Consider the following 284,293-nt stretch of genomic DNA (forward strand, 5'->3'; position numbering starts at 1 on the left):
GCAAGGATGCAGATTTCTGGCTTTCTCAGAAAAGATATTTAATTAACTAATCCCTTTCTGCCATAAGCAGGACAATAATTTTAGGATCAGTAGTTCAGGTACTTACTCTATTCCACCAATTTGGGATCAGCATTCCTGGCGGCCATACTACTTCACCATGTCATTATCATTCACATGGTAACCTGTAATTTTGCTTAGAAATTAGATCATTACTTATAAAGTGGACACGACGTATTCATGAAAGAAAGGGAAGAAAAGAAAAGAGGAGGTGTAGCAGTGCTGGAGAGAGAGGATGTCCTAGAGAGGTCAATAACAGAATCTATTTGGTTAGAGCTAAGAAACAATAGAGGGACCATTACACTACTGGGTGTATTCTATAGACCACCAACTAGTGGGAAAGATATTGAGGAACAAGTTTGCAAGGAAATTACAGAGAGGTGTAAAAACTATAGAATAGTTATAATAGGGACTTTACTTATCCTAATATAGACTGGGATAGTAATGGTTTAAAAGATAGAGAAGGGAAGAATTTCTGAAGTATGTTCAAGAGAGTTTTCTTGATCAGTATGTTTCTGGTCCAACAAAGAAGGAGGCATTGCTGGATCTGATTCTGGGAAATAAGGTGGGTTAAGTGGATCAAATGGCAGGAATGGAACAATTAGGGGACAGTGATCATAGTATCATAAGGCCTAAGTTAACAATGGAAAAAGGACAAAGTGAAATCCAGTGTTAATTGGGGGAGGCCAGTTTCAGTGGGGTGGGAACTGATGTGGCAAGTAAATTGGAATTAAAGATTGACAGGGAAAACTGTAAATAAACAATGGGCTGCCTTTAAAGAGATCATTTGGGTACGGTCAAGGTATATTCCCAAGAGGGAGAAAGGTAGGACTAACTAAGCCAAAGCACCCTTTATGATGAAAGAGATAGAGAGTAAAATGAAGCAGAAAAAGGATGCATGTTGCAGATGTCAGGTTGATAATACAAGTGAGAACCAGGCTGAATATTGAAAGTTCAGAGTGAAGTGAAAAAACAAATAAGAGAAGCAAAAAAGAAAGTATGAGAAGAGACTGGCAGCTCACATAAAATGGAATCTAAAGGTTTTCTGTAGGCATATAAATAATAACAGGGCAGTAAGAGGAGGGGTGAGCCTGATGAGGGACCAAAAAGGGGATTTACGCATGGAGGCAGAGGACATGGCTGAGGTACCAAATGAATACTTTGCATCTGTCTTTACTAAGGAAGAAGATGCTGCCAAAGTCATAGTGAAATAGGAGGAAGTTGAAATACTAAATGGGCTAAAAATTGATGAAGAGGAGATATTAGAAAAGTTGGCTGTACTTAAAGTTAATAAGTCACCAGGACACAATGGTATACATTCAAGGATACTGAAGGAAGTAGGGGTGGAAATTTTCGAGGCACTAGCCATAAATTTCCAATCTTCCTTAGATAGAGGGGTTGTGCCAGAGGACTGGAGAATTCCAAATGTTTCACCCTTGTTCAAGAAAGGGTATAAAGATAAGCCCAGCAACTGCAGGCCAGTCAGCTTAACCTCGGTGGTGGGAAAGCTTGTAGAAACAATAATTCGGGGCAAGATTAACAGTCACTTGGACAAATGTGGTTGAATTAAGGAAAGCCTGTTCAGATTGTTAAGGGAAATCATGTTTAACCAAATTGATTCCATTTTTTGATGAGGTAACAGAGAGAGTTGATGAGGGTAATGCAGTTGATGTGGTGTGGACATGGACTTTCAAAAGGCAGTTGAAAAGTGCCACATAACAGACTTGTCACCAAAGTTGAAGTCCATGAAATAAAAGGGACAGTAGCAGCATGGATACAAAGTTGGCTGAGTGACAGGAAACAGAGAGGTGCACGGTTGTTTTTTGAACAGGAGTAGGGTATTATAGTGGGATTCCCCAGGGGTTGGTATTAGGACCACTGCCCTTCTTGATCTAACTTAATGACCTAGATTTGGGTGTATAAGGCACATTTCAAAATTTGCATATGACACAAAACTGGGAAGTATGGTGAACTGTGAGGAGGACAGTGATAGACTTCAAGAGGACATAAACAGGTTGGTGCAATGGGCGGGCACGTGGCAGATAAAAATTAATGCACAGAAGTGTGAAGTGACAGATTTTGGTAGGAAGATCGAGGAGAGGCAATATAAACAAAAGGACGCAATCCTAAAGCGGGTGCAGGAGCAGAAGGACCTGGGAAATATGTGTGCACAAATCATTGAAGGTGGCAGAGCACGTTGATAAATTCATTAATAAGGCATACGGGATTCTAGGCTTTACAGATAACAGCCTGCAGTAAAATGCAGGGAAGTTATGGTGACCTTTTATAAAACACTGGTTCAGCCTCAACTGGAATATTGTGTCCAATTCTGGGCACCACACTTTCGGAAGGATGTGAAGATATTGGAGAAGGTGAAGAATAAATTTCCGAGAATGGTTCCAGGGATGAGAGACTTCAGTTACATGGATAGATTGATGAAGCTGGAGCTATTCTCCTTAGAGAAGAGAAGATTGAGAGGAGATTTGATCGAGGTGTTCAAAATCATGCAGGCTCTAGCCAGGGTAGATTGGGAGAACTTGTTCCTGTTGTTAGAAGGGTCGAAAACTAGAGGATTTAAGGCGAATGGCAAAAGAATCAACATGAGAATAAACTTTTCGACATAGTGAGTGGTTTAGGTTCTGGAATGCAGTACCCAAGAGTGTGGTGGAGGCAGATTCAATCATGGCTTTCAAAAGGGTATTGGACAATTATCTGAAGAGAAAAGATTTGCAGGGCTACAGGGAAGAGATGAAAAGATGGGACTAGCTGAGTGCTCATGCAGAGAGCCAGCATGGGTACGATGAGTCTGTGATGTAACCATTCTATGATTCTATGAACAATGGCACCTGGTTGGGGGAATCTTCCTCCAATAAGGTACAGAGGAAAGGCCAAGTTACAGTGGGAGTGCATCAGGTGGCCCTTGGATTCTCTTAGAGTCATACAGTCAGAGAGTCATTTATGACATAGAGGGAGGTCCTTCAGCCCATCGAGTCCATGCCTGCTCTCCACGGAGCAATCCATTCAGTTCCACTCCATGCTCGATCCCTGTAGCCCTGCAATTTTATTTCCTTCACGGGCCCATCTAATTACTTTTTGAAATCATTGATTGTCTCCGCTTCCACCACCCTCATGAGCAGCGAGTTCCAAGTCATTAATAATCGCCGTGTAAAGAGGTGCTTCCTCACACTTGCCTTGCATCCCTTGCCCAAAACTTTCAACCTGTGCCCTCTAGTCCTTGTACCATCAGTTAATGGGGACGATTTTCCCTTGTCTAACTTTGAAGAGAAAATGGTGTTAGGAAAATTGCTGTGATTGAAGGCCGATAGTTCCCAGGGCCTGATAATCTACATCCCAGAGTACTTAAGGAAGTGGCCCTTGAAATAGTAGATGCATTGCTGGTCATTTTTCAAAATTCTATAGACTCTGGAACAGTTCCAACAGATTGGAGGGTAGCTGATGTAACCCCACTATTTAAAAAAGGAGGCAGAGAGAAAACAGGGAATTATAGAATGGTTAGCCTGACATCAGTAGTGGGGAAAATGCTAGAGTCCATTATAAAAGATGTAATAGCAGAGCACTTGGAAAACAATGACATGATTGGACAAAGTCAACATGGATTTACAAAAGGGAAATCATGCTTGACAAATCTACTGGAATTTTTTGAGGATGTAACTAGTAGAATAGCTAAGGGAGAACCAGTGGATGTGGGTTATTTGGACTTTCAGAAGGCTTTCGATAAGGTCCCACATAAGAGATTAGCGTGCAAAGTTAAAGCACATGGGATTGGGGGCAAGGTACTGACGTGGATAAAGAACTGGTTGGCAGACAGGAAACAAATAGTAGGAATAAACGGGTCTTTTTCCGAGTGGCAGGCAGTGACTAGTGGGGTACCGCAGGGATCAGTGCTAGGACCCCAGCTATTCACAATATATATTCATGAAAGAGATGAGGGAATTAAATGTAATATATCCAAGTTTGCAGATGACACAAAGCTGGGTGGGAGTGTGAGCTGTGAGGAAGATGCAGAGAAGCTCCAGTGTGATTTGGACAGGTTGCGTGAGTGGGCAAATACATGGCAGATGCAGTATAATGTAGATAAATGTGAAATTATCAACTTTGGTGGCAAAAACAGAAAGGCAGATTATTATCTGAACGACAATAGATTGGGAAAGGGGGAGATGCAGCGAGACCTGGGTGTCCTTGTGCACCAGTCGCTGTAAGTAAGCATGCAGGTGCAGCAGGCAGTTAAGAAGGCAAATGGTATGTTGGCCTTCATAGCGAGAGGATTTGAGTGCAGGAGCAAAGATGTCTTGCTGCAATTATACAGGGTCTTGGTGAGACCACATCTGGAGTATTGTGTGCAGTTTTGGTCTTCTTATCTGAGGAAGGATGTTCTTGCTGTGGAGGGAGTGAAGCAAAGTTTCACCAGACTGATTCCTGGGATGGCAGGACTGACATATGAAAAGAGATTGGGTTGATTAGGCTTATATTCACTAGAGTTTAGAAGAATGAGAGGGGATCTCACAGAAATCTACAAAATTCTAACAGGACTGAACAGACTAGATACAAGGAGGATGTTCCCAATGGTGGGGGAGTCCAGGACCAGGGGTCACAATCTAAGGATAAGGGGTAAACCATTTAGGACTGAGATGAGGAGTGATTTCTTCACCTAGAGAGTGGTGAACCTGTCGAATTCTCTACCACAGAAAGCAGTTGAGGCCAAATCATTAAATATATTCAAGAAAGAGTTATAGTTCTTAGGGCTAAAGGAATCAAGGGATACGGGGAGAAAGTGGGAACAGGGTACTGAGTTTGGACGATCAGCCATGATCGTATTGAATGGCGGTGCAGGCTCGAAGGGCCAAATGGCCTACTCCTGCTCCTATTTTCTATGTTTCTATCTAAGTCTGTCATAATCCTGTACACCTCTGTCAAATCTCCTTTTAATCTTCTTTGCTCCAGGGAGAACAACCCCAGCTTTTCAAACCTAACCTTGTAACTCAAGTCCCTCATCCCTGGAACCATTCTGGTAAATCTCCTCTGCACCCTCTCAAGGACCTTCACATCCTTCCTAAAGTGTGGTGAACAAAACTGGATGCAATACTCTAGTTGGGGCCTAACCGAAGGTTTATAAAAGTTCAGCATATCTGCCCTGCTTTTGTACTCAATACCTCTATTTATAAAGCCCAAGATCCCATATGCTTTGCTAACATCTGTCTCAATATGTCCTGCCACCTTTAAAGATTGACGCACATGCACCCCCAAGTCTTTCTGTTCCTGCACACTCTTTAATCTATATTGCCTCACCCTATCCCGTCTGCCAAAATGCATCACCTCACATAAATAAAAGCAAAATACTGCAGATGCTGGAAATCTGAAATAAAAACAAGAAATGCTGGAAATACTCAGCAGGTCTGGCAGCATCAGTGGAGAGAGAAGCAGAGTTCACGTTTCAGGTCAGAGCATCAAAGTTCTCCTCTCATTCTTCTAAACTCTAGGGAGTAAAGGCCTAAACTGCTCAATCTCTCTTCATAAGACAAACTCCTCATTTCTGGAATTAATCTAGTGAACCTAGTTCATATCATCCTCGCTGTTTGCAGCTCCTCCAAGTTTGATATTATCGGCAAATTTTGAAATTCTACTCTGACCCTGACCCGACTATTCCATGAGCCTCAATCTTGTTAGCCAGCCTTTCATGTGGTACCTTATCAAACACTTTCTTAAAATCCATATAAACAACATCCACTGCATTCCCTTCATCAACCTTCTCTGTCACTTCATCAAAAAATTCAATTAGATTAGTCAAGCATGATCTGCCTTTTACAAATTTGTGATGGCTATTCCTCAATTAACTCAAACCTCTCAAAGTGTCTGTTGATTTTTTCCCTGATTATTGTTTCTAAAACCTTCCTACCACTGATGTGAAACTAATGTTATGACCAGGTGAGTAGGGGGTCTCAGGTTCCCCTTTCGCCCCTTTCTTTGGTTTAACTGTAACAGGTTTTTTTTTTAAACACTGTGATTTAACTTACCACCTCAGTAAGTGCTTGCTCCTGTCCTCTAATATAATTTCAAATGAACCAATCAGACTGGTTTTCGTGAGTTTAAACAAGAAAGATGTAAGTTTATTATCCTTATCAATCTAGACTGGTTAAAATTACTAAAATACGCTATGTGTCCACGCCCACATTCACACAAGAGCCACTTGCACACAAATAGATTACAGAAGGAAATAGAGTTGGGTGGTTGGGAGTAGAGTCTGTAATAAATGGAATTTAATACTGTTCTTAGTTGAAATTGCAGTCCTCGCTGGGCCACATCCACGGTTGCAGACTTGCTTGTAACCTGGTTGTTGGTTGTAGGGGTCTGTAGACTTGGCTGTACCAGCTGCAGCTGAGACGTTTCTGGATCTTTACTGGAGAGAAGGAGAGAGAGAGATGGTGTTGTTCCCTTGATGGCTTTCAGTTACCATCCTTCTGCTTTCTGAGTCACCATTCACAATCTCCCAGAGTTGCACAAGTAGTCATATGACATTGCCACATTTTAGTGTTTTATTGAGGTTCTTCCAGAATTTTCTCTGAAATTCAAGGCTCTCCCCTCAGGTTGTCCAGACTTACTCGGTGGGAGGATTGGCTCTTTCAAAGTCAATGGGTGTCGATGGCTCTTGATGACCACATTGATAAGGTTATCTCAGGTAATTGAATCAGCAAGCACCCCATTGTTCTGGTTAGGCTGAGTCAATCATGTTTGTCTCCAGTCTAATCCTTTGGTGTTTCAAATGCAAATGCTCAAGACTATCTTGGCTGCTAGCTGTTCTTTTTTAAAAAGTTATTTCTAACAATTTCCTGTAAAAGTCACAGGCAAAGTTCCAATCGGTGAAATTAATATTTCCCATTTGGTATGTGGGGTTTTCATTACGCTAACTGCCTGTAGTTGCTAGGACTGTCCTTCCACCCTTTCTTGAATAAGGTTGTCACATTTGCCACTCTCCAATTCTCTGGCATCTCCCCTGTATCTTGGGAAGATTGGAAGATTATGGCAAGCCTGCTATCTCAACCCCGACTTCCTTTAGCAATCTGGGGTGCAAACCATCTGGACCAGGTGACTTATCTACCCTAAACATAGCCAGTCTTTCCAGCACCTGCTCCCTCTCAATTTTTACCCTGTCCATTGTCTCTACTCTCTCTGCTTCAACTGTTATTTTGTCAGATTCCTCTTACTAAGTAAACAACAATACAAAGACTCATTAAGTATATAAGCCTTGCCATGTGCCTCTAAGCATATATGTTTGTTCCTAATAGGCCCCACTCCACCTCTTGCAACCTGCTTACTATTTACATGATGTCGAAGATTTTTGGGTTCCCTTTTATGTTGACTGCCATTCTATTCTCATATTCTCTCTTTGCCAGTCTTATTTTCCTCTTCACCTACCCCTCAACTTACTGTATTTGGCCTAGTTCTCACTTGAAGAATTCACCTGACTTGCACCCTCTTCATCATAATCTCTATCTCCCTCGTCATCCAAAAAGCCCTGTTTTTGATTCCCCTAACTTTCGCCCTTGTTGGAATGTACCTGGCCTGTGCTTGAAGCATCTCTCCTTAAAGATAACCCATTGTTCTGTTTCAGTTTTTCTGTCAGTCTTTGGTTCCATTTTATCCCAACTGGATCCAATAACCTGTGAGTAACAATAATAGTAAAGAAATGGAAAACTGTGTGGAGCATGCCATGACATGGCACTTTATTTGGAACTCAGATCCTGTATTGTTTCTCACATACAAGGAGAAGCCCCAGAGTTCAGTCTCAGTATTAATGCTACCATAATAACAGAGTTCTGGGTGGCAGGTTAAACATTGAACTTACTGTCTGTGTCTCATCTCAGCTGCACAGACTTGATAATAATATGTCAGCTCATCGACAGCTGCAGTATTAATTTGATCGTATTTATGTTATAAACAAAAGTAAAATACTGTAGATGCTGGAAATCTGAAATAAATAAATTGCTGGGAAACACTCAGCAGGTCAGGCAGCATTTGTGGAGAAAGGAGGAGTTTCAGGTCAATCACCTTTCATTCGGACTAGAAGACATTGGAGGTGAACAGTTTTTAAACAAGTGCAGAGTCAGGAGAAAGGTGCAGAGCGATGCAGGGAATGAACAAAAAGGAGAGGTCCGGGAGGGACAGGAAGGGCTGAAGGTGGAAGTGCAGGTAATGAGAGGGACACGGTTGAGGGTGCTGTGAGACACAATGAACAGGAATCCCCGGCGAAGGTAATAGGAAGACATATTGGAAGCAGTGTTGTGGAAGGCGGCATTGTTGGAACCCCATCACCATCAAGTTAGGTGACCAAGCCTGGTTCAATGAGAGCATGCTGGGAGCAGCATCCAGTGTATTACACATTGCACAAAGTCAAGGTTCAAGCCCTCATGTGTCAATTGGCACATAAATATACAACAAATGGCAGAACTGTTGATGTGGTAATGTAAAGCTTAGCTGTCCCAATTACAGTTCATATTTTTAATGAAAGCAAAGAAAAATACATTTCTTCACACTGGTGTTTAGGGACAAGCTTGTGTTTATGTAGATCAATACTTGAACTGAATAGGTTAGGGAAGGCCAGGGTTCAGGCTTAAAATCTATGTAAATTATGTAAGATGTCAGACGATGGTCTTTCCCCAGAGAGTATTCTGCCTCTGGAATATGTTGCTGGCTTGTGCAGTGAATGCTGATTTACGGAACTCCTGTCATCAAGAGCTGGACTTGTTTCTACATGGTGCATGTTGTATAAAAGGTAGGGACTGACTAACATTAATCAGGGCCAGTGCGGTCTCCTGGACTAGGTCCAAGTGCCTAAGGGCTTGAGAGAAATTTTCCAGTTTTCTCCCCCGCTAATTGGCCTGGGCTATTTTTCACTTCTTCACTGCTTCCAGGAGGTCACATGATTCTGGGTGATTGGTGAATCTATGTGTTATAATGAATAAGTCATCACAGCTGTGTGGGACAGGCTGGATGCATTATTCTGTCTATTATTTTTGCATGCATGTGCATACTTGGCTGCAATAGCGTTCTGGTTCAAGAGCCATTACCAGATTTAAGAACACATTCTAGGCTCAGTTGCCAGTGCAGTATTGAGGGATTGCTGACACTGCCTTTATTTGACGAGACGTTAAGCATCTGCCTGATCTGCTGAATATTAAAGATCCCATGACTGTATTTGTATAAAGAACTGGGGTGTCTTCCTGGGTCCTCGCTCAGCAATCCTCGCTCAGCTAACTCCACCAAAAGCAGATCAGCTGGTCATTTATCTCATTTGTTCTTACTGGGATTTTGCTATGCACAAAATGGCTATCCTCTTTGCCTACAATGTAACAGCAATTCCATTTGAAAATACATTCATTTGCTGTGAAACACTTTGGGAGGTGCAATGGATGTGATAAATGCAAGTTCCTTTCATTCTCTTCCACTGAGGCAGCCAAATTACCAACATAATGTGTAGAGACTTTTCAGGGTGGGTTATTTTTGACCGTTGTCTGAAAAAGCCTCTTGCAAGTTTCCCTTTCAGAGCAGTCTTTATGGAAAGCAAGTAAAACAAATGCAAAAGCCATATCTCAGAGTGTCTTTGCCTTTAGACTACAGAAAGAACTTATATTGATCACTGCAGTATGCAGAGTTCTAGATAGGTAATCAGAATCTCAATGGAGATTTAGTATCAAGTGTAGAGACAGTGCATGTACAGTGGGAGAGACTTATCCATTGCCTCCACCATGTGGAGTAAAGAGAAACTACAGCAGTAACTGATGGATGAACACAAGCTTGAGCAGTATGACTTGTGAGGAGAGTTATTAGTTAGTTGGAGGCATTCTGCCCAGTGACACATGAGGTAATCCATTATTTCCACTGCTCTCTGTCCAGAATAGAGTTGTACAACATGCAGCCAGTGGACCAGAATCTAGCCCTCTGAAGGTTTCTGTCCGGCCTGTCACTCCTCTGTGACTGACAGCGGGCTGCCCGTGGCTCTCCTGTATGTGTACGTCAGGTGGAGGGGTGGGGGAGCTTGACGTCTGAGAGATGGTGGACGCCTGCCTGTGATTGGTCACTGTCTGTGACTGACATCGGGCTGTCTGGGCAGGGTGAGCGTCGATTGGCCATTTGCGGCACAGAGGCGTTGGGATTGGCCGCCCCTGCTGCTTTTGCCCTTTTTGGGGAATGGGAGTGAGGAACAGAGCAAAACATGAGTGGAGTGGGTGGGGGGGGAGGGGGGTGAGTGGTGGCAGGGAGCAGCAAACCATGAGCGGGTAGCGTTGAACCAGGAGTGGCAAGGCAGAAAGACATACAGAGAGGGAATGGAGAGAGACAGAGTGAGGGAGGGGGAGAGACTGGAAGTGGGGAGAGAGAGACGGGGGGAGAGACACAGAGAGAGGGAGGGGAGAGAGACAGAGGGAGGGGGAGGGGAGGGGAGAGAGATACAGAGAGGGAGGGGGAGAGACACAGAGAGAGGGAGGGGAGAGAGACAGAGAGAGAGGGAGGGGAGAGAGACAGAGGGAGGGGGAGGGGGAGGGGAGGGGAGAGAGATACAGAGAGGGAGGGGGAGAGACACAGAGAGAGGGAGGGGAGAGAGACAGAGAGAGAGGGAGGGGAGAGAGATACAGAGAGGGAGGGGGAGAGACAGAGAGAGAGAGAAGGGAGAGAGACAGAGAGAGAGGGAGGGGAGAGAGCCAGTAAGTGGGGCGAGAGAGACGGGGGGAGAGACACAGAGAGAGGGAGGGGAGAGAGACAGAGAGAGAGGGAGGGGAGAGAGCCAGAAAGTGGGGGGAGAGAGATGGGGGGAGAGACACAGAGAGAGGGAGGGGGAGAGACAGAACGTGGGGAGAGAGAGACGGGGGGAGAGATACAGAGAGAGGGAGGGGAGGGAGACACAGGGAGGGAGGGGAGAGACACAGAGAGAGGGAGGGGGAGAGACAGAAAGTGGGGAGAGAGAGATGGGGGGAGAGACACAGAGAGAGGGAGGGGAGAGAGACAGAGAGAGAGGGAGGGAAGAGAGTTACAGAGAGAGGGAGGGGAGAGAGATACAGAGAGAGGGAGGGGCAGAGACAGAAAGTGGAGAGAGAGACGGGGGAGAGACAGAGAGAGGGAGGGGAGAGAGAGACAGAGAAATAGGGAGGGGGAGGGGAGAGAGATACAGACAGGGAGGGGGAGAGACAGAAAGTGGGGAGAGAGAAACGGTGTTGGGGGTAGAGACACAGAGAGAGGAAGGGAGAGAGACAGAAAGTGGGGAGAGAGAGATGGGGGGAGAGGCACAGAGAGAGGGAGGGGAGAGAGATACAGAGAGAGGGAGGGGGAGAGAGACAGAGAGAGAGGGAGGGGAGAGAGATACCTAGAGGGAGGGTGAGAACCAGAAAGTGGGGAGAGAGAGATGGGGGGAGAGACAGAGAGAGAGGGACAGGGAGAGAGATACATAGAGAGGGAGGGGGAGAGAGACAGAGAGAGAGGGACAGGGAGAGACACAGAGAGAGGGAGGGGAGAGAGATACCTAGAGGGAGGGTGAGAGCCAGAAAGTGGGGAGAGAGAGATGGGGGGAGAGACAGAGAGAGAGGGACAGGGAGAGACACAGAGAGAGGGAGGGGGAGAGAGATACATTGAGGGAGGGGGAGAGACAGAAAGTGGGGAGAGAGAGGGGGGGAAGAGACAAAGAGAGAGGGGTGAGAAAGAGAGGGGGAGCGAAATAGACAGAGAGAGGGAGGAGAGAGAAAGAGATCAAGATCAATCCTGATAGATGGACATCTATCAGTAATGAGAAATTATGTCAATAAATTAAACTTCTCAATTAAAGCTTCTTCATAAAAATGCACATTAGTTGTTTCAATTAACAGTAAGATGCATTTTTAATGCCTTTATCTTTCTGAAATTTTCTCACTGGTCCCCTACATAGGGCAAAAATTGTAATGTGCCACCCCCCCAACACGAAAAGGTTGGACATCACTGGTCTCGAACAGGGTAGGTGGTGGCGTAGTGGTAATGTCACTGGCCTAGTAGTATAGAGACCCAGGCTAATGTTCTGGGGACATGGGCTGAAATCCCACCAAGGCAGATGGTGAAATTTGAATTGAATTAATAAATCTGGAATTAAAAAGTGAGTCTAATAGTGACCATGCAACCATTGCCAATTGTTGTAAAAAGGGATGGAAATCTGCTGTCCTTCCCTGGCCTACAGGTGACTCCAGACCCACAGCAATGTGGTTGACTCTGAAATGCCCTAGCAAGCCAGTCAGTTGTATCAAACTGCTACAAAGTCTAAAAAAGGGAATGAAACCGGACGGACCATGCAGCATTGACTTAGGAAACAACAACAGCAAAACCAGCCCTGTCGAACCTGCAAAGTCCTCCTTACTAACATCTGGGGGTTTGTACCAAAATTGCGAGAGCTGTCCCACAGACTAGTCAAGCAACAGCCTGACATAGTCATATTCACAGAATCACACCTTACAGACAATGTCCCAGGTATCGCCATCACTATCCCTCAGAGAGGTGGCAGCACAGTGGTATACAGTCATAAATGGTGGTGGACAATTAAACAACTAACTGGAGGAGGAGACTCCACAAATATCCCCATCCTCAATGATGGGGGAGCCCAGCACATCAGTGCGAAAAACAAGGCTGAAGCATTTGCATCCATCTTCAGCCAGAAGTGTTAAGTGGATGATTCATCTTGGCCTCCTCCTAAGGAACCGAGCATTAAAAATGCCAGTCTTCAGCCACTCCGATTCACTCCATGTGATATCAAGAAATGGCTGAAGGCACTGGATGCTGCAAAGGCTATGAGCCATAGAGTTATACATTACAGAAATAGGCCCTTCGGCCCATCGTGTCTGCGCTGGCCATCCAGCACCCAACTATTCTAATCCCATATTCCAGCACTTCTCCTGTAGCCTTGTATGCTATGGTGTTTCAAGTGCTCATCTAAATACTTCTTAAATGTTGTGAGGGTTCCTGTCTCTACCACCTCTTCAGGCAGTGTGTTCCAGATTCCAACCACCCGCTGGGTGAAAATTTTTTTCCTCAAATCCCCCCTAAACATCCTGCCCCTTACCCTAAATCTATGCCCCCTTGTTCTTGACCGCTCCCTTTCCGCTAAGGGAAAAAGTTTTTTCCTATCTAACCTATCAATGCCCCTCATAATCTTGTACACCTCAATCATGTCCCCCCTCAGCCTTTTCTGCTCTAAGGAAAACAACCCTAGCTTATCCAGTCTCTCTTCATAGCTGAAATGCTCCAGCCCAGGCAACATCCTGGTGAATCTCCTCTGCACCCTCTCCAATGCAATCACATCCTTCCTATGTGTGGTGACCAGAATTGGACACAGTACTCCAGCTGTGACCTAACTAGCGTTTTATACAGCTCCATCATAACCTCCCTGCTCTTATATTCTATGCCTCGGCTAATAAAAGCAAGTATCCCATATGCCTTCTTAACCACCTCATCTACTTGTGATGCTGCCTTTAGTGATCTATGGACAAGTACACCAAGGTCCCTCTGACCTTCTGTACTTCCTAGGGTCCTACCACACATTGTATATTCCCTTGCCTTGTTAGTCATCCCAAAATGCATTACCTCACACTTTTCAGGATTAAATTCCATTTGCCACTGCTCCACCCATCTTACCAGCCCATCTATATCTCCCTGAAATCTAAGGATTTCCTCCTCACTATTTACAACACCACCAATTTTCGTGTCATCTGCAAACATACTGATCATACCTCCTATATTCACATCAAAATCATTAATGTACACTACAAACAGCAAGGGTCCCAGCACCGATCCCTGCGGTACACCACTGGTCACAGGCTTCCAATCGCAAAACAGCCCTTAACCATCACCCTCTGCCTCCTGCCACTAAGCCAATTTTGGATCCCGTTTGCCTAATTGCCCTGGAGTCCATGGGCTCTTACCTTCTTAACCAATCTCCCATGCGGGACCTTCTCAAAAGCCTTACTGAAATCCATGTATACTACATCTACTGCTTTAGCCTCATCGACACATCTACTCACCTCCTCGAAAAATTCAATCAAGTTAGTTAGACACAATCTCCCCCTGGCTAAGCCGTGCTGACTATCTCTGATTAATCCCTGCCTCCCCAAGTGGAGATTATTCCTGTCCCTCAGAATTTTTTCCAATAGTTTCCCAACCACTGATGTTAGACTCACCGGCCTGTAATTACCTGGTTTATCCCTGCTCCCCTTCTTGAATAATGGTACCACATTCACTGTCCTCCAATCCTCTGGTACCTCTCCTGTGGCCAGAGAGGATTTGAAAATTTGTGTCAGAGCCCCTGCTATCACCTCCCTTGTCTCACATAACAGCCTGGGATACATCTCATCTGGGCCTGGGGATTTATCCACTTTTAAGCCCGCTAAAACAGCTAATACCTCCTCCCTTTTAATGCTAATATGTTCAAGTATAACACAATCCCCCTCCCTGATCTCTACACCTACATCGTCCTTCTCCATAGTGAACACCGATGAAAAATAATCATTTAAAACCTCACCTATGTCCTCTGGCTCCACACACAGATTGCCACATTGGTCCCTAAGGGCCCTACTCTTTCCCTGGTTATCCTCTTACCCTTAATAAACTTATAAAACGCCTTGGGATTTTCCTTTATCTTGCCCGCCAGTGTTTTTTCATGACCCCTCTTCGCTCTCCTAATTACTTTTTTAAGTGCCAACCTACACTTTCTATACTCCTCTAATGCTTCCGCTGTTTTCAGTGCTTGGGATCTGCCGTTAGCCTCCTTTTTTTTCCTGATCCAATCCTCTATATCTTGACATCCAGGGTTCCCTGGGCCTGTTAATCCTACCCTTCACCTTAACGGGTACATGTTGGCTCTGGACTCTCACAACTTCCTCTTTGAATGACTCCCAATGATGTGATGTACACTTCCCTACAAGTAGCTGCTCTCAGTCCACTTTGGCCAGATTCTGTTTTATCATATTGAAATCAGCCTTCCCCCAATTCAGTATCTTTATTTCCGGTCCCTCTTTGTCCTTTTCAATAATTACCTTAAATCTTACAGAGTTATGGTCACTATCCCCGAAATGCTCCCCCACTGACACTTCTACCACTTGACCAGCTTCATTCCCCAGGATTGTGCTAATCAATGCCCTCAATTCATCTGCCTTACTAGTAAGACTCCTTGCATTAAAATAGATGCAATTCAACCTTGCAATTTTTATTTGTGCCTTAACAGGTCTATATTTGCTCTACCTTCCAGACAGACTCACTTTCCGTTCTATATTACCCCCTACTATACCTCCACTCTGTATCCCATCCCCCTGCCAAATTAGTTTAAACCCCCCCCAACAGCACTAGCAAACCTCCGAGTAAAGATGTTTGTCCCATTCCGGTTCAGGTGCAACCCGTTCAACTTGTACTGGTCCCACCTTTGCCAGAAACAGACCCAGTGATCCAGGAAACTAAAGCCCTCCCTCCCACTCCATCTCCTCAGCCACGCATTCATCTGCTCTATCCTCCTATTTTTAAACTCACTAGCACGTGGCACCGGGAGTAATCCAGAGATTACAAACTTAGAGGTCCTGTTTTTTAATCCGCTACCTAGCTCCCTAAATTCTTGCTGCAGGACCTCATCCCTTTTTCAACCTATGTCGTTGGTACCAATGTGTACCACAACCTCTGGCTGCTCACCCTCCCCCTTCAGAATGTCCTGCAGCCACTCCGCGACATCTTCGACCCTAGCACCAGGGAGGCAACATACCATCCTGGAGTCACGTTTGTGGCCACAGAAACGCCTATCTGTACCCCTTACGATGGAGCCCTGACAACATTCCAGCAATAGTACTGAAGACCTGTGCTCCAGAACTAGCCGCACCCCAAACCAAGCTGTTCCAGTACAGCTATAACACTGGCATCTGCCTGGCAATGTGGAAAATTTCCCAGGTATGTCCTGTACATAAAAAGCAGGACAAATCCAACCAAGCTAATTACCGCCCTATCAGTCTACTCTCGATCATCAGCAAAGTGATGGAAGGGATCGTTGACAGTGCTATCAAATGGCACTTGCTTAGCAATAACCTACTCACTGACGTTCAGTTTGGTTTCCGCCATGGCCACTCAGCTCCTGACCTTGTTACAGTGCTATGGTCAAGTGAGGAGGGGTTGAAGGGCTTCCCTCTTTTCCTTCTCCTTCTTTGACCACAACAGGTTTAATTCTTTCTTAAAGTGGATGTACTGGTCAATTCAGTGTTTGATTACTTACTTGATATGATCATAACAAAAACCAATCCGACAGGTTTTCTTGAGTTAACAAAGAAAGAAGTTAACTTTAATGTACCTAAACCGAACACATGAGATAATGAACAATGCACCAACTTTCACTCACACACACACTCCGGAGGTTTACACACACACAAATAGGTTACAGAGTGGGAAAAGGTAGATTGGTCAAATTAGAGTCCATGTGGTGTTTGGTGATTTGGTTGGTTTCTCACTGAATTCAGTGGCCCTGAGGCTTTTAGTTTGAAGAGGTAGATGACTGGTTCGGTGAGTCTCTTGGAGATAGCGAAACAGATGATTTACTCCAATGGGTATTCGGTTTGTAGCCAGAGCGTGAAAAGGTGGTCAGTCAACAAGTAGGATTTGAAAGCTTTCAAGCTGGAATGGAGAAAGAGAGAGGGGGCCCCCACTTAGGGTCTGCTCAATTCAGAGTCCAGTTACTTCTCCGCTGCTGCAGAGGAAAAAACAGCTTAAAACCACAGATGGGAGGGGCTTGTCACATGACAATCACCCAGTCATTTAAACATAACAGTTAGCAGTATTTCACTGCTTGCTGAAAGAACAGGTTGTTCCTTTAAACTTCCCGGGTCTTGGTTCTTGCTGAGAAATGAACAGACATTTTGTCTCCCTCCTTGCAGTCCTTTGCAATGTAGGATACAGTGTTGCAAACTAGGTGATTATCTTAACTTGCAAGGATGACTTTGCTGGCAGCTTGTCTTTTAAAAATGTCTTTAAGAAAAATATAAGCAAGATCAGTGGACCAAAGAAAATTATCATTCAACAAAACACATTGGCATAACAACAGCCTTGGTCCAAACATGGACAAAAGAGATGAACTCCAGAGGTGAGGTGAGGTGAGACTGACTGCCCTGAACATCAAGGCAGCATTTGACTGAGTATTGTATCAAGTAGCCCTAGCAAAACTGGAATCAATAGGAATCAGGGGGAAAACTCTCCACTAGTTGGAGTCATACCTAGCACAAAGGAGGATGGTTGTGGTTGTCGGAGATCAATCATCTCAGCCCCAGGACATCACTGCAGGAGTTCCTCAGGGTAGTGTCCTAGGCCCAACTATCTTCAGCTGCTTCATCATAAGGTCAGAAGTGGGGATGTTCGCTGATGATTGCACAAAGTTCAGCACCATTCGCGACACCTCAGATACTGAAGCACCAAGTATCCAGTTGCACCAAGACCTGAGAAACATCCAGGCTTGGGCTGATACGTGGCAAGTAACATTCGCGCCACACAAGTGCCAGACCATGACCATCTCAAACAAGAGAGAATCTAAGCATCTCCCCTTGGTGTTCAATGGCATTGCCATCGCTGAGTTCCCAACTATCAACATTCTGGGGTTTACCATTGACCAGAAACTGAACTGGACCAGCCACATAAATACTGTGGCTACAAGAGCAGGTCAGAGGCTGGGATTTCTGTGGCGAGTAACTCACCTCCTGTCTCCCCAAAGCCTGTCCACCATCTACAAGGCACAAGTCAGGAGTGTGATGGAATACTCTCCGCTTGCCTGGATGAGTGTGGCTTCAACAACACTCAAGAAACCCGACATCATCCAGGACAAAGCAACCCGCTTAATTGGCATCCCATCCACCACCTTCAACATTCACTCCCTCCACCACAGATGCACAGTGGCAGCAGTGTGTACCATCTACAAGATGCACTGCAGCAACTCACCAAGGCTCCTTAGACAGCACCTTCCAAACCCATGACCTCTACCACCTAGAAGGACAAGAGCAGTAGATGCATGAGAACAGCAATACTTGCAAGTTCCCCTCCAAGCCACACACCATCCTGACTTGGAACTATATCACCGTTCCTTCATTGTCGCTGGGTCAAAATCCTGGAACTCCCTTCCTAACAGCACTGTGGGTGTACCTCACCCCAAGGACTGAAGCGGTTCAAGAAGGCAGCTCACCACCACCTTCTCAAGGGCAATTAGGGATGGGCAATAAATGCTGGCCTAGCCAGCGACGCCCACATCCTATGAACGAATGAAAAAAATCGGCATCAACTGAAGTTTTGTGTCCAATTCTTGGCATCACACTTTAGGAAGGATGTGAAGGTTTGACAGAGGTTGCAGAATGATGCAAGAGAATGGTTCCAGGGATGAGGGAGTTCACTTGACCAGGTAGATTGGAGAAGGTGGGGGTGTTCTCCTAAGAGAAGTAAAAGGTTGAGAGGGGATTTGATGGAGATGTTCACAGTCGTGAAGGGTCTGGATGGAGTAGATAGAGAGAAACTATTCCCATTAGCAGGAAGGTCGAGAACCAGAGGTCACTGATTTAAACTAATTGGCAAAAGAAAACAACAATGATATGAGGAAAACCATTTCATACAGCGAGTGGTTAGGATCTGGAAGGCACTGCCTGAGAGTGTGGTGGAGGCAGATTCAATAGCAGCTTTCAAAGGGGAATTGGATAAGCATCTGAAGGGCTACGGGGAAAGAATGGAAGAGTGAAACTAGCTCTATTGCTCTTGCAGAGAGCCAGCATGGACATGATGGGCCAAATGGCCTCTTTCTGTGCTGTATCCATTCTGTAATTTTATCTGCTTCCATTAGTTTCGTCTTCTTGCAGGTAATTCTGGTTTCTTTATGGCTGAGTAGATCAGATATTGAAGGATGGAGTGTGTTGGGCTGGAAGGTGGGTGTTGCGGAGAGATTGAGTGGGCTGATGCTGCAAAGTCATTAATACACTAGGATGTCTACTTTGAAATCAGTGGAGGCAGTTGTAGTAACATTGTGAACGAATCATAAAAAATTGATTCCAATCAGAGTGTCATCTTGCCTCATCTCCAGCAGATGGCAGTTCTCCACAAGTGATGTTTATAGTTAACAGTTTGCAACAGATCCATAATAAACATCATGGGCTGAATTTTACAGACCCCTCCCGCGCCCGCCGGCCCCCGATGACGGGGTTCGTGGCGAGGGGGCGGGAAAATGCCTCCAGGCGAGGGCTGCCATGCACCCCGAAGCTGGGAGGGCCTGGCCTGATATTGCCAGTGGCAGTGAGGCCTCGTGGTGGCTCTCCACCCTCCTGCCCCTCGGTGACGGGAACCCCATTTGCATAGTTAAATAAATGTAAATGAGTGCCTTAATTAGATGCACCTTCCCGCTGTCAGTCTTGGTGCGATCTTCCTGCCACTAGCCGGCACTCCTGCGCTTTCGGATCCCCGTCTGGGGAAATGGTGGGGAGGGGGGACAAGGTACATTTCTCAGTGCGGGGTGGGGCGGAGGGAAGAGGTCAAAGAAACATCATTGGTGTAGGAGATGGTGGGAAGGGTTTTAGGTTAATGTTTATACACTTTGGGGTGGGGGTAGGTCAGGTGGACAAGGTAAGTGTTTTGATGGGGGAGAGGGCAAGTAAGTAATTTTTTGGTTATTGTGGGGGGGGCTGGGAGATGGGCAAGCTAAATGTATTTATTTGTTACTCACTGTTTCTTTAAATATTTAACTATAAGGTAGGGCTCAAAGCCCTTTATAAATGGTGTCAGCACCTGTGCACAGGCAGCTGATGCCATTGACGGAGACGGATAGCCCGCCCCCTCCCCGTGATCGGGGTGGGGGGGGGGGAAATTCTCCCCGGCGATTTAAATGAGCCGCTGCACTTAGAAATATAGAAACATTGAAAATAGGAGCAGAAGTAGGCCATTCGGCCCTTTGAGCCTGCTCTGCCGTTCATTATGATCATGGCTGATCATCCAACTCAGTAACCTGTTACCGCTGTCGCCCGATATCCTTTGATCCCTTTAGACCCAAGAGCTATATCTAATTCCTTCTTGAAAGCATACAATGTTTGTTTGTTGTGGTAGCGAATTCCACAGATTCACCACTCTCTGGGTGAAGAAATTTCTCCTCATCTCAATCCTGAAAGATTTACCCCGTATCCTTAGACTATGACCCCTGGTTCTGGACTCCCCCACCATCGGGAACATCCTTCCTGTATCAACCCTGTCAAGTCCTGTTAGAATTTTATAGGTTTCTCTGAGATCCCCCCTCACTCTTCTGAACTCCAGCGAATATAATCCTAACCGACTCAATCTCTCCTCATACGTCAGTCCCACCATCCCAGGAATCAGTCTGGTAAACCTTCGCTGCACTCCCTCTATAGCAACAACATCCTTCCTCAGATAAGGAGACCAAAACTGCACACAATATTCCAGGTGTGGCCTCACCAAGGCCCTGTATAATTGCAGCAAGACATCCCTGCTCCTGTACTCGAATCCTCTCGCTATGAAGACCAACATACCATTTGTCTTTTTTACCGCCTGCTGCACCTGAATATTTACCTTCAGCGACTGGTGTACGAGAACACCTAAGTCTTGCTGCATATTCCCCTCTCAGTTTATAGCCGTTCAGATAATAATCTGCCTTCCTGTTTTTGCTACCAAAGTGGATAACCTCACATTTATCCACATTATACTGCATCTGCCATGCATTTGCCCACTCACTCAACTTGTCCAAATCACCCTGAAGCCTCTCTGCATCCTCCTCACAACTCACCCTCCCACCCAGTTTTGTGTCATCTGCAAATTTGGAGGTATTACATTTAGTTCCCTCATCTAAATCATTAATATATATTGTGAATAGCTGGGGTCCTAGCACCGATCCCTGCGGTACCCGACTAGTCACTGCCTGGCATTCGGAAAAAGACCCATTTATCCCTACTCTTTGTTTCGTGTCCGTCAACCTATTTTCTATCCATCGCAATACACTGCAACCAATCCCATGCCCTTTAATTTTACATGTTAATTTCTTATGTGGGATTTTGTCGAAAGCCTTCTGAAATTCCAGATAAACCACATCTGCAGCAGCTCCATGACGCGCAGCTGCATGGGCAGGCCGCCATTATTTTTGTCCGCCGCGGATTTTGGCGGTGGGAATGTAAAATTCAGTCCTTTTTTATGTGGGCAGGTCATTATTCTGACTCACTCACCCCTACCAGGAGAACCACGCACTGCCTTAAGTAAGGCTCCTCCATTTTGACCCGTCTGACTTATGTATGCCTATGAGGAATTATACTCCTGCCAGCACAGCTTTCAGGGGTGATAGGAGCATGCAGCTTCTCACCGTGTCAAGGTGCAGTCCCTCTGGAAAACTGTGGAGTGGGGAAAGATGGCTGAGTAAAGTTCCTGTCTTGGATTTATTTGCATTTTAGATGATTTTGTTCTGGCACTTCATTAATTCTAGCTTTCATTTTATTTTTTTCTGAATAATTTTTGGACGAGGTGTAAGCATTAAATTATATCACCAGATGCACAATTGTCTCTTCCTCTGCATGGAACAGTGCTGTCCCGCAGGCAACTTAAGAATAATATCAGTATTGCAGTTTGCTAAAATGTGTCACTGAGATGATATCGTTAACCTACTTTGTATTTTGAAAATCCTTCCTCCCCTTATACTCGACTCCCCCATTGTTTGCTTTATCCAACAGATCGAGTTGATGGGTCTTTCCAGATGTTGATCTATAACCAACACCAGCAGGAAGGAATAATATCAGCCCTCAGATGATCTCTGCCCTCTGCCAGTTCCTTCTGTTGGGCCAAGATTGGGAACTCACTGTCTGGAGACTGATGAACTTTGACTCTTCACATCAAGACATAGTACCAGTTGAAACCTAAACCCTGATAGTACAATGCTCAGGGTTTTAAGGGCTGTGTCGCCCTGTAACATGAGCTGACTCTGGGCAGGGGTTGCCTCAGTAAGTTTAGTCCCTTCCACTAATTGCAACAGACTCCCAGCACCTGGAGGACAAACACATTAAATCCATAGGAAAAGCTGGTAAAGAACTGAAGGAAATGTGTAAAGAATGACGACGAAATGAAAATAACCTAATGCAGGGGACAACATCAACTTCTGGAGTCCCACCTGATTAATATGCCCAAACAGTAATTTTAATTTGGCATGCTGCATCATGAGCATAACCCCTTCATCCCAAGGAAGCTGTTGCTGATTGACAATACAAGCATCCTTTGGCCTGTTTGTTTTCCACCATGAATTTTAGATCACAGTAACTGAGGTCCACACCCATACCTCCATCCTGCTTGCTGGAAGTGAAGAATTAGACTCCAGTAGGGTGTCACAACTTTGAGGCTATTTTGATTGGAATATGAAAACTAGCAGTTGGTTACCAAGCTAACAATAGATAGAAAGAGCTCGAGCCTAGTTACAGATGAAAGAGGTCCAGTTGACAGGTTTTCTGAATTCAACAATTAAGAGCAATTTGTGTAAAAAGAGGCAAACATAAAATCTATTACTTTAGTTCTGCTGCTGTAGATGAGCTGACATGTTGTTATCAAGTGTGTGTGGTTGAGATGAGACGCAGGCATCAAATTTAATGCCTAGTCTGCCATCTAGAACTCTGCTATTGTGGCAGCTATAATACAGAGAATAATCTCTGGGGCATTTCCTTGAATGCGAGAAACAATACAGGAGCTGAGTTTCAAACAACTTGTCACTTCATGGCATGCTCCACACAGTTTTCCAATATTTGACTATTATTATTATCCACAGGCTATCTTTCTTCTAAGCTCATTCCCCTCACTCCAGAGTGCCAGCTGTAACTAAGTGGTAGTACTCTCACCTCCGATTTAGAAGCTGATACTGAACTTGCAAGCTCCAGTCCAGAGACTTGAACATAAAATCTAGACTGACAATTTTGTGTAGCACTGAGAGAGTGCTGCACTGTTGCGGGTGCTGTCGGATGAGACGTTAAACTGAGGTACTGTCTGCTCTCTCAGGTGGACATAGAAGATCCCATGTTTCTTTCGAAAAACTGTAGGCAGGTTCTCCCTAATGTCTTGGTTAATATTTATCCTTCAACCAACATCACAAAAACAGATTACCTGATCATTATCACATTACTTTTGCAAGACTTTGGGAATTTGCTGTGTAAAAATTGGCTGCTCCTTTCCGACATACAGCAATGAGTGCACTTCAAAGAGTAATTTATTGGCCATAAAGTGCTTTGTCATGTCCTGAGGTCATGAAAGATGACACAGAAATGCAAGTTCTTTCTTGTTTTCTTTCTAACCATCTGTCTTCAGGCCTCTGGACTCTCGACTCCTGGCACCAACCCTGGGCGATGTGTAGCAGGGGGCAGGGTGATGACTCCTCTTCTGGTTAATTGATACCTGAGTCTGAAGAAAAATCTTCCTTCAATTTGGTGCCTCCCCCAGAAGACCTGACTGTGAACAGGATCTCAAAGTTACATTAGAACATAAGGAATAAGAGCAGGAGGAGGCCATTCGACCCTTTGATGCTGCTCCACCATTCAATTCCACCTTCCCACACTATCCTTGATTCCTTTAGTATCCAAACATCTATCACTCTATTGATCTTGAATATACTCAATAACTGAGCATCCACAGCTCTCTAGGGTCAAGAATTCCAAAGATTCACAATCCTTTGAGTGAAGAAATTTCTCCTTATCTCACTCCTAAATGGCTGACCCCTTATTCTGAGACTGTGATCCCATGTTCTGGACTCCCCAGCCAGGGGAAACATTTTCTCAGCATCTACCCTGCCAAATCCCTTAAAAGTTTTGCAAGTTTCAATGAGATCATCTCTCATTCTTCCTAACGCCATGGAATATAGGCCTGGTCTGGTCAATCTCTCTTCATAGGAAAATCCCCTCATCCTAGGTACCAATCTAGTGAACCTTTGTTGTACTCCCTGGAGGGCAAGTATATCCTTTCTGTAATGTAGTGCATTGGTGACTTCACCTTTAAGAAATTGTACCTTTAAGAGACCAGACCACTGATGCAACTGATGACACCATCAGACATATAAAAGGATGAGACACCATTTTGACAGACACACTCACACACTCAGCACAAGGCTTTACAGACCTAGACCTGAAATCATGCAATGTTGAATAAATAGTTGTTTGCTATTACAGAACTTGAGTATTGCTGAAAATAGAGACACTTTGTCAAAGCTTTCCGTCTTGCACTCATCAGGACAATCCGCAAGAATAACCAATGTAAGGGAAAACAACTGATACTGCATGAGAAGAGAGTGCTGACTGGTTGGCAAGTGAACTCTGATTGGTAGAGGTGTTGCCATGGAGAATGAACCAGTTTACGGTGACTGACAGTTAACTGCCATGTTTTGTTTGAAATTTAAACCAGGCAACTTAACTCTGATTGGTCAAGGCATTGCCCTGGGGTATGAACCAGCAAATAGCTGTCACTTATTTTGTTTAGCTGAAACAGGCGCAATGTGTGTACATGTTCTTTCTGTCTGCAAAGAACTGGGCCCTGTGTATTAATACGTGTAGCTTCCAGTATGCGCGAATGCGCCACACTGCAAGCTCTACTGACAATCTTAAATTGGTTGTCAGCATAATTCTTAGCACACTGCAGATTATTTAGCAAATGTTATCCAATTGTGGAATCACATCCAATGTTGGGCACAGTGTTTTGAGTTTTGTAAGCACAGGCTGGTTGGGTATGGCCTCTACCTTGCCCGTTGCAAACAGCAGAAGAGACATGTTGTTTGATATGATCCACTGCCTTTGGGATGTATGGCCTATATACCTAGCATCACACTGTCATTGAAATTCATATATCACTTTACTCATTTGTGTGGTAGGCAGGACGTCTTTTTGGCTTGACAGCAGCATCCTGTTGGTGGCGGTCACCACGCGTGTTACTGCTGCATAGTAACAGCGTGAAACAGCCAGCTTTACCTGTGGCTCAAACTTTTAGGATACAACCTTTCCAGGTAATTTGAGGTAGACTGGGCACTTTTCAGGGCCTTAGTCACGTTCATAAGTTTGCACGATATACAGCGAGAAATGATCTGATCAGGGTAGTCATTGTCACGCAGGATGTCATTGATTTGCCCTGTTGCAGCATCAAGCTTGCATGGTGAGCAAATGGCTTGGGCCCTATTTACGAGGTTGCTGATAAGGCCAATCTTATAGCGCAAGGAACTGTAAGAATCCCAACGTGTGTATTTAACAGTGAAGGTAGGTTTGCGTTAGACCGTGGTAGTGAACCCCTTAGCAGATTTCTCAACTAATACTTCAGGAAAGGGAGTCCATTTGACTGCTTCATATCAGAGGTGAATTTGAATGTAGGATGGAGCCCATTAAGACGTGCAAGGAAATTATTGCATGCAGCTGCGGATTCAAATATAGCAAACGTATCATCTACATATCGGAAATATGCAAGAGGTAGCAGGTTAGTTGTCATTCCATCAAAGACAAGTTTCTAATGGAACCCAACAAAGATGTTTGCGAGTGCTGGGCCTAGAGGGGATCCCATAGCAACACCATTTATTTGGACATACATGGTGTCATTAAACTGAACTCAACTGCGCGAGTCAGCAATACTCAATGTAGATAAGTAAGACAATAATTAGTGTTTGTGCTGAAACCGAACGTAATACCTGCGGTTATTGTTTCATCAAGACTTAAGAAAACATGCACAACACTTTAGTGGGTGGGATCAAAGAGGAAGAATCTAGGATTTTGAGGCCACCCCCTGGCAGAAAGAAGATGGAAGTAGTCTGCGAATGTTAGGGAATGAGCACCAGTCTGTCCCCACCATTGCTGTGGACGCTGTGATCTTGCCCCGGCCCCCTACTTGATGGCCAGAGTGCCTGCCTGAGTCAGAGGGTGGGCCCTCTTAATATACAAATCGGGGTCCTATGACAGGACTCGGCTGACCATTTTAAACAGGACTAGACGGAGCACTTGCTTGGAGTGCACACTCTCCTCAGAGTCAGCTGGTGATCCATCTAACATGGAGTTATGCGTTACTGCACCTTTGAACTCCAGCCTGGGCTGCTGCCATTCCAGATCATGCCCTCTGAGAGCAGGACCCTCTCCCGCCCCCTCAGACCTACCACATTCCAGCCAAGAGGTCAGCTGGGCGGCCGACTGCTCATGAGCGTCAGCTTTCAAATCCGACCGGGAATCCTCCTCTGGCTATCGTGTGACAGACCGGGAAACCTGCCAGAAATATCAAGTGATGGACCGGGAATCCCATAGGACTATCAAGTTATGGACTCTGAAATCTGTTGGGAATATTGAGTGACAAACCGGGAATCCTTCTGGGAATATTGAGTGACGGACTGGGAATTCTTCTAGAGCTCGGAATTCTCCTGGAATCCAGGGCAACATTCCTCTCTCAAGCAACATTTTCAGACACAAAGGAAGATGCCGTTGGTTGCCAGAGGCCAATCATTGTTGCCTCTGAATGTTTCTGCAGGAATTCCTCTGCGAAGCATCCTCAGGCCCAATCACCTTCAACTGTTTCCTTAATGATCTCTCCATCCCAATCTCAGTCACCATTTATGGTGATCTCAATTCATTGCTCCTCAAATAATGAAGCAACCTGTTCCAGCCTATGGCAGGATTGGGATAACATCCAAACTTGGACTGTCAAAAGACAGGTAATATTCTTTTCACATAATTACCAAGCAACTGCCACTTCCAACAGGAGAAGGCTACACCACCTCACCCTAACCTTCAATAGCATCTTCATCACTCAGCCCCACTGAGTCAATACCCTGAGAATCGACATTGGTCAGATGTTTAACTGGTTCACCCACGCCAACACAGTGGCTACAAGAATAAAACAGAGAATGGGGAGTCCTCAATGAATGGTTCACCTCCTGGTCACTCAAAGCCTCTTCACTATCTACAAGGCTCAAGTCAGGAGTGTGATGGAACATTCACTACTCACCTGGATGGTGCATCCTCAACAACATTTAAGAATCTTTACTCCATCCAGGATAGAGCAGTTCACTTCATTGTCACTCCTATCACTCGACTCGATATCCACCCCCTCTACCACTGACGCATTATGACTGCAGCATGTCTTATCTACAGGATGCAGTACGGCAACTCACCCAGGTTATTTTGAGAGCTCTGCTCTCTCTGCAGCCACTGAGTAGGCAAGAGCAGCAATGTTGTGGGAACACTATCACCTCCAAGATCCCCTTCAAGTCACACACTATCTTGACCTGGACATATATCGCGGTTCCTTAATTATCATGTGTTGGTATCCTATAATTCTCTATTTAGCATCACTGTGAGGGACCCATTATCACAAGGAATGCAACAGTTTAAGGAGCAGGCCCACTGAACTTTCTCAGGGAAACTAAGGACAACTTGGGGAGAGGGTAGGCCGGGAGGCCATGGCCTAGTGGTAATGTCACTAGACTTATAATCCAGAGCCCAGGCAAATGCCTACGAGATATGGGTTCACATCCCACCACAGCAAAGGGTGAAATTTAAATTCAATTAGTTACAAAATCTGGAATTAAAACCCTGAAACCATTGTCAATTGTTGTAAAAACCCATCTGGTTCATTAATCCCATTTACAAAAGGAAATCTGCCATCCTTACCTGGTCTGGCCTACATGCAACTCCAGACCCACAGCAATTTGGTTGACTCTGAAATGGCTTAGCAAGCCACTCAAGTCAAGGACAATTAGGGATAGGCAACAAATGCTGGCCTAGTCAGCAACATCCACATCCCACAAAAAAAGCAATAAATATAGCCTTGCATCCTGAGGGCAAGTAAACTTTAAAAATGCCTCATATAATGTTTTAACTCTACAGTGTGCATCTTTTGCCCTTGACAAATTCTCATCCCAGAAGTTAGCCTGATTGACAGGCTTGGCTTCCAGTTGGGTGGGATGAACTCTGGAGCAGGACCCCGGAGCAGGGGGAGGGGGATGCGCGGGGGCAGTCGGAGCTCCAGCCCTATAAGCCTTTGTGCAGAGGAGGTCTGATGGGAGGGAGCTAGGGGGCAGGAAGGGAGCACTTCTCTTCCTCCTGGCCCACAAGCAGTGCTGTAAAGGCACTTAGTAGGGGAGCATTTTGGGAACAGTAACCATAATTCCGTAAGTTTTAAGGTACTTGTGGATAAGGATAAGAGTAGTCCTCGGGGGAAGGTGCTAAATTGGGGGAAGGCTAATTATAACAATATTAGGCAGGAACTGAAGAATTTAGATTGGGGGCGGCTGTTTGAAGGTAAATCAACATCTGACATGTGGGAGTCTTTCAAACGTCAGTTGATTAGAATCCAGGACCGGCATGTTCCTGTGAGGATGAAGAATAAGTTTGGCAAGTTTTGGGAACCTTGGATAATGAGGGATATTGTGAGCCTAGTCAAAACGAAAAAGGAAGCATTCGTAAGGGCTAGAAAGCTGGGAACAGACGAAGACCTTGAGGAATGTAAAGAAAGTAGGAAGGAACTTAAGCAAGGAGTCAGGAGGGCTAAAAGGGGTCATGAAAAGTCATTGGCAAACAGGATTAAGGAGAATCCCAAGGTTTTTTATACGTATATAAAGAGCAAGAAGGTAGCCAGGGAAAGGGTTGGCCCACTCAAGGACAGAGGAGGGAATCTATGCATGGAGCCGGAGGAAATGGGCGAGGTACTAAATGAGTACTTTGCATCAGTATTCACCAAAGAGAAGGACATGCTGGATGATGAGTCGAGGGAAGGGTGTGTAGATAGTCTGGGTCATGTCGATATCAAAAAGGAGGAGGTGTTGGGCGCCTTGAAAAACATTAAGGTAGATAAGTCCCCAGGACCTGATGGGATCTACCCCAGAATACTGAGGGAGGCAAGGGAGGAAAATGCCTTGACAGAAATCTTTGTATCCACATTGGCTATAGGTGAGGGCCCAGCGGACTGGAGAATAGCCAATGTTGTTCCTTTGTTTAAGAAGGGTAGCAAGGATAATCCAGGAAATTACAGGCCGGTTATCCTTACACTTATTAGCGAGAGGCAGCATGGTTTTGTGAAGGGGAGGTCGTGTCTCACTAACTTGATCGAGTTTTTTGAGGAAGTGATGAAGATGATTGATGAAGGAAGGGCAGTAGATGTTGTCTACATGAACTTCAGTAAAGCCTTTGACAAGGTCCCTCATGGCAGACTGGTACAAAAAGTGAAGTCACACGGGATCAGAGGTGAGCTGGCAAGATGGATACAGAACTGGCTTGGTCATAGAAGAGAGAGGATTGCAGTGGTTGGAGAGGTGCTTTTCTGAATGGAGGGCTAGTAGTACTGTGACTAGTAGTGTTCCACAGGGATTAGTGCTGGGACCTTTGCTGTTTGTAGTATACATAAATGATTTGGAGGAAAATGTAGCTGGTCTGATTAGTAAGTTTGCAGACTACACGAAGGTTGGTGGAGTTGCAGATAATGATGAGGATTGTCAGAGGATACAGCGGGATATAGCTTGGTTGGAGACTTGGGTGGAGAAATGGCAGATGGAGTTTAATCTGGACAAATGTGAGGTAATGTATTTTGAAAGGTCTAATACAGGTGGGAAATATACAGTAAATGGCAGAACCCTTAGGAGTATTGACAGGCAGAGAGATCTGGGCATACAGGTCCACAGAGCACTGAAAGTGGCAATGCAGGTGGATAAGGTAGTCAAGAAGGAATACGGCATGCTTGTCTTCATCGGTCGGGGCATAGAGTATAAAAATTGGCAAGTCATGCTGCAGCTGTACAGAATCTTAGTTCGGCCACACTTGGAATATTGCATGTAATTCTGGTCGCCACACTACCAGAAGGACGTGGAGGCTTTGGAGAGGGTACAGAGGAGGTTTACCAGGATGTTGCCTGGTCTGGAGGGCATTAGCTATGAGGAGAGGCTGGATAAACTTGAATTGTTTTCACTGGAACGACGGAGGTAGAGGGGTGACATGATAGAGGTTTACAAAGTTATGAGCGGCATGGACTGAGTGGATAGTCAGAAGCTTTTTCCCAGGGTGGAAGAGTCAGTTACTAGGGGACATAGGTTTAAGGTGCAAGGGGCAAAGTTCAGAGGGGATGTGCGAGGCAAGTTTTTTACACAGGGTGGTGAGTGCCTGGAACTTGCTGCCGGGGGAGGTGGTGGAAGCAAATATGATCGCGACGTTTAAGAGGCATCTTGACAAATACATGAATAAGATGGCAATAGAGGGATACGGACCCCGGAAGTGCAGAAGGTTTTAGTTTAGGCAGGTATCAAGATCGGCGCAGGCTTGGAGGGCCAAATGGCCTGTTCCTGTGCTGTACTGTTCTTTGTTGTTTGTTTACCTTCACCCCCAGCTGTACTCATCTGCCTTCAGCTTCTGGGTTTCCTGAGGCCTGGAAAAACCGGCCATCCACTGTAAAACCTGAAAAGCCGGTTAAATCAGAGGCTGCCAGCCTTATTAAAATATTTAAATTGCCAGCCCACCTCCTGGGAGCTGGAAGTTGGCTGCCGACCTCTAGTCCCATCTCTGTAAAACCCAGAAGTGGGCAGGTTGAAGGCGGGTTGGGTCAGGTTTCAGATTTTTTAAATTTTAACAACTCACCCGATCCTAAGCATAAACATATTTTCGATGTTAAGATTCACCCCATACTGTAATGTTTATGAGAGGTGTCATAAGATGCTATATAAGAAAAAAGTTAGGTTGTGAACGCCCATGGAAAGCTATCTTGTTGCCTATGTATATAAGGAACTGCACAGAGTGTGACAGAATTATTTTTAATTAAAAACAGGTCACATAACTTCTCATGGCTGTGAACACTAAGATAAGCATTTGGAGACTTTTAATGCAGTGATAAAGAGCAATGGTCAGGAAGGAAAAATACACAGCGAGTACTCTTGTACTGGCATTCAAAGTGCCACCCCGGTTTATGGTAAAAAATTGTCGCCATTGTGGAGATGCTCACATCGGGTCTCGATGCCTGGTGGGCCATGATGGTGTGGCCCATTGTAAAGTCCTGTAAAAGAGAGAGGGGTGTTCTTTGAAGAAGCTGTACTCTGCTACACTCTCCTTCCTCTTTCAGTCATTCTATGGCCTTGATTTCAAGGATGTCCCTGCTATTTGCGGCGTTTGGTGAAGGGCAATGTATGGCGTGGAGGAGTTCCAATTCTCATGCTCACTCTTTGCAGATGCCTCTTCGAGATGGAGAGGAATGTCATCTCCCAGCTTCCCTTGTTACTTTTTGGTCTATGTTGGAAAGAAAATCCAATAGCATTGTTTAATTAGCAGAGGAGGGAATATTGTACTCCCACTAATAACCATATCAAGTCAAATAGCCAGGCGTAAATGTAATTTTTTTAAACATCTCAACCAAGAACATTTGGCAACTAAAACTGATAGCCCTCAAAAACAGGCACAGGTTTGATACGTTTGATGCAGTAGCAGGAGGCTGATATTGTGAATGCTTGCACTGTTTAAGGCTAGCGGCACCTCTTTAAGGGGAGGTGTACTGTGGCTAGAGTGCTGGGAGTAGTGGTTGAAGAGAATCTGACCTGGGAAAGTATGAGGAATGGCACAAACAGGGGAGACAGTGGGCTCCAAGGTTTTCAGATGCTGCACTGGAGTTCTTGGTGGAGAAAGTGGAAAGGAGGAGAGATGGCCTGGAGGACCGACAGATACACACTCAGACGGCAGTGGGAGTTGATAGTCATGGAGATCAACTGCAGGAATGCAGCCCCGAGGACCTGGATCAAGTGGTGCATGAAGTTCAATGACCTCACATGAGTGGGTCAAGGTCAGTGAATGCATCTTCAAATGCCATATCTACTAACTGCACCACTAAACTCACACACTGCTCAACTCACCACACCATCAACACTTACCTACCAACAATCTCTATCAATCAGGGCTCATAGCTAACATTCACAGCTTCAATTCACCCCCGCACACTTAACACTGCTGCAAGCCTCCCACACACACACACACATAGTAATTCAAGCATTATAGCCACATCAGTCAAACAGATTGCACCACACTCATTGACACACTTTCCTCTCTCTTGCAGGATATGGTGACATACAACCGGAGGCAGCAGGAGCTAACCAGAAGAGAACAAGCTCATCTGCACACCATTATCAGTGACCTGAAGCAGGGCTGAAACCATTGAAGATGACAGTATCATCCTTCTCACATTCCACCTCCCCCTCATCTCACAGTCTCTTCTGATTTACCAGCTGCAGATGGTGTAAACATGCACCTCTTACTTTCGCACCCTCTCTGCTCCACAACCTTACCCTTGTGCCTTTCTCCTTTCAGATGTCCAAGATGTGCAACCTAGCTGCTAATGGTGAAACAGCAAAAAGACAATGATGATGAAGAGGCACCATCGCTGAGTTTCACACTCACAGCCACAAGCTCAGATGCTGACATTGCATGTAATTGGGATGATAGATTAGAGGCAGGATCTGAACATGGTGAAAAACCAGGCATGAGGGAATGGTAGACAGAGCTGGGGGCCGGGCAGAGGGAGGTGGTAAGGGTAGCAAAGGTACCAGCTCACTGGAGGGAAAGGTTGCTTATGAGTTCTGCTGCAGAGGACTCAGATGAGCATTTTGACAGGGCAACCTACAGAAAAACACTGATGGGTATGCCCAACAAAACGCTAGGTGCAATGAGAAGCCTGTAAGAACACCCATAGTCAATGTCAAGGAACATGGAGGAGTCCAGCATCAACCTGGCACAGAGCTTGGAGCCCAATCTTTCCCGCATGGAAATGGTGGTTAACACTGTTCACACACTTGTGGACCCAACCATGATACAGTCCGATGGCCGATGTCACAGCTTCTATTGCAGCAAAAGCAGCAGCCACCCAACATCTCCACACTCTGGTGAAAGCTCAAACTGGTACCATCATGGCTGTCGATTGCAAAGGGGCTTGCAGGGTATTAAAACAGTCCAGCAATCTGTCCTCCAGTAAATTACTGTGGGGAGTGGCAATGCTTCCATGGAGCACAAACCTACTATTCTCTTTCAGGATGAAAGCATTCATCCTCCCACACCTGCCACTCTATCAGTGCCCTGCTGTTGCCTGTCAACTAGCCAGTCCAAACTGCTGCTGCCCAGGCCGAGATGGTCAGTCCGCAGCCAGGTCTTCTAGGCTTAGAGGTGCTCACGGTCGTTCTCCAAGGCCATCTACAGTTTCCCCTTCCACCAGCAATGCTGTAGCCACTTGGGTAGCACTGCATGGGAGCACTGGGACAGGCAAAGGTACATGGAAGAGAGGCACAACGGGAATGCACACAGGTGATTAGTTGATTTTTACATGGAATATGACACAGTTTGATTGATAAATTTGATGTGGGAATGTTTATTTTGTGGTGGCTTATATTTTTGCATTGTGGCCAAGTGGACACTGTAATTGTCATTGACAAAGGGCAGTTAAGGTGCGGCATTGTGAATAGGAAGTTGGGATCACGGTTACTGGTATTGCACTCAGATGGTTCTTCAGAAAGGGGCTGCCTAGGTTGCCAACCCCCTTCCTTCTCTTCCACCTCCTCCTCCTGAGCTTCACACCATATGGCTGGTAGCAAGGGCTGTTCCCTCATGATCGTGAGGTTGTGCAGCATTCAGTAGAATACCATAAATTCTGAGACCGAATACTGCAGGGCTTTCTCAGAGTGTTCCAGGCAGCAGAAGCACTGTTTCAGCACACCAATGGTCTGCTGTATCACATTTCGTGAGACAGCATGGCTTTCATTGTATGTGTGCTACGCAGATGTTCATGGGTTGTGCACCAGAATCATCAGCTGTGTCATCAGCCCTTGCTGCCCAGTAGCCATCCTTGTGTTTGTCATGGTGGCTCACACATGTAGCTGGCACAGTAGACTACCATAGAATTAAGACATCATGACTGCTGCCAGGATATCAGGCGTTGACCTGCATGATTCATTACCTATGGTCACACACCAGCTGGACATCGAAGGAGTGGAATCCCTTATAGGGCAGAGTTGGCATGTGTTGCCTGTAACGTGATGTGTACACAGCCAATGGCACCCTGCACCTTGGGGAAGCCTGTAATCCACAGGAAGCCACATGCTCGTTCTGCCTGCTGCTCTCTGGCAAGAGATAAGTAAATGACGTTATCTCTCATTGAGTAGAGAGCCTCACACAACCTCCCTTACACAACAGTGGATGACAAGCTGTGAGATATTGCTAATACCTCCAACTCCTGCTTGGAAGGAACCAGAAACATAGAAGTTCATTGCCCTGGTTACCTTCACAGTCACTGGCAAAGCAGTCCTTGCCCCAATCTCAGTTGTAGTTGTGGCTGCAGCAAGTGGCAGATTCCAGTGAAGACATCCTTGGTGAATTCATCTCACACATTGTTCCGTGCTGAGATTCAGGCAGCAGAATTCTCCTTGAACACCCTGGGCAAATATGACCTACTTGAAGAGAGCCCTTTCCCCCCTCCTTCTCCAGCTTCCAGCCACTTGTCCTGCTATTCCTGGCTTCTATTCATTCTCTCAATCATGCTGTATTCCAAGGAGAACGGCTACTAGTGCACCCAGACTGGTATGTGCAAAAACCTTAAAGTCAGCAGAATCTCCTTCATCACCTGCCACAGCACTCCTTGTAGATTTTTGCATCTTTAAACAACATTATGAACACTAAACACTCGGAGAATTGAAGCAACATTCAGAAGAAATTAACCAGCAACTAACCTGCAAGGAGTTGATGATTCCTTTTAATAGCGCAGGTGGGGTGTCCTTCCTGCTGCTGAACATGTGTTCAACTGTGCGAGGTTAAGGGAGGACACCGCTGGTGCACACTGATTGATGTTTGGATCTGCCTGCTCTATATACTTTCAATGGGCGTTCACTGTGCATGGGCTAAGACCTGACCAATATGGCGTCCGGCGCAATTCGCCCCTTGAGTTTGTGCGCATGCCGCAGATGCCACTTTGGAGCTCTGAGGTGCGCTCATAGCACCCAAAAAATGGGTGTAGATGATCACAATTTCTTGCCCTTGGTTTTCCAAATATAAATCAAGTTAAATGAAATGGGTCTTTGACTGTGTTTGATAATCTTGGGGAGGCTGTGCTTAGACTACTCTTCATCTAATTTCCACTCACTTCTGCTGGTATTGATTGAGGTGATGCTCCTTCTACGTTCTTGAACTTCTTTTGTTTGTAGTAGTTTCGTTTGGGAAGAACGTGAAGCAATACCAAGTCACACACAAGAGTTGCCTGTAAAGAAGAAAATAGTGCATTTAAAATGGATTCACCCTCTCAGTGTTAAAATACCTTATCATGTTTCAAAAGATGCATTTATCAATGTCCGTCTGTTGTATATAGCAGGTCTTAGTCTCACACCAGATTCTTCACTTACTAGAGGAGAGTAGAGGTGGTTTCCCATTGCCTTCCCCATAGTATTTTTAATTCAGAGGCTAAAGAGTCTCTCTTACACTTTACAATGTAGGGGGACACCAACACCCATCAGATGCTGCATTGGATTTGACCCAATGTTTAGAGCTATTCACTAGGACTGTCTGGAGTCTGCCCTGGACACAACCCTTTTGATTTAGAGGTGGAACTATTACCCTGGAGACAGTGATCACTCTGTCTTAGCACGAGTCCCCTACTGGATGTTAACCTAGTATTTAGTGACCATATTCTAGTCAGCTGGTGCTGGAAATGTTGGGAGTGGGGTTCAAACCCTTCACCTTCAGACCCAGAGGTAGGAATGTTACTGTTAAGGCAAAGGCTCTTCCCTTGTGCATATGAGACTCCTCATAATATTTATAATTATTGCCTATTTTGGTGGTTGGCTAATTAAGCGAAGAGTGGAGGCAATCCTGTGATTCTATGCTCCCAGCAAGGGGCCTCCTGTTCCTGCATTGGGTGCGCAGGATTGCAACATTACACTGAGTATATATTGGTTCCAATTACAGCAGAGGAGGTCCTCAGGAAGAGGAATTCTGATGGTAGAGGAGTTGCATGGATAAGTTGAAGATCAGAGAAAGATGAAGAAGGATAGAGGATTGCTCTGCTTTGAGAACTTGGAATTGTTAGAAAAAATGGACTTCAGAATTTGGAAAATACAATAGGGATAATTTTAATTTTCCACAGTATCTATCCCATCCAATTTTCCCTTCTACGAACTTCAATGGAAGAATGAGTTGGACAGGGTTAACAGCCAGCGATTTCGAGATTATTCATTTTACACTATGGCCCAGAGTTAAAATTACCCGCATTATCACTGCACATTAATGGAATCAAAATCATCTTCTTTTTTTAGATCTTTCAACTGCAGTTGAACTATTTTTATCTTCCTTCCTGAACAGGAGGAAGTTATTCAGCTCCTTGAGCCTATTTCACCATTCAATTAAATCATGGTTGATCTGCACCTCAACTCCATTTAAATCCCTTTGCTCCATATGCACTGATACCGTTACCCACCTAAAACCTATTGATCTCAGTCTTGAAAGTTCCAGCTGATGTTCAGCATCCAGAGCCGTTTGAGTGGAGTGAGATCCAGATTTCTACCACCTTTTGTGTGAAAAATTGCTTCCTAATTTTCCTCCGAAATCGCCTGGCTCTAATTTTGAGATTAACAAGTACTTTTACTCACCACCCCAAACACACCAACTCCAGATCCAATAGTAGTGATGGTTGGAATGATGTTAAATTTACCAGCCTGTCAAAATAAATAAGACAATTAAACAAGGTGAGTAAGTAACAACATGGTCTAGTGTACAAATATATTATACTGGAGGCTGTTTGATTATATGACCAAAGGAAATTAAGTTATTCAGAAATGTAAAATACATCCAAAAAGATTTAATCTTTGCAAAATTAAGAGTGTGATTTTAATCCGACCTGACTGGTTAATATTCATACAAGAGGGCAAGGGAAAGGCAAGTATAGTTCAAGAATGCCTTTGTATTGATGTATTGTTGACATTATACATGGATAGGGATTCATTTAGCACAGGGTTGTCCAACCTTTTCACGTGGGGGGGGCACATTACGATTTTTGTCTTACCTGGGGGGGCCAGTAAGAAAATTTCAGAAAGATAAAGCCATTAAATATTTAACTTAATATCAATCAAAACAGCAACAAATGTGCATTTTTTGTGAAGAAGCTTTAAATGAGAAGATTAATTTATTGACTTACTTTCTCAATCACTATGTTGGACACTGATTTAGTGAGATACCTGGCATTTTTTTGCTTGCATAAGTAGTCAATTTTTGCCCGCACACTTGATCTAGCAATACGGAGTATTCTGGATAGCTAGCCATCTGTCAGGAGCGATCTTGATCTCTCTCTATCAGTCTCTCTCAGTCTCTCGCTCTCTCTCTCTCCTTGTGTTTCCCCTTTTTGTGTTGCTCCCCGCCCCATGTCGTCCTCGCTCTCTGTGTCCCCCGTTCCCCCTTTCGCTCTCTGTTCCCCCTCTCCCTTTGTCCCCCACTGTCTCTCTTTGTTACCCTGTCTCTCTCTGTTCCCTTCTCTCGTTGTTTCCCCCTCTCTGTTTCTCTGTTCCTCTCTCTCTCTTTGTCCCCCCTTCTCCCTCTCTTTCTCTTTGTTTCACCCTCTCTCTCTGTTCCCCTCTATTTCTCTTTGTTCCCCCACTCTCTCTCTCTTTGTCCGCCCTCTCCGTTTCCCTCTCTCTCTTTTTGTTTCCCCCCCTCTCTCCCTGTTCCCCTCTTTGGCTCTTTGTTCCCCCCCACCACCTCCTCTTCTTTGCTCTCTCTCCCTGCCTCTGACAGTTGCAGGGAGTGGGAGCGCTCAGCACAGCAGTTTTGTGGTTGGTCAGTTTGTTTATAAACATTGTGCTGTCAGTTTCACAGCTGATAGCTGCTGAAGCAGGAACACATTTCCCAACTTTGGACAGATTTGGGGTTTTCTGGTGGGCTTTTAAAAGAAGCTGGAAAGCCCCAAATCTGTCAAAGTTGGGAAGCGCGTTCCTGCTTCAGCAGCTGTGAAACTGACAGCACAATGTTTTTTTAAAAGGCTGGTCTGCAAGAAAAAGACAATGGGAAATTTCCCATCTTCAGTCATGGACCTCTGGCAAGGATGAGGAACGGCCCAGGTACAGTTTATACCCGCGGGCTGGATGGAAACCTTTGGCGGGCTGGATCCTGGCCCGCGGGCCGTATGTTGGGCAATGCTAAATTTTAGCAGGTACATTATTGCACTTGGCATGGATCAATGAATGAAGCCATACCATTCAAAGTAATTGATGCTGTTTGTTTGACAGTTATGGCTGGGGTGAAGATGTGGGTCTGGTCCATGAGAGCAGCATGGCTAATGGTTTTTTGTGGCCTCTTTGACTGAAAGCTCAGCTGTCACTTTGAAGCCAGAAGAGAGATGAAGCTTTGCGACTGATTCATTGGTAACATTTTTTCACATAAGAAGTGATCAGCCCTATTTCAAAAATCAATTTATGTTGAGAGGTAATGTGGGATAAGTACTCTTGTCGGTTTGGCATTCGATGGAGGAGCGTAGAGTTTGTGAATTACAATAAATGCCCCATTTGTACTGAATACTGTTGATTAACCTGTTTAACGTAACTACATTTGACTTACATTCTGAGCATCAATCATATATAGTGTGTATGCATCACCAATTGAAGATGGGGAGAACACATTATGAAAGATGATAAGCTGAGTACAGTAGCCAACAGTCATTGTTTGATCCCAATTACACTCACTGAAATATTGGGCATAAAAAGGCTTGCCTGTTTGTTCGAGACATGAGATTCACTTATAGGAATGGTTGGTGATACTGACTCCAAGAAAATATTGAACACAAACGCCCCCTAAAACATACTTGTTCATTTAGGGTTTTTTTTTTTTAAACTTGCCAAGAATAATAAATGAATGTGAAACAAATGATTCTCTCAAGTGAAAATTGTAGATTGAAAGTGCTTAATACAATAGTACCATGCTGGTCTTCCTGGGACTTAGGTTTGACTCCAGTTCTGGAGAATGCGATGAATGCTGTCTCTTGATTCTGAGAGTCTGAGTAACCAACAGACCCAGCAGAAAACTGCCCACAATTTGGCACAAATTGACAAATTTGCTCATAAGAACGGCTGATGTGATCAATGGAAAATTCACAGAGGTTTTGTAAAGGGAAAACAAAGATATATCATTTGGATAATGTAGAAAGTGATTTACACTACCACTGGCTATGCTGCACTTGTTCAGGTAGTGTCGGATGTAAATTCTATTCCCAACACTAATACCCTTCACCTGATAGCCATAAACCATCACCCAAAAATAAAAGAGCCTTACCTTACCATGGACCAGAATATCTAACCGAATTCCAAAGACCTTGTAAAGATCCCTCATTTCTCTGCCATTTTCCCTATAGTATTTAGCATACCTTTGAAAGAAAACATGGGAGTCATAGTTATTCATCACAGAAACAGGCTTTTTGACCCACCGTGTCCGTGCCAGCCATCAAGCACCTATCTATTCTCATCCCATTTTCCAGCACTTGGCCCATTGCCTTGTATGCTATGGCGTTTCAAGTGCTCATCTAAATACTTCTTAAATGTTGTGATGGTTCCTGCCTCTACCACCCCTTCAGGCAGTGTGTTCCAGATTCCAACCAACCTCTGGGTGAAAAATATTTTCCTCAAATCCCCTCTAAACTTCCTGCCCCTTACCTTAAATGTATGCCCCCTGGTTATCGACACCTCCACTAAGGGAAAAAGTTTATTCGTATCTAACCTATCAATGCCCCTCATAATTTTGTATACATCAATCATGTCCCCCCTCAGCCATCTCTGCTCTAAGGAAAACAACCCTAGCATATCCAGTCTCTCTTCATAGCTGAAATGCTCCAGTCCAGGCAACGTCCTGGTGAATCTCCTCTGCACCCTCTCCAGTGCAATCACATCCTTCCTATAGTGTGGTGACCAGAACTGTACACAGTACTCCAGCTGTGGCCTAACTAGCATTTTATACAGCTCCATCAAAACATCCCTGCTCTTATATTCTATGCCTCGGCTAATAAAGGCAAGTATTCCATATGCCTTCCCAACCACCTTATCTACCTGTGCTGCTGCCTTCAGTGATCTATGGACAAGTACACCAGGTCCCTCTGACACTCTGTACTTCCTAGGGACCTACCATTCATTGTATATTCCCTTGCCTTGCTAGTCCTCCCAAAATACATCACCTCTCACTTCTCAGGATTAAATTCCATTTGCCACTGCTCTGCCCATCTTACCAGCCCATCTATATCGTCCTGTAAGCTAAGGCTTTCCTCCTCACTATTTACAACACCACCAATTTTCGTGTCGTCTGCGAACGTACTGATCATACCTCCTTGAGCTTGATATGTCATTGAACTCAGGCCGAGCTTGAAAGAAAGAAAGACTTGCATTTATATAACGCCTATCACAAGCTGAGGACTCCCAAAGAGATTAACAGCCAATAAAATACTTCTGAAGTGAAGTCACTGTAGTAATGTAGAAAATGCAGCAGCCAATTTATGCACAGCAAGGTCCCACAAACAGCAATGTGATATCAGCTTTAATGATGTTGGTTGAGGAATAAATATTGACCAGAACACGAGGGAGAAATCCCTTGCTCAGCCTTGAAATAGTGCATGATAGGTCCATCTGAGAGACTCAACCTGGTGGAAGTTTGTTGTCCTCACATCTCAAAACTTGGAACCAATACCAATAACCAGTCTCAAAAACCAAAGATGACCGAGGACACCTCATGGGGATCATCCACATTTAAATCATAGAGACAGTGGTAGGCCACTCACTCCATTGAACATATTGTTAACCTTAGGAGCTCCATCTGATATCCCATATCCCTTTATTACTTCCCAGATAAGTATTTGCATAGAAACATAGGACCAGGAGTAGGCCATTTGTCCCCTTGAGCCTGCTCTGCTATTCAATTAAATCATGGCTGTTTTGCCCCTTAGCTCCATCTACCACTTTGATTGTGTGACCCTTAACACCCTTATCCAACAAAAATCGATCAATCTCAATTTTGAAATTTTCAATTAACCCTCAGCCCCAACAGCTTATTGGGGAAGAGAGAGTTATAGATTTCCATTAGCCTTTGTGTGAAGAAATGCTTCCTGACATCACCTGTGAATAGCCTAGCCTCTTAAAACACCTCAACTGACTCACCATCTATGTTCTGCTGAGCCAGTGGGCAGAACACCTTTTATAACCTTTTATGTGAAGAGACGTTTTCTAGATCTGACTTAGTTCAACTTTTAAGGTTATGTGCCTTTGTTCTGATTCCCCTACTTGAAGGGAATGTTGTTCTTTATCCACCATTGTAAATTCCCTCCATTATTTTAAACTCCCTGGAGCTGATTTTCATTTCTCCTCCTGCCAGGTGAGACAGGACAATAACACGGTGAAAATGGCAGTGCCGCACTGACAGCCCTATTCCCACCCACGTCCAGTCATCTGCCAGTTTGGTCAGGGCCTTGAAATGGACAACACAGGAACCTGCTGGAAACATTGACCCATTTAATTTGCAGATTGCTTGATGTCCATGGGACTCCGCTGCTAGATTTGAAATACTGGCCTCACAAATGTGCAAGATGAAAAAAAGTTTTGCTGTTTTCTGAGGACTCCTGAACAGCCTCCATAAAGATCCCTGATTAGGCTGTTCAACCCTGCACAAATCTAACTCAACAATTGCTATCTGAATCCTATGTAACTGATTTGTGTATTACAATTGGCCACCTATCTTGTGACCCAAGATGGCGATGGTCAGAACACCATGGACTGAGCAAGTGACCCAAACCCCTTTACAGGCTGAAAATTTATACCAGCTGGAGACACTCAAAATCAGCCCCTGGTACCAGTCACTCACTTTCTTCTTTGGATTTTGTATTCAGGTAATAAAAATAATTTGTATCAGTACATCAATGGAAAAGGTACAATGGCAAAAGTACAGATTTATGAAGGGAATAAACTTACAAGTAATAAGTAGAAACAGAAAATTTGTCATGGATAAAATAATGGGATTAAAACCAAATAGATCTCTTGATCCAAATGGTTTCCATCTGAAGCTGTAAGAAAATAGGTGAGGAAATTCAGGTTCTGTTAGTATTATCCAAATCTCACTGGATTTTAGGATATTGCCAGAGAATTGGAAGGTAAAGCATGAGAGCATTATTAAAAAAGGAGGAAGGAGCTAATCAAGTAACTATTGACCAGTAAACATGGTGGAAATATTGTTAGAATCCATTGCCAGGGACAGAATAAGTGATTATTTTGAAACATAGTTTGATTAAGGAGAGTCTGTATGACTTTGCGAAAGAAGGTCATATCTAACTAACCTAGTGGAGTTCTTTAACTAAATCCCAAAGGCCCTGAATAGTGGAGAATCAATGAGTGTCAAATACATGGATTTTCAGAAGGCTTTTAAAAGGGTTCCACATGTTAGACTTCTAGCAAATGTTGGGTCATGTAAAATTGGATGCAGGTTTTATGCAATCAATGGAAAACTGTTGGAAAGATAGGAGTCAGAGAGTTGGAATTAAAAAGGAATTGTTGGATTGAATGATGTGTGAATCGAGGGATCAGTGTTGGAGACCTAATTTTTTCATTTTACGCAGCAAGTGGTTCGGTTTTGGAATGCACTTCCTGATAGAGTGGTGGAAACAGATTCAGTTGAATTAATACGTGAAGAAGAAAAAATACCAGGGTTATGGGGAAATATCTGGGGAGTGGGATTAACTAGATTGCTCTTCAAAACAGACAGCACAAACATAATGGGCCAAATGGCCTCCTTCTGTGCTGTACTAATCTATGTTTGTATGAATCTATGATTCTATGGATAAATTACCTAAGTTTGGGGAGAAAAGAGTATATCAAAGTTTGCAGATGATGCTAAGTTAGAACATACAGTAAATTGTAAAAACTGCAAAGGATATAGATTAACAAAGTGGGCAAAATAAAGGCAGGTACAGTTTAAAACAACAAAGCATGAGGCAGGGCACTTTGTACAAAAGATTGAAATACAGTCTAAATAGAAAAGTACCGGAGAGTGGGGATGGGATAAGTGGATTTAGCGGTCTAGTTGCTTTATCATTAAAAACTAAATCACAGGTAGACAACAAAACAATCAATAAGACTAATGGCATGTTAGGCTTCATAACAAGAAGCATTGGATATCAAAACAAGGAAGCACTACTGTAATAATGTAAAGTACTGGGGTAGATTTTCATGTGACTGCTTTCATTTGGTGGGTGGAAGGAAGAGCCAATTACTTCATTACCTCCCACCTCAGGCACCTACTGTTGGCTGGCTCTGGCCAATCCCAAATCAGTTAAGTGCCAAATTTTACACCAACTAGAAAAGTGGGAGCTGCCTGCAAGGTAGTTGGGCTTATAAGAAGCAGACAGAGGCTCCGCCCTTTAATGATGCCAAGCAGAATCTCCCAAATGAGGCTGGGACCTGGTGAATCAACCTGGTCTCTTTCTGAGCCATTCCAGCTGGCTTTTTGCCAGAGATAGAGTAAGACTCACCCACCCCCTGAGCTCTCCCTGCTCTTGCCCAACTGAGATTGGCCCAGCAGCTATGTGGAATCACAGACTTGAATCATGTAATGCAAACATACTGTGCTACCCAGCAATCTGCTGCATTATTTCACCAAGCACCAGTGTCATCAACTAGCGGAGGTTAATTTGTGAGGTTCTGACCTGAAGTTGTATCCTGATGACACCGTTTCCGTGCCTAAGCTCCCGTAAAGTTGATGGAAGCTGTAGGTGGGTTTGCAGTATCTCTCTGGCCAATCCAGGTCACAATCCCAGTCTATCACAATACCAATTATACCACCCTTCAACAAGAGAAGATACATAAAATACAATGTGAGCAGAATCAAGTCATCAGATTTATAGCATGTATCTCGTTTGCGGGTGCCCTAAATGGTGCAGTATAGATCGTGCTAAATATGCCAGTTACTGTTGTCACATGCCCATTTCCAGTGCCTCTGATTAATTGGAGGTCAGTGCCCCTGGTGAGAGCACAGACTTACTTTGTATGCCAAGGCAGAGAAGTCCTCTTTAATTTCTTCAACAATGTATCCCAAACGAAACACGGGGCACAGAGGGTCATGGACTTTATGGTAGGTGCAATTTTTCAGATCTGCTTTGCTTAGAGATTCCACTAAATTCCGCCTGGAAAACAGTGCTTTTGTTAAAGATAAAAATGCATTGCTTTTTCTAATAACTGTCTTCAAAACTGTGAGTAAAAATATAATGTTCCAAAGCGTACCTTGTAACACCAAAGGCTGCGAAAGTAATCGAGTTCTTGATAAAAATAGTGAAGTTTTCTGCTGCCAGCAACAATGGTGGACTAAGGGGAGAAGGAGAGAAGGTGTCTGCATTCAGTATCGGGGACAATGTCACTTTCTTGCTGTGTCAACTGGTATAATCAGTGGGGATAATTTTGACTTTGAGATATAGCGTAAAACAGGTGATGTCACAATGCTGGATCTCAGTTCCATTGACTTCAATAGAAATGGAATGCGGGAGAGATGTCTAATCGGCAGCTGAATCAATATCATTTATTTAACACTATTATCCAAAGTTAAAATTCCCCCAAAAGTCCCCAATTCACTGCTGATGCAGTCTACCAATAAAATCTACTAACACATAGAGATCTTCCTTATGAACATATGCAAGTGCCGGGCAGGAAAAGACCATCAGATCCATCAAGCCTGCCCCATAAGGTCGTGATGCCTGAAGCAAGAGGTAGACAGGCAGAAAGGTTTAAGAAAGGGAATACCAGAGCATAGCGCCTAGGCAGCTGAAGGCAATGCCTCCAGTGGTGAAGTGATGACCATTGGGGATGCTTAAGAGACTGGGAATAAGGGGAAACTGTGTCTGCCGGAGGGTGGATTGGTAAGCAGGGAACAAAGATGTAAGATTATTGGCGTATTGCCTGGAGGGGCAGGGGATGAGGTGAAGGATTGTTTATATGCAGAGAGTTGTTGTGCTCTAGAATGCACTGCCTGAAAGTGCGTTGGAAGCAGATGCAATGATAATTTTTAAAAGGGAGCTGGATAAATACTTGAAAAGGAAAAATTTGCAGGTCTATGGGGAAAGAGCAGTGGAGTAATTTTGCAGCTCTTTCAAAGAGCCAGCACAGGCACGATGGGCCAAATGGTCTTCTTCTGCATTGTTTCATTATATAATGGCACGCCAAAAAGTCAAGGCCCACTAGGCTGAGTGTTTCCACCTTCCTGGCCTGTCAACTATTTGCTTTAGGCTGAGACAATAAGTCATCTAGGCCTCCAGAAGAGAGTGGGCAGTCTAGGCCAGGAAAGCCACCTGAATCCGTGAAGATGGACAAATTATTTTTTGCAATGAGGCTGAATGGAGTATAGAATGTGTTGTTCAGGAAGGGAAAATCTGGGCAAGCCTGTCCCCAACTCATTGATAAAGCTGGTGAGCACCAGAGGATCCAACAACATGGGGCAGGCAGATATCCAAAATCTATCTGTAATACCATAGCCCTGTGCAAGCCCCATGCAAAAGATGTGCGCATTTGTTGATCTTACCAGGTCTGCAGCACAATCCCCTTGTAAGTTGTGTGCTAAGGGATAAACTGTCAAGATCAGAGGTGTGTCTTCCTCCTCCACCATAACCACAGTGCATTTGTAAATGTTATTAATCGCTCGGGGAAATCTCTCCCGCTTAAGATACTACAGATGCTGCCCATCCCGAACTGCCCTTGAGAAGGTGCTGTGGAGCTGTCTTCTTGAATTGCTGCAGTCCACGCGATGCAGGTACTCCCACAGTGCTGTTAGGTAAGGAGTTCCAGGATTTTGATCCAGTGACAATATATGTTCAAATCAGAATTGTGTCTGACTTGGAGGGGAGCTTAGAACAGGCACCTGCTGCTCTTGTCCTTTTGGCTGACGGGTTTGGCTGCCAAAGAAGCCTTGGTGAGTGGCTGCAGTGCATCCTGTAGATAGTACACATTGCGGCCATGGTGCAGCAGCGGTGGAGGGACTGGATGTTTAAACTGGTCTGAACACAGGATCAAGACTTCTCATAATCTCAGTGTGGTCTAGCTACAAAATATTTCTTTATGTTAAGTTTCTCAAGCATACAGTAAACAGGAAGAAATTGGATGTGCTTTAGATGCTAACAAAATATTTCTCTCTGGGGAACTACACAAAGGTTGCGAGGCCAGCAATCAAGATAAGGATCCTTACTTTGAAATGTAATGGTCATTTTCAACCGGGCACCAGCCGAAGATTTCACACGTCTTCTTTCCGTTATTGTTGATTGTACAGTTCCCAGTCATCATACCTGAGAAGGTCAAAAGTTCCAATGATTTCACTCAAAGAGCATACATTGTGTTTTCAGCAACATGTTACATTTATCTATTTCCCCTTTCTCTCAATAATTTTTAATATCTCTCTCCATTTTTAGCACAATGTGTAATTTAACACACTCAGCTCTGAAATTACTTGGGTTTTTTTTAGTCTCGCTCAGTATTTCTGCTGGGAGACCAGTGGATCTCCAAAGGAAATGGCAGGGAGAGGATTATAGTGGTCTCCTGTGTTTCTGGGAGTTTCCCCTTATAAAGGCAAATGCGATGAGGACTCCCCGAGGTATTAATTCCCACTCCTGGCCCTGGAAAGTAAGGGCCTGCTCGGATCTGCAAATGAGACCCAACCCGAGCCCGACAGAACCCCATCCAACCCCGAGTCCAACCCGGCCCAAGTCCTTCCATTTTTTCCTGCGCCCGACCCAACTCGACCATCAGTTAACCTACCTTCCGTTTTTCACTTTGTTCCTTAGCTGCACAAGCTTAAAATAACTGTCGCAAAACCACCTTTAAAGTCCAAAAAGTAAATTAACATTAAAGTCACTTACCTGAGGTGGTGATAGAGTGTGTCTGATCCAGCCCAACCTGACCCGAGCCCGAATGTCGGACCCGGAAGTGCGACCCAACCCGACCCGAACCCGACACATGTTGTCGGGTCCCGGTCGGGTAGCAGGCCTTTACCTGGAAGGGGCCCCGATGTAGTAGTGGTGGCCTGGACACCATGGGGACCCACCTCCACAAGAGGGTATGCCAGTGGGGTCCAAGGAAGGCAGGAGGTCTGGATTTTCCCCTTTCACTTGTACGAGGAGTTGATCAGAGTAGTGCCAGATTAAGGAGTGAAAGAGGCTGGGTAAACCTTTCCAAACCCCGGATAGAGCAAAACTCCATTTGTATGGGATGAATTGATGCCAGAGATGCTCCTAAAATGGCTCTCTTGCCCAATAGGATCACAGCCCATTGAATTTTTGGGGCCTATATATGGGAGCAATTGCTAGCTGCTGAAGGTCTACATTGTAAATGGAGTCTGCCATATTCTGTGCCAATCCTACTCCCAGGGCATGATTTTACCAGCCACCTGACTTTGGGGGTCATGGTGGGGTGGGCCAGAAAAAACCTCCAGGGGAGGCCTGCCACCCATATTACCAGTGGTGGTGAGGCCTCATGGCAGCCCCACACCCCTCCCCTGCTCGGCAATGGGAACCTAATTAAAATGTGTCGATTCATTTAAATGACATGAATAAATACCTACCTTGTCGCCACGGGCATCCCGCTACGATATTCCGGCTGGTTGCCAGCACTCCCACTCCTTCAGACCTCTGTGCAGAGATCTGAGGCAGAACACTGATGGGGAGGGGAGAGCAGTGAAGTTTACAGGGTGGTGGGGGAAACGGAAAAAACTAAAGCGATTGGTGGAGGGGATGGTGGAAAGGGGTTGAAGGTTAAAATGAAGAAAGTTCGGGGGGTTCCTCTCTTATGATAAATGCATAAGCAGCATGCAATAGACAGCTGAGCGATCCCCTAACCAACAGATCAGATCTAAGCTCTGCAGTCCTGCCACATCCAGCCGTGAATGGTGGTGGACAATTAAACAACTAACTGGAGGAGGTGGCTCCACAAATATCCCCATCCTCAATGATGGGGGAGCCCAGCACATCAGTGCAAAAGATAAGGCTGAAACATTTGCAACAATCTTCAGCCAGAAGTGCCGAGTGGATGATCCATCTCAGCCTTCTCTTGAAGTCCCCAGCATCACAGATGCCAGTCTTCAGCCAACTAGAGTCACTCCGCTTGACATCATGAAATGACTGAAAGCACTGGATGCAGCAAAGTCTATGGGCCTTTGCAATGTTTCGGCAATAGTACTGAAGGCCTGTGCTCCAGAACCTGCCGGGCCCCTAGTCAAGCTGTTCCAGTACAGCTACAACACTAGCATCTATCCGGCAATGTGGAAAATTGCCCAGATATGTCCTAGACACAAAAAGCAGGACAAATCCAACCTGGCCAATTACCGCTCCATCAGTCAACTCTCAACCATCAGTAAAGTGATGGAAGGTGTCATAGACAGGGCTATCAAGCGGCACTTGCTTAACAATAACCCGCTCAGTGACGCTCAGTTTGGGTTCGGCCAGGGCCACTCAGCTCCTGACCTCATTACAGCCTTGGTTCAAACTTGGACAAAAGAGCTGAATTCAAGAGGTGAGGTGAGAGTGACTGCCCTTGACATCAAGGCAGCATTTGACTGAGTATGGCATCAAGGAGTCCGAGCAAAACTGGAGTCAATGGGAATCAGGGGGAAAACTCTCCGCTGGTTGGAGTCATAACTAGAACAAAGGAAGATGGTTGTGGTTGTTGGAGGTCAATCATCTCAGCTCCAGGACATCACTGCAGGAGTTCCTCAGGGTAGTGTCCTAGGCCCAACAATCTTCAGCTGCTTCATCAATGACCTTCCTTCAATCATAAGGTCAGAAGTGGGGATGTTCGCTGATGATTGCACAATGTTCAGCACCTTTTGCGACTCCTTAGATACTGAAGCAGTCCATGTAGTAATGCAGCAAGACCTAGACGATATCCAGGCTTTGGCTGATAAGTGACAAGTAACATTTGTGCCACACAAGTGCCAGGCAATGACCATCTCAAACAAGAGATAATCTAACCATCTCCCCTTGATATTCAATGGCATTATGATCGCTGAATCTACCACTATCAACATCCTAGGGGTTACTATTGACCAGAAACTGAACTGAAGTAGCTATATAAATACCGTCGCTACAACAACAGGTCGGAGGCTAGGAATCCTGGGGCGAGTAACTCACCTCCTGACTCCCCAATGTCTGTTCACCATCTGCAAGGCACAAGTCAAGAGTGTGATGGAATACTCTCCACTTGCCTGAATGAGTGCAGCTCCAACAACACTCAAGAAGCTTGACACCATCCAGGACAAAGCAGCCCATTTTATTGGCACCCCATCCACAAACATTCACTCCCTCCACCACCGACGCACAGTGGCAGCAGTGTGTACATCTACAAGATGCACTGCAGCAACTCACCAAGGCTACTCAGACAACACCTTCCAAACCCACGACCTCTACCAACTAGAAGGACAATGGCAGCAGATGCATGGGAACACCACCACCAGCAACTTTCCCCCCAAGCCACACACTATCCTGACTTGGAACTATATCGCTGTTCCTTCACTGTCACTGAGTCAAAATGCTGGAACTCCCTTCCTAACAGCACTGTGGGTACACCTACCCTACATGGACTGCAGCGGTTCAAGAAGGCGCCTTGTCACCACCTTCTCAAGGGCAATAAGGGATGGGCAATTATTGCTGGCCTAGCCAGCGATGCCCACATCCCATGACTGAATTTTTAAAAATGCCAACACCCATTAGCCTTTTTGATTACATATCATGCCTGTGCACTAGCTTTTATTGATTTGTGTACATTGTTATGACCGAGGTTGGAGGAGTGCACTGACTCCCTCCAGTCTCATGACTCAACTGGTCACAACATATATTTAAAATTACTTTTAACCAGTTATGGATACGACCAATTATATACTTTTATCTATCCATTTCAGAATACAAATCCACCAACCACATTTCTTTAACAAACAACCAAAATTATTAATTTATCATAAAACAAGACTTATTCAATAAAGGTGCAAAGCTAATTAACACACAGGATGAAATATGAAAGTATAAATAAATTCTAAACAACCAACACACACACGCACGCACAGTTAAAGAAAAAATAAAGAAACTTTCCCTGCAGAAATCAACTTTACAGGAAGAAAAATTCTTTGGCCAAATACTTGTTCATTCTTGAAGAAAAAAAGGACAAGATATGAAATATTCCAGGGGACTTTTGGTCTGGCGTCCCGGTACACGTAGACGGCTGTCACTGGGATCTTTCTGGAGCAGTTCTGTTCAGGAGATGTTGAGGAGTTGTCTTGTAGGCTTTTTGGGAGAATTAGTGCATCAGTGGGTTCAGCTAGCACGCTGGATTCTCAGGGTTTCTCAAAGAGGTGGAACAGGATGAGTTGGGTGACTTCTCTCTTAGCAGGATACACACCAACTGTTCATTCAAACAGTCCAAAACAAAACCAAAAACTCCTGAGCCATAAACCCAGACATGTGACTTCTCTGTAAACAACTCCAAATAGTTCCATAGTCCATAGGCTTTGGCTGTTTACTTAGCTTAAGACATGCCACTTCCAGTAAGTATTTTTCAACAAAGTCCTAAGTGTCCTTCCAGTGACCCTTTAAAAAAACAAGTCCAGCATCTCCTCAGGTATTTTCGCCAGCCTTTTTAACACGTCTTCAAAAAATATTAACAATAGAAACACGTTCATGACAACACGAAAACTTAAATTCCTTTGCTCCTCCACAACTCCCCGTCTCTCACCATTAAGAAAGTATTCTGATTTATCTTGCTTGGATCCAAAGTGGATGACCTCACACTTCCCACATTGAAAGCCATTTGCCATTGTTTTGCCAACTCACTGTGTCCCTTTTGATTTCTTCCTGCCATCAACACAATAATTGCCAGCTTACTTACTGTCATCTACAAACTTGGGTTTACAACTCTCCATTCCTTCATCCAAGCCATTGGATATATATGATGAGAAGTTTAGGCTCCAGTACAAATAATTGGAGATCACCACTTAGGGAACATAGAAACATAGGAACAGGCGTAGGCCATTCGGCCCTTCGAGCCTGCTCTGACATTCGATAAGATCATGGCTGATTTGGTTACGGCCTCAACTCCACTTTCCATTTTGCCCCTCATAACTCTTGACTCCCCTGTCTATCAAAAATCTATCTAATTCAGCCTTGAATAAATTTCATGACCCAGTCTCCCCTGCTTTCTGGAGAAGAAAATTTCACAGATTAACGACCCTCTGACAGAAAAAAAATTTTCCTCATCTCCATCTTAAAAGGGAGAACCCTTATTTTTAAACAGTGTCACCTAGAACTAGTCTCCCCCACAAGAGGAAACATCCCTTCTATCAAGTTCCCTCAGGATCTTATATGTTTCAATAAGATCAACTCTCATCTTTCTGAATGCCAAAGAGCATAGGTCCAACCTGTTCAACCTTTTTTCATTAGTCCTTTATCCCAGCACTGAGTAGAATGAACCTTCTCTGAACTGCCATTAATGCAATTATATTCCTTTTCAAATAAGGGGCTGGATTTTAAGAGCCCGGTTGCGAGCTCAAAAAATGGCGGCCTTCCCATGAGGGCCACATGCCAAAGAGCCGCTGCTATCTCACGTGCGGTGGCTCATTTAAATAGTTGGGACGACGAGCCCCCTCCATCCACATGGAGGGGGAGGGCTGTTTATCCCCTGCAATGGCATCAGTTGCCCATATGCAGGCACTGGCACCATTTTTAAAGGGAGCCAGCCCTGCCAGCACAGAGAAGTATCTGCCCAAAATTTATCCAACAAATTTTAAACACCCTTTCCCACCCCCCCAATAACAATTACATTAATTATTTGCTCATCGCCCCATAAAAACTTACCTTTTAGATGTGACCTTTCCCCACAGACTGCACAAAGTTTAGAGTTCACCCCTTCCCACAATCCCCTACTCCTAGTACCTTTATTTGACCCCGTCATGCCCCCCACAGAAAATATTAACTCCTCCCCCGTCCACACCAGCGTCACGCCGTCTTTCCCTGGACGGGGAGTGCGCCGGCCGCCGCACCAAAGATCGCGGCAGGCCCTCAAGATTGCAGGTGAGTGTATTTTAATTTATTCATTCCCTTCATTTACATATGTTAAATAAGGTCCCACCGCCAGAGGATCAGGCTGGGCCCTCCCAGCGTCGAGGTCCGTGGCAGGCCATCTTCAGGCCCCATACGGCTACGGAGCCCAATGTCGAGGGCTTGGTAAAAGAAGACTACGCAAATTACTCCTGTTGTTGTCTCACGAAGGTCCTGTACAGCTGCAGAGTACTTTCCTACATTTATATTCCATTCCCCTTGCAATAAACACCAACATTCTATTTCCCTTCCTAATCACTTGCTGTACCTGTATACTAACCTTTTGTGATTCATGTACCAGGACACCCAGATCCCTCTGTACCGCAGAGTTCTGCAGTCTCTCTCTGTATAAATAATATTCTGCTTTTCTATTCTTCCTGCCAAAGTGAACAAGTTCACATTTTCCCACATTATTCTCCATCTGCCAAATTTTTGCCCACTCACTTATCCGATCTATATCCTTTGTAAACTCTTTACCTCCTCTTGACAACTTACTCTCCTACCTATCTTGGGGTCATTGGCAAATTTAGCTGCCTATGTTTGTCCCTTCATCTAAGTCATTGATATAAATTGTAAATAGTTGAGGTCCCAGCACTGATCTCTATGGCACTCCACTAGTTACAGCTTGCCAACCTGAAAAAGACCCGTTTATCCCTACTCTCCATGCCCTGTTAGCTAACCAGTCCCTTCTCCATGCTAATATGTTATCCCCTACACCATACCTTCTTATTTTGTGCAGTAACTTTTGACACGGAACACAAAAGTCCGAGTGTATCAAACCTGTGTCCTCAGTACCTTGCTCTACAGCAGCGAGGCCTGGCCAATGTACGTCAGCCAAGAGCGACGTCTCAACTCATTCCATCTTCGCTGCCTCCGGAGAATCCTTGGCATCAGGTGGCCGGACCTTATCTCCAACGCAGAAGTCCTCAAGATGGCCAACTTCCCCAACATTTACACCCTACTGAGTCAGCAGCACTTGAGATGGCTTGGCCATGTGAGCCGTATGGAAGATGGCAGGATCCCCAAGGACGCATTGTATAGCGAGCTCGTCACTGGTATCAGACCCACCAGCCGTCCATGTCTCCGCTTTAAAGACATCTGCAAACGCGAAATGAAGTCCTGTGACATTGATCACAAGTCGTGGGAATCAGTTACCAGTGATCGCCAGAGCTGGCGGACAGCCATAAAGACGGGGCTAAAATGTGGCGAGTCGAAGAGACTTAGCAGTTGGTAGGAAAAAAGACAGAAGTGCAAGAAAAGAGCCAACTGTGTAACAGCCCCGACAACTAATTTTACCTGCAGCGCCTGTGGAAGAGTCTGTCACTCTAGAATTGGCCTTTATAGCCACTCCAGGCGCTGCTTCACAAACCACTGACCACCTCCAGGCGCTTACCCATGGTCTCTCGAGACAAGAAGGCCAAAGAAGAAGAACAGCCTTTGATATGACAACTTTTCAAATGCCTTTTAAAAATCTAAGAACACACGTCTCTAGGCTCCCCTTTGTCCACCTTGCTTATTACTTCCTCAAAGAACTCTTACAAATTAGATAAACACTAGTTCCCTTTTGCAAAACCATGTTGACTCTGCCTGATCCCATTATGATTTTCTAAGTATCCTGCTATAATCTCTTTAATAATGGATTCTAGCAACTTCCCTATTACAGACGTTAGGCTAACTGATCTATCGTTTCCTGTTTTCTGTCTCCTTCATTGTTTGAATAAAGGCATTACATTTACTATTTTTCAATTCGCTGTGATCCTTCCAGAATCTAAGGAATTTTGGAAGATTATAACCAATGTCTCTACTATTTCTGCAGCCACTTCTTTTAAGATCCTAGGATGCAGGCCATCTGGTCCTGGGGACTTGCAGGTCAAACAGTTTTCCCAGTACCATTTCCCTGGTGATGCTGATTGTTTCTCCTGTCTTTCTGCCTCTTGATTTTCAAATATCTTTAGGAAGTTGTCTAAGTCTGCTACAGTGAAGACAGACACACAATACCTGTTCAACACGTCCGCCATTTCCTTGTTTTCCACTATTAATTCCCCAGACTAACTCTCTTGAGGACCAACACTCACTTCAGTTACTCTTTTCCTTTTTAAATACCTGTAGAAACTCTTGCTATCTGTTTTTTATATTTCTCGCTCCTTTCTCTCAAACTCTAATTTCTCCATTTTTTTTTAAAGTTATCCTTTGCTGGTTCTTAAAATTTGTCCAATCTTCTGACTTGCCACTAATCTTTGCAGATTTGTACAGTATTTCTTTTAATTTGATACTATCCTTAATTTCCTTGTTCAGCCACAGATGATGCATCCTTCTCAAAGATACTTTTTCACTGGGATAAATCATTGCTGAAAGTTATTAAATATCTCCTTAAAAGTCTGCCACTGCATCTCTACTATCTTACATTTTAACCTAGCTTCCCAGTTCACCTTAGCCAACTCTGCCTTCACACCCTTATAATTACCTTTATTTACCTTGTGTTTAAAGCAGTAGTCTTAGACCCACACTTCTCACCTTATGATCACAGTTGCCTAGAGGCTCCTTTACCATGAGGCTATTGATTAATCCTGTCTCACTGCACATTACCAGGTCTAGAATAGCCTGCTCCCTGGCTGGTGCTAGAATGTACTGCTCAAAGAAATTGTCCAGAATCCACTCTCTGAATTCATATTCCAGGCTATCTTTGTCAATCTGATTTTTCCAATCTTCATGTGAATTAAAGACATCCATGATTATTGCAGTATCTTTCTTACATGCCCCATTTATTTCTTCTTGTATACTCTGTCCCACAGTGTAACTAATATTAGGGCACCTAGAAACTACTCCCACAAATGACCTCTTACCTTTCCTATTTCATATCTCTCCCCAAACTGATTCTACATTTTGCTCTTTCAAGCTAAGGTCATCTCTCACGACTGTACCAATGTCATTCTTAATTAACAGAGCTACCCCACCGCTTTTTCCTAGCTTTCTGTCTTTCCAAAATGTTAAATACCCTTCAGTATTCTGGTCCCAGCTTTGGTCACCTTGCAACCATGTCTCCATAATGGCTATCGGGTCATACATATTTATTTCTATCTATGAATCACTTGGCACAGCCCACCAATCAGAGAACATTCCCTCTGTGCAAGAGAAAAATACTGCAGATGCTGGAAATCTGAAATGAAAACAGAAAATGCTGGAAATGCTCAGCAGGTTAGGCAGCAACTGTGGAGAGAGAAGTAGAGTTAACAGGCTGGATTTTATGGGCCCCCCCGAGGCACAGCTGGAGGCTGTGGGAGGGGTGCACAGAGAATCACAATGGGTGGCAGGGGGGCAGAGGGTCTGTTGCCTCCCTGTCACCAAGCGATCTTACTCGGGGTGGGATAGGACAACGATGACTAGGTACCCTCCCTGTGGGTTTGGGAAAGGGGGCCCATCCTTTGTGGGCAATCTGCGGCCTATGGAAGAACCCTGCTGGGAGGTACTTCACCCCTACCCAGGAGCCCCCCCACCCCACCCCCTGGGCTACGTAACAACCCTAACGCCTCCACTTTGTCGGGGCTCCCGGACTGGCCCCAGTGACCCCGCTTCACTTGCCTCTGGTCCTGGGCTCCGGCGTTGGGTCTGGGACCAAGGCCTCTGCAGTACCGGCAGCGGCCACCGCTCTTGGTGGCACTGCCGATACTGCTGAGCTGGCAGCCCTCTGATTGGCCAGCCGCTCTTGGAGGCGGGATCGCCATCTTTAAAGGGACGGGGACACCGGCTCATGAAACTTTGGCATAAAAAATTCCAAGGTGGGGGACCCTGATCTTGACAGCCCAGTGCTTGGAGCCCCACCTCCTGAACGAAATCCAGCCTAATGTTCCAGGTATGTGACCTTTCATCGTGTTCTGATGGAAGGTCACAGACCTGAAACGTTAACTCTGTCCTCTCTTCACAGATTCTGTCTGACGTGCTGAGTATTTCCAGCACTTTTCTATTATTTCAACATTCCCTCTATTCCTACCTCCCATCAAATTACTAACCCACGTCACAAGGTTACCTCCAAATGGTCTGTAATTTTTCCGAATAATCTGTTGTGTAGATGCCTCCTGAAAACATCTAGACAGCATCCATTGTCAATCCCCTACTTACTATTCTAATCACGCCCTCAAAACATTTCATTTGTTTAGTCAGACTTAAAATATAAGTCAGACAAATAGAAGGAAAACTTGCATTTATGGTGGTATTTGAACTCAGGGCCTCTAGATTATTAGTCCAGTAAAATAATTGCTACTCTACTGTATCCAATCAGCAAGGAGGCCTTTTCATTTTTAACGCCCCCCCCCCCCCCCCCAACCCGTTTCACCCTGTGTATTAATAATACTGGATGCCAGGATGAAGCAGTTTATGAATGTTTAACTTGAAGAATGAGAAAAATTTGGTTACAGTTCATTCCTTTTTGGACCAAATGCTTTACTGGATGTTGATGAAGAAGATCCTTCTCCCTTGAGGGATGAATTGTTTAAGTTTCCGTTTCTCTGTCTGCGTGTGATCTAACATATCTGATCACTCTGCTGGCCTTTGTTGTAGCTACAGATTGCAAACCACACTGTATCCTGTAGCCCAGTGCTGCTCTTTGTAGATAGCATGAGTCCAATTACACATCTTAGGCTGCAAGCCTTCTGACAAGAGTAAGGCTTAGAAATTCTAGACACCATATCTTTTCAGTGTCGGTTATCTGATCATCCAAACCAACCCTCTCTGAATTGTTGCTTCATGCCTTCAAGTAAGTTTCACCACGCAGTTTCCCAGAGATTTACACTGATAACGTTAGAAGAATTTGTAGCGAGGAGTTTGTATTTCTTTTTCTTCTCCTTATTGTTGTTCCACTCTCCAAGCCACACACTGAGAGTTGGCTTCACTGCAGTCACCTACAGTGCATTCACACTACACAGTTAGGATCAGTACAAAGTGGTTTTGGCTCAATTATTCATTTGATCCACATTTGCAAAAATGTGGAACTGGAGTTTTCACTTAAGACAAGCCTGCTCCTGGATGTAATTCAAAATCTTTCAGGAATTGCTTTGCTGGCTCTACGCTACCCACTCCACTTTGGCATTTTCTGCAGGCAGCATGTCTGAGGTACTAAATGAGTACTTTGCATCTGTCTTTCCCAAGGAAGAAGATGTTGTCAAAGTCATAGTGAAAGAGGAGATAGTTGAGACATTGGATGGGCTAAAAATTAATATAGAGGAGGCATTAGATAGGCTGGCTGTACTTGAAGTTGATAAGTCACCAGGACTGGATGAGATGCATCCGAGGATACTGAGGGAAGTAAGGGTGGAAATTGCGGAGGCACTGACCATAACCTTCCAATCCTCTTTAGATACAGGGAAGGTACCAGAGGACTGGAGACATGCAAATGTTAAATTCTTGTTCAAAAAAGCGGGTAAGGATAAGCCCAGCAACTTTAGGCCAGTCAGCTTAACCTCAGTGATGGGAAAGCTTTAAGAAACAATAATTCGGGTCAAACTTAGTCATTTGGTCAAATGTGGACTAATTAAGGAAAGCCAACACAGATTTGTTAAAGGGAAATCATGTTTAACTAACTTGCTTGAGTTTATTGATGAGGTAACAGAGAGGGTTGATGAGGATAATGCAGCTGATGTCGTGTGCATAGAGTTCTAAAAGTTGCTTGATAAAGTGCCACATAACAGGCTTGTCAGCAAAGTTAAAGTCCATGGAATAATAGAGACAGTAGCAGCATGGATATGAAGTTGGCTGAGTGACAGGAAACAGCGAGTCGTGTGAACGGTTGTTTCTCGGACTGGAAGAAGGTATATAATAGGGGTTCGGCAGGGATTAGTGTTCAGATTCCTATTTTTCTTGATATGTATTAATGATGGGAGAATTTTATGCTCTCCCCCACGGGACTTCCAGCGATGGAGTCCTTGATCCTGTGGGAGGCCCGGAGTTGTCCACTTAAGTACCTGATTGGCACTAGAAATGGGCGGGCCTTCCAGAGAAGAGGCGACATGGGGATCCTGGCATTGCTTTCTCCAGACATTGAGACCCCTGCCTCCAGAATAAAACTCCCCTTCAGACTTGGGTGTGCAGGGCACAATTTCAAAATTTGCGGATGACACAATATTTGGAAATATGGTGAACTGTGAGGAGGATAGTGATAGAGGACATAGGCAGGCTGGTGGAATGGGCGGACATGTGGAAAACAAAATTTAAAGCAGAGAAGTATGAAGTGATTCATTTTTGCAGGAAGAATGAGGAGAGGCAATATATATATTTAAGGGTACAAATCCAAAGGGGCTGCAGGAGCAGAGGGACCTGGGGATGTATATGCACATATCATTGAAGGTGGCTGGGCAGGCTGAGAAAGCGGTGAATAAAGTATAAGGGATCTTGGGCTTTATAAATAGGGGCATGGAGTACAAAAACAAGGAAGTTATGATGAACCATTATAAAAGACTGGTCTGGCCTCAACTGTAGTATTGTTTAGGAAGGATGTTGAGGCATTAGTGAGGGTGCAGAAAAGATTCACAAGAATGGTTCCAGCGATGAGGAACTTCAGTTACATGGATAGATTGGAGAAGTTGGTGTGTTCTCCTTGGAGAAGAGAAAATTAAGAGGATATGCAATAGAGATGTTCAAAATCATAAAGGATCTAGACAGAGTAGATAGGAAGAAATTATTCCCATTGCGGAAGGATCCAGAACCAGAGGACACTGATTTAAGAAGCAAAAAAGACGTGAGGAAAAACGTTTTCACACAGTGAGTGGTTAGGATCTGGAATGCGCTGCTTGAGAGTGTGGTAGAGGCAGGTTCCATCAAGGCCTTCAAAAGAGTATTGGATAATTATCTGAGGAGAAAAGCTTTTCTGGGCTACGGGGAAAAGGTGAGGGAGTCGGCCTAGTGAGTTGCTTTTGCAGAGAGACGGCACAGACATGATGGGCTGAATGACCTCCTTCTGTGCAGTTACCATTCTATGATTCTATAACCAATTTCCCACCCCATAGAATTTATACAGAGGTTGCTGGTCTAGTTCAACAGATGACCAGCACGAAGCACCCATCTCTTCAACTGCTAAAGTGAAGCAATACATTTGTTGCTTATAGAAAGCCTCATCTAATCCTATAAACACAGGCCCTGGCCATCGAGCCATCGAAGAAGCCTACAGACAATCAATGACACTATCCCCTTCTCAAAGAGCTCAGACATGGCTGACAGTGCAATCACTACCCCAAGCTGAGCCTTGATTCCTTCATCTGTGTCAAGATAACAAGGGACCATCAAACATGTTCCCCATAATATGACCCAAACATGCTTGATGTTATACTGAAATATTTTGATATGTTTGATAGTTTAGTTATTGAGAAGATGTTTCTGCTTGTAATGGAGTTCAAAAATTATGCGTTGTAAACATAAGATAGCCAAGAATAAACCCAATAAGGAATTCGAGAGTAACTTCTTCACCCAGACAATGGTGTGAATGTGGAACTCATTAACACAGGGAGTAGTTGAGGTAACTAACATAGATGCATTTAATGGGAAATTAGATACAATCATGAGGGATAAAGGAACAAAAGGATATGCTGAAGGGTTCACAGAATCACAGAATAATACAGTGCAGAAGAGACCCTTCGGCCCATCGAGTCTGTACCAATGCATTAAAGACACCTGACCTGTCTACCATTTGCCAGCACTTGGCCCATAGCCTTGAATGTTATGACGTGCCAAGTGCTCATCCAGGTACTTTTTAAAGGATGTGAGGCAACCCGCCTCTACCACCCTCCCAGGCAGGGCATTCCAGACCATCACCACCCTCTGGGTAAAAAGGTTCTTCCTCAAATCCCCCTTAAACCTCCCGCCCCTCACCTTAAACTTGTGTCCCTTAGTAACTGACCTTTCAACTAAGGGGAACAGCTGCTCCCTATACACCCTGTCCATGCCCCTCATAATCTTGTACACCTCGATCAGGTTACCCCTCAGTCTTCTCTGCTCCAGCGAAAACAACACAAGCCGAACCAACCTCTCTTCCTAGCTTAAATGTTCCAATCCAGGCAACATCCTGGTGAATCTTCTCTGCACCCCCTCCAGTGCAATCACATCCTTCCTATAATGTGGCGACCAGAATTGCACACAGTACTCCAGCTGTGGCCTTACCAAAGTTCTGTACAATTCCAACGTGACCTCCCTGCTTTTGTAATCTATGCCTCGATTGATAAAGGCAAGTGTCCCATAAGCCTTTTTCACCACCCTATTAAACTGCCCTTCTGCCTTCAGGGATCTATGGACAAACACGCCAAGGTCCCTTTGTTCCTCAGAACTTCCCAGTGTCAGGCCATTCATTGAATACTTCCGTGTCACATTACTCCTTCCAAAGTGTATCACCTCACACTTTTCAGGGTGATATTCCATCTGCCACTTTTCTGCTCATTTGACCATCCCATCTATATCTTCCTGTAACCCAAGACACTCAACCTCACTGTTAACCACTCGGCCTATCTTTGTGTCATCGGCAAACTTACGGATCCTATCCCCCACATAGTCATCTATGCCGTTTCTTTAAATGATAAACAATAGGGGACCCAGCACAGATCCCTGTGGTACGCCACTGGACACTGGCTTCCAGTCACTAAAACAGCCGTCTGTCATCACTCTCAGTCTCCTACAGCTAAGCCAATTTTGAATCCACCTTATCAAGTTACCCTGTATCCCATGTGCATTTGCTTTCTTGATAAGTCTCCCATGTGGGACCTTGTCAAAGGCTTTGCTGAAATCCATTAAACTACATCAACTGCACTACCCTCATCTACACACCTGGTCACATGCTCAAAAAATTCAATCAAATTTGTCAGGCATGACCTCCCTCTGACAAAGCCATGCTGACTATTCCTAATCAAATTTTGCCTCTCCAAGTGGAGATAGATTCTCTCCTTCAGAATTTTCTCCAATAGTTTCCCTACCACTGACATGAGACTCACTGGTCTGTAGTTCCCTGGCTTATCTCTACAACCTTTCTTAAATAGTGGGACCACATTAGCTGTTCTTCAGTCCTCTGGCAGCTCACCCGTGGCCAGAGAGGAATTAAAAATTTGTGTCAGAGCCCCTGCAATCTCCACCCTCGCCTCCCACAGCATCCTGGGACACAAATCGTCCGGAGCTGGAGATTTGTCCACTTAAAGCCTGCCAAAACCTCCAATACCTTGTCACTCCCTGTGACAATTTGCTCAAGAACCTCACAGTCTCTCGCTCTAAGTTCCATATCTACATCCTCATTCCCTTGGGTGAAGACAGATGTGAAGTATTCGTTCAACACCCTACCAATGTCCTCTGGCTCCATCCACAGATTTCCCCCTTGGTCCCTAATGAGTCCTACTCTTTCCCTGGTTATCCTCTTCCCATTGATATACTTATAGAATATCTTGGGATTTTCCCTACTTTTACCAGCCAGAGCTTTCTCATATCCCCTCTTTGCTCTCCTAATTGCTTTCTTAAGCTTCATCCTACACTTACTGATTTGCTCTCTTTGTATTTGCTAAAAGCCTCACTTTTCCTACTCATTATACCCTGAATGTTTCTGGTCATCCATGGTTCTCTGGGCTTGTTGCTCCTACCTATTACCCTAGAGGGAACATGTTGGGCCTGTACCCTCCCTGAAGTGTAGGCCTGAGACCTGCAGCCACTACTTTTTGTACTTTTCTGTTTTTGCATTTTGCTTTTGATTTGCTCTTGATTTTAAATAGACCTGTATTAAACCTGCTTTGAATTTTTTAAAGGTTACTTTGCAGACATTTATTTAAAACTAGGTGTGATTGTGCTCTGATTAAGTCAAGTAATTAATCAATGATTTAATCAATGGTAATCAGTAGTAATATTATTAACTGTGAACTTGTTGGTCAGAGCAGGTCATGTTCACAGCTGTTGTTTTGTCTAAACTACTGTTTCTCTCTTCTTAAAAATAACGGTTGTTTCCCATTGTTTAAAGAGAAATCAGTTCTTAGAGTATTCGATGACCCTTGAACAAGCCAGGACAATGGATCACCTTGCAAATGGGATGGTTGACTATGGTGTGGAGTCAGAGATGGAATTTAATTGTTGGACAGTATAACCTAATTGATGTCAGGTGAGAGACACCATCAAAGGATGAGTAAACAGCCTGGGCAGCTTCGTAGTGCCTGTGAGAAGAATTCAACAGGACACAAGGTTGTCAGACTCTTGTTTTGAGAAAGTCTGATGGAGGCCTCGGACAGCTGGAATGGAGCCAGAAACTGGACTTAAAGGGAGCACAGCGTCCAACGTTCAGGGCTGCAGCCAGAGTGGACCAGTCAACCAATGAAGGCTATGGAGGAAGGGACATGGACGAAATGACTGACTGGAGAATCCATCCCCATGCAAGGTTCTCCAAAGTTGGTGATGTATGCTCCAAGTGAGAACGGTACCATTTTAGGGAGCTGGCTTGAACAGACTCATTTGGGGTTACAGCAGTTGTGCTATAAGATTGCTGTTTTCTATACTGTTTTCCTTCCTTTCTTTTTAATAAAGTTATCTTTCTTTCCTATTTTTAACATTAATAATTGTTTCATAATTATTTCATAAAAACTGTTGCTTTAACACATTATTTGGTGTTGAGTTACTCATTCCTGTTAGTTCAGAGTACGGCTCTGAACTTAAGTGAGACTCTGCGAGGGACTCTCACACCCTACAGAAGAGGGTGAGAGGAGACTCCTGTGGAACAACACAGACCAGTTGTGCTGAATGGCCTGCTTCAGTGTTGTAATTTCTATATAAGTAGTTCTATGAAAGGTAAGTTAGTAAACAACTACATCTCTCACACTTACTTAGAACAACAGTTGGTCATGAGTATAGACTGGTTAACTAATCTTTAGTAACAGGCAGGGTGCTTCTGATTGACATCTCTTAAATGGAAGAAACAGATTTGAAATCCTTCTAACTGGCAATGTCTAAAATTTCTGAGATTTAATACCACTTCAGTGAATTATCAGCTCTGCCAGCTGTCTCACTGACATCTCAATATCTTTAGTTGGATGAGCCTGACCTGTGTTGATAGGATTGAGTCAAACAGTTCAATAGCCAGTGTCCCTGTGCCTAATCAATAGGCTTCCACCACAGTGTCAACAGCACTCCCTGTTGAGGAATTATAGCATCCTCGTAGCCCTGGCCTCTGACACCGGAAACATTATAGTAATGTATGATGGCATTAAGAGAGCTTTTGGGCCAACCATCAAGAAGCTCGCCCCCCTCAAATCTAAATCAGGGGACATAATCACTGACCAACGCAAGCAAATGGACCGCTGGGTGGAGCACTACCTAGAACTGTACTCCAGTGAAAATGTTGTCACTGACACCGCCCTCAATGCAGCCCAGTCTCTGCCAGTCGTGGACAAGCTGGACGTACAGCCAACAAAATCGGAACTCAGTGATACCATTGATTCTCTAGCCAGCGGAAAAGCCCCTGGGAAGGACAGCATTACCCCTGAAATAATCAAGAGTGCCAAGCCTGCTATACTTTCAGCACTCTACAAACTGCTTTGCCTGTGCTGGGACGAGGGATCAGTACCACAGGACATACGCGATGCCAATATCATCACCCTCTATAAGAACAAGGGTGACCGCGGTGACTGCAACAACTACCGTGGAATCTCCCTGCTCAGCATAGTTGGGAAACTCTTCGCTCGAGTCACTTTAAACAGACTCCAGAAGCTGGCTGAGCGTGTCTACCCTGAGGCACAGTGTGGCTTTCGAGCAGAGAGATCCACTATTGACATGCTGTTTTCCCTTCGACAGCTACAGGAGAAATACCGTGAACAAAAGATGCCCCTCTACGTTGCCTTCATAGATCTCACCAAAGCCTTTGACCTCGTCAGCAGACGTGGTCTCTTCAGACTACTAGAAAAGATCAGATGTCCACCAAAGCTACTAAGTATCATCACCTCATTCCGTGACAATATGAAAGGCACAATTCAGCATAGCGGCGCCTCATCAGACCCCTTTCCTATCCTGAGTGGTGTGAAACAGGGCTGTGTTCTCGCATCTACACTGTTTGGGATCTTCTTGTCCCTGCTGCTCTCACATGCGTTTAAGTCTTAGAAGAAGGAATTTTCCTCCACACAAGATCAGGTGGCAGGTTGTTCAACCTTGCCCACCTAAGGGCGAAGACCAAAGTACGGAAAGTCCTCATCAGGGAACTCCTCTTTGCTGACGATGCTGATTAACATCTCACACTGAAGAGTGTCTGCAGAGACTCATCGACAGGTTTGCGGCTGCCTGCAACGAATTTGGCCTAACCATCAGCCTCAAGAAAATGAACATCATGGGACAGGACGTCAGAAATGCTCCATCCATCAATATCGGCGACCACGCTTTGGAAGTGGTTCAAGAGTTCACCTACCTAGGCTCAACTATCACCAGTAACCTGTCTCTCGATGCAGAAACCAACAAGTGCATGGGAAAGGCTTCCACTGCTATGTCCAGACTGGCCAAGAGAGTGTGGGAAAATGGCACACTGACACGGAACACAAAAGTCCAAGTGTATCAAGCCTGTGTCCTCAGTACCTTGCAATACCTTACAGCAGCGAGGCCTGGACAACATATGGCAGCCAATGAGCTACATCTCAACTCATTCCATCTTCGCTGCCTCCAGAGAATCCTTGGCATCAGCATGTACATACTACTGAGTCAGCGGCGCCTGAGTTGGCCTGGCCATGTGAGCCGCATGGAAATGGCAGGATCCCCAAGGACACATTGTAGTGAGCTCGTCACTGGTATCAGACCCACCGGCCGTCCATGTCTCTGCTTTAAAGACGTCTGCAAACGTGACATGATGTCCTGTGACATTGATCACAAGTCGTGGGAGTCAGTTGCCAATGATCGCCAGAGCTGGCGGACAGCCATAAAGGCGGGGCTAAAGTGTGGCGAGTCGAAGAGACTTAGCAGCTGGCAGGAAAAAAGACAGAAGCGCAAGGGAAGAGCCAACTGTGTAACAGCCCTGACGACCAATTTTATCTGCAATGCCTGTGGAAGAGTCTGTCACTCTAGTAGGCCTTAAGAGCCACTCTAGGCGCTGCATCACAAACCACTGACCACCTCCAGGCACTTACCCATTGTCTCTCGAGACAAGGAGGCCAAAGAAAGAATAAAGTAACCAGGTTACTGAGTAATCATCTCAGAAACAGACTTAATATCAATGTTTGAAAAATAAAAGTAGAAATGAATAATAGGCACTGCATTCACCTCTTGACAGGATGTTCTGTGCCACTGAAGAGGTTGGATGATATTTAGTTGATAGAAATTTGTCAGCGCCGGTTTGGGGCGTGAAGGCAACATTGTGGCTCTTAATTACGCCCAAAACAAAAAGGCATCAGTCCAGCCCAAAAATGGACATTGACTCTCACCGAAACCATCTGGGCAAGCTGCTGGTTCCTGTCACATCAACACTGGTGGCTTGCCATTCAGCCAAATCAAAGTCTCGCCAGTACAGTGAGTGGGCAGTGGGGGGAGGGTGCGATGGCAGCTGCCACATCTAAATTAAAAATTGTATTTTTTTTAACCCACTTTTTTGTGGCATCAGCTCACTCGGAATTATCACAGAATCACAGAATTATTACAGCACAAAGGAGACCATTTGGCCCATTGTGTCTGCACCGACTCTCCAAATGAGCATTTTACCTAGTGCCATTCCCCCAACTTCTTCCCATAACCCTGCAAATTCTTCCTTCTCAACAAGAGTCTAATTCCCTTTTGAATGCCTCGATTGAACATGCCAGCTGCACACTCTCAGGCAGTGCATTCCACATCCTAACCACTCGCTGCATAAAGAAGCTTTTCCCCATGTTGTTTTTGCTTCTTTTGCCAATTATCCTCTCGTCCTTTCATGGGGGGGAACAGTTTCCCCCTATCTAGACCCCTCATGATTTTGAATACCTCTATCTAATCTCCTTTCAGCCTTCTCTTTTCTAAGAAAAACAGCCCCAACTTCCCCAATCTATCTTCATACCTAAAGTTCCGCATCCCTCGAACCATTCTCGTGAATCTTTTCTGTGCTCTCTCCAATGCTTTCACATCTTTCCTAAAGTGCGGCGCCCAGAACTGGATGCAATACTCCAGCTGAGGCCGAACTAGTGTCTTATACAAGTTCAACATAACCTCCTTGCTCTTGTATTTTATGCCCCCATTAATAAAGCCTAGGATGCTGTATGCTTTATTAACCTCTCTCAACCTGTCCTGCCATCTTCAATCACTTATGCACATGTACACCCAGATCCCTCTGCTCCAGCACCTCCTTTAGAATTGTACCCTTTATTTTATATTGTCTGTCCATGTTCTTCCTACCAAAATGAATCACTTCACATTTCTCCGCATTGAACTTCATCTGCCACTTGTCTGCCCATTCCACCAACTTGTCTATGTCCTTTTGAAGTTCTACACTATCCTCCTCACAGTTCATAATGCTTCCAAGTTTTGTATCATCTGCAAACTTTGAAACTGTGCCCTGTACACCAAGGTCTATGTCATTAATATACATCAGAAAAAGCAAGGGTCCCAACACTGATTCCTGGGGAACTCCACTACAAACCTTCCTCCAGCCCGAAAAACATCTATTAATCATTACTCTCTGTTTCCTGTCACTCAGACAATTTCATTTTCATGTTGCTACTTTCCCTTTTATTGCATGAATTATAACTTTGCTCACAAGTCTGTTGTGGCACTTAATCAAATGCCTTTTGAAAGTCCATGTACACCACATCAACAGCATTACCCTCATCAACCCTCTCTCTTACCTCTTCAGAAAACTTCAGCAAGTTAGTTAAACATGATTTTCCCCTGACAAATCCATGCTGGCTTTCCTTAATTAACCCACATTTGTCCATGTGACTATTAATTTTGTCCCAATTTACTGTTTCTAGAGGTTTCCCAAGACCGAAGTTAAACTGACTAGCCTGTAGTTGCTGGGCTTAACTTTTACACCTTTTTTTGAACAAGGGTGTAACATTTGCAATTCTCCAGTCCTCTGGCACCACCCCTGAGTCTAAGGAAGACTGAAAAATTATGGCCAGTGCTCCTGTATTTTCTACTCTCACTTTCCCCAGTATCCTTGGATGCATCTCATCCAGTCCTTTAATAACTTTAAATATAGACAGCCTATCTAATACATTTTCCTTATCAATTTTAAATCCTTCTAGTGTATTAGTCACCTCTTCTTTCACAGTGGCCTGGGTAGCATCTTTTTCCTTCATAAATGCAGATGTAAAGTATTAATTTAGCACCTCAGCTATTCCCCCTGCCTGTGTGTGAGAATGAGGAAACTGGGCCTGTATTCTCTAGAATTTTGAAGAATGAGAGGTGATCGCATTGAAACTTACAAAATTCTTACAGGGCATGACAGGGTAGATGTAGATGATGTAGATGTAGATGTAGGGTTGATGAGTCTAGAACCAGGGGACATAGTCTCAGATTAAGGGGTAGGCCATTTATGACTGAGATAAGGAGAAAGTTCTTCACTCGGAGGGTGGTGAATCTTTGGAATTCTCTACCCAAGAGGGCTGTGGAAGCTCAATCATTGATCATGTTCAAGACAGAAATCGATGGCTATCTGGATACAAATGATATCAAGTGATATGGGGATAGTGCGGGAACATGGCATTGAGATAGATGAGCAGCCACGATCTAAATGAATAGTGGAGCAGACTCGATGGGTTGAATGGCCTACTCCCCCTCCTGCTCCTGTTCCCCTTTTTGGTCCCTACTTGGCCCTACTCCTCCTTGTACCACCTTTTCACTACTTATATGCCTATAGAAGACTTTGGGATTCCCCTCTATATTAGCTGTCAGTCTCTTTGCTTCTCTTATTTGCTTTTTCACTTCCCCTCTGACCCTTCTATAGTCAGCCTGGTTCTCCATTGTATTATCTGCCTGACATCTGTCATAAACACACTTTTTGTTCTTCATCTTAATCTCTATCTCCTTTGTCATCCAGGGAGCTCTGGATTTGTTTACCCTACCTTTCCCCTTCGAGGGAACATACCTTAACTGTGCCTGAACTATCTCTTCTTTGAAGGTAGCCCATTGTTCAGCTACCATTGTTCCTGCCAACCTTTCATTTCAATTTATTTGACCTAGATCTATTCTTAACCCATTGAAGTAGGCTTTTCACCAGTTAATTATTTTCTTCTCTTTGTCCTGTGCTGCCTCTTCTCCGGGCAGCCCAATTTCCCAGAGGGGTCCTAAAACAGGAAATAGGTCTCTCATTGACATATTCAAGGGGTTGAACATCTATTTTAGACTGCCTGAAAAATGGCCAAATCCAATATCGGGTTGATGTCTTTCGAGCATCCCTGGGAGCCAGACATTGGCCCAGAAACTTGCCAAGCATTGCACCCATTTTAAGCCAGTAAAGTGGGTGCAACGAGGCCCAATGGTTGTGAGTTCTCAGTCACAATTAGGACTTTATTAGGGATTTCGTCTTCACACAGTGAGTGATCAATAATGGAACAGATCCCCCAATTAAGGAGTGGAAGCACACACCCTGGGATCATCAGAGTCAGGGGCTGTGGGGTTTGAGATGGACCCAATGGTCTTCCTCAGCTGTGGTTATCTTGTGACCACTCGGCCAAATGATAGGTCAAAGGCCAACATACAGTGGGTTCTGTCCAGTGTGATTTACTGCATGGGTACCACCATTTTTCATAAAAACTTCAGAAAATTACTGTTTCTCGGTAGGTTTGAAGGACAACATCTTGTTCACCTATTGACCTCCCATTCTCATGGAGAACCTTGGACATGAATTTCTGCAAGTTTCTCTCGACCATCTGCTGTAACATCACCAGAAGGTTGGCCCAATACTTATAGAAACAGCATAAATGGCCGATCTTGGTGGTTCATGCCATAAACTTGAGGCCATCCAAAACTCTGCTGCCTTGTTCTAACTTGCACCACATCCCATTTACTTATCACCTCTATGCTCGTTGACCATACATTGGCTCTCAGGTTGGGCAATACGTTGATTTTAAAATTCTAATCCTTGTTTACAAATCCCTCCATGGCCTCACCCCTCCCTATCTCTGCAATCTCCTCCAGCCCCACAAACCTCCGAGATATCTGCGCTCCTCTAACTCTGGCCTATTGAGCATTCCCAATTTTAATCGCTCTGCCATCAGCAGCTGTCCCTTCAGCTACTAAGGCTGTAAGCTCTGGAATTCCCTGTCTGAACCTCTCTGTCTCTCTACTTCACTTTCCTTCTCTAGGACAGTCTTTAAAACCTACCCCTTTGTCCAAGCTTTTGGTCATCTGCTGTACACTCCTTGAGATGCTTTATTACGTTAAAGGTGCTATATAACTACAAGTTGTTGTTGTTTATTTTTCTGGGGGTTCCACAAACTGCTTCCAGTTTTGAAACTTCCAGCTGTTTGCCTATAGCACCTGTGTTGCACTTTACATTTTAAAAATATAAAATTGCAATGATTTAGATGTATGATTAAGCTGGGAAAGAATTGCAGGCCATTTGGTGAAACCACTGATGCACTGTGTTGTTCTTTGTGTGGAAAAGTGATTCCGTTTTTTTAGTTATCAGCCTAGGACCACGCAGGTTTTGGGTAGATCATGGTGGAATAGTCAGGGTAGTGACCGACTCGGGAAGACCTCATGCTTCATGAGTATTGGTGTTTTACCTTGTCCGTATCGGCTAAACTCTCCTGCCATGCATTCACTGCCAGATTCACACTCTTCGGTACTTTCGTCCTACATTAGAAGCAAGAGAACAAATGATAGTTTACCACCATTGAACGAATCGACATCATTCCCAATTTGTGTAACTTATGCACCCTCCATCAGCATTCAACCAGAGTATGCACTTGAGCTATTCGGCTTAACTCAGTGGGTGATACTCTCATCTTTAAGTGTAAAGATTATGGGTTCAAAAGCCACTCCAGGAGCTTAAGCACCAAATCCAAGCTGCCACTTCAATGCAATACCGAGAGGTGTGGGATTTCCTCAGGTACATGTACTGGGGGTACCGCAGCTCCACCCTGTGCCAGATCCATTTTAACGGAGCTCCCATAGACAGTTTGAGCCCTATGAACCCAGTTGCCTGGATTTTGTGGGCCACATTGAATCAACTGTTTGGATATTCCTCATCTAAAAGATTTGGGGTTATATGTTTGTGGTGTGCCTTTTGATGTTATTATGGGGACAATTTCCACATGCCGGTTTTAAAGTAATAATTCAAAATATATGAGCCTGGTTCTGTTCCTGCCCAACCTTATGAGGGATAACATAATGAAGCATCTGAAGTGGGCATGACTTTAACCTAAGACATAGTTTGTGGAGTGTAGGTGATGCTGCCTAACTTATTGGATTTCTTTGAGGAGATGACACACCCCTGTAGATAGGAGAGTGACAATGGATGTTATCTACCTGGGTTTCAAGAAGGCATTTGACACTCTCCTAAATCATCAGGCTCGTAGGATAGATGGAGATGTATTAAAATGGATTGGCAAATTGTTGGTTGGTAGACAACAATGAGTTGGCATCTGTTGGCAGCCAGTTAGCAATGGAGTGGCACAAGTTTCAGTGCGAGAGCTGCTGTTGTTTAGAATTTTTATAAGTGATTTAGAATAAGGAATTGTGTTCTAAGTGTCCAATTTACAGATGAACCCAGATTGAGAGCAGAGGCAAATGATGACTATCAAAGCGTATAAATTCAAAAGGATTTTGACAAATTCAATCAGTGGGCGGAGAAATGGAAGATGGAACTTAATACAGTGAAATGTAAGGTTATGAGCTTTGACAGAGGGGACACTGGTGTGGATTATGTGCTATATGGAAAAGTACTTGAGATATCATAGCAGGGGAGAAAAATAACTTAAGGGAATGATGTACAAGGAAAGATTGATGATCCTGGGTCTATTCAGTCCTGAAAAGAGAAGAATGAGAGGGAATGCGATAGAGGTGTTTAAAATTATTAAAGGTTTGGACAAATGAGATTAATGTCTAGAATTTAAACGCAAACGATCATATATACAAATTACAGGCACATGGCATGAAACAAGAAAACTTATTGCATTTCAAGAAGGAACCATACTGGTTTTCGTCAACAAATGAAATTCAACGCCATTAAAATGCACTAAAGGAATACTGTGGATAGGTGTGCTAGATAGGCTGAAGGTCTTCTCCTGCTTGAAACTGTTACTATGCGGGGTAATTTTAACCTGAGTTGCCCACCAGGGACAGGGTGGGTTTGAATCAGATGTCCATTTTACAAGCCATTGAAATCAACTCGGCGTAAAATGAGTTGGGATTTAAAACGGGCGCCCGACACAAACCCACCTCAGATCTGCCATGCAGATTAGGTTCAAGTTATGCCCTATGTTACGATGTAACCTGATGGAGTTGTTCAGAAGGAGGATATCCATTGCAAATGGCAGCTTACCTGTGCACAGACCATCATGGACTGTCTTGGAGTAATAATGTAATTGGTCATTATTACGAAGGAATCCGATCCCTAAAGAAAGGAAATACAGTTATATGACCAGTACTGATGAAAAGTCACAGAGGAATGTTTGACTATTTCCTGTCAATGATACTGACTGATGTTTTGATCATTTCCAGTCCCTGATTCAGATTTCCAGCATTCGAGCCTTGCCTTCGTACGTTCGGTCATTGAAAGTTATTTTATTCATTCTCAGGTTGTGTGCGTTGCTGACATCACCGGCATTTATTGTCTATCTCGAGTTGCCCTGAGAAGGTGGTGAAACAGCTGAGAGGATTGCTAAACCACTTCAGAGGACAGTTAAGAGTCAACCACTTTGGTGTGGGACTGGAGTCACAGATACAACAGAGTGGGTAAGGACAGCAGGTCCCCTTCCTTGAAGGACATTAAGGAACCAGTTGGGTTTTTACGGCAATCTGACAGCTTTTACTGACCCTAGATTTTTATTTCCAGATGTTTTAAACTGCATTCAAATTCTCAAGCAGCCATGGTGGAATTTGAAACCATGTTCTCTGAATTATTGGTCCTGTACTCTATTATATCTATTGAAATATTTATTTAAACATGAAAATATGTGAAAAGCAGCTTCAAAAAATTACATAATAAAAGCATTTCAGCATCTTCTGACCTCTCCTCACCCAGTGTGACAGTAGGCTGTTTACACCAAACGAAAACAACTTTTTTTTTTATTTATTCATTCGTGGGATGTGGGCATCGCTGGCCAGGCCAGCTTTTATTGCCCATTCCTAATTGCCCTCGATAAGGTGGTGGTGAGCTGCCTTCTTGAACCACTGAAGTCCTTGGGGTGTACGTACACCCACACTGCTATTAGGAAGGGAGTTCCAGGATTTTGACCCAGTGACAGTGAAGGAACGGCGATATCATTCCACGTCAGGATGGTGTGTGACTTGGAGGGGAACTTGCAGGTGGTGGTGTTCCCATGCATCTGCTGCCCTTGTCCTTCTAGTTGGTAGAGGTTGTGGGTTTGGAAGGTGCTGTCGAAGGAGCTTCGGCGAGCCCTATGACCCTGAAAACCCCCAGGACCCAGGCCCACCCAGGAGCCTGATCCCCCAGGAATCTGACCCCCCAGGATCCCGACCCCCAGGACCCTGACCCCCAAGAGTCAGGATAATTTTGTATAAACCATTGATTTGGCCTCAATTAGAGCCTGTGTGGAGTTTTGGGTCCCCATTATTGAAAGAGTATTAAAGCCATTAGGTTCATGTTCACAGGTTGTCTTCCTCTCCAGATATATTTTACCTGTGGTGGGAAGGCATAGTCAACTGCATCCAAAATCTTGGGCCCATTATTGGAGAGGTTGGTGAAGCCGATGCCTTTCACTTTAACTGAGACGGAGCTTATGGTGGAACCCATGGACTGATAACCTTTCTCATGGATAAAAACCCACCTGCAACAGAAGAATGAAAACTGAATGTCTACTCTACCTAACACTCAGTACTTTATAGGAAAGTTTATATGAACAAAAACAGACAGGAAAAGAATCACTGCTGCATCCAATAGGCCTACACAACTTGTACATCACCATGTATAGACACTGACGCCAACTGAAGGCCAGATCTTTCAGGAGAGGTGAAAACCCAGATAAAACCAATTAGAGCTGAAACATATCCTCTCCAACCCTTTTGGATGATTATAAATAGTCCAAGAGACCATTCTAACACTGATTGATGTTACTAGATATGTACACATAGAATTTATTGTGTATATTTCATGGACTGAGTTACTGAGCCCAATAGTGGACACCTAATCCACATTACTGGGGCCACTGGTGTTTGGCTGGGGTAAGCCTGACCCCAGCGATCCTCACACAATGGTCAGCTTATTGAAGTATTTCTGTGGTGGTCTTTGCACACAAGGTGGGCTAACTGATTGGAATTTCAAATTGTCGGATACCAGCAGCTGCTGACTGCTCTTAAAGAGCCAACATGTTTTTGGTAAAAGAAAGCATTTTGGGGCAATTCATCCCCATTGTCCCATTGGATTTTGGATTCAAGGCACAGCAGGCCCATTAACAAAGGTCCACCCTGATGTATGGACAGGGATGCCAGGAAGGAGACGTCACTGTTTTTTAGGGTAGGCTTTCTGTGAAGCCATTCTAGCCATGGCTTAGTGGATAGCACTCTCACCCGAGTCAGAAGGTTGTGGGTACAAGTCTCATGACAGAAATTTGAGCAGAAAATGACGGCTGACACTGCAGTGCAGTATTGAGGGAGTGCCGCACTGTCTTGTGGATTAGATGTTAAACTGAGTCCCCATCTGCCCTCTCAGGTGGAAGTAAAAGATCCAATGGCACTATTTCAAAGAAGAGCACGGGAGGTTCTCCCCGGTGACCTGGGCAATATTTGCTCCTCAGCCAACATCACAAAACAGATTACCTGATCATTATCACATTGCTGTTTTTGGGTGCTTGCTGTGTGCAAATTGTCTGCCGTGTTTCCTATATTACAACAGTGACTACACTGTTGTAAAAAAAGTACTTCATTGGTTGTAAAGCACTTTGAGATGCCCTGAGGTTGTGACAGGCGCTATATAAATGCAAATCAGTCAGTCTTTCTTTCTCCATCAAGTACTTCAGCTGCATTATGGAGCTTTAGCCTCAGGCAGTGGCCAATTGACCTGGCCGAAGTTCTAAGTCCGCATTACATAGTCATCACGCCTTTTGGTGCTTCAAGCACATTGGCTGTTGTCTAGATCCCAGGCTTCAATATTCGATAGTGCAGACCCCTGGTAACCGAATACCTTGGAGGTTTGACTTTGGAATTGTTGACCCTATTAAAGGATTCTTCAAGATTATTCCCACTGCATAGATACTGGATAATGGCACCTGTCGTGTGCACGATCGGATAATGAAGAAGTGCTGATCAGTGCCGATGGAATCAAAAGTGGGCAGCAGTAGCCATCTTTGAAGATGGAAAATGACCAAAATAAGGGAAATAATCCTGATAGATTGTGCTAAGGTTGTTGTCAGCTCTTCTGGTATTATGAAGTTCTTTGGTTCCCCGAACCAAAACCTGTCTTAACAGATCACCCAGTGGGTGGCAGATTAGTGCATCAGGTAACTGAAAGCAGCACCATGTAACCGTCAAAGAAACATTCTTAATCACCCAGTGCCAATCCACAGAGTAATTGAGGCAGTCAGCTAGAGTGCCAGATATTGATTACACTTACTGCTGTGTTCTTTGATGAAGTGCATTTGCCTCTCAGTACTATAGAGTATAAGGGCTCTTTACAGCATGACTACAGTTCTCATTAGCATCCACGATGTGATGCAAATGACAGGAGCCCTCCTGTTCGAACACATTGGGACAAAGCTGCCATCAATCCAACCGGCTGTTCAAGTATGGAACTCCATGCCAATTAACATTAAATTACCAAGTTGCAGACATTTATGGAGAGACTGTGCACTCTCAGAGAAATTTGTGTTAATCTGTAAAAATATTTTACACACCACAATGTGGAGCCATTGTGACTCCCCTCTGCTCCTGTTTGCATGCCTGCCCCCCACAAAGCCCTCCACACCCCCAGTCCTCTCCTTCACACCACCTCTTGCCATGCTGGGATTCACTCGTGCCTCTGGTGCTGTTTTTTTAAATTTGTTGCTGGGATGTGGGCATCGCTGGCCAGGCCAGCATTTATTGCCCATTCCTAATTACCCTTGAGAAGGTGGTGGTGAGCTGCCTTCTTGAACCGCTGCAGTCCATGTGGGGTAGGTACACCCACAGAGCTGCGAGGAAGAGAGTTCCAGGATTTTGACCCAGTGACAGTGAAGGAATGGCGATATAGTTCCAAGTCAGGATGGTGTGTGACTTGGAGGGGAACTTGCAGGTGGTGGTGCTCCCATGCATTTGCTGCCCTTGTCCTTCTAGTTGGTAGAGGTTGCGGGTTTGGAAGGTGCTGTCTAAGGAGCCTTGGTGACATAGACTTAAGAGGTGAGGTGAGAATGATTGTCCTTAATACCAAGGCAGCATTTGACCGAGTATGGCATCAAGGAGCCCCAGCAAAACTGGAGTCAATGGGAATCAGGGGAAAACTCTCCACTGCTTGGACTCATACCTAACACAAAGGAAGATGGTTGTGGATGTTGGAGGTCAATCATCTCAGTCCCAGGACATCACTGCAGGAGTTCCTCAGGGTAGTGTCCTAGGCCCAACCACCTTCAGCTGCTTCATCAATGACCTTCCTTCAATCATAAGGTCAGAAGTGGGGATGTTCGCTGATGATTGCACAATGTTCAGCACCATTCGCGACTCCTCAAATACTGAAGCAGTCTGTGTCCAGATGCAGCAAGACCTGGACAATATCCAGGTTTGGGCTGATAATTGGCAAGTAACATTCATGCCACACAAATGCCAGGAAATGTCAATCGCCAGAGATACTAACCATCTCCCCTCGCTGAATCCCCCACTATCAACATCCTGGGGGTTACCATTGACCGGAAACTGAATTGGAGCAGCCACATAAATACTGTGGCTACTGCAGCAGGTCAGAGGCTGGGAATTCTGCAGTGAATAACCCACCTCCTGACTGCCAAAGCCTGTCCCCTATCTACAAAGCACAAGTCAGGAGTGTGATGGAATATTCTCCACTTGCCTGGAACAGTGCGACTTCACCATCCTGACTTGGAAATACAGCGCCGTTCCCTCACTGTCACTGGATCGAAATCCTGAAACCCACTCCCTAAAAGCACTGTGGGTGTACCTGCAGCAGATAGACTGCAGCAGTTCAACCTGGCGGCTCACTACCACCTTCTCAAGGGCAATTAAGGATGCACAATAAATACTGGCCTTGTCAGAGATGCTCACATGCCATGAAACAAATAATAAAGAAATTCACTAAAGGTACAAAGAAAGATCAAAAAGCACATGTAATGTTGGTCTTTATCTCAAGGGGGTCAAGGGGGTTGATGCTTCACTTGTATAGAGCCTTGCTCAGATCTCGTCTGGGGTATTACGTTCAGTTCTGGGCACCAAACCTTAGAAAGGACATATTGGCCTTGGAGAAAGCACAGTGCAGATTCATCAGTATGATAGCAGGGCTTAAACGTTTGACTTATACACACCGGAAGTGCGATGATACAAACTATGGCCTAACTCTGAAGAGTTATGAAAAACTGACTTTGTTTTTTAAAAAAATGAACCTTTATTTTAAAAAGTGAACAATGGTCCAAAATGGCTGCCGAAGGAAAAGGAACTGGCTTTTGTGTATCCAAACTGTTTGACAAAGATAAAGGACAAATCTTCAAAGCTAAGAGGTGTTAATTGCACCCCATCCTAAAACAGTCCAGAATTCAATGTCTTCTTCTGAAACAAAGAAAATGTGAAGTAGCCATGTCCTGGGCCATTGCGTGATCACCAGGGGGGAGAGATGAGAACATCTCCTACCAGAAGGTGAGAAGTAGCATAACGTTACCTTAAAATCAAATAGTCTAAGGCCTGAAAGAGAGGAAGAGAGAGAGAAGCAACATCCAGCAGCTTGTGTTCCCGCAAGCCAGACGGCATGTGCCCTGCTGTAGAATCCTACATCTACATTGAACAGCAGTGAACTAGAAGTGTCCCACCATCTTCAACTGAATCTTCAATCAAGAGAGAAAACTACAATCATCTGAGGCCTGCACCCATCGAGAACTTGATTTCGAAAAAAATTCAACAGGTTTATCGTGACCTCCCCCCAACTAAAAGTCACCTTCCTTTTTTTTCTCTCTCTATCTATCTCTTCTTGTATGTGTGTGTGTGTATGAGTTAATGCTTAAGTGGATGTGATAGTGATAAAGTTGAGATAAGACGTATTGATCAATAAACAATTGATTTACTGTTTTTTAAAACCAACAAGAAAACCTGTCGCTGTCTGTTTATTTGAAAATAAAACACTAAGGAGTTAAACCCTAATAACAAAACATTTGCTGCAGTGAGGTGGGGAGTTGAACAGTGGGAACTACCCACATCACACCACGTGGCCGTGACAAATTGGGGGCTCAAAGCCAGGATCTGAAACACCAGCTAAATGAGAGATTTGGAAACTGAGAGGAAGATTGACCTTTAAAATGGTGGAAAAATAAACAAACAGCTTTTCTTGTGTTCTTCTATTTTTTCTCAAAGGTGCTAGAAAACAAAGAGATGGCCACATTTAATGCTAAGGAGTTTGTACAGCAGGGAGACATATCGCATGATAAGTTAAACAAATTAAATGTTTAAGACTTTAAAAGCTCAGCTACAGAGGTGGGAATCACTTTCCAAGTAGAATAAGAACCCACATAGAAGAACAAAGAATTCACAGTGTCATGATCCTGGTGTTTTGGGGGCGGGAGGGGGGAGGTGGGGGGCGGGTGGGTGGGGTGGAGGGGAATCTGCGGTGTGTCTTTAAGACAGCAAAGGATCAGTACTGCTTTAAGGCAACCTCAGAAGTTACAATGTGAAAGTTCATCTTGGTTGCCCTGGATACAGCCATACAGAGAGGGAGAACAAGCCAGCCTCAGAAGTTACCAAGGAAAATGCATCTTGGTGACCCAGATACAGCCATTTGGAGACCAAGGACAGGATATACAATGTTGCCATTTAATTTTGAAACTAGTTGAAAAACTGGCTTTTGCAGAGACCGTTGAGACACAGACACAGACAGCATTTACTGAAGGAATTAGGAGAGCTCTCTCTCTGTCTGTTTAAACCCTAATAATTTTACTCTCAGAATTTTGAATATAGTCAAGCCAGATTAATTTCTGAAAAGAAAATAACCAATTACTTTAACTACTGAACTGTAATTGCTGAATTCATCACTGGAGAAGAAAAGCATCATTTCAACTGCTGAACTAGATGACTGACTGTCATGTTGAAGAACCTTTTTTTCCCCGTCAGATGGCTGCAAGGACTTCAAGTAACCTGGAACTGTTCCACATCGGAAGATTCCACTTCGGCAGGAACATAAATCTGAAATGGACTTAGTTACTTTTTTTCAAATGTTGTTTATATCTTAGTAGTGTTTAAGAGTTTAGCTTTTCGAATAAATAGTTTATTTGTTGATCTAAAGACACCTGGTTTGGTTCGCCTCATTCGGGGGGTTAATAGATGGTTCAATTTGGCTGTGGTTTTCTTTACCTTGGAAAGTTTAAAGTGATATGTTGAGCGATCTGTGGAGGGACAGGGCTCAATCAGAAATATACATTTTATGTATGGCCGGGAGTGAAGGCCGGGAGTGGAGCAGTGTAAAATGAGAGAGCGGGAGTGGAGCAGAGTAAAAGGAGAGACCGGGAGTAGAGCTGTGTAAAAGGAGACAGCGGGAGTGGAGCAGAGGAAAAGGAGAGACTGGGAAGGAGCAGAGTAAAAGGAGAGACCCGGAGTGGAGCAGTGTAAAAGGAGAGAGCGGGAGTGGAGCAGTGTAAACGGAGAGACCGGGAGTGGAGCAGTGTAAAAGGAGAGACCGGGAGTGGAGCAGAGTAAAAGGAGAGGCCAGGAGTGGAGCAGTGTAAAAGGAGCGACCGGGAGTGGAGCAGTGTAAAAGGAGAGACCGGGAGTGGAGCAGAGTAAAAGGAGAGACCGGGAGTGGAGCAGTGTAAAAGGAGAGACCGGGAGTGGAGCAGTGTAAAAGGAGAGACCGGGAGTGGAGCAGTGTAAAAGGAGCGACCGGGAGTGGAGCAGTGTAAAAGGAGAGACCGGGAGTGGAGCAGTGTAAAAGGAGAGACCGGGAGTGGAGCAGAGTAAAAGGAGAGACCGGGAGTGGAGCAGTGTAAAAGGAGAGACCGGGAGTGGAGCAGAGTAAAAGGAGAGACCGGGAGTGGAGCAGTGTAAAAGGAGAGACCGGGAGTGGAGCAGAGTAAAAGGAGAGACCGGGAGTGGAGCAGTGTAAAAGGAGAGACCGGGAGTGGAGCAGAGTAAAAGGAGAGACCGGGAGTGGAGCAGTGTAAAAGGAGAGACCGGGAGTGGAGCAGCGTAAAAGGAGAGACCGGGAGTGCAGCAGTGTAAAAGGAGCGACCGGGAGTGGAGCAGTGTAAAAGGAGAGGTCGGGAGTGGAGCAGAGTAAAAGGAGAGACAGGGAGTGGAGCAGAGTAAAAGGAGAGACAGGTAGTGGAGCAGTGGAAAAGGAGAGACCAGGAGTGGAGCAGTGTAAAAGGAGAGACAGGGAGTGGAGCAGAGTAAAAGGAGAGACAGGGAGTGGAGCAGTGTAGAAGGAGAGGCCGGGAGTGGAGCAGTGTAAAAGGAGAGACCGGGAGTGGAGCAGTGTAGAAGGAGAGACAGGGAGTGGAGCAGTGTAAAAGGAGAGACCGGGAGTGGAGCAGTGTAGAAGGAGAGGCCGGGAGTGGAGCAGAGGAAAAGGAGAGACCGGGGGTGGAGCAGTGTAAAAGGAGAGACCGGGAGTGGAGCAGAGTAAAAGGAGAGACGGGGAGAGGAGCAGTGTCAAAGGAGAGGCCGGGAGTGGAGCAGAGGATAAGGAGAGACCGGGGGTGGAGCAGTGTAAAAGGAGAGGCCGGGAGTGGAGCAGAGTAAAAGGAGAGACCGGGAGTGGAGCAGTGTAAAAGGAGAGGCCGGGAGTGGAGCAGTGTAAAAGGAGAGGCCGGGAGTGGAGCAGAGTAACAGGAGAGACCGGGAGTGGAGCAGAGTAAAAGGAGAGACCGGGAGTGGAGCAGTGTAAAAGGAGAGAAAGGGAGTGGAGCAGAGTAAAAGGAGAGACAGGGAATGGAGCAGTGTAAAAGGAGAGGCCGGGAGTGGAGCAGAGTAACAGGAGAGACCGGGAGTGGAGCAGTGTAAAAGGAGAGGTCGGGAGTGGAGCAGAGGAAAAGGAGAGACCGGGGGTGGAGCAGTGTAAAAAGAGAGACCGGGAGTGGAGCAGTGTAAAAGGAGAGGCCGGGAGTGGAGCTGTGTAAAAGGAGAGACCGGGAGTGGAGCAGTGTAAAAGGAGAGACAGGGAGTGGAGCAGTGTAAAAGGAGAGACAGGGAGTGGAGCAGTGTAAAAGGATAGACCGGGAGTGGAGCAGTGTAAAAGGAGAGGTCGGGAGTGGAGCAGAGGAAAAGGAGAGACCGGGGGTGGAGCAGTGTAAAAGGAGAGACCGGGAGTGGAGCAGAGTAAAAGGAGAGACCGGGAGTGGAGCAGTGTAAAAGGAGAGACCGGGAGTGGAGCAGTGTAAAAGGAGAGACCTTGAGTGGAGCAGAGTAAAAGGAGAGACCGGGAGTGGAGCAGAGTAAAAGGAGAGACCGGGAGTGGAGCAGTGTAAAAGGAGAGACCTTGAGTGGAGCAGTGTAAAAGGAGAGACCGGGAGTGGAGCAGTGTAAAAGGAGCGACCGGGAGTGGAGCAGAGTAAAAGGAGAGACCGGGAGTGGAGCAGTGTAAAAGGAGCGACCGGGAGTGGAGCAGTGTAAAAGGAGAGACCGGGAGTGGAGCAGTGTAAAAGGAGAGACCGGGAGTGGAGCAGTGTAAAAGGAGAGGCCGGGAGTGGAGCAGAGTAAAAGGAGAGACCGGGAGTGGAGCTGTGTAAAAGGAGAGGCCGGGAGTGGAGCAGTGTAAAAGGAGAGGCCGGGAGTGGAGCAGTGTAAAAGGAGAGACCGGGAGTGGAGCAGAGTAAAAGGAGAGGCCGGGAGTGGAGCAGTGTAAAAGGAGAGGCCGGGAGTGGAGCAGTGTAAAAGGAGAGACCGGGAGTGGAGCAGTGTAAAAGGAGAGGCCGGGAGTGGAGCTGTGTAAAAGGAGAGACCGGGAGTGGAGCAGTGTAAAAGGAGCGACCGGGAGTGGAGCAGTGTAAAAGGAGAGGCCGGGAGTGGAGCAGAGTAAAAGGAGAGGCCGGGAGTGGAGCAGTGTAAAAGGAGAGGCCGGGAGTGGAGCAGAGTAAAAGGAGAGGCCGGGAGTGGAGCAGTGTAAAAGGAGCGACCGGGAGTGGAGCAGATTTAAAGGAGAGACCGGGAGTGGAGCAGTGTAAAAGAAGAGACCGGGAGTGGAGCAGTGTAAAAGGAGTGACTGGGAGTGGAGCAGAGTAAAAGGAGAGGCCGGGAGTGGAGCAGTGTAAAAGGAGAGGCCGGGAGTGGAGCAGAGTAAAAGGAGAGGCCGGGAGTGGAGCAGTGTAAAAGGAGAGGCCGGGAGTGGAGCAGTGTAAAAGGAGAGGCCGGGAGTGGAGCTGTGTAAAAGGAGAGACCGGGAGTGGAGCAGTGTAAAAGGAGAGGCCGGGAGTGGAGCAGTGTAAAAGGAGAGACCGGGAGTGGAGCAGAGTAAAAGGAGAGACCGGGAGTGGAGCAGTGTAAAAGGAGAGACCGGGAGTGGAGCAGAGTAAAAGGAGAGACCGGGAGTGGAGCAGTGTAAAAGGAGAGGCCGGGAGTGGAGCAGAGTAAAAGGAGAGGCCGGGAGTGGAGCAGAGTAAAAGGAGAGACCGGGAGTGGAGCAGAGTAAAAGGAGAGACCGGGAGTGGAGCAGTGTAAAAGGAGAGGCCGGGAGTGGAGCAGAGTAAAAGGAGAGGCCGGGAGTGGAGCAGTGTAAAAGGAGAGGCCGGGAGTGGAGCAGTGTAAAAGGAGAGGCCGGGAGTGGAGCAGTGTAAAAGGAGAGACCGGGAGTGGAGCAGTGTAAAAGGAGAGGCCGGGAGTGGAGCAGTGTAAAAGGAGAGACCGGGAGTGGAGCAGTGTAAAAGGAGAGGCCGGGAGTGGAGCTGTGTAAAAGGAGAGACCGGGAGTGGAGCAGTGTAAAAGGAGAGGCCGGGAGTGGAGCTGTGTAAAAGGAGAGACCGGGAGTGGAGCAGTGTAAAAGGAGCGACCGGGAGTGGAGCAGAGTAAAAGGAGAGACCGGGAGTGGAGCAGTGTAAAAGGAGCGACCGGGAGTGGAGCAGTGTAAAAGGAGAGACCGGGAGTGGAGCACAGTAAAAGGAGAGACCAGGAGTGGAGTAGAGTAAAAGGAGCGACCGGGAGTGGAGCAGAGTAAAAGGAGAGACCGGGAGTGGAGCAGTGTAAAAGGAGAGACCGGGAGTGGAGCACAGTAAAAGGAGAGACCAGGAGTGGAGTAGAGTAAAAGGAGCGACCGGGAGTGGAGCAGTGTAAAAGGAGAGGCCGGGAGTGGAGCTGTGTAAAAGGAGAGACCGGGAGTGGAGCAGTGTAAAAGGAGAGACCGGGAGTGGAGCAGTGTAAAAGGAGAGACCGGGAGTGGAGCAGTGTAAAAGGAGCGACCGGGAGTGGAGCAGTGTAAAAGGAGAGACCGGGAGTGGAGCAGTGTAAAAGGAGAGACTGGGAGTGGAGCAGTGTAAAAGGAGAGACCGGGAGTGGAGCAGTGTAAAAGGAGAGGTCGGGAGTGAAGCAGAGGAAAAGGAGAGACCGGGGGTGGAGCAGTGTAAAAGGAGCGACCGGGAGTGGAGCAGTGTAAAAGGAGAGACATGGAGTGGAGCAGTGTAAAAGGAGCGACCGGGAGTGGAGCAGTGTAAAAGGAGAGACATGGAGTGGAGCAGTGTAAAAGGAGCGACCGGGAGTGGAGCAGTGTAAAAGGAGAGGTCAGGAGTGGAGCAGAGGAAAAGGAGAGACCGGGGGTGGAGCAGTGTAAAAGGAGAGGCCGGGAGTGGAGCAGATTAAAAGGAGAGAACGGGAGTGGAGCACTGAAAAAGGAGCGACCGGGAGTGGAGCAGTGTAAAAGGAGAGGTCGGGAGTGGAGCAGAGGAAAAGGAGAGACCGGGGGTGGAGCAGTGTAAAAGGAGAGGTCGGGAGTGGAGCAGAGGAAAAGGAGAGACCGGGAGTGGAGCAGAGTAAAAGGAGAGACCGGGAGTGGAGCAGTGTAAAAGGAGCGACCGGGAGTGGAGCAGATTTAAAGGAGAGACCGGGAGTGGAGCAGTGTAAAAGAAGAGACCGGGAGTGGAGCAGTGTAAAAGGAGTGACTGGGAGTGGAGCAGCGTAAAAGAAGAGACCGGGAGTGGAGCAGTGTAAAAGGAGTGACTGGGAGTGGAGCAGTGTAAAAGAAGAGACCGGGAGTGGAGCAGAGTAAAAGGAGAGGTCGGGAGTGGAGCAGAGGAAAAGGAGAGACCGGGGGTGGAGCAGTGTAAAAGGAGCGACCGGGAGTGGAGCACTGTAAAAGGAGAGACTGGGAGTGGAGCAGAGTAAAAGGAGAGACCGGGAGTGGAGCAGTGTAAAAGGAGCGACCGGGAGTGTAGCAGTGTAAAAGGAGCGACTGGGAGTGGAGCAGAGTAAAAGGAGAGACCGGGAGTGGAGCAGTGTAAAAGGAGCGACCGGGAGTGGAGCAGTGTAAAAGGAGAGGCCGGGAGTGGAGCAGAGTAAAAGGAGAGACCGGGAGTGGAGCAGTGTAAAAGGAGCGACCGGGAGTGTAGCAGTGTAAAAGGAGAGGCCGGGAGTGGAGCAGATTAAAAGGAGAGAACGGGAGTGGAGCAGTGTAAAAGAAGAGACCGGGAGTGGAGCAGAGTAAAAGGAGTGACTGGGAGTGGAGCACTGAAAAAGGAGAGACTGGGAGTGGAGCAGAGTAAAAGGAGAGACCGGGAGTGGAGCACTGAAAAAGGAGAGACTGGGAGTGGAGCAGAGTAAAAGGAGAGACCGGGAGTGGAGCACTGAAAAAGGAGAGACTGGGAGTGGAGCAGAGTAAAAGGAGAGACCGGGAGTGGAGCAGTGTAAAAGGAGCGACCGGGAGTGGAGCAGTGTAAAAGGAGAGACCGGGAGTGGAGCAGTGTAAAAGGAGAGACCGGGAGTGGAGCACTGAAAAAGGAGAGACTGGGAGTGGAGCAGAGTAAAAGGAGAGACCGGGAGTGGAGCAGTGTAAAAGGAGCGACCGGGAGTGGAGCAGATTTAAAGGAGAGACCGGGAGTGGAGCAGTGTAAAAGAAGAGACCGGGAGTGGAGCAGTGTAAAAGGAGTGACTGGGAGTGGAGCAGTGTAAAAGAAGAGACCGGGAGTGGAGCAGTGTAAAAGGAGTGACTGGGAGTGGAGCAGTGTAAAAGAAGAGACCGGGAGTGGAGCAGTGTAAAAGGAGTGACTGGGAGTGGAGCAGTGTAAAAGGAGAGACCGGGAGTGGAGCAGTGTAAAAGGAGTGACTGGGAGTGGAGCAGTGTAAAAGGAGAGACCGGGAGTGGAGCAGAGTAAAAGGAGCGACCGGGAGTGGAGCAGTGTAAAAGGAGAGGTCGGGGGTGGAGCAGAGGAAAAGGAGAGACCGGGGGTGGAGCAGTGTAAAAGGAGCGACCGGGAGTGGAGCAGAGTAAAAGGAGAGAACGGGAGTGAAGCACTGAAAAAGGAGAGACCGGGAGTGGAGCAGTGTAAAAGGAGCGACCGGGAGTGGAGCAGAGTAAAAGGAGAGACCGGGAGTGGAGCAGAGTAAAAGGAGAGACCGGGAGTGGAGCAGAGTAAAAGGAGAGACCGGGAGTGGAGCAGTGTAAAAGGAGCGACCGGGAGTGGAGCAGAGTAAAAGGAGAGACCGCGCATGGAGCAGTGTAAAAGGAGAGACCGGGAGTGGAGCAGAGTAAAAGGAGAGACCGGGAGTGGAGCAGAATAAAAGAAGAGACCGGGAGTGGAGCAGTGTAAAAGGAGCGACCGGGAGTCGAGCAGAGTAAAAGGAGAGACCGGGAGTGGAGCAGAATAAAAGGAGAGACCGGGAGTGGAGCACTGTAAAAGGAGAGACCGGGAGTGGAGCAGAGTAAAAGGAGAGACCGGGAGTGGAGCACTGTAAAAGGAGAGACCGGGAGTGGAGCAGAGTAAAGGAGAGACCGGGAGTGGAGCAGAGTAAAAGGAGAGACCGGGAGTGGAGCACTGTAAAAGGAGAGACCGGGAGTGGAGCAGAGTAAAGGAGAGACCGGGAGTGGAGCAGAGTAAAAGGAGAGACCGGGAGTGGAGCACTGTAAAAGGAGAGACCGGGAGTGGAGCACTGCAAAAGGAGAGACCGGGAGTGGAGCAGAGTAAAGGAGAGACCGTGAGTGGAGCAGAGTAAAAGGAGAGACCGGGAGTGGAGCACTGTAAAAGGAGAGACCGGGAGTGGAGCAGAGTAAAAGGAGAGACCGGGAGTGGAGCACTGTAAAAGGAGAGACCGGGAGTGGAGCAGAGTAAAGGAGAGACCGGGAGTGGAGCAGAGTAAAAGGAGAGACCGGGAGTGGAGCACTGTAAAAGGAGAGACCGGGAGTGGAGCAGAGTAAAGGAGAGACCGGGAGTGGAGCAGAGTAAAAGGAGAGACCAGGAGTGGAGCACTGTAAAAGGAGAGACCGGGAGTGGAGCACTGCAAAAGGAGAGACCGGGAGTGGAGCAGAGTAAAGGAGAGACCGGGAGTGGAGCACTGTAAAAGGAGAGACCGGGAGTGGAGCAGTGTAAAAGGAGAGATCGGGAGTGGAGCACTGCAAAAGGAGAGACCGGGAGTGGAGCAGAGTAAAAGGAGAGACCGGGAGTGGAGCACTGTAAAAGGAGAGACCGGGAGTGGAGCAGTGTAAAAGGAGAGATCGGGAGTGGAGCACTGCAAAAGGAGAGACCGGGAGTGGAGCAGAGTAAAAGGAGAGACCGGGAGTGGAGCAGTGTAAAAGGAGAGATCGGGAGTGGAGCACTGCAAAAGGAGAGACCGGGAGTGGAGCAGTGTAAAAGGAGAGACCGGGAGTGGAGCACTGTAAAAGGAGAGACCGGGAGTGGAGCAGAGTAAAAGGAGAGACCGGGAGTGGAGCACTGTAAAAGGAGAGACCGGGAGTGGAGCAGAGTAAAAGGAGAGACCGGGAGTGGAGCACTGTAAAAGGAGAGACCGGGAGTGGAACAGAGTAAAAGGAGAGACCGGGGTTGGAGCAGTGTAAAAGGAGAGACAGGGAGTGGAGCAGAGTAAAAGGAGAGACCGGGAGGGGAGCAGAGTAAAAGGAGAGACAGGGAGTGGAGCAGAGTAAAAGGAGAGACCGGGAGTGGAGCAGAGTAAAAGGAGAGACAGGGAGTGGAGCAGAGTAAAAGGAGAGACTGGGAGTGGAGCAGTGTAAAAGGAGAGACAGGGAGTGGAGCAGAGTAAAAGGAGAGACGGGGAGTGGAGCAGAGTAAAAGGAGAGACAGGGAGTGGAGCAGTGTAAAAGGAGAGACGGGGAGTGGAGCAGTGTAAAAGGAGAGACGGGGAGTGGAGCAGAGTAAAAGGAGAGACGGGGAGTGGAGCAGTGTAAAAGGAGAGACCGGGAGTGGAGCAGAGTTAAAGGAGATACGGGGATTGGAGCAGTGTAAAAGGAGAGACAGGGAGTGGAGCAGAGTAAAAGGAGAGACGGGGAGTGGAGCAGTGTAAAAGGAGAGACCGGGAGTGGAGCAGAGTTAAAGGAGATACGGGGATTGGAGCAGTGTAAAAGGAGAGACCAGGAGTGGAGCAGAGTAATAGGAGAGACAGGGAGTGGAGCATAGTAAAAGGAGAGACGGGGAGTGGAGCAGTGTAAAAGGAGAGACCGGGAGTGGAGCAGTGTAAAAGGAGAGACCGGGAGTGGAGCAAATTTAAAGGAGAGACCAGAAGTGGAGCAGAGTAAAAGGAGAGACCGGGAGTGGAGCAGAGTAAAAGGAGAGACCGGGAGTGGAGCACTGTAAAAGGAGAGGCCAGGAGTGGAGCAGAGTAAAGGAGAGACCGGGAGTGAAGCACAGTAAAAGGAGAAACCGGGAGAGGAGCACAGTAAAAGGAGTGACCGGGAGTGGAGCAGAGTAAAAGGAGCGACCGGGAGTGGAGCAGTGTAAAAGGAGAGACCGGGAGTGGAGCAGTGTAAAAGGAGAGACGGGGAGTGGAGCAGTGTAAAAGGAGAGGCCGGGAGTGGAGCAGAGGAAAAGGAGAGACCGGGGGTGGAGCAGTGTAAAAGGAGAGACCGGGAGTGGAGCAGTGTAGAAGGAGAGGCCGGGAGTGGAGCAGAGGAAAAGGAGAGACCGGGGGTGGAGCAGTGTAAAAGGAGAGGCCGGGAGTGGAGCAGAGTAAAAGCAGAGACCGGGAGTGGAGCAGAGTAAAAGGAGCGACCGGGAGTGGAGCAGTGTAAAAGGAGAGGCCGGGAGTGGAGCAGTGTAAAAGGAGAGAAAGGGAGTCGAGCAGTGTAAAAGGAGAGGCCGGGAGTGGAGCATGTAAAAGGAGAGGCCGGGAGTGGAGCAGAGTAAAAGGAGAGACCGGGAGTGGAGCAGTGTAAAAGGATAGACCGGGAGTGGAGCAGTGTAAAAGGAGAGGTCGGGAGTGGAGCAGAGGAAAAGGAGAGGCCGGGGGTGGTGCAGTGTAAAAAGAGAGACCGGGAGTGGAGCAGTGTAAAAGGAGAGACCGGGAGTGGAGCAGTGTAAAAGGAGCGACCGGGAGTGGAACAGTGTAAAAGGAGCGACCGGGAGTGGAGCAGTGTAAAAGGAGCGACCGGGAGTGGAGCAGTGTAAAAGGAGAGACCGGGAGTGGAGCAGTGTAAAAGGAGCGACCGGGAGTGGAGCAGTGCAAAAGGAGAGACCGGGAGTGGAACAGAGTAAAAGGAGAGACCGGGGTTGGAGCAGTGTAAAAGGATAGACAGGGAGTGGAGCAGAGTTAAAGGAGAGACCGGGAGGGGAGCAGAGTAAAAGGAGAGACTGGGAGTGGAGCAGAGTAAAAGGAGAGACCGGGAGTGGAGCAGTGTAAAAGGAGCGACCGGGAGTGGAGCAGAGTAAAAGGAGAGACCGGGAGTGGAGCAGAGTAAAAGGAGAGACGGGGAGTGGAGCAGAGTAAAAGGAGAGACCGGGAATGGAGCAGAGTAAAAGGAGAGACCGGGAGTGGAGCAGAGTAAAAGGAGAGACAGGGAGTGGAGCAGAGTAATAGGAGAGACAGGGAGTGGAGCAGAGTAAAAGGAGAGACGGGGAGTGGAGCAGTGTAAAAGGAGAGACCGGGAGTGGAGCAGAGTTAAAGGAGATACGGGGATTGGAGCAGTGTAAAAGGAGAGACCGGGAGTGGAGCAGAGTAAAAGGAGAGACCGGGAGTGGAGCAGAGTAAAAGGAGAGACGGGGAGTGGAGCACTGTAAAAGGAGAGAGCGGGAGTGGAGCAAATTTAAAGGAGAGACCAGAAGTGGAGCAGAGTAAAAGGAGAGACCGGGAGTGGAGCAGAGTAAAAGGAGAGACCGGGAGTGGAGCACTGTAAAAGGAGAGGCCAGGAGTGGAGCAGAGTAAAGGAGAGACCGGGAGTGAAGCACAGTAAAAGGAGAAACCGGGAGAGGAGCACAGTAAAAGGAGTGACCGGGAGTGGAGCAGAGTAAAAGGAGCGACCGGGAGTGGAGCAGTGTAAAAGGAGAGACCGGGAGTGGAGCAGTGTAAAAGGAGAGACGGGGAGTGGAGCAGTGTAAAAGGAGAGGTCGGGTGTGGAGCAGAGGAAAAGGAGAGACCGGGGGTGGAGCAGTGTAAAAGGAGCGACTGGGTGTGGAGCAGTGTAAAAGGAGAGACATGGAGTGGAGCAGTGTAAAAGTAGCGACCGGGAGTGGAGCAGTGTAAAAGGAGAGGTCGGGAGTGGAGCAGAGGAAAAGGAGAGACCGGGGGTGGAGCAGTGTAAAAGGAGAGGCCGGGAGTGGAGCAGATTAAAAGGAGAGAACGGGAGTGGAGCACTGAAAAAGGAGAGACCGGGAGTGGAGCAGAGTAAAAGGAGAGACCGGGAGTGGAGCAGAGTAAAAGGAGAGACCGGGAGTGGAGCAGTGTAAAAGGAGCGACCGGGAGTGGAGCAGTGTAAAAGGAGTGACCGGGAGTGGAGCGGTGTAAAAGGAGAGACCGGGAGTGGAGCAGTGTAAAAGGAGAGACCGGGAGTGGAGCAGAGTAAAAGGAGCGACCGGGAGTGCAGCAGTGTAAAAGGAGAGACCGGGAGTGGAGCAGTGTAAAAGGAGAGACAAGGAGTGGAGCAGTGTAAAAGGAGAGACAGGGAGTGGAGCAGAGTAAAAGGAGAGACCGTGAGTGGAGCAGTGTAAAAGGAGAGACCGGGAGTGGAGCAGTGTAAAAGGAGAGACCGGGAGTGGAGCAAACGAAAAGGAGAGACCGGGAGTGGAGCAGTGTAAAAGGAGAGACCGGGAGTGGAGCAAACGAAAAGGAGAGACCGGGGGTGGAGCAGTGTAAAAGGAGCGACCGGGAGTGGAGCAGTGTAAAAGGAGCGACCGGGAGAGGAGCAGTGGAAAAGGAGAGACCGGGAGTGGAGCAGTGTAAAAGGAGAGACCGGGAGTGGAGCAGAGTAAAAGGAGAGACCGGGAGTGGAGCAGTGTAAAAGGAGCGACCGGGAGTGGAGCAGTGTAAAAGGAGAGGTCGGGGGTGGAGCAGAGGAAAAGGAGAGACCGGGGGTGGAGCAGTGTAAAAGGAGCGACCGGGAGTGGAGCAGTGTAAAAGGAGAGGTCGGGAGTGGAGCAGAGGAAAAGGAGAGACCGGGGGTGGAGCAGTGTAAAAGGAGAGGCCGGGAGAGGAGCAGAGTAAAAGGAGAGAATGGGAGTGAAGCACTGAAAAAGGAGAGACCGGGAGTGGAGCAGAGTAAAAGGAGAGACCGGGAGTGGAGCAGAGTAAAAGGAGAGACCGGGAGTGGAGCAGTGTAAAAGGAGCGACCGGGAGTGGAGCAGAGTAAAAGGAGAGACCGGGAGTGGAGCAGAGTAAAAGGAGAGACCGGGAGTGGAGCAGAGTAAAGGAGAGTCCGGGAGTGGAGCAGAGTAAAAGGAGAGACCGGGAGTGGAGCACTGTAAAAGGAGAGACCGGGAGTGGAGCAGAGTAAAGGAGAGACCGGGAGTGGAGCAGAGTAAAAGGAGAGACCGGGAGTGGAGCACTGTAAAAGGAGAGACCGGGAGTGGAGCACTGTAAAAGGAGAGACCGGGAGTGGAGCAGAGTAAAGGAGAGACCGGGAGTGGAGCAGAGTAAAAGGAGAGACCGGGAGTGGAGCACTGTAAAAGGAGAGACCGGGAGTGGAGCAGTGTAAAAGGAGAGACCGGGAGTGGAGCACTGCAAAAGGAGAGACCGGGAGTGGAACAGAGTAAAAGGAGAGACCGGGAGTGGAGCACTGTAAAAGGAGAGACCGGGAGTGGAGCAGTGTAAAAGGAGAGACCGGGAGTGGAGCACTGCAAAAGGAGAGAACGGGAGTGGAGCAGAGTAAAAGGAGAGACCGGGAGTGGAGCACTGTAAAAGGAGAGACCGGGGTTGGAGCAGTGTAAAAGGAGAGACCGGGAGTGGAGCAGAGTAAAAGGAGAGACCGGGAGTGGAGCAGAGTAAAAGGAGAGACCGGGAGTGGAGCAGAGTAAAAGGAGAGACCGGGAGTGGAGCAGAGTAAAAGGAGAGACGGGGAGTGGAGCAGAGTAAAAGGAGAGACCGGGAGTGGAGCAGAGTAAAAGGAGAGACCGGGAGTGGAGCAGAGTAAAAGGAGAGACGGGGAGTGGAGCAGAGTAAAAGGAGAGACCGGGAGTGGAGCAGAGTAAAAGGAGAGACCGGGGTTGGAGCAGTGTAAAAGGAGAGACCGGGAGTGGAGCAGAGTAAAAGGAGAGACCGGGAGTGGAGCAGTGTAAAAGGAGCGACCGGGAGTGGAGCAGAGTAAAAGGAGAGACCGGGAGTGGAGCAGAGTAAAAGGAGAGACGGGGAGTGGAGCAGAGTAAAAGGAGAGACCGGGAGTGGAGCAGAGTAAAAGGAGAGACCGGGAGTGGAGCAGAGTAAAAGGAGAGACCGGGAGTGGAGCAGAGTAAAAGGAGAGACGGGGAGTGGAGCAGTGTAAAAGGAGAGACCGGGAGTGGAGCAGTGTAAAAGGAGAGACCGGGAGTGGAGCAGAGTAAAAGGAGATATGGGGATTGGAGCAGTGTAAAAGGAGAGACCGGGAGTGGAGCAGAGTAAAAGGAGAGACCGGGAGTGGAGCAGAGTAAAAGGAGATATGGGGATTGGAGCAGTGTAAAAGGAGAGACCGGGAGTGGAGCAGAGTAAAAGGAGAGACCGGGGTTGGAGCAGTGTAAAAGGAGAGACCGGGAGTGGAGCAGAGTAAAAGGAGATATGGGGATTGGAGCAGTGTAAAAGGAGAGACCGGGAGTGGAGCAGAGTAAAAGGAGAGACCGGGGTTGGAGCAGTGTAAAAGGAGAGACCGGGAGTGGAGCAGAGTAAAAGGAGAGACCGGGAGTGGAGCAGTGTAAAAGGAGCGACCGGGAGTGGAGCAGAGTAAAAGGAGAGACCGGGAGTGGAGCAGAGTAAAAGGAGAGACGGGGAGTGGAGCAGAGTAAAAGGAGAGACCGGGAGTGGAGCAGAGTAAAAGGAGAGACCGGGAGTGGAGCAGAGTAAAAGGAGAGACCGGGAGTGGAGCAGAGTAATAGGAGAGACAGGGAGTGGAGCAGAGTAAAAGGAGAGACGGGGAGTGGAGCAGTGTAAAAGGAGAGACCGGGAGTGGAGCAGTGTAAAAGGAGAGACCGGGAGTGGAGCAGAGTAAAAGGAGATATGGGGATTGGAGCAGTGTAAAAGGAGAGACCGGGAGTGGAGCAGAGTAAAAGGAGAGACCGGGAGTGGAGCAGAGTAAAAGGAGAGACCGGGAGTGGAGCACTGTAAAAGGAGAGAGCGGGAGTGGAGCAGAGTTAAAGGAGAGACCGGGAGTGGAGCAGAGTAAAAGGAGAGACCGGGAGTGGAGCAGAGTAAAAGGAGAGACCGGGAGTGGAGCACTGTAAAAGGAGAGGCCAGGAGTGGAGCAGAGTAAAGGAGAGACCGGGAGTGAAGCACAGTAAAAAGAGAAACCGGGAGAGGAGCACAGTAAAAGGAGTGACCGGGAGTGGAGCAGAGTAAAAGGAGCGACCGGGAGTGGAGCAGTGTAAAAGGAGAGACCGGGAGTGGAGCAGTGTAAAAGGAGAGACGGGGAGTGGAGCAGTGTAAAAGGAGAGACCGGGAGTGGAGCAGAGTAAAAGGAGAGGCCGGAGTGGAGCAGATTAAAAGGAGAGAACGGGAGTGGAGCACTGAAAAAGGAGAGACCGGGAGTGGAGCAGAGGAAAAGGAGAGACCGGGGGTGGAGCAGTGTAAAAGGAGAGGCCGGAGTGGAGCAGATTAAAAGGAGAGAACGGGAGTGGAGCACTGAAAAAGGAGAGACCGGGAGTGGAGCAGAGTAAAAGGAGAGACCGGGAGTGGAGCAGTGTAAAAGGAGAGGCCGGAGTGGAGCAGATTAAAAGGAGAGAACGGGAGTGGAGCACTGAAAAAGGAGAGACCGGGAGTGGAGCAGAGTAAAAGGAGAGACCGGGAGTGGAGCAGAGTAAAAGGAGCGACCGGGAGTGGAGCAGTGTAAAAGGAGAGACCGGGAGTGGAGCAGAGGAAAAGGAGAGACCGGGGGTGGAGCAGTGTAAAAGGAGAGGCCGGAGTGGAGCAGATTAAAAGGAGAGAACGGGAGTGGAGCACTGAAAAAGGAGAGACCGGGAGTGGAGCAGAGTAAAAGGAGAGACCGGGAGTGGAGCAGAGTAAAAGGAGAGACCGGGAGTGGAGCAGTGTAAAAGGAGCGACTGGGAGTGGAGCAGATTTAAAGGAGAGACCGCGCGTGGAGCAGTGTAAAAGGAGCGACCGGGAGTGGAGCAGTGTAAAAGGAGAGACCGGGAGTGGAGCAGTGTAAAAGGAGTGACCGGGAGTGGAGCAGTGTAAAAGGAGAGACCGGGAGTGGAGCAGAGTAAAAGGAGCGACCGGGAGTGGAGCAGTGTAAAAGGAGAGACCGGGAGTGGAGCAGTGTAAAAGGAGCGACCGGGAGTGGAGCAGTGTAAAAGGAGAGGTTGGGAGTGGAGCAGAGGAAAAGGAGAGACCGGGGGTGGAGCAGTGTAAAAGGAGAGGCCGGGAGTGGAGCAGAGTAAAAGGAGAGAACGGGAGTGGAGCACTGAAAAAGGAGAGACCGGGAGTGGAGCAGAGTAAAAGGAGAGACCGGGAGTGGAGCAGAGTAAAAGGAGAGACCGGGAGTGGAGCAGTGTAAAAGGAGGGACCGGGAGTGGAGCAGAGTAAAAGGAGAGACCGCGCGTGGAGCAGTGTAAAAGGAGAGACCGGGAGTGGAGCAGAGTAAAAGGAGAGACCGGGAGTGGAGCAGAATAAAAGGAGAGACCGGGAGTGAAGCAGAGTAAAAGGAGAGACCGGGAGTGGAGCACTGTAAAAGGAGAGACCGGGAGTGGAGCAGAGTAAAAGGAGAGACCGGGAGTGGAGCAGTGTAAAAGGAGCGACCGGGAGTGGAGCAGTGTAAAAGGAGAGGTCGGGAGAGGAGCAGAGGAAAAGGAGAGACCGGGGGTGGAGCAGTGTAAAAGGAGAGACCGGGAGTGGAGCAGAGTAAAAGGAGAGAACGGGAGTGGAGCACTGAAAAAGGAGAGACCGGGAGTGGAGCAGAGTAAAAGGAGAGACCGGGAGTGGAGCAGTGTAAAAGGAGAGACCGGGAGTGGAGCAGTGTAAAAGGAGAGACTGGGAGTGGAGCAGTGTAAAAGGAGAGACCGGGAGTGGAGCAGTGTAAAAGGAGAGGTCGGGAGTGGAGCAAAGGAAAAGGAGAGACCGGGGGTGGAGCAGTGTAAAAGGAGCGACCGGGAGTGGAGCAGTGTAAAAGGAGCGACCGGGAGTGGAGCAGTGGAAAAGGAGAGACCGGGAGTGGAGCAGTGTAAAAGGAGAGACCGGGAGTGGAGCAGTGTAAAAGGAGAGACCGGGAGTGGAGCAGTGTAAAAGGAGCGACCGGGAGTGGAGCAGTGTAAAAGGAGAGGTCGGGGGTGGAGCAGAGGAAAAGGAGAGACCGGGGGTGGAGCAGTGTAAAAGGAGCGACCGGGAGTGGAGCAGTGTAAAAGGAGAGGTCGGGAGTGGAGCAGAGGAAAAGGAGAGACCGGGGGTGGAGCAGTGTAAAAGGAGAGGCCGGGAGAGGAGCAGAGTAAAAGGAGAGAACGGGAGTGAAGCACTGAAAAAGGAGAGACCGGGAGTGGAGCAGAGTAAAGGGAGAGACCGGGAGTGGAGCAGAGTAAAAGGAGAGACTGGGAGTGGAGCAGTGTAAAAGGAGCGACCGGGAGTGGAGCAGAGTAAAAGGAGAGACCGCGCGTGGAGCAGTGTAAAAGGAGAGACCGGGAGTGGAGCAGAGTAAAAGGAGAGACCGGGAGTGGAGCAGAATAAAAGGAGAGACCGGGAGTGAAGTAGAGTAAAAGGAGAGACCGGGAGTGGAGCACTGTAAAAGGAGAGACCGGGAGTGGAGCAGAGTAAAAGGAGAGACCGGGAGTGCAGCACTGTAAAAGGAGAGACCGGGAGTGGAGCAGAGTAAAGGAGAGACCCGGAGTGGAGCAGAGTAAAAGGAGAGACCGGGAGTGGAGCACTGTAAAAGGAGAGACCGGGAGTGGAGCAGAGTAAAGGAGAGACCGGGAGTGGAGCAGAGTAAAAGGAGAGACCGGGAGTGGAGCACTGTAAAAGGAGAGACCGGGAGTGGAGCACTGTAAAAGGAGAGACCGGGAGTGGAGCAGAGTAAAGGAGAGACCGGGAGTGGAGCAGAGTAAAAGGAGAGACCGGGAGTGGAGCACTGTAAAAGGAGAGACCGGGAGTGGAGCAGTGTAAAAGGAGAGACCGGGAGTGGAGCACTGCAAAAGGAGAGAGCGGGAGTGGAACAGACTAAAAGGAGAGACCGGGGTTGGAGCAGTGTAAAAGGAGAGACCGGGAGTGGAGCAGAGTAAAAGGAGAGACCGGGAGTGGAGCAGAGTAAAAGGAGAGACCGGGAGTGGAGCAGAGTAAAAGGAGAGACCGGGAGTGGAGCAGTGTAAAAGGAGCGACCGGGAGTGGAGCAGAGTAAAAGGAGAGACCGGGAGTGGAGCAGAGTAAAAGGAGAGACGGGGAGTGGAGCAGAGTAAAAGGAGAGACCGGGAGTGGAGCAGAGTAATAGGAGAGACAGGGAGTGGAGCAGAGTAAAAGGAGAGACGGGGACTGGAGCAGTGTAAAAGGAGAGACCGGGAGTGGAGCAGTGTAAAAGGAGAGACCGGGAGTGGAGCAGAGTAAAAGGAGATACGGGGATTGGAGCAGTGTAAAAGGAGAGACCGGGAGTGGAGCAGAGTAAAAGGAGAGACCGGGAGTGGAGCAGAGTAAAAGGAGAGACCGGGAGTGCAGCACTGTAAAAGGAGAGAGCGGGAGTGGAGCAGAGTTAAAGGAGAGATCGGGAGTGGAGCAGAGTAAAAGGAGAGACCGGGAGTGGAGCAGAGTAAAAGGAGAGACCGGGAGTGGAGCACTGTAAAAGGAGAGGCCAGGAGTGGAGCAGAGTAAAGGAGAGACCGGGAGTGAAGCACAGTAAAAGGAGAAACCGGGAGAGGAGCACAGTAAAGGGAGTGACCGGGAGTGGAGCAGAGTAAAAGGAGAGACCGGGAGTGGAGCAGTGTAAAAGGAGGGACGGGGAGTGGAGCAGTGTAAAAGGAGAGACGGGAAGTGGAGCAGTGTAAAAGGAGAGGTCGGGTGTGGAGCAGAGTAAAGGAGCGACCGGGAGTGGAGCAGTGTAAAAGGAGAGACCGGGAGTGGAGCAGTGTAAAAGGAGAGACGGGGAGTGGAGCAGTGTAAAAGGAGAGGTCGGGTGTGGAGCAGAGGAAAAGGAGAGACCGGGGGTGGAGCAGTGTAAAAGGAGCGACTGAGTGTGGAGCAGTGTAAAAGGAGAGACATGGAGTGGAGCAGTGTAAAAGGAGCGACCGGGAGTGGAGCAGTGTAAAAGGAGAGGTCGGGAGTGGAGCAGAGGAAAAGGAGAGACCGGGGGTGGAGCAGTGTAAAAGGAGAGGTCGGGAGTGGAGCACTGAAAAAGGAGAGACCGGGAGTGGAGCAGAGTAAAAGGAGAGACCGGGAGTGGAGCAGAGTAAAAGGAGAGACCGGGAGTGGAGCAGTGTAAAAGGAGAGACCGCGCGTGGAGCAGTGTAAAAGGAGCGACCGGGAGTGGAGCAGTGTAAAAGGAGAGACCGGGAGAGGAGCAGTGTAAAAGGAGTGACCGGGAGTGGAGCAGTGTAAAAGGAGAGACCGGGAGTGGAGCAGAGTAAAAGGAGCGACCGGGAGTGGAGCAGTGTAAAAGGAGAGACCGGGAGTGGAGCAGTGTAAAAGGAGAGACCGGGAGTGGAGCAGTGTAAAAGGAGCGACCGGGAGTGGAGCAGTGTAAAAGGAGAGGTCGGGAGTGGAGCAGAGGAAAAGGAGAGACCGGGGGTGGAGCAGTGTAAAAGGAGCGACCGGGAGTGGAGCAGTGTAAAAGGAGAGGTCGGGAGTGGAGCAGAGGAAAAGGAGAGACCGGGGGTGGAGCAGTGTAAAAGGAGAGGCCGGGAGTGGAGCAGAGTAAAAGGAGAGAACGGGAGTGGAGCAGAGTAAAAGGAGAGACCGGGAGTGGAGCAGAGTAAAAGGAGAGACCGGGAGTGGAGCAGTGTAAAAGGAGGGACCGGGAGTGGAGCAGAGTAAAAGGAGAGACCGGGAGTGGAGCAGTGTAAAAGGAGGGACCGGGAGTGGAGCAGAGTAAAAGGAGAGACCGCGCGTGGAGCAGTGTAAAAGGGGAGACCGGGAGTGGAGCAGAGTAAAAGGAGAGACCGGGAGTGGAGCAGAAAAAAAGGGGAGACCGGGAGTGAAGCAGAGTAAAAGGAGAGACCGGGAGTGGAGCACTGTAAAAGGAGAGACCGGGAGTGGAGCAGAGTAAAAGGAGAGACCGGGAGTGGAGCACTTTCAAAGGAGAGACCGGGAGTGGAGCAGAGTAGAGGAGAGACCGGGAGTGGAGCAGAGTAAAAGGAGAGACCGGGAGTGGAGCACTGTAAAAGGAGAGACCGGGAGTGGATCAGAGTAAAGGAGAGACCGGGAGTGGAGCAGAGTAAAAGGAGAGACCGGGAGTGGAGCACTGTAAAAGGAGAGACCGGGAGTGGAGCACTGTAAAAGGAGAGACCGGGAGTGGAGCAGAGTAAAGGAGAGACCGGGAGTGGTGCAGAGTAAAAGGAGGGACCGGGAGTGGAGCACTGTAAAAGGAGAGACCGGGAGTGGAGCAGTGTAAAAGGAGAGACCGGGAGTGGAGCACTGCAAAAGGAGAGACCGGGAGTGGAGCAGAGTAAAAGGAGAGACCGGGAGTGGAGCAGAGTAAAAGGAGAGACCGGGAGTGGAGCAGATTAAAAGGAGAGACAGGGAGTGGAGCAGAGTAAAAGGAGAGACGGGGAGTGGAGCAGTTTAAAAGGAGAGACCGGGAGTGGAGCAGTGTAAAAGGAGAGACCGGGAGTGGAGCAGAGTAAAAGGAGAGACCGGGAGTGGAGCAGAGTAAAAGGAGAGACCGGGAGTGGCGCAGAGTTAAAGTGAGAGACCGGGAGTGGAGCAGAGTAAAAGGAGAGACCGGGAGTGGAGCAGAGTAAAAGGAGAGACAGGGAGAGGAGCACAGTAAAAGGAGTGACCGGGAGTGGAGCAGAGTAAAAGGAGAAACCGGGAGTGAAGCAGAGTAAAAGGAGAAACCGGGAGAGGAGCACAGTAAAAGGAGTGACCGGGAGTGGAGCAGAGTAAAAGGAGAGACCGGGGGTGGAGCAGAGTAAAAGGAGAGACGGGGAGTGGAGCAGTGTAAAAGGAGAGACCGGGGGTGGAGCAGAGTAAAAGGAGAGACCGGGAGTGGAGCAGAGTAAAAGGAGAGACCGGGAGTGCAGCACTGTAAAAGGAGAGAGCGGGAGTGGAGCAGAGTTAAAGGAGAGATCGGGAGTGGAGCAGAGTAAAAGGAGAGACCGGGAGTGGAGCAGAGTAAAAGGAGAGACCGGGAGTGGAGCACTGTAAAAGGAGAGGCCAGGAGTGGAGCAGAGTAAAGGAGAGACCGGGAGTGAAGCACAGTAAAAGGAGAAACCGGGAGAGGAGCACAGTAAAGGGAGTGACCGGGAGTGGAGCAGAGTAAAAGGAGAGACCGGGAGTGGAGCAGTGTAAAAGGAGGGACGGGGAGTGGAGCAGTGTAAAAGGAGAGACGGGAAGTGGAGCAGTGTAAAAGGAGAGGTCGGGTGTGGAGCAGAGTAAAAGGAGCGACCGGGAGTGGAGCAGTGTAAAAGGAGAGACCGGGAGTGGAGCAGTGTAAAAGGAGAGACGGGGAGTGGAGCAGTGTAAAAGGAGAGGTCGGGTGTGGAGCAGAGGAAAAGGAGAGACCGGGGGTGGAGCAGTGTAAAAGGAGCGACTGAGTGTGGAGCAGTGTAAAAGGAGAGACATGGAGTGGAGCAGTGTAAAAGGAGCGACCGGGAGTGGAGCAGTGTAAAAGGAGAGGTCGGGAGTGGAGCAGAGGAAAAGGAGAGACCGGGGGTGGAGCAGTGTAAAAGGAGAGGTCGGGAGTGGAGCAGATTAAAAGGAGAGAACGGGAGTGGAGCACTGAAAAAGGAGAGACCGGGAGTGGAGCAGAGTAAAAGGAGAGACCGGGAGTGGAGCAGAGTAAAAGGAGAGACCGGGAGTGGAGCAGTGTAAAAGGAGAGACCGCGCGTGGAGCAGTGTAAAAGGAGCGACCGGGAGTGGAGCAGTGTAAAAGGAGAGACCGGGAGAGGAGCAGTGTAAAAGGAGTGACCGGGAGTGGAGCAGTGTAAAAGGAGAGACCGGGAGTGGAGCAGAGTAAAAGGAGCGACCGGGAGTGGAGCAGTGTAAAAGGAGAGACCGGGAGTGGAGCAGTGTAAAAGGAGAGACCGGGAGTGGAGCAGTGTAAAAGGAGCGACCGGGAGTGGAGCAGTGTAAAAGGAGAGGTCGGGAGTGGAGCAGAGGAAAAGGAGAGACCGGGGGTGGAGCAGTGTAAAAGGAGCGACCGGGAGTGGAGCAGTGTAAAAGGAGTGTTCGGGAGTGGAGCAGAGGAAAAGGAGAGACCGGGGGTGGAGCAGTGTAAAAGGAGAGGCCGGGAGTGGAGCAGAGTAAAAGGAGAGAACGGGAGTGGAGCAGAGTAAAAGGAGAGACCGGGAGTGGAGCAGAGTAAAAGGAGAGACCGGGAGTGGAGCAGTGTAAAAGGAGGGACCGGGAGTGGAGCAGAGTAAAAGGAGAGACCGGGAGTGGAGCAGTGTAAAAGGAGGGACCGGGAGTGGAGCAGAGTAAAAGGAGAGACCGCGCGTGGAGCAGTGTAAAAGGGGAGACCGGGAGTGGAGCAGAGTAAAAGGAGAGACCGGGAGTGGAGCAGAAAAAAAGGGGAGACCGGGAGTGAAGCAGAGTAAAAGGAGAGACCGGGAGTGGAGCACTGTAAAAGGAGAGACCGGGAGTGGAGCAGAGTAAAAGGAGAGACCGGGAGTGGAGCACTTTCAAAGGAGAGACCGGGAGTGGAGCAGAGTAGAGGAGAGACCGGGAGTGGAGCAGAGTAAAAGGAGAGACCGGGAGTGGAGCACTGTAAAAGGAGAGACCGGGAGTGGATCAGAGTAAAGGAGAGACCGGGAGTGGAGCAGAGTAAAAGGAGAGACCGGGAGTGGAGCACTGTAAAAGGAGAGACCGGGAGTGGAGCACTGTAAAAGGAGAGACCGGGAGTGGAGCAGAGTAAAGGAGAGACCGGGAGTGGTGCAGAGTAAAAGGAGGGACCGGGAGTGGAGCACTGTAAAAGGAGAGACCGGGAGTGGAGCAGTGTAAAAGGAGAGACCGGGAGTGGAGCACTGCAAAAGGAGAGACCGGGAGTGGAGCAGAGTAAAAGGAGAGACCGGGAGTGGAGCAGAGTAAAAGGAGAGACCGGGAGTGGAGCAGATTAAAAGGAGAGACAGGGAGTGGAGCAGAGTAAAAGGAGAGACGGGGAGTCGAGCAGTTTAAAAGGAGAGACCGGGAGTGGAGCAGTGTAAAAGGAGAGACCGGGAGTGGAGCAGAGTAAAAGGAGAGACCGGGAGTGGAGCAGAGTAAAAGGAGAGACCGGGAGTGGCGCAGAGTAAAAGGAGAGACCGGGAGTGGAGCAGAGTAAAAGGAGAGACCGGGAGTGGAGCAGAGTAAAAGGAGAGACAGGGAGAGGAGCACAGTAAAAGGAGTGACCGGGAGTGGAGCAGAGTAAAAGGAGAGACCGGGAGTGAAGCAGAGTAAAAGGAGAAACCGGGAGAGGAGCACAGTAAAAGGAGTGACCGGGAGTGGAGCAGAGTAAAAGGAGAGACCGGGGGTGGAGCAGAGTAAAAGGAGAGACGGGGAGTGGAGCAGTGTAAAAGGAGAGACCGGGAGTGGAGCAGTGTAAAAGGGGAGGCCGGGAGTGGAGCAGTGTAAAAGGAGAGACCGGGAGTGGAGCAGTGTAAAAGGAGAGACCGGGAGTGGAGCAGAGTAAAAGGAGAGACCAGGAGTGGAGCAGTGTAAAAGGAGAGACCGGGAGTGGAGCAGAGTAAAAGGAGAGGCCGGGAGTGGAGTTGTGTAAAAGGAGAGACCGGGAGTAGAGCAGAGTAAAAGGAGCGACCGGGAGTGGAGCAGAGTAAAAGGAGAGACCTGGAGTGGAGCAGTGTAAAAGGAGAGACCGGGAGTGGAGCAGTGTAAAAGGAGCGACCGGGAGTGGAGCAGTGTAAAAGGAGAGACCGGGAGAGGAGCAGTGTAAAAGGAGAGACCGGGAGTGGAGCAGTGTAAAAGGAGAGACCGGGAGTGGAGCAGTGTAAAAGGAGAGACCGGGAGTGGAGCAGTGTAAAAGGAGAGACCGGGAGTGGAGCAGTGTAAAAGGAGAGACCGGGAGTGGAGCAGAGTAAAAGGAGAGACGGGGAGTGGAGCAGTGTAAAAGGAGAGACCGGGAGTGGAGCAGTGTAAAAGGAGAGACCGGGAGTGGAGCAGTGTAAAAGGAGAGACCGGGAGTGGAGCAGAGTAAAAGGAGAGACCGGGAGTGGAGCAGTGTAAAAGGAGAGACCGGGAGTGGAGCAGTGTAAAAGGAGAGACCGGGAGTGGAGCAGTGTAAAAGGAGAGACCGGGAGTGGAGCAGTGTAAAAGGAGAGACCGGGAGTGGAGCAGTGTAAAAGGAGAGACCAGGAGTGGAGCAGAGTAAAAGGAGAGGCCGGGAGTGGAGTTGTGTAAAAGGAGAGACCGGGAGTAGAGCAGAGTAAAAGGAGAGACCGGGAGTGGAGCAGAGTAAAAGGAGAGACCGGGAGTGGAGCAGAGGAAAAGGAGAGACCGGGAGTGGAGCAGAGTAAAAGGAGAGACCGGGAGTGGAGCAGAGGAAAAGGAGAGACCGGGAGTGGAGCAGAGTAAAAGGAGAGACCGGGAGTGGAGCAGTGTAAAAGGAGAGACCGGGAGTAGAGCAGTGTAAAAGGAGCGACCGGGAGTGGAGCAGTGTAAAAGGAGAGACCGGGAGTGGAGCAGTGTAAAAGGGGAGGCCGGGAGTGGAGCAGTGTAAAAGGAGAGACCGGGAGTGGAGCAGTGTAAAAGGAGAGACCGGGAGTGGAGCAGTGTAAAAGGAGAGACCAGGAGTGGAGCAGTGTAAAAGGAGAGACCGGGAGTGGAGCAGAGTAAAAGGAGAGGCCGGGAGTGGAGTTGTGTAAAAGGAGAGACCGGGAGTAGAGCAGAGTAAAAGGAGCGACCGGGAGTGGAGCAGAGTAAAAGGAGAGACCGGGAGTGGAGCAGTGTAAAAGGAGAGACCGGGAGTGGAGCAGTGTAAAAGGAGCGACCGGGAGTGGAGCAGTGTAAAAGGAGAGACCGGGAGTGGAGCAGTGTAAAAGGAGAGACCGGGAGTGGAGCAGTGTAAAAGGAGAGACCAGGAGTGGAGCAGTGTAAAAGGAGAGACCGGGAATGGAGCAGTGTAAAAGGAGAGACCGGGAGTGGAGCAGTGTAAAAGGAGAGACCGGGAGTGGAGCAGTGTAAAAGGAGAGACCGGGAGTGGAGCAGAGTAAAAGGAGAGGCCGGGAGTGGAGCAGAGTAAAAGGAGAGACCGGGAGTGGAGCAGAATAAAAGGAGAGACCGGGAGTGAAGCAGAGTAAAAGGAGAGACCGGGAGTGGAGCAGTGTAAAAGGAGAGACCGGGAGTGGAGCAGTGTAAAAGGAGAGACCGGGAGTGGAGCAGAGTAAAAGGAGAGACCGGGAGTGGAGCAGAGTAAAAGGAGAGACCGGGAGTGAAGCAGAGTAAAAGGAGAGACCGGGAGTGGAGCAGTGTAAAAGGAGAGACCGGGAGTGGAGCAGTGTAAAAGGAGAGACCGGGAGTGAAGCAGAGTAAAAGGAGAGACCGGGAGTGGAGCAGTGTAAAAGGAGAGACCGGGAGTGGAGCAGTGTAAAAGGAGAGACCGGGAGTGGAGCAGAGTAAAAGGAGCGACCGGGAGTGGAGCACTGGAAAAGGAGAGACCGGGAGTGGAGCAGAGTAAGAGGAGAGACCGGGAGTGGAGCAGTGTAAAAGGAGAGACCGGGAGTGGAGCAGAGTAAAAGGAGAGACCGGGAGTGGAGCAGAATAAAAGGAGAGACCGGGAGTGAAGCAGAGTAACAGGAGAGACCGGGAGTGGAGCAGTGTAAAAGGAGAGACCGGGAGTGGAGCAGTGTAAAAGGAGAGACCGGGAGTGAAGCAGAGTAAAAGGAGAGACCGGGAGTGGAGCAGTGTAAAAGGAGAGACCGGGAGTGGAGCAGAGTAAAAGGAGCGACCGGGAGTGGAGCAGAGAAAAAGGAGAGACCGGGAGTGGAGCAGTGTAAAAGGAGAGACCGGGAGTGGAGCAGTGTAAAAGGAGAGACCGGGAGTGGAGCAGTGTAAAAGGAGCGACCGGGAGTGGAGCAGTGTAAAAGGAGAGACCGGGAGTGAAGCAGAGTAAAAGGAGAGACCGGGAGTGGAGCAGTGTAAAAGGAGAGACCGGGAGTGGAGCAGAGTAAAAGGAGCGACCGGGAGTGGAGCACTGGAAAAGGAGAGACCGGGAGTGGAGCAGAGTAAAAGGAGAGACCGGGAGTGGAGCAGTGTAAAAGGAGAGACCGGGAGTGGAGCAGTGTAAAAGGAGAGACCGGGAGTGGAGCAGTGTAAAAGGAGAGACCGGGAGTGGAGCAGTGTAAAAGGAGAGACCGGGAGTGGAGCAGTGTAAAAGGAGCGACCGGGAGTGGAGCAGTGTAAAAGGAGAGACCGGGAGTGGAGCAGTGTAAAAGGAGAGACCGGGAGTGGAGCAGAGTAAAAGGAGCGACCGGGAGTGGAGCACTGGAAAAGGAGAGACCGGGAGTGGAGCAGAGTAAAAGGAGAGACCGGGAGTGGAGCAGAGTAAAAGGAGCGACCGGGAGTGGAGCAGTGTAAAAGGAGAGACCGGGAGTGAAGCAGAGTAAAAGGAGAGACCGGGAGTGGAGCAGAGTAAAAGGAGAGACCGGGAGTGGAGCAGTGTAAAAGGAGAGACCGGGAGTGGAGCAGTGTAAAAGGAGAGACCGGGAGTGGAGCAGAGTAAAAGGAGAGACCGGGAGTGGAGCAGAGTAAAAGGAGAGACCGGGAGTGGAGCAGAGTAAAAGGAGAGACCGGGAGTGGAGCAGTGTAAAAGGAGAGACCGGGAGTGGAGCAGTGTAAAAGGAGAGACCGGGAGTGGAGCAGTGTAAAAGGAGAGACCGGGAGTGGAGCAGTGTAAAAGGAGAGACCGGGAGTGGAGCAGAGTAAAAGGAGAGACCGGGAGTGGAGCAGAGTAAAAGGAGAGACCGGGAGTGGAGCAGAATAAAAGGAGAGACCGGGAGTGAAGCAGTGTAAAAGGAGAGACCGGGAGTGAAGCAGAGTAAAAGGAGAGACCGGGAGTGGAGCAGAGTAAAAGGAGCGACCGGGAGTGGAGCACTGGAAAAGGAGAGACCGGGAGTGGAGCAGAGTAAAAGGAGAGACCGGGAGTGAAGCAGAGTAAAAGGAGAGACCGGGAGTGAAGCAGAGTAAAAGGAGAGACCGGGAGTGGAGCAGAGTAAAAGGAGAGACCGGGAGTGGAGCAGAGTAAAAGGAGAGACCGGGAGTGGAGCAGTGTAAAAGGAGAGACCGGGAGTGAAGCAGAGTAAAAGGAGAGACCGGGAGTGGAGCAGAGTAAAAGGAGAGACCGGGAGTGAAGCAGAGTAAAAGGAGAGACCGGGAGTGGAGCAGTGTAAAAGGAGAGACCGGGAGTGGAGCAGAATAAAAGGAGAGACCGGGAATGGAGCAGAGTAAAAGGAGAGACCGGGAGTGGAGCAGAATAAAAGGAGAGACCGGGAATGGAGCAGAGTAAAAGGAGAGACCGGGAGTGGAGCAGAATAAAAGGAGAGACCGGGAGTGAAGCAGAGTAAAAGGAGAGACCGGGAGTGGAGCAGTGTAAAAGGAGAGACCGGGAGTGGAGCAGAGTAAAAGGAGAGACCGGGAGTGGAGCAGTGTAAAAGGAGAGACCGGGAGTGGAGCAGTGTAAAAGGAGAGACCGGGAGTGGAGCAGTGTAAAAGGAGAGACCAGGAGTGGAGCAGAGTAAAAGGAGAGACCGGGAGTGGAGCAGTGTAAAAGGAGAGACCGGGAGTGGAGCAGAGTAAAAGGAGAGACCGGGAGTGGAGCAGAGTAAAAGGAGAGACCGGGAGTGGAGCAGAGTAAAAGGAGAGACCGGGAGTGGAGCAGAGTAAAAGGAGAGACCGGGAGTGGAGCAGTGTAAAAGGAGAGACCGGGAGTGGAGCAGAGTAAAAGGAGAGACCGGGAGTGGAGCAGAGTAAAAGGAGAGACCGGGAGTGGAGCAGAGTAAAAGGAGAGACCGAGAGTGGAGCAGTGTAAAAGGAGAGACCGGGAGTGGAGCAGAGTAAAAGGAGAGACCGGGAGTGGAGCAGAGTAAAAGGAGAGACCGAGAGTGGAGCAGTGTAAAAGGAGAGACCGGGAGTGGAGCAGAGTAAAAGGAGAGTCCGGGAGTGGAGCAGTGTAAAAGGAGAGACCGGGAGTGCAGCAGTGTAAAAGGAGAGACCGGGAGTGGAGCAGAGTAAAAGGAGAGACCGGGAGTGGAGCAGAGTAAAAGGAGAGACCGGGAGTGGAGCAGAGTAAAAGGAGAGACCGGGAGTGGAGCAGAGTAAAAGGAGAGACCGGGAGTGGAGCAGAGTAAAAGGAGAGACCGGGAGTGGAGCAGAGTAAAAGGAGAGACCGGGAGTGGAGCAGAGTAAAAGGAGAGACCGGGAGTGGAGCAGAGTAAAAGGAGAGACCGGGAGTGGAGCAGAGTAAAAGGAGAGACCGGGAGTGGAGCAGAGTAAAAGGAGAGACCGGGAGTGGAGCAGAGTAAAAGGAGAGACCGGGAGTGGAGCAGAGTAAAAGGAGAGACCGGGAGTGGAGCAGAGTAAAAGGAGAGACCGGGAGTGGAGCAGAATAAAAGGAGAGACCGGGAGTGAAGCAGAGTAAAAGGAGAGACCGGGAGTGGAGCACTGGAAAAGGAGAGACCGGGAGTGGAGCAGAGTAAAAGGAGAGACCGGGAGTGGAGCAGTGTAAAAGGAGAGACCGGGAGTGGAGCAGTGTAAAAGGAGAGACCGGGAGTGGAGCAGAGTAAAAGGAGAGACCGGGAGTGGAACAGAGTAAAAGGAGAGACCGGGAGTGGAACAGAGTAAAAGGAGAGACCGGGAGTGGAGCAGAGTAAAAGGAGAGACCGGGAGTGGAACAGAGTAAAAGGAGAGACCGGGAGTGGAGCAGTGTAAAAGGAGAGACCGGGAGTGGAGCAGAGTAAAAGGAGAGACCGGGAGTGGAGCACTGTAAAAGGAGAGACCGGGAGTGGAGCACTGTAAAAGGAGAGACCGGGAGTGGAGCAGAGTAAAAGGAGAGACCGGGAGTGGAGCAGAGTAAAAGGAGAGACCGGGAGTGGAGCAGAGTAAAAGGAGAGACCGGGAGTGGAGCACTGTAAAAGGAGAGACCGGGAGTGGAGCAGAGTAAAAGGAGAGACCGGGAGTGGAGCACTGTAAAAGGAGAGACCGGGAGTGGAGCACTGTAAAAGGAGAGACCGGGAGTGGAACAGAGTAAAAGGAGAGACCGGGAGTGGAGCAGAGTAAAAGGAGAGACCGGGAGTGGAGCAGAGTAAAAGGAGAGACCGGGAGTGGAGCAGAGTAAAAGGAGAGACCGAGAGTGGAGCAGAGTAAAAGGAGAGACCGGGAGTGGAGCAGAGTAAAAGGAGAGACCGGGAGTGGAGCAGAGTAAAAGGAGAGACCGAGAGTGGAGCAGAGTAAAAGGAGAGACCGGGAGTGGAGCAGAGTAAAAGGAGAGACCGAGAGTGGAGCAGAGTAAAAGGAGAGACCGGGAGTGGAGCAGAGTAAAAGGAGAGACCGAGAGTGGAGCAGAGTAAAAGGAGAGACCGGGAGTGGAGCAGAGTAAAAGGAGAGAGCGGGAGTGGAGCAGAGTAAAAGGAGAGACCGAGAGTGGAGCAGAGTAAAAGGAGAGACCGGGAGTGGAACAGAGTAAAAGGAGAGACCGGGAGTGGAACTGAGTAAAAGGAGAGACCGGGAGTGGAGCAGAGTAAAAGGAGAGACCGGGAGTGGAGCAGAGTAAAAGGAGAGACCGGGAGTGGAACAGAGTAAAAGGAGAGACCGGGGGTGGAGCAGAGTAAAAGGAGAGACCGGGAGTGGAACAGAGTAAAAGGAGAGACCGGGAGTGGAACTGAGTAAAAGGAGAGACCGGGAGTGGAGCAGAGTAAAAGGAGAGACCGGGAGTGGAGCAGAGTAAAAGGAGAGACCGGGAGTGGAACAGAGTAAAAGGAGAGACCGGGAGTGGAGCAGAGTAAAAGGAGAGACCGGGAGTGGAGCAGAGTAAAAGGAGAGACCAGGAGTGGAGCAGAGTAAAAGGAGAGACCGGGAGTGGAGCACTGTAAAAGGAGAGACCGGGAGTGGAGCAGAGAAAAAGGAGAGACCGGGAGTGGAGCAGAGTAAAAGGAGAGACCGAGAGTGGAGCAGAGTAAAAGGAGAGACCGGGAGTGGAGCAGAGTAAAAGGAGAGACCGAGAGTGGAGCAGAGTAAAAGGAGAGACCGGGAGAGGAGCAGAGTAAAAGGAGAGACCGGGAGTGGAACAGAGTAAAAGGAGAGACCGGGAGTGGAGCAGAGTAAAAGGAGAGACCGGGAGTGGAGCAGAGTAAAAGGAGAGACCAGGAGTGGAGCAGTGTAAAAGGAGAGACCGGGCGTGGAGCACTGTAAAAGGAGAGACCGGGAGTGGAGCAGAGTAAAAGGAGAGACCGGGAGTGGAGCAGAGTAAAAGGAGAGACCGAGAGTGGAGCAGAGTAAAAGGAGAGACCAGGAGTGGAGCAGTGTAAAAGGAGAGACCGGGCGTGGAGCACTGTAAAAGGAGAGACCGGGAGTGGAGCAGAGTAAAAGGAGAGACCGGGAGTGGAGCAGAGTAAAAGGAGAGACCGAGAGTGGAGCAGAGTAAAAGGAGAGACCGAGAGTGGAGCAGTGTAAAAGGAGAGATCGGGAGTGGAGCAGTGTAAAAGGAGAGACCGGGAGTGGAGCAGAGTAAAAGGAGAGACCGGGAGTGGAGCACTGTAAAAGGAGAGACCGGGAGTGGAGCAGAGTAAAAGGAGAGACCGGGAGTGGAGCAGAGTAAAAGGAGAGACCGAGAGTGGAGCAGAGTAAAAGGAGAGACCGGGAGTGGAGCAGAGTAAAAGGAGAGACCGAGAGTGGAGCAGAGTAAAAGGAGAGACCGGGAGTGGAGCAGAGTAAAAGGAGAGACCGAGAGTGGAGCAGAGTAAAAGGAGAGACCGGGAGTGGAGCAGAGTAAAAGGAGAGACCGGGAGTGGAGCAGAGTAAAAGGAGAGACCGAGAGTGGAGCAGAGTAAAAGGAGAGACCGGGAGTAGAGCAGAGTAAAAGGAGAGACCGGGAGTGGAACTGAGTAAAAGGAGAGACCGGGAGTGGAGCAGAATAAAAGGAGAGACCGGGAGTGGAGCAGAGTAAAAGGAGAGACCGGGAGTGGAACAGAGTAAAAGGAGAGACCGGGAGTGGAGCAGAGTAAAAGGAGAGACCGGGAGTGGAGCAGAGTAAAAGGAGAGACCAGGAGTGGAGCAGAGTAAAAGGAGAGACCGGGAGTGGAGCACTGTAAAAGGAGAGACCGGGAGTGGAGCAGAGTAAAAGGAGAGACCGGGAGTGGAGCAGAGTAAAAGGAGAGACCGAGAGTGGAGCAGAGTAAAAGGAGAGACCGGGAGTGGAGCAGAGTAAAAGGAGAGACCGAGAGTGGAGCAGAGTAAAAGGAGAGACCGGGAGAGGAGCAGAGTAAAAGGAGAGACCGGGAGTGGAACAGAGTAAAAGGAGAGACCGGGAGTGGAGCAGAGTAAAAGGAGAGACCGGGAGTGGAGCAGAGTAAAAGGAGAGACCAGGAGTGGAGCAGTGTAAAAGGAGAGACCGGGAGTGGAGCACTGTAAAAGGAGAGACCGGGAGTGAAGCAGAGTAAAAGGAGAGACCGGGAGTGGAGCAGAGTAAAAGGAGAGACCGAGAGTGGAGCAGAGTAAAAGGAGAGACCGAGAGTGGAGCAGTGTAAAAGGAGAGATCGGGAGTGGAGCAGTGTAAAAGGAGAGACCGGGAGTGGAGCAGAGTAAAAGGAGAGACCGGGAGTGGAGCAGAGTAAAAGGAGAGACCGGGAGTGTAGCAGAGTAAAAGGAGAGACCGGGAGTGGAGCAGAGTAAAAGGAGAGCCCGGGAGAGGAGCAGAGTAAAAGGAGAGACCGGGAGTGGAACAGAGTAAAAGGAGAGACCGGGAGTGGAGCAGAGTAAAAGGAGAGACCGGGAGTGGAGCAGAGTAAAAGGAGAGACCGGGAGTGGAGCAGTGTAAAAGGAGAGACCGGGAGTGGAGCAGAGTAAAAGGAGAGACCGGGAGTGGAGCAGAGTAAAAGGAGAGACCGGGAGTGGAGCAGAGTAAAAGGAGAGACCGGGAGTGAAGCAGAGTAAAAGGAGAGACCGGGAGTGGAGCAGAGTAAAAGGAGAGACCGGGAGTGGAGCAGAGTAAAAGGAGAGACCGGGAGTGGAACAGAGTAAAAGGAGATACGGGGAGTGGAGCAGAGTAAAAGGAGAGACCGGGAGTGGAGCAGAGTAAAAGGAGAGACCGGGAGTGGAACAGAGTAATAGGAGAGACCGGGAGTGGAACAGAGTAAAAGGAGAGACCGGGAGTGGAACAGAGTAAAAGAAGAGACCGGGAGTGGAGCAGAGTAAAAGGAGATACGGGGAGTGGAGCAGAGTAAAAGGAGAGACCGGGAGTGGAACAGAGTAAAAGGAGAGACCGGGAGTGGAACAGAGTAAAAGGAGAGACCGGGAGTGGAGCAGAGTAAAAGGAGATACGGGGAGTGGAGCAGAGTAAAAGGAGAGACCGGGAGTGGAACAGAGTAAAAGGAGAGACCGGGAGTGGAGCAGAGTAAAAGGAGAGACCGGGAGTGGAGCAGAATAAAAGGAGATACGGGGAGTGGAGCAGTGTAAAAGGAGAGACCGGGAGTGGGGCAGTGTAAAAGGAGAGACCGGGAGTGGAGCAGAGTAAAAGGAGAGACCGGGAGTGGAGCAGAGTAAAAGGAGAGACCGGGAGTGGAGCAGAGTAAAAGGAGAGACCGGGAGTGGAGCAGAGTAAAAGGAGAGACCGGGAGTGGAACAGAGTAAAAGGAGATACGGGGAGTGGAGCAGTGTAAAAGGAGAGACCGGCAGTGGAACAGAGTAAAAGGAGAGACCGGGAGTGGAGCAGAGTAAAAGGAGAGACCGGGAGTGGAACAGAGTAAAAGGAGACACCGGGAGTGGAACAGAGTAAAAGGAGAGACCGGGAGTGGAGCAGAGTAAAAGGAGAGACCGGGAGTGGAACAGAGTAAAAGGAGACACCGGGAGTGGAGCAGAGTAAAAGGAGAGACCGGGAGTGGAGCAGAGTAAAAGGAGAGACCGGGAGTGGAGCAGAGTAAAAGGAGATACGGGGAGTGGAGCAGAGTAAAAGGAGAGACCGGGAGTGGAACAGAGTAAAAGGAGAGACCGGGAGTGGAGCAGAGTAAAAGGAGAGACCGGGAGTGGAGCAGAATAAAAGGAGATACGGGGAGTGGAGCAGTGTAAAAGGAGAGACCGGGAGTGGGGCAGTGTAAATGGAGAGACCGGGAGTGGAGCAGAGTAAAAGGAGAGACCGGGAGTGGAGCAGAGTAAAAGGAGAGACCGGGAGTGGAGCAGAGTAAAAGGAGAGACCGGGAGTGGAACAGAGTAAAAGGAGAGACCGGGAGTGGAGCAGAGTAAAAGGAGATACGGGGAGTGGAGCAGTGTAAAAGGAGAGACCGGGAGTGGAGCAGAGTAAAAGGAGAGACCGGGAGTGGAGCAGAGTAAAAGGAGAGACCGGGAGTGGAGCAGAGTAAAAGGAGAGACCGGGAGTGGAACAGAGTAAAAGGAGAGACCGGGAGTGGAGCAGAGTAAAAGGAGATACGGGGAGTGGAGCAGTGTAAAAGGAGAGACCGGGAGTGGAGCAGTGTAAAAGGAGAGACCGGGAATGGAGCAGAGTAAAAGGAGAGACCGGGAGTGGAGCAGAGTAAAAGGAGAGACCGGGAGTGGAGCAGAGTAAAAGGAGAGACCGGGAGTGGAACAGAGTAAAAGGAGAGACCGGGAGTGGAGCAGAGTAAAAGGAGATTTGGGGAGTGGAGCAGTGTAAAAGGAGAGACCGGGAGTGGAGCAGTGTAAAAGGAGAGACCGGGAGTGGAGCAGAGTAAAAGGAGAGACCGGGAGTGGAGCAGAGTAAAAGGAGAGACCGGGAGTGGAGCACTGTAAAGGGAGAGAGCGGGAGAGGAGCAGAGTTAAAGGAGAGACCGGGAGTGGAGCAGAGTAAAAGGAGAGACCGGGAGTGGAGCAGAGAAAAAGGAGAGACCGGGAGTGGAGCAGAGTAAAGGCGAGACCGGGAGTGAAGCAGAGTAAAAGGAGAAACCGGGAGAGGAGCACAGTAAAAGGAGAGACCGGGAGTGGAGCAGAGTAAAAGGAGAGACCGGGAGTGGAGCAGAGTAAAAGGAGAGACCGGGAGTGGAGCACTGTAAAGGGAGAGAGCGGGAGAGGAGCAGAGTTAAAGGAGAGACCGGGAGTGGAGCAGAGTAAAAGGAGAGACCGGGAGTGGAGCAGAGAAAAAGGAGAGACCGGGAGTGGAGCAAAGTAAAGGAGAAACCGGGAGAGGAGCACAGTAAAAGGAGAGACCGGGAGTGGAGCAGAGTAAAAGGAGAGACCGGGAGTGGAGCAGAGAAAAAGGAGAGACCGGGAGTGGAGCAGAGTAAAGGAGAGACCGGGAGTGGAGCAGAGTAAAAGGAGAGACCGGGAGTGGAGCAGAGTAAAAGGAGATACGGGGAGTGGAGCAGAGTAAAAGGAGAGACCGGGAGTGGAACAGAGTAAAAGGAGAGACCGGGAGTGGAGCAGAGTAAAAGGAGAGACCGGGAGTGGAGCAGAATAAAAGGAGATACGGGGAGTGGAGCAGTGTAAAAGGAGAGACCGGGAGTGGGGCAGTGTAAATGGAGAGACCGGGAGTGGAGCAGAGTAAAAGGAGAGACCGGGAGTGGAGCAGAGTAAAAGGAGAGACCGGGAGTGGAGCAGAGTAAAAGGAGAGACCGGGAGTGGAGCAGAGTAAAAGGAGAGACCGGGAGTGGAACAGAGTAAAAGGAGAGACCGGGAGTGGAGCAGAGTAAAAGGAGATACGGGGAGTGGAGCAGTGTAAAAGGAGAGACCGGGAGTGGAGCAGAGTAAAAGGAGAGACCGGGAGTGGAGCAGAGTAAAAGGAGAGACCGGGAGTGGAGCAGAGTAAAAGGAGAGACCGGGAGTGGAACAGAGTAAAAGGAGAGACCGGGAGTGGAGCAGAGTAAAAGGAGATACGGGGAGTGGAGCAGTGTAAAAGGAGAGACCGGGAGTGGAGCAGTGTAAAAGGAGAGACCGGGAATGGAGCAGAGTAAAAGGAGAGACCGGGAGTGGAGCAGAGTAAAAGGAGAGACCGGGAGTGGAGCAGAGTAAAAGGAGAGACCGGGAGTGGAACAGAGTAAAAGGAGAGACCGGGAGTGGAGCAGAGTAAAAGGAGATACGGGGAGTGGAGCAGTGTAAAAGGAGAGACCGGGAGGGGAGCAGTGTAAAAGGAGAGACCGGGAGTGGAGCAGAGTAAAAGGAGAGACCGGGAGTGGAGCAGAGTAAAAGGAGAGACCGGGAGTGGAGCACTGTAAAGGGAGAGAGCGGGAGAGGAGCAGAGTTAAAGGAGAGACCGGGAGTGGAGCAGAGTAAAAGGAGAGACCGGGAGTGGAGCAGAGAAAAAGGAGAGACCAGGAGTGGAGCAGAGTAAAGGCGAGACCGGGAGTGAAGCAGAGTAAAAGGAGAAACCGGGAGAGGAGCACAGTAAAAGGAGAGACCGGGAGTGGAGCAGAGTAAAAGGAGAGACCAGGAGTGGAGCAGAGTAAAAGGAGAGACCGGGAGTGGAGCACTGTAAAGGGAGAGAGCGGGAGAGGAGCAGAGTTAAAGGAGAGACCGGGAGTGGAGCAGAGTAAAAGGAGAGACCGGGAGTGGAGCAGAGAAAAAGGAGAGACCGGGAGTGGAGCAAAGTAAAGGAGAAACCGGGAGAGGAGCACAGTAAAAGGAGAGACCGGGAGTGGAGCAGAGTAAAAGGAGAGACCGGGAGTGGAGCAGAGAAAAAGGAGAGACCGGGAGTGGAGCAGAGTAAAGGAGAGACCGGGAGTGAAGCAGAGTAAAAGGAGAAACCGGGAGAGGAGCACAGTAAAAGGAGAGACCGGGAGTGGAGCAGAGTAAAAGGAGAGACCGGGGGTGGAGCAGAGTAAAAGGAGAGACGGGGAGTGGAGCAGTGTAAAAGGAGAGACCGGGAGTGGAGCAGTGTAAAAGGAGAGACCGGGAGTGGAGCAGAGTAAAAGGAGAGACCGGGAGTGGAGCAGAGTAAAAGGAGAGACCGGGAGTGGAGCAGAGAAAAAGGAGAGACCGGGAGTGGAGCAGAGTAAAAGGAGAGGCCGGGAGTGGTGCAGAGTAAAAGGAGAGACCGGGAGTGGAGCAGAGAAAAAGGAGAGACCGGGAGTGGAGCAGAGTAAAGGCGAGACCGGGAGTGAAGCAGAGTAAAAGGAGAAACCGGGAGAGGAGCACAGTAAAAGGAGAGACCGGGAGTGGAGCAGAGTAAAAGGAGAGACCGGGAGTGGAGCAGAGTAAAAGGAGAGACCGGGAGTGGAGCACTGTAAAGGGAGAGAGCGGGAGAGGAGCAGAGTTAAAGGAGAGACCGGGAGTGGAGCAGAGTAAAAGGAGAGACCGGGAGTGGAGCAGAGAAAAAGGAGAGACCGGGAGTGGAGCAGAGTAAAGGAGAAACCGGGAGAGGAGCAGAGTAAAAAGAGAGACCGGGAGTGGAGCAGAGTAAAAGGAGAGACCGGGAGTGGAGCACTGTAAAGGGAGAGACCGGGAGAGGAGCAGAGTTAAAGGAGAGACCGGGAGTGGAGCAGAGTAAAAGGAGAGACCGGGAGTGGAGCAGAGAAAAAGGAGAGACCGGGAGTGGAGCAGAGTAAAGGAGAGACCGGGAGTGAAGCAGAGTAAAAGGAGAAACCGGGAGAGGAGCACAGTAAAAGGAGAGACCGGGAGTGGAGCAGTGTAAAAGGAGAGACGGGGAGTGGAGCAGTGTAAAAGGAGAGACCGGGAGTGGAGCAGTGTAAAAGGAGAGGCCGGGAGTGGAGCAGTGTAAAAGGAGAGGCCGGGAGTGGAGCAGTGTAAAAGGAGAGACCGGGAGTGGAGCAGTGTAAAAGGAGACACTGGTAGTGGAGCAGTGCAAAAGGAGAGACCGGGAGTGGAGCAGTGCAAAAGGAGAGACCGGGAGTGGATCAGTGTAAAAGGAGAGACCGGGAGTGGAGCAGTGTAAAAGGAGAGACCGGGAGTGGAGCAGTGTAAAAGGAGAGGCCGGGAGTGGAGCAGTGTAAAAGGAGAGACCGGGAGTGGAGCAGTGTAAAAGGAGAGACCGGGAGTGGAGCAGTGTAAAAGGAGAGACCGGGAGTGGAGCAGTGTAAAAGGAGAGACCGGGAGTGGAGCAGTGTGAAAGGAGAGACCGGGAGTGGAGCAGTGTAAAAGGAGAGGCCGGGAGTGGAGCTGTGGAAAAGGAGAGACCGGGAGTGGAGCAGTGTAAAAGGAGCGACCGGGAGTGGAGCAGTGTAAAAGGAGAGGCCGGGAGTGGAGCTGTGGAAAAGGAGAGACCGGGAGTGGAGCAGTGTAAAAGGAGAGACCGGGAGTGGAGCAGTGTAAAAGGAGAGACCGGGAGTGGAGCAGTGTAAAAGGAGAAGTCGGGAGAGGAGCAGAGGAAAAGGAGAGACCGGGAGTGGAGCAGTGTAAAAGGAGAGACCGGGAGTGGAGCAGTGTAAAAGGAGCGACCGGGAGTGGAGCAGTGTAAAAGGAGAGACCGGGAGTGGAGCAGTGTGAAAGGAGAGACCGGGAGTGGAGCAGTGTAAAAGGTGCGACCGGGAGTGGAGCAGTGTAAAAGGAGAGACCGGGAGTGGAGCAGAGTAAAAGGAGAGACAGGGAGTGGAGCAGTGTAAAAGGAGCGACCGGGAGTGGAGCAGTGTAAAAGGAGAGACAGGGAGTGGAGCAGTGTAAAAGGAGAGACCGGGAGTGGAGCAGTGTAAAAGGTGCGACCGGGAGTGGAGCAGTGTAAAAGGAGAGACAGGGAGTGGAGCAGTGTAAAAGGGGAGACCGGGAGTGGAGCAGTGTAAAAGGTGCGACCGGGAGTGGAGCAGTGTAAAAGGAGAGACAGGGAGTGGAGCAGTGTAAAAGGAGAGACCGGGAGTGGAGCAGTGTAAAAGGAGAGACAGGGAGTGGAGCAGTGTAAAAGGAGAGACCGGGAGTGGAGCAGTGTAAAAGGAGAGACCGGGAGTGGAGCAGTGTAAAAGGAGAGACCGGGAGTGGAGCAGAGTAAAAGGTGCGACCGGGAGTGGAGCAGTGGAAAAGGAGAGACAGGGAGTGGAGCAGTGTAAAAGGAGAGACCGGGAGTGGAGCAGTGTAAAAGGAGAGACCGGGAGTGGAGCAGTGTAAAAGGTGCGACCGGGAGTGGAGCAGTCTAAAAGGAGAGACAGGGAGTGGAGCAGTGTAAAAGGTGCGACCGGGAGTGGAGCAGTGTAAAAGGAGAGACAGGGAGTGGAGCAGTGTAAAAGGAGAGACCGGGAGTGGAGCAGTGTAAAAGGAGAGACCGGGAGTGGAGCAGTGTAAAAGGAGAGACCGGGAGTGGAGCAGAGTAAAAGGAGAGGCCGGGAGTGGAGCTGTGTAAAAGGAGAGACCGGGAGTGGAGCAGTGTAAAAGGTGCGACCGGGAGTGGAGCAGTGTAAAAGGAGAGACAGGGAGTGGAGCAGTGTAAAAGGAGAGACCGGGAGTGGAGCAGTGTAAAAGGAGAGACCGGGAGTGGAGCAGTGTAAAAGGAGAGACCGGGAGTGGAGCAGTGTAAAAGGAGAGACCGGGAGTGGAGCAGAGTAAAAGGAGAGGCCGGGAGTGGAGCAGTGTAAAAGGAGAGACCGGGAGTGGAGCAGAGTAAAAGGAGAGGCCGGGAGTGGAGCTGTGTAAAAGGAGAGACCGGGAGTGGAGCAGTGTAAAAGGAGCGACCGGGAGTGGAGCAGTGTAAAAGGAGAGACCGGGAGTGGAGCAGTGTAAAAGGAGAGACCGGGAGTGGAGCTGTGTAAAAGGAGAGACCGGGAGTGGAGCAGTGTAAAAGGAGAGACCGGGAGTGGAGCAGAGTAAAAGGAGCGACCGGGAGTGGAGCAGAGTAAAAGGAGAGACCGGGAGTGGAGCAGAGTAAAAGGAAAGACCGGGAGTGGAGCAGTGTAAAAGGAGAGACCGGGAGTGGAGCTGTGTAAAAGGAGAGACCGGGAGTGGAGCAGTGTAAAAGGAGCGAACGGGAGTGGAGCAGTGTAAAAGGAGAGACCAGGAGTGGAGCAGAGTAAAAGGAGAGGCCAGGAGTGGAGCAGTGTAAAAGGAGAGGCCGGGAGTGGAGCTGTGTAAAAGGAGAGACCGGGAGTGGAGCAGTGTAAAAGGAGAGACCGGGAGTGGAGCAGTGGAAAAGGAGAGACCGGGAGTGGAGCAGTGTAAAAGGAGCGACCGGGAGTGGAGCAGTGTAAAAGGAGAGACCGGGAGTGGAGCAGTGTAAAAGGAGCGACCGGGAGTGGTGCAGTGTAAAAGGAGAGACCGGGAGTGGAGCAGTGTAAAAGGAGAGACCGGGAGTGGAGCAGTGTAAAAGGAGCGACCGGGAGTGGAGCAGTGTAAAAGGAGAGACCGGGAGTGGAGCAGTGTAAAAGGAGCGACCGGGAGTGGTGCAGTGTAAAAGGAGAGACCGGGAGAGGAGCAGTGTAAAAGGAGACACCGGAAGTGGAGCAGAGTAAAAGGAGAGACCGGGAGTGGAGCAGAGTAAAAGGAGAGACCGGGAGTGGAGCAGTGTAAAAGGAGAGACCAGGAGTGGAGCAGTGTGAAAGGAGAGACCTGGAGTGGAGCAGTGTAAAAGGAGAGACCGGGAGTGGAGCAGTGTAAAAGGAGAGTCCGGGATTGGAACAGTGTAAAAGGAGAGACCTGGACAGGAGCAGTGTAAAAGGAGAGACCAGGAGTGGAGCAGTGTTAAAGGAGAGACCGGGAGTGGAGCAGTGTAAAAGGAGAGACCAGGAGTGGAGCAGTGTTAAAGGAGAGACCGGGAGTGGAGCAGTGTAAAAGGAGAGACCGGGAGTGGAGCAGAGTAAAAGGAGCGACCGGGAGTGGAGCAGTGTAAAAGGAGAGACCGGGAGTGGAGCAGTGTAAAAGGAGAGGTCGGGAGAGGAGCAGAGGAAAAGGAGAGACCGGGGGTGGAGCAGAGTAAAAGGAGAGACCGGGAGTGGAGCAGTGTAAAAGGAGCGACCGGGAGTGGAGCAGAGTAAAATGAGAGACCGGGAGTGGAGCAGAGTAAAAGGAGAGACGGGGAGTGGAGCAGAGTAAAAGGAGAGACCGGGAGTGGAGCAGAGTAAAAGGAGAGACCGGGAGTGGAGCAGTGTAAAAGGAGAGACCGGGAGTGGAGCAGTGTAAAAGGAGAGACCGGGAGTGGAGCAGAGTAAAAGGAGAGACCGGGAGTGGAGCAGAGTAAAAGGAGAGACCGGGAGTGGAGCAGTGTAAAAAAAGAGACCGGGAGTGGAGCAGAGTAAAAGGAGAGACCGGGAGTGGAGCAGTGTAAAAGGAGAGACCGGGAGTGGAGCAGAGTAAAAGGAGAGACCGGGAGTGGAGCAGAGTAAAAGGAGAGACCGGGAGTGGAGCAGTGTAAAAGGAGAGACCGGGAGTGGAGCAGAGTAAAAGGAGAGACGGGGAGTGGAGCAGTGTAAAAGGAGAGACCTGGAGTGGAGCAGTGTAAAAGGAGAGACCGGGAGTGGAGCAGAGTAAAAGGAGAGACCGGGAGTGGAGCAGTGTAAAAGGAGAGACCGGGAGTGGAGCAGTGTAAAAGGAGAGACCGGGAGTGGAGCAGAGTAAAAGGAGAGACCGGGAGTGGAGCAGAGTAAAAGGAGAGAGCGGGAGTGGAGCAGAGTAAAAGGAGAGACCGGGAGTGGAGCAGACTAAAAGGAGAGACTGGGAGTGGAGCAGAATAAAAGGAGAGACCGGGAGTGGAGCAGTGTAAAAGGAGAGACCGGGAGTGGAGCAGTGTAAAAGGAGCGACCGGGAGTGGAGCAGTGTAAAAGGAGAGACGGGGATTGGAGCAGTGTAAAAGGAGAGACCGGGAGTGGAGCAGAGTAAAAGGAGAGACCGGGAGTGGAGCAGAATAAAAGGAGAGACCGGGAGTGGAGCAGAGTAAAAGGAGAGACCGGGAGTGGAGCAGTGTAAAAGGAGCGACCGGGAGTGGAGCAGAGTAAAAGGAGAGACGGGGAGTGGAGCAGTGTAAAAGGAGAGACCGGGAGTGGAGCAGAGTAAAAGGAGAGACCGGGAGTGGAGCAGTGTAAAAGGAGAGACCGGGAGTGGAGCAAAGTAAAAGGAGAGACGGGGAGTGGAGCAGTGTAAAAGGAGAGACCGGGAGTGGAGCAGAGTAAAAGGAGAGACCGGGAGTGGAGCAGAGTAAAAGGAGAGACCGGGGGTGGAGCACTGTAAAAGGAGAGAGCGGGAGTGGAGCAGAGTAAAAGGAGAGACCGGGAGTGGAGCAGAGTAAAAGGAGAGACCGGGAGTGGAGCAGAGTAAAAGGAGAGACCGGGAGTGGAGCAGACTAAAAGGAGAGACTGGGAGTGGAGCAGAATAAAAGGAGAGACCGGGAGTGGAGCAGTGTAAAAGGAGCGACCGGGAGTGGAGCAGTGTAAAAGGAGAGACGGGGATTGGAGCAGTGTAAAAGGAGAGACCGGGAGTGGAGCAGAGTAAAAGGAGAGACCGGGAGTGGAGCAGAATAAAAGGAGAGACCGGGAGTGGAGCAGAGTAAAAGGAGAGACCGGGAGTGGAGCAGTGTAAAAGGAGCGACCGGGAGTGGAGCAGAGTAAAAGGAGAGACCGGGAGTGGAGCAGAGTAAAAGGAGAGACGGGGAGTGGAGCAGTGTAAAAGGAGAGACCGGGAGTGGAGCAGAGGAAAAGGAGAGACCGGGAGTGGAGCAGAGTAAAAGGAGAGACCGGGAGTGGAGCAGAGTAAAAGGAGAGACCGGGATTGGAGCAGAGTAAAAGGAGAGACAGGGAGTGGAGCAGAGTAAAAGGAGAGACCGGGAGTGGAGCAGAGGAAAAGGAGAGACCGGGAGTGGAGCAGAGTAAAAGGAGAGACCGGGAGTGGAGCAGAGTAAAAGGAGAGACCGGGATTGGAGCAGAGTAAAAGGAGAGACAGGGAGTGGAGCAGAGTAAAAGGAGAGACCGGGAGTGGAGCAGAGTAAAAGGAGAGACCGGGAGTGGAGCAGAGTAAAAGGAGAGACCGGGAGTGGAGCAGAGTAAAAGGAGAGACAGGGAGTGGAGCAGAGTAAAAGGAGAGACCGGGAGTGGAGCAGAGTAAAAGGAGAGACCGGGAGTGGAGCAGACTAAAAGGAGAGACCGGGAGTGGAGCAGAATAAAAGGAGAGACCGGGAGTGGAGCAGAGTAAAAGGAGAGACCGGGAGTGGAGCAGAATAAAAGGAGAGACCGGGAGTGGAGCAGAGTAAAAGGAGAGACCGGGAGTGGAGCAGAATAAAAGGAGAGACCGGGAGTGGAGCAGAGTAAAAGGAGAGACCGGGAGTGGAGCAGAGTAAAAGGAGAGACCGGGAGTGGAACAGAGTAAAAGGAGAGACGGGGATTGGAGCAGTGTAAAAGGAGAGACCGGGAGTGGAGCAGAGTAAAAGGAGAGACCGGGAGTGGAGCAGAATAAAAGGAGAGACCGGGAGTGGAGCAGAGTAAAAGGAGAGACCGGGAGTGGAGCAGAGTAAAAGGAGAGACAGGGAGTGGAGCAGAGTAAAAGGAGAGACGGGGAGTGGAGCAGTGTAAAAGGAGAGACCGGGAGTGGAGCAGTGTAAAAGGAGAGACCGGGAGTGGAGCAGAGTAAAAGGAGATACGGGGAGTGGAGCAGTGTAAACGGAGAGACCGGGAGTGGAGCAGAGTAAAAGGAGCGACCGGGAGTGGAGCACTGTAAAGGGAGAGAGCGGGAGTGGAGCAGAGTTAAAGGAGAGACCGGGAGTGGAGCACTGTAAAGGGAGAGAGCGGGAGTGGAGCAGAGTTAAAGGAGAGACCGGGAGTGGAGTAGAGTAAAAGAAGGGATCGGAAGTGGAGCAGAGTAAAAGGAGAGATCGGGAGTGGAGCACTGTAAAAGGAGAGGCCGGGAGTGGAGCAGAGTAAAGGAGAGACCGGGAGTGAAGCAGAGTAAAAGGAGAAACCGGTAGAGGAGCACAGTAAAAGGAGTGACCGGGAGTGGAGCAGAGTAAAAGGAGAGACCGGGGGTGGAGCAGAGTAAAAGGAGAGACCGGGAGTGGAGCAGTGTAAAAGGAGAGACCGGGAGTGGAGCAGTGTAAAAGGAGAGGCCGGGAGTGGAGCTGTGTAAAAGGAGAGACCGGGAGTGGAGCAGTGTAAAAGGAGAGACCGGGAGTGGAGCAGTGTAAAAGGAGAGACCGGGAGTGGAGCAGAGTAAAAGGAGAGACCGGGAGTGGAGCAGTGTAAAAGGAGAGGCCGGGAGTGGAGCAGTGTAAAAGGAGCGACCGGGAGTGGAGCAGTGCAAAAGGAGAGACCGGGAGTGGAGCAGTGCAAAAGGAGAGACCGGGAGTGGAGCAGTGTAAAAGGAGAGACCGGGAGTGGAGCAGTGTAAAAGGAGAGACCGGGAGTGGAGCAGTGTAAAAGGAGAGACCGGGAGTGGAGCAGTGTAAAAGGAGAGACCGGGAGTGGAGCAGTGTGAAAGGAGAGACCGGGAGTGGAGCAGTGTAAAAGGAGAGGACGGGAGTGGAGCTGTGGAAAAGGAGAGACCGGGAGTGGAGCAGTGTAAAAGGAGCGACCGGGAGTGGAGCAGTGTAAAAGGAGAGACAGGGAGTGGAGCAGTGTAAAAGGAGAGACCGGGAGTGGAGCAGTGTAAAAGGAGAGACCGGGAGTGGAGCAGTGTAAAAGGAGAGACCGGGAGTGGAGCAGTGTAAAAGGAGAAGACAGGGAGTGGAGCAGAGTAAAAGGAGAGACCGGGAGTGGAGCAGTGTAAAAGGAGAGACCAGGAGTGGAGCAGAGTAAAAGGAGAGTCCGGGAGAGGAGCTGTGTAAAAGGAGAGACCGGGAATGGAGCAGAGTAAAAGGAGAGACCGGGAGTGGAGCAGAGTAAAAGGAGCGACCGGGAGTGGAGCAGTGTAAAAGGAGAGACCGGGAGTGGAGCAGTGTAAAAGGAGAGACCGGGAGTGGAGCAGTGTAAAAGGAGAGACCGGGAGTGGAGCAGAGTAAAAGGAGCGACCGGGAGTGGAGCAGTGTAAAAGGAGAGACCGGGAGTGGAGCAGTGTAAAAGGAGAGACCGGGAGTGGAGCAGTGTAAAAGCAGCGACCGGGAGTGGAGCAGTGTAAAAGGAGAGACCGGGAGTGGAGCAGTGTAAAAGGAGAGACCGGGAGTGGAGCAGTGTAAAAGGAGAGACCGGGAGTGGAGCAGTGTAAAAGGAGAGACCGGGAGTGGAGCAGTGTAAAAGCAGCGACCGGGAGTGGAGCAGTGTAAAAGGAGAGACCGGGAGTGGAGCAGAGTAAAAGGAGCGACCGGGAGTGGAGCAGTGTAAAAGGAGAGACCGGGAGTGGAGCAGTGTAAAAGGAGAGACCGGGAGTGGAGCAGAGTAAAAGGAGCGACCGGGAGTGGAGCAGTGTAAAAGGAGAGACCGGGAGTGGAGCAGTGTAAAAGGAGAGACCGGGAGTGGAGCAGTGTAAAAGCAGCGACCGGGAGTGGAGCAGAGTAAAAGGAGAGACCGGGAGTGGAGCAGTGTAAAAGGAGAGACCGGGAGTGGAGCAGAGTAAAAGGAGAGACCGGGAGTGGAGCACTGTAAAAGGGGAGACCGGGAGTGGAGCAGAGTTAAAGGAGAGACCGGGAGTGGAGCAGAGTAAAAGGAGAGACCGGGAGTGGAGCAGAGTAAAAGGAGAGACGGGGAGTGGAGCAGTGTAAAAGGAGAGACCGGGAGTGGAGCAGAGTAAAAGGAGAGACCGGGAGTGGAGCAGAGTAAAAGGAGAGACGGGGAGTGGAGCAGTGTAAAAGGAGAGACCGGGAGTGGAGCAGAGTAAAAGGAGAGACCGGGAGTGGAGCAGAGTAAAAGGAGAGACCGGGAGTGGAGCAGAGTAAAAGGAGCGACCGGGATTGCAGCAGAGTAAAAGGAGAGACAGGGAGTGGAGCAGAGTAAAAGGAGAGACGGGGAGTGGAGCAGTGTAAAACGAGAGACCGGGAGTGGAGCAGTGTAAAAGGAGAGACCGGGAGTGGAGCAGTGTAAAAGGAGAGACCGGGAGTGGAGCAGAGTAAAAGGAGAGACCGGGAGTGGAGCAGTGTAAAAGGAGAGACCGGGAGTGGAGCAGAGTAAAAGGAGAGACCGGGAGTGGAGCAGAGTAAAAGGAGAGACCGGGAGTGGAGCACTGTAAAAGGAAAGAGCGGGAGTGGAGCAGAGTAAAAGGAGAGACCGGGAGTGGAGCAGAGTAAAAGGAGAGACCGGGAGTGGAGCAGAGTAAAAGGAGAGACCGGGAGTGGAGCAGACTAAAAGGAGAGACCGGGAGTGGAGCAGAATAAAAGGAGAGACCGGGAGTGGAGCAGTGTAAAAGGAGCGACCGGGAGTGGAGCAGAGTAAAAGGAGAGACGGGGATTGGAGCAGTGTAAAAGGAGAGACCGGGAGTGGAGCAGAGTAAAAGGAGAGACCGGGAGTGGAGCAGAATAAAAGGAGAGACCGGGAGTGGAACAGAGTAAAAGGAGAGACGGGGATTGGAGCAGTGTAAAAGGAGAGACCGGGAGTGGAGCAGAGTAAAAGGAGAGACCGGGAGTGGAGCAGAATAAAAGGAGAGACCGGGAGTGGAGCAGAGTAAAAGGAGAGACCGGGTGTGGAGCAGAGTAAAAGGAGAGACAGGGAGTGGAGCAGAGTAAAAGGAGAGACGGGGAGTGGAGCAGTGTAAAAGGAGAGACCGGGAGTGGAGCAGTGTAAAAGGAGAGACCGGGAGTGGAGCAGAGTAAATGGAGATACGGGGAGTGGAGCAGTGTAAACGGAGAGACCGGGAATGGAGCAGAGTAAAAGGAGAGACTGGGAGTGGAGCAGAGTAAAAGGAGAGACCGGGAGTGGAGCACTGTAAAGGGAGAGAGAGGGAGTGGAGCAGAGTTAAAGGAGAGACCGGGAGTGGAGTAGAGTAAAAGGAGGGACCGGAAGTGGAGCAGAGTAAAAGGAGAGACCGGGAGTGGAGCACTGTAAAAGGAGAGGCCGGGAGTGGAGCAGAGTAAAGGAGAGACCGGGAGTGAAGCAGAGTAAAAGGAGAAACCGGTAGAGGAGCACAGTAAAAGGAGAGACCGGGGGTGGAGCAGAGTAAAAGGAGAGACCGGGAGTGGAGCAGTGTAAAAGGAGAGACCGGGAGTGGAGCAGTGTAAAAGGAGAGGCCGGGAGTGGAGCAGTGCAAAAGGAGAGACCGGGAGTGGAGCAGTGCAAAAGGAGAGACCGGGAGTGGAGCAGTGTAAAAGGAGAGACCGGGAGTGGAGCAGTGTAAAAGGAGAGACCGGGAGTGGAGCAGTGTAAAAGGAGTGACCGGGAGTGGAGCAGTGTAAAAGGAGAGACCGGGAGTGGAGCAGTGTAAAAGGAGAGACCGGGAGTGGAGCAGTGTGAAAGGAGAGACCGGGAGTGGAGCAGTGTAAAAGGAGAGGCCGGGAGTGGAGCTGTGGAAAAGGAGAGACCGGGAGTGGAGCAGTGTAAAAGGAGCGACCGGGAGTGGAGCAGTGTAAAAGGAGAGACAGGGAGTGGAGCAGTGTAAAAGGAGAGACCGGGAGTGGAGCAGTGTAAAAGGAGAGACCGGGAGTGGAGCAGTGTAAAAGGAGAGACCGGGAGTGGAGCAGTGTAAAAGGAGAGACCAGGAGTGGAGCAGAGTAAAAGGAGAGTCCGGGAGAGGAGCTGTGTAAAAGGAGAGACCGGGAGTGGAGCAGTGTAAAAGGAGCGACCGGGAGTGGAGCAGTGTAAAAGGAGAGACCGGGAGTGGAGCAGAGTAAAAGGAGCGACCGGGAGTGGAGCAGTGTAAAAGGAGAGACCGGGAGTGGAGCAGTGTAAAAGGAGAGACCGGGAGTGGAGCAGTGTGAAAGGAGAGACCGGGAGTGGAGCAGTGTAAAAGGAGAGGCCGGGAGTGGAGCTGTGGAAAAGGAGAGACCGGGAGTGGAGCAGTGTAAAAGGAGCGACCGGGAGTGGAGCAGTGTAAAAGGAGAGACAGGGAGTGGAGCAGTGTAAAAGGAGAGACCGGGAGTGGAGCAGTGTAAAAGGAGAGACCGGGAGTGGAGCAGTGTAAAAGGAGAGACCGGGAGTGGAGCAGTGTAAAAGGAGAGACCGGGAGTGGAGCAGTGTCAAAGGAGAGACCGGGAGTGGAGCAGTGTCAAAGGAGAGACCGGGAGTGGAGCAGTGTAAAAGGAGAGACCGGGAGTGGAGCAGTGTAAAAGGAGAGACCAGGAGTGGAGCAGAGTAAAAGGAGAGGCCGGGAGTGGAGCTGTGTAAAAGGAGAGACCGGGAGTAGAGCAGTGTAAAAGGAGCGACCGGGAGTGGAGCAGTGTAAAAGGAGAGACCGGGAGTGGAGCAGAGTAAAAGGAGCGACCGGGAGTGGAGCAGAATAAAAGGAGAGACCGGGAGTGAAGCAGAGTAAAAGGAGAGACCGGGAGTGGAGCACTGGAAAAGGAGAGACCGGGAGTGGAGCAGAGTAAAAGGAGAGACCGGGAGTGGAGCAGAATAAAAGGAGAGACCGGGAGTGAAGCAGAGTAAAAGGAGAGACCGGGAGTGGAGCACTGGAAAAGGAGAGACCGGGAGTGGAGCAGAGTAAAAGGAGAAACCGGGAGTGGAGCACTTTCAAAGGAGAGACCGGGAGTGGAGCAGAGTAAAGGAGAGACCGGGCGTGGAGCAGAGTAAAAGGAGAGACCGGGAGCGGAGCACTGTAAAAGGAGAGACCGGGAGTGGAGCACTGTAAAAGGAGAGACCGGGAGTGGAGCAGAGTAAAGGAGAGACCGGGAGTGGAGCAGAGTAAAAGGAGAGACCGGGAGTGGAGCACTGTAAAAGGAGAGACAGGGAGTGGAACGGAGTAAAAGGAGAGACCGGGGTTGGAGGAGTGTAAAAGGAGAGACCGGGAGTGGAGCAGAGTAAAAGGAGAGACAGGGAGTGGAGCAGAGTAAAAGGAGAGACCGGGAGTGGAGCAGAGTAAAAGGAGAGACCGGGAGTGGAGCAGTGTAAAAGGAGAGACCGGGTGTGGAGCAGAGTAAAAGGAGAGACCGGGACTGGAGCAGAGTAAAAGGAGAGACCGGGAGTGGAGCAGAGTAAAAGGAGAGACGGGGAGTGGAGCAGTGTAAAAGGAGAGACCGGGAGTGGAGCAGAGTAAAAGGAGAGACAGGGAGTGGAGCAGAGTAAAAGGAGAGACGGGGAGTGGAGCAGTGTAAAAGGAGAGACCGGGAGTGGAGCAGAGTAAAAGGAGAGACCGGGTGTGGAGCAGTGTAAAAGGAGAGACCGGGAGTGGAGCAGAGTAAAAGGAGAGACAGGGAGTGGAGCAGAGTAAAAGGAGAGACCGGGAGTGGAGCAGAGTAAAAGGAGAGACCGGGAGTGGAGCAGAGTAAAAGGAGAGACCGGGAGTGGAGCAGAGTAAAGGAGAGACCGGGAGTGAAGCAGAGTAAAAGGAGAAACCGTTAGAGGAGCACAGTAAAAGGAGAGACCGGGAGTGGAGCAGAGTAAAAGGAGAGACCGGGGGTGGAGCAGAGTAAAAGGAGAGACCGGGAGTGGAGCAGTGTAAAAGGAGAGACCGGGAGTGGAGCAGTGTAAAAGGAGAGACCGGGAGTGGAGCAGTGTAAAAGGAGAGGCCGGGAGTGGAGCAGTGCAAAAGGAGAGACCGGGAGTGGAGCAGTGTAAAAGGAGAGACCGGGAGTGGAGCAGTGTAAAAGGAGAGGCCGGGAGTGGAGCAGTGCAAAAGGAGAGACCGGGAGTGGAGCAGTGTAAAAGGAGAGGCCGGGAGTGGAGCAGTGTAAAAGGAGAGACCGGGAGTGGAGCAGTGTAAAAGGAGAGGCCGGGAGTGGAGCAGTGCAAAAGGAGAGACCGGGAGTGGATCAGTGTAAAAGGAGAGACCGGGAGTGGAGCAGTGTAAAAGGAGAGACCGGGAGTGGAGCAGTGTAAAAGGAGCGACCGGGAGTGGAGCAGTGTAAAAGGAGAGACCGGGAGTGGAGCAGAGTGAAAGGAGAGACCGGGAGTGGAGCAGTGTAAAAGGAGAGGCCGGGAGTGGAGCAGTGTAAAAGGAGAGACCGGGAGTGGAGCAGAGTAAAAGGAGAGACCGGGAGTGGAGCAGTGTAAAAGGAGAGACAGGGAGTGGAGCAGTGTAAAAGGAGAGACCGGGAGTGGAGCAGAGTAAAAGGAGAGACCGGGAGTGGAGCAGTGTAAAAGGAGAGACCAGGAGTGGAGCAGAGTAAAAGGAGAGGCCGGGAGTGGAGCTGTGTAAAAGGAGAGACCGGGAGTGGAGCCGTGTAAAAGGAGCGACCGGGAGTGGAGCAGTGTAAAAGGAGCGACCGGGAGTGGAGCAGTGTAAAAGGAGAGACAGGGAGTGGAGCAGTGTAAAAGGAGAGACCGGGAGTGGAGCAGTGTAAAAGGAGAGACCGGGAGTGGAGCAGTGTAAAAGGAGAGACCGGGTGTGGAGCAGTGTAAAAGGAGAGACCAGGAGTGGAGCAGAGTAAAAGGAGAGGCCGGGAGTGGAGCTGTGTAAAAGGAGAGACCGGGAGTGGAGCCGTGTAAAAGGAGCGACCGGGAGTGGAGCAGTGTAAAAGGAGCGACCGGGAGTGGAGCAGTGTAAAAGGAGAGACCGGGAGTGGAGCAGTGTAAAAGGAGAGACCGGGAGTGGAGCAGTGTAAAAGGAGAAGTCGGGAGAGGAGCAGAGGAAAAGGAGAGACCGGGAGTGGAGCAGTGTAAAAGGAGAGACCGGGAGTGGAGCAGTGTAAAAGGAGCGACCGGGAGTGGAGCAGTGTAAAAGGAGAGACCGGGAGTGGAGCAGTGTAAAAGGAGAGACCGGGAGTGGAGCAGTGTAAAAGGAGAGGCCGGTAGTGGAGCTGTGGAAAAGGAGAGACAGGGAGTGGAGCAGTGTAAAAGGTGCGACCGGGAGTGGAGCAGTGTAAAAGGAGAGACCGGGAGTGGAGCAGTGTAAAAGGAGAGACAGGGAGTGGAGCAGTGTAAAAGGTGCGACCGGGAGTGGAGCAGTGTAAAAGGAGAGACCGGGAGTGGAGCAGTGTAAAAGGAGAGACCGGGAGTGGAGCAGTGTAAAAGGAGAGACCGGGAGTGGAGCAGTGTAAAAGGAGAGACCGGGAGTGGAGCAGAGTAAAAGGTGCGACCGGGAGTGGAGCAGTGTAAAAGGAGAGACCGGGAGTGGAGCAGTGTAAAATGAGAGACCGGGAGTGGAGCAGTGTAAAAGGAGAGACCGGGAGTGGAGCAGTGTAAAAGGAGAGACCGGGAGTGGAGCACTGTAAAAGGAGAGGTCGGGAGAGGAGCAGTGTAAAAGGAGAGACCGGGAGTGGAGCACTGTAAAAGGAGAGGTCGGGAGAGGAGCAGAGTGAAAGGAGAGACCGGGAGTGGAGCAGTGTAAAAGGAGAGGCCGGGAGTGGAGCAGTGTAAAAGGAGAGACCGGGAGTGGAGCAGAGTAAAAGGAGAGACCGGGAGTGGAGCAGTGTAAAAGGAGAGACAGGGAGTGGAGCAGTGTAAAAGGAGAGACCGGGAGTGGAGCAGAGTAAAAGGAGAGACCGGGAGTGGAGCAGTGTAAAAGGAGAGACCAGGAGTGGAGCAGAGTAAAAGGAGAGGCCGGGAGTGGAGCTGTGTAAAAGGAGAGACCGGGAGTGGAGCCGTGTAAAAGGAGCGACCGGGAGTGGAGCAGTGTAAAAGGAGCGACCGGGAGTGGAGCAGTGTAAAAGGAGAGACAGGGAGTGGAGCAGTGTAAAAGGAGAGACCGGGAGTGGAGCAGTGTAAAAGGAGAGACCGGGAGTGGAGCAGTGTAAAAGGAGAGACCGGGTGTGGAGCAGTGTAAAAGGAGAGACCAGGAGTGGAGCAGAGTAAAAGGAGAGGCCGGGAGTGGAGCTGTGTAAAAGGAGAGACCGGGAGTGGAGCCGTGTAAAAGGAGCGACCGGGAGTGGAGCAGTGTAAAAGGAGCGACCGGGAGTGGAGCAGTGTAAAAGGAGAGACCGGGAGTGGAGCAGTGTAAAAGGAGAGACCGGGAGTGGAGCAGTGTAAAAGGAGAAGTCGGGAGAGGAGCAGAGGAAAAGGAGAGACCGGGAGTGGAGCAGTGTAAAAGGAGAGACCGGGAGTGGAGCAGTGTAAAAGGAGCGACCGGGAGTGGAGCAGTGTAAAAGGAGAGACCGGGAGTGGAGCAGTGTAAAAGGAGAGACCGGGAGTGGAGCAGTGTAAAAGGAGAGGCCGGTAGTGGAGCTGTGGAAAAGGAGAGACAGGGAGTGGAGCAGTGTAAAAGGTGCGACCGGGAGTGGAGCAGTGTAAAAGGAGAGACCGGGAGTGGAGCAGTGTAAAAGGAGAGACAGGGAGTGGAGCAGTGTAAAAGGTGCGACCGGGAGTGGAGCAGTGTAAAAGGAGAGACCGGGAGTGGAGCAGTGTAAAAGGAGAGACCGGGAGTGGAGCAGTGTAAAAGGAGAGACCGGGAGTGGAGCAGTGTAAAAGGAGAGACCGGGAGTGGAGCAGAGTAAAAGGTGCGACCGGGAGTGGAGCAGTGTAAAAGGAGAGACCGGGAGTGGAGCAGTGTAAAATGAGAGACCGGGAGTGGAGCAGTGTAAAAGGAGAGACCGGGAGTGGAGCAGTGTAAAAGGAGAGACCGGGAGTGGAGCACTGTAAAAGGAGAGGTCGGGAGAGGAGCAGTGTAAAAGGAGAGACCGGGAGTGGAGCACTGTAAAAGGAGAGGTCGGGAGAGGAGCAGAGGAAAAGGAGAGACTGGGAGTGGAGCAGTGTAAAAGGAGCGACCGGGAGTGGAGCAGTGTAAAAGGAGCGACCGGGAGTGGGGCAGAGTAAAAGGAGAGACCGGGAGTGGAGCAGTGCAAAAGGAGAGACCGGGAGTGGAGCAGATTAAAAGGAGAGACCGGGAGTGGAGCAGTGTAAAAGGAGCGACCGGGAGTGGAGCAGAGTAAAAGGAGAGACCGGGAGTGGAGCAGAGTAAAAGGAGAGACAGGGAGTGGAGCAGAGTAAAAGGAGAGACAGGGAGTGGAGCAGTGTAAAAGGAGAGACCGGGAGTGGAGCAGTGTAAAAGGAGAGGCCGGGAGTGGAGCTGTGGAAAAGGAGAGACCGGGAGTGGAGCAGAGTAAAAGGAGAGACCGGGAGTGGAGCAGAGTAAAAGGAGAGACAGGGAGTGGAGCAGAGTAAAAGGAGAGACAGGGAGTGGAGCAGAGTAAAACGAGAGACCGGGAGTGGAGCAGTGTGAAAGGAGAGACCGGGAGTGGAGCAGTGTAAAAGGAGAGGCCGGGAGTGGAGCTGTGGAAAAGGAGAGACCGGGAGTGGAGCAGAGTAAAAGGAGAGGCCGGGAGTGGAGCTGTGGAAAAGGAGAGACCGGGAGTGGAGCAGTGTAAAAGGAGAGACCGGGAGTGGAGCTGTGTAAAAGGAGCGACCGGGAGTGGAGCAGTGTAAAAGGAGAGACAGGGAGTGGAGCAGTGTAAAAGGAGTGACCGGGAGTGGAGCAGTGTAAAAGGAGAGACCGGGAGTGGAGCAGTGTAAAAGGAGAGACCGGGAGTGGAGCAGTGTAAAAGGAGAGACCGGGAGTGGAGCACTGTAAAAGGAGAGGTCGGGAGAGGAGCAGAGGAAAAGGAGAGACCGGGAGTGGAGCAGTGTAAAAGGAGCGACCGGGAGTGGAGCAGTGTAAAAGGAGCGACCGGGAGTGGGGCAGAGTAAAAGGAGAGACCGGGAGTGGAGCAGTGCAAAAGGAGAGACCGGGAGTGGAGCAGTGTAAAAGGAGAGGCCGGGAGTGGAGCAGTGTAAAAGGAGAGACGGGGAGTGGAGCAGTGTAAAAGGAGAGACGGGGAGTGGAGCAGTGTAAAACGAGAGACCTGGAGTGGAGCAGTGTGAAAGGAGAGACCGGGAGTGGAGCAGTGTAAAAGGAGAGAGCGGGAGTGGAGCAGAGTAAAAGGAGAGACGGGGAGTGGAGCAGTGTAAAACGAGAGACCGGGAGTGGAGCACTGTAAAAGGAGAGGCCGGGAGTGGAGCAGAGTAAAAGGAGAGACGGGGAGTGGAGCAGTGTAAAACGAGAGACCGGGAGTGGAGCACTGTAAAAGGAGAGACGGGGAGTGGAGCAGTGTAAAACGAGAGACCGGGAGTGGAGCACTGTAAAAGGAGAGGCCGGGAGTGGAGCAGAGTAAAAGGAGAGACCGGGAGTGGAGCTGTGGAAAAGGAGAGACCGGGAGTGGAGCTGTGGAAAAGGAGAGACCGGGAGTGGAGCTGAGTAACAGGAGAGACGGGGAGTGGAGCAGTGTAAAACGAGAGACCGGGAGTGGAGCAGTGTGAAAGGAGAGACCGGGAGTGGAGCAGTGTAAAAGGAGAGACGGGGAGTGGAGCAGTGTAAAACGAGAGACCTGGAGTGGAGCAGTGTAAAAGGAGAGAGCGGGAGTGGAGCACTGTAAAAGGAGAGGCCGGGAGTGGAGCAGTGTAAAAGGAGAGACGGGGAGTGGAGCAGTGTAAAACGAGAGACCGGGAGTGGAGCACTGTAAAAGGAGAGGCCGGGAGTGGAGCAGAGTAAAAGGAGAGACCGGGAGTGGAGCTGTGGAAAAGGAGAGACCGGGAGTGGAGCTGTGGAAAAGGAGAGACGGGGAGTGGAGCAGTGTAAAACGAGAGACCGGGAGTGGAGCAGTGTGAAAGGAGAGACCGGGAGTGGAGCAGTGTAAAAGGAGAGGCCGGGAGTGGAGCTGTGGAAAAGGAGAGACCGGGAGTGGAGCAGTGTAAAAGGAGCGACCGGGAGTGGAGCAGTGTAAAAGGAGAGACAGGGAGTGGAGCAGTGTAAAAGGAGAGACCGGGAGTGGAGCAGTGTAAAAGGAGAGACCGGGAGTGGAGCAGTGTAAAAGGAGAGACCAGGAGTGGAGCAGAGTAAAAGGAGAGACCGGGAGTGGAGCAGTGTAAAAGGAGAGACCGGGAGTGGAGCAGTGTAAAAGGAGAGACCAGGAGTGGAGCAGTGTAAAAGGAGAGACCGGGAGTGGAGCAGTGTAAAAGGAGAGACCAGGAGTGGAGCAGAGGAAAAGGAGAGGCCGGGAGTGGAGCTGTGTAAAAGGAGAGACCGGGAGTGGAGCAGAGTAAAAGGAGCGACCGGGAGTGGAGCAGTGTAAAAGGAGAGACCGGGAGTGGAGCAGTGTAAAAGGAGAGACCGGGAGTGGAGCAGTGTAAAAGGAGAGACCGGGAGTGGAGCAGAGTAAAAGGAGCGACCGGGAGTGGAGCAGTGTAAAAGGAGAGACCGGGAGTGGAGCAGTGTAAAAGGAGAGACAGGGAGTGGAGCAGAGGAAAAGGTAGAGACCGGGGGTGAAGCAGTGTAAAAGGAGAGACCGGGAGTGGAGCAGAGTAAAAGGTAGAGACCGGGGGTGGAGCAGTGTAAAAGGAGAGACGGGGAGTGGAGCAGTGTAAAACGAGAGACCGGGAGTGGAGCACTGTAAAAGGAGAGACGGGGAGTGGAGCAGTGTAAAACGAGAGACCGGGAGTGGAGCACTGTAAAAGGAGAGGCCGGGAGTGGAGCAGAGTAAAAGGAGAGACCGGGAGTGGAGCTGTGGAAAAGGAGAGACCGGGAGTGGAGCTGTGGAAAAGGAGAGACCGGGAGTGGAGCTGAGTAAAAGGAGAGACGGGGAGTGGAGCAGTGTAAAACGAGAGACCGGGAGTGGAGCAGTGTGAAAGGAGAGACCGGGAGTGGAGCAGTGTAAAAGGAGAGACGGGGAGTGGAGCAGTGTAAAACGAGAGACCGGGAGTGGAGCACTGTAAAAGGAGAGGCCGGGAGTGGAGCAGAGTAAAAGGAGAGACCGGGAGTGGAGCTGTGGAAAAGGAGAGACCGGGAGTGGAGCTGTGGAAAAGGAGAGACGGGGAGTGGAGCAGTGTAAAACGAGAGACCGGGAGTGGAGCAGTGTGAAAGGAGAGACCGGGAGTGGAGCAGTGTAAAAGGAGAGGCCGGGAGTGGAGCTGTGGAAAAGGAGAGACCGGGAGTGGAGCAGTGTAAAAGGAGCGACCGGGAGTGGAGCAGTGTAAAAGGAGAGACAGGGAGTGGAGCAGTGTAAAAGGAGAGACCGGGAGTGGAGCAGTGTAAAAGGAGAGACCGGGAGTGGAGCAGTGTAAAAGGAGAGACCAGGAGTGGAGCAGAGTAAAAGGAGAGACCGGGAGTGGAGCAGTGTAAAAGGAGAGACCGGGAGTGGAGCAGTGTAAAAGGAGAGACCAGGAGTGGAGCAGTGTAAAAGGAGAGACCGGGAGTGGAGCAGTGTAAAAGGAGAGACCAGGAGTGGAGCAGAGGAAAAGGAGAGGCCGGGAGTGGAGCTGTGTAAAAGGAGAGACCGGGAGTGGAGCAGAGTAAAAGGAGCGACCGGGAGTGGAGCAGTGTAAAAGGAGAGACCGGGAGTGGAGCAGTGTAAAAGGAGAGACCGGGAGTGGAGCAGTGTAAAAGGAGAGACCGGGAGTGGAGCAGAGTAAAAGGAGCGACCGGGAGTGGAGCAGTGTAAAAGGAGAGACCGGGAGTGGAGCAGTGTAAAAGGAGAGACAGGGAGTGGAGCAGAGGAAAAGGTAGAGACCGGGGGTGAAGCAGTGTAAAAGGAGAGACCGGGAGTGGAGCAGAGTAAAAGGTAGAGACCGGGGGTGGAGCAGTGTAAAAGGAGAGACCGGAAGTGGAGCAGAGTAGAAGGAGAGGCCGGGAGTGGAGCTGTGTAAAAGGAGAGACCGGGAGTGGAGCAGTGTAAAAGGAGAGACCGGGAGTGGAGCAGAGTAAAAGGAGCGACCGGGAGTGGAGCAGTGTAAAAGGAGAGACCGGGAGTGGAGCAGTGTAAAAGGAGCGACCGGGAGTGGAGCAGTGTAAAAGGAGAGACCGGGAGTGGAGCAGAGTAAAAGGAGCGACCGGGAGTGGAGCAGTGTAAAAGGAGAGACCGGGAGTGGAGCAGTGTAAAAGGAGAGACAGGGAGTGGAGCAGTGTAAAAGGAGAGACAGGGAGTGGAGCAGAGGAAAAGGTAGAGACCGGGGGTGGAGCAGTGTAAAAGGAGAGACCAGGAGTGGCGCAGAGTAAAAGGAGCGGCCAGGAGTGGAGCTGTGTAAAAGGAGAGACCGGGAGTGGAGCAGTGTAAAAGGAGAGACCGGGAGTGGAGCAGTGTAAAAGGAGAGACCGGGAGTGGAGCAGTGTAAAAGGAGAGGCCGGGAGTGGAGCTGTGTAAAAGGAGAGACCGGGAGTGCAGCAGTGTAAAAGGAGCGACCGGGAGTGGAGCAGTGTAAAAGGAGAGACAGGGAGTGGAGCAGTGTAAAAGGAGAGACCGGGAGTGGAGCAGTGTAAAAGGAGAGACCGGGAGTGGAGCAGTGTAAAAGGAGAGACCGGGAGTAGAGCAGTGTAAAAGGAGAGACCGGGAGTGGAGCAGTGTAAAAGGAGAGACCAGGAGTGGAGCAGAGTAAAAGGAGAGGCCGCGAGTGGAGCTGTGTAAAAGGAGAGACCGGGAGTGGAGCAGTGTAAAAGGAGCGACCGGGAGTGGAGCAGTGTAAAATGAGAGACCGGGAGTGGAGCAGAGTAAAAGGAGCGACCGGGAGTGGTGCAGTGTAAAAGGAGAGACCGGGAGTGGAGCAGTGTAAAAGGAGAGACCGGGAGTGGAGCAGTGTAAAAGGAGAGGTCGGGAGTGGAGCAGTGTAAAAGGAGAGACCGGGAGTGGAGCAGTGTAAAAGGAGAGACCAGGAGTGGAGCAGTGTAAAAGGAGAGACCGGGAGTGGAGCAGTGTAAAAGGAGAGGTCGGGAGTGGAGCAGAGGAAAAGGAGAGACCGGGGGTGGAGCAGTATAAAAGGAGAGACCAGGAGTGGAGCAGAGTAAAAGGAGAGGCCAGGAGTGGAGCTGTGTAAAAGGAGAGACCGGGAGTGGAGCAGTGTAATAGGAGCGACCGGGAGTGGAGCAGTGTAAAAGGAGAGACCGGGAGTGCAGCAGTGTAAAAGGAGAGACCGGGAGTGGAGCAGTGTAAAAGGAGAGGCCGGGAGTGGAGCTGTGTAAAAGGAGAGACCGGGAGTGCAGCAGTGTAAAAGGAGAGACCGGGAGTGGAGCAGTGTAAAAGGAGAGACCGGGAGTGGAGCAGTGTAAAAGGAGAGACCGGGAGTGGAGCAGTGTAAAAGGAGAGACCGGGAGTGGAGCAGTGTAAAAGGAGAGACCGGGAGTGGAGCAGTGTAAAAGGAGAGGCCGGGAGTGGAGCTGTGTAAAAGGAGAGACCGGGAGTGCAGCAGTGTAAAAGGAGAGACCGGGAGTGGAGCAGTGTAAAAGGAGAGACCGGGAGTGGAGCAGTGTAAAAGGAGCGACCGGGAGTGGAGCAGTGTAAAAGGAGAGACCGGGAGTGGAGCAGTGTAAAAGGAGAGACCGGGAGTGGAGCAGAGTAAACGGAGAGACCGGGAGTGCAGCAGTGTAAAAGGAGAGACCGGGAGTGGAGCAGTGTAAAAGGAGAGACCGGGAGTGGAGCAGAGTAAACGGAGAGACCGGGAGTGCAGCAGTGTAAAAGGAGAGAGCGGGAGTGCAGCAGTGTAAAAGGAGCGAACGGGAGTGGAGCAGAGTAAAAGGAGAGACCGGGCGTGGAGCAGTGTAAAAGGAGAGAACGGGAGTGGAGCAGAGTAAAAGGAGAGACCGGGAGTGGAGCAGAATAAAAGGAGAGACCGGGAGTGGAGCAGAGTAAAAGGAGAGACCGGGAGTGGAGCAGAGAAAAAGGAGAGACCGGGAGTGGAGCACTTTCAAAGGAGAGACCCGGAGTGCAGCAGAGTAAAAGGAGAGACCGGGAGTGGAGCAGTGTAAAAGGAGAGACAGGGAGTGGAGCAGAGTAAAAGGAGAGACCGGGAGTGGAGCACTTTCAAAGGAGAGACCCGGAGTGCAGCAGAGTAAAAGGAGAGACCGGGAGTGGAGCACTGTAAAAGGAGAGACCGGGAGTGGAGCAGAGTAAAGGAGAGACCGGGAGTGGAGCAGAGTAAAAGGAGAGACCGGGAGTGGAGCACTGTAAAAGGAGAGACCGGGAGTGGAGCAGTGTAAAAGGAGAGACCGGGAGTGGAGCACTGAAAAAGGAGAGACCAGGAGTGCATAAGTGTAAAAGGAGAGACCGGGAGTGGAGCAGAGAAAAAGGAGAGACCGGGAGTGGAGCACTGCAAAAGGAGAGACCGGGAGTGGAATAGAGTAAAAGGAGAGACCGGGGTTGGAGCAGTGTAAAAGGAGAGACCGGGAGTGGAGCAGAGTAAAAGGAGAGACCGGGAGTGGAGCAGAGTAAAAGGAGAGACCGGGAGTGGAGCAGAGTAAAAGGAAAGACCGGGAGTGGAGCAGAGTAAAAGGAGAGACCGGGAGTGGAGCAGAGTAAAAGGAGAGACCGGGAGTGGAGCAGAGTAAAAGGAGAGACCGGGAGTGGAGCAGAGTAAAAGGAGAGACCGGGAGTGGAGCAGAGTAAAAGGAGAGACCGGGAGTGGGGCAGAGTAAAAGGAGAGACCGGGAGTGGAGCAGAGTAAACGGAGAGACCAGAAGTACAGCACTGAAAAAGGAGAGACCGGGAGTGGAACAGTGCAAAAGGAGAGACCGGGAGTGGAGCAGATTAAAAGGAGAGACCGGGAGTGGAGCAGTGTAAAAGGAGCGACCGGGAGTGGAGCAGAGCAAAAGGAGAGACCGGGAGTGGAGCAGAGTAAATGGAGAGACGGGGAGTGGAGCAGTGTAAAAGGAGAGACCGGGAGTGGAGCAGAGTAAAAGGAGAGACCGGGAGTGGAGCAGAGTAAAAGGAGAGACCGTGAGTGGAGCAGAGTAAAAGGAGAGACCGGGAGTGGAGCAGAGTAAAAGGAGAGACAGGGAGTGGAGCAGAGTAAAAGGAGAGACGGGGAGTGCAGCAGTGTAAAAGGAGAGACCGGGAGTGGAGCAGTGTAAAAGGAGAGACCGGGAGTGGAGCAGAGTAAAAGGAGAGACGGGGAGTGGAGCAGAGTAAAAGGAGAGACCGTGAGTGGAGCACTGTAAAAGGAGAGAGCGGGAGTGGAGCAGAGCAAAAGGAGAGACCGGGAGTGGAGCAGTGTAAAAGGAGAGAGCGGGAGTGGAGCAGAGTAAAAGGAGAGACCGGGAGTGGAGCAGAGTAAAAGGAGAGACCGGGATTGGAGCACTGTCAAAGGAGAGACCGGGAGTGGTGCAGAGTCAAGGGAGAGACCGGGAGTGGAGCACTGTAAAAGGAGTGACCGGGAGTGGAGCAGAGTAAAAGGAGAGACCGGGGGTGGAGCAGTGTAAAAGGAGAGAACGGGAGTGGAGCAGTGGAAAAGGAGAGGCCGGGAGTGGAGCTGTGTAAAAGGAGAGACCGGGAGTGGAGCAGTGCAAAAGGAGCGACCGGGAGTGGAGCAGAGCAAAAGGAGAGACCGGGAGTGGAGCAGAGTCAAAGGAGAGACCGGGAGTGGAGCAGTGTAAAAGGAGAGACCAGGAGTGGAGCAGAGTAAAAGGAGAGGCCGGGAGTGGAGCTGTGTAAAAGGAGAGACCGGGAGTGGAGCAGTGTAAAAGGAGCGACCGGGAGTGGAGCAGTGTAAAATGAGAGACCGGGAGTGGAGCAGAGTAAAAGGAGCGACCGGGAGTGGTGCAGTGTAAAAGGAGAGACCGGGAGTGGAGCAGTGTAAAAGGAGAGACCGGGAGTGGAGCAGTGTAAAAGGAGAGGTCGGGAGTGGAGCAGAGGAAAAGGAGAGGCCGGGAGTGGAGCAGTGTAAAAGGAGCGACCGGGAGTGGAGCAGTGTAAAAGGAGAGGCCGGGAGTGGAGCAGTGTAAAAGGAGAGACCGGGAGTGGAGCAGTGCAAAAGGAGCGACCGGGAGTGGAGCAGAGCAAAAGGAGAGACCGGGAGTGGAGCAGAGTCAAAGGAGAGACCGGGAGTGGAGCAGTGTAAAAGGAGAGACCAGGAGTGGAGCAGAGTAAAAGGAGAGGCCGGGAGTGGAGCTGTGTAAAAGGAGAGACCGGGAGTGGAGCAGTGTAAAAGGAGCGACCGGGAGTGGAGCAGTGTAAAATGAGAGACCGGGAGTGGAGCAGAGTAAAAGGAGCGACCGGGAGTGGTGCAGTGTAAAAGGAGAGACCGGGAGTGGAGCAGTGTAAAAGGAGAGGTCGGGAGTGGAGCAGAGGAAAAGGAGAGACCGGGGGTGGAGCAGTGTAAAAGGAGAGACCAGGAGTGGAGCAGAGTAAAAGGAGAGGCCAGGAGTGGAGCTGTGTAAAAGGAGAGACCGGGAGTGGAGCAGTGTAATAGGAGCGACCGGGAGTGGAGCAGTGTAAAAGGAGAGACCGGGAGTGGAGCAGTGTAAAAGGAGAGACCGGGAGTGGAGCAGAGTAAACGGAGAGAACGGGAGTGGAGCACTGAAAAAGGAGAGACCGGGAGTGGAGCAGAGTAAAAGGAGAGACCGGGAGTGGAGCAGAGTAAAAGGAGAGACCGGGCGTGGAGCAGTGTAAAAGGAGAGAACGGGAGTGGAGCAGAGTATAAGGAGAGACCGGGAGTGGAGCAGAATAAAAGGAGAGACCGGGAGTGGAGCAGAGTAAAAGGAGAGACCGGGAGTGGAGCAGTGTAAAAGGAGAGAACGGGAGTGGAGCAGAGTATAAGGAGAGACCGGGAGTGGAGCAGAATAAAAGGAGAGACCGGGAGTGGAGCAGAGTAAAAGGAGAGACCGGGAGTGGAGCAGAGTAAAAGGAGAGACCGGGCGTGGAGCAGTGTAAAAGGAGAGAACGGGAGTGGAGCAGAGTAAAAGGAGAGACCGGGAGTGGAGCACTGTAAAAGGAGAGACAGGGAGTGGAGCAGAGTAAAAGGAGAGACCGGGAGTGGAGCACTTTCAAAGGAGAGACCGGGAGTGCAGCAGAGTAAAAGGAGAGACCGGGAGTGGAGCACTGTAAAAGGAGAGACCGGGAGTGGAGCAGAGTAAAGGAGAGACCGGGAGTGGAGCAGAGTAAAAGGAGAGACCGGGAGTGGAGCACTGTAAAAGGAGAGACCGGGAGTGGAGCAGTGTAAAAGGAGAGACCGGGAGTGGAGCACTGAAAAAGGAGAGACCAGGAGTGCAGAAGTGTAAAAGGAGAGACCGGGAGTGGAGCAGAGAAAAAGGAGAGACCGGGAGTGGAGCACTGCAAAAGGAGAGACCGGGAGTGGAATAGAGTAAAAGGAGAGACAGGGGTTGGAGCAGTGTAAAAGGAGAGACCGGGAGTGGAGCAGAGTAAACGGAGAGACCAGAAGTACAGCACTGAAAAAGGAGAGACCGGGAGTGGAACAGTGCAAAAGGAGAGACCGGGAGTGGAGCAGATTAAAAGGAGAGACCGGGAGTGGAGCAGTGTAAAAGGAGCGACCGGGAGTGGAGCAGAGCAAAAGGAGAGACCGGGAGTGGAGCAGAGTAAATGGAGAGACGGGGAGTGGAGCAGTGTAAAAGGAGAGACCGGGAGTGGAGCAGAGTAAAAGGAGAGACCGGGAGTGGAGCAGAGTAAAAGGAGAGACCGTGAGTGGAGCAGAGTAAAAGGAGAGACCGGGAGTGGAGCAGAGTAAAAGGAGAGACAGGGAGTGGAGCAGAGTAAAAGGAGAGACGGGGAGTGCAGCAGTGTAAAAGGAGAGACCGGGAGTGGAGCAGTGTAAAAGGAGAGACCGGGAGTGGAGCAGAGTAAAAGGAGAGACGGGGAGTGGAGCAGAGTAAAAGGAGAGACCGTGAGTGGAGCACTGTAAAAGGAGAGAGCGGGAGTGGAGCAGAGCAAAAGGAGAGACCGGGAGTGGAGCAGTGTAAAAGGAGAGAGCGGGAGTGGAGCAGAGTAAAAGGAGAGACCGGGAGTGGAGCAGAGTAAAAGGAGAGACCGGGATTGGAGCACTGTCAAAGGAGAGACCGGGAGTGGTGCAGAGTCAAGGGAGAGACCGGGAGTGGAGCACTGTAAAAGGAGTGACCGGGAGTGGAGCAGAGTAAAAGGAGAGACCGGGGGTGGAGCAGTGTAAAAGGAGAGAACGGGAGTGGAGCAGTGGAAAAGGAGAGGCCGGGAGTGGAGCTGTGTAAAAGGAGAGACCGGGAGTGGAGCAGTGCAAAAGGAGCGACCGGGAGTGGAGCAGAGCAAAAGGAGAGACCGGGAGTGGAGCAGAGTCAAAGGAGAGACCGGGAGTGGAGCAGTGTAAAAGGAGAGACCAGGAGTGGAGCAGAGTAAAAGGAGAGGCCGGGAGTGGAGCTGTGTAAAAGGAGAGACCGGGAGTGGAGCAGTGTAAAAGGAGCGACCGGGAGTGGAGCAGTGTAAAATGAGAGACCGGGAGTGGAGCAGAGTAAAAGGAGCGACCGGGAGTGGTGCAGTGTAAAAGGAGAGACCGGGAGTGGAGCAGTGTAAAAGGAGAGACCGGGAGTGGAGCAGTGTAAAAGGAGAGGTCGGGAGTGGAGCAGAGGAAAAGGAGAGGCCGGGAGTGGAGCAGTGTAAAAGGAGCGACCGGGAGTGGAGCAGTGTAAAAGGAGAGGCCGGGAGTGGAGCAGTGTAAAAGGAGAGACCGGGAGTGGAGCAGTGCAAAAGGAGCGACCGGGAGTGGAGCAGAGCAAAAGGAGAGACCGGGAGTGGAGCAGAGTCAAAGGAGAGACCGGGAGTGGAGCAGTGTAAAAGGAGAGACCAGGAGTGGAGCAGAGTAAAAGGAGAGGCCGGGAGTGGAGCTGTGTAAAAGGAGAGACCGGGAGTGGAGCAGTGTAAAAGGAGCGACCGGGAGTGGAGCAGTGTAAAATGAGAGACCGGGAGTGGAGCAGAGTAAAAGGAGCGACCGGGAGTGGTGCAGTGTAAAAGGAGAGACCGGGAGTGGAGCAGTGTAAAAGGAGAGGTCGGGAGTGGAGCAGAGGAAAAGGAGAGACCGGGGGTGGAGCAGTGTAAAAGGAGAGACCAGGAGTGGAGCAGAGTAAAAGGAGAGGCCAGGAGTGGAGCTGTGTAAAAGGAGAGACCGGGAGTGGAGCAGTGTAATAGGAGCGACCGGGAGTGGAGCAGTGTAAAAGGAGAGACCGGGAGTGGAGCAGTGTAAAAGGAGAGACCGGGAGTGGAGCAGAGTAAACGGAGAGAACGGGAGTGGAGCACTGAAAAAGGAGAGACCGGGAGTGGAGCAGAGTAAAAGGAGAGACCGGGAGTGGAGCAGAGTAAAAGGAGAGACCGGGCGTGGAGCAGTGTAAAAGGAGAGAACGGGAGTGGAGCAGAGTATAAGGAGAGACCGGGAGTGGAGCAGAATAAAAGGAGAGACCGGGAGTGGAGCAGAGTAAAAGGAGAGACCGGGAGTGGAGCAGTGTAAAAGGAGAGAACGGGAGTGGAGCAGAGTATAAGGAGAGACCGGGAGTGGAGCAGAATAAAAGGAGAGACCGGGAGTGGAGCAGAGTAAAAGGAGAGACCGGGAGTGGAGCAGAGTAAAAGGAGAGACCGGGCGTGGAGCAGTGTAAAAGGAGAGAACGGGAGTGGAGCAGAGTAAAAGGAGAGACCGGGAGTGGAGCACTGTAAAAGGAGAGACAGGGAGTGGAGCAGAGTAAAAGGAGAGACCGGGAGTGGAGCACTTTCAAAGGAGAGACCGGGAGTGCAGCAGAGTAAAAGGAGAGACCGGGAGTGGAGCACTGTAAAAGGAGAGACCGGGAGTGGAGCAGAGTAAAGGAGAGACCGGGAGTGGAGCAGAGTAAAAGGAGAGACCGGGAGTGGAGCACTGTAAAAGGAGAGACCGGGAGTGGAGCAGTGTAAAAGGAGAGACCGGGAGTGGAGCACTGAAAAAGGAGAGACCAGGAGTGCAGAAGTGTAAAAGGAGAGACCGGGAGTGGAGCAGAGAAAAAGGAGAGACCGGGAGTGGAGCACTGCAAAAGGAGAGACCGGGAGTGGAATAGAGTAAAAGGAGAGACAGGGGTTGGAGCAGTGTAAAAGGAGAGACCGGGAGTGGAGCAGAGTAAAAGGAGAGACCGGGAGTGGAGCAGAGTAAAAGGAGAGACCGGGAGTGGAGCAGAGTAAAAGGAGAGACCGGGAGTGGGGCAGAGTAAAAGGAGAGACCGGGAGTGGAGCAGAGTAAAAGGAAAGACCGGGAGTGGAGCAGAGTAAAAGGAGAGACCGGGAGTGGAGCAGAGTAAAAGGAGAGACCGGGAGTGGAGCAGAGTAAAAGGAGAGACCGGGAGTGGAGCAGAGTAAAAGGAGAGACCGGGAGTGGAGCAGAGTAAAAGGAGAGACCGGGAGTGGGGCAGAGTAAAAGGAGAGACCGGGAGTGGAGCAGAGTAAACGGAGAGACCAGAAGTACAGCACTGAAAAAGGAGAGACCGGGAGTGGAACAGTGCAAAAGGAGAGACCGGGAGTGGAGCAGATTAAAAGGAGAGACCGGGAGTGGAGCAGTGTAAAAGGAGCGACCGGGAGTGGAGCAGAGCAAAAGGAGAGACCGGGAGTGGAGCAGAGTAAATGGAGAGACGGAGAGTGGAGCAGTGTAAAAGGAGAGACCGGGAGTGGAGCAGAGTAAAAGGAGAGACCGGGAGTGGAGCAGAGTAAAAGGAGAGACCGTGAGTGGAGCAGAGTAAAAGGAGAGACCGGGAGTGGAGCAGAGTAAAAGGAGAGACAGGGAGTGGAGCAGAGTAAAAGGAGAGACGGGGAGTGGAGCAGTGTAAAAGGAGAGACCGGGAGTGGAGCAGTGTAAAAGGAGAGACCGGGAGTGGAGCAGAGTAAAAGGAGAGACGGGGAGTGGAGCAGAGTAAAAGGAGAGACCGTGAGTGGAGCACTGTAAAAGGAGAGAGCGGGAGTGGAGCAGAGCAAAAGGAGAGACCGGGAGTGGAGCAGTGTAAAAGGAGAGAGCGGGAGTGGAGCAGAGTAAAAGGAGAGACCGGGAGTGGAGCAGAGTAAAAGGAGAGACCGGGATTGGAGCACTGTCAAAGGAGAGACCGGGAGTGGTGCAGAGTCAAGGGAGAGACCGGGAGTGGAGCACTGTAAAAGGAGTGACCGGGAGTGGAGCAGAGTAAAAGGAGAGACCGGGGGTGGAGCAGTGTAAAAGGAGAGAACGGGAGTGGAGCAGTGGAAAAGGAGAGGCCGGGAGTGGAGCTGTGTAAAAGGAGAGACCGGGAGTGGAGCAGTGCAAAAGGAGCGACCGGGAGTGGAGCAGAGCAAAAGGAGAGACCGGGAGTGGAGCACAGTCAAAGGAGAGACCGGGAGTGGAGCAGTGTAAAAGGAGAGACCAGGAGTGGAGCAGAGTAAAAGGAGAGGCCGGGAGTGGAGCTGTGTAAAAGGAGAGACCGGGAGTGGAGCAGTGTAAAAGGAGCGACCGGGAGTGGAGCAGTGTAAAATGAGAGACCGGGAGTGGAGCAGAGTAAAAGGAGCGACCGGGAGTGGTGCAGTGTAAAAGGAGAGACCGGGAGTGGAGCAGTGTAAAAGGAGAGACCGGGAGTGGAGCAGTGTAAAAGGAGAGGTCGGGAGTGGAGCAGAGGAAAAGGAGAGGCCGGGAGTGGAGCAGTGTAAAAGGAGCGACCGGGAGTGGAGCAGTGTAAAAGGAGAGGCCGGGAGTGGAGCAGTGTAAAAGGAGAGACCGGGAGTGGAGCAGTGCAAAAGGAGCGACCGGGAGTGGAGCAGAGCAAAAGGAGAGACCGGGAGTGGAGCAGAGTCAAAGGAGAGACCGGGAGTGGAGCAGTGTAAAAGGAGAGACCAGGAGTGGAGCAGAGTAAAAGGAGAGGCCGGGAGTGGAGCTGTGTAAAAGGAGAGACCGGGAGTGGAGCAGTGTAAAAGGAGCGACCGGGAGTGGAGCAGTGTAAAATGAGAGACCGGGAGTGGAGCAGAGTAAAAGGAGCGACCGGGAGTGGTGCAGTGTAAAAGGAGAGACCGGGAGTGGAGCAGTGTAAAAGGAGAGGTCGGGAGTGGAGCAGAGGAAAAGGAGAGACCGGGGGTGGAGCAGTGTAAAAGGAGAGACCAGGAGTGGAGCAGAGTAAAAGGAGAGGCCAGGAGTGGAGCTGTGTAAAAGGAGAGACCGGGAGTGGAGCAGTGTAATAGGAGCGACCGGGAGTGGAGCAGTGTAAAAGGAGAGACCGGGAGTGGAGCAGTGTAAAAGGAGAGACCGGGAGTGGAGCAGAGTAAACGGAGAGAACGGGAGTGGAGCACTGAAAAAGGAGAGACCGGGAGTGGAGCAGAGTAAAAGGAGAGACCGGGAGTGGAGCAGAGTAAAAGGAGAGACCGGGCGTGGAGCAGTGTAAAAGGAGAGAACGGGAGTGGAGCAGATTATAAGGAGAGACCGGGAGTGGAGCAGAATAAAAGGAGAGACCGGGAGTGGAGCAGAGTAAAAGGAGAGACCGGGAGTGGAGCAGTGTAAAAGGAGAGAACGGGAGTGGAGCAGAGTATAAGGAGAGACCGGGAGTGGAGCAGAATAAAAGGAGAGACCGGGAGTGGAGCAGAGTAAAAGGAGAGACCGGGAGTGGAGCAGAGTAAAAGGAGAGACCGGGCGTGGAGCAGTGTAAAAGGAGAGAACGGGAGTGGAGCAGAGTAAAAGGAGAGACCGGGAGTGGAGCACTGTAAAAGGAGAGACAGGGAGTGGAGCAGAGTAAAAGGAGAGACCGGGAGTGGAGCACTTTCAAAGGAGAGACCGGGAGTGCAGCAGAGTAAAAGGAGAGACCGGGAGTGGAGCACTGTAAAAGGAGAGACCGGGAGTGGAGCAGAGTAAAGGAGAGACCGGGAGTGGAGCAGAGTAAAAGGAGAGACCGGGAGTGGAGCACTGTAAAAGGAGAGACCGGGAGTGGAGCAGTGTAAAAGGAGAGACCGGGAGTGGAGCACTGAAAAAGGAGAGACCAGGAGTGCAGAAGTGTAAAAGGAGAGACCGGGAGTGGAGCAGAGAAAAAGGAGAGACCGGGAGTGGAGCACTGCAAAAGGAGAGACCGGGAGTGGAATAGAGTAAAAGGAGAGACCGGGGTTGGAGCAGTGTAAAAGGAGAGACCGGGAGTGGAGCAGAGTAAAAGGAGAGACCGGGAGTGGAGCAGAGTAAAAGGAGAGACCGGGAGTGGAGCAGAGTAAAAGGAGAGACCGGGAGTGGGGCAGAGTAAAAGGAGAGACCGGGAGTGGAGCAGAGTAAACGGAGAGACCAGAAGTACAGCACTGAAAAAGGAGAGACCGGGAGTGGAACAGTGCAAAAGGAGAGACCGGGAGTGGAGCAGATTAAAAGGAGAGACCGGGAGTGGAGCAGTGTAAAAGGAGAGACCGGGAGTGGAGCAGAGCAAAAGGAGAGACCGGGAGTGGAGCAGAGTAAAAGGAGAGACGGGGAGTGGAGCAGTGTAAAAGGAGAGACCGGGAGTGGAGCAGAGTAAAAGGAGAGACCGGGAGTGGAGCAGAGTAAAAGGAGAGACCGGGAGTGGAGCAGAGTAAAAGGAGAGACCGGGAGTGGAGCAGAGTAAAAGGAGAGACAGGGAGTGGAGCAGAGTAAAAGGAGAGACGGGGAGTGGAGCAGTGTAAAAGGAGAGACCGGGAGTGGAGCAGTGTAAAAGGAGAGACCGGGAGTGGAGCAGAGTAAAAGGAGAGACGGGGAGTGGAGCAGAGTAAATGGAGAGACCGTGAGTGGAGCACTGTAAAAGGAGAGAGCGGGAGTGGAGCAGAGTAAAAGGAGAGACCGGGAGTGGAGCAGAGTAAAAGGAGAGACCGGGATTGGAGCACTGTCAAAGGAGAGACCGGGAGTGGTGCAGAGTCAAGGGAGAGACCGGGAGTGGAGCACTGTAAAAGGAGTGACCGGGAGTGGAGCAGAGTAAAAGGAGAGACCGGGGGTGGAGCAAAGTAAAAGGAGAGACTGGGAGTGGAGCAGTGTAAAAGGAGAGAACGGGAGTGGAGCAGTGGAAAAGGAGAGGCCGGGAGTGGAGCTGTGTAAAAGGAGAGACCGGGAGTGGAGCAGTGCAAAAGGAGCGACCGGGAGTGGAGCAGAGCAAAAGGAGAGACCGGGAGTGGAGCAGAGTCAAAGGAGCGACCGGGACTGGAGCAGTGTAAGAGGAGAGACCGGGAGTGGAGCAGTGTAAAAGGTGCGACCGGGAGTGCAGCAGTGTAAAAGGAGAGACCGGGAGTGGAGCAGAGTAAAAGGAGCGACCGGGAGTGGAGCTGTGTAAAAGGAGAGACCGGGAGTGGAGCAGTGTAGAAGGAGAGACCGGGAGTGGAGCAGTGTACAAGGAGAGGCCGGGAGTGGAGCAGTGTAAAAGGAGAGACTGGGAGAGGAGCAGTGTAAAAGGAGAGACCGGGAGTGGAGCAGTGTAAAAGGAGAGGCCGGGAGTGGAGCAGTGTAAAAGGAGCGACCGGGAGTGGAGCAGTGTAAAAGGAGAGACAGGGAGTGGAGCAGTGTAAAAGGAGCGACCGGGAGTGGAGCAATGTAAAAGGAGAGGTCGGGAGTGGAGCAGAGGAAAAGGAGAGACCGGGGGTGGAGCAGTGTAAAAGGAGCGACCGGGACTGGAGCAGTGTAAAAGGAGAGACCCGGAGTGGAGCAGAGTAAAAGGAGCGACCGGGAGTGGAGCAGTGTAAAAGGAGAGACCGGGAGTGGAGCAGTGTAGAAGGAGAGACCGGGAGTGGAGCAGTGTAGAAGGATTGACCGGGAGTGGAGCAGTGTAAAAGGAGAGACGGGGAGTGCAGCAGTGTAAAAGGAGCGACCGGGAGTGCAGCAGTGTAAAAGGAGCGACCGGGAGTGGAGCAGTGTAAAAGGAGAGACCGGGAGTGGAGCACTGAAAAAGGAGAGACCAGGAGTGCATAAGTGTAAAAGGAGAGACCGGGAGTGGAGCAGAGAAAAAGGAGAGACCGGGAGTGGAGCACTGCAAAAGGAGAGACCGGGAGTGGAATAGAGTAAAAGGAGAGACCGGGGTTGGAGCAGTGTAAAAGGAGAGACCGGGAGTGGAGCAGAGTAAAAGGAGAGACCGGGAGTGGAGCAGAGTAAAAGGAGAGACCGGGAGTGGAGCAGAGTAAAAGGAGAGACCGGGAGTGGGGCAGAGTAAAAGGAGAGACCGGGAGTGGAGCAGAGTAAACGGAGAGACCAGAAGTACAGCACTGAAAAAGGAGAGACCGGGAGTGGAACAGTGCAAAAGGAGAGACCGGGAGTGGAGCAGATTAAAAGGAGAGACCGGGAGTGGAGCAGTGTAAAAGGAGCGACCGGGAGTGGAGCAGAGCAAAAGGAGAGACCGGGAGTGGAGCAGAGTAAAAGGAGAGACGGGGAGTGGAGCAGTGTAAAAGGAGAGACCGGGAGTGGAGCAGTGTAAAAGGAGAGACCGGGAGTGGAGCAGAGTAAAAGGAGAGACCGGGAGTGGAGCAGAGTAAAAGGAGAGACAGGGAGTGGAGCAGAGTAAAAGGAGAGACAGGGAGTGGAGCAGAGTAAAAGGAGAGATGGGGAGTGGAGCAGTGTAAAAGGAGAGACCGGGAGTGGAGCAGTGTAAAAGGAGAGACCGGTAGTGGAGCAGAGTAAAAGGAGAGACGTGGAGTGGAGCAGAGTAAAAGGAGAGACCGTGAGTGGAGCAGTGTAAAAGGAGAGACCGGGAGTGGAGCAGAGTAAAAGGAGAGACCGGGATTGGAGCACTGTCAAAGGAGAGACCGGGAGTGGTGCAGAGTCAAGGGAGAGACCGGGAGTGGAGCACTGTAAAAGGAGTGACCGGGAGTGGAGCAGAGTAAAAGGAGAGACCGGGGGTGGAGCAAAGTAAAAGGAGAGACCGGGAGTGGAGCACTGTAAAAGGAGTGACCGGGAGTGGAGCAGAGTAAAAGGAGAGACCGGGGGTGGAGCAAAGTAAAAGGAGAGACCGGGAGTGGAGCACTGTAAAAGGAGTGACCGGGAGTGGAGCAAAGTAAAAGGAGAGACCGGGAGTGGAGCAGAGTAAAAGGAGAGACCGGGATTGGAGCACTGTCAAAGGAGAGACCGGGAGTGGTGCAGAGTCAAGGGAGAGACCGGGAGTGGAGCACTGTAAAAGGAGTGACCGGGAGTGGAGCAGAGTAAAAGGAGAGACCGGGGGTGGAGCAAAGTAAAAGGAGAGACCGGGAGTGGAGCAGAGTAAAAGGAGAGACCGGGAGTGGAGCAGTGGAAAAGGAGAGGCCGGGAGTGGAGCTGTGTAAAAGGAGAGACCGGGAGTGGAGCAGTGCAAAAGGAGCGACCGGGAGTGGAGCAGAGCAAAAGGAGAGACCGGGAGTGGAGCAGAGTCAAAGGAGAGACCGGGAGTGGAGCAGTGTAAAAGGAGAGACCAGGAGTGGAGCAGAGTAAAAGGAGAGGCCGGGAGTGGAGCTGTGTAAAAGGAGAGACCGGGAGTGGAGCAGTGTAAAAGTAGCGACCGGGAGTGGAGCAGAGTAAAAGGAGAGACCGGGAGTGGAGCAGAGTAAAAGGAGAGGCCGGGAGTGGAGCTGTGTAAAAGGAGAGACCGGGAGTGGAGGAGTGTAAAAGCAGCGACCGGGAGTGGAGCAGTGTAAAAGGAGAGACCGGGAGTGGAGCAGAGTAAAAGGAGCGACCGGGAGTGGTGCAGTGTAAAAGGAGAGACCGGGAGTGGAGCAGTGTAAAAGGAGAGACCGGGAGTGGAGCTGTGTAAAAGGAGAGACCTGGAGTGGAGTAGAGTAAAAGGAGAGACCGGGAGTGGAGCAGAGTAAAAGGAGAGGCCAGGAGTGGAGCTGTGTAAAAGGAGAGACCGGGAGTGGAGCAGTGTAATAGGAGCGACCGGGAGTGGAGCAGTGTAAAAGGAGAGACCGGGAGTGGAGCAGTGTAAAAGGAGAGACCGGGAGTGGAGCAGTGTAAAAGGAGCGACCGGGAGTGGAGCAGTGTAAAAGGAGAGACCGGGAGTGGAGCACTGTAAAAGGAGAGACCGGGAGTGGAGCAGAGTAAACGGAGAGAACGGGAGTGGAGCACTGAAAAAGGAGAGACCGGGAGTGGAGCAGAGTAAAAGGAGAGACCGGGAGTGGAGCAGAGTAAAAGGAGAGAGCGGGAGTGCAGCAGTGTAAAAGGAGCAACCGGGAGTGGAGCAGAGTAAAAGGAGAGACCGGGCGTGGAGCAGTGTAAAAGGAGAGAACGGGAGTGGAGCAGAGTAAAAGGAGAGACCGGGAGTGGAGCAGAATAAAAGGAGAGACCGGGAGTGGAGCAGAGTAAAAGGAGAGACCGGGAGTGGAGCACTGTAAAAGGAGAGACAGGGAGTGGAGCAGAGTAAAAGGAGAGACCGGGAGTGGAGCACTTTCAAAGGAGAGACCGGGAGTGCAGCAGAGTAAAAGGAGAGACCGGGAGTGGAGCAGAGTAAAGGAGAGACCGGGAGTGGAGCAGAGGAAAAGGAGAGACCGGGAGTGGAGCACTGTAAAAGGAGAGACCGGGAGTGGAGCAGTGTAAAAGGAGAGACCGGGAGTGGAGCACTGAAAAAGGAGAGACCAGGAGTGCAGAAGTGTAAAAGGAGAGACCGGGAGTGGAGCAGAGAAAAAGGAGAGACCGGGAGTGGAGCACTGCAAAAGGAGAGACCGGGAGTGGAATAGAGTAAAAGGAGAGACCGGGAGTGGAGCACTTTCAAAGGAGAGACCGGGAGTGCAGCAGAGTAAAAGGAGAGACCGGGAGTGGAGCAGAGTAAAGGAGAGACCGGGAGTGGAGCAGAGGAAAAGGAGAGACCGGGAGTGGAGCACTGTAAAAGGAGAGACCGGGAGTGGAGCAGTGTAAAAGGAGAGACCGGGAGTGGAGCACTGAAAAAGGAGAGACCAGGAGTGCAGAAGTGTAAAAGGAGAGACCGGGAGTGGAGCAGAGAAAAAGGAGAGACCGGGAGTGGAGCACTGCAAAAGGAGAGACCGGGAGTGGAATAGAGTAAAAGGAGAGACCGGGGTTGGAGCAGTGTAAAAGGAGAGACCGGGAGTGGAGCAGAGTGAAAGGAGAGACCGGGAGTGGAGCAGAGTAAAAGGAGAGACCGGGAGTGGAGCAGAGTAAAAGGAGAGACCGGGAGTGGGGCAGAGTAAAAGGAGAGACCGGGAGTGGAGCAGAGTAAACGGAGAGACCAGAAGTACAGCACTGAAAAAGGAGAGACCGGGAGTGGAACAGTGCAAAAGGAGAGACCGGGAGTGGAGCAGATTAAAAGGAGAGACCGGGAGTGGAGCAGTGTAAAAGGAGCGACCGGGAGTGGAGCAGAGCAAAAGGAGAGACCGGGAGTGGAGCAGAGTAAAAGGAGGGACGGGGAGTGGAGCAGTGTAAAAGGAGAGACCGGGAGTGGAGCAGAGTAAAAGGAGAGACCGGGAGTGGAGCAGAGTAAAAGGAGAGACCGGGAGTGGAGCAGAGTAAAAGGAGAGACCGGGAGTGGAGCAGAGTAAAAGGAGAGACAGGGAGTGGAGCAGAGTAAAAGGAGAGACGGGGAGTGGAGCAGTGTAAAAGGAGAGACCGGGAGTGGAGCAGTGTAAAAGGAGAGACCGGGAGTGGAGCAAAGTAAAAGGAGAGACGGGGAGTGGAGCAGAGTAAAAGGAGAGACCGTGAGTGGAGCACTGTAAAAGGAGAGAGCGGGAGTGGAGCAGAGTAAAAGGAGAGACCGGGAGTGGAGCAGAGTAAAAGGAGAGACCGGGATTGGAGCACTGTCAAAGGAGAGACCGGGAGTGGTGCAGAGTCAAGGGAGAGACCGGGAGTGGAGCACTGTAAAAGGAGTGACCGGGAGTGGAGCAGAGTAAAAGGAGAGACCGGGGGTGGAGCAAAGTAAAAGGAGAGACCGGGAGTGGAGCAGTGTAAAAGGAGAGAACGGGAGTGGAGCAGTGGAAAAGGAGAGGCCGGGAGTGGAGCTGTGTAAAAGGAGAGACCGGGAGTGGAGCAGTGCAAAAGGAGCGACCGGGAGTGGAGCAGAGCAAAAGGAGAGACCGGGAGTGGAGCAGAGTCAAAGGAGCGACCGGGACTGGAGCAGTGTAAGAGGAGAGACCAGGAGTGGAGCAGAGTAAAAGGAGAGGCCGGGAGTGGAGCTGTGTAAAAGGAGAGACCGGGAGTGGAGCAGTGTAAAAGGAGCGACCGGGAGTGGAGCAGAGTAAAAGGAGAGACCGGGAGTGGAGCAGAGTAAAAGGAGAGGCCGGGAGTGGAGCTGTGTAAAAGGAGAGACCGGGAGTGGAGGAGTGTAAAAGCAGCGACCGGGAGTGGAGCAGTGTAAAAGGAGAGACCGGGAGTGGAGCAGAGTAAAAGGAGCGACCGGGAGTGGTGCAGTGTAAAAGGAGAGACCGGGAGTGGAGCAGTGTAAAAGGAGAGACCGGGAGTGGAGCTGTGTAAAAGGAGAGGCCGGGAGTGGAGCTGTGTAAAAGGAGAGACCGGGAGTGGAGCAGTGTAAAAGGAGCGACCGGGAGTGGAGCAGAGTAAAAGGAGAGACCGGGAGTGGAGCAGAGTAAAAGGAGAGGCCGGGAGTGGAGCTGTGTAAAAGGAGAGACCGGGAGTGGAGGAGTGTAAAAGCAGCGACCGGGAGTGGAGCAGTGTAAAAGGAGAGACCGGGAGTGGAGCAGAGTAAAAGGAGCGACCGTGAGTGGTGCAGTGTAAAAGGAGAGACCGGGAGTGGAGCAGTGTAAAAGGAGAGACCGGGAGTGGAGCTGTGTAAAAGGAGAGACCTGGAGTGGAGTAGAGTAAAAGGAGAGACCGGGAGTGGAGCAGAGTAAAAGGAGAGGCCAGGAGTGGAGCTGTGTAAAAGGAGAGACCGGGAGTGGAGCAGTGTAATAGGAGCGACCGGGAGTGGAGCAGTGTAAAAGGAGAGACCGGGAGTGGAGCAGTGTAAAAGGAGAGACCGGGAGTGGAGCAGTGTAAAAGGAGCGACCGGGAGTGGAGTAGTGTAAAAGGAGAGACCGGGAGTGGAGCAGTGTAAAAGGAGCGACCGGGAGTGGAGCAGTGTAAAAGGAGAGACCGGGAGTGGAGCAGTGTAAAAGGAGCGACCGGGAGTGGAGCAGTGTAAAAGGAGAGACCGGGAGTGGAGCACTGTAAAAGGAGAGACCGGGAGTGGAGCAGAGTAAACGGAGAGAACGGGAGTGGAGCACTGAAAAAGGAGAGACCGGGAGTGGAGCAGAGTAAAAGGAGAGACCGGGAGTGGAGCAGAGTAAAAGGAGAGAGCGGGAGTGCAGCAGTGTAAAAGGAGCGACCGGGAGTGGAGCAGAGTAAAAGGAGAGACCGGGCGTGGAGCAGTGTAAAAGGAGAGAACGGGAGTGGAGCAGAGTAAAAGGAGAGACCGGGAGTGGAGCAGAATAAAAGGAGAGACCGGGAGTGGAGCAGAGTAAAAGGAGAGACCGGGAGTGGAGCACTGTAAAAGGAGAGACAGGGAGTGGAGCAGAGTAAAAGGAGAGACCGGGAGTGGAGCACTTTCAAAGGAGAGACCGGGAGTGCAGCAGAGTAAAAGGAGAGACCGGGAGTGGAGCAGAGTAAAGGAGAGACCGGGAGTGGAGCAGAGGAAAAGGAGAGACCGGGAGTGGAGCACTGTAAAAGGAGAGACCGGGAGTGGAGCAGTGTAAAAGGAGAGACCGGGAGTGGAGCACTGAAAAAGGAGAGACCAGGAGTGCAGAAGTGTAAAAGGAGAGACCGGGAGTGGAGCAGAGAAAAAGGAGAGACCGGGAGTGGAGCACTGCAAAAGGAGAGACCGGGAGTGGAATAGAGTAAAAGGAGAGACCGGGAGTGGAGCTCTTTCAAAGGAGAGACCGGGAGTGCAGCAGAGTAAAAGGAGAGACCGGGAGTGGAGCAGAGTAAAGGAGAGACCGGGAGTGGAGCAGAGGAAAAGGAGAGACCGGGAGTGGAGCACTGTAAAAGGAGAGACCGGGAGTGGAGCAGTGTAAAAGGAGAGACCGGGAGTGGAGCACTGAAAAAGGAGAGACCAGGAGTGCAGAAGTGTAAAAGGAGAGACCGGGAGTGGAGCAGAGAAAAAGGAGAGACCGGGAGTGGAGCACTGCAAAAGGAGAGACCGGGAGTGGAATAGAGTAAAAGGAGAGACCGGGGTTGGAGCAGTGTAAAAGGAGAGACCGGGAGTGGAGCAGAGTGAAAGGAGAGACCGGGAGTGGAGCAGAGTAAAAGGAGAGACCGGGAGTGGAGCAGAGTAAAAGGAGAGACCGGGAGTGGGGCAGAGTAAAAGGAGAGACCGGGAGTGGAGCAGAGTAAACGGAGAGACCAGAAGTACAGCACTGAAAAAGGAAAGACCGGGAGTGGAACAGTGCAAAAGGAGAGACCGGGAGTGGAGCAGATTAAAAGGAGAGACCGGGAGTGGAGCAGTGTAAAAGGAGCGACCGGGAGTGGAGCAGAGCAAAAGGAGAGACCGGGAGTGGAGCAGAGTAAAAGGAGGGACGGGGAGTGGAGCAGTGTAAAAGGAGAGACCGGGAGTGGAGCAGAGTAAAAGGAGAGACCGGGAGTGGAGCAGAGTAAAAGGAGAGACCGGGAGTGGAGCAGAGTAAAAGGAGAGACCGGGAGTGGAGCAGAGTAAAAGGAGAGACAGGGAGTGGAGCAGAGTAAAAGGAGAGACGGGGAGTGGAGCAGTGTAAAAGGAGAGACCGGGAGTGGAGCAGTGTAAAAGGAGAGACCGGGAGTGGAGCAAAGTAAAAGGAGAGACGGGGAGTGGAGCAGAGTAAAAGGAGAGACCGTGAGTGGAGCACTGTAAAAGGAGAGAGCGGGAGTGGAGCAGAGTAAAAGGAGAGACCGGGAGTGGAGCAGAGTAAAAGGAGAGACCGGGATTGGAGCACTGTCAAAGGAGAGACCGGGAGTGGTGCAGAGTCAAGGGAGAGACCGGGAGTGGAGCACTGTAAAAGGAGTGACCGGGAGTGGAGCAGAGTAAAAGGAGAGACCGGGGGTGGAGCAAAGTAAAAGGAGAGACCGGGAGTGGAGCAGTGTAAAAGGAGAGAACGGGAGTGGAGCAGTGGAAAAGGAGAGGCCGGGAGTGGAGCTGTGTAAAAGGAGAGACCGGGAGTGGAGCAGTGCAAAAGGAGCGACCGGGAGTGGAGCAGAGCAAAAGGAGAGACCGGGAGTGGAGCAGAGTCAAAGGAGCGACCGGGACTGGAGCAGTGTAAGAGGAGAGACCGGGAGTGGAGCAGTGTAAAAGGAGCGACCGGGAGTGGAGCAGTGTAAAAGGAGAGACCGGGAGTGGAGCAGAGTAAAAGGAGCGACCGGGAGTGGAGCTGTGTAAAAGGAGAGACCGGGAGTGGAGCAGTGTAGAAGGAGAGACCGGGAGTGGAGCAGTGTACAAGGAGAGGCCGGGAGTGGAGCAGTGTAAAAGGAGAGACTGGGAGAGGAGCAGTGTAAAAGGAGAGACCGGGAGTGGAGCAGTGTAAAAGGAGAGGCCGGGAGTGGAGCTGTGGAAAAGGAGAGACCGGGAGTGGAGCAGTGTAAAAGAAGCGACCAGGAGTGGAGCAGTGTAAAAGGAGAGACCGGGAGTGGAGCAGTGTAAAAGGAGAGACAGGGAGTGGAGCAGTGTAAAAGGAGCGACCGGGAGTGGAGCAATGTAAAAGGAGAGGTCGGGAGTGGAGCAGAGGAAAAGGAGAGACCGGGGGTGGAGCAGTGTAAAAGGAGCGACCGGGAGTGGAGCAGAGTAAAAGGAGAGACCGGGAGTGGAGCAGTGTAAAAGGAGAGACCGGGAGTGGAGCAGTGTAGAAGGAGAGACCGGGAGTGGAGCAGTGTAGAAGGATTGACCGGGAGTGGAGCAGTGTAAAAGGAGAGACGGGGAGTGCAGCAGTGTAAAAGGAGCGACCGGGAGTGCAGCAGTGTAAAAGGAGCGACCGGGAGTGGAGCAGTGTAAAAGGAGCGACCGGGAGTGGAGCAGTGTAAAAGGAGAGGCCGGTAGTGGAGCAGTGTAAAAGGAGAGACCGGGAGTGCAGCAGTGTAAAAGGAGCGACCGGGGGTGGAGCAGTGTAAAAGGAGAGACCGGGAGTGGAGCAGTGTAAAAGGAGCGACCGGGAGTGGAGCAGTGTAAAAGGAGAGACCGGGAGTGGAGCACTGTAAAAGGAGAGACCGGGAGTGGAGCAGAGTAAAAGGAGCGACCGGGAGTGGAGCAGTGTAAAAGGAGAGACCGGGAGTGGAGCAGTGTAAAAGGAGCGACCGGGGGTGGAGCAGTGTAAAAGGAGAGACCGGGAGTGGAGCAGTGTAAAAGGAGCGACCGGGAGTGGAGCAGTGTAAAAGGAGAGACCGGGAGTGGAGCACTGTAAAAGGAGAGACCGGGAGTGGAGCAGAGTAAAAGGAGCGACCGGGAGTGGAGCAGTGTAAAAGGAGAGACCGGGAGTGGAGCAGTGTAAAAGGAGAGACCGGGAGTGGAGCAGTGTAAAAGGAGAGGTCGGGAGTGGAGCAGAGGAAAAGGAGAGACCGGGGGTGGAGCAGTGTAAAAGGAGCGACCGGGAGAGGAGCAGTGTAAAAGGAGAGGTCGGGAGTGCAGCACAGGAAAAGGAGAGACCGGGGGTGGAGCAGTGTAAAAGGAGAGGCCGGGAGTGGAGCAGAGTAAACAGAGAGAACGGGAGTGGAGCACTGAAAAAGGAGAGACCGGGAGTGGAGCAGAGTAAAAGGAGAGACAGGGAGTGGAGCAGAGTTAAAGGAGAGACCGGGAGTGGAGCAGTGTAAAAGGAGCGACCGGGAGTGGAGCAGAGTAAAAGGAGAGACCGCGCGTGGAGCAGTGTAAAAGGAGAGACCGGGAGTGGACCAGAGTAAAAGGAGAGACCGGGAGTGGAGCAGAATAAAAGGAGAGACCGGGAGTGGAGCAGAGTAAGAGGAGAGACCGGGAGTGGAGCACTGTAAAAGGAGAGACCGGGAGTGGAGCAGAGTAAAAGGAGAGACCGGGAGTGAAACACTTTCAAAGGAGAGACCGGGAGTGCAGAAGTGTAAAAGGAGAGACCGGGAGTGGAGCACTGGAAAAGGAGAGACCGGGAGTGGAGCAGAGTAAAAGGAGAGACCGGGAGTGGAGCACAGTAAAAGGAGAGACCGGGAGAGGAGCACTGTCAAAGGAGAGACCGGGAGTGCAGCAGAGTAAAAGGAGAGACCGGGAGTGGAGCAGAGTAAAAGGAGAGACCGGGAGTGGAGCACTGTAAAAGGAGAGACCGGGAGTGGAGCAGAGTAAAGGAAAGACCGGGAGTGGAGCAGAGTAAAAGGAGAGACCGGGAGTGGAGCACTGTAAAAGGAGAGACCGGGAGTGGAGCACTGAAAAAGGAGAGACCGGGAGTGCAGCAGTGTAAAAGGAGAGACCGGGAGTGGAGCAGAGGAAAAGGAGAGACCGGGAGTGGAGCAGTGTAAAAGGAGAGACTGGGAGTGGAGCAGTGTAAAAGGAGAGACCGGGAGTGGAGCAGAGTAAAAGGAGAGACCGGGAGTGGAGCAAAGTAAAAGGAGAGACCGGGAGTGGAGCAGTGTAAAAGGAGAGACCGGGAGTGGAGCACAGTAAAAGGAGAGACCGGGAGTGGAGCAGTGTAAAAGGAGAGACCTTGAGTGGAGCAGTGTAAAAGGAGAGACCGGGAGAGGAGCAGTGTAAAAGGAGAGACCGCGAGTGGAGCAGAGTAAAAGGAGAGACCCGGAGTGGAGCAGTGTAAAAGGAGTGACCGGGAGTGGAGCAGTGTAAAAGGAGAGACCGCGAGTGGAGCAGAGTGAAAGGAGAGACCGGGTGTGGAGCAAAGTAAAAGGAGAGACCGGGAGTGGAGCAGAATAAAAGAAGAGACCGGGAGTGGAGCAGTGTAAAAGAAGAGGCGAGGAGTGGAAAAGTGTAAAAGGAGAGACCGGGAGTGGAGCAGTGTAAAAGGAGATACTGGGAGTGGAGCACTGTAAAAGGAGAGACCGGGAGTGGAGCACTTTTCAAAGGAGAGACCGGGAGTGGAGCAGAGTAAAAGGAGAGACCGGGAGTGGAGCACAGTAAACGGAGAGACCGGGAGTGGAGCACTGTCAAAGGAGAGACCGGGAGTGCAGCAGAGTAAAAGGAGAGACCGGGAGTGAAGCAGAGTAAAAGGAGAGACCGGGAGTGGAGCACTGTAAAAGGAGAGACCGGGAGTGGAGCAGAGTAAAGGAAAGACCGGGAGTGGAGCAGAGTAAAAGGAGAGACCGGGAGTGGAGCACTGTAAAAGGAGAGACCGGGAGTGGAGCAGAATAAAAGGAGAGACCGGGAGTGGAGCACTGAAAAAGGAGAGACCGGGAGTGGAGCAGTGTAAAAGGTGAGACCGGGAGTGGAGCAGAGGAAAAGGAGAGACCGGGAGTGGAGCAGTGTAAAAGGAGAGACTGGGAGTGGAGCACTGTAAAAGGAGAGACCGGGAGTGGAGCACTGAAAAAGGAGAGACCGGGAGTGCAGCAGTGTAAAAGGAGAGACCGGGAGTGGAGCACTGAAAAAGGAGAGACCGGGAGTGCAGCAGTGTAAAAGGTGAGACCGGGAGTGGAGCAGAGGAAAAGGAGAGACCGGGAGTGGAGCAGTGTAAAAGGAGAGACTGGGAGTGGAGCAACGTAAAAGGAGAGACCGGGAGTGGAGCAGAGTAAAAGGAGAGACCGGGAGTGGAGCAGAGTAAAAGGAGAGACCGGGAGTGGAGCAACGTAAAAGGAGAGACCGGGAGTGGAGCAGTGTAAAAGGAGAGACCGGGAGTGGAGCAGAGTAAAAGGAGAGACCGGGAGTGGAGCAGAGTAAAAGGAGAGACCGGGAGTGGAGCAACGTAAAAGGAGAGACCGGGAGTGGAGCAGAGTAAAAGGAGAGACCGGGAGTGGAGCAGTGTAAAAGGAGAGACCGGGAGTGGAGCAGAGTAAAAGGAGAGACCGGGAGTGGAGCAACGTAAAAGGAGAGACCGGGAGTGGAGCAGAGTAAAAGGAGAGACCGGGAGTGGAGCAGAGTAAAAGGAGAGACCGGGAGTGGAGCAGAGTAAAAGGAGAGACCGGGAGTGGAGCAACGTAAAAGGAGAGACCGGGAGTGGAGCAGAGTAAAAGGAGAGACCGGGAGTGGAGCAGTGTAAAAGGAGAGACCTTGAGTGGAGCAGAGAAAAAGGAGATACCGCGAGTGGAGCAGTGTAAAAGGAGAGACCTTGAGTGGAGCAGAGAAAAAGGAGAGACCCGGAGTGGAGCAGTGTAAAAGGAGTGACCGGGAGTGGAGCAGAGTAAAAGGAGAGACCGGGAGTGGAGCAGAGTAAAAGGAGAGACCGGGAGTGGAGCAACGTAAAAGGAGAGAACGGGAGTGGAGCAGAGTAAAAGGAGAGACCGGGAGTGGAGCAGTGTAAAAGGAGAGACCTTGAGTGGAGCAGAGAAAAAGGAGATACCGCGAGTGGAGCAGTGTAAAAGGAGAGACCTTGAGTGGAGCAGAGAAAAAGGAGAGACCCGGAGTGGAGCAGTGTAAAAGGAGAGACCGCGAGTGGAGCAGAGTAAAAGGAGAGACCGGGTGTGGAGCAAAGTAAAAGGAGAGACCGGGAGTGGAGCAGAATAAAAGAAGAGACCGGGAGTGGAGCAGTGTAAAAGGAGAGACCGGGAGTGGAGCAGTGTAGAAGGAGAGACCAGGAGTGGAGCAGAATAAAAGGAGAGACCGGGAGTGGAGCAGAATAAAAGGAGAGACCGGGAGTGGAGCAGTGTAAAAGGAGAGACCGGGAGTGGAGCAGTGTAGAAGGAGAGACCAGGAGTGGAGCAGAATAAAAGGAGAGACCGGGAGTGGAGCAGTGTAAAAGGAGAGACCGGGAGTGGAGCAGAGTAAAAGCAGAGACCGGGAGTGGAGCAGAGTAAAAGGAGAGACCGGGAGTGGAGCAGTGTAGAAGGAGAGACCAGGAGTGGAGCAGAATAAAAGGAGAGACCGGGAGTGGAGCAGTGTAAAAGGAGAGACCGGGAGTGGAGCAGTGTAGAAGGAGAGACCAGGAGTGGAGCAGAATAAAAGGAGAGACCGGGAGTGGAGCAGTGTAAAAGGAGAGACCGGGAGTGGAGCAGTGTAGAAGGAGAGACCAGGAGTGGAGCAGAATAAAAGGAGAGACCGGGAGTGGAGCAGTGTAAAAGGAGAGACCGGGAGTGGAGCAGTGTAAAAGGAGAGACCGGGAGTGGAGCAGAGTAAAAGCAGAGACCGGGAGTGGAGCAGAGTAAAAGGAGAGACCGGGAGTGGAGCAGAGTAAAAGAAGAAACCGGGAGTGACGCAGAGTAAAAGACGAGACCGGGAGTGGAGCAGTGTAAAAGAAGAGACCAGGAGTGGAGCAGTGTAAAAGGAGAGACCGGGAGTGGAGCAGTGTAAAAGGAGAGACCGGGAGTGGAGCAGAGTAAAAGGAGAGACCGGGAGTGGAGCACTGTAAAAGGAGAGAACGGGAGTGGAGCAGTGTAAAAGGAGAGGCCGGGAGTGGAGCAGTGTAAAAGGAGAGACCGGGAGTGGAGCAGAGTAAAAGGAGAGACCGGGAGTGGAGCAGTGTAAAAGGAGAGACCGGGAGTGGAGCAGTGTAAAAGGAGAGGCCGGGAGTGGAGCAGTGTAAAAGGAGAGACCGGGAGTGGAGCAGAGTAAAAGGAGAGACCGGGAGTGGAGCACTGTAAAAGGAGAGACCGGGAGTGGAGCAGAATAAAAGAAGAGACCGGGAGTGGAGCAGTGGAAAAGAAGAGGCGAGGAGTTGAAAAGTGTAAAAGGAGAGACCGGGAGTGGAGCAGTGTAAAAGGAGAGACTGGGAGTGGAGCAGAGTAAAAGAAGAGGCGAGGAGTGGAAAAGTGTAAAAGGAGAGACCGGGAGTGTAGCAGTGTAAAAGGAGTGGCAGGGAGTGGAGCATTGTAAAAGGAGAGACCGGGAGCGGAGCAGTGTAAAAGAAGAGGCGAGGAGTTGAAAAGTGTAAAAGGTGAGACCGGGAGTGGAGCAGTGTAAAAGGAGAGACCGGGAGTGGAGCAGAGTAAAAAGAGAGTCCGGGAGTGGAGCAGTGTAAAAGGAGAGACCAGGAGTGGAGCAGATTTAAAGGAGAGACCGGGAGCAGAGCAGAGTTAAAGGAGAGACCGGGAGTGGAGCAGAGTAAAAGGAGAGAACGGGAGTGGAGCAGAGTAAAAGGAGATACCGGGAGTGGACCAGAGTAAAAGGAGAGACCGGGAGTGGAGCAGAGTAAAAGGAGAGACCGGGAGTGGAGCAGTGTAAAAGGAGAGACCGGGAGTGGAGCAGTGTAAAAGGAGAGACCGGGAGTGGAGCAGTGTAAAAGGAGAGACCGGGAGCGGAGCAGAGTAAAAGGAGAGACCGGGAGTGGAGCAGAGAGAAAGGAGTGACCGGGAGTGGAGCAGAGAAAAAGGAGAGACCGGGAGTGGAACAGTGTAAAAGGAGAGACCGGGGGTGGAGCAGTGTAAAAGGAGAGACCGGGAGTGGAGCAGTGTAAAAGGAGAGACCGGGAGTGGAGCAGTGTAAAAGCAGAGACCTTGAGTGGAGCAGAGAAAAAGGAGAGACCGGGAGTGGAGCAGAGTAAAAGGAGAGACCGGGAGAGGAGCAGTGTAAAAGGAGAGACCGGGAGTGGAGCAGTGTAAAAGCAGAGACCTTGAGTGGAGCAGAGAAAAAGGACAGAACGGGAGTGGAGCAGAGTAAAAGGAGAGACCGGGAGAGGAGCAGAGTAAAAGGAGAGACCGGGAGTGGAGCAGTGTAAAAGGAGAGACCTTGAGTGGAGCAGTGTAAAAGGAGAGACCTTGAGTGGAGCAGAGAAAAAGGAGGGACCGGGAGTGGAGCACAGAAAAAGGAGAGACCGGGAGTGGAGCAGTGTAAAAGCAGAGACCTTGAGTGGAGCAGAGAAAAAGGAGAGACCGGGAGTGGAGCAGAGTAAAAGGAGAGACCGGGAGTGGAGCAGTGTAAAAGGAGAGACCTTGAGTGGAGCAGAGAAAAAGGAGAGACCGGGAGTGGAGCAGAGTAAAAGGAGAGACCGGGAGAGGAGCAGAGTAAAAGGAGAGACCGGGAGTGGAGCAGTGTAAAAGGAGAGACCTTGAGTGGAGCAGAGAAAAAGGAGAGACCGGGAGTGGAGCAGAGTAAAAGGAGAGACCGGGAGTGGAGCAGTGTAAAAGGAGAGACCTTGAGTGGAGCAGAGAAAAAGGAGAGACCTTGAGTGGAGCAGTGTAAAAGGAGAGACCGGGAGTGGAGCAGTGTAAAAGGAGAGACCTTGAGTGGAGCAGTGTAAAAGGAGATAACGCGAGTGGAGCAGCGTAAAAGGAGAGACCGGGAGTGGAGCAGAGAAAAAGGAGAGACCGGGAGTGGAGCAGAGTAAAAGGAGAGACCGGGAGTGGAGCAGTGTAAAAGGAGAGACCTTGAGTGGAGCAGAGTAAAAGGAGAGACCGGGAGAGGAGCAGAGTAAAAGGAGATAACACGAGTGGAGCAGCGTAAAAGGAGAGACCGGGAGTGGAGCAGTGTAAAAGGAGAGACCTTGAGTGGAGCAGTGTAAAAGGAGAGACCTTGAGTGGAGCAGTGTAAAAGGAGATACCGCGAGTGGAGCAGTGTAAAAGCAGAGACCTTGAGTGGAGCAGAGAAAAAGGAGAGACCGGGAGTGGAGCAGAGTAAAAGGAGAGACCGGGAGAGGAGCAGTGCAAAAGGAGAGACCGGGAGTGGAGCAGTGTAAAAGCAGAGACCTTGAGTGGAGCAGAGAAAAAGGACAGAACGGGAGTGGAGCAGAGTAAAAGGAGAGACCGGGAGAGGAGCAGAGTAAAAGGAGAGACCGGGAGTGGAGCAGTGTAAAAGGAGAGACCTTGAGTGGAGCAGTGTAAAAGGAGAGACCTTGAGTGGAGCAGAGAAAAAGGAGGGACCGGGAGTGGAGCACAGAAAAAGGAGAGACCGGGAGTGGAGCAGTGTAAAAGGAGAGACCTTGAGTGGAGCAGAGAAAAAGGAGAGACCGGGAGTGGAGCAGAGAAAAAGGAGAGACCGGGAGAGGAGCAGTGTAAAAGGAGAGACCTTGAGTGGAGCAGAGAAAAAGGAGAGACCGGGAGTGGAGCAGAGTAAAAGGAGAGACCGGGAGTGGAGCAGTGTAAAAGGAGAGACCTTGAGTGGAGCAGAGTAAAAGGAGAGACCGGGAGAGGAGCAGAGTAAAAGGAGATAACACGAGTGGAGCAGCGTAAAAGGAGAGACCGGGAGTGGAGCAGTGTAAAAGGAGAGACCTTGAGTGGAGCAGTGTAAAAGGAGAGACCTTGAGTGGAGCAGTGTAAAAGGAGATAACGCGAGTGGAGCAGCGTAAAAGGAGAGACCGGGAGTGGAGCAGTGTAAAAGGAGAGACCTTGAGTGGAGCAGTGTAAAAGGAGAGACCTTGAGTGGAGCAGTGTAAAAGGAGATACCGCGAGTGGAGCAGTGTAAAAGGAGAGACCGGGAGTGGAGCAGAGTAAAAGGAGAGACCGGGAGAGGAGCAGTGCAAAAGGAGAGACCGGCAGTGGAGCAGTGTAAAAGGAGAGACCGGGAGTGGAGCAGTGTAAAATGAGAGACCGGGAGTGGAGCAGAGTAAAAGGAGAGACCGGGAGTGGAGCAGTGTAAAAGGAGAGACCAGGAGTGGAGCAGAATAAAAGGAGAGACCGGGAGTGGAGCAGTGTAAAAGGAGAGACCGGGAGTGGAGCAGAGTAAAAGGAGAGACCGGGAGTGGAGCAGAGTAAAAGAAGAAACCGGGAGTGGCGCAGTGTAAAAGGAGAGACCGGGAGTGGAGCAGTGTAAAAGGAGAGACCGGGAGATGAGCAGAGTAAAAGGAGAGACCGGGAGTGGAGCACTGTAAAAGGAGAGACCGGGAGTGGAGCAGTGTAAAAGGAGAGACCGGGAGTGGAGCAGTGTAAAAGGAGAGACCGGGAGTGGAGCAGTGTAAAAGGAGAGGCCGGGAGTGGAGAAGTGTAAAAGGAGAGACCGGGAGTGGAGCAGAGTAAAAGGAGAGACCGGGAGTGGAGCACTGTAAAAGGAGTGACCGGGAGTGGAGCAGAGTAAAAGGAGAGACTGGGAGTGGAGCAGAGTAAAAGGAGAGACCGGGAGTGGAGCAAAGTAAAAGGAGAGACCGGGAGTGGAGCAGAATAAAAGAAGAGACCGGGAGTGGAGCAGAGTAAAAGGAGAGACCGGCAGTGGAGCAGTGAAAAGGGAGAGACCGGGAGTGGAGCAGTGTAAAAGGAGTGGCAGGGAGTTGAAAAGTGTAAAAGGAGAGACCGGTAGTGGAGCAGTGTAAAAGAAGAGGCGAGGAGTTGAAAAGTGTAAAAGGAGAGACCGGGAGTGGAGCAGTGTAAAAGGAGAGACCGGGAGTGGAGCAGTGTAAAAGGAGAGACCGGGAGTGGAGCAGAGTAAAAAGAGAGACCAGGAGTGGAGCAGTGTAAAAGGAGAGACCAGGAGTGGAGCAGATTCAAAGGAGAGACCGGGAGCAGAGCAGAGTTAAAGGAGAGACCGGGAGTGGAGCAGAGTAAAAGGAGAGAACGGGAGTGGAGCAGAGTAAAAGGAGATACCGGGAGTGGACCAGAGTAAAAGGAGAGACCGGGAGTGGAGCAGAGTAAAAGGAGAGACCGGGAGTGGAGCAGTGTAAAAGGAGAGACCGGGAGTGGAGCAGTGGAAAAGGAGAGCCAGGAGTGGAGCAGTGTAAAAGGAGAGACCGGGAGTGGAGCAGTGTAAAAGGAGAGACCGGGAGTGGAGCAGTGTAAAAGGGGAGACCGGGAGTGGAGCAGTGTAAAAGGAGAGACCGGGAGTGGAGCAGAGTAAAAGGAGAGACCGGGAGTGGAGCAGAGAGAAAGGAGTGACCGGGAGTGGAGCAGAGAAAAAGGAGAGACCGGGAGTGGAACAGTGTAAAAGGAGAGACCGGGGGTGGAGCAGTGTAAAAGGAGAGACCGGGAGTGGAGCAGTGTAAAAGGAGCGACCGGGAGTGGAGCAGTGTAAAATGAGAGACCGGGAGCGGAGCAGAGTAAAAGGAGCGACCGGGAGTGGTGCAGTGTAAAAGGAGAGACCGGGAGTGGAGCAGTGTAAAAGGAGAGACCGGGAGTGGAGCAGTGTAAAAGGAGAGGTCGGGAGTGGAGCAGAGGAAAAGGAGAGACCGGGGGTGGAGCAGTGTAAAAGGAGAGACCAGGAGTGGAGCAGAGTAAAAGGAGAGGCCAGGAGTGGAGCTGTGTAAAAGGAGAGACCGGGAGTGGAGCAGTGTAATAGGAGCGACCGGGAGTGGAGCAGTGTAAAAGGAGAGACCGGGAGTGGAGCAGTGTAAAAGGAGAGACCGGGAGTGGAGCTGTGTAAAAGGAGAGACCGGGAGTGCAGCAGTGTAAAAGGAGAGACCGGGAGTGGAGCAGTGTAAAAGGAGAGACCGGGAGTGGAGCAGTGTAAAAGGAGCGACCGGGAGTGGAGCAGTGTAAAAGGAGAGACCGGGAGTGGAGCAGTGTAAAAGGAGAGACCGGGAGTGGAGCAGTGTAAAAGGAGCGACCGGGAGTGGAGCAGTGTAAAAGGAGAGACCGGGAGTGGAGCAGTGTAAAAGGAGCGACCGGGAGTGGAGCAGTGTAAAAGGAGAGACCGGGAGTGGAGCACTGTAAAAGGAGAGACCGGGAGTGGAGCAGAGTAAACGGAGAGAACGGAAGTGGAACACTGAAAAAGGAGAGACCGGGAGTGGAGCAGAGTAAAAGGAGAGACCGGGAGTGGAGCAGAGTAAAAGGAGAGAGCGGGAGTGCAGCAGTGTAAAAGGAGAGACCGGGCGTGGAGCAGTGTAAAAGGAGAGAACGGGAGTGGAGAAGAGTAAAAGGAGAGACCGGGAGTGGAGCACTGTAAAAGGAGAGACAGGGAGTGGAGCAGAGTAAAAGGAGAGACCGGGAGTGGAGCACTTTCAAAGGAGAGACAGGGAGTGCAGCAGAGTAAAAGGAGAGACCGGGAGTGGAGCACTGTAAAAGGAGAGACCGGGAGTGGAGCAGAGTAAAGGAGAGACCGGGAGTGGAGCAGAGTAAAAGGAGAGACCGGGAGTGGAGCAGAGTAAAAGGAGAGACCGGGAGTGGAGCACTGAAAAAGGAGAGACCAGGAGTGCAGAAGTGTAAAAGGAGAGACCGGCAGTGGAGCAGAGAAAAAGGAGAGACCGGGAGTGGAGCACTGCAAAAGGAGAGACCGGGAGTGGAATAGAGTAAAAGGAGAGACCGGGGTTGGAGCAGTGTAAAAGGAGAGACCGGGAGTGGAGCAGAGTAAAAGGAGAGACCGGGAGTGGAGCAGAGTAAAAGGAGAGACCGGGAGTGGAGCAGAGTAAAAGGAGAGACCGGGAGTGGGGCAGAGTAAAAGGAGAGACCGGGAGTGGAGCAGTGTAAAAGGAGAGACCAGAAGTACAGCACTGAAAAAGGAGAGACCGGGAGTGGAACAGTGCAAAAGGAGAGACCGGGAGTGGAGCAGATTAAAAGGAGAGACCGGGAGTGGAGCAGTGTAAAAGGAGCGACCGGGAGTGGAGCAGAGTAAAAGGAGAGACCGGGAGTGGAGCAGAGTAAAAGGAGAGACCGGGAGTGGAGCAGAGTAAAAGGAGAGACCGGGAGTGGAGCAGAGTAAAAGGAGAGACAGGGAGTGGAGCAGAGTAAAAGGAGAGACGGGGAGTGGAGCAGTGTAAAAGGAGAGACCGGCAGTGGAGCAGTGTAAAAGGAGAGACCGGGAGTGGAGCAGAGTAAAAGGAGAGACGGGGAGTGGAGCAGAGTAAAAGGAGAGACCGTGAGTGGAGCACTGTAAAAGGAGAGAGCGGGAGTGGAGCAGAGTAAAAGGAGAGACCGGGAGTGGAGCAGAGTAAAAGGAGAGACCGGGATTGGAGCACTGTCAAAGGAGAGACCGGGAGTGGTGCAGAGTCAAGGGAGAGACCGGGAGTGGAGCACTGTAAAAGGAGTGACCGGGAGTGGAGCAGAGTAAAAGGAGAGACCGGGGGTGGAGCAAAGTAAAAGGAGAGACCGGGAGTGGAGCAGTGTAAAAGGAGAGAACGGGAGTGGAGCAGTGGAAAAGGAGAGGCCGGGAGTGGAGCTCTGTAAAAGGAGAGACCGGGAGTGGAGCAGTGCAAAAGGAGCGACCGGGAGTGGAGCAGAGCAAAAGGAGAGACCGGGAGTGGAGCAGAGTCAAAGGAGAGACCGGGAGTGGAGCAGTGTAAAAGGAGAGACCAGGAGTGGAGCAGAGTAAAAGGAGAGACAGGGAGTGGAGCAGTGTAAAAGGAGAGACCGGGAGTGGAGCAGAGTAAAAGGAGCGACCGGGAGTGGTGCAGTGTAAAAGGAGAGACCGGGAGTGGAGCAGTGTAAAAGGAGAGGCCGGGAGTGGAGAAGTGTAAAAGGAGAGACCGGGAGTGGAGCAGAGTAAAAGGAGAGACCGGGAGTGGAGCACTGTAAAAGGAGTGACCGGGAGTGGAGCAGAGTAAAAGGAGAGACTGGGAGTGGAGCAGAGTAAAAGGAGAGACCGGGAGTGGAGCAAAGTAAAAGGAGAGACCGGGAGTGGAGCAGAATAAAAGAAGAGACCGGGAGTGGAGCAGAGTAAAAGGAGAGACCGGCAGTGGAGCAGTGAAAAGGGAGAGACCGGGAGTGGAGCAGTGTAAAAGGAGTGGCAGGGAGTTGAAAAGTGTAAAAGGAGAGACCGGTAGTGGAGCAGTGTAAAAGAAGAGGCGAGGAGTTGAAAAGTGTAAAAGGAGAGACCGGGAGTGGAGCAGTGTAAAAGGAGAGACCGGGAGTGGAGCAGTGTAAAAGGAGAGACCGGGAGTGGAGCAGAGTAAAAAGAGAGACCAGGAGTGGAGCAGTGTAAAAGGAGAGACCAGGAGTGGAGCAGATTCAAAGGAGAGACCGGGAGCAGAGCAGAGTTAAAGGAGAGACCGGGAGTGGAGCAGAGTAAAAGGAGAGAACGGGAGTGGAGCAGAGTAAAAGGAGATACCGGGAGTGGACCAGAGTAAAAGGAGAGACCGGGAGTGGAGCAGAGTAAAAGGAGAGACCGGGAGTGGAGCAGTGTAAAAGGAGAGACCGGGAGTGGAGCAGTGGAAAAGGAGAGCCAGGAGTGGAGCAGTGTAAAAGGAGAGACCGGGAGTGGAGCAGTGTAAAAGGAGAGACCGGGAGTGGAGCAGTGTAAAAGGAGAGACCGGGAGTGGAGCAGTGTAAAAGGAGAGACCGGGAGTGGAGCAGAGTAAAAGGAGAGACCGGGAGTGGAGCAGAGAGAAAGGAGTGACCGGGAGTGGAGCAGAGAAAAAGGAGAGACCGGGAGTGGAACAGTGTAAAAGGAGAGACCGGGGGTGGAGCAGTGTAAAAGGAGAGACCGGGAGTGGAGCAGTGTAAAAGGAGCGACCGGGAGTGGAGCAGTGTAAAATGAGAGACCGGGAGCGGAGCAGAGTAAAAGGAGCGACCGGGAGTGGTGCAGTGTAAAAGGAGAGACCGGGAGTGGAGCAGTGTAAAAGGAGAGACCGGGAGTGGAGCAGTGTAAAAGGAGAGGTCGGGAGTGGAGCAGAGGAAAAGGAGAGACCGGGGGTGGAGCAGTGTAAAAGGAGAGACCAGGAGTGGAGCAGAGTAAAAGGAGAGGCCAGGAGTGGAGCTGTGTAAAAGGAGAGACCGGGAGTGGAGCAGTGTAATAGGAGCGACCGGGAGTGGAGCAGTGTAAAAGGAGAGACCGGGAGTGGAGCAGTGTAAAAGGAGAGACCGGGAGTGGAGCTGTGTAAAAGGAGAGACCGGGAGTGCAGCAGTGTAAAAGGAGAGACCGGGAGTGGAGCAGTGTAAAAGGAGAGACCGGGAGTGGAGCAGTGTAAAAGGAGCGACCGGGAGTGGAGCAGTGTAAAAGGAGAGACCGGGAGTGGAGCAGTGTAAAAGGAGAGACCGGGAGTGGAGCAGTGTAAAAGGAGCGACCGGGAGTGGAGCAGTGTAAAAGGAGAGACCGGGAGTGGAGCAGTGTAAAAGGAGCGACCGGGAGTGGAGCAGTGTAAAAGGAGAGACCGGGAGTGGAGCACTGTAAAAGGAGAGACCGGGAGTGGAGCAGAGTAAACGGAGAGAACGGGAGTGGAACACTGAAAAAGGAGAGACCGGGAGTGGAGCAGAGTAAAAGGAGAGACCGGGAGTGGAGCAGAGTAAAAGGAGAGAGCGGGAGTGCAGCAGTGTAAAAGGAGAGACCGGGCGTGGAGCAGTGTAAAAGGAGAGAACGGGAGTGGAGAAGAGTAAAAGGAGAGACCGGGAGTGGAGCACTGTAAAAGGAGAGACAGGGAGTGGAGCAGAGTAAAAGGAGAGACCGGGAGTGGAGCACTTTCAAAGGAGAGACAGGGAGTGCAGCAGAGTAAAAGGAGAGACCGGGAGTGGAGCACTGTAAAAGGAGAGACCGGGAGTGGAGCAGAGTAAAGGAGAGACCGGGAGTGGAGCAGAGTAAAAGGAGAGACCGGGAGTGGAGCAGAGTAAAAGGAGAGACCGGGAGTGGAGCACTGAAAAAGGAGAGACCAGGAGTGCAGAAGTGTAAAAGGAGAGACCGGCAGTGGAGCAGAGAAAAAGGAGAGACCGGGAGTGGAGCACTGCAAAAGGAGAGACCGGGAGTGGAATAGAGTAAAAGGAGAGACCGGGGTTGGAGCAGTGTAAAAGGAGAGACCGGGAGTGGAGCAGAGTAAAAGGAGAGACCGGGAGTGGAGCAGAGTAAAAGGAGAGACCGGGAGTGGAGCAGAGTAAAAGGAGAGACCGGGAGTGGGGCAGAGTAAAAGGAGAGACCGGGAGTGGAGCAGTGTAAAAGGAGAGACCAGAAGTACAGCACTGAAAAAGGAGAGACCGGGAGTGGAACAGTGCAAAAGGAGAGACCGGGAGTGGAGCAGATTAAAAGGAGAGACCGGGAGTGGAGCAGTGTAAAAGGAGCGACCGGGAGTGGAGCAGAGTAAAAGGAGAGACCGGGAGTGGAGCAGATTAAAAGGAGAGACCGGGAGTGGAGCAGAGTAAAAGGAGAGACCGGGAGTGGAGCAGAGTAAAAGGAGAGACAGGGAGTGGAGCAGAGTAAAAGGAGAGACGGGGAGTGGAGCAGTGTAAAAGGAGAGACCGGCAGTGGAGCAGTGTAAAAGGAGAGACCGGGAGTGGAGCAGAGTAAAAGGAGAGACGGGGAGTGGAGCAGAGTAAAAGGAGAGACCGTGAGTGGAGCACTGTAAAAGGAGAGAGCGGGAGTGGAGCAGAGTAAAAGGAGAGACCGGGAGTGGAGCAGAGTAAAAGGAGAGACCGGGATTGGAGCACTGTCAAAGGAGAGACCGGGAGTGGTGCAGAGTCAAGGGAGAGACCGGGAGTGGAGCACTGTAAAAGGAGTGACCGGGAGTGGAGCAGAGTAAAAGGAGAGACCGGGGGTGGAGCAAAGTAAAAGGAGAGACCGGGAGTGGAGCAGTGTAAAAGGAGAGAACGGGAGTGGAGCAGTGGAAAAGGAGAGGCCGGGAGTGGAGCTCTGTAAAAGGAGAGACCGGGAGTGGAGCAGTGCAAAAGGAGCGACCGGGAGTGGAGCAGAGCAAAAGGAGAGACCGGGAGTGGAGCAGAGTCAAAGGAGAGACCGGGAGTGGAGCAGTGTAAAAGGAGAGACCAGGAGTGGAGCAGAGTAAAAGGAGAGACAGGGAGTGGAGCAGTGTAAAAGGAGAGACCGGGAGTGGAGCAGAGTAAAAGGAGCGACCGGGAGTGGTGCAGTGTAAAAGGAGAGACCGGGAGTGGAGCAGTGTAAAAGGAGAGACCGGGAGTGGAGCAGTGTAAAAGGAGAGGTCGGGAGTGGAGCAGAGGAAAAGGAGAGACCGGGGGTGGAGCAGTGTAAAAGGAGAGACCAGGAGTGGAGCAGAGTAAAAGGAGAGGCCAGGAGTGGAGCTGTGTAAAAGGAGAGACCGGGAGTGGAGCAGTGTAATAGGAGCGACCGGGAGTGGAGCAGTGTAAAAGGAGAGACCGGGAGTGGAGCAGTGTAAAAGGAGAGACCGGGATTGGAGCAGTGTAAAAGGAGAGGCCGGGAGTGGAGCTGTGTAAAAGGAGAGACCGGGAGTGCAGCAGTGTAAAAGGAGAGACCGGGAGTGGAGCAGTGTAAAAGGAGCGACCGGGAGTGGAGCAGTGTAAAAGGAGAGACCGGGATTGGAGCAGTGTAAAAGGAGCGACCGGGAGTGGAGCAGTGTAAAAGGAGAGACCGGGAGTGGAGCACTGTAAAAGGAGAGACCGGGAGTGGAGCAGAGTAAACGGGGAGAACGGGAGTGGAGCACTGAAAAAGGAGAGACCGGGAGTGGAGCAGAGTAAAAGGAGAGACCGGGAGTGGCGCAGAGTAAAAGGAGAGAGCGGGAGTGCACAGTGTAAAAGGAGCGACCGGGAGTGGAGCAGAGTAAAAGGACAGACCGGGCGTGGAGCAGTGTAAAAGGAGAGAACGGGAGTGGAGCAGAGTAAAAGGAGAGACCGGGAGTGGAGCAGAGTAAAAGGAGAGACCGGGAGTGGAGCACTGTAAAAGGAGAGACAGGGAGTGGAGCACAGTAAAAGGAGAGACCGGGAGTGGAGCACTTTCAAAGGAGAGACCGGGAGTGGAGCAGAGTAAAAGGAGAGACCGGGAGTGGAGCACTGTAAAAGGAGAGACCGGGAGTGGAGCAGTGTAAAAGGAGAGACCGGGAGTGGAGCACTGCAAAAGGAGAGACCGGGAGTGGAATAGAGTAAAAGGAGAGACCGGGGTTGGAGCAGTGTAAAAGGAGAGACCGGGAGTGGAGCAGAGTAAAAGGAGAGACCGGGAGTGGAGCAGAGTAAAAGGAGAGACCGGGAGTGGAGCAGAGTAAAAGGAGAGACCGGGAGTGGAGCAGAGTAAAAGGAGAGACCGGGAGTGGAGCAGTGTAAAAGGAGCGAGCGGGAGTGGAGCAGAGCAAAAGGAGAGACCGGGAGTGGAGCAGATTAAAAGGAGAGACCGGGAGTGGAGCAGTGTTAAAGGAGCGAGCGGGAGTGGAGCAGAGCAAAAGGAGAGACCGGGAGTGGAGCAGAGTAAAAGGAGAGACCGGGAGTGGAGCAGAGTAAAAGGAGAGACCGGGAGTGGAGCAGAGTAAAAGGAGAGAGAGGGAGTGGAGCAGAGTAAAAGGAGAGACGGGGAGTGGAGCAGTGTAAAAGGAGAGACCGGGAGTGGAGCACTGTAAAAGGAGAGACCGGGAGTGGAGCAGTGTAAAAGGAGAGACCGGGAGTGGAGCACTGCAAAAGGAGAGACCGGGAGTGGAATAGAGTAAAAGGAGAGACCGGGGTTGGAGCAGTGTAAAAGGAGAGACCGGGAGTGGAGCAGAGTAAAAGGAGAGACCGGGAGTGGAGCAGAGTAAAAGGAGAGACCGGGAGTGGAGCAGAGTAAAAGGAGAGACCGGGAGTGGAGCAGAGTAAAAGGAGAGACCGGGAGTGGAGCAGTGTAAAAGGAGCGAGCGGGAGTGGAGCAGAGCAAAAGGAGAGACCGGGAGTGGAGCAGATTAAAAGGAGAGACCGGGAGTGGAGCAGTGTAAAAGGAGCGAGCGGGAGTGGAGCAGAGCAAAAGGAGAGACCGGGAGTGGAGCAGAGTAAAAGGAGAGACCGGGAGTGGAGCAGAGTAAAAGGAGAGACCGGGAGTGGAGCAGAGTAAAAGGAGAGAGAGGGAGTGGAGCAGAGTAAAAGGAGAGACGGGGAGTGGAGCAGTGTAAAAGGAGAGACCGGGAGTGGAGCAGTGTAAAAGGAGAGACCGGGAGTGGAGCAGAGTAAAAGGAGAGACCGGGAGTGGAGCAGAGTAAAAGGAGAGACCGGGAGTGGAGCAGAGTAAAAGGAGAGACCGGGAGTGGAGCAGAGTAAAAGGAGAGACCGGGAGTGGAGCAGAGTAAAAGGAGAGACCGGGAGTGGAGCAGAGTAAAAGGAGAGACCGGGAGTGGAGCAGAGTAAAAGGAGAGACAGGGAGTGGAATAGAGTAAAAGGAGAGACCGGGGTTGGAGCAGTGTAAAAGGAGAGACCGGGAGTGGAGCAGAGTAAAAGGAGAGACCGGGAGTGGAGCAGAGTAAAAGGAGAGACAGGGAGTGGAATAGAGTAAAAGGAGAGACCGGGGTTGGAGCAGAGTAAAAGGAGAGACAGGGAGTGGAGCAGAGTAAAAGGAGAGACGGGGAGTGGAGCAGTGTAAAAGGAGAGACCGGGAGTGGAGCAGAGTAAAAGGAGAGACGGGGAGTGGAGCAGAGTAAAAGGAGAGACCGTGAGTGGAGCACTGTAAAAGGAGAGAGCGGGAGTGGAGCAGAGTAAAAGGAGAGACCGGGAGTGGAGCAGAGTAAAAGGAGAGACCGGGATTGGAGCACTGTCAAAGGAGAGACCGGGAGTGGTGCAGAGTCAAGGGAGAGACCGGGAGTGGAGCACTGTAAAAGGAGTGACCGGGAGTGGAGCAGAGTAAAAGGAGAGACCGGGGGTGGAGCAAAGTAAAAGGAGAGACCGGGAGTGGAGCACTTTCAAAGGAGAGACCGGGAGTGGAGCAGAGTAAAAGGAGAGACCGGGAGTGGAGCACTGTAAAAGGAGAGACCGGGAGTGGAGCAGTGTAAAAGGAGAGACCGGGAGTGGAGCACTGCAAAAGGAGAGACCGGGAGTGGAATAGAGTAAAAGGAGAGACCGGGGTTGGAGCAGTGTAAAAGGAGAGACCGGGAGTGGAGCAGAGTAAAAGGAGAGACCGGGAGTGGAGCAGAGTAAAAGGAGAGACCGGGAGTGGAGCAGAGTAAAAGGAGAGACCGGGAGTGGAGCAGAGTAAAAGGAGAGACCGGGAGTGGAGCAGTGTAAAAGGAGCGAGCGGGAGTGGAGCAGAGCAAAAGGAGAGACCGGGAGTGGAGCAGATTAAAAGGAGAGACCGGGAGTGGAGCAGTGTAAAAGGAGCGAGCGGGAGTGGAGCAGAGCAAAAGGAGAGACCGGGAGTGGAGCAGAGTAAAAGGAGAGACCGGGAGTGGAGCAGAGTAAAAGGAGAGACCGGGAGTGGAGCAGAGTAAAAGGAGAGAGAGGGAGTGGAGCAGAGTAAAAGGAGAGACGGGGAGTGGAGCAGTGTAAAAGGAGAGACCGGGAGTGGAGCAGTGTAAAAGGAGAGACCGGGAGTGGAGCAGAGTAAAAGGAGAGACCGGGAGTGGAGCAGAGTAAAAGGAGAGACCGGGAGTGGAGCAGAGTAAAAGGAGAGACCGGGAGTGGAGCAGAGTAAAAGGAGAGACCGGGAGTGGAGCAGAGTAAAAGGAGAGACCGGGAGTGGAGCAGAGTAAAAGGAGAGACCGGGAGTGGAGCAGAGTAAAAGGAGAGACAGGGAGTGGAATAGAGTAAAAGGAGAGACCGGGGTTGGAGCAGTGTAAAAGGAGAGACCGGGAGTGGAGCAGAGTAAAAGGAGAGACCGGGAGTGGAGCAGAGTAAAAGGAGAGACAGGGAGTGGAATAGAGTAAAAGGAGAGACCGGGGTTGGAGCAGAGTAAAAGGAGAGACAGGGAGTGGAGCAGAGTAAAAGGAGAGACGGGGAGTGGAGCAGTGTAAAAGGAGAGACCGGGAGTGGAGCAGAGTAAAAGGAGAGACGGGGAGTGGAGCAGAGTAAAAGGAGAGACCGTGAGTGGAGCACTGTAAAAGGAGAGAGCGGGAGTGGAGCAGAGTAAAAGGAGAGACCGGGAGTGGAGCAGAGTAAAAGGAGAGACCGGGATTGGAGCACTGTCAAAGGAGAGACCGGGAGTGGTGCAGAGTCAAGGGAGAGACCGGGAGTGGAGCACTGTAAAAGGAGTGACCGGGAGTGGAGCAGAGTAAAAGGAGAGACCGGGGGTGGAGCAAAGTAAAAGGAGAGACCGGGAGTGGAGCAGTGTAAAAGGAGAGAACGGGAGTGGAGCAGTGAAAAGGAGAGGCCGGGAGTGGAGCTGTGTAAAAGGAGAGACCGGGAGTGGAGCAGTGCAAAAGGAGCGACCGGGAGTGGAGCAGAGCAAAAGGAGAGACCGGGAGTGGAGCAGAGTCAAAGGAGCGACCGGGACTGGAGCAGTGTAAGAGGAGAGACCGGGAGTGGAACAGTGTAAAAGGAGCGACCGGGAGTGGAGCAGTGTAAAAGGAGAGACCGGGAGTGGAGCAGAGTAAAAGGAGCGACCGGGAGTGGAGCTGTGTAAAAGGAGAGACCGGGAGTGGAGCAGTGTAGAAGGAGAGACCGGGAGTGGAGCAGTGTACAAGGAGAGGCCGGGAGTGGAGCAGTGTAAAAGGAGAGACTGGGAGAGGAGCAGTGTAAAAGGAGAGACCGGGAGTGGAGCAGTGTAAAAGGAGAGGCCGGGAGTGGAGCTGTGGAAAAGGAGAGACCGGGAGTGGAGCAGTGTAAAAGGAGCGACCGGGAGTGGAGCAGTGTAAAAGGAGAGACCGGGAGTGGAGCAGTGTAAAAGGAGAGACAGGGAGTGGAGCAGTGTAAAAGGAGCGACCGGGAGTGGAGCAATGTAAAAGGAGAGGTCGGGAGTGGAGCAGAGGAAAAGGAGAGACCGGGGGTGGAGCAGTGTAAAAGGAGCGACCGGGAGTGGAGCAGTGTAAAAGGAGAGACCGGGAGTGGAGCAGAGTAAAAGGAGCGACCGGGAGTGGAGCAGTGTAAAAGGAGAGACCGGGAGTGGAGCAGTGTAGAAGGAGAGACCGGGAGTGGAGCAGTGTAGAAGGATTGACCGGGAGTGGAGCAGTGTAAAAGGAGAGACGGGGAGTGCAGCAGTGTAAAAGGAGCGACCGGGAGTGCAGCAGTGTAAAAGGAGCGACCGGGAGTGGAGCAGTGTAAAAGGAGCGACCGGGAGTGGAGCAGTGTAAAAGGAGAGGCCGGGAGTGGAGCAGTGTAAAAGGAGAGACCGGGAGTGCAGCAGTGTAAAAGGAGCGACCGGGAGTGGAGCAGTGTAAAAGGAGGGACCGGGAGTGGAGCAGAGTAAAAGGAGCGACCGGGAGTGGAGCAGTGTAAAACTAGAGACCGGGAGTGGAGCAGTGTAAAAGGAGAGACCGGGAGTGGAGCAGTGTAAAAGGAGAGGTCGGGAGTGGAGCAGTGTAAAAGGAGAGACCGGGAGTGGAACAGAGTAAAAGGAGAGACCGGGAGTGGAGCAGAGTAAAAGGAGAGCCCAGGAGTGGAGCAGTGTAAAAGGAGAGACCTGGAGTGGAGCAGAGTAAAAGGAGAGCCCAGGAGTGGAGCAGTGTAAAAGGAGAGACCGGGAGTGGAGCAGAGTAAAAGGAGAGCCCAGGAGTGGAGCAGTGTAAAAGGAGAGACCGGGAGTGGAGCAGAGTAAAAGGAGAGCCCAGGAGTGGAGCAGTGTAAAAGGAGAGACCGGGAGTGGAGCAGAGTAAAAGGAGAGCCCAGGAGTGCAGCAGTGTAAAAGGAGAGACCGGGAGTGGAGCAGTGTAAAAGGAGAGACTGCGAGTGGAGCAGAGTAAAAGGAGAGACCGGGAGTGGAGCAGTGTAAAAGGAGAGACCTGGACGTGAGCAGTGTAAAAGGAGAGACCGGGAGTGGAGCAGAGTAAAAGGAGAGACCGGGAGTGGAGCAGTGTAAAAGGAGAGACCGGGAGTGGAGCAGAGTAAAAGGAGAGACCGGGAGTGGAGCAGTGTAAAAGGAGAGACCGGGAGTGGAACAGCGTAAAAGGAGAGACCGGGAGTGGAACAGAGTAAAAGGAGAGACCGGGAGTGGAGCAGTGTAAAAGGAGAGACTGCGAGTGGAGCAGAGTAAAAGGAGAGACCGGGAGTGGAGCAGAGTAAAAGGAGAGACCGGGAGTGGCGCAGAGTAAAAGGAGAGACCGGGAGTGGAGCAGTGTAAAAGGAGAGACCGGGAGTGGAGCAGAGTAAAAGGAGAGACCGGGAGTGGAGCAGTGTAAAAGGAGAGACTGCGAGTGGAGCAGAGTAAAAGGAGAGACCGGGAGTGGAGCAGAGTAAAAGGAGAGACCGGGAGTGGCGCAGAGTAAAAGGAGAGACCGGGAGTGGAGCAGTGTAAAAGGAGAGACCGGGAATGGAGCAGTGTTAAAGGAGAGACCGGGAGTGGAGCAGTGTCATAGGAGAGACCGGGAATGGAGCAGTGTTAAAGGAGAGATCGGGAGTGGAGCAGTGTAAAAGGAGAGCCCAGGAGTGGAGCAGTGTAAAAGGAGAGACCGAGAGTGGAGCAGTGTAAAAGGAGAGACCGGGAGTGGAGCAGAGTAAAAGGAGAGACCGGGAGTGGAGCAGTGTAAAAGGAGAGACCGGGAGTGGAGCAGTGTAAAAGGAGAGACCGGGAGTGGAGCAGAGTAAAAGGAGAGACCGGGAGTGGAGCAGTGTAAAAGGAGAGACCGGGAGTGGAGCAGAGTAAAAGGAGAGACCGGGAGTGGAGCAGTGTAAAAGGAGAGACCGAGAGTGGAGCAGTGTAAAAGGAGAGACCGGGAGTGGAGCAGAGTAAAAGGAGAGACCGGGAGTGGAGCAGAGTAAAAGGAGAGACCGGGAGTGGAGCAGTGTAAAAGGAGAGACCGGGAGTGGAGCAGTGTAAAAGGAAAGACCGGGAGTGGAGCAGAGTAAAAGGAGAGACCGGGAGTGGAGCAGTGTAAAAGGAGAGACCGGGAGTGGAGCAGTGTAAAAGGAGAGACCGAGAGTGGAGCAGTGTAAAAGGAGAGACCGGGAGTGGAGCAGAGTAAAAGGAGAGACCGGGAGTGGAGCAGTGTAAAAGGAGAGACCGAGAGTGGAGCAGTGTAAAAGGAGCGACCGGGAGTGCAGCAGTGTAAAAGGAGCGACCGGGAGTGGAGCAGTGTAAAAGGAGCGACCGGGAGTGGAGCAGTGTAAAAGGAGAGGCCGGGAGTGGAGCAGTGTAAAAGGAGAGACCGGGAGTGCAGCAGTGTAAAAGGAGCGACCGGGAGTGGAGCAGTGTAAAAGGAGGGACCGGGAGTGGAGCAGAGTAAAAGGAGCGACCGGGAGTGGAGCAGTGTAAAACTAGAGACCGGGAGTGGAGCAGTGTAAAAGGAGAGACCGGGAGTGGAGCAGTGTAAAAGGAGAGGTCGGGAGTGGAGCAGTGTAAAAGGAGAGACCGGGAGTGGAACAGAGTAAAAGGAGAGACCGGGAGTGGAGCAGAGTAAAAGGAGAGCCCAGGAGTGGAGCAGTGTAAAAGGAGAGACCTGGAGTGGAGCAGAGTAAAAGGAGAGCCCAGGAGTGGAGCAGTGTAAAAGGAGAGACCGGGAGTGGAGCAGAGTAAAAGGAGAGCCCAGGAGTGGAGCAGTGTAAAAGGAGAGACCGGGAGTGGAGCAGAGTAAAAGGAGAGCCCAGGAGTGGAGCAGTGTAAAAGGAGAGACCGGGAGTGGAGCAGAGTAAAAGGAGAGCCCAGGAGTGGAGCAGTGTAAAAGGAGAGACCGGGAGTGGAGCAGTGTAAAAGGAGAGACTGCGAGTGGAGCAGAGTAAAAGGAGAGACCGGGAGTGGAGCAGTGTAAAAGGAGAGACCTGGACGTGAGCAGTGTAAAAGGAGAGACCGGGAGTGGAGCAGAGTAAAAGGAGAGACCGGGAGTGGAGCAGTGTAAAAGGAGAGACCGGGAGTGGAGCAGAGTAAAAGGAGAGACCGGGAGTGGAGCAGTGTAAAAGGAGAGACCGGGAGTGGAACAGCGTAAAAGGAGAGACCGGGAGTGGAACAGAGTAAAAGGAGAGACCGGGAGTGGAGCAGTGTAAAAGGAGAGACTGCGAGTGGAGCAGAGTAAAAGGAGAGACCGGGAGTGGAGCAGAGTAAAAGGAGAGACCGGGAGTGGCGCAGAGTAAAAGGAGAGACCGGGAGTGGAGCAGTGTAAAAGGAGAGACCGGGAGTGGAGCAGAGTAAAAGGAGAGACCGGGAGTGGAGCAGTGTAAAAGGAGAGACTGCGAGTGGAGCAGAGTAAAAGGAGAGACCGGGAGTGGAGCAGAGTAAAAGGAGAGACCGGGAGTGGCGCAGAGTAAAAGGAGAGACCGGGAGTGGAGCAGTGTAAAAGGAGAGACCGGGAATGGAGCAGTGTTAAAGGAGAGACCGGGAGTGGAGCAGTGTCATAGGAGAGACCGGGAATGGAGCAGTGTTAAAGGAGAGATCGGGAGTGGAGCAGTGTAAAAGGAGAGCCCAGGAGTGGAGCAGTGTAAAAGGAGAGACCGAGAGTGGAGCAGTGTAAAAGGAGAGACCGGGAGTGGAGCAGAGTAAAAGGAGAGACCGGGAGTGGAGCAGTGTAAAAGGAGAGACCGGGAGTGGAGCAGTGTAAAAGGAGAGACCGGGAGTGGAGCAGAGTAAAAGGAGAGACCGGGAGTGGAGCAGTGTAAAAGGAGAGACCGGGAGTGGAGCAGAGTAAAAGGAGAGACCGGGAGTGGAGCAGTGTAAAAGGAGAGACCGAGAGTGGAGCAGTGTAAAAGGAGAGACCGGGAGTGGAGCAGAGTAAAAGGAGAGACCGGGAGTGGAGCAGAGTAAAAGGAGAGACCGGGAGTGGAGCAGTGTAAAAGGAGAGACCGGGAGTGGAGCAGTGTAAAAGGAAAGACCGGGAGTGGAGCAGAGTAAAAGGAGAGACCGGGAGTGGAGCAGTGTAAAAGGAGAGACCGGGAGTGGAGCAGTGTAAAAGGAGAGACCGAGAGTGGAGCAGTGTAAAAGGAGAGACCGGGAGTGGAGCAGAGTAAAAGGAGAGACCGGGAGTGGAGCAGTGTAAAAGGAGAGACCGAGAGTGGAGCAGTGTAAAAGGAGAGACCGGGAGTGGAGCAGTGTAAAAGGAGAGACCGGGAGTGGAGCAGTGTAAAAGGAGAGACCGGGAGTGGAGCAGTGTAAAAGGAGAGACCTGGCCTGGAGCAGTGTAAAAGGAGAGACCGGGAGTGGAGCAGTGTAAAAGGAGAGACCGGGAGTGGAGCAGTGTAAAAGGAGTGACCGGGAGTGGAGCAGTGTAAAAGGAGAGACCGGGAGTGGAGCAGTGTAAAAGGAGAGACCGGGAGTGGAGCAGTGTAAAAGGAGAGACCGGGATTGGAGCAGAGTAAAAGGAGAGACCGGGAGTGGAGCAGTGTAAAAGGAGATACCGCGAGTGGAGCAGAGTAAAAGTTGAGACCGGGAGTGGAGCAGAGTAAAAGGAGAGACCGGGAGTGGAGCAGAGTAAAAGGAGAGACCGGGAGTGGAGCAGAGTAAAAGGAGAGACCGGGAGTGGAGCAGTGTAAAAGGAAAGACCGGGAGTGGAGCAGAGTAAAAGGAGAGACCGGGAGTGGAGCAGTGTAAAAGGAGAGACCGGGAGTGGAGCAGTGTAAAAGGAAAGACCGGGAGTGGAGCAGAGTAAAAGGAGAGACCGGGAGTGGAGCAGTGTAAAAGGAGAGACCGGGAGTGGAGCAGTGTAAAAGGAGAGACCGGGAGTGGAGCAGAGTAAAAGGAGAACCCAGGAGTGGAGCAGTGTAAAAGGAGAGGCCGGGAGTGGAGCAGTGTAAAAGGAGAGACCGGGAGTGGAGCAGTGTAAAAGGAGAACCCAGGAGTGGAGCAGTGTAAAAGGAGAGACCGGGTGTGGAGCAGTGTAAAAGGAGTGGCCGGGAGTGGAGCAGTGTAAAAGGAGAGACCTGGAGTGGAGCAGAGTAAAAGGAGAGACCGGGAGTGGAGCAGAGTAAAAGGAGAGGCCGGGAGTGGAGCAGTGTAAAAGGAGAGACCGGGAGTGGAGCAGTGTAAAAGGAGTGGCCGGGAGTGGAGCAGTGTAAAAGGAGAACCCAGGAGTGGAGCAGTGTAAAAGGAGAGACCGGGAGTGGAGCAGTGTAAAAGGAGAGACCGGGAGTGGAGCAGTGTAAAAGGAGTGGCCGGGAGTGGAGCAGTGTAAAAGGAGAGACCTGGAGTGGAGCAGAGTAAAAGGAGAGACCGGGAGTGGAACAGAGTAAAAGGAGAGGTCGGGAGTGGAGCAGAGTAAAAGGAGAGACCGGGAGTGGAGCAGAGTAAAAGGAGAGACCGGGAGTGGAGCAGAGTAAAAGGAGAGACCGGGAGTGGAGCAGAGTAAAAGGAGAGACCGGGAGTGGAGCAGAGTAAAAGGAGAGACCGGGAGTGGAGCAGTGTAAAAGGAGAGACCGGGAGTGGAGCAGAGTAAAAGGAGAGACCGGGAGTGGAGCAGAGTAAAAGGAGAGACCGGGAGTGGAGCAGAGTAAAAGGAGAGACCGGGAGTGGAGCAGAGTAAAAGGAGAGACCGGGAGTGGAGCAGAGTAAAAGGAGAGACCGGGAATGGAGCAGTGTTAAAGGAGAGACCGGGAGTGGAGCAGTGTAAAAGGAGAGACCGGGAATGGAGCAGTATTAAACGAGAGATCGGGAGTGGAGCAGTGTAAAAGGAGAGCCCAGGAGTGGAGCAGTGTAAAAGGAGAGGCCGGGAGTTGAGCAGAGTAAAAGGAGAGACCGGGAGTGGAGCAGTGTAAAAGGAGAGACCGGGAGTGGAGCAGAGTAAAAGGAGGGACCGGGAGTGGAGCAGTGTAAAAGGAGAGACGAGAGTGGAGCAGTGTAAAGGGAGAGACCGGGAGTGGAGCAGTGTAAAAGGAGAGACCGGGAGTGGAGCAGTGTAAAAGGAGAGACCGGGAGTGGAGCAGTGTAAAAGGAGAGACCTGGCCTGGAGCAGTGTAAAAGGAGAGACCGGGAGTGGAGCAGAGTAAAAGCAGAGACCGGGAGTGCAGCAGTGTAAAAGGAGAGACCGGGAGTGGAGCAGTGTAAAAGGAGAGACCGGGAGTGGAGCAGTGTAAAAGGAGTGACCGGGAGTGGAGCAGTGTAAAAGGAGAGACCGGGAGTGGAGCAGTGTAAAAGGAGAGACCGGGATTGGAGCAGAGTAGAAGGAGAGACGGGCAGTGGAGCAGAGTAAAAGGAGAGACCGGGAGTGGAGCAGTGTAAAAGGAGAGACCGAGAGTGGAGCAGTGTAAAAGGAGCGACCGGGAGTGCAGCAGTGTAAAAGGAGCGACCGGGAGTGGAGCAGTGTAAAAGGAGCGACCGGGAGTGGAGCAGTGTAAAAGGAGAGGCCGGGAGTGGAGCAGTGTAAAAGGAGAGACCGGGAGTGCAGCAGTGTAAAAGGAGCGACCGGGAGTGGAGCAGTGTAAAAGGAGGGACCGGGAGTGGAGCAGAGTAAAAGGAGCGACCGGGAGTGGAGCAGTGTAAAACTAGAGACCGGGAGTGGAGCAGTGTAAAAGGAGAGACCGGGAGTGGAGCAGTGTAAAAGGAGAGGTCGGGAGTGGAGCAGTGTAAAAGGAGAGACCGGGAGTGGAACAGAGTAAAAGGAGAGACCGGGAGTGGAGCAGAGTAAAAGGAGAGCCCAGGAGTGGAGCAGTGTAAAAGGAGAGACCTGGAGTGGAGCAGAGTAAAAGGAGAGCCCAGGAGTGGAGCAGTGTAAAAGGAGAGACCGGGAGTGGAGCAGAGTAAAAGGAGAGCCCAGGAGTGGAGCAGTGTAAAAGGAGAGACCGGGAGTGGAGCAGAGTAAAAGGAGAGCCCAGGAGTGGAGCAGTGTAAAAGGAGAGACCGGGAGTGGAGCAGAGTAAAAGGAGAGCCCAGGAGTGGAGCAGTGTAAAAGGAGAGACCGGGAGTGGAGCAGTGTAAAAGGAGAGACTGCGAGTGGAGCAGAGTAAAAGGAGAGACCGGGAGTGGAGCAGTGTAAAAGGAGAGACCTGGACGTGAGCAGTGTAAAAGGAGAGACCGGGAGTGGAGCAGTGTAAAAGGAGAGACCGGGAGTTGAGCAGAGTAAAAGGAGAGACCGGGAGTGGAGCAGTGTAAAAGGAGAGACCGGGAGTGGAACAGCGTAAAAGGAGAGACCGGGAGTGGAACAGAGTAAAAGGAGAGACCGGGAGTGGAGCAGTGTAAAAGGAGAGACTGCGAGTGGAGCAGAGTAAAAGGAGAGACCGGGAGTGGAGCAGAGTAAAAGGAGAGACCGGGAGTGGCGCAGAGTAAAAGGAGAGACCGGGAGTGGAGCAGTGTAAAAGGAGAGACCGGGAGTGGAGCAGAGTAAAAGGAGAGACCGGGAGTGGAGCAGTGTAAAAGGAGAGACTGCGAGTGGAGCAGAGTAAAAGGAGAGACCGGGAGTGGAGCAGAGTAAAAGGAGAGACCGGGAGTGGCGCAGAGTAAAAGGAGAGACCGGGAGTGGAGCAGTGTAAAAGGAGAGACCGGGAATGGAGCAGTGTTAAAGGAGAGACCGGGAGTGGAGCAGTGTCATAGGAGAGACCGGGAATGGAGCAGTGTTAAAGGAGAGATCGGGAGTGGAGCAGTGTAAAAGGAGAGCCCAGGAGTGGAGCAGTGTAAAAGGAGAGACCGAGAGTGGAGCAGTGTAAAAGGAGAGACCGGGAGTGGAGCAGAGTAAAAGGAGAGACCGGGAGTGGAGCAGTGTAAAAGGAGAGACCGGGAGTGGAGCAGTGTAAAAGGAGAGACCGGGAGTGGAGCAGAGTAAAAGGAGAGACCGGGAGTGGAGCAGTGTAAAAGGAGAGACCGGGAGTGGAGCAGAGTAAAAGGAGAGACCGGGAGTGGAGCAGTGTAAAAGGAGAGACCGAGAGTGGAGCAGTGTAAAAGGAGAGACCGGGAGTGGAGCAGAGTAAAAGGAGAGACCGGGAGTGGAGCAGAGTAAAAGGAGAGACCGGGAGTGGAGCAGTGTAAAAGGAGAGACCGGGAGTGGAGCAGTGTAAAAGGAAAGACCGGGAGTGGAGCAGAGTAAAAGGAGAGACCGGGAGTGGAGCAGTGTAAAAGGAGAGACCGGGAGTGGAGCAGTGTAAAAGGAGAGACCGAGAGTGGAGCAGTGTAAAAGGAGAGACCGGGAGTGGAGCAGAGTAAAAGGAGAGACCGGGAGTGGAGCAGTGTAAAAGGAGAGACCGAGAGTGGAGCAGTGTAAAAGGAGAGACCGGGAGTGGAGCAGTGTAAAAGGAGAGACCGGGAGTGGAGCAGTGTAAAAGGAGAGACCGGGAGTGGAGCAGTGTAAAAGGAGAGACCTGGCCTGGAGCAGTGTAAAAGGAGAGACCGGGAGTGGAGCAGTGTAAAAGGAGAGACCGGGAGTGGAGCAGTGTAAAAGGAGTGACCGGGAGTGGAGCAGTGTAAAAGGAGAGACCGGGAGTGGAGCAGTGTAAAAGGAGAGACCGGGAGTGGAGCAGTGTAAAAGGAGAGACCGGGATTGGAGCAGAGTAAAAGGAGAGACCGGGAGTGGAGCAGTGTAAAAGGAGATACCGCGAGTGGAGCAGAGTAAAAGTTGAGACCGGGAGTGGAGCAGAGTAAAAGGAGAGACCGGGAGTGGAGCAGAGTAAAAGGAGAGACCGGGAGTGGAGCAGAGTAAAAGGAGAGACCGGGAGTGGAGCAGTGTAAAAGGAAAGACCGGGAGTGGAGCAGAGTAAAAGGAGAGACCGGGAGTGGAGCAGTGTAAAAGGAGAGACCGGGAGTGGAGCAGTGTAAAAGGAAAGACCGGGAGTGGAGCAGAGTAAAAGGAGAGACCGGGAGTGGAGCAGTGTAAAAGGAGAGACCGGGAGTGGAGCAGTGTAAAAGGAGAGACCGGGAGTGGAGCAGAGTAAAAGGAGAACCCAGGAGTGGAGCAGTGTAAAAGGAGAGGCCGGGAGTGGAGCAGTGTAAAAGGAGAGACCGGGAGTGGAGCAGTGTAAAAGGAGAACCCAGGAGTGGAGCAGTGTAAAAGGAGAGACCGGGTGTGGAGCAGTGTAAAAGGAGTGGCCGGGAGTGGAGCAGTGTAAAAGGAGAGACCTGGAGTGGAGCAGAGTAAAAGGAGAGACCGGGAGTGGAGCAGAGTAAAAGGAGAGGCCGGGAGTGGAGCAGTGTAAAAGGAGAGACCGGGAGTGGAGCAGTGTAAAAGGAGTGGCCGGGAGTGGAGCAGTGTAAAAGGAGAACCCAGGAGTGGAGCAGTGTAAAAGGAGAGACCGGGAGTGGAGCAGTGTAAAAGGAGAGACCGGGAGTGGAGCAGTGTAAAAGGAGTGGCCGGGAGTGGAGCAGTGTAAAAGGAGAGACCTGGAGTGGAGCAGAGTAAAAGGAGAGACCGGGAGTGGAACAGAGTAAAAGGAGAGGTCGGGAGTGGAGCAGAGTAAAAGGAGAGACCGGGAGTGGAGCAGAGTAAAAGGAGAGACCGGGAGTGGAGCAGAGTAAAAGGAGAGACCGGGAGTGGAGCAGAGTAAAAGGAGAGACCGGGAGTGGAGCAGAGTAAAAGGAGAGACCGGGAGTGGAGCAGTGTAAAAGGAGAGACCGGGAGTGGAGCAGAGTAAAAGGAGAGACCGGGAGTGGAGCAGAGTAAAAGGAGAGACCGGGAGTGGAGCAGAGTAAAAGGAGAGACCGGGAGTGGAGCAGAGTAAAAGGAGAGACCGGGAGTGGAGCAGAGTAAAAGGAGAGACCGGGAATGGAGCAGTGTTAAAGGAGAGACCGGGAGTGGAGCAGTGTAAAAGGAGAGACCGGGAATGGAGCAGTATTAAACGAGAGATCGGGAGTGGAGCAGTGTAAAAGGAGAGCCCAGGAGTGGAGCAGTGTAAAAGGAGAGGCCGGGAGTTGAGCAGAGTAAAAGGAGAGACCGGGAGTGGAGCAGTGTAAAAGGAGAGACCGGGAGTGGAGCAGAGTAAAAGGAGGGACCGGGAGTGGAGCAATGTAAAAGGAGAGACCGAGAGTGGAGCAGTGTAAAGGGAGAGACCGGGAGTGGAGCAGTGTAAAAGGAGAGACCGGGAGTGGAGCAGTGTAAAAGGAGAGACCGGGAGTGGAGCAGTGTAAAAGGAGAGACCTGGCCTGGAGCAGTGTAAAAGGAGAGACCGGGAGTGGAGCAGAGTAAAAGCAGAGACCGGGAGTGCAGCAGTGTAAAAGGAGAGACCGGGAGTGGAGCAGTGTAAAAGGAGAGACCGGGAGTGGAGCAGTGTAAAAGGAGTGACCGGGAGTGGAGCAGTGTAAAAGGAGAGACCGGGAGTGGAGCAGTGTAAAAGGAGAGACAGGGATTGGAGCAGAGTAGAAGGAGAGACGGGCAGTGGAGCAGAGTAAAAGGAGAGACCGGGAGTGGAGCAGTGTAAAAGGAGATACCGCGAGTGGAGCAGAGTAAAAGTAGAGACCGGGAGTGGAGCAGTGTAAAAGGAGAGACCGGGAGTGGAGCAGTGTAAAAGGAGAGACCGGGAGTGGAGCAGTGTAAAAGGAGAGACCGGGAGTGGAGCAGTGTAAAAGGAGAGACCGGGAGTGGAGCAGTGTAAAAGGAAAGACCGGGAGTGGAGCAGAGTAAAAGGAGAGACCGGGAGTGGAGCAGTGTAAAAGGAGAGACCGGGAGTGGAGCAGTGTAAAAGGAGAGACCGGGAGTGGAGCAGAGTAAAAGGAGAGCCCAGGAGTGGAGCAGTGTAAAAGGAGAGACCGGGAGTGGAGCAGTGTAAAAGGAGAGACCGGGAGTGGAGCAGTGTAAAAGGAGAGACCGGGAGTGGAGCAGAGTAAAAGGAGAGACGGGGAGTGGAGCAGAGTAAAAGGAGAGACCGGGAGTGGAGCAGTGTAAAAGGAGAGACCGGGAGTGGAGCAGTGTAAAAGGAGAGACCGGGAGTGGAGCAGAGTAAAAGGAGAGACCGGGAGTGGAGCAGAGTAAAAGGAGAGACCGGGAGTGGAGCAGTGTAAAAGGAGAGACCGGGAGTGGAGCAGTGTAAAAGGAGAGACCGGGAGTGGAGCAGTGTAAAAGGAAAGACCGGGAGTGGAGCAGAGTAAAAGGAGAGACCGGGAGTGGAGCAGTGTAAAAGGAGAGACCGGGAGTGGAGCAGTGTAAAAGGAGAGACCGGGAGTGGAGCAGAGTAAAAGGAGAGCCCAGGAGTGGAGCAGTGTAAAAGGAGAGGCCGGGAGTGGAGCAGAGTAAAAGGAGAGACCAGGAGTGGAGCAGTGTAAAAGGAGAGACCGGGAGTGGAGCAGTGTAAAAGGAGAGACCGGGTGTGGAGCAGTGTAAAAGGAGTGGCCGGGAGTGCAGCAGTGTAAAAGGAGAGCCCAGGAGTGGAGCAGTGTAAAAGGAGAGGCCGGGAGTGGAGCAGTGTAAAAGGAGAGACCGGGAGTGGAGCAGAGTAAAAGGAGAGACCGGGAGTGGAGCAGAGGAAAAGGAGAGACCGGGAGTGGAGCAGTGTAAAAGGAGACACCGGGTGTGGAGCAGTGTAAAAGGAGAGGCCGGGAGTGGAGAAGTGTAAAAGGAGAGACCGGGAGTGGAGCAGAGTAAAAGGAGAGACCGGGAGTGGAGCAGTGTAAAAGGAGAGACCGGGAGTGGAGCAGTGTAAAAGGAGAGACCGGGAGTGGAGCAGAGTAAAAGGAGAGCCCAGGAGTGGAGCAGTGTAAAAGGAGAGGCCGGGAGTGGAGCAGAGTAAAAGGAGAGACCAGGAGTGGAGCAGTGTAAAAGGAGAGACCGGGAGTGGAGCAGTGTAAAAGGAGAGACCGGGAGTGGAGCAGTGTAAAAGGAGAGACCGGGTGTGGAGCAGTGTAAAAGGAGTGGCCGGGAGTGCAGCAGTGTAAAAGGAGAGCCCAGGAGTGGAGCAGTGTAAAAGGAGAGGCCGGGAGTGGAGCAGTGTAAAAGGAGAGACCGGGAGTGGAGCAGAGTAAAAGGAGAGACCGGGAGTGGAGCAGAGGAAAAGGAGAGACCGGGAGTGGAGCAGTGTAAAAGGAGACACCGGGTGTGGAGCAGTGTAAAAGGAGAGGCCGGGAGTGGAGAAGTGTAAAAGGAGAGACCGGGAGTGGAGCAGAGTAAAAGGAGAGACCGGGAGTGGAGCAGTGTAAAAGGAGAGACCGGGAGTGGAGCAGTGTAAATGGAGAGACCGGGAGTGGAAAAGGAGAGGCCGGGAGTGGAGCAGTGTAAAAGGAGAGGCCGGGAGTGGAGCAGTGTAAAAGGAGAGGCCGGGAGTGGAGCAGTGTAAAAGGAGAGGCCGGGAGTGGAGCAGTGTAAAAGGAGAGGCCGGGAGTGGGGCAGTGTAAAAGGAGAGACCGGGAATGGAGCAGTGTTAAAGGAGAGACCGGGAGTGGGGCAGTGTAAAAGGAGATTTCGGAAATGGAGCAGTGCAATAGGAGAGACCGGGAATGGAGCAGTGTTAAAGGAGAGACCGGGAGTTGAGCAGTGTAAAAGGAGAGACCGGGAATGGAGCTGTGTAAAAGGAGAGACCTGGACTGGAGCAGTGTAAAAGGAGAGACCGGGAGTGGAGCAGAGTAAAAGGAGAGACCGGGAGTGGAACAGAGTAAAAGGAGAGGCCGGGAGTGGAGCAGAGTAAAAGGAGAGACCGGGAGTGGAGCAGAGTAAAAGGAGAGACCGGGAGTGGAGCAGAGTAAAAGGAGAGACCGGGAGTGGAGCAGTGTAAAAGGAGAGACCGGGAGTGGAGCAGTGTAAAAGGAGAGACCTGGACTGGAGCAGTGTAAAAGGAGAGACCTGGACTGGAGCAGTGTAAAAGGAGAGACCGGGAGTGGAGCAGAGTAAAAGGAGAGACCGGGAGTGGAACAGAGTAAAAGGAGAGGCCGTGAGTGGAGCAGAGTAAAAGGAGAGACCGGGAGTGGAGCAGAGTAAAAGGAGAGACCGGGAGTGGAGCAGAGTAAAAGGAGAGACCGGGAGTGGAGCAGAGTAAAAGGAGAGCCCAGGAGTGGAGCAGTTTAAAAGGAGAGACTGGGAGTGGAGCAGTGTAAAAGGAGAGACTGCGAGTGGAGCAGAGTAAAAGGAGAGACCGGGAGTGGAGCAGTGTAAAAGGAGAGACCGGGAGTGGAGCAGAGTAAAAGGAGAGACCGGGAGTGGAACAGAGTAAAAGGAGAGACCGGGAGTGGAGCAGAGTAAAAGGAGAGACCGGGAGTGGAGCAGTGTAAAAGGAGAGACCGGGAGTGGAACAGAGTAAAAGGAGAGACCGGGAGTGGAGCAGAGTAAAAGGAGAGACCGTGAGTGGAGCAGTGTAAAAGGAGAGACTGCGAGTGGAGCAGACTAAAAGGAGAGCCCAGGAGTGGAGCAGTTTAAAAGGAGAGACCGGGAGTGGAGCAGTGTAAATGGAGAGACCGGGAGTGGAAAAGGAGAGGCCGGGAATGGAGCAGTGTAAAAGGAGAGGCCGGGAGTGGAGCAGTGTAAAAGGAGAGGCCGGGAGTGGAGCAGTGTAAAAGGAGAGGCCGGGAGTGGAGCAGTGTAAAAGGAGAGGCCGGGAGTGGGGCAGTGTAAAAGGAGAGACCGGGAATGGAGCAGTGTTAAAGGAGAGACCGGGAGTGGGGCAGTGTAAAAGGAGATTTCGGGAATGGAGCAGTGCAATAGGAGAGACCGGGAATGGAGCAGTGTTAAAGGAGAGACCGGGAGTTGAGCAGTGTAAAAGGAGAGACCGGGAGTGGTGCAGTGTAAAAGGAGAGACTGCGAGTGGAGCAGAGTAAAAGGAGAGACCGGGAGTGGAGCAGTGTAAAAGGAGAGACCGGGAGTGGAGCAGAGTAAAAGGAGAGACCGGGAGTGGTGCAGTGTAAAAGGAGAGACTGCGAGTGGAGCAGAGTAAAAGGAGAGACCGGGAGTGGAGCAGTGTAAAAGGAGAGACCGGGAGTGGAGCAGTGTAAAAGGAGAGACCGGGAGTGGAGCAGTGTAAAAGGAGAGACCTGGACTGGAGCAGTGTAAAAGGAGAGACCGGGAGTGGAGCAGAGTAAAAGGAGAGACCGGGAGTGGAACATAGTAAAAGGAGAGACCGGGAGTGGAGCAGAGTAAAAGGAGAGACCGGGAGTGGAGCAGAGTAAAAGGAGAGCCCAGGAGTGGAGCAGTGTAAAAGGAGAGACCGGGAGTGGAACAGAGTAAAAGGAGAGACCGGGACTGGAGCAGTGTAAAAGGAGAGACCGGGAGTGGAGCAGAGTAAAAGGAGAGACCTGGACTGGAGCAGTGTAAAAGGAGAGACCGGGAGTGGAGCAGAGTAAAAGGAGAGACCGGGAGTGGAACAGAGTAAAAGGAGAGACCGGGAGTGGAGCAGAGTAAAAGGAGAGACCGGGAGTGGAGCAGAGTAAAAGGAGAGACCGGGAGTGGAGCAGAGTAAAAGGAGAGACCGGGAGTGGAGCAGAGTAAAAGGAGAGACCGGGAGTGGAGCAGAGTAAAAGGAGAGCCCAGGAGTGGAGCAGTTTAAAAGGAGAGACCGGGAGTGGAGCAGTGTAAAAGGAGAGAATGCGAGTGGAGCAGTGTAAAAGGAGAGACCGGGAGTGGAGCAGTGCAAAAGGAGAGACCTGGACGGGAGCAGTGTAAAAGGAGAGACCGGGAGTGGAGCAGAGTAAAAGGAGAGACCGGGAGTGGAGCAGAGTAAAAGGAGAGACCGGGAGTGGAACAGAGTAAAAGGAGAGACCGGGAGTGGAGCAGAGTAAAAGGAGAGACCGGGAGTGGAGCAGAGTAAAAGGAGAGACCGGGAGTGGAGCAGTGTAAAAGGAGAGACCGGGAGTGGAGCAGAGTAAAAGGAGAGACCGGGAGTGGAACAGAGTAAAAGGAGAGACCGGGAGTGGAGCAGAGTAAAAGGAGAGACCAGGAGTGGAGCAGAGTAAAAGGAGAGCCCAGGAGTGGAGGAGTGTAAAAGGAGAGACCGGGAGTGGAGCAGTGTAAAAGGAGAGACAGCGAGTGGAGCAGAGTAAAAGGAGAGAACGGGAGTGGAGCAGTTTAAAAGGAGAGACCTGGACTGGAGCAGTGTAAAAGGAGAGACCGGGAGTGGAGCAGAGTAAATAGAGACCGGGAGTGGAGCAGAGTAAAAGGAGAGACCGGGAGCGGAGCAGAGTAAAAGGAGAGACCGGGAGTGGAGCAGTGTAAAAGGAGAGACCGGGAGTGGAGCAGTGTAAAAGGAGAGACCGGGAGTGGAGCAGTGTAAAAGGAGAGACCGGGAGTGGAGCAGTGTAAAAGGAGAGACCGGGAGTGGACCAGTGTAAAAGGAGTGACCGGGAGTGGAGCAGTGTAAAAGGAGAGTCCGGGAGTGGAGCAGAGTAAATGCAGAGACCTTGAGTGGAGCAGAGAAAAAGGAGAGACCGGGAGTGGACCAGTGTAAAAGGAGTGACCGGGAGTGGAGCAGTGTAAAAGGAGAGTCCGGGAGTGGAGCAGAGTAAATGCAGAGACCTTGAGTGGAGCAGTGTAAAAGGAGAGACCGGGAGTGGAGCAGAGTAAAAGGAGAGACCGGGAGTGGAGCAGTGTAAAAGGAGAGACCGGGAGTGGAGCAGTGTAAAAGGAGAGACCGGGAGTGGAGCAGTGTAAAAGGAGAGACCGGGAGTGGAGCAGTGTAAAAGGAGAGACCGGGAGTGGAGCAGTGTAAAAGGAGAGACCGGGAGTGGAGCAGTGTGAAAGGAGAGACCTGGAGTGGAGCAGTGTAAAAGGAGAGACCTGGACGGGAGCAGTGTAAAAGGAGTGACCGGGAGTGGAGCAGTGTAAAAGGAGAGTCCGGGAGTGGAACAATGTAAAAGGAGAGACCTGGACTGTAGCAGAGTAAAAGTAGAGACCGGGAGTGGACCAGAGTAAAAGGAGAGACCGGGAGTGGAGCAGAGTAAAAGGAGAGACCGGGAGTGGAGCAGAGTAAAAGGAGAGACCGGGAGTGGAGCAGAGTAAAAGGAGAGACCGGGAGTGGAGCAGTGTAAAAGGAGAGACCGGGAGTGGAGCAGTGTAAAAGGAAAGACCGGGAGTGGAGCAGAGTAAAAGGAGAGACCGGGAGTGGAGCAGTGTAAAAGGAGAGACCGGGAGTGGAGCAGTGCAAAAGGAGAGACCGGGAGTGGAGCAGTGTCATAGGAGAGGCCGGGAGTGCAGCAGAGTAAAAGGAGAGACCGGGAGTGGAGCAGTGTAAAAGGAGAGACCGGGAGTGGAGCAGTGTAAAAGGAGTGACCGGGAGTGGAGCAGAGTAAATGCAGAGACCTTGAGTGGAGCAGAGAAAAAGGAGAGACCGGGAGTGGAGCAGAGTAAATGCAGAGACCTTGAGTGGAGCAGAGAAAAAGGAGAGACCGGGAGTGGAGCAGTGTAAAAGGAGTGCCCTGGAGTGGAGCTGTGTAAAAGGAGAGCCCAGGAGTGGAGCAGTGTAAAAGGAGAGGGCGGGAGTGGAGCAGAGTAAAAGAGAGACCGGGAGTGGAGCACTGTAAAAGGAGAGACCGGGAGTGGAGCAGAGTAAAAGGAGAGACCGGGAGTGGAGCAGAGTAAAAGGAGAGACCGGGAGTGGAGCAGTGTAAAAGGAGAGACCGGGAGTGGAGCAGTGTAAAAGGAGAGAGCGGGAGTGGAGCAGTGTGAAAGGAGAGACCTGGAGTGGAGCAGTGTAAAAGGAGAGACCTGGACGGGAGCAGTGTAAAAGGAGTGACCGGGAGTGGAGCAGTGTAAAAGGAGAGTCCGGGAGTGGAACAGTGTAAAAGGAGAGACCTGGACTGGAGCAGTGTAAAAGGAGAGACCGGGCGTGGAGCAGAGTAAAAGTAGAGACCGGGAGTGGACCAGAGTAAAAGGAGAGACCGGGAGTGGAGCAGAGTAAAAGGAGAGTCCGGGAGTGGAGCAGAGTAAAAGGAGAGACCAGGAGTGGAGCAGAGTAAAAGGAGAGACCGGGAGTGGAGCAGAGTAAAAGGAGAGACCGGGAGTGGACAGAGTAAAAGGAGAGACCGGGAGTGGAGCAGAGTAAAAGGAGAGACCGGGAGTGGAGCAGTGTAAAAGGAAAGACCGGGAGTGGAGCAGTGTAAAAGGAAAGACCGGGAGTGGAGCAGAGTAAAAGGAGAGACCGGGAGTGGAGCAGTGTAAAAGGAGAGACCGGGAGTGGAGCAGTGCAAAAGGAGAGACCGGGAGTGGAGCAGTGTCATAGGAGAGGCCGGGAGTGCAGCAGAGTAAAAGGAGAGACCGGGAGTGGAGCAGTGTAAAAGGAGAGACCGGGAGTGGAGCAGTGTAAAAGGAGTGACCGGGAGTGGAGCAGAGTAAATGCAGAGACCTTGAGTGGAGCAGAGAAAAAGGAGAGACCGGGAGTGGAGCAGAGTAAATGCAGAGACCTTGAGTGGAGCAGAGAAAAAGGAGAGACCGGGAGTGGAGCAGTGTAAAAGGAGTGCCCTGGAGTGGAGCTGTGTAAAAGGAGAGCCCAGGAGTGGAGCAGTGTAAAAGGAGAGGGCGGGAGTGGAGCAGAGTAAAAGAGAGACCGGGAGTGGAGCAGTGTAAAAGGAGAGACCGGGAGTGGAGCAGAGTAAAAGGAGAGACCGGGAGTGGAGCAGAGTAAAAGGAGAGACCGGGAGTGGAGCAGTGTAAAAGGAGAGACCGAGAGTGGAGCAGTGTAAAAGGAGAGACCGGGAGTGGAGCAGTGTAAAAGGAGTGACCGGGAGTGGAGCAGTGTAAAAGGAGAGTCCGGGAGTGGAACAGTGTATAAGGAGAGACCTGGACTGGAGCAGTGTAAAAGGAGAGACCGGCAGTGAAGCAGAGTAAAAGGAGAGACCGGGCGTGGAGCAGAGTAAAAGTAGAGACCGGGAGTGGACCAGAGTAAAAGGAGAGACCGGGAGTGGAGCAGAGTAAAAGGAGAGTCCGGGAGTGGAGCAGAGTAAAAGGAGAGACCGGGAGTGGAGCAGAGTAAAAGGAGAGACCGGGAGTGGAGCAGAGTAAAAGGAGAGACCGGGAGTGGACAGAGTAAAAGGAGAGACCGGGAGTGGAGCAGAGTAAAAGGAGAGACCGGGAGTGGAGCAGTGTAAAAGGAAAGACCGGGAGTGGAGCAGTGTAAAAGGAAAGACCGGGAGTGGAGCAGAGTAAAAGGAGAGACCGGGAGTGGAGCAGTGTAAAAGGAGAGACCGGGAGTGGAGCAGTGCAAAAGGAGAGACCGGGAATGGAGCAGTGTTAAAGGAGAGACCGGGAGTGGAGCAGTGTCATAGGAGAGACCGGGAATGGAGCAGTGTTAAAGGAGAGACCGGGAGTGGAGCAGTGTAAAACGAGAGCCCAGGAGTGGAGCAGTGTAAAAGGAGAGGCCGGGAGTGCAGCAGAGTAAAAGGAGAGACCGGGAGTGGAGCAGTGTAAAAGGAGAGACCGGGAGTGGAGCAGAGTAAAAGGAGAGACCGGGAGTGGAGCAGAGTAAAAGGAGAGACCGGGAGTGGAGCAGTGTAAAAGGAGAGACCGAGAGTGGGGCAGTGTAAAAGGAGAGACCGGGAGTGGAGCAGTGTAAAAGGAGAGACCGGGAGTGGAGCAGTGTAAAAGGAGAGACCGGGAGTGGAGCAGTGTAAAAGGAGAGACCTGGCCTGGAGCAGTGTAAAAGGAGAGACCGGGAGTGGAGCAGAGTAAAAGCAGCGACCGGGAGTGGAGCAGTGTAAAAGGAGAGACCGGGAGTGGAGCAGTGTAAAAGGAGAGACCGGGAGTGGAGCAGTGTAAAAGGAGTGACCGGGAGTGGAGCAGTGTAAAAGGAGAGACCGGGAGTGGAGCAGTGTAAAAGGAGAGACTGGGAGTGGAGCAGAGTAGAAGGAGAGACCGGGAGTGGAGCAGAGTAAAAGGAGAGACCAGGAGTGGAGCAGTGTAAAAGGCGATACCGCGAGTGGAGCAGAGTAAAAGGAGAGACCGGGAGTGGAGCAGAGTAAAAGGAGAGACCGGGAGTGGAGCAGAGTAAAAGGAGAGACCGGGAGTGGAGCAGTGTAAAAGGAGAGACCGGGAGTGGAGCAGTGTAAAATGAGAGACCGGGAGTGGAGCAGTGTAAAAGGAAAGACCGGGAGTGGAGCAGAGTAAAAGGAGAGACCGGGAGTGGAGCAGTGTAAAAGGAGAGACCGGGAGTGGAGCAGTGTAAAAGGAGAGACCGGGAGTGCAGCAGAGTAAAAGGAGAGCCCAGGAGTGGAGCTGTGTAAAAGGAGAGCCCAGGAGTGGAGCAGTGTAAAAGGAGAGGCCGGGAGTGGAGCAGAGTAAAAGGAGAGACCAGGAGTGGAGCAGTGTAAAAGGAGAGACCGGGAGTGGAGCAGAGTAAAAGGAGATACCGGGTGTGGAGCAATGTAAAAGGAGAGGCCGGGAGTGGAGCAGTGTAAAAGGAGAGACCGGGAGTGGAGCAGTGTAAAAGGAGAGACCGGGTGTGGAGCAGTGTAAAAGGAGTGGCCGGGAGTGCAGCAGTGTAAAAGGAGAGACCGGGAGTGGAGCAGAGTAAATGGAGAGACCGGGAGTGGAGCAGTGGAAAAGGAGAGACCGGGAGTGGAGCAGTGTAAAAGGAGACACCGGCTGTGGAGCAGTGTAAAAGGAGAGGCCGGGAGTGGAGCAGTGTAAAAGGAGAGACCGGGAGTGGAGCAGAGTAAAAGGAGAGACCGGGAGTGGAGCAGTGTAAAAGGAGACACCGGGAGTGGAGCAGTGTAAATGGAGAGACCGGGAGTGGAAAAGGAGAGGCCGGGAGTGGAGCAGTGTAAAATGAGAGCCAAGAGTGGAGCAGTGTAAAAGGAGAGGCCGGGAGTGGAGCAGTGTAAAAGGAGAGCCAAGAGTGGGGCAGTGTAAAAGGAGAGACCGGGAATGGAGCAGTGTAATAGGAGAGACCTGAGGTGGAGCAGTGTAAAAGGAGAGACCGGGAATGGAGCAGTGTAATAGGAGAGACTGGGAATGGAGCAGTGTTAAAGGAGAGACCGGGAGTGGGGCAGTGTAAAAGGAGAGACCGGGAATGGAGCAGTGTAATAGGAGACACCGGGAATGGAGCAGTGTTAAAGGAGAGACCGGGAGTTGAGCAGTGTAAAAGGAGAGACCGGGAATGGAGCAGTGTTAAAGGAGAGACCGGGAGTGGAGCAGTGTAAAAGGAGAGACCGGGAGTGGAGCAGTGTAAAAGGAGAGACCGGGAGTGGAGCAGAGTAGAAGGAGAGACCAGGAGTGGAGCAGAGTAAAAGGAGAGACCGGGAGTGGAGCAGTGTAAAAGGAGATACCGCGAGTGGAGCAGAGTGAAAGGAGAGACCGGGAGTGGAGCAGAGTAAAAGGAGAGACCGGGAGTGGAGCAGTGTAAAAGGAGAGACCGGGAGTGGAGCAGTGTAAAAGGAGAGACCGGGAGTGGAGCAGTGTAAAAGGAAAGACCGGGAGTGGAGCAGAGTAAAAGGAGAGACCGGGAGTGGAGCAGAGTAAAAGGAGAGACCAGGAGTGGAGCAGTGTAAAAGGAGAGACCGGGAGTGGAGCAGAGTAAAAGGAGATACCGGGTGTGGAGCAGTGTAAAAGGAGAGACCGGGAGTGGAGCAGTGTAAAAGGAGAGACCGGGAGTGGAGCAGTGTAAAAGGAGAGACCGGGTGTGGAGCAGTGTAAAAGGAGAGGCCGGGAGTGGAGCAGAGTAAAAGGAGAGACAGGGAGTGGAGCAGTGTAAAAGGAGAGACCGGGAGTGGAGCAGTGTAAAAGGAGAGGCCGGGAGTGGAGCAGAGTAAAAGGAGAGACCAGGAGTGGAGCAGTGTAAAAGGAGAGACCGGGAGTGGAGCACAGTAAAAGGAGATACCGGGTGTGGAGCAGTGTAAAAGGAGAGACCGGGAGTGGAGCAGTGTAAAAGGAGAGACCGGGAGTGGAGCAGTGTAAAAGGAGAGACCGGGTGTGGAGCAGTGTAGAAGGAGTGGCCAGGTGTGCAGCAGTGTAAAAGGAGAGCCCAGGAGTGGAGCTGTGTAAAAGGAGAGCCCAGGAGTGGAGCAGTGTAAAAGGAGAGACCGGGAGTGGAGCAGAGTAAAAGGAGAGACCGGGAGTGGAGCAGTGGAAAAGGAGAGACCGGGAGTGGAGCAGTGTAAAAGGAGACACCGGGTGTGGAGCAGTGTAAAAGGAGAGACCGGGAATGGAGCAGTGTAATAGGAGAGACCTGAGGTGGAGCAGTGTAAAAGGAGAGACCGGGAATGGAGCAGTGTAATAGGAGAGACCGGGAATGGAGCAGTGTTAAAGGAGAGACCGGGAGTGGGGCAGTGTAAAAGGAGAGACCGGGAATGGAGCAGTGTTAAAGGAGAGACCGGGAGTTGAGCAGTGTAAAAGGAGAGACCGGGAATGGAGCAGTGTTAAAGGAGAGACCGGGAGTGGAGCAGTGTAAAAGGAGAGACCGGGAATGGAGCAGTGTTAAAGGAGAGACCGGGAGTGGAGCAGTGTAATAGGAGAGACCGGGGGTGGAGCAGTGTAAAAGGAGAGGCCGGGGGTGGTGCAGTGTTAAAGGAGAGACCGGGAGTGGACCAGTGTAAAAGGTGTTGCTGGGAACGGAGTCCCCTATCAAAGTCCTTTTGCAGTCCATGATTCTTACATCCATTGCATTCCCCTTGACTATTCATTCATTAATTTAGAATAATAGAATATTTACCACACAGAAGTTGGCCATTCGGCCTGTCATGTCTGTGCTGACCCTGCAAATTCTATTGCTTCAGGTATTTATCCAGTTCCCTTTTGATACCCACGATTGAACCTGCCTCCACTACACTCTCAGGCAGTGCATTCCGGACTGTTACCATACGCTGTGCAAAACAGTCTTTCCTCATGTCATCATAGGTTCTTTTGCCAATCACCTTAAGTCAACGTCCTCTAGTCATTGGCCATTCCGCCAGTGGGAACAGTTTCTCTCTGTCTACTCTATCCAGACTCCTCATGCTTTTAAACACTTTTATCAAATCTCCGCTCAACCATCTCTTCTCCAAGAAGAACAATCCCAGCTTCTCCAAACTATCCATGTAACTGAAGTCTCTCATCCCTGGAACCCTCGTCAATCTTTTCTGCAACATCTCTACAGCCTTCACATCCTTCCTAAAGTGTGGTGCCCAGAATGGAACACAATACTACAGTTGAGGTCGGACCAGTGGATTATAAATGTTCATCATAACTTCCTTTCTTTTGTACTCTAAGCCTCTATTTGTAGAGCCTAGGATTCCATCTGCCTTTTTAACCACTTTCTCAACCTGCCCTGTCACCTTCAATGATTTGTGCTCATATACCCTCAGGTCCCTTTGTTCCAGCAGCCCTTTTAAATTGTAACCTTATTTTCTATTGCCTTTCCTCATTCTTCCTTCCAAAATGTTTCACTTCACACTTTTTTGCATTAAATTTTATCTGCCAATTGTCCACCAGTTCCACCAGCCTATCTATCACTTCTTCAAAGAATTCAATAAGGTTGGTTAAACATGACCTTCCCTTTTGAAATTGCTGCTGACTACTTTTTAGTATATTTTTGGTCTCTAAATGCTTTTCTGTTACACCTTTGAGTAAATATTCCATTTTCTTTCCTTACTGATATTAAGCTAACTGGGCTATAGTTTCCTGGATTTGCCTATCTCCCTTTTTAAATGCAGGAATAACATTAGCTGTCGGCCAGTCTTCAGGTATTATTCCCTTTTCTATTGAATATATATTTATAACTATTATAGTGTTTCTGCTCTCTTCCCTAACTTCTTCGACAATGTGCAGATGCAATCCATCTGGACACTGGGTTTTATCCTTCTAGTTCTGAAGAAGGGTCACTTACCTGAAACGTTAACTCTGCTTCTCTCTTCACACATGCTGCCAGACCTGCTGAGTTTTTTTTTTATTCATTCATGGGATGTGGGTGTCGCTGGCCAGGCCAGCATTTATTGCCCATCCCTAATTGCCCTTGAGAAGGTGGTGGTGAGCTGCCTTCTTGAACCACTGCAGTCCATTTGGGGTAGGTATACCCACAGTGCTGTTAGGAAGGGATTTCCAGGATTTTGACCCAGCGACAGTGAAGGAACGGCGATATAGTTCCAAGTCAGGATGGTGTGTGACTTGGAGGTGAACTTGCAGGTGGCGGTGTTCCCATGTATTTGCTGCCCTTGTCCTTCTAGTTGGTAGAGGTCGCGGGTTTGGAAGGTGCTGTCTAAGGAGACTTGGTGCAATGCTGCAGTGCATCTTGTAGATGGCACACACTGCTGCCACTGTGCGTCGGTGGTGGAGGGAGTGAATGTTTGTAGATGGGGTGCCAATCAAGCGGGCTGCTTTGTCCTGGATGGTGTCGAGCTTCTTGAGTGTTGTTGGAACTGCACCCATCCAGGCAAGTGGAGAGTATTCCATCACACTCCTGACTTATGCCTTGTAGATGGTGGACAGGCTTTGGGGAGTCAGGAAGTGAGTTACTCGCCTCAGAATTCCGAGCCTCTGACCTGCTCTTGTAGCCACGGTATTTATATGGCTACTTCAGTTCAATTTCTGGTCAATGGTAGACCCTAGGATGTTGATAGTGGGGGATTCAGCGATGGTAATGCTGTTGAATGTCAATGGAAGATGGTTAGATTCTCTCTTGTTGAAGATGGTCATTGCCTGGCACTTGTGTGGCGCGAATGTTACTTGGCATTTATCAGCCCAAGCCTGGATATTGTCCAGGTCTTACTGCATTTCTACACAGACTGCTTCAGTATCTGAGGAGTCACGAATGGTGCTGAACATTGTGCAATCATCAGCGAACATCCCCACTTCTGACTTTATGATTGAAGGAAGGTCATTAATGAAGCAGCTGAAGATGGTTGGGCCTAGGACACTACCCTGAGGAACTCCTGCAGTGATGTTCTGGAGCCCAGATGATTGACTTCCAACAACCACTAGGTATAACTCCAGCCAGCGGAGCGTTTTCCCCCTGATTCCCATTGACCTCAGTTTTGCTCGGGCTCCTTGATGCCATACTCGGTCAAATGCTGCCTTGATGTCAAGGACAGTCACTCTCACCTCACCTCTTGAGTTCAGCTCTTTTGTCCATGTTTGAACGAAGGCTGTAATGAGGTCAGGAGCTGAGTGGCCCTGGCGGAACCCAAACTGAGTGTCACTAAGCAGGTTATTGCTAAGCAAGTGCCACTTGATGACACTGTTGATGACACCTTCCATCACTTTACTGATGATTGAGAGTAGGCTGATGGGGCGGTAATTGGCTGGGTTGGACTTGTCCTGCTTTTTGTGTACAGGACATACCTGGGCAATTTTCCACATTGCAGGGTAGATGCCAGTGTTGTAGCTGTACTGGAACAGCTTGGCTCAGGGTGCGGCAAGTTCTGGAGAACAGGTCTTCAGTACTATTGCCGGAATATTGTCAGGACCCATAGCCTTTGCAGTATCCAGTGCCTTCAGTCGTTTCTTGATATCACGCGGAGTGAATCGAATTGGCTGAAGTCTGGCATCTGTGATGCTGGGGACTTCAGGAGGAGGCCGAGATGGATCATCAACTCGGCACTTCTGGCTGAAGATTGTTGCAAATGCTTCAGCCTTATGTTTTGCACTGATATGCTGGGCTCCCCCATCATTGGGGAGGGGGATAATTGTGAAGCCACCTCCTCCAGTTAGTTGTTTAATTGTCTACCACCATTCATGGCTGGATGTGGCAGGACTGCAGAGCTTCGATCTGATCCATTGGTTATGGGATCGCTTAGCTCTGTCTATCGCATGCTGCTTATGCAGCTTGGCATGCAGATAGTCCTGTGTTGTAGCTTCACCAGGTTGACACCTCATTTTGAGGTATGCCTGGTGCTGCTCCTGGCATGCCCTCTTGCACTCTTCATTGAACCAGGGTTGGTCTCCTGGCTTGATGGTAATGGTAGAGTGGGGGATATGCCGGGCCATGAAGTTACAGATTGTGGTTGAGTGCCCAGTTTTGCATTGCTAGATCTGTTCGAAATATATCCCATTTAGAACGGTGATAGTGCCACACAACATGATGGACGGTATCCTCAATGTGAAGGCGGGACTTCATCTCCACAAGGACTGTGCGGTGGTCACTCCTCCCAATACAGTCATGGACAGAAGCATCTGCAGCAGGCAGATTGGTGAGGACGAGGTCAAGTATGTTTTCCCTCGTGTTGGTTCCCTCACCAACTGCTGCAGACCCAGTCTAGCAGCTATGTCCTTTCGGACTCGGCCAGCTCGGTCAGTAGTGGTGCTACCGAGCCAGTCTTGGTGATGGACATTGAAGTCCCCCACCCAGAGTACATTTTGTGCCCTTGCCACCCTCAGTGCTTCCTCCAAGTAGTGTTCAACATGGTGGAGTACTGAGTCATCAGCTGAGGGAGGGCGGTAGGTGGTAATCAGTAGGAGGTTACCTTGCCCATGTTTGACCTGATGCCATGAGACTTCATGGGGTCCGGAGTCGATGTTGAGGACTCCCAGGGCAACTTCCTCCCTACTGTATACCACTGTGCCACCACCTCTGCTGGGTCTGTCTTGCCAGTGGGACAGGACATACCCGGGGATGGTGATGGCAGTGTCTGGGACATTGTCTGTAAGGTATGATTCCGTGAGTATGACCAGGTCAGGCAGTTGCTTGACTAATCTGTGGGACAGCTCTCCCAACTTTGGCACAAGCTCCCAGAGGACTTTGCAGGGTCGACAGGGCTGGGTATGCCGTTGTCGTTTCCGGTGCCTCGGTCGATGCCGGGTGGTCCGTCTGGTTTCATTCCTTTTTATTGACTTTGTCGCGGTTAGATACAACTGAGTGGCTTGCTTGGCCATTTCAGAGGGCACGTAAGAGTTAACCACATTGCTGTGGATCTGGAGTCACATGTAGGCCAGACCAGGTAAAGACAGCAGATTTCCTTCCCTAAAGGACAATAGTGAACCAGATGGGTTTTTACAACAATCGACAATGGTTTCATGGCCATCATTCGACTAGCTTTTAATTCCAGATTTTTATTAATTGAATTCAAATTCCACCTTCTGCTGTGGTGGGATTCGAAACCATGTCCCCAAAGAAATACCCTGGGTCTCTGGGTTACTAGTCCTGTGATAATACCACTACGCCACCGCCTACCCCATATTTCCAGCATTTCTTGTTTCTATTTCAGATTTCCAGCATCCGCAGTATTTTGCTTTTATTTTATCCTTCTAAGTTTGTCTAGTTTATTAATAATCTCCCTCCTTTCAATCGTAAATGTCTTGATATCTTTTATGACCTTCTAATGTTATGTTCACCTTGTTAGTCTCCACGGTCAATACTGAAGCAAAGTCATTGTTTAATATTTCTGCAATTTTATCTTGGGCATCCTTTAGTGTTCCTATACCTACCTTAATTTTCCTTTTGCTGTTTATTTGTCTGTAAAATACTTCACTGTTACTTTCTACATTCTTTGATAATTTATCTTTATAGCTACTCTTTGCCTTTCTATTTATTTTTATCTTGTTTCCTAACTTCTTTGGCCATTCTCCTCTTTATTGTCTATGCATTTCATACATGCTATTTACTTTTACCTCCTCATTATTTCATGGTGTTTTATTATTGACTTGAATGTTCTTGTTCTTTAGAGAGATACAGCAGTGAAACAGACCCTTTGGCCCACCAAGTCTGTGCTGACCATCAGCCACCCATTTTTATACTAATCCTACACTAACCCCACATTTCCTACCATATCCCCACCTTCCCTCAATTCTCCTACCACCTTCCTACACTAGGGGCAATTTACAATGGCCAATTTACCTATCAGCCTGCAAGTCTTTGGCTGTGGGAGGAAACCGGAGCACCCGGAGGAAACCCACGCAGTCACAGAGAGAACTTGCAAACTCCACACAGGCAGTACCCAGAATCGAACCCAGGTTGCTGGAGCTGTGAGGCTACGGTGCTATCCACTGCACCACTGTGCTGCCCCTAACAGAATGTTAAAATCGGTCAATCACCTTTTAAATATTTCCCACTGCTGTTCCACGTCTGTCAATTTTTTTTCCCGTTTAAATTCCTTAATTCTGTTCTCATCCCATCACAACTAGCTTTTCTCCGATCTATTGCATTGGTCTCTCTCAATCATTATCTTAAACTTTATTATGTTGTCGAGAGCCTTGCTGACCTCACTGACACTTCGTTGGACTGCACATTGGGACATGTTGCTGGTGTCTCTTGCTGCGGCCTGGAAGGACCCCATGACATACAAGTTCAGGGCCACAGTGAGCTTGATAGCCACAGGCAAAGCTGTCCATGCCCTGGTGCTAGGCTCAAGTTGTGGCTGAGGCAGCTGACATAGCTTGGTGTCAGTTTCCATGGTGAAGCTACTGTGCCTCATACATTACTCCTCAGTGAAGTTCATACAGGAGAAGTGCAACATGAATACCTGCTGTGAATGTGGCCTCCTGTACAGTGCCCTCCTCTTTCCCCCTCTTGTGACAGATGTTCCTGCTCTCTGCTGTCTTCCTGCTGCTCCCCCTCATTCTCCAGCTCCAAAGACAGCACACCAGACCATCCCTCGCTGCAGCCAAACCATTCCTGAGGCAGATGATAACAGTGCAACACCAGCAAAATCTATTCCTGTGCAGGAAAACTGAACTTTCGAGAGTGATAAAAACACACCAAGAAATGTTGAGTAATTAACCAGAAGCCAGAAATGAAAAGGCAGCAACTAACATGTAAGTTCAACATTATGCCTTCAAATAGCACTGGTGAGGGGTCCTTCCTGCCTGTTAGCACCGTGAGTTGCTGAGCAAGTTCAAGGGCTGGGGCAGACCAAAATGGGTAAAGGTCCTCCAAGAAGCACAGGACCCTACTTTCTTCCTGCCTTGGGGGTTTAGGAGGATGTTTAGTGCAGGAAGAATGGGCATTGCATTTTTGAATTTCTGAGCCATTATATTTTTGTATTATACACTGACAATGTTGTTTTGGAATGTACACTGCTGTGGTATGTATATTTGTAATATATATATAACTGGATTATATCCAATTACTGACTGAAGACTATACAGAGTTCTTTATTAGATTTATTGACTGTTTTAAATTTATGGCCCCTAGTTTTGGACTGCCCAGCAAGTACAAACATTTTTTCTATGTCTACCCAAACAAACCCCTTCAGAATTTTAAAGACCTCTATTGGATCACAACTCAGCCTTCTCTTTTCTATATAAATGCCTGCTCAGTCTTTCCTGATAGTTTATAATCTCTCAGTTCTGGTATCATTCTGGTAAACCCTTTCTTTTTGCACCTTCTTCAATGCCTCTACATTCTTTTCATAATATGAAGACCAAAACTGTGCACAATACTGCGAGTGTGGTCTAACCAAGGTTCTATATATGTTTAACATAACTTCTCTGCTTTTCAATGCAATTGCTCTTGAAATGAACCTCAGTGCTTTGTTAGCATTTTTTAATTTTGTTTTGTTAACAGGTTTTGTTAACCTGTTTTGTTATCTGTGATGATTTGAGAATTTGTGAAATCTATTTGTCTAGGACCATTTATATTTCTGAATGTGTTGTATTATTTCTGTTGTTGATTACTAAGCAATCACTTCCTCAGTAGTGCCAGCAGTGTTTTGGTTTATGCAGCCCAGTCTATGGACTGGATTTTGTGCGGGAGGAAGGGGTCCCGGAGCCAAAATGCCGGGGGGAACCCCGCCTATGCATTTTTATAGCCCCCCGGAGAGATCCTCTGGTCTTTTGGGGTCAAAGTTTTAGGAGGCGGGATCCCTGTCCCTTTAAAGACTTTATGGGAATGGGGTTCTCGCCTCCAAGAGCTGCGAGCCAATCAGATGGCCGGCAGCTCAGCAGTATCGCCAGAGCCACCGGAAGTGGTGGGTCACTGCCGGTACTGCAGAAGCCTCGCACCCAGGCCCAGCGTTGGAACCCCGGACCTGAGGGAGGTGAGATGGGGTCACCAGGGCCAGTCCAGAAAACCCCGACCAGGGGGGTGGGGGGAGTGGTTGTTCGGTTTAGGGGGAGGGGATCCCGGGGGGTACAGTTGTTCCAGTGGAGGTCCTCCGTGGGCCAAACATTGCCCACAGAGGAGGGACACATCCCAAGCCCACGGGGAAGGCACCTCATTTTACAAGGCATCCTACCCACACGCCAGAGGACCCCCGCCGTGAGTAAGATCCCAGCCAGGTGGGAAGAGGCTCTTAATTGGCCATTAATAGGCCACTTAAGGGCCTCAATTGGCCTCTGGGCAGGAAGGTTGTCGTTGGCCTTTCCCTGTCACTTTCTCAAGGGAAATAAGGGATGGTTAATAAATGCTGCCCTTGCCAGCAACACCCTATCCCCAGGAATAAATAAAAGAATTCTGTCCTGGGATTCAAAAGCACACCAATTATGTTATTGTTGATTTGGTGGAAATGCTCTAATATACACACCAGGTAAAATGCCAGCTCACTCCCGCCTAATCCATCGCACTCTGTGCCAACCATGATTATGTGTGCCACTAATCAGTCAAAGTGCACATGCCCCATGCCAGACATCACAATCAAGGCGAATGTTAAAGGTGTAAGGTTTAGAGTATTTTCATGGCTTACTTTTGTGGATAACTTAATAATACTCTTTGTGCAAGAACTGTAATGATGGGCAGGCTTGACTGAAATAGGTCAATGTGTAGCTGATTAAAGCTGAATTAACATTTGTAGAGACTGGAAAACATGTTTTTCTGCCCCTGTGTAAGAACAAGGATAGAAAAAGGTCTAAGATTCTAGTCATTAAAACCGCAAAGCTGCAGAATAGAGCTGTCCCAGGAAAAAGGGGAACTTTAGGTATCTGGAAAGGGTGAAAACAGACATAATTTGTGATGGTCTATGTGCTAAGCTATCAATGACACTAGAGACAAACAATGATGTAGTCTTAAACTAATCCTGTTTCCTGAATTAGATCATGGCCTATTATGGCAAGACAGAGACCCCCTAAGAGGGATAAAAAGTGCAGAGTTTGGGACATGGTTGGCACACTGAGAGAGGGGGTCAACAGAACATCGTCGGCACACTTAGAAGAAGAAGGTAGACCACAGTCAACAGAACACAACAAGAGAAGAAGGAGAGAAGCCTCTACCCCAATGGACTCAGAAGCAGGAACCGTCAGAGCTGAGTTGCAGCTGTATACTTATTGCTGTTGTTAAGTATTAACTTTGTAAATCTTTGTTGAACTTGATAAACTCGCTGACTTGATTAAAGTCTGTATGTATGTACCATGCAGGTCTATCTTGGTCAAGAATCCCAAGACGAGACACGTTGGGTATCCTCTGTCTCACCTCTGTTCAGGTAACATCTACCTGAGACTTACAAAGGAACTGGCGTTTATTCCTCAGCCATACCCAGCCAGTATGATAGCTTTTCGAACAGTATACTTCCTCTGTGCCAATTGCCTGCATTGCCATGATACTGCATCTTATAGCTGAGCAATGTGCCAGGCAAGTATGCCAGCTCCAACAGTGTACACGTTATGGACGGGGAATGGCATTGCAGGGAATCAGCTGCTTTTATAGCTGTAACTAATTCTTAACCAAGTCATTTCTTTATTCTACAGCATACTGGGTCAATAATGCATCAGTATCACAATTTGTAGGACTGTGCTCTCCTTTACTGAGTGGACAATTGCGCCTTTTTCACATGAGCCACAGCATACTGTGGCAGCATTCACTAAGTAAAGAATGAATAGGCACTTGTGGTATCTTTTCATTCAGAAATATACACAAAAGCGAAGATTGGGCTTGACTTTTCTCTGTTCTTTGTGTATAAGGCTCCTGCTAACAGATTTATAATTAGATCAAGAATTGTTCTTTATAGTAAATTATTTCTAAGGTTCCCCCCCGCACCATCTTCACCCCGCTCCCCCTTCCCCTGCACCCCCCCCCCACCCCCTCCCTCTACCCCTCCCCCTTGCATCCCCTCCTCCCACCGGCACCATCCTACACCTGTGTAGGGGCCTCAACAACCCCACTGCCTTGTGGGCGTCTCGGGAGAGACCAAGGCTAAGGGAGTAAACCCTAACAGAAAATCCGGAGCGGAACCCCGTAGGCGGTCATGTGTCACCTTTGGCATGTTTCCGGCAGTTCCTGCAGCCATACTGGTGCCAAACGTCGTGTCCTGCACTCCTTTGGACCCCACCAGAAAGGCCGAGAGGGGGGTTTTGACGACTGGGCAACTCTCAACCTCCATAAATTTGCCCAGGCATGCGCCATGGAGAGGTCACTCCTTACAAACCACTGACCACCTCCAGGCGCGTATCCATTGTCTCTCGAGATAAGGAGGCCCAAAAGAAAGAAATTTCTAAGGTTAGATATAACAGATGTCTGGACCGCAGATGTTGATTGAAAAATATTTGTGAGACTTCACTTGAAAAATATAAAGTGAAGAGCAAGCAAGTTCATGCATTATGAGGGTTTGAAAAGGTTAATGTTTGGGACAGTGTGAGTAATACCTCCCACTATGATGATGTAAGAGATCACACGAGAGTCAGAGACTTGAAGGAGAAGCAGCATGGCTTCAGTGGAGTCAGATATACTTGTATAAAGCTGTATATAGTTCTCTAATTTGTAATAAACTAGTTATTGGTAAAACCTACCGATGACTCAGTAATCTCTCCTAGCTAGACTAACCAGACATTCAACAGTTCATCTGTGGCAGAAAGAAAGACTTGCATTTATATCGCACCGTTAACAATCTCAGGGTGTCCAAAGTGCTTTACAGCCAATCGAATACTATTGAAATGTAGTCATTGTTGTAATTTTGAGAAAATACCAGAATACACAGAACAAACAATGCACTAGAATCCGGTATGCATTTTAGTTCCATGTCCCTGTGTTCCTTAGGTTGACGGGAAATATGTATGTCAGTACAGCATAGAGAAAGCCAGAGTGCCTACTATGAGAGGGCATAACACCAACTGTGAATTCACAGTCTGTACAAAATGTGGGAAGGAGTATCATATAACAGCAACACACATTTTTCCTTGGAGCGGAGAAGGCTGAGGGGGTACCTGATTGAGGTATGCAAAATTATGAGGGGCATTGATAGGTTAAATAGGAAGAAACTTCTTCCCTTAGCGGAGACGTCAATAACTAGGGGGCATAGATTTACGGTAATGGGCAGGAGGTTTAGAGGGGAGTTGAGGAAGAATGTTTTCACCCAGAGGGTGGTTGGAATCTGGAACACACTGCCTGAAGAGGTGGTAGAGGCAGGAACCCTCACGACATTCAAGAAGTATTTAGATGAGCACTTGAAATGCCATAGCATACATGGCTACGGGCCAAGTGCGGGGAAATGGGAATAGTTTGATGGTCGGCGCAGGCGCGTTGGGCCGAAGGGCCTGTTTCTGTGCTGTAAAACTCTATGACTCTATACATACAGAGACACATGCAACACAAACAGTCACACATTCAGACACATTCACACAACACAGACTCACATAACACATACACTCATGCACACATGCTCACTCACACCTGCTCACAAACACACTCATGCAACACATACACGTGCACTCATGCACATTTACTCACACTCACACACACTCCCACACTTCACACAACATACACTCATGCAACACAACAGTCATACAAAGCACACACACACACACTCAAAACACACACACACATAAACAACAGATGCTCACAGACACACACACACACACACACACTCTGACACTCACACAAACGCTCACACACACACTCATACTCACAGTCGCACTCACATACAAAGCACACACACATCCACAACACACACTCATACACAATCGCATTCACACACAAAACACACACATACACTCATACATTTACACTCACGCTCTCGGTGGAATTTAGTGAGGCTGCTGGTATGAGAGTGGAAGTGTAGGAGGCAGGAGAATAGCACCAGACGCTCCCACTTGGAAGTCTGACGTCTTAACATCGGTTCTGGATTTAATCAGCTGCAGGAAAGCTGCAGGGCAGCGTCGACACCACGATGTGATGGGACTGCCATTTAAATTGGTGAACAGGTTGTTGTAATACATTAGTATGCAATTGATCACAATTCAATGGGGGGTTTGGAATTAAGTGAATGGAGGGTGGGCTTCGTGTGCCTTTGGATTCCCGGCAGTTGAAAGGTGGCGGCACCAAGACGAGGCCTCAGTGCCGCGATGGGAAGGCAGCCATGATAACCACTGGATAGGGGAAGAGGGGGGAAGGAGGCCAATGTCAGTCTACACAGCTTTGCACTCTGCACATGGTGGGCATGGTCTCGGGTGGCAGTACCGAGTGGCCATACTACTGAGTGACCATAGTAATGGGTGCTGGGCTGCCAAGACAACTTTGTCTCTGCAAAGACAGTGCTCTGGAGGCCTACTGATCAGCTAGCATGGGCCTCGTACACCCTGTCTTTGTGAAACGCTTGGCATGATGCAGCGTCTCTGACACAGGGAGGGCCAGGAGGCAGCCGCGCTTGCCTATGAAGCTCCATGACAAGATCAACAGTGCTGACCATGCCTGCGCCAGAGAGTGTACCGGACTCGAATCAGCTACCTCCAAATGTCCAAGCGCGCTGTCAACAAAGATTGCGGCTCTCCAGGGAGACCATCACCAACTTATGCGCCATGCTGCAGGATGAGTTGTGACCTACGGGATTCGATAGTCACCCTATCCCAATGGCCCTGAAGATCACAGTGGCACTCAACTTTTACATGTCTGGATCTTTCCAGGATGTGCCAGGCACATGTGTGGTGTCTCCCAGGCAGCAGCCCACTGCTGCATAAAGAAAGTGACCAATACCCTATTCAAGAGGGCCAGCGACAATGTGCAGTACCGGATCTACCCAGACAGTCAAGCCGAGAGGGTCATTGTATTCGAGACCATCAATGGATTCCCTCAGTGCAAGATGTGATAGACTGTATGCATGTGGCCATCAAGACTCCAATGGACCAATCAGCTGCCTTCATCAACAGGAAGGGCTTCTATTCCATCAATATTCACCTAGTCTGCGACAAGCATTTCCTGCAGGTGTGTGCCCACTTCCCCGAGCTTTTGAGCACCCCCCACACCACCACCCCCCACCACCACCCCCCTGACCATTTGCCTTCAGGGATGGATTCTCAGGGACAAGGGCTATCCACTGAAGATATTGCTACTGACGCCTGTGAAGAACCCTCGCACTGCAGCGCAGGAGAGGTACAACACCTGACATGGCTCTACCTGAGCGACCATCAAGCAGGTCATTGGGCTGCGAAGATGAGATTCCACTGCCTGGATCAATCTGGTGGAGCCCTGCAGTATGCCCCAGCGAGGATCTTGCGTATCGTGCACAATCCAGAGCTGCAGAGCGGGGAGGCCTTGCATGATGAGGACATGATTTACCCACTCCTCAACCGATGAGGTGGATATGCAGGAGGCTAATGAACAGGCAGCACTGAATGTTGAACCTCTTGCACCGGAGGCCTCACAATTAAGGCATGCTCGAATAAGCATTTTTCAACAGTGAATGTAAACTGTAATATCGATTGAACTTTATTAAGCATCACCAATGGCAAATGTCAAACACTCTTGTGTCTCGAGGTGTATTTCAAAATACTTTTCTGAGTGCTTCTATGAGGTGTGATCCCTGTGCTAGCAGCTGGACTGAAGGCATCTGCTGATCAGGCTGCCCCTTGGCCTGTGATGATTTTGGTGGTTATCCTCTGGCTGCCTAAGGCCTGGAGGGTACTGGCTGGCTGAGTGTTTCCTGCACTGGTGCGGGACTCTCCTCAGGCATCGTGGCTGCAGGAGCTAGGCTCACTGGCAGACGGGCTGAGCAGCCACTGTCCACTCTTGCCGCCCCTTGAGGGAAGGCCCCAGCTGTGGAGGTCAGCCTCTCCTCCTCCCCTTCAAGGCTCACTTGAACCTCCCTGCTCACCAGAGAAGGACAAGGAGCTGGAGAAGACTCCTGCATTGAGCTCATGGCCAAGGCGATGGTGTGCAGGTCTGTGCACATCTATAGGATCTGGCTCTCCATGAGGGTCGCCTTACTGTTGCCTTACTTCTCCCTGCAACTTCAGCATGCCCTGTGCTGTCGACACCAAAGGTTCGTCATCAGCCGGGGCTCAACATAGGCCTGGCAACCCACAGTCCTCTGACTGTCAGAGGCATTACCTTTCTCAGCCTCCGCCAGCTGCTCTCACCAGCTAGTAACACTGATTCTAAGGCTGAACAGAGGCATACCGAGGTAAACGTATCTGCACAGGTGGAAGGTGCAGAAGAGTCACGTGACGGTCCCTCCTCTGACTGCTTCTCCTCAGAGGATGATGGCTGTCCCCCTTCTGCTGGACCCTCCTGTGGACAATGACCTGCATGAGAGAACACAAACATCTGTTGGTTAGGCTGTCTAGATCTCGTCATACTAACAATGCATGATGTGGATCTCCAGAAGTGTGGTGGAGGTTGAATGAAGACAATCCTCACTCTCTTGTGCAGTGTCTCCAATCTCACCATCCACTATTTTGGGACAGCGTTGGGCCCCCGCTAGCTCCAGTGCCTTCCCCTCAATCATGAAAAGAGGTTGGATATTGACTATTCCTCCGCCAGACCGTGAGGTCTCCCTGGCGTTATGGACCTCTTTGACCGACAAGTGGAAAGAGGGACATAGTAAGACTTCACAGGAAGAGCAAGAGAGCAGTTCTGCTAGTGGCAGCTTCTCATCCCCGGATGGGGTCTCCTACACAGCTCCTCCCCACATCCTCTCTGAGGGGACATCATTGGGGTCAGCTGTGAAAGAAAGTAGCCTGTTGCCGAGATGCAGCCAAGCATCTGCCAGGAGGTGGTGATGCCTAACCCTCTTGTCAGTGCCTTTGTGGTGACTCCCTCCCATGTTGTGCTGCCTTCTGCATAGCCACATGCAAGCCCCAAAGAGGAGAGAATGACAGAATGACAGAATTGTTACAGCACAGAAGGAGGGCAGAGCAATTCACTTAGAGCCATTCTTCCTCCTTCTCCCCGTAATCCTGCAAATTCTTCCTTTTCAGATAACAATCTAATTCCCTTTTGAATGCCTTGATTGAACCAGCCTCCACCACACTCTCAGGCAGTGCATTCCAGATGCTCACCACTCACTGCATGAAAAGGTTTTTCCTCATGTCACTTTTGCTTCTCTTACCAACCACATTAAATCTGTGCCTTCTCGTTCTCGACCCTTTCATGAGTAGGAACAGTTTCTCTCTATCTACTCTGTCCAGGCACCTCATGATTTTGAATACCTCTATCAAATCACCTCTCACCCTTCTCTTCTCCAAGGAAAACAGTCCTAACTTCTCCAATCTACCTTCATAACTGAAACTCCTCATCACTGGAATCACTCTCGTGAATATTTTCTGCGCTCTCTCTAATGCCTTCACATCTTCCTACAGCCTAGCGCCCAGAACTGGACACAATACTCCAGCTGAGGCTGTGCTAGTGTCTTATACAAGTTCAGCATAACTTCCTTGCTCTTGTACCCTGTGCCCCTATTAATAAAGCACTGTATGCTTTATTAACTGCTCTCTCAACCTGTCCTGCCACCTTCAATGACTTATGCACATTTACACCCAGGTCCCTCTGCTCCTGCACACCGTTTAGAGTTGTACCCTTTATGTTATATTATCTCTCCATGTTCTTCCAAACAAAATGAATCACTTTACATTTCTCCATATTGAAATTCATCTGCCATTTGTCTGCCCATTCCACCGACTTGTCTATGTCCTTTTGAAGTTCTACACCATCCTCCTCACAGTTCACAATGCTTCCAAGTTTCATATCGTCCACAAATTGTGAAATTGTGCCCTGTACACCAAGGTCTAGGTGATTAATATAAGGCCGCGTTTGCTGACAACGCAGCCACTAGGTGGTGCAGTACTGGGACATGCACAAATGCAGCCTATTCCACTGAAACATCAGTGTCTGCGACGTTCAGGCCTCTGCCAGTAATAAAGATGGCGTTGCTCAATTTATCACAAACAACAAATTAAACCCAAATCCCCTCAATGGTTGCAATCGCCACCTCCATCCCACCCCAACAGTATCCCACTCACTCCTGTTATCGCACTTCTCTTCTCCACTGCTTCCTGCACCCGTCTGCTCACTGCTGACTTCCCTCAGCCACGCGCTCCCAGACTTGCTGTTTTCCCCCCCTCCAGGGGAAGCAGGGAAGTTGCAAGGCCTGGAATGAGCGGCTGAGGGGGGGAAGCGGCCAGGGGGTGGGGGGGGAGTGAGTGAGTGACTGGGGGGAGGAAGTGGCAATTGAAGCAGATATGGCAGTAGGGAGTGGGGTACTGTTCAGGGCAATGGAAGCAGCAATCACAGCTGTTGAGGGGTGAGGACATCATTGCATGGTGATGTCATGTGAGCACATGTGCACATTCATACTGGCAAGCTGGCAAATGTTCTCACACACTGGTGATGTCAGCAATGGCGCTGCATATGCTCTGTGTTGTCAGGAGTCACTATGTTAATATATATCAGGAAGAGAAAGGATATGTAAGGGAAGAGAGAGGTATGCAGCACTCACCTTGGTAGATCAAAGTTGCTCATTGACTCTCTTCCTGCACTGGACCCAGTCTTTGGGTGACCCCACAGCTGCTGACCTCTGCTGTGATCTCCATCCAGGCTCGCTTGGTCAGGTGGGAGGACCTCTTCTTGCCATCCCCTGGAACGAGACCCTTCTGCATTTTACTTGCAACCTGGATGAGAATCTCCTGCGAGGCATCGCTGAACTCTGGGACCATTTGGTGTCTTCTGCCCGACATGTTCCCTCTTGGCTTCTGGAGAGCTCCTGGCCTTTTGAGGCCTTGGTCAGCAGCACAGGGACTCCGGGTAGGAGGGTCAGCAGTACAGCAGCATCAAAGTCAGTCATTGAAGCAGCAGTTTCAGCAGGTCTGGCAGTGCTTTAAATATAGCGTCAGCTCCTGCGTTCATCTCCACTGACAACGCCATCGGTGTTTCACGACCGACCCTGTCTTCCATTGAGACTGGCCCCGAGCCTCCTGCATTCAAATGGGCCAGCCGCACATGTGACAACTGGCGATGGCGCCCACTTCGGGGTTAACTGCCGGGGCCTAAATTCAGCCCATTCACGCTCAAGCACATACTTACACACATCATACACACTCACACGCTCATACAACAAATACTCACTCACATGCTCACTCACACACAAACAGCACGTACTCACACATACCCTCACACACACATTCACACACACACACACTCACAATATACAGAACATATACACAAAGAACACATATACACTCATACATTCACACCCACACACTCACAATCACACATTCGCTCACACACACAAAACATACACAGCACATGTTCACACAACACCTACTCCCACTCACACATGCCACACACACATAAAACACACACCTGCATGCTTAGGTATGTTTAACTCCTGAAAGGACTTGGCTCAGGGTTAATATTTGTGTACGGAGCTGTGACTCTGTGAGCTGAATTTGGATTGTATGGCTTCAGCATGTGCAGTGTATTAGAACTCAGACATCCAGGTGGTGAAGAATAGAACTGGAACCTTGTCTTTATACACTCACAAGCTTTTATTGACAGAGACACATTACATATTGTGCACCTCCAATCCAACCATCACAGTTTCAGCCTGTTCCAATATATATGAGCGCATCTGACTCCCCAATAAATACCCACCATCTAAATGCAATTAAACACCCAATTTATATACAATTAACACCCAGCACTCCTAATTTCTTAGGCTGCATCAGCATTATTCAGCTAACTTATACTGATAGAATCTTTCTCTTCAGCTTCAAGCAATTCCCATTCAGTTTTTTTTTTGTCGAAGTTACTTTAAGAAAAGCTAGAGCAAATTTCAAAAGCTTTATTAAAGTAAAATTCATATTTATTGTTAGTTATAAAAAGACCAAGAAACTATATGCATGTCTTTGTGCCCATTTCTATGTTCACATTGGAGCTTTCGTTTTGTGTTCTATAAAATGAGAAATGTATTGACTGTATGAGAAGGTAGACAAAAACAGTTCTTTCCTCATTCTTATCTGAGTGTGAGTTGAATTAAGACTGGAAGAGACAGAGGCTATCCTTGACAGGAATCTTCAAAATCCTGGGCCTCGATGGCAGGAATGCTCGGCCTGATATTGCCAGCGGTGGCGAGGCCTCATGGCGGCACCTCCCCCGCACCTTCGGATCTCCGTCTAGAGATCCAAGGTGTAACACTGATGGGGAGGGGGGAGCGGGTATTTCAGTGATGAGGGAGCGCAGGGAGCGGGGTGAAACTCATCCGATTAATGTAGGGGATGGTGCAAAGGGGGAAAGTTTATAAACTTTGGTGGGGGGGAATGGTCAGGTGCACAAGCTAATTATTTTGGGGGGGGAGAGGGCAAAGAATTAATTTTATGGTTATTGGGCTTGTGGGAGAGGAGCTAGACACATTTATTTAATTTTTTGAATCAATTTTAATGCACTATCTCTTTAAAAATTAGAATTAAATGGAAGAGTTCGGAGCCCTTTAAAAATGATGCAGAGCCTGCAAATTGGTGCCTGACACTGTTGCCGGGGCCAGACCGCCCACTCGCTCCACGTCATTGGCATCCACGCTGTTTAATACCGTGGTGGCTGCGCGACATGCAGTCCTGGTGGCAAGCTTTTAAAATCCAGCCGCCACAGTTGTCTCTGCTTACAGCAGAATCTAGGTACAACAGTGGCATCATATAGATTTACTGTTGGGCAATAGTCTACGTCTCCCCAGGCGGGCAGAGGTAAGAACTCATCATTGCAGAGACCCTTTCAACAGTGTATGTTAAATATCTGTTTTAGTTATTAATATTCACACAGGGCTCCTATCCTACAGCAAGGAGCTACGGGATTGGTCTCTGTGTTTTTCTAGTGGTTACTAGAGGTCAAAATCGCAGAAATGTAAAGGACATACGCTTGTTCTTCAGCGTGAGCTAAATAACTCTTGTCAACTGTTGGGGATGTTGGCTGGAAAGCTAGTTACCATGGTATTAACAACAATAAGAGGCTAAATTTGAACTTACCAAACTCCTCAGGAATAGTGAAAACAGGAAGTCAATAAAGTATCTTCAACAATCAGCATTGGAAGCATAGATTGCCTGCTGCCATGGAAACACATGGCTTTTTGTATCAGCAGGCTTGCTTCCTTCCTACTACTGAAGATATTTGTTTCTAACACCTGGATAGACAAAGACATTTCTTCATTGCTCACTTGCGTGACCTGGTAAACAAAGTTGCAATCACACAAATGTACTGACAGTACTTTATGTTTCATTTTGCAAGGTCCCACTCCCAGCTTGGAGCCTCTCGAGGCGGAGCACCTGTTATAAGAATCAACCCTAATCTGAATTGGAGTAGCCATATAAATACCCTGGCTACAAGAGCAGGTCAGAGGCTAGGAATCCTGCAGTCAGTAACTCACCTCCTGACTCCCCAAAGCCTGTTCACCATCTACAAGGCACAAGTCATGGAATACTCTCCACTTGCCTGGATGGGTGCAGCTCCAACAACACTCAAGAAGCTCGACACCGTCCAGGACAAAGCAGCCTGCTTGACTGGCACCCCATCTACAAACATTCACTCCCTCCACCACCAATGCACAGTGGCAGCAGTGTGTACCAATGCTCCTTAGACAACACCTGCCAAACCCGCGACCTCTACCAACTTGAAGGACAAAGGCAGCAGATGCATGGGAACACCACCACCTGCAAGTTCCCCTCCAAGCCACACACCATCCTGACTTGGAACTATATCGCCATTCCTTCACTGTCGCTGGGTCAAAATCCTGGAATTCCCTTCCTAACAGCACTGTGGGTGTACCTACCCCAAATGGACTGCAGCGGTTCAAGAAGGCAGCTCACCACCACCTTCTCAAGGGTAATTAGGGATGGGCAATTTATGCTGGCGCAGCCAGTGACACCCACATCCCATGAATGAATGTGCACTTTTGGTTCCTCTGCTCTTGCACCCCTTCCAAAATAGTATTATTTAGACTCTACTGCCTCTTCATGTTGTTTTGTCCAAAGGACACAATTATCCATATTAAATTGCATCTGCCATTTGTCGGCCTAATTCACCAATCTGTTCATGTCCTCCTGGACTGCTACTATCCTGCTCACTATTTACCACATTGCCATGTTTTTTTATCAACCACAAACTTCAAAATTGTACTCCCTAGACCCAAGTCCAGGTCATATATATATAATAATAAAAGTAATAATTCTAATACTGACTCCAGGGTCTCCACTGCATACCTCTCTCCAGTCAGAAAAGCACCTGTTCATCACTACTCTCTGCATCCTATCCCTCATCCAGTTACAAACCCAAACTGCCACAGTCCCTTTAACACCATGTGCTTTTATCTTCCAAATAAGTCTTTTATGTGGTGCTTTATCAAATGCCTTTGAAATTCCATATACACATCTACTGCTGTACTCTCATTAATCCTCCCTGTTACTTCATTTCTTCCAGCCTCGGGATTTATCCACTTTCAAAGATGTCAAACCCCTTAATACCTTCTGTCTCACGATGTTATTTTCATCGAATATTTCACACTCCTCCTCCCTGATTGCAATATCTGTATCATCCTCTCTTTAGAGAAAACAGACACAAAGTATTCATTAAGAAGCATACCAACATCTTCCACTTTCACGCTACTCTTTCTTAAGTTATCCTCTTGCTCTTTATGAATTTAAAAAAAATCTTTGGGTTTTCCTTGAGTTTACTTGCCAAAATCCATGTTGGCTGTCCATTCTTCTCCAAGTGAGAATTAATTTTGTCCTTGACAATAGCTTTTAGTAGTCTTCCCAACACTGACGTTAGACTGACACCTGTAGTTACCAGGTTATTATCCCTCTTCCCTTCTTTATAACAGAGGTGCAACATTTGCAATCCTCCATTCCTCTGACACCACTCCCATATCCAAGGACTATTGAAAGATTGTGGTCAGAGCTTCTGCTATTTCCCCACTAGCTTCCCTCAGCAACCAAGGATGCATCCCATCTTGATTGGGTGACTTGTTAGCTTTAGATGATACCAGCCTATTTAGCATGTCCTTTCTATCTATCTTGTCCAATATTTCTACTCCCTCTCCTGTACTGCGACATTAATTTCATCCTTTTCATATGAACATAAGAACAAAAGAACTAGGAGCAGGAGTAGGCAAATCAGCCCCTCGAGCCTGCTCCGTCGTTCAATACCATCATGGCTGATCTCATCTCGGCCTCAACTCCACTTTCCTGCCTGTTCTCCATAACCCTTCAACCCATTACTAGTTAAAAATCTGTCTACCTCCGCCTTAAATTTACTCAATGTCCCGGCATCCACCGCACTCTGGGGTAGTGAATTCAACAGACTCACGACCCTTTGAGACAAGTAATTTCTCCTCATTTGTGAAGCCAGATGTAAATTCCCAATTCATTACCTCAGTCTCGCCCACCAACACCATAAGGAGATTTCCTTTCTCGTCCCTAATTGTCCCCATCATTCCTTTGCCTATCCTTTTACTTTTTGGAGTTCATTGTTAGGTTGCTCACTAATCTTTTCTCACTCACTCTTTGCTCTTCTTATATCTTCTTTCAATTTCCCCCTGCATTCCCTGCATTCTGCCTGGTTTTCAACTGTGTTCTGTGCCCACCATTTATCATAAACCTCTTTTTTATGCTTTGTTTTATTTTAACGTCCAATTTCCTCATCATCTTGTAGTCTTGTTGCAGTCTTCCGCAGCCGGTCTGACACTCAGAATAAATTAACAGGCTTGATGAAAGGTATAACCCCCCAAACGGAATTATTTTTCAGAGAACCTATAGTAACTCCAAAAATGCCAAATAGAAAAGACAAAAATGATATTACGTTACAAAATACTCCAGTTCTATTTTGCCCTCAAAGGCTAATTCAATAGAAGTTGCTGCTGATGACTGGTTCATAATATATCAGATCTTTAATGGTGAAAGCCCCAGAAAGAGATGCTCACTGTGATACACACAGAGGTAGCACCATCTACTTAACAAGCTGACTCTGACCAGGGTTCGGTAGCCTCGTGCTTCCGGTACTGGACTAACAACTCTGAGCGTATGAGTTCAAATCCCACCATTGACAAGTTGTGAAATCTCTTGATTTGTGAGCTTGACAATCACTGCAAAAACCCTAAAATAAGAGCAAAATACTGTGGATGCTGGAATTCTGAAATGAGAACAGAAAGTGCTGGAAATACTCAGCAGGTCTGGCAGCATCTGTGTAGCAAGGAAGCAGAGTTAACATTTTAGGTCTGTGACCCCTTCATCAGAACTGGCAAAAGTTAGAAATGGGACAGTCTTTGAGCATGTGGGAGGGGGGAAGAAGAACAAGAAGGAAGGACTGTGATAGGACAGAGGGGAGAGAGATTACATGACAGAGATGTCATGGAACAGAATGTAAATGGAGTGCTAAATACTTCCAGCAAAAGACAAAACACGAGTCCAGAGAGAGTGCTAATGGCAGAATAATGAATAGCTCTGTCTGAAAGCAAAAACATAAAAAACAAGTTTAAGACTAGCACATTGTTAAAAAATAAATAATTATAAAAAGAATATATATATTGAAAAACAACACAGTGTGGTGTTTGTTGAACAAAACGCTCACACTACAGTCTCCCCTACAGTGGGGAGACCAAACGTAGATTGGGCGACTGCTTTGCAGAACATCTCCACTCTGTCTGCCAGCTTGATCCCAAGCTTCCGGTTGCTTGCCATTTTAATTCACCACTCTGCCAGTGAACATCAACACAAGCTCGAGGAACAGCACCTCATCTTCCAATTAGGCACTCTACAGCCTTCTGGACTCAATATTGAGTTCAACAATTTCAGAGCATGGGTCTCATTATTTTTTGTTTATTTTTTTTATATTTTCTATATATTTCTTTCTTTTTTAATTATTTATTTTTTAACCATGTGCTAGTCTTAAACTTGTTTTTCATGTTTTTGCTTTTGGACGTAGTTGTTCATTATTCTGCCATTAGCGCTCTCTCTGGACTCATGCTTTCTCTTTCACTACATCTATTTAGCACTCCATTTGCATTCTGTTCCATGACATCCGTTATTTAACCTCTCCTCTCACCCACCACCCCCACCTCCCCGTCCCATCACAGTCCTTCCTTCTTGTTCTTCTTCGACCACCTCCCCCCGCCCCTCCCTTTCACTCGCTCAAAGACTGTTACGTTTCTAACTTCTGCCAGTTCTGATGAAGGGTCGCAGACCTGAAATGTTAACTCTGTTTCTCTCTGTAAAAACCCAGCTGGTTCAGTAATTATCTTCAGTGATGGGAACTTACTGCCTCTTACCCTGGCTGGCTCATGTGGTTGACTCTTTCGTGCATTTGGTGTAACTGGTGTCCAAATTCCAAGAACAAAATAAAAATACATGTGCCAGCTGCAAATGGCTTCACATCCTGTTTTCTCCAGGACCTATCTGCCACAGAGTGTGTGGAGGCACAGCCTGCACCTGTTAGAGAGCTCCAGTTTCAACACTCCTGGACTGGGACCACCAGGTTGCAGGTGTGATCAAGAAGTGGAAATACCCTGTTTTAACAAAATTCCCAGGTTATCTGAGCTTTAAAGTTCAGTTTCCCTGTCCCCACTTGCCCAGTCAACTTATTCCGCATCTGATTATCTTGAATTTTAATGCTGGAGTTCTCCACATCCTGCATTCCTTTGGACTCACACTCTCAAAAGGCCTTTGATAAGCTTCTGCATGAGAAACTCCTAACTAGTTGGTAACTGGAGAATTGGACTGGCTATGAAGCTGACAAAAAGGACAGGAGGAGACATAGCTGTTCTGGCAAAGGGCTTATACGTGAAACATAAACTTTGTTTCTTCTCTCCACAGATGCTGCCTGACCTGCTGAGTATTTCCAGCAGTTTCTAGTGCTATTACTCATGACAGCTGTTTTGCTGAATTGGGGCGGGGGGGTGGGGGGAGGAGTGAGTGAATTTCCGCAGGGGTTCGTGTTCGCACTGTTGTTTCTCATATGACTGTGAAACCAACCTTCAGGATTGCAACTTCACGGTTGACACTGAAGGGGAAGTGTAGTCAAATCTGAGGATTTTGCTACTTATTTGTATCATTTATACAAATGGGCTGACAGATGTAAGATGTAATTTAATACTGATAAACACAAAGTGTTGGATGAAATAATGTGTGCCATGAACACAAAATCAGCACAGAGCAGCTTACAAAAGCACCTGGAAGAAATATGGACTTGTCTCTGTCAACATGTAGACAATGAGGTGAGTTGATCATACATGTAAAACCACAACAGTCACATTAATTGATTGAGGCTATGCTGAAACAAGAATATACCAGCCAGACCATAAGTGTGACTGTGTGCAGGGTTTCGATTTGAAGTGGCAGGTGAAATCTATACAATTTCAAGTGTAAGAGGTCATCACCTACAGGGATAGGTTAAAAGACTCGGGGCTGGATTTTCATCTTGGGTGGTGGTTTGAAATAGGCAATATTGGATCAGCAGCCCATTATAATTCCATTGACTACAATACAATGGAATTTCAGGCACTGTGTAACAGGGGCAGCTAATCCGATACCTCGCGCTCTGCGCCATTGCCCAAGATGAATTTCCACCCCTCAATCTCCACAGCCCATGGAGAAGACAGCGAAGCAGACAGCTCGCTGAGGGCTTAGACAAGGCACGCGCTGAAGAACGTTGAACTGGCTAGTAGGCCAAGACGCATAGTGTCAAATTTATTGAACATGCCATATTAACACGCAACCTAATGTGTGATATCAGTCAATCACGGACTCACTGCCCCTCAATTTCCTGCCCCTGGAATTTCGAGGCATTGCGACAACTGGTTCTCAAGATGCCTGACCAGCAGAGGAACTGTTGCAAAACTAGCCCTTATATAGAGAAACTAGAGAGAAATAAACTCAGAGCAGATGGCAGAAAGAATGTCTTCACATAAAGGGTGATTGACGTCTGGAGCAATCTACCAGGAAAGTTGGTCGATATGCAGTGATTAAATTTACACTGCGAGAATAACAGACAAAGGAATTTAACATTCATCCTTCAATATTAATCAGTACACGGTGTAATTTCAACATTGGAGACTATAGTGACAGTTGCAGATCAGACTAGGGCAGTCTCAGTGTTGACTCTCTCCTTCCCCTAATGTCCTGGCCGAGAGCCAGAGCATGAACTTTATTTGCACCTCATGATCCCAAAGCAACCTGTCCAGGTGATAAATACTTCTGCCTCACTTAGTGCACTGAGTAAAGAGGTAAACAAACATTCTCTTACCCAATAATGTAGACAAGTACTGCCAGCTGGATTGATCGGAAAATTATTCCAATTCTTTTGTTCCTTATGGTTACCATCCGAGGGGTTTCATACTCAAAAAAGAAGTCGGAAACATTTGTGGCCAGATTGTCAATTGTCTTCATTTCTGGAGAGGCTGATTCTACACAACGTAAAGACTCTAATCTTCACTAGTAAGTGCAGTGCTGGAAGCTTCACTGGGGCATCTGCAAACTGATCTTTATTTCACCACTGATAACTTACTTAACCCTGGTGGGAGGAGCCTGTTAACAAAGCTCTTTCTATAGTAACATCGAGCATTTCCACTTATGGTCTGAGAGCATCTGGAACCTACCACATGTATGCAAAAAAAAAACGATCAGAAGCAAACAATTTTTTTTTAACTCTTTGTTAACTGCAGTGACATTTCTGCTCCAGAGCAAGCAAGGACCAGCTACTATTGGACATCACCTGGAGAATTCATTCAGCATCAAATGGACTGTGTGAAATGGATGAGAAAGATGAACTGAAATCTCAAACTGATATGATCTGAACTGGGTTGTTTTGGGCTGAATTGTCAAGTCCCTGATTTCAGCTCCTGCTTGGCAGTTTCTTTAATGAATTGATGGTGGGAATCTGAAAATTGTCCATTGGTAGTCTGATGTTACGGGAACAATAAGAGAGCTGGGAACCTTGCATCAGGTACATTCCACCCTCAACTTTAATGTCAATGAGAGTGGCCATCCCATAAAGTGGCCTGACCTACATTCAAGCAACAACGGACCCATTGGAAAAGGCACTGAAGGGAATTTGCATTGTTTTTAAAACAAAACCTCATGGCCAAGCAACGCCTCAATGTTAAAATTGTCATCCTTGTTTTCAAACCCCTCCATGGCCTCACTGCTCCCTATCTCTGTGTGAGAACAGAATTTTTAAGAACAGAATAATATGGGGACATTTAAGATGAAATAATTAATCAATCATGTATTACTAACAAACTAACCGCGGAGCTGCAGAGACAGCTTAACAGTAATGACTTCATAGCTTTAGAGCTTCAGCAGACCAGCTTATCAGAAATTCATATTCAGTGCTGTAGGGACAGCTTATCAGTAGAAATAGACTAACCAGCTAAAACCTAGCAGGACAGCGGCAGCTGTTGAAGACTAACCCTTTGTATGACAATCAGCCCAACGTTCCAGGAAGATAAGGGAATAAGAAACTGCTTGAGGGAGAGGTGACAAGGCAGTGCCCCAATCAGGCCCTAACACCAAGAAACTGCAGAGTTTGTAAACCAATTGGGAACATAAAGTGGGTGTCACTGATTTGTAAGAAGAACTATAAGAAAGGCTTGAATTCCCTCCTCCAACACGGAGGAAGAGGGAGGAGAGCCCAGGTGTTGTTGTTGTACGCTTTGCTGATGATGTAACCACTAAGTACTTCAATAAAGTTTCTTAAAGCTACAGTCGGACTTTGTCTCTTTTTGGTGTAACCAATGAGAACAGGAAAATTGAGATCCAACAACTTGGCGTAGTCGGCAGGATCGCTGGAGGATAGAAACCAATGCACTGGACATCGGGCCATTATCGGGCCCTAGAGGTAAGGACTCCTCTTTGTTTTAAAAGTCCTTGGCGGTTGTCTAAGCTCGGTACTCCACCACGCGATCCCGAACCTTTTTGTTCAGTAACTCGAGTTCATTCGGGGGGAGTACGGAAGACGGAAACCCCATATTTAGGCGCCTGATTCGGTGGTATTCGGCGTAATACCGGCCCACGGGCTTCGAAGGAAGCTCCATCGGCTTGAGTATATCTGTAGAAATATCTGGTTATACCGACCCTACGGCATTGATAAAATGACCAACGACAACAACCGACAGTTACCAACTACCGTCAAAGGTGGGCGGGCTCCACCTGACGTTCCCGAAGATGAAATACTTCGGCAGTTAAAAGAATATGTAGAGCAACAGTTTAATTTGGCTAAAACATACACAGACATTGGGCAAAAATATGGCACCACAACGGGACAGTGGTCGCTTGATGATATAAAGAGAGTCTGGGGAAAAACAACCTGTTTGAAGGATAAAGAATGGACCCAATGGTCCCTAGTCGTCATGGGACATATCAGACAGCGTAATGAAATTACCCAACAAGCTCAACACGACCGCGACCTAACTAATGCGAAGGACCAATTGAAGGCGATCTGCGAACAATTGAAAAAGGAAAAGCTTAAAGTGGAACAGCTAGAAGCTGCCCATAAAAAGTTAGAAATTGGAAATAAAGAACTTAAAAGACACTACAGGACGAACGAGCGTTCCAATCAAAGGGACCGCTTTATGGACCCCCCCAACCACCACCACCGACTAACATATATCCGAGTTTGAAGACGTTACAAAAAGAACAACACCTACTGCAACTGCGTGATGCAGGTCTGACGCAATATTAGTTGGGTGCCATCCAGAAGGGCATAGAATTTTGGGGCCTTGGTAACCCATGTTGCTGGTGGTGGTGAGGATGATGATGATGATGCTGGTGCTGGATAGAATGCTGAAAGTAGGGATGATACATATTGCGTGACATGTTTCCAGAAGCTCGGTATCTCCCACCTCGCTTATGCCGGTCTTCCTCCTCATCTGAAGAATCGTCCCCATACTGGGCCAGGGCGCCTAGGCTATCACTATTCTTGTGTCGCTTATGGCTTGGAGAGGAGATATGACCTTGCATGTTTAAAGAATGCAACATATGCATTGAGGTTTTTGGCATTTCAGAATGATCTCCATGGCTGGACAACAGGGGCATCAGCTGCCTTTCGGCTGACGAGTCCTCCAGTGAAGAAAGTGACACTGATGATGATGGTTTGCCTTTCCCGCGACTGGCTCCCCTCAAACAGAAACGCATTAAGGTTAAGCAGGAAAAGAAGACTGTGGACGGTAACGAGGTCACAACGGCCCAGCACAACACCTACAGGTCGCATATCCTGGCGGATATTGAGAAGATTGATAAGTGGTCCAAAGAGTTGCCTGACCCAAAGAAGGAGGGTCAGAAGACGTGGGAACAACTGGAACGTCTGAAGGGAATTTACCACCTCCACCCGTGGGACGGGGTACAGATTCTGACTGTGATGGTGCCCGGGAGAGCAGCGAGAAAAACTGAACAGAGAGGTCAAAGCTGCTTTGGGCGTGGACGAACAAAAACTAGATGCCGGATGGATTGCAATTAGCCAGTGGTTGCGAGCATTCTGTCCTGCAAAGACGGATTGGAATAAAATCACAGCCTGTCAGCAAAAAGGTACCGAAGAGGTGCGGGAGTATGAAGAGAGATTTCGATCTGTTTGGCTGGAACACTCGGGGATAACGGACATTGCTCCAGAGGATCTGGACGATACCAGTTTTGTGCCCTTGACATCTGCCTTTATTACTGGACTAAAACCAGAATTATCTAAGATGTTGAAGGTAACCTTACCAGAGTGGGAAGGCGCAGGAGTAAAGTACATGCAGTCAATTGATCGATGCAGTTAGCTGGACAGGGACATGGGAGCAAAACTCCAAGTTATGCAGACAGGTCAGATACCGAAAGAGCCTGACAAAGGGCAAGGTCAGCGACCCGGTAAATGGTACTGTTGTGGGAAGGAAGGCCATTGGGCTAAGAGGTGCAAAGTGAAAGGACGAGGCAGAGGACACCCGGGACATAACCCGGAACCCAAACCAGGTCCATCTCCAGATGATAACGACCTCTTAGAGAAGCTTAAACAGCCTATTCAGTTAACACCCCAGCAACAGAAGGAGTTATCATCTTTTCTTAGTGTGACAAAAAACTAGAGGAGCCCCCCCTCGTCGTTTCGGTGCCTCTCCAGGCGCTATTGAAAAATAGAAAAGATGGATTGTGTATAACTGCGAGGGTGGGCGACCAAGATATTGACTTTTATTGGATACCGGAGCCGAATTAACATGCATACCCCAACAATACGGAAACCCCATACTAATGGACGGTAAGACTAAAACAGCTCACGGAGCAGGGGGCAATAAGTTAGTAATCAGGAAGACTCAGCCCGTACGTATTGGTTTTGGTCCGCACGAATTGATAACACCAATTTGGATAGGTCCGGTGTACCAAGCCCTTCTCGGTATGGACATTCTTACCCAACTGAACTCTTCGTTACATTTTAAAGGCGGTCAGGTAATTTGGTCTATCAGAAGTTTGAAGAAAGAGGAGCTAAGGGAACACCAAATATGGGCCCAGGATAAGAACGATTGTGGGCTACTTCAAATGGAACCGGCAACATTTACGGGGTCTGCTCCGCCCTGTACCAAACAATATCCCATTACTCTAACCTCCGTTGCAGGAATCCTACCCGTAATCGAACAGTTAGAAGAGTGAGGTGTGCTGGTTAAAACACACAGTACGTCCAACAGCCCTGTGTGGCCAGTACTGAAACCAAACGGGACTTGGCGGCTTACTGTCGACTATAGGAAAGCCAACCAGTGTATTGACCAAAAAGGCCCCTCTGGTAGCTGACCCCTCTATGATATTCAATGCCCTGAAGCCGGAACATGAATGGTTTTCTGTTATCGATATGGCTAATGGATTCTGGTCGGTGCCACTGGCACCCGAGGTCCAACCGTGGTTCGCCTTTACTGTACAACAACAACAGTACACCTGGACACGACTGCCACAGGGTTTCCACAACTGCCCTACGGTATTTCATATGGCCCTACAAAACCATTTGAGGGAGTTACCTTCCATGTACTCCACGGTCATCCAGTACGTGGACGACATTCTGTTAGCCTCTGAAGTGGAAGGACAACACGGACAAGATCTGCGTACTCTATTAGACCACCTTCATCAGAGAGGACTCAAGGCCAGTATCGACAAAGCGCAAATAGCTCAAGGAGAGGTTGTGTACCTGGGGCAAAAGACTTCGAAGGGAAAGAGAGAACCCACCCAGGACAGGACCGCCGCTATTCGAGCTGCCAAACAGCCAACTACTATCCAGGAGCTTAGGTCTTTTTTGGGTTTGTGCAACTTCAACAGAAACTGGATCGATTCCTACACACAGCTGGCTCAACCATTAACCGATCTCTTAAAGGGAAAGCGGGCCTCGAAAGAATCAGTGACTCTAACCAAAGAACAACAAGAAGCTTTTGAAAATTTAAAGAGGGCTTTGTGCTCAGCGTCAGCCCTGGGAATCCCCGACAATGGAAAACCGTTCACCCTGTTTGTACACGAAAAAGAGGGATATATGACTGCCATACTGACACAGGAGCACGGGGACAAACAGAGACCTATTGGATACTATTCGAAAAAACTGGACATCGTCGCCCTAGGATGGGGCAGTTGTTTAAGAGTTATGGAAGCTACATGCCAAGCAGTAATGGCTACTGCAGGTCTGGTGTTAGATTAAAAGTTAACCGTTAAGTGTCCGCACACAGTCCACACTTTGCTATCCATGAACAGAGTATCCCAAGTGACCGCAGCTAGATGGACCCGATGGACAACAGTCCTAGAGGCTCCCAATCTCCACATCGTCCGGGCCAGCCCGGTAAATCCGGCGACTATGCTCCCGTGGTCTGAGGAGATAGAGGAAGAAGAACATGATTGTGTAGAGATTATGGAAGAAACAGAGGAGACAGCCCTAGTGGCAGAGGAAGCATTGCTCAACCTAGATTTAATCCTATTCACCGACGGATCCTCCTTTGTTGACAACGGTACACGGAAAGCAGGATGGGCAGTTACAACCCAACATGAAGTTATGAAAGTGGGACGTCTGTCTCCAGGAACGTCGGCCCAACAAGCCGAACTGCGAGCCCTGTCGGAAGCATGTCGAATAGCAGAGGGGAAGACAGCTAATGTTTACACAGACTCACGGTATGCTTTTGGAGTCGCTCACGACTTTGGTCAGTTGTGGCGCAAAAGAGGATTTCTCACTGCGGCTGGTACACCTATTCGAAATGGGAAAGAAGTTCGAGACTTGCTAGAGGTGATGCAATTGCCACAAAAGGTATCTACTTTGAAATGTAAAGCCCATACAAAAGACAACACTATGGAAGCAAAGGGGAATGCCCTAGCCGACAAGGCAGCCAAGGAAGCCGCCTCGCAGGGTGATCCCCCGGACGCACGGACGCAAATATGTAAACTGAATGCGTCCCATCTGACACAAGACCTACAAGTGATGCAGAGTGAATGCTCCAAAGAGGAAAAATGGACCTGGATGGAAGCAGGGACTAAGTTATGTGATGATGGCATTTGGAGACAAAGGGACACCGAGAAACCCATCGCACCACAGGCGCTGATGCCCTTTTTAGCCCAACACATTCACTCCTGGGGACACCTGGCCCCACAACAGATGACAGCACGGTTCCAGAAAAGCTGGTGGGGTCGAGGGTTTAAAAAACACGCACAGCTGGTGGCTGACCGCTGTGTGGTCTGTCAGAGAAACAATCCAGGACCCACTACAATAATGCCTCAACTAAGAGCCCCTGCTCCAGCCGGACCCTTCCAGTGCTTACAAGTTGACTATATCACTCTTCCACCTTGCCAAGGATATTCCGGGATTTTAGTCATTGTCGACAAATTTTCTAGATGGGTAGAAGCCGTCCCAGCCAGAAAAGCCACAGCCAATCACACCGCGAAGGTCCTGTGTAAGGATTACATCCCCAGATGGGGAGTACCGGTCAGCATTGACTCTGATCAAGGAACTCATTTCACAGGCGCGGTCTGTCAGGAAGTCAGTCGACTGCTAAACATTACGTGGTATTTACACTGTCCTCATCACCCACAGTCATCAGGTCAAGTGGAACAAATGAATCAGACGCTAAAACAGCAACTATCCAAGTATCACCAGGAAGGAATAAAGTGGCCTCAGGCGTTGCCGATAGTTCTGTGTAGTATCAGAGTGACCCCGAACAGAACTACAGGCTTGAGCCCATTTGAAGTAATAACAGGAAGACCCATGTCTTTGCCGGGAACAATTGATCTGCGTAAAGCTGATTGTCACTTGATGAGTGACGCTTTACTAGAACATTGCAAGAACTTAACAAATGCTATCAGTTCTGCTTCCTCGCAGGTATCGGCAGCTTGGGGTGACCCACCAGAAGGAGGGCACGACATCGTCCCGGGAATCTGGGTCTATGTGAAGAAAATACACAAAGAACCTTTGGGCACCAAGTGGGAGGGACCTTTCCAAGTGCTACTGACCACCCAGTCAGCAGTTAAAGTCGAAGGAAAGAAAGCCTGGATACACGCCTCTCACGTAAAACGAGTGACCCATGATTAAATGCTGAATTATTAATTGCTACCATGTTTAAAATTTGTATTATCTTCTTTGCGTGTATTGTAAGTAGTTGTTCATTTTTGTCTAACCAAACCTGTCCACATGGGGAAACTAATCGAGTGTCCAGAGAATTACATGTTAACTCTTTCCTTTACATGACCTATACTTATGCCAAAGAAGCGAACCTCTCCCGCTGTTGGATATGTGCACACGTGCCTATCCACTCTAGGGGAGGCATCCCATTACGTCCCATTACATTTAATGCATCAGAGACGGCGGAATGGATCGCAAAAGGGTCTCGGAGCAGACGAGCCTTCATGGGGTGGTACCGGCCCCATTACAATCGGACCCAAGAACCTCCGTTCTTGGTCCTTACTAACACCTCAGGTGTGGGAAGACCACAGGGATTCATATGCCTGGTTAGAGACCAAAAGGGTGGGCGAGAAGTGGGACGAAGTAACTGCTCCCACTATTTCAATGTGACTCCAGGCGCTAAATCTATTCTCCTGCGGGACCTTGAGGAACTAAAGGATCGGGACGTGGGTGGACCCCGAAACAGCCAGAAACCCCATTGCCTGCAATGGTACTTACTTTATTTGCGGCAACAAAGCCTATCCCTGGTTACCGAAATTCTGGACAGGGTCATGTTACTTAGGTTATGTTACACCTTATATCCATCATTTGACCTCCCTGTATAAGCCACCTCAGGGATGAAGAAGGAGACGAGCTATCACTGAGACTGAGAGATTTTTCTCAATCATGTTCCCGTGGTACGGGACCGACAAGTTAGCCAGGGAATCCATCAATGTCGCTTCGGTCCTAGAAAAAGTGGCCAATGACACAACCGAAGCCCTTGATAAAATAAATGCAGAAATGGTAGCTATCCGCACCGTAGCACTCCAGAACCGAATGGCCTTAGATTTTGTCCTAGCAGAAAAGTGCCCTGATAGGACCCGAGTGCTGTACCTACATTCCAGATAGCTCCGAAGAAATTTCCAATCTGGCAGCACACATCCGAAAGGAAGTGGAAAAGCTAAAGCAACCCCCAGCTTCCACCTCGTGGGGTTGGGCGACCAGTTGGCTGGGCTCGATAGAGACTTCAGTGGTACAGGGTTTGGTCCTATTTCTAGTTATAGTTGTAATTCTGTATTTGATGTTTTTGCTTATTAAGTACTGTTGTAAACAAGTAACGGAAGCCCCTGCAAAACTTATGATTTTACAGAGTTCCCGCGGGCCCCTTCTGTGGCACAAGCAGGCAACGTATTGTGACCCCTCCGGGTGTTGAAGGCTGTTTCTAAACAAGTAGAGACCATTAAAGGCACCTAGGTGGGATCAAGGGAATGATTCTTAAAAGTGTTTTGAAGAATCAAAGGGGGGACTGTGAGAACAGAATTTTTAAGAACAGAATAATATGGGGACATTTAAGATGAAATAATTAATCAATCATGTATTACTAACAAACTAACCGCGGAGCTGCAGAGACAGCTTATCAGTAATGACTTCATAGCTTTAGAGCTTCAGCAGACAGCTTATCAGAAATTCATAGTAGCCTATTCAGTGCTGTAGGGACAGCTTATCAGTAGAAATAGACTAACCAGCTAAAACCGAGCAGGACAGCGGCAGCTGTTGAAGACTAACCCTTTGTATGACAATCAGCCCAACGTTCCAGGAAGATAAGGGAATAAGAAACTGCTTGAGGGAGAGGTGACAAGGCAGTGCCCCAATCAGGCCCTCACACCAAGAAACTGCAGAGTTTGTAAACCAATTGGGAACATAAAGGGGGTGTCACTGATTTGTAAGAAGTACTATAAGAAAGGCTTGAATTCCCTCCTCCAGCACGGAAGAGGGAGGAGAGCCCAGGTGTTGTTGTTGTTCGCTTTGCTGATGATGTAACCACTAAGTACTTCAATAAAGTTTCTCAAAGCTACAGTCGGACTTTGTCTCTTTTTGGTGTAACCAATGAGAACAGAAAATTGAGATCCAACACTCTGTCATCTCCTTCAGCCCTACAATCCACCCAGACCTCTGCACTTCATCAATTCTGGCCTCTTAAGCATTCTCTATTTTAATCACTGCAACAGGGGCGGCACAGTGGCGCAGTGGTTAGCACCGCAGCCTCACAGCTCCAGCGACCCAGGTTCAATTCTGGGTACTGCCTGTGTGGAGTTTGCAAGTTCTCCCTGTGTCTGCGTGGGTTTCCTCCGGGTGCTCCGGTTTCCTCCCACATGCCAAAGACTTGCAGGTTGATAGGTTAATTGGCCATTATAAATTGCCCCTAGTATAGGTAGGTGGTAGGGAAATATAGGGACAGGTGGGGATGTGGTAGGAATATGGAATTAGTGTAGGATTAGTATAAATGGGTGCTTGATGGTCGGCACAGACTCGGTGGGCCGAAGGGCCTGTTTCAGTGCTGTATCTCTAAACTAAACTAACATCGGCAGCTGTACATTCAGCTGCCTGGACCATAAGCTCTGGAATTCCCTCCCTAAATGTCTCCTCCTCAAAACTCTTTTTCCCCCTCTAAGACGCTCCATAAATCCTACCGCTTTGACCAAACTTTTGATCGTCTGGCTTCATATCTCTTTATGTGGCTCAGTGTCAAACTTTGTTCCATTAGCTCCTGTAGACGGAGTTGCAATGTTTTCTCTTACATTACAGGCGCCATATAAATTCAAGTTGTTATTCTCACTCTCTCCATGTCCAAGCAGTCAAGGCACCAATGCTCCTCACACAACCCCACCACCCCCTACACCCTGCAGTGTCCTGAAAACCCAACCATCACCATCTCTATGGTTGCATTCTTATCTCTGAGTCAGAAGGTTGTGGATTCTAGTCCAATTCAAGGGATGTAATCCAGGCTGGCACATCAATGCAGTACTGAGGGACTGCATCACTGTCGAATGTGCCATCTTTCATGTGAGCTGTGAAACCGAGCTGCCATCTGCTTTTTCAGGTGAATGTAAAAGATTTCATGGCACATTTTGAAGAAGAGCAAGGGAGCCCTGACCAATATTTATCCCTCAACCAACATCACTAAGACATTATTTGGTCATCATCACATTGCCGTGTGTGGGATCTTGCTGTGCGAAAATTGGCTGCTATGTTTCCTGCATCACAACAGTGACTAGACTTCAAAAGCACAATGCTTGTTTCGTGCTTTGGATGACCTGAGATTGTGACTGGTGCTATATAAATGCAGTTCTTTCTTTCTTTCCCTGTGCCCTAACATAGGGTTCTCAATCTTGCTGGAATGGTCGGGAGTTTCCTGGAATTGAGGATTCAGCATCCTGTGAGATCAGCAATTTAAATTTCCTGCCTCAGTGCATCCACTTGAACAACAAACACTGTGTGAGGCACTGTAAATAATGACTGAACTGTTAGCCTGGCATCACAAGTCAGAAAGTGATTTTTTAAAAATTCATTCAGGGATGTGGGCGTCGCTGGCCAGGCCGGCATTTATTGCCCATCCTTAATTGCCCTTGAGAAGGTGGTGGTGAGCTGCCTTCTTGAACCGCTGCAGTCCATGTGGGGTAGGTACATCCACTGTGCTGTTAGGAAGGGAGTTCCAGGATTTTGACCCAGCGACAGTGAAGGAACGGTGATATAGTTCCAAGTCAGGATGGTGTGTGGCTTGGAGGGGAACTTGTAGGTGGTGGTGTTCCCATGCATTTGCTGCCCTTGCCCTTCTTGTTGGTAGAGGTTGCGGATTTGGAAGGTGCTGTCTAAGGAGCCTCGGTGCCTTGATTAAACTGCATTAATTTTAAATAGAGTCAAGTCTCAGCCATTCCCACAGAGTTCATTACCAGCTGCTGCACAAGCAGACTGGGGAATGGGAGCTCGGGGAGAGAGGGAGGTGAGGAATGGGAACTTGTGGGGGAGAGGGAGACTGGGGTTTGGGAATTCGGGGGGAGAGGGAAACTTTGGAATGGGAACTCGGCGGACAGGGGGAGACTGGGGAATGGGAACTCAGCGGACAGGGGGAGACTGGGGAATGGGAATTCGGTGGGCAGGGGGAGACTGGGGAATGGGAATTCGGCGGACAGTGGGAGACTGGGGAATGGGAACTCGGCGGACAGGGGGAGACTGGGGAATGGGAACTCGGCGGACAGGGGGAGAATGGGGAATGGGAACTCAGCGGACAGGGGGAGACTGGGGAATGGGAACTCGGCGGACAGGGGGAGACTGGGGAATGGGAACTCGGCGGACAGGGGGAGACTGGGGAATGGGAACTCGGCGGACAGGGGGAGACTGGGGAATGGGAATTCGGCGGACAGGGGGAGACTGGGGAATGGGAACTCGGAGGACAGGGGGAGACTGCGGAATGGGAACTCGGTGGGAGAGGGGGAGACTGGGGAATGGAAACTCAGGGTGAGAGGGGGAAACTGGGGAATAGGAACTCGGGGTGAGAGAGGGAGACTGGGAAATGGGGACTGAGGGGTGGAGAGGGAGAGTGGGGAATGGGAACTCGGGGGAGTGGAGAGGGAGACTGGGGAATGGGAACTCGGGGGAGTGGAGAGGGAGACTGGGGAATGGGAACTCGGGGGAGTGGAGAGGGAGACTGGGGAATGGGAACTCAGGGGAGTGGAGAGAGAGACTGGGGAATGGGATCTCGGGGGAGTGGAGAGGGAGACTGGGGAATGGGAACTCGGGGGAGTGGAGAGGGAGACTGGGGAATGGGAACTCGGGGGGGGGGGTGGAGAGGGAGACTGGGGAATGGGAACTCGGGGGGGGGGGGGGTGGAGAGAGAGACTGGGGAATGGAAACTTGGGAGGGTGGAGAGAGAGACTGGGAAATGGAGACTGGGGGGTGGAGAGGGAGACTGGGGAATGGGAACTCAGAGGGGCAGACTGGGGAATGGGAACTCGGAGGGAGAGGGGGAGACTGGGGAGTGGGAACTGGGGGGTGGAGAGGGAGAATGGGGAATGGCTATTTGGGGGAGAGGGAGACAGGGAATGCAGAGCAGAGAAGGTTACAGGGAGATTGGATAGAGATGTTGAAAATCATGCATGGTTTTGATAGAATGGATGAGGAGAAACTGTTTTCGATGGTAGAAGGGTCATTATCCAGAGGACACAGGTTTAAGATAATCGGCAACATGAGGAAACAATTTTTTTCACACATTGAATTGCTGTGATCGAGAATGCTCTGCTTGAAAGGCTGGTGGAAACAGATTCGATAGTAACATGCGAAAGGGAATTGAAGAAATACGTGAAGGCGAAACATTTTCAAGGCAATGGGAAAGAGCAGAAAAGTGGGACCAATAGGATAGATGTTTCAAAAAGCTGGCACTGGCACTGGCACTGGCACTGGCACTGGCACTGGCACAATAGGCCAAATGGCCTCCCTTTGTGTTGATCCTATCATCTGATTTCTTTGAAAACAGTTAGTTGTATTTTGAAAGCAAACCAAGTCTTTTTTGCCCGGAAATGGATATGAAGAAAGAGGAGGGTAAAGGAAGGAAACAGGCGAGCGTAAGATGGTTGTTTTTTTTTTGTTTATGGGATGTGGGCATCACTGGCCAGGCCAGCATTTATTGCCCATCCCTAATTGTCCTTGAAAAGGTGGTGGTGAGCCGTCTTCTTGAACCGCTGCAGTCCTTATGGTGTAGGTACACCCACAGTGCTGTTAGGAAGGGAGTTCCGGGATTTTGACCCAGCGACAGTAAAGGAACAGCGATATAGTTCCAAGTCAGCATGGCATGTGACTTGGAGGGGAACTTGCAGATGGTGGTGTTCCCATGTATCTGCTGCCTTTGTCCTTCTTGGTTGGTAGAGGTCATGGATTTAGAAGGAGCCTTGGTGCGTTGCTGCAGTGCTGCTTGTAGATGGTACACACTGCTGCTACTGTGCTTCGGTGGTGAAGGGAGTGAATGTTTGTAGATGGTGTGCCAATCAAGCGGGCTGCTTTGTTTTGGATAGTGTCGAGCTTCTTGAGTGCTGTTGGAGCTGCACCCATCCAGGCAAGTGGAGAGAATTCCATCACACTTCTGACTTGTGCCTTGTAGATGGTGGACAGGCTTTGGGGAGTCAGGAGGTGAGTTACTCGCCTCAGGATTCCTAGCCTCTGACCTGCTCTTGTAGCCACTGTATTTATATGGCTGCTCCAGTTCAGTTTCTGGTGAATACAAACCCCCAAGATGTTGAGAGTGGGGAATATAGTGATGGTAATGCCATTGGGGAGATGATTAAATTTGCTGTTGTTGGAGATGGTCATTGCCTGGCACTTGTGTGGCATGAATGCCAATTGCCACTTATCAGCCTCAGCCTGAATGTTATCCAGGTCTTGCTGCATGCGGACAGTATCAATGGAGTCGCGAATGGTGCTGAACACCGTACAATCATCAGCGAACATCCCCACTTCTGACCTTATGATGGAGGGAAGATCATTGATGAAGTGGCTGAAGATGGTTGGGCCTAGGACACTACCCTGAGGAACTCCTGCAGTGATGTCCTGGGACTGAAATGATTGACCTCCAGCAACCACAACCATCTTCCTTTGTGCTAGGTATGACTCCAACCTTCTGGACTCTCACTATCCTTGTTAGAGGGAATGAATAGGATTTTGGTATGGGGAGATGAGAAAGGGAACTGGGAAACAGTTGATGAGCAGAAAGCTCAAAAGGGAAGAAGTAAATGGTAGTGGCGGGTGTTAAGGATACAGATTTGATATAACTTAACCAAATCTTACCAGCATGCTTGGCAAGGCCAAGAGACTTTACGAAGTAAAGTAACCTCCTAAAACCTGCAGGCTGCTCTTTTACTGATAAACAAGAACCACTGGACTACGACAGGAAACAACACTTTTGAGACCCACTTTTATAAAAAAGAGTTTACCACAATATATAATCACACTTCAACACTGTGTTAAGTCTGTCAGGTAAAGCGTGCCTATTTAAGAAATGCTTGCTGGAATGTAAAAGTAAATTAGTGTGTCGGTCTTAGTGAAAAGCTTATGTTTAAATAGTTTGATAAGAAATGTGAACAGCTGGATTGAATAACCATAACGAACAGCCCTGAACATAAATAACTGATAACATGCCAACGTAAACAATGAAACCCCTGAAGGTTGGTTTGAAGGCCAGGGATGGGACGTTACAACGGAGTCAATAAAACTAATCATAAAATTTCACTTTTCTTCTTTAAACCTAAGGCGGCACAGACTCAGTGGGCCGAAGGGCCTGTTTCAGTGCTGTATCTCTAAAAAAAAAACTAGTGGGCTGGTTTCTTTGCCTTATAATTGGAAAGTGGTGAATATGAATTCACCAAGAGGGAGCTAAAAACATGGTGTGTTTAAAATTAAGCCCTAATACAGTAAGACCAGGTGAATTCTAGACTTCTTTCTCACCTGGTCGTAACAGAAATTTGGGTGCTAGTGTCCGGGATTGACCCACAGACAAATGAGAGAAATTGGAAGTGGGAAGCCAAATTGTTCCCAATCAAAAGGAGCAAGATTTCAATACCGGTTTTCTTGTGGTTGTGTGTGCTTGTATACAAACATGTCTGCAACTGAAGCGAGTAGCTCTCCAAGCCAGGGTGAAGTAACTTGGGATAAGTTAAAAGCATTGTCAATGGAGGAGTTGAGGAAAATGGCTGAGCAGTGTGGGATCAGTGTACGTGGCAAAACTTAGGAAATCTGAACTCCTAATGCTGGTGGCCAACCATTTTTCCCTTGAATCTGAAGAAGCAGAAGCAGTGTTAGAAGCAGACCCAGACAGGGTACTGCTCGCAAAGATACAATTGGAACAAAGGAAACTTGAATTAGCAGACAGGGAAAGAGAAAGAGGAAGGGAGAGACAGGAAATAGAAAGGGAGAGACAGGAAAAAGAGAGAGAGAGGCAGGAGAGGGGGAATGAGAAAGTCTTCCAGAAAGAACGTGAAGAAAATGAAAGACAGGAGAAGGAACAAGAGAGAGAGGAGCGAGAGAGAGAAAGAATATTCCAGAAAGAATGTGAAGAAAGAGAGTTGAAGTGGCTTGAGTTAACTCGGGGGCATCAGAGTAACCCCAGTGAAAGCATGGCCAATATGAAGGAGGGTAATTCAGGGCTGGGTACAGAATTGTTAAAACTAGCTCAACTAATTCCAAAATTCAATGAGGAAGATGTGGAAGGATTTTTTATGTCTTTTGAGAAATTGGAAAGGCAGCTAAAATGGCCAGCTGAGACCTGGTCACTTTTACTATAAAGCAACCTAACTGGAAAAGCCCAAATGCTTTATTCCTTGTTGCCAGATGAGAGTTCATCAAATCATGAACTGACCAAAAATGCTATCCTCAGGGCATATGAATTAGTACCCGAAGCTTATCGCCAAAAGTTTAGAACCCTGAAGAAGCAAGCTCATCAAACTTATCTGGAGTTTGAAAGAAGTAAGCAGCTGGCTTTTGACCAGTGACTGAGGGCTCTTAAAGTTCAGCTCAGCTATGAGAATCTCAGGGAAGTAATTCTGTTAGAGGAATTTAATCACTCTCTCCCATTCTCAATAAAGACCCATGTAGGGGAGCAGTGGGTTCAGAGAGTCCGGTAAGCGGCCGTTCTAGCTGATGAGCTTGCTTTATTTTATAAGTCGGTTTCCCAGGGAAGAACCTTTCCTAATCACCACCACAAATCCGAAAAAGATAAAGCTGGGAAGGTGATATCCACCCAGGCAGTCCTCAAGAAGAAAGGAAAGTAGGAGACACAGGGGGCCCTCCTCCAGCCAAAAAGGAAAATGCTGTGAGCAAGAGTGAGACCAGGAGACCTGTCTGCTTCCATTGTAATAAAGCGGGGCATTTAAAAGCTGACTGCTGGAAACTAAAGGGAAAATCTGTAGGGTTAATCAGGGCACACTCAGCTCAGTGAAGACAGGAACCTGATGGAAAGCACAGCAGAAAAAGCTGTGACTTTAACTGCAGTAAGAGTGCAACCCAGGAAGCTTACAGCTGCAAGTGCAGGAAAATTTAATAAGATTCCTGAAGGTTTTCAGAGTTTTGTGTCTGAAGGGAGAGTAACCCCATACCCCTCGAGTGGGGTCAGCAAGCCCATAGTGATTCTCAGGGACACAGGGGCCACTAGATCCCTTTTACTGGGAAAAAGCCTGACCTATTCCCCTGAGAGTGCAGTAAACACCAAAATGGTGGTGAATGGTATTGGAGGGCAGTGTATGCTTGTACCTGTACATCGGGTGCTCCTGGAGTGTGACCTAGTTTCGGTACCAGTGACTGTAGGATTGTCCCTAGTTTATCTGTGGATGGGGTTGACCTGCTGCTAGGTAATGATCTGGCGGGGGTGAAGATGGTAGCCCCCCCAGTAGTGAAAGAAAGACTACAGGAAGTCAGAGAAACAGGGCCGTGGCAGGAGACGGTCCCCTGCAGAGTCCCTGAATGTGTACTGTGTCAGGCCATGATCAAGCCAGTTCCCCCAGAGGAGACTGCATTGGCACTGTAGGCAGATGACCATGAGGTCTGCCTGTCCAAAACTTCCTTTGGAAAGTTAGGAGATCCAGGGAATGAATTAAATGGATATTTCCTAGCTGAGGCTCAGCGAGCTGACCCAGTATTGAGAGAGTTAGCACAGGCTGCCCAATCTGAAAGTGAAACAGAGGGAGTTCCTGATTGCTACTATTTAAAGAATGAAGTACTGATGAGGAAATGGAGTGCTCCTCACAGACCTGAGAGCAAGGAGTGGACCAGTTCATGGTGCTACAGCGGTACCGCAGAGAAATATTAAGAAAGGCCCACAAGACTACAGTTTTGTAATCTACACAAGAATATGAAAGAGCAAAGCCCACATAAGACAACAGTTTGACTGGCCAAAACTCCACAAAGATGTGGTGGAGTACTGCAAGAGTTGATACATGTGCCAGGTTGAGGGGAAACCCCAACTTACAGTGAAACCTGCACCCCTAAGTCCTGTACCAGTGTAAGGACAACCCTCCAGCAGAGGACTGGTGAACTGTAAGGGACCCCCGGCGAGAACAAAAAGGGACAGGCAGGCACAAGGCTGCCAAAAATTTAGACAGGGAAGGGGAAAAAGAGACCAAGCGGGCAGATTGAAGGAAGTCCAGGAGGAATCCTGGATAAAAACCCCTACTGTCCAGTCAGCCAACCCCGAAAAATGTGAAAAGTTAGACCCCACATCCTCCTACATGAATGCAGACTCTAGAAGCACGCCACCAGAGTTGCTAACAGCATTTACAGGAACCTGCAGAGACAAAGAAAGACCTCTAGGGGGTGGAAAAAGCGTGAAAGTGATGCCTCACCTTGTCGAAATGTCACAGGGGAGTGCAATAGGGTCTGCACACATACCTGCAGGCAGGAATGTCCCAGAGATCAAAGGGGAGATTAACAAAGAATCCTCCCCCACAGTCAGAGGAAAAAGGAACCACCCATCCCCTGAAGTCAAAAGCCTTTGCCTGACTCAGCAAAGCACTTAAAGAGAATTCAGCTTAGACCCGCCCAGTACTAACTTTCCTGAAAATAAAAATTACCTCCACAGGAACTGAGACCCTCGGCAGTCCTGGCAATGGGCAAGATGAAGAAAAACTTCCCCAAAGAACCACATGGTTACTGGGATGCCAAAAAGAGGAACTTAAAGCAGCACTGGCACCCAGAAAAGACAGTTTTGTAAGTTTTAGGATTCATGAATGAATGGAAATGAGAGAAATGCATTGTTTTCTGTATCTTATATGTATATTTCTCCCAACTTTTTGAATGAAATGCGCCATTTTTTCAAATCGCATTTCATTCCGCTGGGTGTGGAGGTGTCATGCTAGGCCCCCACCTGCCAAGAATGAGGCATATTAACTTTGCCACATGGACATTAAATTTCAAATTGTTACTGGGAAGAAGAGAAGACCTGATACAAGGGGTTGCCAAGCCCCCTGGCTGGAAAGACATTTTTGCATATTAACAAAGTATCTGTAGACAAAGGACCATTCCCTGACCCACCCAATACACAAAGCCAGAAGTGGTTATACCAGTCACGTGACTACCCTGCTGGCCAATTTGGAGAGTTTTAAATTGTAGAGACAGCGTTTGAACTGGCAGAAAACTGTTTGCTCCTGGACTGAGAAGACCTCTCTTCTGCCTGCTCCTATCTCGTTCTCATGGAACTGAAACCCACTGAAGACACGTGAACCCCAAGAGAGAAAAGTCTCCTACAGTGAACAAAGTTTAAGAAGAATACTGGGCCCCAATGAGAAGCAAGATCCACCTACAAACAAGAACTCTACAGTGAGCTCGACGCACAGTAACAAATCCACTTCAGAGATTGCCTCAAACTTTTTCACTTTATTTTTCTTCTCCTCTTTTCTGTCTCTATTTGCATGTGTGTATCCCGTGTGCATGCTAGCCTGGGTGAGTCGTGTATCCATAGGCGTTAACTGAATTAGAGTTTAAATTGAGGTTTAATAAAATTTCACTTTTCTTCTTTAAACCTAAGAAAACCTGGTGTGCTGGTTTCTTTGCCTTATAATTGGAAAGTGGTGAACAAGGATTCACCAAGAGGGAGCTAAAAACATGGTGTGTTTAAAGTTAAACCCTGTTACAGTAAGACCAGGTGAAGACTGAAAGGGAACCCTAGACCACTTTCTCACCTGGTCGTAACAAGGGTATAAAAGATATTGCCAAAAGAGCACTTTCTATTGCAGTCAGGAAGTGAGCTGACCAGTTGTCTCTTCACAAGGACCTACAATCAACAAGGACCGATCATCCGTTGGTCATTGCATGTATGGTATCTCTTGTAATATTATTGGTGTACTGCTCACATTGTAGTTTTTTTATAACTGACTTTAGATTGTGTGGTAGCGATAGTTTTGAATCTATCTTGAAGACAGATTAAAATGGAACTTGTGTGCCCTGTGTAATTTCTCATAAATCTCAAGTAAAACAATCATAAACCTGCAGACTGCAGGAGTGAGGTCTTACATGGGAGAGAGGGAGTGGTGGCAAGGCAAAGTGGTTGTGTGAGGGCGAACTGTTCGGGGATGTGATAGGAATAAGGGTTCGGTAAGGGGAGGGATGTGTGCTCGGGGGTCGGAGCTGCTGAGGGCCCAAACTTCCCTGTAACCCACATCTCAAATGTAGCTGGCAACACTAATGGCTCCCAATCCTGGCACCTCACATCCTGTTACTCACCACGTCCCATTCCAAGGAAAGAATAAAGAGCTAGCAAGAGAAACAGAAGAGGTCATAGAGAAAATCAACTGGAAGATTTAAGGAACAGAGAAAGCTGAAGAGTAGAAACAGCAACATGAAGGAAAGAGAAACAAGCAAGAGAGGAGTCACATTTTATGATTTACCGTTATAATCCAGCCTGACCTAACCATCACCTCTCCACTGTTGCGAAATTATCAGACTGCTTGTTCAACATCCGGTACTGGATGAGCAGAGATTTCCTCAAACTAAATATTGGCAAGACCAATTGGCAAGTGTCTCAGGCTGAGCCAGTCTTCTCACAACTTTGATGTCATATTTGACCCCGAGGTGAGCTTCCCACCGTGTATTTGCGCCATCACTAAGATTGTCTATTTCCACCTCTGTAACTTTGCCCAATTTCACTTGTCTCAGTTCATCTAGCTGCTGAAACCCTCATTCATGCCTTTGCTACTTCTAGACTTGACTATTCCAATGCACTCCTGGCCTGCCTCCCACTCTCTACCCTCCGTAAACTTGAGGCCATTCAAAACTCAGCCTGTGTCCTAACACACACCAAGTCCCATTCCCCTTTCGCCCCTGTGCTCGCTGACCGACATTGGCTCCTGGTTAAGCAATGCCTGGATTTTAAAATTCTTGTCCTTGTTTCAAATCCCTCACACCTTCCTATCTCCCTAACCTCCTGCACCTCCACAACCCTCCAAGATATCTGCACTCTCTAAATCTGATCTTTTAAACATCACCAATTTTAATCACTCCACTAGTGGGAACGCGGGTACTGGGTAGCTCAGTTGGCTAGATGGCTAGCATGTCTGAGGAAGGGTCTGTGACCTTGTCCTATCAACACCTTCACTTTTGTTGTCTCTTGCCCCACCCCCGCTTTATTTGCTTAAAACCTATTGTATTTCTAACCTTTGCCAGTTCTGATGAAGGGTCACTGACCTGAAACGTTAACTCTGCTTCTCTCTCCACAGATACGAGTTTCTCTGCAGTATAGCTCGAGGAGCTGGAAGGTGCAAAACTGAGGTTCTACAGTAATATAAAAGCAAAATACTGCAGATGCTGGAAATCTGCAATAAAAACAGAAAGTGCTGGACATACTCAGCAGGTCAGGCAACATCTGTGGAGACAGAAGCAGAGTTAACGTTTCAGGTCTGTTCTGATGAAAGGCCACTGACCTGAAACATTAACTTTGTTTCTCTCTCCACAGATGCTGCCTGACCTGCTGAGTATTTCCAGCACGTTCTGTTTTTATCTGAGGTTCTACAGTGTCACTCACTGTTGGAAGGGTGAAATTATAGCATAACAAGTTTACATAGGAAGTTTCCATTATAAATGCAGATATAGGGAATTATAATTGGAAAAAGTTGGCACAAGCATGAAAAAAGGATTTTGCAGACAGTAAATAAGATATTAAATATATTTGTAGTTACTAGCCTGTGGGATTACACATTTGGGAGCTGGAGGTGGAGGGAAACTGGATCTGTGATCCCACCTGATTTTAAGCAGGATAATGGCTGAAAATGAGGGAGAATTCCAGGGTGAGGCCTACTGGTACCTCATCTGCCATACCTGGATTTTCCTCCTTTCACCTCCCCACCAGGACGGTCACTGGCTATATACAAATGGCAACAGGAAACGGGAAGGGTTTAATTCCCTCACAAATTTTCCTGACATCCCATTTACCACTGCTTTCCGGCTGCCAGTCTGGAAGTGATCTAGGCTGCGGGAAGCAGCAATTATGGCCTTAGTGTCAGGGAATGAAGGGTTAGGATCTAGTAGAGGGCTCATCTTTCTCCCATTTGGGCCCAGTGTTTACGTCAAGCATCCTCCAACTCACTGTGAGTAACACCACTTCATATGTTTATAGTGTGCAGCTGAACTTGTGTTTTATAGACTGCACAGAACTTTCCTGGTAGTTCAGCTTGTTACGACCAGGTGAGAAAGGGGTCTAGGGTCCCCTCTCAGTCTTCACCTGGTCTTACCGTAACAGGGTTTAATTTTAAACACCCCATTTTTTTCAGCTCCCCCTTAGTGAATCCTTGTTTACTACACTAGCCTCACGCATCAGATTATTTTCAAATTTAGACTCTTGTCTCATCCAACAACAACTTGCTTTTATATAGCATCTTTAACAACAGAAAATATCCCAAGGCATTTCACAGAAATGTAATCAGAACAAATTGACGCAGAGTCACAGATATTAGCAGATGTGAACAAAAACCTGGTTGTGAAGGGTTGGTTTTAAAGAGTAAAAGGCGGAGAGTGCGGGAGAGAGATTGATGCAGAGCTTAGGGCCTCAGCAGCCAAAGTTATGGACAACAATTCTGAGGGTGAAGGGAGGGACAATGCACAACAGTCTAGAATCGAAGGAACACAGAGTTGTCAAACAGTTTTCGAGCTGGAGGAGGTTACAGAGATAGGGCAAGGTCATGCAGGCAATTAAGGATGAGAAGTTTTAATCGAAAGCTTTGGAGGACCAGGAGTTAATGCAGGACAGCAAAAGCAGGGGAAATGGATGAGCGGGACTTAGTGTCGGAAAGGATACCGGCTGCAGAGTTGACATGAGCTGATAGGGCCAGGGTCTTCAGTCAGGGGGTAGTAATCTCACAAAGTTGGGGGTTCACGTCCCATTTCAAAAGCTTGATCACATAATTTAGGTTGGCACCTCAGTACTGAGGAAGAGCTGCACTCTCTGAGGTGCCACCTATCAGATGAGTAGTTCAACCAAATCTGGCCTCTTGGGTGGACATAAAAGAAGACTGGGAGACAAGAAGATAAGGAAGGAAAAGTGTTTCACTCATTCATTTCTGTCTCAAATTGTTTTGTGTTTTATTGATGTTATGTTCTGAGATGTGAATATTTGAGTACCATCTATTCCTAGAGGGCAGCAGGGCAAGGCATCAAACCACAGGAGAAGAATGAACAACTTCAATCTACAGATCTCCAAACCCTCTGGGGTGGGGGGGGGGGGGGGAATGGGTGGTGGGCATTGAGGGCAGGATGTGGTGCCACAAAATCACACACAATTATCACTTGTCACACCTGGGGAGAGATGGGCATTGGCACTGACTGGCAACTCCTGGACTGAATATTGCCACACTTCTTCTTTCCCTTTCTTGCTCACCCTGGACACCAACACACCCTTCACCTTCTTAAAGTGGCAATTCCACAACTAAGCAGTCTAATTACGGTCATGTTCAGCTCCTATCCAGCTCTATGGCTACACAACTCCACTACCGCCATGTGCAACCCCATCATACCTTAACACACTCACACCCTCATTTATATTACTTCACATCTCCCATACCATATGGGTCACGTTTCTAAACTGCCAGCTTCACCCTCACTTAGGACAATTCAACATGCAGTCTCCATCAAAGGCAGACCACCGAAGGAGAAGTAGGTTCTCCAGATTCAAACTCCTCACCTACTTTGAGTGGAAGGCCCTGCAACTTGAGGGCTGGCACTCAGCTCTGCTGTGGGAGATGCTGACGCATGTGGCATCTTGCTGGTGCCAGGTGACCCATTGAGCATTTACATAACGTCCTAGCATTCCTGCAAAGCACTACACAGCCACAACCTTCCACCCCCTTCTCCAGCTGCTTAATCGCAAGTGGGTAATGGTTTACCCATTCTTAACCTGTACCCCATCTTCCTGTAGACTGACCACTGGAACAGGAGGGTGGCACAGGAGGAGGAATAACCTGGTGAAGATGCTGGTGAGGACTAAGACACTGTTGGAGAAAATCCAGATTCTGCCCAATTGTTGAACAAATTCTCCGGACTCAGACGTTGAGAACAAACACTTTATTGCATGATATCATGGGGGAGCACACCTTACCTAAATGCGGTCCAGTGCTACTCCCGAAGAGCTACAGATCGCCGTGGACTTATATAGTATAAAAAAGGCAGAGCTAACAGTTTCACAATTAGATAAGCACCCACAAGACTGCCTATGTAACGGTGCACCATGCAGGGTCCGAGATCAGCGAAACATCAGTTTCAACAATAACAAGCTAGTTCCTTAATTCAATGCCCACTCCAGACACCATATCTGGCCGTAATGTCTGATTGTGGTTAGCTGCTCTGTCGACAATTTATGACCGTTGGTTGTGGTTAGATTAGCTACAAGCTGTGTCCTGTTTTTCTGCTTCTGCAAAGTTAAGAAATAATTAGCAAAGCTAAGAAAATTTCTCCAACAGACACCAAGGAATTGCAGCTGCCTGACCTGCCATCCCTCAGGGTAGCAATAAATACCAGGTGTACTGTCACTGCCCACCTGCCCTCCACCACAGACACTATATCTCTGAACAGTGAAAGGTGTGGCCAAACTGTCCAGGAGCATCCTCCAGAGGTACAGCCAGCAGTGGCTGCAGACCACATTGCTTTCAAAGTAAAATTATTACATATTGTATTACATAGGACCTGGAGCACAGAAACAGGCCACTCAGCCCAACTGGTCTATGCCGGTGTTTACACTCCACACAAGCCTCCTCCCACTCTAATCACCTCTTCCTACCCTCCCTTTCTTCTCCCTCATAAATACATCAAATGCATCAGTGCCATCTTCCTCAAGCACTCCATGAGAAATGAGATCCACATTGCCACCACTCTCTGTGTAAAGACATTTCCTCCCAAGTTCTTTATTTGATTTGTTAATGACCATCTTATATTTATGCTGCTTTGTTCTGGATGCCCCAGTGAATGAAAACAGTTTCTGCTTGTCCACTTTTTTGAAACCTTTTTTTTTTAAATACCTCTGTCAGGTCTCCTCAATCTTCTAAGAGCCTCAGCTTGCTCTATATTTGCTGTTATGTATTTAGGGAACTAGGAATATTAGATGAAAAATATCCTAGATTGCCTTCTAACTTCCTGGTATTCACGTGATGTAACAATAATGGAGTTGTTGAGTAATGATAGAGATCAATGTCTATCAATTCGTCTAGTAAAGATCCAGAAGTAACATAAGGACAACCCCAGTGGTGGAGAGCTTAGGGAATCATAGGTCCAAAGTCACTTGTTCCTCCCAAGCATTTTACACTTACTGTAAGTCATGTCTCAAAGTACTCATATACTGGATCCTAAAATACTCCTTCCTGAAAGTTGCCAAGATGATTGGGCAAAGAACCAATAGTTCGATACAAATTCAAGACTTCTGTGTTTGTCCTTTAGTTATGCTCTATAATAAAAAGTGACTAGAGATAGCGAGTGACCGGCTAGGTTATTCAACAGAGGCAGTAAACCAGTTGACTGTTCCTGCTGGCATTATAAACCTTGCATACTCTTCACTTCTAGGCATTTTATTGTCAAACAATTACAGATAACGATGGCAGAGGGGAAGCGTGGTGTTGTTTAAAAAGCAATAAGGATGACAGTGATCTACAACCTGCAGGTATGTAGTATCCCATGATGCATGTGCTTTCACACCCAATCTGACAATTGTCAGCAGATTGCTGGCAAATGCACTACAAACTGTTTGATAAATCTGGGTTACAAAACTCTGTACTGGAGTAAGTATTGAAATGCGTCAATCCAGGATGGTGCCCGGACCTCTATAATTGAACCTCTGGTGGTCAGCCGTAATGAAGAGGGGGACCAGGAACACGAGGCTGGGGTCAGGCATTCACACAGGCAGCAGAAGCCCCATCCTCAGCACTATTGTGATCAGGCGGGGCCCCTCGGTCCCCAGGTCAGAACAGTCCACTTGTGAGGTCAGCCTCCTTGTACCTCCAATCCAGGATACAGGTATGGACCTTCCAAACCAGGTCAGTAAATGTTTGTTTCTCTCAGCTTCGTGGCATATCCCAGGGCTGGTTCAAGGAAACTCCTACTGTGGGAGTTTTACCACCCCTCAATCAAGTTCCCCCTCTGATATGAACAGTTTCTCCCAAAACTGATCCTCCTCCCAGATGACTAAAAAATTGTTAAAAAAGGTAGGTTTTAACAAGCATTTAAAGGGGGATTAATGAAGGCGTGGGGTAATAAAGGTGTATGATGCCCTTAATGTATAAATAAGTTAAAGCTGGTGCGTAAAGGGCCAAGTGCACAATTTAACTGACTGCTGCTTATTGTGCTGAAATGGAAATTCACTAACATGTGTGTGCCTGCTGAATGGGTCTTGTCGCCACATTGTGAGATGAGACAGTCTTGTTGTGAGACAATGGGCCTAAAATAGTGATAGGAGCAGAACCATACCGAGACGTCTACATAATCAACCAAGTGACTGAAGTTAAACAAGCTGGCCAACTGGAGTCCTGTGAAGAACTACCTCAGTTCTGGAGCTCTTGTGAGCAACAACTTCTATCACACGATAATACATCAATCAGGGTTGTTTATTAATCCAAAAACAGTGTATGAAGGAAGGACACTGTGCAGTAACAAGTAGTAGAGTGACCATCGAGCAAAATATGAAGACTGTCTAAACTATGAGCTTCGACCCAGTGGAGAAAGGGGGTAACACTATTTTACTTCTCTATAAATGACAGCTTACATATTGAAATTAAAAAAGCTTGCATTTATATAGCACCTTGCACCACTACCAGACGTCCTAGAGAGCTTTAAGTGTTAGAATGTAGGAAATGCAGCAACCAGTTTACACACATCAAGCTCCCACAAACAGCAATGTGATAATCAGTTTTTATGATGTTGACTGGGGGCTAAACATTGGGGATAACTCCCCTGCCCTTCTTTGAAATAGTGCCAGGGATCCTTTTTGTCCACCTGAAAGAGCAGACAGGACCTCAAGTTAACATCTTATCCAACAGTGAAGCACTCCCTCAGTACTGCACTGGAGTGTCAGCCTGGATTATTGTGCTGAAATCCAGCAGTAGAACTTGAACACACAACCGTTTGCCTTAGAGGTGAAAGTGCTGCCAACTGAGCACAGCAATATGCTTTAGAGTTTGCTTGTCTTTACAATAAAGAACCATTGTACTAATTTTGGTGCCACCTCTGAATCTATTACAGCTTCTTAAAGGAGGAGATTGAGGTGGAGTGATGGAAAAGTTCAGGGAGGGAATTCCAGAGCTTAGGGCATTGAAGGCTGAAAGCATGGAAGCCAATGATGGGGTAAAGCAAGTGGAGAATGTACAAGTTGTTGGAGGGTGTAGGGCTGGAGGAGGTTACAAAGATGGGGAGGGGGTGAGGTCAAAGAATATTTGACCAAAAGGATGAGAAGTGAAGCATGGCCAGAACAAGAACCAATGTAGGGCAGTGAGCACAGGGGTAATGGGTGAATGGGACTTTGGATGAACTGAGTTAATGGAGGGTGGAAGATTGGAGGATGGCCAGAAGCCCATTTCAATAGTGGAGTCTGGAGCTATGGCTGAGGGTTTCAGCAGTAGATGGCTGAGGCAGGGGCAGAGACGGGTAATGTTGAGGAGACGGAAGTTGACAGTCTTGGGTATGGACTGGATATGGGGTCAGAAGCACAGCTCAGGGTCAAATAGGACGCTGAGGTTGCAAATAGTCTGGTTCAGCCTGAGACAGTGGCCAGGGATTGGAATTAAATCGCTGGTTCAGGAATGAAGTTTACAAGAAAACCCAACATCCAGTTACAAGTATCTTCAATACAGATAAACAAACCAGAGGTGAAAATAGAAGCTATGCAGTATTCAGAGAAAAGTTAGAGGAGCTGAATGAAGACATGGCCAAAGAGGTACGTTTTGGAGGCGTTTAAAGACAGGGAGGATGACAGTGAGGCAGAGAGTTTTGGGAGAGACTTCTTAAGAATGAGTCAGCACAGCCTGCAGCTTGGTGGAGCAGAAGGAGGGGGCATTGCACAAGGGTCAAAAGAGTAAAGGGCATGTGCCAGCATGAGGGCCTTGAAGATGTTCAAGAGAGAGTGAGGGACAAGGTGACGGAAGGGGTTGTGAATGAGAACAAGTATGTTGAATTCAATGCATTGGAGGATATGAAGGTGACAAGGAGAGGGTTGACTGGGAAGTGGAAATTTGTGCAGGATGGGATGACTCTTGGATGAGATCTAAGGGTGAATGTTCTTCATCACAGTGCCTAGGAAAGACTCAGTGTACAAATGCCATTGACAGGAAGTGGGGACTGAGGCCTCCACTCCCTCTACGTTGTCCTTCTATTCCTGGGGCATTCCCAATGACAGGCTCAAAGCTTGTACTTGCAATAGACACAGGCCCAATGTTGCTGAAGAACTAAGGTGGGACTGGCCATTCCCAAACCTCTGCCTTTATTTTCTACACTATGGGGAGGCAATCACAGGGCACCCCAAAAATATGATGGTGGGGGTTGCACTAGGATCCTACAGATTGGAGGATTGAAGGAAGCTCAAGGTGAGGTGTGAGTTACTGCCCTTGACATCAAGGCAGCATTTGACTGAGTATGGCATCTAGGAGCCCTAGCAAAACTGAAGTCAATGGGAATCAGAGGGAAAACTCTCCGCTGGCTGGAGTCATACCTATCACAAAGGAAGATGGTTGTGGTTGTTGGAGGTCAATCATCTCAGCTCCAGGACATCACTGCAGGAGTTCCTCAGGGTAGTGTCCTAGACTGAACCATCTTCAACTGCTTCATCAATGACCTTCCTTCAATCATAAGGTCAGAAGTGGGGATGTTTGCTGATGATCGCACAATGTTCAGCACCATTCACGACTCCTCAGATACTAAAGCAGTCTGCGTAGAAATGCCAAAGACTTGCAGGTTGATAGGTTAATTGGCCATCATAAATTGCCCCTAGTATAGGTAGGTGGTAGGGAAATATATAGCGACAGGTGGGGATGTGGTAGGAATATGGGATTAGTGTAGGATTAGTATAAATGGGTGGTTGATGGTCGGCACAGACTCGGTGGGCCGAAGGGCCTGTTTCAGTGCTGTATCTCTAAACTAAACTACCAAGACCTGGACAACATCCAGGTTTGGGCTGATAAGTGGCAAGTAACATTCACGCCACATAAATGCTAGGCAATGACTATCTCAAACAAGAAAGAATCTAACCATCTCCCCTTGACATTCAATGGCATTACCATCGCTGAATCACCCACTATCAACATCTTGGGGGTTACCATTGACCAGAAACTGAACTGGAGTAGCCATATAAATACCGTGACTGCAAGAGCAGGTCAGAGGCTAGGAACCCTGTGGCGAGTAACTCACCTCCTGACTCCCCAAAGCCTGTCCACCATCTACAAGGCACAAGTCAGGAGTGTGATGGAATATTCTCCACTTGCCTGGATGGGTGCAGCTGCCACATCACTCATGAAGCTCAATACCATCCAGGACAAAACAACCTGCTTGATTGGTGCCCCATCCACCACCCTCAACATTCATTCCCTCCACCAACAATGCACAGTGGCAGCAGTGTGTACCATCTACGAGGTGCACTGCAGCAACTCACCTCGTCTCCTTAGACAGCACCTTCCAAATCCACGACCTCTACCACCTAGAAGGATAAGGGCATCAGATGCATGGGAACAGTACCACCTGCAAGTTTCCCTCCAAGCCACACACCATCCTGACTTGGAACGATATCACTGTTCTTCACTGTCACAGGGTCAAAGTCCTGGAACTCCCTTCCTAACAGCACTGTGGGTGTACTTACCCCACATGGACTGCAGCGGTTCAAGAAAGCAGCTCATCACCACCTTCTCATGGGCAAATAGGGATGGGCAATAAATGCTGGCCTTGCCAGCGACGCCCACATCCCATGAATGAATAAAAAAAAGAGTAAGCCGAAGAGGAGCAATATGTCAGATAAAAAGAAAGGAAAGTGTTAGTTGTGGAGGTGTTAGATAATTAATTTGTTAGTTAACGAGGTAGTTAATTAGAGTCTCCTGTGCCTACCGGTACATGGGAAACCCATTTCGTCCACTGCTGTTTGTCCATAGTGAGATTTTTGAATCTCATCAGAGTGTCACCTTGCCCTTCACCTTGCAGATGTTGGTTCACAACATTTCATATTTCCATTTACTGTCGTGCCTCTGGATTATTTGCATAATGAACCACATTTTTACCTGAAACGTCATTAACTTGACTCGGGTGTCCTTAACAGGAGGGTGATGTACTTTTTAATCTGTCTGGCTTGGGTGATCCTACCAGGAATTATATCCCTACCAGCATAGCTCTCAGGATCATAGGAGCCTTCCAGTCACATCAAGGTGCAGTCTCTTGGGAAGAAAGTACTGAAGTGCCACAGACATGGAGGAGGGTCAACGCTGAGATAATGCCAGAGCTGGTTGATTTTGTAGAGGGGGAAATGACTGATGGTTAGGAAGTGGAGTTTGAAACCTAACTCAGCATCACATAGGTTACTGAGGTTGAGTAAACAGCTGAGACAGCAGGATGGAATCAGGAACTAGGGTGCAGGCATTTTTGGTGATAACTGAACAGGACAGTGCCATTTCTGTCAATAGGAAGTTGGAGGAATCTTTTACTCTTCCACAAGAAAATGGATGGCTCAGTGCTGGTTTGGAGTCCATGTGATGGCAACCAAGTAGAGTTGGGTGTCATTAGCAAAAGTATGAGAGCCAATCACATGAGGAGCAACATCTAGGTGAGGAAAAAGAGGGGTTAAAGAGGAAAACTTCCTGCCGCATTCTCATTTGTCTGATTTTAGCAGTCAGGCCAGTGCAACTCGTGTTGCTGACTGGCTATACGTCCAACAGTGTGTGAGGTTAGCATATGTCCCAGCTAGCCTGCAGCTCTTAAAGACAGTCTGTCCCTCTTAAAGGGGAGCTGCACTGAATGAAATGAAGCTGCTGCTGACTGTTGGAACTGCAATCACCTGCAATTGGATCAAAGCAAATGGAGCACTGGGGCAGAGAAAGGGCTCCCAAGTTCACGGATGCAGTGCTGATGGCCTTAGTCATGGAGGTTGACAGGAGGAGGGAGGCCATGTTTCTGTGGGGAGCCAGGAGGCCATCAAGGAACACCCTCCAAAGGGAGCAGGTGGCAAGGAAGTTTAGTGCAAGGATATAGCCATGGGGATCTGGCACCAGTGCCAGAAAAAGTCCCATGACCTCACGCAGGTGGTCAAGGTCAGTGAATGCATTTTCACACTGATATCCCCTACCCACCAGGACACCAACATCTCACACTGCTCAATGCACTATATCCTCATTATTCACCCATCAGCAGTCCCTGGCACGCAGGACTCAGACCTAACATCCGATACTCCACCTCATCTTCACACACTCACCAATGCTGCCAGCCTCACAGCCACCTCTTGCTGCCACCACGTGTCTCCAGCTATTCACCCATGACAGGCACATCACCCAAACACAGAGCAACACAATTACTGACATTCTTCCCTCTCTCTCGCAGGACAGGGTGACACAAAACAGAAGGGAGCAGAGCTGGGACAAAGACGCCTGCATCTCTGGAGCCCTTCGGAGAAGATGGTTCACTGCATCATGTGTCCAACTGCGACAGAACCCTTTGCATTCAGCATCACTGAGAACATAGAGGATGATGGTATGTTCCTGCCTTGTGCCCCTTCACAACTCTCACCTCCCCCTCATCCTGGGATTTCCTATGAAGAGCAAGCTGCTGATGGTGTAACCATGGACCTCTTTCTTCCCACCCCACACCCGCTTCCCTCACACTGACCTTCCCCTTCTGAGTTTCTGACTTTCAGATACAGAAAAACGAGCAACAACACACCATTGATGAGGAAGCTCCATGACTTGATCTGACATCAGCCACCAGCTCAGATGCTGGCACTATGCAAAGTTAGAGGCTACTATAGAGTCAGGTTCAGCATTTTCTGAGCAACCTGGCATGAGTGGGCTGTAGCCAGGCCAGGGGGAAAGGGTAGCTTACATGCCAGCTCACCAGAGGGTGAGGCGGCAGATGGGTTCTGCTGATGAGGACTTAGATGAAGACTTCAACAGAATGGGATACAGGAAACGGTGGTGCGTATGCATACTGAGATGCTTGGGGTAGTGGCAGCCCTGTCACTGTCTAGGTGAATGGAGGTGCCTGGCACCAACGTGGGAAGCCATCGTGCACCGCTTGGAGCCCATTCTTTCCACCGTGGAAGTGGTGGCCAACTCACGACAGCATTAGAGGACCCAGCCGTGATGCAGCGTCTGGTGGTCGCTTTCTCAGCTTCCACTGCGGCACAGGTGGAAGCCACCCAATGTCCCACTGCTACAGTGGAACCTCAGACCAGGGCCATGTGATCCATATTTGCTGCCATACAGGCTTAGACTGCTGCTCAGTGCTCAAAGGACCATGCAGGTTCTCACAACACTCTGCACTCCAACAGATTACTCGGATTGTTGAGGTGCTGTCCTGTGGGAGTGGCAGTGACTCCATGGAGGAGGAGCCTGCTATCCTCTCTCAGGATGTCAGCATTCATCATCCCACCACTGCCACTCCGCCAATGCCCTTGCTGTTGCCTCTCTGCTGCCAGTCCAGTCTGCTGCCAGTCCAGTCTGCTGCTGTCCATGCCAAACTAAACTGGGCCTTCAAGGCCCAGGGCTTCTTGTGGTCATCCTGCAAGGCCATCTGCAGTCTCCCCCAGTGAAAGTCAGCAGCCTTCCACCAGCCATGCTGCAGCCACTGGGGTAACACTGTGAGGAGCACTAGGACAGGCAAAGGCACCGCAAGAAGGCACAAGTGTGAATAGTTCATTTTAGTTTGTATAAGTGATGTGTTTCTGGTTAAAGATGTGATGGAAATGTTAATGGTGGTGGCTTTTATTTCAAGATCTTGGTCAAGGGGATGCCTGAAATGGACGCATTCTCAGACAACCCATCCTGAGCAAAAGGGTCCTGGTAGTATCCTCACTGCCACCTTTGCTTCCTCCTCATTTCCCGCACCCCCTCCCGACCTCCCGAGACGGTCTCCAGATTCCTGCAGCGTGACAATAACCGCATCCTCATGATGGCGATGTTGTGGAGGATGCAGCAGACCACCACGAGCTCGGAAACATGCTTTGGCGAGTGTTGTAGAGATCCCCCTGAGCAGTCCAGGCAGTGGAATCAATGCTTGAGAACACTGTTGATCTGCTCCACAATGCCTCTGGTGGCTGTGGAGCTTTCATTATACAAGGCATTGTTCTTCAGTACTTGGGTGGTGGAGGAGGGTCATCAGCCAAGTGTAGAGGGTATCCCTTGTCTCCAAGCAACCATCCTTTGTTTCTCCTTGGAGGCCCCACGACGTCAGGAATGGCAGACTGCCTCAGAATGATGGCTTTGTGGCTGCTGCCAGGATAGTCGGCATTCATCGAAATAACAGTTTGTGCCTGGTTACACACCAACTGCACATTAATGGCATGGTAGCCCTTGCAGTTCCTATACCTCTCCCTGTTGACATGAGGGGGACTGCAGAGCCATATATGTGCAGTAAATGGATCCCTGAGCCATTGGGAATCCCACTATCCTGGCAAATCCACATGTCCTTTCATCCTGCTCAACCTACTTCTCTCTGCTTTGAGAGAACACAACAAAATCACTTCCCCTCGTATATAGGGCCTATGTCCAGGATGAATTTATGGACATCATACTGGGACATGGCACCCGCTCCTATCTGGAGTGATCTGGTCGCATAGAAGATTAATGCGACTGTGACCTTTACGGCCACTGGCAACGTCATCCTTGCCATGTTGTGAGGCTACACGTCCGCTTGAAGGAAGTGACCCAGTTCTGTGACCACCTCCTCGTAGAATCTGAGTCACCTCAGGTATTGCTCCTGACTGAGGTGGAGGTATGAGAAGTGCTCTTTCAAAACTGATGTTAGTAGATCCTTCTGTGGCGAGCCCCCCGCAATCTCCTCTCTCTGCAGCCTGAGCTCCATTTGTCAGTCATAATGCAGATCCAGAGACACTGCAAACTACAGCCCCCATACCTGTTGCAGACTTAAATTCATGCTTAGTTGAGAGTGATTAGCAAATGTATACACTGGGCCTGTGCTTTGTAATATGCATCAAAGCAGTTTGATGTCATGAGCCAAACAATCCTCCAATCCTATCACTTGCAGTGCACGCATATCACGTGAGCATTAGCACCCTTCCCAGGATGGGACATCATACGGGCTGTAGCAGAAGTAGCCAAAAACGCATCGTGCGCCATTTTTGTACTTCGGGGCTTTCATAGCAGTGCCACAGAGCTCAATTTGGCGGCCATTATCTGGTCATTATCACATTGCTTTGTGGGAGATTGATGTGCACAAATTGGTTGCAGCATTTTCTACATTACAACATTGACTACACTTCAAACGTCTAAAGCATCGTGGGACGTTTGAGCGGCTGCATCAAGCTGTGTGTAGATCCCCAGTACGCAAACTCCAAGTGTCACTACGTGCTGAGGTTCTATCTGTCCCCGGTGTTGCGAAGGATGGGCCTGGTCACATTGCCGCGGAACGCTCCATGCAGTTGGGCGGTGCCTTACCACCTATCCTTCGTGCAGCAGTTTCTGCGGGAAAACACTTTTGACCACCGATCCGTCAGGCAGTGGTCTGCACGGAATGTCCTCAAGGCCCTACGGGAAAAGGAAACGGTGGATCATGTCGGGTGGTTCCCCGAGCAGACCGTCAAAGTCATTTGGCGGAATGCCTCATCACCAGAACTTTCAAACAAGCACCAAGACGTAGCTTGGCTGGTGGTGAGAAGGGCCCTCCCCGTCAGATCCTTCATGCACACCCGAAGTCTCGCCCCCTCCGCACAATGCCCCCACGTTGGCTGTGGTGGGGAAGAGACGGTCGCCCACCTCCTCCTGGAATGTGCCTTTGCAAAGCAGGTGTGGAAAGAGATGCAGTGGGTTTTGTCAAGGTTCATCCCAAGCAGCTCTGTAACACAGGAGTCTGTGCTCTACGGGCTGTTCCCAGGGACACACACCGAGACAAACATCAACTGCTGCTGGAGGACTATCAATTCGGTGAAAGACGCCCTTTGGTCTGCCCGAAACTTGCTGGTCTTCCAGCGCAAAGAGTTGTCCACCACTGAATGTTGCAGACTGGCGCATTCCAAGGTCCAGGACTACGTGCTGAGGGACGCACTAAAGCTTGGGACAGCCGCAGCAAAGGCTCAATGGGGAAAGACCACAGTGTAAGGTCCCCCCACCAAGCTGAACTGAGGGGCTGGATCCATGGGAAACCCCTCGAACTGTATCGGGAAAATTTCTGTAAAAATGTATCTGGCAGGACAAATGTGAAATGGAAGGGTTGTGAGGCAACTCATAATTGTATAGAAGGAAACTGATCACCTTTGCACTGTTTGTATTTTTTGACTTGATGCTGTTTTAAACTGTTTGGGAATGTAATTTTTACAGATTTTTATGAATAAAGTATATTTTGGAAAAAAAAAATCGTGGGACGTTTGAGGTCGTGGAAGGTGCCACAGAAATGCAATCTTTGTTTTCTGTCATGAAATCAGTCATCGACCTGAAGCGTCAACCCTGTTTTTCTCTCCTCAGATGCTCCCTAATCTGTTGAGTGTTTCCAGCATTTTCTGTTTTTATTTCAAAAACTCTGCCTTTGTTCAATGTTCTCAAGAATCTGACTCGAACCACTTCACTGAAGAGGACAGTGAACGGAATCATGTCAAAGATTTATCAGCTTTAATTAGACTTGAAAGTGAGTGTATGCTTTTAGTAACATGCCCATCCTGTTGTACTGAGTGAATTCAGGGTCTGCTAATTTCTGTTTATATTGCAGAGTACTTGCTATATGCAAAGATCGGTTCATGTTTTTGTGTGAGAATGTCCGGGCTCGCAGCCTCTCCCACTTACAGAGGATCTATTTATTGCTGCCTTGTTTTGTATTAAAGGCCCAACAATATAACTCTGAGAGGCCGCAGGAGCTTTTCAAAGGCATTGGAGGTGAGATTCGTTTCAAGTAGGAGTGCAAATCAGATGATAATGAAACAAGGCCACTGGGACAGGGAGTAACACGGGATTCACTCTCAGCTGTTTTGCACTGCTGCTGAACACCAATTTCACACCATCATCCTACAGTGAGGGACATGTTCCCTTCATCTGAACAATCCTTTTGGTCAAAAAATATGCTGATTCCAATTTGCATTATTGTGTCCATATTTAATCAATATTACTACGAATTTTCCCCTCTAATTTTTTTCGAAACCCCACCTATATAGTCCTCCAATTTAGTTACCTCACTGTTCTGAAACCAAGCCCCATCAAACCTTCAAACAGAGAAACTTCTACATCTTTTGGCCTCCCCTTTATCATACATTCAACAGGCCTTTAAATCCCAAGATAGATGACACTAAGTTTACTATTTCCTCCTGCTATTCTCAGTCAAGTAAGGGGAGATGGTGGTGCAGTGATAATGTCACCAGAGTAGTAATGCACAAACCCAGGCTAATATTCTGGGGATAAAAGCAAAATACTGCGGATGCTGGAAATCTGAAACAAAAACAAGAAATGCTGGAATCACTCAGCAGGTCTGGCAGCATCTGTGGAAAGAGAAGCAGAGTTAACGTTTCGGGTCAGTGACCCTTCTTCGGAACTGACAAATATTAGAAAAGTCACAGATTATAAACAAGTGAGGTGGGGGTGGGGCAAGAGATAACAAAGGAGAAGGTGCAGATTGGACAAGGCCACATAGCTGACCAAAAGGTCTCAGAGCAAAGGCAAACAATATGTTAATGGTGTGTTGAAAGACAAAGCATTAGTACAGAATAGGTGTGAATATACTGAATATTGAACAGCAGCAAGTGCAAACCTGAAGAAAAACAACCTGAAAAAAACAGTGGGTAAGCAAACTGAACAAACTAAGATGAAATGAAATAAATGCAAAAAAAGATTGTAAAAAATGTAAAAAGGAATGTAAAAAAAAAGGAAGAAAAAATAACTAAAAATGAAAGTAAAATGGGGGGCTGTCATGCTCTGAAATTATTGAACTCAATGTTCAGTCCAGCAGGCTGTAGTGTGCCTAATCGGTAGATGAGATGCTGTTCCTCGAGCTTGCGTTGATGTTCACTGGAACACTGCAGCAATCCCAGGACAGAGATGTGAGCATGAGAGCAGGGGGGAGTGTTGAAATGGTAAGCAACCGGAAGCTCAGGGTCCTGCTTGCGGACTGAGCGGAGATGTTCCGCAAAGCGGTCACCCAGTCTGCGCTTGGTCTCCCCAATGTAGAGGAGACCACACTGTGAGCAGCGAATACAGTATACTACATTGAAAGAAGTACAAGTAAATCGCTGCTTCACCTGAGAGGAGTGTTTGGGGCCTGGGATAGTGAGGAGAGAGGAGGTAAATGGGCAGGTATTACACCTCCTGCGATTGCAGGGGAAGGTGCCCTGGGACGGGGACGAGGTGGTGGGGGTAATGGAGGAGTGGACCAGGGTGTCGCGGAGGGAACGATCCCTTCGGAATGCTAACAGGGGAAGGGAGGGGAAGATGCGACTGGTAGTGGCATCACGCTGGAGGTGGCGAAAATGGCGGAGGATGATCCTTTGGATATGGAGGCTGGTGGGATGAAAAGTGAAGACAAGGGGAACCCTGTCACGGTTCTGGGAGGGAGGGGAAGGGGTGAGGGTAGAGGTGCGGGGAATGGGTCGGACACGGTTGAGGGCCCTGTCAACCACAGTGGGGGGAAATCCTCGGTTGAGGAAAAAGGAGGTCATATCAGAAGCACCGCCATGGAAGGTAGCATCATCAGAGCAGATGCGTCGGAGACGGAGAAACTGGGAGAATGGAATGGAGTCCTTACAGGAGGTAGGGTGTGAAGAAGTGTAGTCGAGGTAGCTGTGGGAGTCAGTGGGCTTATAATGGATATTGGTAGACAACCTATCCCCAGAGATGGAGACAGAGAAGTCGAGGAAGGGAAGGGAAGTGTCAGAGATGGACCATGTAAAGGTGAGAGAAGGGTGGAAATTGGAAGCAAAGTTGATAAAGTTTTCTAGTTCGGGGCGGGAGCAGGAAACGGCACCGATACAGTCATCAATGTACCGGAAAAAGAGTTGGGGGAGGGGGCCTGAGTAGGACTGGAACAAAGAATGCTCGACATATCCCACAAAAAGACAGGCATAACTAGGACCCATGCGGGTACCCATAGCGACACCTTTTACTTGAAGGAAGTGCATGGAGTTGAAGGAGAAGTTGTTCAATGTGAGAACAAGTTCAGCCAGGCGGAGGAGGGTGTTGGTGGATGGGGATTGGTTGGGCCTCTGTTCCAGGAAGAAGCGGAGAGCCCTCAAACCATCCTGGTGGGGGATGGAGGTGCAGAGCGATTGGACGTCCATAGTGAAGAGGAGGCGGTTGGGACCAGGAAACTGGAAATTGTCAAAATGACGTAGGGCATCAGAAGAGTCACGGATGTAGGTGGGAAGAGACTGGACCAGCGGAGAAAAGATATAGTCAAGATAGGAAGAAATAAGTTCAGTGGGGCAGGAGCAGGCTGACACAATGGGTCTGCCGGGACAGTCCCGTTTGTGGATTTTGGGAAGGAGGTCGAAGCGGGCTGTCCGGGGTTGTGGGACTATGAGGTTGGAAGCCGTAGAGGGAAGATCTCCAGAGGAGATGAGGTCAGTGACAGTCCTTTGGACGGTGGCTTGATGTTCGGTGGTGGGGTCATGGTCCAGAGGGAGGTAGGAAGAGGTGTCTGTGAGTTGGCGTTGAGCTTCTGCAAGGTAGAGGTCGGTACGCCATACAACAACAGCACCACCCTTGTCTGCAGGTTTGATGACCATGTCGGGGTTAGACCTGAGAGAACGGAGTGCCTCAAGTTCAGAGGGGGACAGGTTAGAGTGAGTGAGGGGGGCAGAGAAATTGAGACGACCAATGTCTCGCCGACAGTTTTCAATGAAGAGATCAAGAGCGGGTAAGCGGCCAGGGGGAGGGGTCCACGTACATTTTTTACAATCTTTTTTTGCATTTATTTCATTTCATCTTAGTTTGTTCAGTTTGCTTACCCACTGTTTTTTTCAGGTTGTTTTTCTTCAGGTTTGCACTTGCTGCTGTTCAATATTCAGTGTATTCACACCTATTCTGTACTAATGCTTTGTCTTTCAACACACCATTAACATATTGTTTGCCTTTGCTCCGTGACCTTATGGTCAGCTATGTGGCCTGGTCCAATCTGCACCTTCTCCTTTGTTATCTCTTGCCCCACCCCCACCTCACTTGTTTATAATCTGTGACTTTTCTAATATTTGTCAGTTCCGAAGAAGGGTCACTGACCCGAAACGTTAACTCTGCTTCTCTTTCCACAGATGCTGCCAGACCTGCTGAGTGATTCCAGCATTTCTTGTTTTTGTTAATATTCTGGGGATACAGGTTCAAATCCCACCATGGCAGCTAGTGGAATTACTAACCCCCCCACACCACCCCCCCGCACACCCCATTCAGCTGATGTATCAGTATTTCTCCATGTTGAACACCATTTGGAAGAAGCACTGAGGAGGGCAAGGGCACAGAATGTACTCTAGATGGGGGAACTTCAATGCAGTAGCACCATTAATGACGGAGTGGGTCAAGTCCTGAGGGACATATCTGCCAGACTGGGTCTGCAGCGGGTGATGAGGGAACCAACAAGAGAAAAAAACCTTATTGGACCTCGTCCTTACCAATCTACCTGTTGCAGATGCATCTGTCCATGACAGTATTGGTAGGAGTGACCACCGCACAGTCTTTGTGAAAATGTAGACCTGTCTTCACATTGAGGATACTGTCCATCGTGTTGTGTGGCACTATCACTGTGCTAAACGGGATAGATTCAGAACAGATCTAGCAGCACAAAACTGGGTATCCATGAGGTGTTGTGGACCATCAGCAGCAGCAGAATTGTACTCAACCACAATCTGTAACCTCATAGCCTGGCAGATCCCCCACTCTACCATTACCATCAAGCCAGGAGACCACCCCTAGTTCAATGAGGAGTGCAGGAAGAGTATGCCAGGAGCAGCACCGGGCATACCTAAAAATGAAGTGTCAACCCGATGAAGCTTCAACCCGATGAAGCTACACACAGGATCACTTGCATGTCGAACAGTGGAAGCAGCATGTGATAGACAGAGCTAAGCAATCCCATAACCAACAGATCAGATCAAAGCTCTGCAGTCCTGCCACATCCAGTAGTGAATGGTGGTGGATAATTAAACACCTAACAGGAGGAGGAGGCTCCACAAATATCCCCATCCTCAATGATGGGGGAGCCCAGCACATCAGTGCAAAAGACAAGTCTGAAGCATTTACAACAATCTTCAGCCAGAAGTGCCAAGCGGATGATTCGTCTCGGGCCTCCTTGTGAGGTCCTCAGCATCACAGATGCCAGTCTTCAGACAATCCGATTCACACAACATGATATCAAGAAACGGCTGAAGACACTGGATACTGTAAAGGCTATGGGTCCTGACAGCATCCCAGCTGTAGTACTGAAGGTTTGTGCTGTAGGACGAGGTATGCCCTTCGCCAAGCTGTTCCAGTACAGTTACAACACTGGCATCTACCTGAAAATGTGGAAAATTGCCCAAGCATGTCCTATGCACAAAAAGCAGGACAAATACAATCTGGCCAATTACTGCCCCATCAGTCTACTCCTGGTCATCAGCAAAATGATGGAAAGTGTCATAGACAATGCTATCAGGCACCAGTTAAACAGCAATAACCTCTTCATCAATGCCCAGTTTGGGTTCCACCAGGGCCACTCAGCTCCTGACCTCATTACAGCCTTGGTCCAAACATGGAGAAAAAAAGCTGAACTCAAGCGGTGAGGTGAGAGTGACTGCCCTGGTTAGGAGTGTGATGGAATACTCTGCACTTTCCTGGATGGGTGTGGCTCCAACAACACTCAGGAAGTTCGACAGCATCCAGGACAAAGCAGCCCACTTGATCAGCAATCATCCACCACCTTAAAAACTCACTCCCTTTACAATCGATGCACAGTAGCAGCAGTGTGTACCATCTATAAGATGCACTGCAGCAACTCACCAAGGCTCCTTCAACAGCACCTTCCAAACCCGCAACTTCTACCATCTAGAAGGACAAGCACAGCAGACACATGGGAATACCACCATCAGCAGGCTCCCCTCCAAGTCACACAACATCCTGACTTGGAAATATATCGCCATTCCTTCACTGTCACTCGATCAAAATCCTGGAACTCCCGAATGGCACTGTGGGTGTACCCCCACCAGATGGACTGCAGTGGTTCAAGAAGGCAGCTCACCACCACCTCTCAGAGGCAATTAGGGATGGGCAACAAATGCTGGCCTTGCCAGTGATGTCCACATCCCATGAAAGAATTAAAATAAAGAAACCCGATGGAAGATTTGGAAGAGTAAGTGAGACGTAGCAATCGTCATTTGCCCATAACTAAGCTATTTTACAATGGAATCTTGATGATACCCTACCCTGCAACATTGACTAATCACCTATGCACCTCAAAGGATCAGTTCCTTTGCATTTAAAAGAATTAGATTCATTATCAGTTCTCAAAGTGCACTTAGATTGAGCACATGCGTGCCTACTCTTTTAAAGGCACATTATCATAATTGCAGTATTGTCAACTCCTAACACATGGATCTCAGAGATAACAACACTGCACAGTATAAATTTACTAGCTACTATTCAACCAGTGGTGGCACAGATTCACCATCTTCTACCTCTGTGCCTGCCAGCACTATCCTACCCTCAGTGCTAGGCCTCCCAAACATGCTGCGCTGTTTGAGCGTTCCTTCACAAACCAGCAGGCTTGCAGGAACAATCTGAAGAAGTTTAAAGGCAGCATATACATATTCCCCTAGCACTGTCGGCTCCATCAAACACAATCTCCATTTCCCTCCACCAGCAGCTAGAAGGCCATGATGCCAAAAGCCAAGGGCCGCAAATGTGCTCCTGCCTCCACATCCCCCTCCCCCAGTACCAACACAACGCTCTAAGGGGGGTGGCCCTGCAAATTTCAGCAGAACAAACCCATGCAGGCAGAGGACAACTGCATAGTGTGTTGCGCTTGTCAGGTACCCTGCATGGAATTTCAAAAGGAAGAGCAGTTCCCTGATGGAGCTGTGCCCTGGTCTTGTAACAGCATGTGGATTTAGTGGCTGCTACTGTTGTTTGTGTTGGGTGTTGCATTATTGCTTTTACAATACCAAACAAGCTGAATTTGAGTGGTCATAAACTGCAGGTTCTTTATCAACACATTTACAAAGGATCTGTCTCACATGTGTGACGAGGTGTCTTGCTCAATTCCAACCAACTGATCACATGCTGAATGACATCACTTCCTGTGATACTATGTGGCGTTCTTACATTGTTAAAGCGATATCACAACATCCCCCTTTCATAAAACGGAAATTCACAACAGATAAATTATGTATATAATGCAATTAAATGACTTTGAAAAATACTTGCACATGCATTGACTCTAATGTTGTTTAATCAAGTGTGCCTAACCCGTACAGGTAGGCACTGACTGGACCTAATCTTTGTCACATGGCGGCATGGTTGGTGCTGTTGGCTAGTGTCACATGACTTTACCACTCATTCAATATCACTGTTCATACCCTGCTGGTAGATTGTATCGCGTACCAATCTTCTAGACTTCTCAACACCCATATAGTTGACATGTAACTGTGAGAGAATGTCAGGGCGAAGCATCTGTGGAATTATTACCTGTCTGCCTTTGAACATAACACTGCTAGAAAGTCCCAACTCATCCCAGTATGCCCAGAAAGTTCTGAGTTCCTCAGGAACCTCTTGTATGCTGTCAGGCCATCCTTTAATAATGAGTTTCCAAAGCATCTTCAAGACTGGGTATTTTAAGGTTTCTTCCCGTAATTCTTCACACTTCTTCTGCCCGAAATGCATCAAATCGATCTGGAATACTTGCTGTAGCTCGACGTCAACTTCAGCAACCTTGTCGTCTAGCGAAACATCTTCACACCCTGGGATTAGGCAATCAGAGGTCAGAGGTCACCATGAGATTCCCTGGCTTATATTTGACCTCACAGTCATATCCTTGCACTTTTATCAACAGGCTTTGCAACCGGGGTGGGGGGGGGGGGGGGGGCGGTGGCGGTGGGGGCGCGATTGTGCGCGGCTTCTGCCAGTTCATCGCTGATGGCTTATGATCAGTTTCGACTGCAATGAGTTTCCAGAAGAGGTAAGTGTGAAGTCTTATGATTCCGAACACGTGCTCGTGTTTCCCTTTCTATATTGGAATAGCTGGCCTGTATGAGGGATAAGATTTTAGATCCGAAAGCTATTGGACGTTCGTCTGGCAACAAACATGCTTCCAGGACTCTTTGCGAAACATCTACTTCGAGAATGTTGTCCTTGTTGGGATCATCGTGATGCGAGGCAGCCATGTATCTGTCAGGAAAAGATGAAAACCTAGCCACTCAGCCAGTGCCGCAGTGCTGCTACCCTCCCCATGTCCTGCAACCTCCTGCGTAGTCACATGCAATGTTCAGAAAGGTGAGTGGTATGGAGCACTCACCTTGGCAGACGCAGTAGGTCACTGTCCCTCTTCCTGCACTGGACCCAGTCTCATTGGCTGCTAACCTCCTTTGCGATCTCCATCCAGGCTTGCTTGGCCAGGCGGGAGGACCTCTTCTTACTATCGGTAGGCAAGAGAAGCTCCATTTTTCCCTTGCAGTCTGGAGGAGAATTTTTTTTAATTCATTCGTGGGATGTGGGCATCACTAGCATGGCCAACATTTATTGCCCATCCCTACTTGCCCTTGAGAAGGTGGTGGTGAGTTGCCTTCTTGAACCACTGCAGTCCATGTGGGGTAGGTATACCCACAGTGCTGTTAGGAAGAGAGCTCCTGGATTTGGACCCAACAACAGTGAAGAAACGGCGATATAGTTCCAAGTCAGGATGGTGTGTGGCTTGGAGGGGAACTTGCAGGGAGGCTACAGGGAGGCATCACTGAACCATGGGGCCACCCTTTGTCTTTCCTTGGCCATCTTTTTCCAAAAACACAGCTGAAGAATGGTATTGTACCGAGACTTCTAAAAGAAGGGAGAGGGATGAAGGAAAGGGGTTGCAGAGGATGAAGGAAATGGGCCTAAAGCTTCTGCTGCAGTGGTAGAGCAGAGAGAATGCTAAATAAGAAATAAGCCATTGTTTGAAGACTGGAGAAAGGGAGAGCAACACTGTACACAGATATAGGAGTGAGGATGAAAATCATAAAGTTGATTCTCTGGGACTCAGTGGAGTTTCCCAAGGACAGGAGAGATGTAGATACAGAGCTTAATACCCATATAAAAGCAAAATACTGCGGATGCTGGAAATCTGAAACAAAAACAAGAAATGCTGGAATCACTCAGCAGGTCTGGCAGCATCTGTGGAAAGAGAAGCAGAGTTAACGTTTCGGGTCAGTGACCCTTCTTCGGAACTGACAAATATTAGAAAAGTCACAGATTATAAGCAAGTGAGGTGGGGGTGGGGCAAGAGATAACAAAGGAGAAGGTGCAGATTGGACCTGGCCACATAGCTGACCATAAGGTCACGGAGCAAAGGCAAACAATATGTTAATGGTGTGTTGAAAGACAAAGCATTAGTACAGATTAGGTGTGAATACACTGAATATTGAACAGCAGCAAGTGCAAACCTGAAAAACAACCTGAAAAAAACAGTGGGTAAGCAAACTGAACAAACTAAGATGAAATGAAATCAATGCAAAAAAAGATAGTAAAAAATGTAAAAAAGAATGTAAAAAAAAGGAAGAAAAAATAACTAAAAATGAAAGTAAAATGGGGGGCTGTCATGCTCTGAAATTATTGAACTCAATGTTCAGTCCGGCAGGCTGTAGTGTGCCTAATCGGTAGATGAGATGCTGTTCCTCGAGCTTGCGTTGATGTTCACTGGAACACTGCAGCAATCCCAGGACAGAGATGTGAGCATGAGAGCAGGGGGGAGTGTTGAAATGGCAAGCAACCGGAAGCTGAAGGTCCTGCTTGCGGACTGAGCGGAGATGTTCCGCAAAGCGGTCACCCATTCTGCGCTTGGTCTCCCCAATGTAGAGGAGACCACACTGTGAGCAGCGAATACAGTATACCACATTGAAAGAAGTACAAGTAAATCACTGCTTCACCTGAGAGGAGTGTTTGGGGCCTTGGATAGTGAGGAGAGAGGAGGTAAATGGGCAGGTATTACACCTCCTGCGATTGCAGGGGAAGGTGCCATGGGATGGGGACAAGGTGGTGGGGGTAATGGAGGAGTGGACCAGGGTGTCGCGGAGGTAACGAGAAGGGTGGAAATTGGAAGCAAAGTTGATACATTTTCCAGTGCGGGGCGGGAGCAGGAAACGGCACCGATACAGTCATCAATGTACCAGAAAAAGAGCTGGGGGAGGGGGCCTGAGTAGGACTGGAACAAAGAATGCTCGACATATCCCACAAAAAGACAGGCATAACTAGGACCCATGCGAGTACCCATAGCGACACCTTTTACTTGAAGGAAGTGAGTGGAGTTGAAGGAGAAGTTGTTCAAGGTGAGAACCAGTTCAGCCAGGCGGAGGAGGGTGGTGGTGGATGGGGACTGGTTGGGCGTCTGTTCAAGGAAGAAGCGGAGAGCCCTTAAACCATCCTGGTGGGGGGTGGAGGTGTAGAGAGATTGGACGTCCATGGTGAAGAGGAGGCGGTTGGGACCAGGAAACTGGAAATTGTCAAAATGACGTAGGACGTCAGAAGAGTCATGAATGTAGGTGGGAAGAGGCTGGACCAGCGGAGAAAAGATAGAGTCAAGATAGGAAGAAATAAGTTCAGTGCGGCAGGAGCAGGCTGACACAATGGGTCTGCTGGGACAGTCCCGTTTGTGGATTTTGGGAAGGAGGTAGAAGCGGGCTGTCCGGGGTTGCGGGACGATGAAGTTGGAAGCTGTAGAGGGAAGATCTCCAGATGAGATGAGATCAGTGACAGTCCTGTGGACAGTGGCTTGATGTTCGGTGGTGGGGTCATGGTCCAGAGGGACCGCTCAGTCCTCAAGCATGACCCTGAGCTTCTGGTTGCTTGCCATTTCAACACTCCCCCCTACTCTCATGCTCACATCTCTATCCTGGGATTGCTGCAGTGTTCCAGTGAACATCAATGCAAGCTCCAGGAACAGCATCTCATTTACCGATGAGGCACACTACAGCCTGCCAGACTGAACATTGAGTTCAATAATTTCAGAGCATGACGGGCCCCCCATTTTACTTTTATTTTTAGTTATTATTTTATTTTTTAAATTTTTTACAATTTTTTTGTGTATATTTCATTTAATCTTATTTTGTTCAGTTTGCTTACCCACTGTTTTTTATCATGTTTGTACTTGCTGCTGTTCAATCTTCAGTCCGTTAACACCCTATCTGTACTAATGCTTTGTTTTAGTTTTAGTTTTAGAGATACAGCACTGAAACAGGCCCTTTGGCCCACCGAGTCTGTGCCGACCATCAACCACCCATTTATACTAATCCTACACTAATTCCATATTCCTACCACATCCCCACCTGTCCCTATATTTCCCTACCACCTACCTATACTAGGGGCAATTGCTAATGGCCAATTTACCTATCAACCTGCAAGTCTTTTGGCTGTGGGAGGAAACCGGAGCACCCGGACGAAACCCACGCAAACACAGGGAGAACTTGCAAACTCCACACAGGCAGTACCCAGAATTGAACCCGGGTCGCTGGAGCTGTGAGGCTCCACTGCGCCACTGCTAACCACTGCGCCACTGTGCCGCACGCCATTCAACACACCATTAACATATTGTTTGCCTTTGCTCCATGACCTTTTGGTCAGCTATTCCGTGGCCTTGTCCTACCTACACCTTCTCCTTTGTTATCTCTTGCCCCACCCCCGCCTCACTTGCTTATAACCTGTGACATTTCTAATATTTGCCAGTTCCGAAGAAGGGTCACTGACCCGAAACGTTAACTCTGCTTCTCTTTCCACAGATGCTGCCAGACCTGCTGAGTATTTCCAGCATTTCTTGTTTTTATTTCAGATTTCCAGCATCCGCAGTATTTTGCTTTTATACCTTTCCCTCTGTCTGGTTTTGGGCGTGCTCCAGCAGGGAGAAACTGGTCCCACTTTGTGAAAGGATCATGAATGAGAGGGCACAGGATTGGTTAAAGGAGGCAAAAGTGACATGGGGAAAAACTTTTTCACACAGACAGCAGTTAAGGTATGGAATTCACTGCTTGAGAGGCAGAGTTATTGAAGCATTCAAAAGGGAATTAGACTGTTATCTGAAAAGGAAGAATGTGCAGGGTTATGTGGAAAAGGTGGAGAAATGGCACTCGGTGAAATGCTTATTTGGAGACCGGGGCAGACACGATGGGCTGAATGGCCTCCTTCTGCACTGTAACAATTTTCTGATTTTTTGATTCTGTGATCCTATATGACTGTAAGCATTGAATCTACACAAGACACAGGGGTATTTATATTTCGATGTTTCTATTTGTCACTGTTTATTTTGCAACTTAGTTGTCATGTTATGGTCCATTTTGATAGTGTTTGTTGGCCTGTTCTTTATTCTGGTTACCGAAGAAGCTATTAGTTTAAGGAAATAAACTGACATATAACGGCTCTAATCTGCAGGCCATATGCTTGTACAAGACTCTATTTAGCAGGCTTACATAACAGCACAAATACAAATATCATACCATTACACGTCAATAAATAAATAACAGTGAATAAATATGTGTTGTCACAGAACCATGGAAATTTCCAGCACAGAAGTAAACCATTCTGTCCATTGTGTCTGTCTCTTTGCTGTATCAATTCAACATTAATCTCACTACCTCACTCTCTCCCCATATCCCTGCATCAATCCAAACTAATCTCACTGCCACACTGTCTCCCGATATCCCTGTATCAATCGAAACTAATCCCACTGCAATGCTCTCTCCTGCATGCCTGTATCAATTCAGAACTAATCTCACTAACTCACTTTCTCCCTATACCCCCGAATCAATTCAAACTAATTTAACTGCATCACTCTCTCCCCATACCCCTGCATCATTCCAAACTAATCCCACTGCCTCACTCTCTCCCCATACCCCTGAATTAATCCAGATTTATCTCACTGCCTCACTCTCTCCCTTCTCCCCCTAAATCAAATCTGCTAGAATTCTTCGAGGAGGAACCAGTAGATGTGGTTTATTTGGACTTTCAGAAGGCTTTCGACAAAGTCCCACATAACAGTTTAGCATGTAAAATTAAAGCGCATGGGAATGGGGGTAATGAATTGCGATGGATAGAAAATTGGTTGGCGGAGAGGAAACAAAGAGTAGGCATAAATGGGTCTATTTCCGAATGGCAGGCAGTGATGAGTGGGGTACCGCAGGGATCAGTGCTAGGACCCCAGCTATTCACAATATATATTAATGATTTAGACGAGGGAACTAAATGTAGTATCTCCAAATTTGCAGGTGACACAAAACTGGGTGGGAGGGTGAGTTGTGAGGAGGATGCAGAGAGGCTTCAGGGTGATTTGGACAAGTTGAGTGAGTGGGCTAATGCATGGCAGATGCAGTATAATGTGGATAAATGTGAGGTTATCCACTTTGGTAGCAAAAACAGGAAGGCAGATTATTATCTGAACAACTATAAACTGAGAGAGGGGAATATGCAACGAGACCTGGGTGTTCTCGTACACCAGTCGCAGAAGGTAAACATGCAGGTGCAACAGGTGGTAAAAAAGGCAAATGGTATATTGGCCTTCATAGCGAGAGGATTCGAGTACAGGAGCAGGGATGTCTTGCTGCAATTATACAGGGCCTTGGTGAGGCCACACCTGGAATATTGTGTGCAGTTTTGGTCTCCTTATCTGAGGAAGGATGTTCTTGCTTTGGAGGGAGTGCAGTGAAGGTTTATCAGACTGATTCCTGGGATAGTGGGACTGATGTATGAGGAGAGATTGAGTCGGTTAGGATTATATTCACTGGGGTTCAGAAGAGTGAGGGGAGACCTCATAGAAACCTATTAAATTCTAACAGGACTTGACAGGGTAGATGCAGCAAGGATGTTCCCGATGGTGGGGGAGTCCAGAACCAGGGGTCATAGTCTAAGGATACGGGGTAAACCTTTCAGGACCGAGATGAGGAGAAATTTCTTCACCCAGAGAGTGGTGAGTCTATGGAATTCGCTACCACAGAAAGCAGTTGAGGCCAAAACATTATGTTTTCAAAAAGGAGTTAGATTAGGCAGTGGGGCGAAAGGGATCAAAGGATATGTGTGGAAAGCGGGAACAGGTTACTGAGTTGGATGATCAGCCACAATCATAATGAATGATGGAGCAGATTTGAAGGGCCGAATGGCCTACTCCTGCTCCTATTATCTATGTTTCTATTTTTCTATGTTAATCCCACTGCACCATTCTCTCACTATACCTTGCAACAGTCCAAATTAATCTCTCTGCCTCATTTTCTCCCCATACCCCTGTCTCAATGCAAACTAATCACACTGCCAGATTCTTTCCCAATACCTTTGAATCAATACAAACTAATCTCACTGCAATACCATTTCCCTATACCCCTGTATCAATCCAAACTAATCTCACTAACTCACTCTTTCCCCATACACCTGTATCAAACCAAACTAATCTCACTGCCTCACTCTCTCCCAATACCCCTGTATCAATTCAAAGTAATCTCACTGCCTCACTCTTACCCCATTCACCTGCATCAATCCAAACTAATCTCACTGCCTCACTCTCTCCCTGCACCCCTGCATCAATCCAAACTAATCTCACTGCCTCACTCTCTCCCTACACCCCTGCATCAATCCAAACGAATCTCACTGCCTCACTCTGTCCTGTCACCCCTGCATCAATCCTAACTAATCTCACTGCCTCACTCTCTCCCTACACCCCTGCATCAATCCAAACTAATCTCACTGCCTCACTCTCTCCCTACACCCCTGCATCAATCCAAACTAATCTCACTGCCTCACTCTCTCCCTACACCCCTGCATCAATCCAAACGAATCTCACTGCCTCACTCGCTCCTGACACCCCTGCATCAATCCAAACTAATCTCACTGCCTCACTCTGTCCTGTCACCCCTGCTTCAATCCAAACTAATCTCACTGCCTCACTCTCTCCTGACACCCCTACATTAATCCAAACTAATCTCGCTGCCTCAACCTCTCCCTGACACCCCTGCATCAATCCAAACTAGTCTCACTGCCTCACTCTCTCCCTACACCCCTGCATCAATCCAAACTAATCTCACTGCCTCACTCTCTCCTGACACCCCTGCATCAATCCAAACTAATCTCACTGCCTCACTTTCTCCCTACACCCCTGCATCAATCCAAACTAATCTCACTGCCCCACTCTCTCCTGACACCCCTGCATCAATCCAAACTAATCTCACTGCCTCACTCTCTCCTGACACCCCTGCATCAATCCAAACTAATCTCACTGCCTCACTCTCTCCTGACACCCCTGCATCAATCCAAACTAATCTCACTGCCTCACTCTCTCCTGACACCCCTGCATCAATCCAAACTGATCTCACTGCCTCACTCTCTCCTGACACCCCTGCATCAATCCAAACTGATCTCACTGCCTCACTCTCTCCTGACACTCCTGCATCAATCCAAACTAATCTCACTGCATCACACTCTCCTGACACCCCTGCATCAATCCAAACTAATATCACTGCCTCACTCTCTCCTGACACCCCTGCATCAATCCAAACTAGTCTCACTGCCTCACTCTCTCCCTGCACCCCTGCATCAATCCAAACTAATCTCACTGCATCACACTCTCCTGACACCCCTGCATCAATCCAAACTAATCTCACTGCATCACACTCTCCTGACACTCCTGCATCAATCCAAACTAATCTCACTGCCTCACTCTCTCCTGACACTCCTGCATCAATCCAAACTAATCTCACTGCCTCACTCTCTCCTGACACCCCTGCATCAATCCAAACTAATCTCACTGCCTCACTCTCTCCTGACACCCCTGCATCAATCCAAACTAATCTCACTGCCTCACAATCTCCCTGCACTCCTGCATCAATCCAAACTAATCTCACTGCCTCACACTCTCCCTGCACTCCTGCATCAATCCAAACTAATCTCACTGCCTCACTCTTTCCCTACACCCCTGCATCAATCCAAACTGATCTCACTGCCTCACTCTCTCCCTGCACCCCTGCATCAATCCAAACTAATCTCACTGCCTCACTCTCTCCCTGCACCCCTGCATCAATCCAAACTAATCTCACTGCCTCACACTCTCCCTACACCCCTGCATCAGTCCAAACTGATCTCACTGCCTCACTCTCTCCTGACACCCCTGCATCAATCCAAACTGATCTCACTGCCGCACTCTCTCCCAGCACCCCTGCATCAATCCAAACTAATCTCACTGCCTCACACTCTCCCTACACCCTGCATCAATCCAAACTGATCTCACTGCCTCACTCTCTCCTGACACCCCTGCATCAATCCAAACTAATCTCACTGCCTCACTCTCTCCCTGCACCCCTGCATCAATCCAAACTAATCTCACTGCCTCACTCTCTCCCTGCACCCCTGCATCAATCCAAACTAATCTCACTGCCTCACTCTCCCCTGACACCCCTACATCAATCCAAACTAATCTCACTGCCTCACTCTCCCCTGACACCCCTGCATCAATCCAAACTAATCTCACTGCCACACTTTCTCCTGACACCCCTGCATCAATCCAAACTAATCTCACTGCCTCACTCTCTCCCTGCACCCCTGCATCAATCCAAACTGATCTCACTGCCTCACTCTCTCCCTGCACCCCTGCATCAATCCAAACTAATCTCACTGCCTCACTCTCTCCCTGCACCCCTGCATCAATCCAAACTGATCTCACTGCCTCACTCTCTCCCTGCACCCCTGCATCAATCCAAACTAATCTCACTGCCTCACTCTCTCCCTGCACCCCTGCATCAATCCAAACTGATCTCACTGCCTCACTCTCTCCCTGCACCCCTGCATCAATCCAAACTAATCTCACTGCCTCACTCTCTCCTGACACCCCTGCATCAATCCAAACTGATCTCACTGCCTCACTCTCTCCCTGCACCCCTGCATCAATCCAAACTAATCTCACTGCCTCACTCTCTCCCTGCACCCCTGCATCAATCCAAACTGATCTCACTGCCTCACTCTCTCCCTGCACCCCTGCATCAATCCAAACTAATCTCACTGCCTCACTCTCTCCAGACACCCCTGCATCAATCCAAACTAATCTCACTGCCTCACTCTCTCCTGACACCCCTGAATCAATCCAAACTGATCTCACTGCCTCACTCTCTCCCTGCACCCCTGCATCAATCCAAACTGATCTCACTGCCTCACTCTCTCCCTGCACCCCTGCATCAATCCAAACTAATCTCACTGCCTCACTCTCTCCCTGCACCCCTGCATCAATCCAAACTGATCTCACTGCCTCACTCTCTCCCTGCACCCCTGCATCAATCCAAACTAATCTCACTGCCTCACTCTCTCCAGACACCCCTGCATCAATCCAAACTGATCTCACTGCCTCACTCTCTCCCTGCACCCCTGCATCAATCCAAACTAATCTCACTGCCTCACTCTCTCCTGACACCCCTGCATCAATCCAAACTGATCTCACTGCCTCACTCTCTCCTGACACCCCTGCATCAATCCAAACTAATCTCACTGCCTCACTCTCTCCCTGCACCCCTGCATCAATCCAAACTAATCTCACTGCCTCACTCTCTCCCTGCACCCCTGCATCAATCCAAACTAATCTCACTGCCTCACTCTCTCCCTGCACCCCTGCATCAATCCAAACTAATCTCACTGCCTCACTCTCCCCTGACACCCCTGCATCAATCCAAACTAATCTCACTGCCACACTTTCTCCTGACACCCCTGCATCAATCCAAACTAATCTCACTGCCTCACTCTCTCCTGACACCCCTGCATCAATCCAAACTAATCTCACTGCCTCACTCTCTCCCTGCACCCCTGCTTCAATCCAAACTAATCTCACTGCCTCACTCACACCCTACACCCCTGCATCAATCCAAACTAATCTCACTGCCTCACTCTCTCCCTGCACCCCTGCATCAATCCAAACTAATCTCACTGCCTCACTCTCTCCTGACACCCCTGCATCAATCCAAACTAATCTCACTGCCTCACTCTCTCCTGACACCCCTGCATCAATCCAAACTAATCTCACTGCCTCACTCTCTCCTGACACCCCTGCATCAATCCAAACTAATCTCACTGCCTCACTCTTTCCCTGACACCCCTGCATCAATCCAAACTAATCTCACTGCCTCACTCTCTCCCTACACCCCTGCATCAATCCAAACTAATCTCACTGCCTCACTCTCTCCCTACACCCCTGCATCAATCCAAACTAATCTCACTGCCTCACTCTCTCCCTACACCCCTGCATCAATCCAAACTAATCTCACTGCCTCACTCTCTCCCTACACCCCTGCATCAATCCAAACTAATCTCACTGCCTCACTCTTTCCCTGACACCCCTGCATCAATCCAAACTAATCTCACTGCCTCACTCTCTCCTGACACCCCTGCATCAATCCAAACTAATCTCACTGCCTCACTCTCTCCTGACACCCCTGCATCAATCCAAACTAATCTCACTGCCTCACTCTCTCCCTACACCCCTGCATCAATCCAAACAAATCTCACTGCCTCACTCTCTCCTGACACCCCTGCATCAATCCAAACTAATCTCACTGCCTCACTCTCTCCTGACACCCCTGCATCAATCCAAACTAATCTCACTGCCTCACTCTCTCCTGACACCCCTGCATCAATCCAAACTAATCTCACTGCCTCACTCTCTCCTGACACCCCTGCATCAATCCAAACTAATCTCACTGCCTCACTCTCTCCCTACACCCCTGCATCAATCCAAACTAATCTCACTGCCTCAATCTTTCCCTGACACCCCTGCATCAATCCAAACTAATCTCACTGCCTCACTCTCTCCTGACACCCCTGCATCAATCCAAACTAATCTCACTGCCTCACTCTTTCCCTGACACCCCTGCATCAATCCAAACTAATCTCACTGCCTCACTCTCTCCTGACACCCCTGCATCAATCCAAACTAATCTCACTGCCTCACTCTCTCCTGACACCCCTGCATCAATCCAAACTAATCTCACTGCCTCACTCTCTCCTGACACCCCTGCATCAATCCAAACTAATCTCACTGCCTCACTCTCTCCTGACACCCCTGCATCAATCCAAACTAATCTCTCTGCCTCACTCTTTCCCTGCACCCCTGCATCAATCCAAACTAATCTCCCTGCCTCACTCTCTCCCTGCACCCCTGCATCAATCGAAACTAATCTCACTGCCTCACTCTCTCCTGACACCCCTGCATCAATCGAAACTAATCTCTCTGCCTCACTCTTTCCCTGCACCCCTGCATCAACCCAAACTATTTTGACTGCCTCACTTTCTCATGACACCCCTGCAACAATCCAAACTAATCTCACTGCCTCACTCTCTCCTGACAACCCGGCATCAATCCAAACTAATCTCACTGCCTCACTCTCTCCCTGCACCCCTGCATCAATCCAAACTAATCTCACTGCCTCACTCTCTCCTGACACCCCTGCATCAATCGAAACTAATCTCTCTGCCTCACTCTTTCCCTGCACCCCTGCATCAACCCAAACTATTTTCACTGCCTCACTTTCTCATGACACCCCTGCAACAATCCAAACTAATCTCACTGCCTCACTCTCTCCTGACAACCCGGCATCAATCCAAACTAATCTCACTGCCTCACTCTCTCCCTACACCCCTGCATCAATCCAAACTAATCTCACTGCCTCACTCTCTCCCTACACACCTGCATCAATCCAAACTAATCTCACTGCCTCACTCTCTCCTGACACCCCTGCATCAATCCAAACTAATCTCACTGCCTCACTCTCTCCCTACACCCCTGCATCAATCCAAACTAATCTCACTGCCTCACTCTCTCCCTACACCCCTGCATCAATCCAAACTAATCTCACTGCCTCACTCTCTCCCTACACCCCTGCATCAATCCAAACTAATCTCACTGCCTCACTCTCTCCCTACACCCCTGCATCAATCCAAACTAATCTCACTGCCTCACTCTCTCCCTACACCCCTGCATCAATCCAAACTAATCTCACTGCCTCACTCTCTCCCTACACCCCTGCATCAATCCAAACTAATCTCACTGCCTCACTCTCTCCTGATACCCCTGCATCAATCCAAACTAATCTCACTGCCTCACTCTCTCCCTACACCCCTGCATCAATCCAAACTAATCTCACTGCCTCACTCTCTCCCTACACCCCTGCATCAATCCAAACTAATCTCACTGCCTCACTCTCTCCCTACACCCCTGCATCAATCCAAACTAATCTCACTGCCTCACTCTCTCCCTACACCCCTGCATCAATCCAAACTAATCTCACTGCCTCACTCTCTCCTGACACCCCTGCATCAATCCAAACTAATCTCACTGCCTCACTCTCTCCCTACACCCCTGCATCAATCCAAACTAATCTCACTGCCTCACTCTCTCCTGACACCCCTGCATCAATCCAAACTAATCTCACTGCCTCACTCTCTCCCTACACCCCTGCATCAATCCAAACTAATCTCACTGCCTCACTCTCTCCTGACACCCCTGCATCAATCCAAACTAATCTCACTTCCTCACTCTCTCCTGACACCCCTGCATCAATCCAAACTAATCTCACTGCCTCACTCTCTCCCTACACCCCTGCATCAATCCAAACTAATCTCACTGCCTCACTCTCTCCCTACACCCCTGCATCAATCCAAACTAATCTCACTGCCTCACTCTCTCCCTACACCCCTGCATCAATCCAAACTAATCTCACTGCCTCACTCTCTCCCTACACCCCTGCATCAATCCAAACTAATCTCACTGCCTCACTCTCTCCCTACACCCCTGCATCAATCCAAACTAATCTCACTGCCTCACTCTCTCCTGACTCCCCTGCATCAATCCAAACTAATCTCACTTCCTCACTCTCTCCTGACACCCCTGCATCAATCCAAACTAATCTCACTGCCTCACTCTCTCCCTACACCCCTGCATCAATCCAAACTAATCTCACTGCCTCACTCTCTCCCTACACCCCTACATCAATCCAAACTAATCTCGCTGCCTCACTCTCTCCTCACACCCCTGCATCAATCCAAACTAATCTCGCTGCCTCACACTCTCCCTACACCCCTGCATCAATCCAAACTGATCTCACTGCCTCACTCTCTCCTGACACCCCTGCATCAATCCAAACTAATCTCACTGCCTCACTCTTTCCCTGACACCCCTGCATCAATCCAAACTAATCTCACTGCCTCACTCTCTCCTGACACCCCTGCATCAATCCAAACTAATCTCACTGCCTCACTCTCTCCTGACACCCCTGCATCAATCCAAACTAATCTCACTGCCTCACACTCTCCTGACACCCCTGCATCAATCCAAACTAATCTCTCTGCCTCAACCTCTCCCTGCACCCCTGAATCAATCCAAACTAATCTCTCTGCCTCACTCTTTCCCTGCACCCCTGCATCAATCCAAACTAATCTCACTGCCTCACTCTCTCCTGACACCCCTGCATCAATCCAAACTAATCTCACTGCCTCACTCTCTCCCTGCACCCCTGCATCAATCCAAACTAATCTCACTGCCTCACTCTCTCCTGACACCCCTGCATCAATCGAAACTAATCTCTCTGCCTCACTCTTTCCCTGCACCCCTGCATCAATCCAAACTAATCTCACTGCCTCACTCTCTCCTGACACCCCTGCATCAATCCAAACTAATCTCACTGCCTCACTCTCTCCCTGCACCCCTGCATCAATCCAAACTAATCTCACAGCCTCACTCTCTCCCTACACCCCTGCATCAATCCAAACTAATCTCACTGCCTCACTCTCTCCCTGCACCCCTGCATCAATCGAAACTAATCTCACTGCCTCACTCTTTCCCTGCACCCCTGCATCAATCCAAACTAATCTCACTGCCTCACTCTCTCCCTGCACCCCTGCATCAATCCAAACTAATCTCTCTGCCTCACTCTTTCCTTGCACCCCTGCATCAATCCAAACTAATCTCTCTGCCTCACTCTTTCCCTGCACCCCTGCATCAACCCAAACTATTTTCACTGCCTCACTTTCTCATGACACCCCTGCATCAATCCAAAATAATCTCACTGCCTCACTCTCTCCTGAAACCCCTGCATCAATCCAAACTAATCTCACTGCCTCACTCTCTCCTGACACCCCTGCTTCAATCCAAACTAATCTCACTGCCTCACTCTCTCCTGACACCCCTGCTTCAATCCAAACTAATCTCACTGCCTCACTAACTCCTGACACCCCTGCTTCAATCCAAACTAATCTCACTGCCTCACTCTCTCCTGACACCCCTGCTTCAATCCAAACTAATCTCACTGCCTCACTCTCTCCCTACACCCCTGCATCAATCCAAACTAATCTCACAGCCTCACTTTCTCCCTACACCCCTGCATCAATCCAAACTAATCTCACTGCCTCACTCTCTCCCTACACCCCTGCATCAATCCAAACTAATCTCACTGCCTCACTCTCTCCTGACACCCCTGCATCAATCCAAACTAATCTCACTGCCTCACTCTCTCCCTGCACCCCTGCATCAATCCAAACTAATCTCACTGCATCACTCTCTCCCTGCACCCCTGCATCAATCCAAACTAATCTCACTGCCGCACTCTCTGCCTGCACCCCTGCTTCAATCCAAACTAATCTCACTGCCTCACTCTCTCCTGACACCCCTGCATCAATCCAAACTAATCTCACTGCCTCACTCTCCCCTGACACCCCTGCATCAATCCAAACTGATCTCACTGCCTCACTCTCTCCTGACACCCCGGCATCAATCCCAACTAATCTCACTGCCTCACTCTCTCCCTGCACCCCTGCATCAATCCAAACTAATCTCTCTGCCTCACTCTCTCCCTGCACCCCTGCATCAATCCAAACTAATCTCACTGCCTCACACTCTCCTGACACCCCTGCATCAATCCAAACTAATCTCACTGCCTCACTCTCTCCCTGCACCCCTGCATCAATCCAAACTAATCTCTCTGCCTCACTCTCTCCCTGCACCCCTGCATCAATCCAAACTAATCTCACTGCCTCACTCTCTCCTGACACCCCTGCATCAAACCAAACTCATCTCACTGCTTCCCTCTCTCCCTACACCCCGGCATCAATCCAAGGTAATCTCACTGCCTCACTCTCTCCTGACACACCTGCTTCAATCCAAACTAATCTCACTGCCTCACTCTCTCCTGACACCCTTGCATCAATCCAAACTAATCTCACTGCCTCACTCTCTCCTGACACCCCTGCATCAAACCAAACTAATCTCACTGCCTCACTCTCTCCTGACACCCCTGCATCAATCCAAACTAATCTCACTGCCTCACTCTCTCCTGACACCCCTTCATCAAACCAAACTAATCTCTCTGCCTCACTCTCTCCTGACACCCCTGCATCAATCCAAACTAATCTCACTGCCTCACTCTCTCCTGACACCCCTACATCAATCCAAACTAATCTCACTGCCTCACTCTCTCCTGACACCCCTGCATCAATCCAAGGTAATCTCACTGCCTCACTCTCTCCTGATATCCCTGCAACAATCCAACATTTTCTCACTGCCTCACTCTCTCCTGACACCCTGCTTCAATCCAAACTGATCGCTCTGCTTCCCTCTCTCCTGACACCCCGGCATCAATCCAAACTGATCTCACTGCCACACTCTCTCCTCACACCCCGGCATCAATCCAAGGTAATCTCACTGCCTCACTCTCTCCTGACACCCCTGCTTCAATCCAAACTGATCTCACTGCCTCACTTTCTCCCTGCACCCCTGCAACAATCCAAACTTATCTCACTGCCTCACTTTCTCCTGACACCCCTGCAGCAATCCAAACTAATCTCGCTGCCTCACCCTCTCCCTGCACCCCTGCATCAATGCAAACTAATCTCACTGCCTCACTCTCTCCTGACACCCCTGCATCAATCCAAACTAATCTCACTGCCTCACTCTCTCCTGACATCCCTGCATCAAAACAATCTAATCTCACTGCCTCACTCTCTCCTGACACCCCTGCATCAATCCAAACTAGTCTCGCTGCCTCACTCTCTCCCTGCACCCCTGCAACAATCCAAACTAATCTCGCTGCCTCACCCTCTCCCTGCACCCCTGCATCAATGCAAACTAATCTCACTGCCTCACTCTCACCTGACACCCCTGCATCAATCCAAACTAATCTCACTGCCTCACCCTCTCCCTGCACCCCTGCATCAATGCAAACTAATCTCACTGCCTCACTCTCTCCTGACACCCCTGCATCAATCCAAACTAATCTCACTGCTTCACTCTCTCCTGACACCCCGGCATCAATCCAAGGTAATCTCACTGCCTCACTCTCTCCTGACACCCCTGCATCAATCCAAATGTAATCTCAATGCCTCACTCTCTCCTGACACCCCTGCATCAATCCAAACTAATCTCACTGCCTCACTCTCTCCCTGCACCCCTGCATCAAACCAAACTAATCTCACTGCCTCACTCTCTCCTGACACCCCTGCATCAAACCAAACTAATCTCACTGCCTCACTCTCTCCTGACACCCCTGCATCAATCCAAACTAATCTCACTGCCTCACTCTCTCCTGACACCCCTTCATCAAACCAAACTAATCTCTCTGCCTCACTCTCTCCTGACACCCCTGCATCAATCCAAACTAATCTCACTGCCTCACTCTCTCCTGACACCCCTGCATCAATCCAAACTAATCTCACTGCCTCACTCTCTCCTGACACCCCTGCATCAATCCAAGGTAATCTCACTGCCTCACTCTCTCCTGATATCCCTGCAACAATCCAACATTTTCTCACTGCCTCACTCTCTACTGACACCCCTGCTTCAATCCAAACTGATCGCACTGCTTCCCTCTCTCCTGACACCCCGGCATCAATCCAAACTGATCTCACTGCCACACTCTCTCCTCACACCCCGGCATCAATCCAAGGTAATCTCACTGCCTCACTCTCTCCTGACACCCCTGCTTCAATCCAAACTGATCTCACTGCCTCACTTTCTCCCTGCACCCCTGCAACAATCCAAACTTATCTCACTGCCTCACTTTCTCCTGACACCCCTGCAGCAATCCAAACTAATCTCGCTGCCTCACCCTCTCCCTGCACCCCTGCATCAATCCAAACTAGTCTCACTGCCTCACTCTCTCCCTGCACCCCTGCAACAATCCAAACTAATCTCACTGCCTCACTCTCTCCTGACACCCCTGCATCAATGCAAACTAATCTCACTGCCTCACTCTCACCTGACACCACTGCATCAATCCAAACTAATCTCACTGCCTCACCCTCTCCCTGCACCCCTGCATCAATGCAAACTAATCTCACTGCCTCACTCTCTCCTGACACCCCTGCATCAATCCAAACTAATCTCACTGCCTCACTCTCTCCTGACATCCCTGCATCAAAACAATCTAATCTCACTGCCTCACTCTCTCCTGACACCCCTGCATCAATCCAAACTAGTCTCGCTGCCTCACTCTCTCCCTGCACCCCTGCAACAATCCAAACTAATCTCGCTGCCTCACCCTCTCCCTGCACCCCTGCATCAATGCAAACTAATCTCACTGCCTCACTCTCACCTGACACCCCTGCATCAATCCAAACTAATCTCACTGCCTCACCCTCTCCCTGCACCCCTGCATCAATGCAAACTAATCTCACTGCCTCACTCTCTCCTGACACCCCTGCATCAATCCAAACTAATCTCACTGCTTCACTCTCTCCTGACACCCCGGCATCAATCCAAGGTAATCTCACTGCCTCACTCTCTCCTGACACCCCTGCATCAATCCAAATGTAATCTCAATGCCTCACTCTCTCCTGACACCCCTGCATCAATCCAAACTAATCTCACTGCCTCACTCTCTCCCTGCACCCCTGCATCAAACCAAACTAATCTCACTGCCTCACTCTCTCCCTAAACCCCTGCATCAATCCAAACTAATCTCACTGCCTCACACTCTCCTGACACCCCTGCATCAATCCAAACTAATCTTACGGCCTCACTCTCTCCTGACACCCCTGCATCAATCCAAACTAATCTCACTGCCTCACACTCTCACTGCACCCCTGCATCAATCCAAACTAATCTCACTGCCTCACTCTCTCCCTAAACCCCTGCATCAATCCAAACTAATCTCACTGCCTCACACTCTCCCTGCACCCCTGCATCCATCCAAACTAATCTCACTGCCTCACTCTCTCCCTAAACCCCTGCATCAATCCAAACTAATCTCACTGCCTCACACTCTCCCTGCACCCCTGCATCAAACCAAACTAATCTCACTGCCTCAGACTCTCACTGCACCCCTGCATCAATCCAAACTAATCTCACTGCCTCACACTCTCCCTGCACCCCTGCATCAAACCAAACTAATCTCACTGCCTCACACTCTCCCTGCACCCCTGCATCAAACCAAACTAATCTCACTGCCTCACACTCTCCCTGCACCCCTGCATCAAACCAAACTAATCTCACTGCCTCACACTCTCACTGCACCCCTGCATCAATCCAAACTGATCTCAATGCCTCACTCTCTCCCTGCACCCCTGCATCAAACCAAACTAATCTCACTGCCTCACACTCTCACTGCACCCCTGCATCAATCCAAACTAATCTCACTGCCTCACTCTCTCCTGACACCCCTGCATCAAACCAAACTAATCTCACTGCCTCACACTCTCACTGCACCCCTGCATCAATCCAAACTGATCTCACTGCCTCACTCTCTCCTGACACCCCTGCATCAATCCAAACTAATCTCACTGCCTCACTCTCTCCTGACACCCCTGCATCAATCCAAACTAATCTCACTGCCTCACTCTCTCCTGACACCCCTGCATAAATCCAAACTAATCTCACTGCTTCCCTCTCTCCCTGCACCCCTGCATCAATCCAAACTAATCTCACTGCCTCACTCTCTCCTGACACCCCTGCATCAAACCAAACTAATCTCACTGCCTCACTCTCTCCTGACACCCCGGCATCAATCCAAGGTAATCTCACTGCCTCACTCTCTCCTGACACCCCTGCATCAATCCAAACTGATCTCACTGCCTCACTCTCTCCTGACACCCCTGCATCAATCCAAACTGATCTCACTGCCTCACTCTCTCCTGACACCCCTGCATCAATCCAAACTATTTTCACTGCCTCACTCTCTGCCTACACCCCTGCATCAATCCAAACTAGTCTCACTGCCTCACTCTCTCCTGACACCCCTGCATCAATCCAAACTAATCTCACTGCCTCACTCTCTCCTGACACCCCTGCATCAAACCAAACTAATCTCTCTGCCTCACTCTCTGCCTCGACCCCTGCATCAATCCAAACTAATCTCACTACCTCACTCTCTCCTGACAACCCGGCATCAATCCAAACTAATCTCACTGCCTCACTCTCTCCTGACACCCCTGCATCAATCCAAACTAATCTCTCTGCCTCACTCTCTGCCTCGACCCCTGCATCAATCCAAACTAATCTCACTGCCTCACTCTCTCCTGACACCCCGGCATCAATCCAAGGTAATCTCACTGCCTCACTCTCTCCTGACACCCCTGCATCAATCCTAACTAATCTCACTGCCTCACTCTCTCCTGACACCCCTGCATCAATCCAAACTAATCTCACTGCCTCACTCTCTCCTGACACCCCGGCATCAATCCAAACTAATCTCACTGCCTCACTCTCTCCTGACACCCCTGCATCAATCCAAACTAATCTCACTGCCTCACTCTCTCCTGACACCCCGGCATAAATCCAAACTAATCTCACTGCTTCCCTCTCTCCTGACACCCCGGCATCAATCCAAGGTAATCTCACTGCCTCACTCTCTCCTGATATCCCTGCAACAATCCAACATTTTCTCACTGCCTCACTCTCTGCTGACATCCCTGCTTCAATCCAAACTATTTTCACTGCCTCACTTTCTCCTGACACCCCGGCATCAATCCAAGGTAATCTCACTGCCTCACTCTCTCCTGATATCCCTGCATCAATCGAAACTACTCTCACTGCCTCACTCTCTCCCTAAACCCCTGCATCAATCCAAACTAATCTCACTGCCTCACTCTCTCCTGACACCCCTGCATCAATCCAAACAAATCTCACTGCCTCACTCTCTCCCTGCAACCCTGCATAAATCGAAACTACTCTCACTGCCTCACTCTCTCCCTAAACCCCTGCATCAATCCAAACTAATCTCACTGCCTCACTCTCTCCTGACACCCCTGCATCAATCCAAACTAATCTCACTGCCTCACTCTCTCCTGACACCCCTGCATCAATCCAAACTAATCTCTCTGCCTCACTCTCTCCCTGCACCCCTGCATCAATCCAAACTAATCTCACTGCCTCACACTCTCCCTGCACCCCTGCAACAATCCAAACTTATCTCACTGCCTCACTTTCTCCTGACACCCCTGCATCAATCCAAACTAATCTCGCTGCCTCACCCTCTCCCTGCACCCCTGCATCAATCCAAACTAGTCTCACTGCCTCACTCTCTCCCTGCACCCCTGCAACAATCCAAACTAATCTCACTGCCTCACTCTCTCCTGACACCCCTGCATCAATGCAAACTAATCTCACTGCCTCACTCTCTCCTGACACCCCTGCATCGATCCAAACTAATCTCACTGCCTCACCCTCTCCCTGCACCCCTGCATCAATGCAAACTAATCTCACTGCCTCACTCTCTCCTGACACCCCTGCATCAATCCAAACTAATCTCACTGCCTCACTCTCTCCTGACATCCCTGCATCAAAACAATCTAATCTCACTGCCTCACTCTCTCCTGACACCCCTGCATCAATCCAAACTAGTCTCGCTGCCTCACTCTCTCCCTGCACCCCTGCAACAATCCAAACTAATCTCGCTGCCTCACCCTCTCCCTGCACCCCTGCATCAATGCAAACTAATCTCACTGCCTCACTCTCTCCTGACACCCCAGCATCAATCCAAACTAATCTCACTGCCTCACCCTCTCCCTGCACCCCTGCATCAATGCAAACTAATCTCACTGCCTCACTCTCTCCTGACACCCCTGCATCAATCCAAACTAATCTCACTGCCTCACTCTCTCCTGAGACCCCTGCATCAATGCAAACTAATCTCACTGCCTCACTCTCTCCTGACACCCCTGCATAAATCCAAACTAATCTCACTGCTTCCCTCTCTCCTGACACCCCGGCATCAATCCAAGGTAATCTCACTGCCTCACTCTCTCCTGACACCCCTGCATCAATCCAAACTATTTTCACTGCCTCACTCTCTGCCTACACCCCTGCATCAATCCAAACTAGTCTCACTGCCTCACTCTCTCCTGACACCCCTGCATCAATCCAAACTAATCTCACTGCCTCACTCTCTCCTGACACCCCTGCATCAATCCAAACTAATCTCACTGCCTCACTCTCTCCTGACACCCCTGCATCAAACCAAACTAATCTCTCTGCCTCACTCTCTGCCTCGACCCCTGCATCAATCCAAACTAATCTCACTACCTCACTCTCTCCTGACAACCCGGCATCAATCCAAACTAATCTCACTGCCTCACTCTCTCCTGACACCCCTGCATCAATCCAAACTAATCTCTCTGCCTCACTCTCTGCCTCGACCCCTGCATCAATCCAAACTAATCTCACTGCCTCACTCTCTCCTGACACCCCGGCATCAATCCAAGGTAATCTCACTGCCTCACTCTCTCCTGACACCCCTGCATCAATCCTAACTAATCTCACTGCCTCACTCTCTCCTGACACCCCTGCATCAATCCAAACTAATCTCACTGCCTCACTCTCTCCTGACACCCCGGCATCAATCCAAACTAATCTCACTGCCTCACTCTCTCCTGACACCCCTGCATCAATCCAAACTAATCTCACTGCCTCACTCTCTCCTGACACCCCGGCATAAATCCAAACTAATCTCACTGCTTCCCTCTCTCCTGACACCCCGGCATCAATCCAAGGTAATCTCACTGCCTCACTCTCTCCTGATATCCCTGCAACAATCCAACATTTTCTCACTGCCTCACTCTCTGCTGACATCCCTGCTTCAATCCAAACTATTTTCACTGCCTCACTTTCTCCTGACACCCCGGCATCAATCCAAGGTAATCTCACTGCCTCACTCTCTCCTGATATCCCTGCATCAATCGAAACTACTCTCACTGCCTCACTCTCTCCCTAAACCCCTGCATCAATCCAAACTAATCTCACTGCCTCACTCTCTCCTGACACCCCTGCATCAATCCAAACAAATCTCACTGCCTCACTCTCTCCCTGCAACCCTGCATAAATCGAAACTACTCTCACTGCCTCACTCTCTCCATAAACCCCTGCATCAATCCAAACTAATCTCACTGCCTCACTCTCTCCTGACACCCCTGCATCAATCCAAACTAATCTCACTGCCTCACTCTCTCCTGACACCCCTGCATCAATCCAAACTAATCTCTCTGCCTCACTCTCTCCCTGCACCCCTGCATTAATCCAAACTAATCTCACTGCCTCACACTCTCCCTGCACCCCTGCAACAATCCAAACTTATCTCACTGCCTCACTTTCTCCTGAAACCCCTGCATCAATCCAAACTAATCTCGCTGCCTCACCCTCTCCCTGCACCCCTGCATCAATCCAAACTAGTCTCA

The 284,293-nt window shown here is 49.7% G+C and overlaps 1 protein-coding gene across 1 annotated transcript; it reads right to left on the reverse strand.

The window, feature by feature from the left end:
* Positions 1-30,827: 30,827 nt before the first annotated feature.
* p2rx1 (purinergic receptor P2X, ligand-gated ion channel, 1) lies at positions 30,828-219,445 on the reverse strand. The gene is made up of 12 exons (XM_068010065.1): positions 219,201-219,445; positions 72,914-73,061; positions 71,594-71,665; positions 69,834-69,903; positions 46,281-46,377; positions 44,333-44,413; positions 44,094-44,235; positions 43,759-43,895; positions 39,360-39,450; positions 36,692-36,757; positions 35,194-35,307; positions 30,828-31,310 (listed from the first exon to the last, which is right to left on the reverse strand). Exons 1-12 carry the CDS (start codon positions 219,341-219,343, stop codon positions 31,299-31,301), a joined length of 1,173 nt encoding a protein of 390 aa, XP_067866166.1. The 5' UTR covers positions 219,344-219,445; the 3' UTR covers positions 30,828-31,298.
* Between the last annotated feature and the right edge of the window lie 64,848 nt (positions 219,446-284,293).

This window comes from Heterodontus francisci, chromosome 30, assembly GCF_036365525.1.
Source record: "Heterodontus francisci isolate sHetFra1 chromosome 30, sHetFra1.hap1, whole genome shotgun sequence".
In the NCBI taxonomy this organism is placed as follows: Eukaryota; Metazoa; Chordata; class Chondrichthyes; order Heterodontiformes; family Heterodontidae; genus Heterodontus; species Heterodontus francisci.

Bases quoted from the DNA above. Each gene is read 5' to 3' on its own strand.
- p2rx1 (XM_068010065.1), bottom strand. From the start codon at position 219,343: ATGAAGACAATTGACAATCTGGCCACAAATGTTTCCGACTTCTTTTTT. The intron at 36,758-39,359 runs GTAAGGCTCTTT...TTATTTTGACAG, and splicing joins ATATTCTGGTCCATGGTAAG to GCTGGTAAATTTAACATCAT. The intron at 35,308-36,691 runs GTGAGTAAAAGT...TCTTCTTTACAG, and splicing joins GAGTTGGTGTGTTTGGGGTG to GCAACTCTTGTGTGTGACTT.